The 237095-nt window shown below is 47.4% G+C and overlaps 1 protein-coding gene and 1 non-coding gene across 2 annotated transcripts; one reads left to right on the forward strand and one right to left on the reverse strand.

Moving 5' to 3' along the window:
- Positions 1-38502: 38502 nt before the first annotated feature.
- LOC134932498 (U6 spliceosomal RNA) lies at positions 38503-38609 on the reverse strand. Its single transcript, XR_010179372.1, has one exon. It is a non-coding gene; the product is annotated as a U6 spliceosomal RNA (small nuclear RNA).
- A 267-nt stretch (positions 38610-38876) lies between these two features.
- Positions 38877-199029, forward strand: TMEM259 (transmembrane protein 259). The gene is made up of 12 exons (XM_063914368.1): positions 38877-39065; positions 39373-39581; positions 61899-62168; positions 77804-77915; positions 141373-141483; positions 159875-159997; positions 160084-160184; positions 165514-165571; positions 165719-165802; positions 165890-166022; positions 167097-167196; positions 195275-199029. The coding sequence occupies exons 2-12, from the start codon at positions 39384-39386 to the stop codon at positions 195884-195886; spliced, it is 1902 nt and encodes a 633-aa protein (XP_063770438.1). The 5' UTR covers positions 38877-39065; positions 39373-39383; the 3' UTR covers positions 195887-199029.
- The last annotated feature ends 38066 nt before the right edge of the window (positions 199030-237095 follow it).

Raw genomic sequence — 237095 nt, forward strand, 5'->3', positions numbered from 1 at the left:
ATGAAAGGCAAGCCAGGGGTGACCCAGAACTACGGGGACAGCCGGACAATGGGTAAGGTAAAATTCGATTTTCTCTGAATGTAGTGCCCCCACTGTCAGTTTTACTGGAGGTGTGCGGTGAGTGATTACCCCGTTAGAAAGCGGACCACCTTCCAAGCCGTGCATGGTGATACGTTTATCCATAGGTATCTGTGGAACGCCCAAAGCCTGAGCCCAACCAAGATCCATGAAATTTCCCGCAGCTCCACTGTCGACGAAGGCCGACACCAACGAACTGAGGCTACCAAAGGAAATTTTTACAGGAACTAATAAGGAATCATTAGAGGAGATTAACTGCAGACCCAAGTAAACCCCCTCACTATTCACTTGGTCAGAGCGTTTCCCTGCTTATTCGGGCAATTACGTGCGATATGTCCCTTGCCACCACAATACAAGCAAAGACCAGAATTTAGCCTTCTGGTTCTTTCCTCTGGGGACAGCCGGGAGAGACACATTTGCATGGGTTCCTCAACGTCCTCAGGGAAAGTATACACACATGGACTAGGCCTGAAACTAGCTCCTCTTTCAGCCCTCCGCTCCCGGAGAAGACGATCAATTTTAATAGCAAGCTCCATGAGTTTGTCTAGAGTCTCTGGAGCGGGGTACTGAAGGAGACTGTCTTTAATAACTTCAGACAAACCGAGGCGAAACTGACTGCGCAGGGCCGGGTCATTCCAGCCACAGTCGTTCGACCAACAGCGAAACTCGGTACAATACGCCTCTGCTGGATTTTTCCCTTGCTTAAGTGCACGCAGGTGGCTCTCAGCCGACGCTTCTCTATCAGGGTCATCATACAGAAGGCCTAAGGAATTAAAAAAGGCATCTACAGATAGCAAGGCAACATCATCGGCTTTTAGCCCAAAAGCCCAGGTTTGTGGATCGCCTTGTAGTAATGACATCACAATCCCGACCCGTTGAGACTCAGTACCAGAGGATCGGGGCCTTAAATGAAAATAAAGCTTCCAAGCTTCCTTGAAATTAAAAAAATCCTTTCGGTTACCCGAAAAACGGTCAGGTAGATGCATCTTTGGTTCTGGAATCATACTCGGGGAGGCTCGCAAAAGATCTTCCTGCGATCTCACCCGAAGAGTAAGATCCTGAACCATCTGAGTTAGTTCCTGAATCTGGTTGGCCAAAAGCTGGCTGGGATTCGGTCCTAATACTGCCGGATTCATGAGGCCGAATTTCAAAGCCCACCAAATACAAATTACTTTTTTTTTGTGTGTGTGTGTTTTTAGGCCCGTGATAATGTTACGTTCCTGATGCTCAGAACTAGAAAGATGTTGCGAAGTGAGTCCAGAGCACCAGGACGTGACGCTGAAATAGGGAGAGAACGGGAATAGCCCCTAGCACCCTACCTCCGTTGTTTTACCCGTGTGGTCAGTTCACGCCTGAGTGACTATGGTTTCTTGGGCCCACGGCAGCCGCGTTTGAGGGCGGATTAGGTCTGCCCAACTCCGATGCCCCCAGGTCTTAGAGTGAGACAAAGCGTGAACCGAGACAGGATAATAATTAGAGATGAGCGCCTGAAATTTTTCGGGTTTTGTGTTTTGGTTTTGGGTTCGGTTCCGCGGCCGTGTTTTGGGTTCGAACGCGTTTTTTTTGTCGGATTCGGGTGTGTTTTGGATTCGGGTGTTTTTTTCAAAAAACACTAAAAAACAGCTTAAATCATAGAATTTGGGGGTCATTTTGATCCCAAAGTATTATTAACCTCAAAAACCATAATTTACACTCATTTTCAGTCTATTCTGAATACCTCACACCTCACAATATTATTTTTAGTCCTAAAATTTGCACCGAGGTCGCTGTGTGAGTAAGATAAGCGACCCTAGTGGCCGACACAAACACCGGGCCCATCTAGGAGTGGCACTGCAGTGTCACGCAGGATGTCCCTTCCAAAAAACCCTCCCCAAACAGCACATGACGCAAAGAAAAAAAGAGGCGCAATGAGGTAGCTGTGTGAGTAAGATTAGCGACCCTAGTGGCCGACACAAACACCGGGCCCATCTAGGAGTGGCACTGCAGTGTCACGCAGGATGTCCCTTCCAAAAAACCCTCCCCAAACAGCACATGACGCAAAGAAAAAAAGAGGCGCAATGAGGTAGCTGTGTGAGTAAGATTAGCGACCCTAGTGGCCGACACAAACACCGGGCCCATCTAGGAGTGGCACTGCAGTGTCACGCAGGATGGCCCTTCCAAAAAACCCTCCCCAAACAGCACATGACGCAAAGAAAAAAAGAGGCGCAATGAGGTAGCTGTGTGAGTAAGATTAGCGACCCTAGTGGCCGACACAAACACCGGGCCCATCTAGGAGTGGCACTGCAGTGTCACGCAGGATGTCCCTTCCAAAAAACCCTCCCCAAACAGCACATGACGCAAAGAAAAAAAGAGGCGCAATGAGGTAGCTGTGTGAGTAAGATTAGCGACCCTAGTGGCCGACACAAACACCGGGCCCATCTAGGAGTGGCACTGCAGTGTCACGCAGGATGTCCCTTCCAAAAAACCCTCCCCAAACAGCACATGACGCAAAGAAAAAAAGAGGCGCAATGAGGTAGCTGACTGTGTGAGTAAGATTAGCGACCCTAGTGGCCGACACAAACACCGGGCCCATCTAGGAGTGGCACTGCAGTGTCACGCAGGATGTCCCTTCCAAAAAACCCTCCCCAATCAGCACATGATGCAAAGAAAAAGAAAAGAAAAAAGAGGTGCAAGATGGAATTGTCCTTGGGCCCTCCCACCCACCCTTATGTTGTATAAACAAAACAGGACATGCACACTTTAACCAACCCATCATTTCAGTGACAGGGTCTGCCACACGACTGTGACTGATATGACGGGTTGGTTTGGACCCCCCCCAAAAAAGAAGCAATTAATCTCTCCTTGCACAAACTGGCTCTACAGAGGCAAGATGTCCACCTCATCTTCACCCTCCGATATATCACCGTGTACATCCCCCTCCTCACAGATTATCAATTCGTCCCCACTGGAATCCACCATCTCAGCTCCCTGTGTACTTTGTGGAGGCAATTGCTGCTGGTCAATGTCTCCGCGGAGGAATTGATTATAATTCATTTTAATGAACATCATCTTCTCCACATTTTCTGGATGTAACCTCGTACGCCGATTGCTGACAAGGTGAGCGGCGGCACTAAACACTCTTTCGGAGTACACACTTGTGGGAGGGCAACTTAGGTAGAATAAAGCCAGTTTGTGCAAGGGCCTCCAAATTGCCTCTTTTTCCTGCCAGTATAAGTACGGACTGTGTGACGTGCCTACTTGGATGCGGTCACTCATATAATCCTCCACCATTCTATCAATGTTGAGAGAATCATATGCAGTGACAGTAGACGACATGTCCGTAATCGTTGTCAGGTCCTTCAGTCCGGACCAGATGTCAGCATCAGCAGTCGCTCCAGACTGCCCTGCATCACCGCCAGCGGGTGGGCTCGGAATTCTGAGCCTTTTCCTCGCACCCCCAGTTGCGGGAGAATGTGAAGGAGGAGATGTTGACAGGTCGCGTTCCGCTTGACTTGACAATTTTGTCACCAGCAGGTCTTTCAACCCCAGCAGACCTGTGTCTGCCGGAAAGAGAGATCCAAGGTAGGCTTTAAATCTAGGATCGAGCACGGTGGCCAAAATGTAGTGCTCTGATTTCAACAGATTGACCACCCGTGAATCCTTGTTAAGCGAATTAAGGGCTGCATCCACAAGTCCCACATGCCTAGCGGAATCGCTCCCTTTTAGCTCCTTCTTCAATGCCTCCAGCTTCTTCTGCAAAAGCCTGATGAGGGGAATGACCTGACTCAGGCTGGCAGTGTCTGAACTGACTTCACGTGTGGCAAGTTCAAAGGGCATCAGAACCTTGCACAACGTTGAAATCATTCTCCACTGCACTTGAGACAGGTGCATTCCACCTCCTATATCGTGCTCAATTGTATAGGCTTGAATGGCCTTTTGCTGCTCCTCCAACCTCTGAAGCATATAGAGGGTTGAATTCCACCTCGTTACCACTTCTTGCTTCAGATGATGGCAGGGCAGGTTCAGTAGTTTTTGGTGGTGCTCCAGTCTTCTGTACGTGGTGCCTGTACGCCGAAAGTGTCCCGCAATTTTTCTGGCCACCGACAGCATCTCTTGCACGCCCCTGTCGTTTTTTAAAAAATTCTGCACCACCAAATTCAAGGTATGTGCAAAACATGGGACGTGCTGGAATTTGCCCATATTTAATGCACACACAATATTGCTGGCGTTGTCCGATGCCACAAATCCACAGGAGAGTCCAATTGGGGTAAGCCATTCCGCGATGATCTTCCTCAGTTGCCGTAAGAGGTTTTCAGCTGTGTGCGTATTCTGGAAAGCGGTGATACAAAGCGTAGCCTGCCTAGGAAAGAGTTGGCGTTTGCGAGATGCTGCTACTGGTGCCGCCACTGCTGTTCTTGCGGCGGGAGTCCATACATCTACCCAGTGGGCTGTCACAGTCATATAGTCCTGACCCTGCCCTGCTCCACTTGTCCACATGTCCGTGGTTAAGTGGACATTGGGTACAACTGCATTTTTTAGGACACTGGTGAGTCTTTTTCTGACGTCCGTGTACATTCTCGGTATCGCCTGCCTAGAGAAATGGAACCTAGATGGTATTTGGTAACGGGGGCACACTGCCTCAATAAATTGTCTAGTTCCCTGTGAACTAACGGCGGATACCGGACGCACGTCTAACACCAACATAGTTGTCAAGGCCTCAGTTATCCGCTTTGCAGTAGGATGACTGCTGTGATATTTCCTCTTCCTCGCAAAGGACTGTTGAACAGTCAATTGCTTACTGGAAGTAGTACAAGTGGGCTTACGACTTCCCCTCTGGGATGACCATCGACTCCCAGCGGCAACAACAGCAGCGCCAGCAGCAGTAGGCGTTACACGCAAGGATGCATCGGAGGAATCCCAGGCAGGAGAGGACTCGTCAGAATTGCCAGTGACATGGCCTGCAGGACTATTGGCATTCCTGGGGAAGGAGGAAATTGACACTGAGGGAGTTGGTGGGGTGGTTTGCGTGAGCTTGGTTACAAGAGGAAGGGATTTACTGGTCAGTGGACTGCTTCCGCTGTCACCCAAAGTTTTTGAACTTGTCACTGACTTATTATGAATGCGCTGCAGGTGACGTATAAGGGAGGATGTTCCGAGGTGGTTAACGTCCTTACCCCTACTTATTACAGCTTGACAAAGGGAACACACGGCTTGACACCTGTTGTCCGCATTTCTGGTGAAATACCTCCACACCGAAGAGCTGATTTTTTTGGTATTTTCACCTGGCATGTCAACGGCCATATTCCTCCCACGGACAACAGGTGTCTCCCCGGGTGCCTGACTTAAACAAACCACCTCACCATCAGAATCCTCCTGGTCAATTTCCTCCCCAGCGCCAGCAACACCCATATCCTCCTCATCCTGGTGTACTTCAACACTGACATCTTCAATCTGACTATCAGGAACTGGACTGCGGGTGCTCCTTCCAGCACTTGCAGGGGGCGTGCAAATGGTGGAAGGCGCATGCTCTTCACGTCCAGTGTTGGGAAGGTCAGGCATCGCAACCGACACAATTGGACTCTCCTTGTGGATTTGGGATTTCGAAGAATGCACAGTTCTTTGCTGTGCTGCTTTTGCCAGCTTGAGTCTTTTCATTTTTCTAGCGAGAGGCTGAGTGCTTCCATCCTCATGTGAAGCTGAACCACTAGCCATGAACATAGGCCAGGGCCTCAGCCGTTCCTTGCCACTCCGTGTGGTAAATGGCATATTGGCAAGTTTACGCTTCTCCTCCGACAATTTTATTTTAGGTTTTGGAGTCCTTTTTTTTCTGATATTTGGTGTTTTGGATTTGACATGCTCTGTACTATGACATTGGGCATCGGCCTTGGCAGACGACGTTGCTGGCATTTCATCGTCTCGGCCATGACTAGTGGCAGCAGCTTCAGCACGAGGTGGAAGTGGATCTTGATCTTTCCCTAATTTTGGAACCTCAACATTTTTGTTCTCCATATTTTAATAGGCACAACTAAAAGGCACCTCAGGTAAACAATGGAGATGGATGGATTGGATACTAGTATACAATTATGGACGGGCTGCCGAGTGCCGACACAGAGGTAGCCACAGCCGTGAACTACCGCACTGTACTGTGTCTGCTGCTAATATATAGACTGGTTGATAAAGAGATAGTATACTCGTAACTAGTATGTATGTATAAAGAAAGAAAAAAAAAACACGGTTAGGTGGTATATACAATTATGGACGGGCTGCCGAGTGCCGACACAGAGGTAGCCACAGCCGTGAACTACCGCACTGTACTGTGTCTGCTGCTAATATAGACTGGTTGATAAAGAGATAGTATACTCGTAACTAGTATGTATGTATAAAGAAAGAAAAAAAAACCACGGTTAGGTGGTATATACAATTATGGACGGGCTGCCGAGTGCCGACACAGAGGTAGCCACAGCCGTGAACTACCGCACTGTACTGTGTCTGCTGCTAATATATAGACTGGTTGATAAAGAGATAGTATACTCGTAACTAGTATGTATGTATAAAGAAAGAAAAAAAAACCACGGTTAGGTGGTATATACAATTATGGACGGGCTGCCGAGTGCCGACACAGAGGTAGCCACAGCCGTGAACTACCGCACTGTACTGTGTCTGCTGCTAATATATAGACTGGTTGATAAAGAGATAGTATACTCGTAACTAGTATGTATGTATAAAGAAAGAAAAAAAAACCACGGTTAGGTGGTATATACAATTATGGACGGGCTGCCGAGTGCCGACACAGAGGTAGCCACAGCCGTGAACTACCGCACTGTACTGTGTCTGCTGCTAATATAGACTGGTTGATAAAGAGATAGTATACTCGTAACTAGTATGTATGTATAAAGAAAGAAAAAAAAACCACGGTTAGGTGGTATATACAATTATGGACGGGCTGCCGAGTGCCGACACAGAGGTAGCCACAGCCGTGAACTACCGCACTGTACTGTGTCTGCTACTAATATATAGACTGGTTGATAAAGAGATAGTATACTCGTAACTAGTATGTATGTATAAAGAAAGAAAAAAAAACCACGGTTAGGTGGTATATACAATTATGGACGGGCTGCCGAGTGCCGACACAGAGGTAGCCACAGCCGTGAACTACCGCACTGTACTGTGTCTGCTGCTAATATAGACTGGTTGATAAAGAGATAGTATACTCGTAACTAGTATGTATGTATAAAGAAAGAAAAAAAAAACACGGTTAGGTGGTATATACAATTATGGACGGGCTGCCGAGTGCCGACACAGAGGTAGCCACAGCCGTGAACTACCGCACTTTACTGTGTCTGCTGCTAATATATAGACTGGTTGATAAAGAGATAGTATACTCGTAACTAGTATGTATGTATAAAGAAAGAAAAAAAAACCACGGTTAGGTGGTATATACAATTATGGACGGGCTGCCGAGTGCCGACACAGAGGTAGCCACAGCCGTGAACTACCGCACTGTACTGTGTCTGCTGCTAATATAGACTGGTTGATAAAGAGATAGTATACTCGTAACTAGTATGTATGTATAAAGAAAGAAAAAAAACCACGGTTAGGTGGTATATACAATTATGGACGGGCTGCCGAGTGCCGACACAGAGGTAGCCACAGCCGTGAACTACCGCACTGTACTGTGTCTGCTGCTAATATAGACTGGTTGATAAAGAGATAGTATACTCGTAACTAGTATGACTATAAAGAAAGAAAAAAAAACCACGGTTAGGTGGTATATACAATTATGGACGGGCTGCCGAGTGCCGACACAGAGGTAGCCACAGCCGTGAACTACCGCACTGTACTGTGTCTGCTGCTAATATAGACTGGTTGATAAAGAGATAGTATACTACTAATATTATATATACTGGTGGTCAGGTCACTGGTCACTAGTCACACTGGCAGTGGCACTCCTGCAGCAAAAGTGTGCACTGTTTAATTTTAATATAATATTATGTACTCCTGGCTCCTGCTATAACCTATAACTGGCACTGCAGTAGTGCTCCCCAGTCTCCCCCACAATTATAAGCTGTGTGAGCTGAGCAGTCAGACAGATATATAATATATATAGATGATGCAGCACACTGGCCTGAGCCTGAGCAGTGCACACAGATATGGTATGTGACTGACTGAGTCACTGTGTGTATCGCTTTTTTCAGGCAGAGAACGGATATATTAAATAAACTGCACTGTGTGTCTGGTGGTCACTCACTATATAATATATTATGTACTCCTGGCTCCTGCTATAACCTATAACTGGCACTGCAGTAGTGCTCCCCAGTCTCCCCCACAATTATAAGCTGTGTGAGCTGAGCAGTCAGACAGATATATATAATATTATATATAGATAATAGATGATGCAGCACACTGGCCTGAGCCTGAGCAGTGCACACAGATATGGTATGTGACTGAGTCACTGTGTGCTGTGTATCGCTTTTTTCAGGCAGAGAACGGATTATAAAGTAAACTGCACTGTCCTCACTAGTAAACTCTCTCCACTCAGTCTCTACACTTCTACAGTAACAGTACTCCTCCTAGTCAGCTCCAGTAAATCTCTCTCAGTCTCTTATAATCTAAATGGAGAGGACGCCAGCCACGTCCTCTCCCTATCAATCTCAATGCACGTGTGAAAATGGCGGCGACGCGCGGCTCCTTATATAGAATCCGAGTCTCGCGATAGAATCCGAGCCTCGCGAGAATCCGACAGCGTCATGATGACGTTCGGGCGCGCTCGGGTTAACCGAGCAAGGCGGGAAGATCCGAGTCGCTCGGACCCGTGAAAAAAAACATGAAGTTCTGGTGGGTTCGGATTCAGAGAAACCGAACCCGCTCATCTCTAATAATAATAAGATTTTACTCACCGGTAAATCTATTTCTCGTAGTCCGTAGTGGATGCTGGGGACTCCGTAAGGACCATGGGGATTAGCGGCTCCGCAGGAGACTGGGCACAACTAAAGAAAGCTTTAGGACTACCTGGTGTGCACTGGCTCCTCCCACTAAGACCCTCCTCCAGACCTCAGTTAGGATACTGTGCCCGGAAGAGCTGACACAATAAGGAAGGATTTTGAATCCCGGGTAAGACTCATACCAGCCACACCAATCACACCGTATAACTCGTGATACTATACCCAGTTAACAGTATGATAACAACTGAGCCTCTCAACAGATGGCTCAACAATAACCCTTTAGTTAGGCAATAACTATATACAAGTATTGCAGACAATCCGCACTTGGGATGGGCGCCCAGCATCCACTACGGACTACGAGAAATAGATTTACCGGTGAGTAAAATCTTATTTTCTCTAACGTCCTAAGTGGATGCTGGGGACTCCGTAAGGACCATGGGGATTATACCAAAGCTCCCAAACCGGCGGGAGAGTGCGGGTGACTCTGCAGCACCGAATGAGCAAACTCTAGGTCCTCCTCAGACAGGGTATCAAACTTGTAGACTCTTGCAAGAGTGTTTTAACCCGACCAAGTAACAGCTCGGCAAATTTGTAAAGCCGAGACCCCTCGGGCAGCCGCCCAAGAAGAGCCCACTTTCCTCGAGGAATGGGCTTTCACAGATTTAGGGTGCGGCAGTCCAGCCGCAGCATGTGCAAGTTGAATCGTGCTACAGATCCAGCGAGCAATAGTCTGCTTAGAACAGGAGCACCCAGCTTGTTGGGTGCATACAGGATAAATAGCGAGTCAGTTTTCCTGACTCCAGCCGTCCTGGAAACATATACTTTTCAGGGCCCTGACTACGTCCAGAAACTTGGAATCCTCCAAGTCCCAAGTAGCCGCAGGCACCACAATAGGTTGATTCACATGAAAAACTGCTACCACCTTAGGAAGGAATTGGGAACGAGTCCTCAATTCCGCCTTATCCATATAAAATACAGATAAGAGCTTTTGACAAAGCCGCCAATTCTGATACACGCCTGGCCGACGCCAAGGCCCACAGCATGACCACTTTCCACGTGAGGTATTTTAGCTCCATGGATTTAAGTGGCTCAACTCAATGCGACTTCAGGAAATCCAACACTACGTTGAGATCCCACGGTGCCACTGGAGGCACAAACGGGGGCTGACTATGCAGCACTCCCTTAACAAAAGTCTGAACTTCAGGCAGTGAAGCCAGTTCTATTTTGGAAGAAAATCGATAGAGCCGAAATCTGGACCTTAATGGAACCCAATTTTAGGCCCATAGTCACCTCTGACTTGTAGGAAGTGCAGAAAGCGACCTAGCTGAAATTCCTCCTTTGGGGCCTTACTGGCCTCACAGCACGCAACATATTTCCGCCATATGCGGTGATAATGGTTTGCGTTCACTTCTTTCCTAGCTTTAAATAGCGTAGGGATAACTTCCTCCGGAATGCCCTTTTCCTTCAGGATCTGGCGTTCAACCGCCATGCCGTCAAACGCAGCCGCGGTACGTCTTGGATCAGACAGGCCCCCTGCTGCAGCAGGTCCTGTCTGAGCGGTAGAGGCCATGGGTCCTCTGAGATCATTTTTTGGAGTTCTGGGTACCAAGCTCTTCTTGGCCACCCGGAACAATGAGTATAGTTCTTACTCCTCTCCTTCTTATTATTCTCATTACCCTGGGTATGAGAGGCAGAGAAGGGAACACATACACCAACTGGTACACCCACGGTGTTACCAGAGCGTCCACAGCTATCGCCTGAGGGTCCCTTGACCTGGCGCAATATCTTTGTAGCTTTTTGTTGAGGTGGGACGCCATCCTGTCCACCTGTGGCCTTTCCCCACAGTGTACAATCATTTGGAAGACTTCTGGATGAAGTCCCCACTCTCTCGGGTGGAGGTCGTGTCTGCTGAGAAAGTCTGCTTCTCAGTTGTCCACTCCGGGAATGAACACTGCTGACAGTGCTAACACATGATTTTCCGCCCATCGGAGAATCCTTGTGGCTTCTGCCATCGCCATCCTGCTTCTTGTGCCGCCCTGTCGGTTTACATGAGCGACCGCCGTGATGTTGTCTGACTGGGTCAGCACCGGCCGGTGTTGAAGCAGGGGTCTAGCCTGACTTAGGGCATTGTAAATGGCCCATAGTTCCAGAACATTTATGTGTAGGGAAGTCTCCTGACTTTTCCATAGGCCTTGGAAGTTTCTTCCCTGTGTGACTGCCCCCCAGCCTTGAAGGCTGGCATCCGTGGTCACCGGGACCCTGTCCTGTATGCCGAATCTGCGGCCCCCTAGAAGATGAGCACTCTGCAGTCACCACCACAGTGACACCCTGGCCCTTGGAGACAGGGTTATCCGCCGATGCATCTGAGGATGCGACCCGGACCACTTGGCCAACAGATCCCACTGGTAGATCCTTGCATGGGACTTGGCGAATGGAAATTCTTCGTAAGAAGCTACCATCTTTCCCAAGGCTCGCGTGCATAGATGCACCGATACCTGTATTTGTATTAGGAGGTCTCTGTCTAGAGACGCCAACTCCTTGGACTTCTCCTCTGGGAGAAACCCTTTTTATCATGTTCTGTGTCCAGAACCATACCCAGGAACAGTAGACGCGTCGTAGGAACCAGCTGCGACTTTGGAATATTCAGAATCCAGCCGTGCTGTTGTAGCACTTCCCGAGATAGTGCTACTCCGACGAACAACTGCTCCCTGGACCTCGCCTTTATAAGGAGATCGTCCAAGTATGGGATAAGTACTTCGGCCATTACCTTGGTAAATACCCTCGGTGCCGGGGACAGACCAACGGCAACGTCTGGAATTGGTAATGACAATCTTGTACCACAATATTGAGGTACACCTGGTGACGAGGGTAAATAGCGACATGCAGGTAAGTATCCTTGATGTCCAGTGATACCCTGAAATTTTCCGGGCTTGCAATAATCGCCCTGAGCGATTCCATTTTGAACTTGAACCTTCGTATATAAGTGTTCAAGGATTTCAATTTTAGAATGGGTCTCACCGAACCGTCTGGTTTCGGTACCACAACATTTTGGAATAGTAACCCCGGCCTTGTTGAAGGAGGGGTACCTTGATTTCACCTGCTGGAAGTACAGCTTGTGAATTGCCGCCAGTACTACCTTTCTCCGAGGGCAGCAGGCAAGGCTGATGTGAGGCAACGGCGAGGGGGAGTCATCTCGAACTCAAGCCTGTATCCCTGTGATACTACTTGCAGAACCTAGGGATCCACCTGTGGGCAAGCCCACTGATCCCTGCAGTTTCCGAGATGCGCCACCACCGCACCTGTCTCCACCTGTGGAGCCCCAGCGTCATGAGGTGGACTCAGAGGAAGCGAGGGAAGATATTTGATCCTGGAACTGGCTGACTGGTGCAGCTTTTTCCTTCTTCCCTTGTCTCTGTGCAGAAAGGAAGCGCCTTTGACCCGCTTGCTTTTCTGAAGCCGAAAGGACTGTACCTGAAAATACGGTGCTTTCTTTAGGCTTTTGTGAGGAAACCTGAGGTAAAAAATTTTCTTCCCAGCTGTTGCTGTGGATACGAGGTCCCAGAGACCATCCCCAAACAATTCCTCACCCTTATAAGGCAGAATCTCCATGTGCCTTTTAAATGCAGCATCACCTGTCCACTGCCGGGTTTCTACTACCCTCCTGGCAGAATGGACATTGCATTAATTCTGGATGCCAGCCGGCAAATATCCCTCTGTGCATCCTTTATATATAAGACAACGTCTTCAATATGCTCAATGTTAGCAAAATATTATCCCTGTCTTAGCGTATTAATATTATCTGACAGGGTGTCAGACCACGCTGCAGCAGCACTATTTATGCTGAGGCAATTGCAGGTTTCAGTATGTAACCTGAGTGTGTAAATACAGACTTCAGGATCGCCTCCTGCTTTTTATCAGCAGGTTCCTTCAAGGTGGCCGTATCCTAAGACGGCAGTGCCACCTTTTGACAAACGTGTGAGCGCCTTATCCACCCTAAGGGATATCTCCCAACGTGACCTATCCTCTGGCGGGAAAGGGTACGCCATCAGTAACTTTTTAGAAATTACCAGTTTCTTCATCGGGGGAAACCACGCTTCTTTACACACTTCATTCATTCATCTGATGGGGGAACAAAACACTGGCTGCTTTTTCTCCCCAAAAATAAAACCCCTTTTATGTGGTACTTGGGTTCATGTCAGAAAATGCGTAACACATTTTTCATTGCCGAGATCATGTAACGGATGTTCCTAGTGGATTGTGTATATGTCTCAACCTCGTCGACACTGGAGTCAGACTCCGTGTCGACATCTGTGTCTGCCATCTGAGGTAACGGGCGTTGTTTGAGCCCCTGATGGCCTTTGAGACGCCTGGGCAGGCGCGGGCTGAGAAGCCGGCTGTCCCACAGCTGTTACGTCATCCAGCCTTTTATGTAAGGAGTTGAGACTGTCGGTTAATACTTTCCACCTATCCATCCACTCTGGTGTCGGCCCCACAGGGGGCGACATCCCATTTATCGGCCTCTGCTCCGCCTCCACGTAACCTTCCTTATCCAACATGTCGACACAGCCGTACCGACACACCGCACACACACAGGGAATGCTCTGACTGAGGACAGGACCCCACAAAGTCCTTTGGGGAGACCGAGCGAGAGTATGCCAGCACACACCAGAGCGCTATATAATGCAGGGATTAACACTATAACTGAGTGATTTTTCCCCAAATAGCTGCTTGTATACATATATTGTGCCTAAATTTAGTGCCCCCCCTCTCTTTTTAACCCTTTGAGCCTGAAAACTACAGGGGAGAGCCTGGGGAGCTGTCTTCCAGCTGCACTGTGAAGAGAAAATGGCGCCAGTGTGCTGAGGGAGAAGCCCGGCCCCCTTTTCGGCGGACTTTCTCCCGCTTTTTCTGTAATACTGGCAGGGGTAATTTTACATCTATATAGCCTCTAGGACTATATATGATGTATATTTGCCAGCCAAGGTGTTATTTTTTGCCCTCAGGGCGCCCCCCCCCCCAGCGCCCTGCACCCATCAGTGACCGAAGTGTGAGGTGTACATGAGGAGCAATGGCGCACAGCTGCAGTGCTGTGCGCTACCTTGGTGAAGACCGAAGTCTTCTGCCGCCGATTTTTCGGACCTCTTCGTGCTTCTGGCTCTGTAAGGGGGACGGCGGCGCGGCTCCGGGAACGAACACCAAGGTCGGGTCCTGCGGTCGATCCCTCTGGAGCTAATGGTGTCCAGTAGCCTAAGAAGCCCAAACTACCACCTGTTAGGTAGGTTCGCTTCTTCTCCCCTTAGTCCCTCGCTGCAGTGACTCTGTTGCCAGCAGATCTCACTGAAAATAAAAAACCTAAATATACTTTTCTAGGTGCTCAGGAGAGCCCCTAGTGTGCATCCAGCTCAGCCGGGCACAAGAATCTAACTGAGGTCTGGAGGAGGGTCTTAGTGGGAGGAGCCAGTGCACACCAGGTAGTCCTAAAGCTTTCTTTAGTTGTGCCCAGTCTCCTGCGGAGCCGCTAATCCCCATGGTCCTTACGGAGTCCCCAGCATCCACTTAGGACATTAGAGAAAACAAGGGGACCTCTAACTAAAGCAAACAGAAGCTAGGGGCTACTAACTACCCTAAAACTAAATATATGTGCGGCACGCCGCCAAAGGAAAAGAACAACAAAAGATATCACTGTCCACTCCCCCACACGGCACCGCCGAGTTCCGGGGAGGACAGTGAAAAGTGGAAACCTCCGCAAAAACCACCAATTCAAAAAGTACCAAAAAGACTAAGCGGCCTAGGCCGCAACACGCGACAGAAGCCGCTACTCACGAAACCGGGAGAGAACCCCAACAAACGAGAACCCCCAGATGACTGCAACAGGTTCACTTGAACAGGAAGGATTCCCAGGACCGGCTTCAGAACTCCAGGACTCTGGAGCACAGGGAGCAGGATCGACCAGATACAGCTTGTCACGATCCGGGTATCTGGACGCCATTTCTTACCCATCAGATGCCTCCTAAGGCTGGCTCAGCGCTCCAGGACCGGATTCCATCTGTTATCCTGATGTGTACATTCCTGTATCCTCTCCTGTCACTCTGGGACGCTGTCACAGTAAACGCCATATTACACCTGGCATGGCGTCTCCCGCGGCCTCCGCCGCCGTCCCTGAACTTCTGCATGCAGAGTATCTGAGTGGCGATTACGTCAGCCGCGGCCTCCGCTGTGTCCGCGTGGTTGGATGTGCATCTGTCAGCCTGGCGCCTCCTGTCTCCGGTGGCCGGCGCCGCCATTACTGTTTTCATTACCACATGGATTACAAACCAAACTTCCCTCCAAGTGTCTGCATGGGCGCAGCCATCTTGGATTCTGTCAGCTGATCATTTCCACCAATCTGTTCTCAGTATTGATAATCTGCATAATTGCCTAGCCAATCCCTTCCTTGCTGCAGGTATAAATACACTGTGCCTGAGCAAGGAAGGCGTCAGTGCTTTGGTTGTCAAACCTAGTTCCTGTTTGTCTCTCTCCTGTGATTGTCTTCCAGGTTCCAGCTCCTGTCTCAAGACTTCCACCATAGAGACCCGCACCAGCATTCCACCTGCGGTGTAGCCTGACTCTCCAATCCATTGTGGATTCATCTGTTTCCAGCTACAACATTACCTGCTTCCAGCTCAGCTTCCAGCAGAGTACAGCTTCCCTTAAAGGGCCGGTGTCCTTTCTACACTTTACCACTCTCCACCGGTATTATTATTTCTCCGCTCTCAAGTTCTACATTTCAGTTCATATTTCATCGCTCCCAAGTTCATTTATTATTTAACTGGTTCCAGCCAGTATCCACTCCGTGCTAACAACAGTCTGGTTCCAGCCAGTATCCACAGCAGCTGTTTTATCTTCAGCAACCCAGCTTTTCCTGGAACACCAGCTGGCACAATCCTGGGTTATCTCCATTGCTACAGTCAGGCCTGGTAAGGACTTTCCATCTAGAAGATCATAAGAACTATCTCACACTACCAGTGCTCTGTGGCTCCTGCCATCCTGTAGTACCCAGGAACTGTATTTATTCTTTGCTGACTTTTACGTTTTCTTTTACTGCTGCTGTGTTGCGGAGTTGTCATAATAAACATCATTGACTTTTATCCAAGTTGTCGTGGTCACGCCTTCGGGCAGTTATTATTCATGTTACTTACATGTCCAGGGGTCTGATACAACCTCCCAGGTTCCGGTACATCTCAGCCCCTACAACTGAGGCTGCCTCCCGTCAGCTCAGGCCCTCAGTTGTGACAGTAAGCACTGACCTAATGAATCCAGCCGGAGACCAGGATCAAGCGGCCAGGCCGATGCAAGAACTGGCAGCCCGACTAGAACATCAGGAGGCTGCACAGGGCCACATCATCCGCTGTCTCCAGGATCTCTCTACTCGGCTGGATGGGATTCAGACAACTCTCCGTGGATCAGGCGCGTCTGGTGCGTCAACCACAGTGACTCCAGCTATAACCCCACCCACCTTACCCACTTCTGCTCCACGTCTTCATCTTCCAACGCCAGCAAAATTTGACGGATCTCCAAGATTCTGCAGGGGATTTCTCAACCAGTGTGAGATTCAGTTTGAGCTACAACCTGGCAATTTTCCCAGTGACCGTACAAAAATTGCCTACATTATTTCTCTTCTCAGTGGCTCAGCCCTTGATTGGGCATCACCGTTATGGGAGAGGTCCGACACCCTGCTATCTTCCTACACTGCCTTCGTGTCAACATTCAGGCGCATCTTCGACGAGCCAGGCCGGGTAACCTCAGCTTCATCCGAGATTCTCCGTTTACGCCAGGGGTCACGTACTGTAGGACAATATCTGATACAGTTCCAGATCCTGGCATCCGAACTGGCATGGAACGACAAGGCCCTGTATGCTGCATTCTGGCATGGCTTATCTGAGCGTATTAAAGATGAGTTAGCTACCAGAGACTTACCTTCTAAGTTAGATGAGCTAATCTCACTCTGCACGAAAGTTGATTTACGTTTCAGAGAGAGAGCAACTGAGCGTGGAAGATCATCTGCTCCAAAATCTTCTGCTCCTCCTCCTCGTCAACTGTCACCATCTAAAGATGAGCCCATGCAACTTGGCCGTTCCCGTTTAACTCCTGCTGAGCGCCGAAGACGTCTCTCCGAGTTTCTCTGTCTCTATTGTGCAGCTCCGTCTCACACCATTAATGCCTGTCCCAAACGTCCGGGAAACTCCAAATCCTAGCTCGCCAAGGAGAGGGCCGGCTAGGAGTAATGATCTCCTCTCCATCTCCTCAAGATTGTAATCTCCCAGTCTCGCTTCAAGTTGCTCAACGTTATCGGAACGTCATTGCCCTCCTTGATTCCGGAGCGGCTGGGAACTTTATTACCGAAGCCTATGTTAAACGGTGGTCCCTACCCACCGAGCGACTTCCTTCGTCCATTTCTTTAACTGCCGTGGATGGCAGCAAAATTTTTGATGCAGTTATTTCTTTAAGGACTCTACCAGTTCGTCTGAGAGTGGGAGTTCTTCATTCCGAACTTATTTCTTTTTTAGTGATTCCAAGAGCCACACATCCTGTGGTCCTGGGCCTTCCATGGCTCCGTCTTCACAATCCTACAATTGATTGGACGACTACGCAAATCCTGGCATGGGGTTCCTCCTGTGCTGAGACATGTTTGTTTAAAGTATTGCCTGTCTGTTCTTCCTCCCCCAGGTCGTCTGATGTTCCACCTCCTCCATATCAAGATTTCACGGATGTGTTCAGTAAAGCTTCTGCTGATATCCTTCCTCCTCATAGAGAATGGGACTGTCCGATTGATCTCGTTCCAGGGAAGGTTCCACCTCGAGGCCGAACTTATCCGTTGTCTCTGCCTGAGACTCATTCTATGGAGGAATATATTAAAGAGAACCTAGCAAAGGGGTTCATTCGACCTTCTTCTTCTCCAGCCGGCGCAGGCTTCTTTTTTGTAAAAAAGAAAGATGGTGGTCTGCGGCCGTGCATCGACTACAGAGGTTTGAACGACATTACCATCAAGAACCGTTATCCTTTACCCCTGATTACTGAGCTCTTTGACAGAGTTAGCGGAGCTACCATCTTTACAAAGCTGGACTTGCGAGGTGCATACAATCTCATCCGGATCCGTGAGGGTGACGAGTGGAAGACCGCCTTTAACACCCGTGACGGACATTATGAGTACCTCGTCATGCCCTTCGGATTGAGCAATGCTCCAGCTGTCTTCCAGCATTTTGTCAATGAGATCTTCAGAGACATTCTATACCGTCATGTCGTGGTCTATCTAGACGATATCCTCATTTTTGCCAACGATTTAGAGGAACATCATTTTTGGGTTAAAGAGGTTCTGTCCCGTCTCCGTGTCAATCATCTCTATTGCAAATTAGAAAAATGCATCTTTGAAGTCAAGTCCATTCCGTTTCTAGGGTACATTGTGTCCGGTTCCGGACTAGAGATGGATCCTGAGAAACTACAAGCAATCCAAAATTGGCCGGTACCCTTAACCCTCAAAGGGGTCCAGAGGTTCTTAGGGTTCGCCAACTATTACCGAAAGTTTATACGAGACTTTTCCACCATTGTGGCGCCTATTACTGCTTTCACTAAGAAGGGTGCTAACCCGTCCAAGTGGTCTGAAGAAGCCATGCAAGCATTTCATCTTTTAAAACAAAGGTTCATCTCTGCGCCTGTTCTGAAACAGCCTGACATCGACTCTCCTTTCATCTTAGAGGTGGATGCCTCCTCCGTTGGAGTAGGAGCGGTGTTATCTCAGAGGGCTAAAGATGGCCATTTACACCCTTGCAGTTTCTTCTCCCGGAAGTTCTCCCCAGCTGAGCGCAACTATGCCATTGGCGACCAGGAGTTGCTAGCCATCAAGCTCGCTCTAGAAGAGTGGAGGTATCTGTTGGAGGGAGCTTCTCATTCAATCACCATACTTACAGACCACAAGAACCTTTTATACCTGAAGGGCGCACAATGTCTCAACCCTCGTCAGGCCAGATGGGCACTTTTCTTTTCCAGGTTCGACTTTAAACTCCAGTTCTGTCCGGGCTCTCAGAATCGCAAGGCCGATGCCCTTTCCCGCTCATGGGAGCAAGAAAATGAGTCAGAGTCTTCAGACAAGCATCCTATTATAAATCCGTTGGCATTCTCCACGGTAGGGATGGACTCTACGCCCCCATCAGGGAAAAGTTTTGTGAAGCCGATGCTAAGGAAGAAGCTCATGCATTGGGCCCATGCTTCCCGTTTTGCCGGACATACAGGTATCCAAAAAACCCTGGAGTTTATCTCTAGGTCCTATTGGTGGCCAACTCTGAAAAAGGACGTCTTGGAGTTTATTGCATCTTGCCCAAAGTGTGCCCAACATAAAGTATCCGCCAGTCGCCTGCGGGGCAACTGGTTCCACTATCCGTTCCCCGTCGACCATGGACTCACTTGTCGATGGATTTCATTACAGACTTACCCATGTGCAACAAGTTCAATACCATCTGGGTGGTAGTTGACCGGTTCACCAAGATGGCACACTTCATTCCTCTCACCGGTCTTCCGTCAGCTTCCAAGTTGGCTCAAGTATTCATACAAGAGATCTTCCGACGCCACGGTCTTCCTGAAGAAATTATCTCAGATCGAGGAGTTCAATTCACAGCCAAATTCTGGCGAAGTTTATGTCAAGTCCTCCAAGTCAAGCTAAAGTTTTCCACGGCTTACCATCCTCAGACCAATGGTCAAACCGAGAGGGTGAATCAGGACTTGGAGGCCTTCCTCCGCATCTATGTGTCCTCCTCTCAAGATGACTGGGTTCAATTACTTCCCTGGGCCGAGTTCTGTCATAACAACCAGTATCATTCTTCATCTGCTTCAACACCATTCTTCACTAACTTTGGATTCCACCCTAAAGTCCCTGAGTTCCAACCGCTTCCAGCAACTTCTGTTCCCGCAGTGGATATCACCTTGCATCAGTTTGCCAATATCTGGAAGAGCGTACGATCAGCTCTGCTCAAGGCATCGTTCAGGTACAAGAAGTTTGCGGATAAGAAGCGTTGAGCAGTTCCTGCTCTCAAGGTGGGTGATCGGGTATGGTTATCCACGAAGAATTTGAGGTTAAGAGTTCCCAGTATGAAGTTTGCACCTCGCTATATCGGTCCTTTCAAGATTGAACAAGTCATCAATCCTGTTGCTTACAGACTCCAGTTGCCTCCCTTCTTAAAAATACCCAGGACATTCCATGTTTCCCTGTTGAAACCGCTGATCTTGAATCGGTTTCATTCCTCACTTCCTCCAACTCCGAAAGTCCAAACTCAACGAGGCGTTGAGTATGAAGTGGCCAAGATCCTGGACTCACGTCACCGTTACGGTCAACTACAATATCTTATTGACTGGAAAGGTTATGGTCCTGAGGAACGTTCATGGACCAATGCTTCTGATGTCCATGCTCCTGCCTTGGTCCGGAGATTCCATTCCAAGTTTCCTCAAAAGCCAAAGAAGTGTCCTGGGGCCACTCCTAAAGGGGGGGGTGCTGTCACGATCCGGGTATCTGGACGCCATTTCTTACCCATCAGATGCCTCCTAAGGCTGGCTCAGCGCTCCAGGACCGGATTCCATCTGTTATCCTGATGTGTACATTCCTGTATCCTCTCCTGTCACTCTGGGACGCTGTCACAGTAAACGCCATATTACACCTGGCATGGCATCTCCTGCGGCCTCCGCCGCCGTCCCTGAACTTCTGCATGCAGAGTATCTGAGTGGCGATTACGTCAGCCGCAGCCTCCGCTGTGTCCGCGTGGTTGGATGTGCATCTGTCAGCCTGGCGCCTCCTGTCTCCGGTGGCCGGCGCCGCCATTACTGTTTTCATTACCACATGGATTACAAACCAAACTTCCCTCCAAGTGTCTGCATGGGCGCAGCCATCTTGGATTCTGTCAGCTGATCATTTCCACCAATCTGTTCTCAGTATTGATAATCTGCATAATTGCCTAGCCAATCCCTTCCTTGCTGCAGGTATAAATACACTGTGCCTGAGCAAGGAAGGCGTCAGTGCTTTGGTTGTCAAACCTAGTTCCGGTTTGTCTCTCTCCTGTGATTGTCTTCCAGGTTCCAGCTCCTGTCTCAAGACTTCCACCATAGAGACCCGCACCAGCATTCCACCTGCGGTGTAGCCTGACTCTCCAATCCATTGTGGATTCATCTGTTTCCAGCTACAACATTACCTGCTTCCAGCTCAGCTTCCAGCAGAGTACAGCTTCCCTTAAAGGGCCGGTGTCCTTTCTACACTTTACCACTCTCCACCGGTATTATTATTTCTCCGCTCTCAAGTTCTACATTTCAGTTCATATTTCATCGCTCCCAAGTTCATTTATTATTTAACTGGTTCCAGCCAGTATCCACTCCGTGCTAACAACAGTCTGGTTCCAGCCAGTATCCACAGCAGCTGTTTTATCTTCAGCAACCCAGCTTTTCCAGGAACACCAGCTGGCACAATCCTGGGTTATCTCCATTGCTACAGTCGGGCCTGGTAAGGACTTTCCATCTAGAAGATAATAAGAACTATCTCACACTACCAGTGCCCTGTGGCTCCTGCCATCCTGTAGTACCCAGGAACTGTATTTATTCTTTGCTGACTTTTACGTTTTCTTTTACTGCTGCTGTGTTGCGGAGTTGTCATAATAAACATCATTGACTTTTATCCAAGTTGTCGTGGTCACGCCTTCGGGCAGTTATTATTCATGTTACTTACATGTCCAGGGGTCTGATACAACCTCCCAGGTTCCGGTACATCTCAGCCCCTACAACTGAGGCTGCCTCCCGTCAGCTCAGGCCCTCAGTTGTGACACAGCTGACCAGGAACAGACGTTACAAGGCAGGAACAGCATACAGGAAGCTATCATCGGCGTCTGTGCCAGGTAGTGAGGGAGAATATAACAGGGAGCCCTCCAATAGCTGCAGCGAAGCTTAATTAGTAATGTCGTGCAGCTGCCCTGCACGACCAGAGCTAACAGGTGTATTGATTGATAGGAAGCAACAGGGAACGCGGTTCGTCTGTGGCGTCCCCGTTGCTAAGGGTCCGGCGGCTACGTGCGCACGGTGTCCCAGTGTTGCCAGGGACCCGGCGGCTCAGCGCGCACGGCGTCCTGGCGTTGCTAGGTGCCAGGCGGGCAGGAAGGGAGGTGCGGCGGCCGTGAGTGTCGCTCGGAAGCAGACCGAGCGGCGCCGCGGACCGCGGCACCTAACAGACACACCTCATCTTACACAATAAATCTCTCCCAAGTAGATTAGTCAGAGCCGATGCAGCTAGCAAAAAGGAATGCTTGGTCTGCAAAGGCCCTATCGTAATCTCCGCTGGTCTACTTAAAGGGTAGTGTTGCACTATTCCTGTTACCCCCATTGCTGAAATTGTTTTACCCGTGGTTTTCATACCTACCGTTGAATTTAACACTGATCTGGCTCCCCTTGTATCTACAAGGAAAGGTAGTGATCTACCAGCTACATCAATTGTGACCTCAGGTTCACTACCAAGGGTAGCAATCAACGTCACTGGCTGCAGACTACAGGTGTGGCCTAACCCCTATTGTATGTTGTGACCCTCCCGCAGCACTGGCAGCTACAATATGTGAGGGGGGTAGCTGAGAATTTCCAGAGGTCTGCCAGTCCCTCCTAGGTGGGTACCTCCTTGTTTCCCCTGCGTGTGGCTCATAACTCCTCCTATGCGATCCCTGATCCCAATTACGTGTGTTATGCTGTGAGTCATGCTCTGGTCTAGGGGGTCGATATACGTTATGTGTGCCTTTATAATTACAGTTCCGTGCGTAATGTCCTTCCCTCTGGCAGTTATAACATTTTACTACATACGACTTAACATCAGGGGTCTGGAGTTTTGGCTGATGTGGCTTCGTTGTCAGGGCTTTTATACTTACTGTCATTAGCTTATCCCCCTGTGACTCCCTGTGCTTAATGATGTTCCGATCGTGCTCGATAGCGGACTCTCTTAATGCAGCCACCGAAATACCTCTCCAGTTAGGTTGAGTGGTTTGTACCCTTGTTCTCAACGTTTCTTTTAACCCGTCCATTAATACTGACACAGCTACCTCTCTATGATGTACATTTTCTTTAATGTCCTCGACCCCAGTGTATCTAGCCATTTCCTGCAGTGCTCGATGGAAATATTCAGAAGCAGTTTCACCTTTTTGTCTTATGGAAAAGATTTTATTCCATTTGATAACAGTAGGGAAATATACTCCTAATTGTAGATTGATCTGTCGTACATTCTCCTGAGTGTATTCATCAGTGAGAGGTACTTCTACGCCTAATTTACAATCAGCAATGAATTTCACAAGGTCAATATTGGAGGGTAAACATGCCCGTAGCACTGTTCGCCAATCTTTGTTTGTGGGTTCGGTGGCGTTACCTAATTCTCTAATAAACCTCTGACATGCAGCTAGATCCTTTCTGGGATCGGGAAATTCAGACATAATTGTCCTCAATTCTGTCCGGGACCAAGGACAATGCATAACAATGTTCCTGATAGGAGTGACTCCCTGTGCGTCAGTCTTCCCATTGGGGACCGCGATCACCCTGACAGGATTTAGTTCAATTACATCATTCTGAGTTGCTTCTACAATGTGAGGTGCTATTGTCTCTGCATAATGTACGGTGCCGTACTTACCTGTGGACATGACCTCACCTGTCCCTCCACTAGGGGCCTTTGCTACTGCTCTTACTGGTTGGGCCGTGCCCACTTGTGTGTCTTGTATGGTGGCTGCTAGAGAGAGTGCCGATATCGTGCTGGGCTCGTTTTCTTGGTCGCAGTCCTGAGGGAAGTTTAAGATGGGATACAACTTGCACGGGTTAGCATTAATACATTTAGCATGTTCACTCTTATCATATATTAGTATGCCATTGTCTGTAGCCACTTTCTCCCCTGTAATATACGGTGGTGGTGGTGGTGCAGTTGCTATCAATTTCCTGCTAGGGTTGGAACCGGCTGCGTGAGCTAGTTCCCTCTGCATATCACCCTCTTGTTGCCATAAATGTAAACAGTTTGCGTGTCTGACCCTTTGTTTTCGGGATTTTAACAGACATATCCTAATCCTTAAATTCTGCAACACCTCTGGACTAAAACTGCCTACCTTAGGGAATGGTTCCCTATCTTCCGCAGTCATACGTTCCCATTCATTGCATAAAACCTCTGCGTGTGATCCATATTTCTCACACATTATGTACCTCGCCGACCCCTTGGGCCGCGGAATATCAACCTGAACCCTGGTTGATCGTCCCTTACTTGAGCAACTGGCCCCCATATTTTGCAGGTATTGCCTTCTCAGCTAATTCCTACAAAAAAACAAAATACTCAATATATGGCAACGGTGAAAGTTCAACGAGTGCTCTCACCCACTCACGCCCACGTTGGCCAATACACCTAAACACTGTCGTCAGTGCCGGTACGTACCCAACCTAGGGCCCCTGTGTAACCTCTATTTACTGGACGTATATGGGAGTGACTTACCCTTCCCAGTAAATATTGGTCGTTGGAGATTTCCTGAGTGACCAGTGAAAACTCCCTTAAAATAAAAAAAAATGTTACACAAATCACGTTTGCGTATGCTACACCTGGCGCTTATGATACTGCGATTTTACGCAAAGCTCGTAAAAGGGTATCACGTTGAGCTAAGTATTGCACCCACGGACGCGCGGTCCAATCGCACAGCGTATAGGTAACTGTTACTTATCCGCCGTACGACCAATGGAATCGATTGTTTAAGCTGCGAAACTTCAGGCGAAGCGTATCTAAACAGGCCTATATGGGTTCTCCGCCAACCACCTGGGCTGCGATCTCTAAACAAAAACCTCGCTGACCTTTGGTCTGCGGTACTCTAAACCTTCGCTGACCTTTGGTCTGCGATATCTACTACTTTGCTCCTTTGTACTTTAATCAATGTTAACGTGAGCAAGCCAGTCTCACGCCACCAAGTGTCCACTCACCTGGTGTGGTCTCCTACGGGATCCCGAATTCCCTGGGTCCACAAAACCTTTATTGTTTGCACACTCACGCTCGTTCACTCATATACACTTTGGTTTTTCTGTACAGAAAATTAACTTTCATTCAGATAAAACAGCCTTAGTGCCAGAGGTAATACAGTAAAAAAGGTTTTTTTAAACTAAATATTGGAAACTGATCAATTTGTGCTATTATCGCGTGGCTACCGTCTCGCGCCTAAACTAAAACAATGCTATTGTGTGATTTGTACTTAGCGGTCGTACCTTTACGCACGTTGCGTAAACACGCCACGTGTGTATGCCTTTATGTTGCGTACGCAGTCCCGTACTTTGTCCGAGACACGTGTACAAAGGCCGTACTTCCGCAGTACTACAAATCCCACACTTCTATAAATGTAAGCGATATTTAACTATAATCGCTCACTTAACACAACACACAGTTTCTTCTGTATAAACCTTTACAACTAGGCCAAACTGCGTATGCGTCTTACACTTACTTCCTTAAATATTAACTATATTTCAACTAAATAGCAACAAATTTCTCAGTACAGGCAAAAATGAATATAATAATCGCTACTTATGGCAATAATGCGAGCAGATATGCAAAGTACAAAATACAGGTGTATGCGTGTGTTGTGTGCGCATTTGGCCCCAAACAGAAATTTACAGATTTTAAAAATAGCTTTTGCGTTCTTACCTTACGGATACCTCCAGCATCCCTACAAACCATGCAGGGCAGACGCTTATCTAATCAGCACTAGTGTATCCACCAACCAGGAGAAGGTTTATGTGGGATACCTTTCCGCCCTTTGCTGATAGATAAAGTCTGCGTAAAACTGCTAGGCTGCGGGTTTGAGGAAAAACCGGACGATGCCCACAATTGATAATGTCGATATTATCTTAAACCATAAAGCTATACCTCTAGATACACTTTTACCGTGGAGACGCTATGGCCGCTAGACTGAATACATGCGCTACGCACTTTGTATGCTATTTGCGTACAGAGTCCCGTACGTGGTACGTACTTGGCGTACACACGCCGCGCTGAGTATACAAAGTACGCACAGCGCGCGCACACACAATTGATAACCTTTAAACCTTATTAGTAATGTAATACAATATTATTCTTACACTCTAAACCATGTGCCGCAAAGCACTGTAATGATGTTATACTTTAAACCTTAAGTAGCGCTGGCGGTATAAAGTACCCGCAGTGCGTACACTTTATCAATACTTATAAACCTTATACTGTTAAAATATGCTTTAAACCCTTGCAGGAAAGTGAGGACACAACACCGATTTGTAGTTGGAACCACAGGGTCCTAAGGCCACAGTGGATTATTTCAAAAGGTAAAACAGTACAAATTATACACTACAGGCTAACAAGATAAATCTAAAACAGAATAATGGCTACAGAAAATGTACATAAGTGAGAAGATTCGCAAGCGCAAGCTGGACCAGTCCTCCGCTTATCAGGTAGAAAGCGTTCAGAGTCTTCTGACCGGCCAGGCAACAACGGGCTTTTTATACACAATTTACATACACAATACAATGGTCATTGTAATCTCATTGTCCATTGGACACAGAGATGTATCTTTACATTACAGGAGAGGTCATAGGCTGATTTGAAAAGGTGGGCGATGTCTTTCTCAACTGCTCTTGTGGGTGGTATCCTCTGGATTCCCGCCGCATACATAATATACAGTAAATACAGTTCATATCCATATCCTACTTCTGAACAATACTATACGCTGGAACATGCAATCTTTCTCTAACCAATACCGGAATGTTACCCTTAAAATACCCTACAGCTGGATACTAGACATCACCTTCCAACCTTTATCTGACCCTTCCTATCATGCAAAGGCGAATCCCTTAGTCCTGGAACTGTTTGAACTGTTGATACTCGCTGAAGTGGTGCAAGGGAGCTATATCTAAAATGTACACTATTTGGGTTAAATATGTAATGTTCAAATAACCCTCTATGCGCTCACAAACTCCGCCGTAAATACCCATATCACGCGCATGATCGCAGGAGCGATCCTACGCAAATTGCGGATATGTGCACGCACGGCGGACTAAGTGCACGCGCAGCGGGCATGTGCATGGGGTTAGTACATGGTATATGCATTACAATATTTTTCGACTTTGACAGGTACGTGTGTGTCGGCATGTCTGAAACGGAAGGCTCTTCTAGGGAAGAGGTGGAGCAAATGAGTGTGGTGTCTCCGTCGGCAACGCCGACACCTGATTGGTTGGATATGTGGAATGTTTTAAATGCAAATGTGAATTTATTACATAAAAGGTTGGACAAAGCGGAGTCCAGGGAAAATGCAGGGAGTCCATCCTTGCCTTATACTATGTCACAAGGCCCTTCTGGGTCTCAGAAGTGCCCACTATCCCAAGTAGCAGACACTGATACCGACACGGATTCGGACTCCAGTGTCGACTACGATGTTGCAAGGTTGCAGCCAAAGTTGGCAAAAAGTATTCATTATATGATTATTGCAATAAAAGATGTGTTGCATATCACGGATGACCCCTCTGTACCTGACACGAGGGTCCACATGTTTAAAGAAAAGAAACCTGAGGTTATTTTCCCCCCTTCCCATGAGTTAAATGAGTTGTTTGAAAGGGCTTGGGAAACTCCAGACAAGAAACTGCAGATTCCCAAAAGGGTTCTTATGGCGTATCCTTTCCCGGCTAAGGACAGGATACGGTGGGAATCCTCCCCCAGGGTGGACAAAGCGTTAACGCGCTTATCCAAAAAGGGGCGCTGCCGTCGCAAGATACCGCAGCCCTCAAGGATCCTGCTGATCGCAGGCAGGAGACTACCTTGAAGTCAATTTATACACATACTGGTACCTTGATCAGACCGGCGATAGCGTTGGCTTGGGTTTGTAGCGCTGTAGCAGCGTGGACAGATACCTTGTCTGCTGACATTGATACCCTGGATAAGGATACCATTTTACTGACCTTGGGTCATATAAAGGATGCTGTCCTATATATGAGAGATGCTCAGAGAGACGTTGGCCTACTGGGTTCCAGAGCCAACGCCATGGCGATTTCTGCTAGGCGAGCACTGTGGACCCGCCAATGAACGGGTGATGCCAACTCAAAGAGGCATGTGGAGGTTTTGCCTTACAAGGGTGAGGACTTATTTGGGGAAGGTCTCACGGACCTGGTTTCCACAGCTACTGCAGGTAAATCCGCTTTTTTGCCTTATGTATCCTCACAGCCAAAGAAAACACCACATTATCAGTTGCAGTCCTTTCGGTCGCATAAATCCAAAAGAGTACGTGGATCTTCCTTTTTCGCCAGAGGTAAGGGCAGAGGGAAAAGCTGCCAGCTACAGCTAGTTCCCAGGAGCAGAAGTCCTCCCCTGCTTCTACTAAATACACCGCATGACGCTGGGGCTCCACTGAGGGAGTCCGCGCCGGTGGGGGCACGTCTTCAACTTTTCAGCCACGTCTGGGTTCAATCACAGGTGGATCCCTGGGCAATAGAAATTGTTTCCCAGGGTTACAAGCTGGAATTCGAAGATGTACCTCCTCGCTGGTTTTTCAAAACGGCCCTACCAGCTTCTTCCCCAGAGAGGGAGGTAGTTTTAAGTGCAATTCAAAAACTGTGTCTTCAACAAGTGGTGGTCAAAGTTCCCCTGCTTCAACAGGGGACGGGGTACTACTCAACCCTGTTTGTGGTCCCGAAACCGGACGGTTCGGTCAGACCCATTCTGAATTTAAAATCCTTAAACCTATACTTGAACAGGGTCAAATTCAAGATGGAATTGCTCAGAGCGGTCATCGCCAGCCTGGAAGGGGGGGATTATATGGTGTCTCTGGACATAAAGGATGCATACCTTCATATCCCCATATATCCTCCTCATCAGGCGTTCCTGAGATTTGCTATACAGGATTGTCATTACAATTTCAGACGTTGCCGTTTGGGCTTTCCACGGCCCTGAGGGTTTTCACCAAGGTAATGGCGGAAATTATGGTACTCCTGCGCAGACAAGGAGTCACAATTATCCCGTACTTGGACGATCTTCTGATAAAAGCGAGATCAAAGGAACAGTTGCAGAAAAGCGTGTCGCTCTCCCTGAGAGTGCTGCAGCAACATGGCTGGATCCTAAATCTACCAAAGTCACAGTTGGTTCCAACAACTCGGCTGTCTTTCTTAGGCATGATTCTGGACACAGAACAAAAGAGGGTTTTTCTCCCAATGGAAAAAGCCCAGGAACTCCAGAACATGGTTAGAGACCTGTTAAAACCAAAAAGAGTGTCAGTTCATCAATGCACTTGAGTACTAGGGAAAATGTGGCGGCCTACGAGGCCATCCCCTTCGGCAGGTTTCATGCGAGGACTTTTCAGTGGGACCTTCTGGACAAGTGGTCCGGGTCCCACCTTCAAATACATCAGAAAATAACCCTGTCCCCCAGGACCAGGGTGTCTCTCCTGTGGTGGCTGCAGAGTGCTCACCTTCTAGAGGGTCGCAGGTTCGGCATTCAGGACTGGGTTCTGGTGACCACGGACGCGAGCCTCCGAGGATGGGGAGCAGTCACACAAGGCAGGAATTTTCAGGGACTGTGGTCAAGCCAGGAGGCTTGTCTACACATCAACATACTGGAATTAAGGGCCATATACAACGGCCTTCGAAAAGCGGAGAATCTTCTTCGCAACCTACCGGTTCTGATTCAATCAGACAACGTCACAGCCGTGGCTCATGTAAACCGCCAAGGCGGGACAAGGAGCAGAGTGGCAATGGCGGAAGCCACCAGGATTCTGCGCTGGGCAGAAAATCACGTAAGCGCTCTGTCAGCGGTATTCATTCCGGGAGTGGACAACTGGGAAGCAGACTTCCTCAGCAGACACGATCTCCATCCAGGAGAGTGGGGTCTTCATCAAGAAGTTTTTGCAGAAATAACAAGTCTTTGGGAACATCCTCAAATAGACATGATGGCGTCACGCCTCAACAAGAAGCTTCCGAGGTATTGTGCCAGGTCAAGGGACCCTCAGGCAGTAGCAGTGGACGCCCTGGTGACACCGTGGGTGTTTCAGTCGATCTATGTGTTTCCTCCTCTTCCTCTCATCTCAAAAATATTGAGAATCATAAGACGAAAAAGGAGTACAGACAATTCTCATTGTTCCAGATTGGCCTCGAAGGGCCTGGTATCCGGATCTGCAGGAAATGCTCACAGAAGATCCGTGGCCTCTTCCTCTCAGAGAGGACCTGTTGCAACAGGGGCCCTGCGTGTTCCAAGACTTACCGCAGCTGCGTTTGACGGCATGGCGGTTGAACGCCAGATCCTAGCTGGGAAGGGCATTCCGGACGAGGTCATCCCTACTCTGATAAAGGCTAGGAAGGAGGTGACAGCGAAACATTATCACCGTATCTGGAGGAAGTATGTGTCTTGGTGTGAAACCAAGAATGCTCCTCCGGAAGATTTCCATCTGGGCCGTTTTCTCCACTTCCTACAGACTGGAGTTAATATGGGCCTAAAATTAGGCTCCATTAAGGTTCAGATTTCGGCCCTATCCATTTTCTTTCAGAAGGAATTGGCTTCTCTACCAGAAGTCCAGACTTTTGTGAAGGGAGTGCTGTATATCCAGCCTCCTTTTGTGCCTCCAGTGGCACCATGGGACCTTAATGTGGTGTTACAATTCCTTAAGTCTCCCTGGTTTGAGCCTCTTCAGTCCGTGGAATTAAAGTATTTCACCTGGAAGGTGGTCATGTTGTTGGCCTTGACATCGGCAAGGTGAGTGTCTGAGTTGGCGGCTTTGTCTCACAAAAGCCCCTATCTGATTTTCCATGTGGATAGAGCTGAGTTGCGGACTCGTCCTCCATTTTTGCCTAAGGTGGTTTCCTCTTTTCATATGAACCAACCTATTGTGGTGCCTGTGGCTGCGCGGGACTTGGAGGATTCCGAGTCCCTTGATGTGGTCAGGGCATTGAAAATTTATGTAGCCAGAACGGCTCGGGTTAGGAAAACAAAGGCACTGTTTGTCCTGTATGCAGCCAACAAGGTTGGCGCTCCTGCTTCTAAGCAGACTATTGCTCGCTGGATCTGTAACACGATTCAGCAGGCTCATTCTACGGCTGGATTGCCGTTACCAAATTCGATAAAGGCCCATTCCACTAGGAAAGTGGGCTCTTCTTGGGCGGCTGCCCGAGGCGTCTCGGCATTGCAGCTTTGCCGAGCGGCGACTTGGTCGGGGTCAAACACTTTTGCTAAATTCTACAAGTTTGATACCTTGGCTGAGGAGGACCTCATGTTTGCTCAATTGGTGCTGCAGAGTCATCCGCACTCTCCCGCCCGGTCTGGAGCTTTGGTATAATCCCCATGGTCCTTACGGAGTCCCCAGCATCCTCTAGGATGTAAGAGAAAATAAGATTTTAAAACTACCGGTAAATCTTTTTCTCCTAGTCCGTAGAGGATGCTGGGCGCCCGTCCCAGTGCGGATAACTTTCTGCAAGACTTGTATATAGTTATTGCTTGCATAAGGGTTATGTTACAGTTTTGATCGGTCTTTGACTGATGCTGTTTGTTTCATACTGTTGACTGGTTCGTATATTCCAGGTTATACGGTGTGGATGGTGTGGGCTGGTATGAATCTTGCCCTTGGATTTACAAAATCCTTTCCTCGTACTGTCCGTCTCCTCTGGGCACAGTTTCTCTAACTGAGGTCTGGAGGAGGGGCATAGAGGGAGGAGCCAGTGCACACCCATTCTAAAGTTCTTTATAGTGCCCATGTCTCCTGCGGAGCTCGTCTATACCCCATGGTCCTTACGGAGTGCCCAGCATCCTCTACGGACTAGGAGAAAAAGATTTACCGGTAGGTTTAAAATCTTATTATTTCCATAATATTTTATTAGAAAACATCTAGTAAAATAAGTGGTGAAATGGAACATAAAAAATCATATAAGATGACACCCCTCCCTGCCTCAGTCACCCACTATCTCCCTGTCACCTCTGCCTCAGTCACCAACTGTCTCACTGTAATCCCTGCCTCAATTACCCACTATCTCAATGTCACCCTGCCTCAGTCACCGACTATCTCCCTGTTACCCCTGCCTCAGTCACCAACTTTCTCCCTGTAACCCTTGCCTCAATCACCCACTATCTCAATGTTACCCTGCCTCAGTCACCCACTATCTCCCTGTCACCCCTGCCTCAGTTACCCATTATCCCCTTGTCACCCCTGCCTCAGTCAGTGTCTTCCTGTCACCCCTGCCTCAGTCACCACTCTCTACCTTTCACCCCTGCCTAAGTCATAAAATGGGGCAAATTCAATTGTTTGAAAAGTCGGTTGGGTGACTGTTTTTTCCTGTGTATTTGATAGGAAAAAACAGACACCCATCTGACTTTTCAAACAATTGAATATTCCCCATTAATTCCCTGTCACCTCTGCCTCAGTCACCCACTATCTCCCAGTCACCCACTCTCTACCTTTCACCCCTGCCTAAGTCACACACTATCTCCCTGTCATCTCTGCCTCAGTCACCCACTATCTCCCAGGCATCCCTGCCTCAGTCACCCACTCTCTACCTATTACCCCTGCCTTGATTACCAACTTTATCCTGTCACCACTGCCTCAGTCACCCACTATCTCCCTGTCACCTCTGCCTCAGTCACCGACTATCTCCCAGTCACCCCTGCCTCAGTCACCCACTCTCTACCTTTCACCCCAGCCTCAGTCACACACTATCTCCCTGTCACCTCTGCCTCAGTCACTCAGTATCTCCCAGTCACACCTGCCTCAGTCACCCACTCTCTACCTATCACCCCTGCCTTTATTACCCACTTTATCCTGTCACCCCAGCCTCAGTCACCCACTATCTCCCTGTCACCTCTGCCTCAGTCACCCACTATCTCCCTGTCATCTCTGCCTCAGTCACCCACTCTCTACCTGTTACCCCTGCCTCAGTCACTCACTATCTCCCTGTCACCCCTGCCTCAGTCACCCACTATATCCCTGTCACCTCTGCCTCAGTCACCCACTATCTCCATGTCATCCCTGCCTCAGTCACTCACTATCTCCCTGTCACCACTGCCTCGGTCACCAACTATCTCCCTGTCACCCCTGCCTCAGTCACCAACTATCTCCCTGTCACCCCTGCCTCAGTCACCCACTATCTCCCTGTCACCCCTGCCTCAGTCACCCACTATCTCCCTGTCATCCCTGCCTCAGTCACTCACTATCTCCCTGTCACCCCTGCCTCAGTCACCAACTATCTCCCTGTCATCCCTGCCTCAGTCACTCACTATCTCCCTGTCACCCCTGCCTCAGTCACCCACTATCTCCATGTCATCCCTGCCTCAGTCACTCACTATCTCCCTGTCACCACTGCCTCGGTCACCAACTATCTCCCTGTCACCCCTGCCTCAGTCACCAACTATCTCCCTGTCACCCCTGCCTCAGTCATTCACTATCTCCCTGTCACCCCTGCCTCAGTCACCCACTATCTCCCTGTCATCCCTGCCTCAGTCACTCACTATCTCCCTGTCACCCCTGCCTCAGTCACCAACTATCTCCCTGTCATCCCTGCCTCAGTCACTCACTATCTCCCTGTCACCCCTGCCTCAGTCACCCACTATCTCCCTGTCACCCCTGCCTCAGTCACCCACTATCTCCCTGTCATCCCTGCCTCAGTCACTCACTATCTCCCTTTCACCCCTGCCTCAGTCACCAACTATCTCCCTGTCACCCCTGCCTCAGTCACCCACTATCTCCCTGTCACCCCTGCCTCAGTCACCCACTATCTCCCTGTCATCCCTGCCTCAGTCACTCACTATATCCTTGTCACCCCTGCCTCAGTCACCAACTATCTCCCTGTCATCCCTGCCTCAGTCACTCACTATCTCCCTGTCACCCCTGCCTCAGTCACCAACTATCTCCCTGTCATCCCTGCCTCAGTCACTCACTATTTCCCTGTCACCCCTGCCTCAGTCACCAACTATCTCCCTGTCACCCCTGCCTCAGTCACCCACTATCTCCCTGTCATCCCTGCCTCAGTCACTCACTATCTCCCTGTCACCCCTGCCTCAGTCACCAACTATCTCCCTGTCACCCCTGCCTCAGTCACCCACTATCTCCCTGTCACCCCTGCCTCAGTCACCCACTATCTCCCTGTCATCCCTGCCTCAGTCACTCACTATCTCCCTGTCACCCCTGCCTCAGTCACCAACTATCTCCCTGTCATCCCTGCCTCAGTCACTCACTATCTCCCTGTCACCCTGCCTCAGTCACCAACTATCTCCCTGTCACCCCTGCCTCAGTCACCCACTATCTCCCTGTCACCCCTGCCTCAGTCACCCACTATCGCCCTGTCATCCCTGCCTCAGTCACTCACTATCTCCCTGTCACCCCTGCCTCAGTCACCCACTATCTCCATGTCATCCCTGCCTCAGTCACTCACTATCTCCCTGTCACCACTGCCTCGGTCACCAACTATCTCCCTGTCACCCCTGCCTCAGTCACCAACTATCTCCCTGTCACCCCTGCCTCAGTCATTCACTATCTCCCTGTCACCCCTGCCTCAGTCACCCACTATCTCCCTGTCACCTCTGCCTCAGTCACTCAGTATCTCCCAGTCACACCTGCCTCAGTCACCCACTCTCTACCTATCACCCCTGCCTTTATTACCCACTTTATCCTGTCACCCCAGCCTCAGTCACCCACTATCTCCCTGTCACCTCTGCCTCAGTCACCCACTATCTCCCTGTCATCTCTGCCTCAGTCACCCACTCTCTACCTGTTACCCCTGCCTCAGTCACTCACTATCTCCCTGTCACCCCTGCCTCAGTCACCCACTATATCCCTGTCACCTCTGCCTCAGTCACCCACTATCTCCATGTCATCCCTGCCTCAGTCACTCACTATCTCCCTGTCACCACTGCCTCGGTCACCAACTATCTCCCTGTCACCCCTGCCTCAGTCACCAACTATCTCCCTGTCACCCCTGCCTCAGTCACCCACTATCTCCCTGTCACCCCTGCCTCAGTCACCCACTATCTCCCTGTCATCCCTGCCTCAGTCACTCACTATCTCCCTGTCACCCCTGCCTCAGTCACCAACTATCTCCCTGTCATCCCTGCCTCAGTCACTCACTATCTCCCTGTCACCCCTGCCTCAGTCACCCACTATCTCCATGTCATCCCTGCCTCAGTCACTCACTATCTCCCTGTCACCACTGCCTCGGTCACCAACTATCTCCCTGTCACCCCTGCCTCAGTCACCAACTATCTCCCTGTCACCCCTGCCTCAGTCATTCACTATCTCCCTGTCACCCCTGCCTCAGTCACCCACTATCTCCCTGTCATCCCTGCCTCAGTCACTCACTATCTCCCTGTCACCCCTGCCTCAGTCACCAACTATCTCCCTGTCATCCCTGCCTCAGTCACTCACTATCTCCCTGTCACCCCTGCCTCAGTCACCCACTATCTCCCTGTCACCCCTGCCTCAGTCACCCACTATCTCCCTGTCATCCCTGCCTCAGTCACTCACTATCTCCCTTTCACCCCTGCCTCAGTCACCAACTATCTCCCTGTCACCCCTGCCTCAGTCACCCACTATCTCCCTGTCACCCCTGCCTCAGTCACCCACTATCTCCCTGTCATCCCTGCCTCAGTCACTCACTATATCCTTGTCACCCCTGCCTCAGTCACCAACTATCTCCCTGTCATCCCTGCCTCAGTCACTCACTATCTCCCTGTCACCCCTGCCTCAGTCACCAACTATCTCCCTGTCATCCCTGCCTCAGTCACTCACTATTTCCCTGTCACCCCTGCCTCAGTCACCAACTATCTCCCTGTCACCCCTGCCTCAGTCACCCACTATCTCCCTGTCTTCCCTGCCTCAGTCACTCACTATCTCCCTGTCACCCCTGCCTCAGTCACCAACTATCTCCCTGTCACCCCTGCCTCAGTCACCCACTATCTCCCTGTCACCCCTGCCTCAGTCACCCACTATCTCCCTGTCATCCCTGCCTCAGTCACTCACTATCTCCCTGTCACCCCTGCCTCAGTCACCAACTATCTCCCTGTCATCCCTGCCTCAGTCACTCACTATCTCCCTGTCACCCTGCCTCAGTCACCAACTATCTCCCTGTCACCCCTGCCTCAGTCACCCACTATCTCCCTGTCACCCCTGCCTCAGTCACCCACTATCGCCCTGTCATCCCTGCCTCAGTCACTCACTATCTCCCTGTCTCCCCTGCTTCAGTCACCAACTATCTCCCTCTCACCCCTGCCTCAGTCACCCACTATCTCCCTGTCACCCCTGCCTCAGTCACCCACTATCTCCCTGTCATCACACTCTGGTATATACATTCTTTACCCCTCCTGGCTAGCTCTCTCTGGCTCCGGGAAGGCTCTTCACGGCAGCTGCTCAGTCCTCTGACTCTCCCTCCTTCTTCTTCCAGTATGTAGTGTGGGCCATCAGCAGGAACTGGCTAACAGATGCAGCAGCGCGGTGCTGGGTTGAAGGCTATTTGCTGCCAGGGACTGCATCCAGGATTCTTTCATTGAGGGCTCGCGGTGCAACGGCAGGCAGTGTGTAGTGAGTCAGGCTGACTCATTATACCGCTTCCGGCTACGGGCCCCTTCATAGCGCAGGTGCTTAAGTGCAATGCACCGCTTGCACCGGCACTAGTTCCGCCGCTGATTATTAGGTTACATATTTTTTTATTGTTAGTTACATAAAGTTATGATGAGAATTATCTCCATAAACACTTATCTATACTGATTATTTCATATTCAAGTGTGGTTGCATTTGTTTTGTTGCTCGTCGTGGCCACTTTTACTATAATTTTGCATTGCAATTTTAGCTACTTTTCATTGGATTGTAAGAATGGCAATGGTATCGGAACTCACACCCCTATCTCGTCCAAGAATTGTGGATGTTTGTGCGCAGCCCTATGTGCAACACCCGCCTTATGGCGAGTTTACTCGCATCTGTGAATAAATTGTGGCTAATTCAAGTCCAGTGTCTGAGTTGACTGTGTTCCTGCTGGTGTCTTTCTGGAGAAGATCCCTGGGTCTGGTGATCAGCAAAGTGCATCTGTACTCTGCCTTCTGGATGCAGAAAGGCTGTAGAGGATATAGGGGCTAATTCAGTAAGGATAGCAAATTATGCTAATCAGCAGAATTTGCTATCCTTTGGATCGCATGCTGGGGGCCGTCCATCGCTGGGCAATGCCACTCAGCATGCTGACCGGCGCCTCCCCCCCTTGATGAAGCAGAAATTGCGATCGCCTCGCAATTTCTGCTTAAACTTAAAAATTATTGATGCCTCCTGCCGCTGCAGCTTAGCTGCGGCCGCAAGAGACCCGGCGCCATCTTACCCATCGCGGCGGCTGTGTGTGATCACGTCCCCGTTCCCACCGCACCGCCCCCATTCGGCTGCCTGTGCCCCCGCAACGCTCCGTCTCCTCCCTGGAAATGGAGCGTTGCCCACCCCCCCGCCAGCCCCCCCGCCATGCGACCGCCTTTGCCTGATTGACAGGCAGAGGCGAACGCATTTTCTGCAGCCGCCCATCCAAATAATTATGCTTAGAAAGTATAGTTAGTGGCCAGGGCCGATTCTTGCCCTTGCGGCGCCCCGGGCAAAAGTTAGGGGCGTGGCTTAACATGGGGGCGTGGTCAGTCACGCCCCCCATTTGTAGCGCCGCTGAAAAAAAAAAGAAAAAAAAAAGTATACTTACTGTACCCAGCTCCTGTTTCCAGGCCCTGCAGACCGGCGCCGCTCTTCTCCTCGGATCTATGGGAGAGACGTCAGTCATGACGTCTCTCCCATAGCACAGCATAAGCGCTAGAGGTCAATTATGACCCCTAGCATCTATGCCACAATGCTGTGCGGTGCGCGATGACGTCATCGCGCACCGTACACCAAAGGTCCTCTCCATGAAGGGAAACTAGACGCTTAGCGTCTGATTCCCTTCAGAGCGGGGGAGGACCAGCGCCACGAAGGGAAACCAGACGCGTAGCGTCTGGTTCCCTTCTCACAGCGGGAGGGGGGGCACAGCGGGGGGACACTGCTGGGGCGCACACTGACAGTGGAGGATCTTGCCATGGTGCGGCGCCCTCCGGATGGCGGCGCCCCGGGCAAAAGTCCTGCTTGCTCGTGGCAAGATCCGCCACTGTTAGTGGCCACAAATATGGTTGATAAACCATGTATGAAAAGAAAGGCTATCAATTTATTAAACAATAATAAACTAATTAAACTCAGGTTAAAAAAAACACATGGCTTCCTCTACAGCTAAATGTTGAAGGATTTCTTCAATAAATTGATTTTTGCATCCAACAGAGTACAGCCTGATATACACCAATTCCCTACAATATGGATGGATAAAGAAACTTTATACTGGCAATATAAAAATATCCAGTTTGTTAATAAAACTGTGACTTTCAAGGTTATTTGTGGCTCAGTCACAAGACTGGTGGTGTTGCTGGTGTATACCCGCACCATCTGTATATAGTGGAAACGCTGCTGCTGTTTCCCTTTAATGCAGGCAAAATATGGAACGCTTCACGAATTTGCGTGTCATCCTTGCGCAGGGGCCATGCTAATCTTCTCTGTATCGTTCCAATTTTAGTATATGTGCTGCCGAAGCGAGCACAAAAAACCATGCTCCTACAATGGTATATACAATCTCAATATTCATACTATTTACTATTATAGCGAATTTTTATTTCCTACTCTCATTTTCAGGAATATACTATTAATCGTCTTGTCACTATTTGCTTTAACCATTATTTACGTTTTATTGCTATTTTGTGTCGCTAAACGATTATAGCTACGAGCGCGTCTTGCAGTGCATTTTGGGAACAGCAGCATGCAAAATTCAGTCCGTAGCCCCGCCCTGCTTCCCATACTGCCCCGCACGCTCACTTTCACGGTCACCGCAATGGCTGAGGCCGCAGGAAGCGGAAGAGAGACCGGAAGTAGCCTCTGAGGGGAAAATAACCCTAACAACAACTGTGCTACCCCGTAGGCTCCAAGGGGTCCCCTCCCCACAGACATAGGGGCAGCGCCGGGGACCCCCGCGAACAAGGTGGCCGCACGGCTGTAGCAGGTACTTATACAACTGCCATAATAAACGGTGCTGCCCTCAGGAGTGTCATCAGCAGGAGCAGCACCGAGACTGTGCCCGGGCACAGTACATCACGCCTGCTGCTGGGTTATATACGCTGTGTGCCAGGGCCATGACTGCTGCTCCCTGCAGGGAGACATGTTTGTACAATATAAATGTGAAACATGGGGGCTACCTACATCTGAGAGGAAAGGATCCAGCTGCCAGCACCTGTGATGTTGATAGGTTAGGAATAAACACTGGTAATATAATTTTTTTTACATTTTCTTTTATTGTTCATATCCTAAAGGGGCCATCAAGATGTCCGAGAACCAGGGGAACATCCCCCTCAATAACACCAATGGAAACCGGGTGCGGACTCCAAACTTGAACCAAAACCCACTGATTAATGTGAGGGATCGCCTGTTTCATGCCCTTTTCTTTAAGATGGCGGTCACCTATGCGCGGCTCTTCCCACCGTCTTTCCGTAGAATTTTTGAATTCTTTGTCCTACTTAAGGTAATTTTTATTCATACCAGTAACTTTGGGTTATCACTGTTTTTATGTACACAGCTGTCGGTGAGATTTTTGGTAACGTTTCCTATTAATGTAGTGTTATGCCAGAAACGGCAAACGCCTTGTATATACTTTGTTTTCTTGAAAGACATAGTTACTGCTTATTTTTCACCATTATTGAGGGGGGGGTGAATTACCACTATATTAATGTAAACTAGATAACTTTTCATCACTGAGGTTTTTTTTTTTTATTGTTTTTTTTTAAATTACTCATACCCCTTTCACATCGCACAAATAACCCGGTATCGACACGGCATATTGCCGTGTCGACACGGGTCAGTGTGCGATGTGAAAGCACTTTCGGCGAATTAGCGGGTCGCCTGACCCGGTAATTCATCCCGGTATAAAAGAAGGATTATACCCGGGTTGAATACCGGGTCAGGTGCAGTGTGAATGGGAGCCGCGTAGATGCGACACGGTTCCCATTCACAGCATAGGGAGAGGCTGCGCAGGAGATGAGCTCATTTCCCAGCGCCGCCTCCAACCCCGCCCCTGCTGCTGCTGCGCCCCCCGCTGCTATGGCAACCGACCCGGTATATTGCCGGGTTGGAAAGCCAGCAGAGGAGAGCAAATGCCGGATCCCACCCGGTAAGGACACGTTTCTTTTACTGGGTGGGATTCGGCATTTGCGATCTGAATGCGGTATTAGTCACTTTGTTATCTATTAAATCTGACTGGATTTTTTGCCATTCATTTTGCATCTGGTGTGGAGTTGTGAATCCTGAAAATCTGAGATACCAGCAGACTGGTTCCCAAACACGGTCGTCAAGGCACCCTAATGGTTCTAGTTTTAAGGATATCCATGGCTGAGCACAGTTGGTTAAATCAAATTGATTGAGGTACTAATTATGTCAACTGTACTTAAGCTTGGTTATCCTTAAAACCTGAACCGTTAGGGTGCCTTGTAACCCTCTGGATACTAAAGGGTAGACAGTACTACATACCCTATTTTTAAACATAATAAAAGGTGCTACCATGCTGAGTCTTCTAGTACCATACACTGTCATTCCCTTCATTGGTTACCGGTATGCTACTGTATTCAATATAAAATACTGATACTTGCCTACAAGGCTATTACCCAACTGCACCAACATACATCTCTTCACTAATCTCAAAATATCTCCCTACCTGACCTCTCCGCTCTGCACTAGATCATGCGTCTCTCATCCACACGCTTTACATGCTCCCACTCCAAATTACAGGGCTTTATCCAGGTTGCACCTACTCTGTGGAATGCCCTTCCACGCACAATAAGACTCACCTCTAGTCTCCAAACGTTCCCTGAAAACTCATCTCTTCAGACAAGCTTATCAAATTCCAGTCCCACCCATATAACCTTCAATGTATCCTTATCTAATTACATCCCCTCTGTACAGCCCACGCACAACCTCCCATTTTTTATCTTTCTTTACTTTTACACCCTCGTGACCCTTTGCCAACATTGATGGGTGACCACATCGTACAGCCCATTAAGAACCTTTGAAATCTTGTGGACTGTTATGCAATAAGTAGCACTTATCCTTGTGTGTCAATGGCGGGTGTAGTATGGTTTGCCGGTGGTCGGGGTCCCACCGGTGCCGGGATCCCGACCGCCGGCATACCGACATCTGGGTGAGCACGCCACACTTTCTATTCTCCCTCCAGGGGGGTCGTGGACCCCCAAGAGGGAGAAAAGATGTTGGTGTGCCGGCGGTCGGGATTCCGGGGCTGGTATGGTGGTCGCCGGGAGCCCGTCCGCCGGCAACCTGAAGACCACCCATCAATGCCTTCTTACCTATTGTAATCTTGTGAGCAGGGCCTTCCTACCTCTGTATGTTTTTAACCAGTTTTGTCCTATTACTGTTATTCCAATTGTAAAGTGCAATGGAATATGTTGCGCTATATAAGAAACTGTTAATAAATGATGCAATAGAACGAAAAATTCTGATGAACAATCTAAGCACTAAGAATACTGAGGGGTAAATTTTACTAGAGATTCTAAAAATGTAAGTGATGTTGCCCATAACAACCAATCAGATTCTGTCTATTTTTTTTTTAGGATGCAATAGAGAAATGACAGACAGCATCTTATTGGGTGATATGGGCCATCGCCATATTTCATTTTTAGAAGCTTTAGTAAATTTACCTCTTACATTCAAAATACTTTTGATAAACTCTGACAAATAACATGGAATATAAGTAGTTGTTAGCACAAATTTGGCCAAATATGTGGGCCCATCCACCAACGTCCAGGTGACTTCATTAGATGGGTCCCCAACATCTCTAATAGTAACACATTATAGAAATCTATCCAGGTCTTTTAAATAGAACCCATTCTAATATGTAGTCAGCAATGTTGGAACATCTACTAATGAAAATACCTGAAGGGTGTGTGTGGGGGTCGGGGAGGGGGGGGGGGGTTTCTTGGACTGGACTGAACAAACTTTTTTTAAACATAAAAAGATACTAGTAATGTAATATGCCACTCCATTACCATTACCTATACAGTGTGGTCATTAGAGCTGACGTCAGCGATGTAACCCACACTAACCTATTTGTCCACATTTGTAATTAAATATCGTGCAGTGTGGGAAGTAACAGGTGTCACTGCTGTTACCCATATCAGCTACCTGTGTGCACTAGTGCACATTAACCATTGGGTATTGCTCATAGCAACTGATTTTAGTTATTTTTCTTGTGCAGTTTATAAAAAGATTGCAAACTTGTGAGAAGTTGTTACTGACAATACCACTCTTTTCTCTAACGTCCTAGTGGATGCTGGGGACTCCGAAAGGACCATGGGGAATAGCGGCTCCGCAGGAGACTGGGCACAAAAGTAAAAAGCTTTAGGACTACCTGGTGTGCACTGGCTCCTCCCCCTATGACCCTCCTCCAAGCCTCAGTTAGATTTTTGTGCCCGAACGAGACGGGTGCAGGCTAAGGGGCTCTCCTGAGCTGCTTAGTGTAAAAGTTTAAAGTAGGTTTTTTATTTTCAGTGAGACCTGCTGGCAACAGGCTCACTGCACAGAGGGATTAAGGGGAGAAAAAGCGAACTCACCTGCGTGCAGAGTGGATTGGGCTTCTTAGGCTACTGGACATTAGCTCCAGAGGGACGATCACAGGCCCAGCCATGGATGGGTCCCAGAGCCGCGCCACCGGCCCCCTTACAGAGCCAGAAGATTGAAGAGGTCCGGAAAATCGGCGGCAGAAGACGTCCTGTCTTCAATAAGGTAGCGCACAGCACCGCAGCTGTGCGCCATTGCTCTCAGCACACTTCACACTCCGGTCACTGAGGGTGCAGGGCGCTGGGGGGGGCGCCCTGAGACGCAATAAAACACCTTTTCTCTATCGTCCTAGTGGATGCTGGGGTTCCTGAAAGGACCATGGGGAATAGCGGCTCCGCAGGAGACAGGGCACAAAAGTAAAGCTTTCCGATCAGGTGGTGTGCACTGGCTCCTCCCCCTATGACCCTCCTCCAAGCCAGTTAGATTTTTGTGCCCGGCCGAGAAGGGTGCAATCTAGGTGGCTCTCCTAAAGAGCTGCTTAGAAAAGTTTAGCTTAGGTTTTTTATTTTACAGTGAGTCCTGCTGGCAACAGGATCACTGCAACGAGGGACTTAGGGGAGAAGAAGTGAACTCACCTGCGTGCAGGATGGATTGGCTTCTTGGCTACTGGACATCAGCTCCAGAGGGACGATCACAGGTACAGCCTGGATGGTCACCGGAGCCTTGCCGCCGGCCACCTTGCAGATGCTGAAGTAAGAAGAGGTCCAGAATCGGCGGCAGAAGACTCCTCAGTCTTCTAAAGGTAGCGCACAGCACTGCAGCTGTGCGCCATTTTCCTCTCAGCACACTTCACACGGCAGTCACTGAGGGTGCAGGGCGCTGGGAGGGGGGCGCCCTGGGAGGCAAATGAATACCTATTTTGGCTAAAAATACCTCACATATAGCCTCCGGAGGCTATATGGAGATATTTAACCCCTGCCAGAATCCGTTAAGAGCGGGAGACGAGGCCGCCGAAAAAGGGGCGGGGCCTATCTCCTCAGCACACAGCGCCATTTTCCCTCACAGAAAGGCTGGAGGGAAGGCTCCCAGGCTCTCCCCTGCACTGCACTACAGAAACAGGGTTAAAACAGAGAGGGGGGGCACTAATTTGGCGTTAGAAATATATAAAAAAGATGCTATAAGGGAAAACACTTATATAAGGTTGTCCCTATATAATTATAGCGTTTTTGGTGTGTGCTGGTAAACTCTCCCTCTGTCTCTCCAAAGGGCTAGTGGGTCCTGTCCTCTATCAGAGCATTCCCTGTGTGTGTGCTGTGTGTCGGTACGTGTGTGTCGACATGTATGAGGACGATGTTGGTGAGGAGGCGGAGCAATTGCCTGTAATGGTGATGTCACTCTCTAGGGAGTCGACACCGGAATGGATGGCTTATTTAGGGAATTACGTGATAATGTCAACACGCTGCAAGGTCGGTTGACGACATGAGACGGCCGACAAACAATTAGTACCGGTCCAGACGTCTCAAAAACACCGTCAGGGGTTTTAAAACGCCCGTTTACTTTAGTCGGTCGATACAGACACAGACAGGGACACTGAATCCAGTGTCGACGGTGAATAAACAAACGTATTCCTTATTAGGGCCACACGTTAAAGGCAATGAAGGAGGTGTTACATATTTCTGATACTACAAGTACCACAAAAGAGGGTATTATGTGGGATGTGAAAAAACTACCGTAGTTTTTCCTGAATCAGATAAATTAAATGAAGTGTGTGATGATGCGTGGGTTCCCCCCGATAGAAAATTATGGGCGGTATACCCTTTCCCGCCAGAAGTTAGGGCGCGTTGGGAAACACCCCTTAGGGTGGATAAGGCGCTCACACGCTTATCAAAACAAGTGGCGGTACCGTCTATAGATAGGGCCGTCCTCAAGGACCAGCTGACAGGAGGCTGGAAAATATCATAAAAAGTATATACACACATACTGGTGTTATACTGCGACCAGCGATCGCCTCAGCCTGGATGTGCAGAGCTGGGGTGGCTTGGTCGGATTCCCTGACTAAAAATATTGATACCCTTGACAGGGACAGTATTTTATTGACTATAGAGCATTTAAAGGATGCATTTCTATATATGCGAGATGCACAGAGGGATATTTGCACTCTGGCATCAAGAGTAAATGCGATGTCCATATCTGCCAGAAGATGTTATGGACACGACAGTGGTCAGGTGATGCAGATTCCAAACGGCACAAAGGTGTATTGCCGTATAAAGGAAGAGGAGTTATTTGGGGTCGGTCCATCGGACCTGGTGGCCACGGCAACTGCTGGAAAATCCGCCGTTTTTACCCTAAGTCACATCTCTGCAGAAAAAGACACCGTCTTTTCAGGCTCAGTCCTTTCGTCCCTATAAGATCATATCTGCCCAGGGATAGAGGAAAGGGAAGAAGACTGCAGCAGGCAGCCCATTCCCAGGAACAGAAGCGTTCCACCGCTTCTGACAAGTTCTCAGCACGGCGCTGAGACCGTACAGGACCCCTAGATCCTACAAGTAGTATCCCAGGGGTACAGATTGGAATGTCGAGACGTTTCCCCTTCGCAGGCTCCTGAAGTCTGTTTTACCAAGGTCTCCCTCCGACAAGGAGGCAGTATGGGAAAAAATTCACAAGCTGTATTCCCAGCAGGTGATAATTAAATTACCCCTCCTACTACAAGAAAAGGGGTATTATTCCACACTATATTGTGGTACTGAAGCCAGAAGGCTAGGTGAGACTTATTCTAAAAATTTTTTTGAACACTTACAAAGGTTCAAATCAAGATGGAGTCACTCAGAGCAGTGATAACGAACCAGGAAGAAGGGGACTATATAGTGTCCCGGGACATCAGGGATGCTTACCTCTATGTCCCAAATTTGCCCTTCTCACTAAGGGTACCTCAGGTTCGTGGTGCAGAACTGTCACTATCAGTTTCAGACGCTGCCGTTTGGATTGTCCACGGCACCCCGGGTCTTTACCAAGGTAATGGCCGAAATGATGATTCTTCTTCGAAGAAAAGGCGTCTTAATTATCCCTTACTTGGACGATCTCCTGATAAGGGCATAGTCCAGGGAACAGTTGGAGGTCGGAGTAGCACTATCTCGGATACTGCTACAACAGCACGGGTGGATTCTAAATATTCCAAAATCGCAGCTGATCCCGACGACACGTCTGCTGTGCCTAGGGATGATTCTGGACACAGTCCAGAAAAAGGTGTTTCTCCCGGAAGAGAAAGCCAGGGAGTTATCCGAGCTAGTCAGGAACCTCCTAAAAACAGTGCATCATTGCACAAGGGTCCTGGTAAAAATGGTGGCTTCCTACGAAGCAATTCCATTCGGCAGATTTCACGCAAGAACTTTTCAGTGGGATCTGCTGGACAAATGGTCCGGATCGCATCTTCAGATGCATCAGCGGATAACCCTATATCCAAGGACAAGGGTGTCTCTCCTGTGGTGGTTATAGAGTGCTCATCTTCTAGAGGGCCGCAGATTCGGCATTCAGGATTGGATGCTGGTGACCACGGAGCCCAGCCCGAGAGGCTGGGGAGCAGTCACACAAGGAAAAAATTTCCAGGGAGTGTGATCAAGTCTGGAGACTTTTCTCCACATAAATATACTGGAGCTAAGGGTAAATTTATAATGCTCTAAGCTTAGCAAGACCTCTGCTTCAAGGTCAGCCGGTATTGATCCAGTGGGAAAAACATCACGGCAGTCGCCCACGTAAACAGACAGGGCGACACAAGAAGCAGGAGGGCAATGGCAAAAACTGCAAGGACTTTTCGCTGGGCGGAAAATCATGTGATAGCACTGTCAGCAGTGTTTCATCCCGGGAATGGAAACTGGGAAGCAGACTTCCTCAGCAGGCACGACCTCCACCCGGGAGAGTGGAAACTTCATCGGGAAGTTTTTTCCACATGACTGTAAACCATTGGGAAATACCAAAGGTGGACATGATGGCGTCCCGTCTGAACAAAAAACGGGACAGGTATTGCGCCAGGTCAAGAGACCCTCAGGCAATAGCTGTGGACGTTCTGGTAACACCGTGGGTGTACCAGTCGGTGTATGTGTTCCCTCCTCTGCTTCTCATACCTAAGGTGCTGAGAATTATAAGACGTAGAGGAGTAAGAACTATACTCATGGCTCCGGATTGGCCAAGAAGGACTTGGTACCCGGAACTTCAAGAGATGCTTACAGAGGTCTTATGGCCTCTGCCGCTAAGAAGGGACTTGCTTCAGCAAGTACCATGTCTGTTCCAAGACTTACCGCAGCTGCGTTTGTCGGCATGGCGGTGGAAAGCCGGATCCTAAGGGAAAAAGGCATTCCGGAAGAGGTCATTCCTACCCTGGTCAAAGCCAGAAAGGAGGTGACCGCACAACATTATCACCACATGTGGCGAAAATATGTTGCGTGGTGTGAGGCCAGGAAGGCCCCACAAAGAAATTTCAACTCGGTCGTTTCCTGCATTTCCTGCAAACAGGAGTGTCTATGGGCCTCAAATTGGGGTCCATTAAGGTTCAAATTTCGGCCCTGTCGATTTTCTTCCAGAAAGAATTGGCTTCAGTTCCTGAAGTCCAGAAGTTTGTCAAGGGAGTATTGCATATACAACCCCCTTTTGTGCCTCCAGTGGCACTGTGGGATCTCAACGTAGTTCTGGGATTCCTCAAATCACATTGGTTTAAAACCAGTCAAATCTGTGGATTTGAAGCATCTCACATGAAAAGTGACCATGCTCTTGGCCCTGGCCTGGACCAGGCGAGTGTCAAATTGGTGTTTTTTTCTCAAAAAAGCCCATATCTGTTTGTCCATTCGGACAGGGCAGAGCTGCGGACTCGTCCCCAGTTCTCTCCCTAAGGTGGTGTCAGTGTTTCACCTGAACCAGCTTATTGTGGTGCCTTGCACCTACTAGGGACTTGGAGGACTCCAAGTTGCTAGATGTTGTCAGGGCCCTGAAAATATGTTCCAGGACGGCTGGAGTCAGGAAAACTGACTTGCTGTTATCCTGTATGCACCCAACAAACTGGGTGCTCTTGCTTCTAAGCAGACTATTGCTAGTTGGATGTGTAATACAATTCAGCTTGCACATTCTGTGGCAGGCCTGCCACAGCCAAAATATGTAAATGCCCATTCCACAAGGAAGGTGGGCTCATCTTGGGCGGCTGCCCGAGGGGTCTCGGCTTTACAACCTTGCCGAGCAGCTACTTGGTCAGGGGCAAACACGTTTGCTAAATTCTAAAAATTTGATACCCTGGCTGAGGAGGACCTGGAGTTCTCTCATTCGGTGCTGCAGAGTCATCCGCACTCTCCCGCCCGTTTGGGAGCTTTGGTATAATCCCCATGGTCCTTTCAGGAACCCCAGCATCCACTAGGACGATAGAGAAAATAAGAATTTACTTACCGATAATTCTATTTCTCGGAGTCCGTAGTGGATGCTGGGCGCCCATCCCAAGTGCGGATTATCTGCAATACTTGTACAAGTTACAAAAATCGGGTTATTATTGTTGTGAGCCATCTTTTCAGAGGCTCCGCTGTTATCATACTGTTAACTGGTTTTAGATCACAAGTTGTACGGTGTGATTGGTGTGGCTGGTATGAGTCTTACCCGGGATTCAAAATTCCTCCCTTATTGTGTACGCTCGTCCGGGCACAGTACCTAACTGGCTTGGAGGAGGGTCATAGGGGGAGGAGCCAGTGCACACCACCTGATCGGAAAGCTTTACTTTTGTGCCCTGTCTCCTGCGGAGCCGCTATTCCCCATGGTCCTTTCAGGAACCCCAGCATCCACTACGGACTCCGAGAAATAGAATTATCGGTAAGTAAATTCTTATTTTTTTGGCAAAAAATACATCACATATAGCTCCTGGGCTATATGGATGCATTTAACCCCTGCCAATTTTTCCATAAAAAAGCGGGAGAAAGGCTCCGCCCCCTTCTCGGCGGCCTATTTCCTCAGCACACTGGCGCCATTTTTTCATCACAGCTCCGTTGGAGGAAGGCTCCCTGACTCTCCCCTGCAGTCCTGCACTACAGAAACAGGGTAAAACAAGAGAGGGGGGGCACTAAATTGGCATATAAATATATACAGCAGCTATATTAGGGAAAAACACTTATATAAGGTTATCCCTGTATATATATAGCGCTCTGGTGTGTGCTGGCAAACTCTCCCTCTGTCTCCCCAAAGGGCTAGTGGGGTCCTGTCCTCTATCAGAGCATTCCCTGTGTGTGTGCTGTGTGTCGGTACGCTGTGTCGACATGTATGAGGAGGAAAATGGTGTGGAGGCGGAGCAATTGCCTGTGTTAGTGATGTCACCCCCTAGGGAGTCGACACCTGACTGGATGGTCTTATGGAAAGAATTACGTGATAGTGTCGGCACTTTACAAAAGACTGTTGACGACATGAGACAGCCGGCAAATCAGTTAATAGCTGTACAGGCGTCTCAAACACCGTCAGGGGCTATAAAACGCCCGTTACCTCAGGTCGATACAGACACTGACACGGACACTGACTCCAGTGTCGACGGTGAGGAAACAAACGTATTTTCCAGTAGGGCCACACGTTACATGATCACGGCAATGAAGGAGGTTTTGAATATTTCTGATACTACAAGTACCACAAAAAAGGGTATTATGTGGGGTGTGAAAAAACTACCCGTAGTTTTTCCTGAATCAGATGAATTAAATGAGGTGTGTGATGAAGCGTGGGTTTCCCCCGATAAAAAACTGCTAATTTCTAAAAAATTATTGGCATTATACCCTTTCCCGCCAGAGGTTAGGGCGCGTTGGGAAACACCCCCTAGAGTGGATAAGGTGCTCACACGCTTATCAAAACAAGTGGCGTTACCGTCTCCTGATACGGCCGCCCTCAAGGAACCAGCTGATAGGAAGCTGGAAAATATTCTAAAAAGTATATACACACATACTGGTATTATACTGCGACCAGCAATCGCCTCAGCCTGGATGTGCAGTGCTGGGGTGGCTTGGTCGGATTCCCTGACTGAAAATATTGATACCCTGGACAGGGACAATATATTATTGACTATAGAGCATTTAAAGGATGCATTTCTATATATGCGTGATGCACAGAGGGATATTTGCACTCTGGCATCAAGAGTAAGTGCGATGTCCATTTCTGCCAGAAGAGGGTTATGGACGCGACAGTGGTCAGGTGATGCGGATTCCAAACGGCATATGGAAGTATTGCCGTATAAAGGGGAGGAGTTATTTGGGGTCGGTCTATCGGACCTGGTGGCCACGGCAACGGCTGGGAAATCCACCTTTTTACCCCAAGTCACCTCACAGCAGAAAAAGATACCGTCTTTTCAGGCTCAGTCCTTTCGTCCCCATAAGGGCAAGCGGGCAAAAGGCCACTCATATCTGCCCCGGGGCAGAGGAAGGGGAAAAAGACTGCAGCAGACAGCCTCTTCCCAGGAACAGAAGCCCTCCCCCGCTTCTGCCAAGTCCTCAGCATGACGCTGGGGCCTTACAAGCGGACTCGGGCACGGTGGGGGCCCGTCTCAAGAATTTCAGCGCGCAGTGGGCTCACTCGCAAGTGGACCCCTGGATCCTGCAGGTAGTATCTCAGGGGTACAAATTGGAATTCGAGACGTCTCCCCCTCGCCGGTTCCTGAAGTCTGCTTTACCAACGTCTCCCCCCGACAGGGAGGCGGTATTGGAAGCCATTCACAAGCTGTATTCCCAGCAAGTGATAATCAAGGTACCCCTCCTACAACAGGGAAAGGGGTATTATTCCACGCTGTTTGTGGTACCGAAGCCGGACGGCTCGGTGAGACCCATTTTAAATCTGAAATCCTTGAACACTTACATAAAAAGGTTCAAGTTCAAGATGGAGTCACTCAGAGCAGTGATAGCGAACCTGTAAGAAGGGGACTATATGGTGTCTCTGGACATCAAGGATGCTTACCTCCATGTCCCAATTTGCCCTTCTCACCAAGGGTACCTCAGGTTTGTGGTACAGAACTGTCACTATCAGTTTCAGACGCTGCCGTTTGGATTGTCCACGGCACCCCGGGTCTTTACCAAGGTAATGGCCGAAATGATGATTCTTCTTCGAAGAAAAGGCGTCTTAATTATCCCTTACTTGGACGATCTCCTGATAAGGGCAAGGTCCAGGGAACAGTTAGAGGTCGGAGTAGCACTATCTCAAGTAGTACTACGACAGCACGGATGGATTCTAAATATTCCAAAATCGCAGCTGATTCCGACGACACGTCTGCTGTTCCTAGGAATGATTCTGGACACAGTACAGAAAAAGGTGTTTCTCCCGGAAGAGAAAGCCAGGGAGTTATCCGACCTAGTCAGGAACCTCCTAAGACCAGGCCAAGTGTCAGTACATCAATGCACAAGGGTCCTGGGAAAGATGGTGGCTTCTTACGAAGCGATTCCATTCGGCAGATTCCACGCAAGAACTTTTCAGTGGGATCTGCTGGACAAATGGTCCTGATCGCATCTTCAAATGCATCAGCGGATAACCCTGTCTCCAAGGACAAGGGTGTCTCTCCTGTGGTGGTTACAGAGTGCTCATCTCCTAGAGGGCCGCAGATTCGGCATTCAGGATTGGGTCCTGGTGACCACGGATGCCAGCCTGAGAGGCTGGGGAGCAGTCACACAGGGAAGAAATTTCCAGGGCTTGTGGTCAAGCATGGAAACGTCACTTCACATAAATATCCTGGAAGTAAGGGCCATTTACAATGCCCTAAGTCAGGCAAGACCTCTGCTTCAGGGTCAGCCGGTATTGATCCAGTCGGACAACATCACGGCAGTCGCCCACGTAAACAGACAGGGCGGCACAAGAAGCAGGAGGGCAATGACGGAAGTGGCAAGGATTCTTCGCTGGGCGGAAAATCATGTGATAGCACTGTCAGCAGTGTTCATTCCGGGAGTGGACAACTGGGAAGCAGACTTCCTCAGCAGACACGATCTTCACCCGGGGGAGTGGGGACTTCACCCAGAAGTCTTCCACATGATTGTGAACCGTTGGGAAAAACCAAAGGTGGACATGATGGCGTCCCGCCTCAACAAAAAACTGGACAGATATTGCGCCAGGTCAAGGGACCCTCAGGCAATAGCTGTGGACGCTCTGGTAACACCGTGGGTGTACCAGTCAGTGTATGTGTTCCCTCCTCTTCCTCTCATACCAAAAGTACTGAGAATCATAAGAAGGAGAGGAGTAAGGACTATACTCGTGGCTCCGGATTGGCCAAGAAGGACTTGGTACCCGGAAATTCAAGAGATGCTCACGGAAGACCCGTGGCCTCTACCTCTAAGAAAGGACCTGCTCCAGCAGGGACCATGTCTGTTCCAAGACTTACCGTGGCTGCGTTTGACGGCATGGCGGTTGAACGCCGGATCCTGAAGGAAAAAGGCATTCCGGAGGAAGTCATCCCTACCCTGATCAAAGCCAGGAAGGATGTGACCGTACAACATTATCACCGTATTTGGCGTAAATATGTTGCGTGGTGCGAGGCCAGGAAGGCCCCTACAGAGGAATTTCAACTGGGTCGATTCCTGCATTTCCTGCAAACAGGACTGTCTATGGGCCTCAAATTAGGGTCCATTAAGGTTCAAATTTCGGCCTTGTCAATATTCTTCCAAAAAGAACTAGCTTCTGTTCCTGAAGTTCAGACGTTTGTCAAGGGAGTACTGCATATACAGCCTCCTTTTGTGCCTCCAGTGGCACCTTGGGATCTCAATGTAGTTTTGGGATTCCTAAAATCACATTGGTTTGAACCACTCACCACTGTGGACTTAAAATATCTCACATGGAAAGTGGTAATGCTGTTAGCCCTGGCTTCAGCCAGGCGTGTTTCAGAATTGGCGGCTTTATCCTATAAAAGCCCTTACCTAATTTTTCATACGGACAGGGCAGAATTGAGGACTCGTCCTCAATTTCTCCCTAAGGTGGTTTCAGCATTTCACTTAAACCAGCCTATTGTGGTGCCTGCGGCTACTAGGGACTTGGAGGATTCCAAGTTGCTGGACGTAGTCAGGGCCCTGAAAATATATGTTTCCAGGACGGCTGGAGTCAGAAAATCTGACTCGCTGTTTATCCTGTATGCACCCAACAAGCTGGGTGCTCCTGCTTCTAAGCAGACGATTGCTCGTTGGATTTGTAGTACAATTCAGCTTGCACATTCTGTGGCAGGCCTGCCACAGCCAAAATCTGTAAAAGCCCATTCCACACGGAAAGTGGGCTCATCTTGGGCGGCTGCCCGAGGGGTCTTGGCTTTACAACTTTGCCGAGCAGCTACTTGGTCAGGGGCAAACACGTTTGCTAAATTCTACAAATTTGATACCCTGGCTGAGGAGGACCTGGAGTTCTCTCATTCGGTGCTGCAGAGTCATCCGCACTCCCGCCCATTTGGGAGCTTTGGTATAATCCCCATGGTCCTTTCGGAGTCCCCAGCATCCACTAGGACGTTAGAGAAAATAAGAATTTACTTACCGATAATTCTATTTCTCATAGTCCGTAGTGGATGCTGGGCGCCCATCCCAAGTGCGGATTGTCTGCATTACTTGTACATAGTTATTGTTACAAAAATCGGGTTATTGTTGTTGTGAGCCATCTTTTCAGAGGCTCCTTCTGTTATCATGCTGTTAACTGGGTTCAGATCACAAGTTGTACGGTGTGATTGGTGTGGCTGGTATGAGTCTTACCCGGGATTCAAAATCCTTCCTTATTGTGTACGCTCGTCCGGGCACAGTATCCTAACTGAGGCTTGGAGGAGGGTCATAGGGGGAGGAGCCAGTGCACACCAGGTAGTCCTAAAGCTTTTTACTTTTGTTCCCAGTCTCCTGCGGAGCCGCTATTCCCCATGGTCCTTTCGGAGTCCCCAGCATCCACTACGGACTATGAGAAATAGAATTATCGGTAAGTAAATTCTTATTTTATTGCACTAGTATTCAGAAGTGCCATTGCCTTTTCATAGTCTGCGGTGCTTATCAGTAGCTGCCTTAATCACCAGGTTATATTTCATTTTTAGGTAATGTCCATTTCCCCACGTATAACTTTATTTCTGGTCATTCATTTTACTGGCATACATTTGCTTATGTTTTATGGGCATTATGTAGGTAAAATTGTGGAAATTGTTGTTTTTCACACATTTCAGTCCCAGAAAATGAACCCAAAGTGTAGTTGGCCTCTTTGAAGGAGTATCAGGATGTCAAGTTTGTGTACTTCGAGACACAGTTGGGAACAAATATGTATATCATGTAATTTTCACATTACGTACATGGCAACTGAATTAGATGACTGCAAGCGTGCTATTGAAATCAAAGGGCAATATTCCGTTGTTTTCTGCCCACAATCTAAAGTGTCTAAAGTGATGGGAGATCACTGGGCACAATTTAATTGTTGTCTTTTTCCCGCGCTGATTGTGCCTATAAAGGTCTGGTTTATGTAATGTAAAGCAGCTAATCCCGACCAAAGTGCAGAGCTCGATCACGAAAAGTGCCATTTGGGCGCCCAAATGGGTCACTTTTTGGGCATTTCAGCTCGCCACCCCTGGGTGTGCGAGCTGAAATGCAGATGCCAGCAACCATCATGCCTGAATGGAGCTACAATTGAATAGCTCCGTTTGGGCGCCATCTAGTGACTGCCCGCAAGGAAACATTTGACTCTCGCCCAAAGTCTGTTGGTAACAGACTAATGGACGACTTTGATTGTTTTAAAACGGCAACAGAAATAGATGATAAACAAGCCTGATTTAGCATTGATCATTGATTCCTGCTGCTGTTTTAAAACTATCTGTCGAATCGGCCGATGATCAGTGTCTGATATACTGCCCACTAGTAAATATAACCCCACATGTATGCTTCTTGCAGGCATTTTCATATTTCTCTGACGTCCTAGTGGATGCTGGGAACTCCGTAAGGACCATGGGGAATAGCGGCTCCGCAGGAGACTGGGCACAAAAAGAAAGCTTTAGGACTACCTGGTGTGCACTGGCTCCTCCCCCTATGACCCTCCTCCAAGCCTCAGTTAGATTTTTGTGCCCGACCGAGCAGGGTGCAATCTAGGGGGCTCTCCTGAGCTTCTTAGATAAAAGTTAGTTTTAGGTTTTTTATTTTCAGTGAGACCTGCTGGCAACAGGCTCACTGCATCGAGGGACTAAGGGGAGAAGAAGCGAACCTGCCTGCTTGCAGCCAGCTTGGGCTTCTTAGGCTACTGGACACCATTAGCTCCAGAGGGATCGAACACAGGCCCAGCCTCGGAGTCCGGTCCCAGAGCCGCGCTGCCGGCCCCCTTACAGAGCCAGAAGCAAGGAGAGGTCTGGAAAATCGGCGGCAGAAGACATCAGTCTTCATCAAGGTAGCGCACAGCACTGCAGCTGTGCGCCATTGCTCCTCCTGCACACCTCACACTGCGGTCACTGATGGGTGCAGGGCGCTGGGGGGGGGTGCCCTGAGCAGCAATATTAACACCTTGGCTGGCAAAAATACATCACATATAACCCCCAGGGCTATATGGATGTACATTAACCCCTGCCAGAATCCATAAAAATGCGGGAGAAAAGTCCGCGAAAAAGGGGCGGAGCTATCTACTCGGCACACTGGCGCCATTTTTCCCTCACAGCTCCGTTGGAGGGAAGCTCCCTTGCTCTCCCCTGCAGTTCATACACTACAGAAAGGGTTAAAAAGAGAGGGGGGGCACAATTTAGGCGCAGTATACATATATATATGCAGCTATAAGGGAAAACACTTTTTATAGGTGCTATCCCTGTGATATATAGCGCCCAGGTGTGTGCTGGCATACTCTCCCTCTGTCTCCCCAAAGGGCTTTGTGGGGTCCTGTCCTCTATCAGAGCATTCCCTGTGTGTGTGCTGTGTGTCGGTACGGCTGTGTCGACAGGTATGTGGAGGATAATGAGGTGGAGGCGGAGCGAATGCCTGTAAATATGTTGTCACCCCCTGCGGGGTCGACACCGGTGTGGTTGAACTTATGGAAAGATTACGTGAAAGTGTCAACTCCTTACATAAAAGGTCGACGACACAGAACAGCCGGCTACTCAGCTTGTGCCTGTTCCAGCGTCTCAAATGTCATGGGGGGCTCTAAAATCGCCCGCTACCTCAGATAACAGACACAGATGTCGACACGGATACTGACTCCAGTGTCGACGTCGATGAGACTGGTGTACCCTCCAAATAGGTCCACCCGTTACAGAATTGAGGCAATGAAAAATGTATTACACATTTATGATTATACCCCAGGTACCACATAAAAGGGTATTGTGTTTGGTGAGAGAAAACTATTAGTAGTTTTTCCTGCATCTGAGAAATTAAATGAGGTGTGTGAGGAAGAGTGGTCTTCCCCCAGTAAGAAATTGATAATTTCTAAAACCGTTATTGGCAGCGTACCCTTTCCCGCCAGAGGATAGGTCACGCGGGGAAACACCCCATAGGGTAGATACAGCGCTTACACGCTTATCAGAAAAGGTGGCACTACCGTCTCCGGATACGGCCGCCCTGAAGGGACCTGCTGATAGAAAGCAGGAGGTTACCCTATAAGATATAGTCACACACTAGGGCATTATATTGCGACCAGCCGTTGCTTCGGCATGGATGTGCAGTGCTCCCGCTGTGTGGTCAGATTCCCTGTCGGAAAATAACTATGGATAGGGACAATATTTTGCTGAAAATAGAGCATATAAAAGACGTGGTCTTATACATACGTGATGCACAGAGGGATATTTGCCGGCTGGCATCAAAAATAAGCGCTAAGTCCATTGCCGCCAGACGGGGGTTATGGACTTGGCAATGGTCAGGCGATGCCGACTCGAATCTGCACATGGAAGTTGCCCTATAAGGGGGTAAAACTGTTTGGGGATGGTTTTTCAGACCTCGTTTCCACAGCTACTGTTGGGAAATCGATTTTTTTGCCACAGGCTACCCCACAACAAAAGAAAGCACCGTATCATCAAGTACAGTCCTTTCGGCCCCAGAAAAGCAAGAGGGCTAGAGGCTCATCCTTTCTGCCGAGAGGCAAAGGTAGAGGAAAAAGCTGCAACACACAGCTAGTTCCCAAGAGCAGAAATCCTCCCTGCGTCCGGTAGGTCCACAGCATGGTGCGGGGGCTGCTCAGGCGGACCCGGGTACGGTGGGGGCCTGTCTCAGAAATTTCAGCGGACAGTGGGCTCTCTCACATGGATCCCTGGGTCCTTCAAGTAGTATCTCAGGGGTACAGGCTGGAGTTCGAGACGTTCTTCCCCCCGCCGTTTCCTAAAATCTGCCTTACCGGCACCTCCCTCTGCCAGGGAGACGGTGTTGGTGGATATTCAACACTATAATCACAACAAGTGATTGTCAAGGTGCCCCTCCTTCAGCAAGGAAGGGGTTACTATTCCACAGTGGTTGTGGTACCGAAACGTTTCGGTGAGACCCATCTTGAAATTAAAATACTTGAACTTTTATATCAGAAGTTTCAAGTTCAAGATGGAATCGCTCAGGGCGGATATTACGAGCCTGGACGAGGGGGATTACAGGGTCTCCCTGGACATCAAGGATGCATACCTGCATGTCCCCATTTACCCTCCTCACCAGGAGTACCTCAGATATGTGGTACAGGACTGTCACTATCAGTTCCAGACGTGGCCGGTGGAGTTGTCCACGGCACCGAAGGTCTTTACCTAGGTAATGGCAGAAGTGATGATACTCCTTCGCAAGAAGGAAGTTTTTATTATCCCGTACTTGGACGATCTCCTGATAAAGGCGAGGTCCAAAGAACAGTTGGTAGTGGGGGTAGCACTCTCTCAGGAAGTGCTACAACAGCACGACTGGATTCTCAATATTCCAAAGTCACAGCTGGTCCCGACGACACGTCTTCTGTTCCTGGAAATGTTTCTGAACGCAGACCAGAAAAGAGTGTTTCTTCCAGTGGAAAAAGCCGAGGAGTTGTCATCTCTAGTCAGAGACATCCTATAACCAGGACAGGTGTCGGTACATCAATGCACACGAGTCCTGGGAAAAATGGTAGCTTCGTACGAAGCATAATTCCATTCGGAAGACTCCACGCAAGGACGTTCCAGTGGGACCTGTGGGACTAATGGTCCGGGTCCCATCTACAGATACAACAGCGGATAACCCTGTCAGCAAGAAACAGGGTGTCGCTGCTGTGGTGGCTGCAGAGGGCTTATCTACTAGAGGGCCGCAGATTCGGAATACAGGACTGGGTCCTGGTGACCACGGATGCCAGCCTTCGGGGCTGGGGTGCAGTCACACAGGGAAGAAATTTCCAAGGAGATTTCGCTTCACATAAATATTCTGCAGCGAAGGGCCATTTACAATGCCCTAAGCCAAGCAAGGCCCCTGCTTCAGAACCAGCCGGTACTGATCCAATCAGACGACATCACGGCGGTCGCCCATGTAAACAGGGCGGCACAAGAAGCAGGATGGCGATGGCAGAAGCCACAAGGATTCTCCGATGGGCGACCTACACCCAGGAGAATGGGGACTTCATTCAGAAGTTTTCCAAATGCGGGTAAACCGTTGGGAATGACCACGGGTGGACATGATGGCGTCCCGCCTCAACAAGAAGTTGAAAAGATATTGCGCCAGGTCAAGGGACCCTCAGGCGATCGCTGGGGACGCTCTAGTGACACCGTGGGTGTACCAGTCGGTTTATGTGTCTCCTCCTCTACCTCTCATACCCAAGGTACTGAGAATAATAAGAAGGCGAGGAGTGAAAACCATACTCGGGGTTCCGGATTGGCCATGAAGAGCTTGGTACCCGAAGAGATGCTGGCAGAGGACCCTTGGCCTCTGCCGCTTAGACAAGACCTGCTGCAGCAGGGACCCTGTCTGTTCCAAGACTTACCGCGGCTGCGTTTGACGGCATGGCGGTAGAACACCGGATCCTAAAGGAAAAGGGTATTCCGAAGGAAGTCATCCCTACCCTGATCATAGCCAGGAAGGATGTCACCGCAAGACATTATCGCCGCGTTTGGCGAAAATTTATTGCTTGGTGGGAGGCCATGAAGGCCCTGACGGAGGAATTTCAACTATGTCGATTCCTGCACTTCCTGCAAGCAAGGGTGACGTTTGGGCCTCAAATTGGGGTCCATCAAGGTCCAGATTTCGGCTCTGTCGATTTTCTTCCAGAAAGAACTGGCTTCACTGCCTGAAGTTCAGACTTTGGTTAAAGGAGTACTACATATTCAGCCTCCTTTTGTGCCTCCTGTGGCACTTTTTGGATCTCAACGTGGTGTTGGATTTCCTAAAGTCGCATTGGTTGAGACACTTAAAACCATGGAGCTAAAGTATCTCGCGTGGAAAGTGGTCATGCTGTTGGCCTTGGCCTTGGCCAGGCGTGTGTCAGAATTGGCGGCTTTGTCATGTAAAAGCCTTATCTGGTTTTCTATATGGATAGGGCAGAGTTGAGGACTCGTCCTCAGTTTCTCCCAAAGGTGGTCTCAGGTTTTCACTTGAACCAACCTATTGTGGTGCCTGCGGCTACTAGGGACTTGGAGGATTCCAAGTTGCTGGACGTAGTCAGGGCCCTGAAAATTTTATTTTTCCAGGACGGCTGGAGTCAGGAAAACTGACTCGCTGTTTATCCTGATGGCACCCAACAAGCTGGGTGCTCCTGCTTCTAAGCAGTCGATTGCGCGCTGGATTTGTAGCACTATTCAGCTGGCGCATTCTGCGGTAGGATGACCGCAGCCTAAATCAATAAAAGCCCATTCCACAAGGAAGGTGGGCTCATCTTGGGCGGCTGCCCGAGGGGTCTCGGCTTTACAACTTTGCCGAGCAGCTACTTGGTCAGGGGCAAACACGTTTGCAAAATTCTATGAATTTGATACCCTGGCTGAGGAGGACCTGGAGTTCTCTCATTCGGTGCTGCAGAGTCATCCGCACTCTCCCGCCCGTTTGGGAGCTTTGGTATAATCCCCATGGTCCTTACGGAGTTCCCAGCATCCACTAGGACGTCAGAGAAAATAAGAATTTACTTACCGATAATTCTATTTCTCGTAGTCCGTAGTGGATGCTGGGCGCCCATCCCAAGTGCGGATTGTCTGCAATACTTGTACATAGTTATTGTTAACTAATCGGGTTCTTGTTGTGAGCCATCTATTCAGAGGCTCCTCTGTTATCATGCTGTTAACTGGGTTTCATATCACAAGTTGTACGGTGTGATTGGTGTGGCTGGTATGAGTCTTACCCGGGATTCAAAATCCTTCCTTATTGTGTACGCTCGTCCGGGCACAGTATCCTAACTGAGGCTTGGAGGAGGGTCATAGGGGGAGGAGCCAGTGCACACCAGGTAGTCCTAAAGCTTTCTTTTTGTTCCCAGTCTCCTGCGGAGCCGCTATTCCCCATGGTCCTTACGGAGTTCCCAGCATCCACTACGGACTACGAGAAATAGAATTATCGGTAATTAAATTCTTATTTTTTATGTCCAGAAGAGTACCCATTAAAGAACAAGCTAACTGTAATGTTTTAGTCAGACAACAAAATAATTAATGCTGCATATCCGCTTTTGTTTAAGCATTCTACATACAGCATTAAAAAATAAAACAAAAACCAACCTCTCCATATCCCACTAAATTTGATTCTGTAACTTTCAATAGTCATAGGCCAAATATACATGCTTTTACAGGTGTAGTCTAACGTGAGCCATAATAAAATATACATGTATAATGTATGTACATTTTTGTTTGTGGATGGTTGTGTTTTTTTTTCTCTCCTTTCTAACTACTCTATCTACTAATGCTAAATGGGAAAGTGTGGTTGTACTTATTTTCAGTGACTGAGTAACATGTTAGAGATTCTCTTAGAAAGTGTTTTTGAGTTGGTGTGCAGAAACTGTCATGGCTGTTTATGCTGCACATTGCATAATATACCCAGTGTAGTTTTAACAACGTCAAGTATCAGGTTTAAGTAATCTGTGCAATATTTCTGTGATTATGATGTAAGAAAGTGGTCCCTATTAAGCCCCATACACACTAGTCGAGAAAGTAAAGAATATTGTTCAGAAGGGCCAGTCTGGGCGAGATCTTCTACTATCTTGTCTAGTGTGTACACTCAACATCGTTAACGACCCCCTTCTTAGTCTGAACAGTCCAGGCGATGGAGGACCTCGTCAACGCTGGCATTGCCAAGTGTGTATGCACTTGCCCCCCGCCGCAGCTAACATCGCTGGGTACACACGTCTGCTAATGTGTACCGGGTTTACACAAAAAAAACCTAAATCTAAATATCTATAATTTTTAATGCTGGCATGTTGTCTATTGGAATACTAATTGACCGGTGAAAAAGCAGCAGGCACAAAGTTGATTGCAAGTCAGAATGTGCGGCATATCTTCCTTGTTTTCCTTATACACCTGCACAAAGCAGGTGCTCTATGGTGAGTTGGAGTGGTGTGAAAACAGAATGCATCTCCACTTGCAACTGATGGGTTGTTACAGGGCATTCTGATGTTCACAGAATTGCAGGCTATAAAGAGTTGTGCATCTGCATAATTGCACCTGTTTCGACAATCTTTTGTAAGTGTTTACTGATAGTGATGGCTATGAAACTTTGTGTGGAATAAAAGATTGACAGTATATATTAAGTAGGTCCACGGTGAAAAGGTCAACAATTAAACTGTCAATATAGACTAAAGTTGGGTACACACTGGTTGCTATATTGGTCATTCAATCGAATGGCCAGTATATTGTGAGCCTGATGGCTCGGGGTCTGACATCACAACTGGATGGGCAAATTCAAATGCCCGCTCAGCTGGGTGTTCTGACTGACATGTTGAGCAGCTGATCAGTAAGTGTGTATACTTACCTAGATCGGCTACTCAGTCGATGCGACGGGTTTACCAACGTGTCGGTCATGTGTGTACCCAGCCTTAGGTTAAGAATCAAAAAGCCGACATGCAAATGGTTGACGCTTTTTTTTCTATTTTAGCCCTACTCCTAACCGTCCATTTCCACAGCCTAACCTTAACTCTCTGCCAAGTGAAAAGCATGTGTTGACCTTTTGACCATCTGGTGTCCATCTATTGACTGTCTACTTTCTATCTTCCATCCGAACACCTACAGTATGAAACCAATGGAGATAAGTGTGTTAGTCATAGAGATGTGTATATACATACAGATGACTATTTGCATTTAGTTTGGTGCATGCAGTTTTTGCTGACTTGCAGTCAACTTTTTTTTTTTTTTTTCCCATCAGCCCCAAAATGTTTTCCTTTTATATTTTTACATTCTGTTCAGTAATAGCGGCCTTGTTTTTCACCCTCTTTATAGGCCCTTTTGGTGCTCTTCATCCTTGCTTACATCCACATTGCATTTTCCCGGTCTCCCATCAACTGTCTGGAGCATGTGCGTGATAAGTGGCCTAGAGATGGGATCTTGCGAGTGGAAATCCAATTGAATTCGAGCCGTGCACCTTTTTTTCTACAATTCTATGACAGCGATACTTTCCCTGGTCTGGTGAAAGAGCCGTTAGGCGAGGAAGATGGAGAAGAGGATGAGGAGGAAATGAGTGTGGATATGTACCAGAATAGCTCTATCAAGGTATGGGATCGCTGATTGTTAGTAGATAGAATGTGAGTTTTTTTGGTTAATTGAATGAGCAGAAGGGCCAGGCTAAATCTGGGAGAATACAATACGTCTAAGAAAGAATAACTCCAACAGAAACTAAAAAATTAGTTCTAGGTGCAAAGAATGAAAATAGACTGATCACTTTTTTTTGCTTCACGATAGGTCCAATGTTTTGAGTATGCCCTTTTACTTTCCTTAAACCTAACATTCTGTCTATTTTGCTAAGCTGCTAATAGCATTTACAGCAAATATGCATTACAGTGGTTTTGGAAACTTGTCATAACTGAGGATATGAGTATAGGCTGCTGACAAGTATGTCATCCACATATTGAATGGCACTGGAGTGTGAGAATTTCACAGCATGCAATGGCATGTTACAGTTTTTACATTACAAGGACATATCACTGTAAAATATCTTTTAGATGTAACTTCCTCTTGATTCATATCGTGCTACTGATAAGGTGATTTTCAAATATTTTATTCACTATTTGCTTCACTCATGGCTGGAAATCAATCTTAAACTTCTCAGTTTTCTATGGGCCATGTTCATACATGTGCATTGGAACATGAGTTAAAACACATTAAAAGTATCACCTTTTACACTTTATAAGTATTTTTAACACCTTTTCCATGTACTTTTCAAATATTATACTTTACCAATACGATACATGCTGTTGGTAGTGCACAGTAATAAATGGGAAATTGGTTGTGCAGGTTTCTAAAATGGTTATCACTACATAAAAATTGTAGAATGCATTTGGGATATCACCATTGGCTTTTGTTCTTAATGTACTCTTATACATATTTGTTGTGTGAAAAAGTAAAAATCATAGTTCATACTGCCGAAGGAAAATAGGGTAAGTGAGTACGGTCCTGTGGTCAGGGCTGGTGGCTGACAGTGAGACAATGCTGGATCAGGACTGGATGCAGGTAGACAATGAGAGAAATCTTGGTCAGGGCTGATGACACAGGCAGAGACTGAGAGAAAGTTGGGTCAGGGCTGGTGACAGGCAGGCAGGCAGAAATTAAACAAACTGGGTTAGGGCTAAAACACACTACCCGGCTTTTGCCGGCCGGGAAAAAGCCGGACGGCTTTTTCCCGTGCCGGCATTGTAGTTAACAGTGTGAGGGGTAAGGTCCCTTCACACTGCCCGACCCGGCTGCCGAGTTGCAGCCGGGTCTCACCACTGGAAGGTCCGGCGGCCGCCGGGCCGTCTTTGCAGCCAGTAAACCGTGTGTGTGAAGGGGAGCTTTCACACACAACGTTTCTCTGACGTCCTAGTGGATGCTGGGAACTCCGTAAGGACCATGAGGAATAGACGGGCTCCGCAGGAGACTGGGCACTCTTAAAAGAAAGATTAGGTACTATATCTGGTGTGCACTGGCTCCTCCCTCAATGCCCCTCCTCCAGACCTCAGTTAGAATCTGTGCCCGGCCAGAGCTGGATGCACCTAGTGGGCTCTCCTGAGCTCACTAGAAAAGAAAGTATTTGTTAGGTTTTTTATTTTCAGTGAGATCTGCTGGCAACAGACTCACTGCTACGAGGGACTGAGGGGAGAGAAGCAAACCTACCTGCTTGCAGCTAGCTTGTGCTTCTAAGGCTACTGGACACCATTAGCTCCAGAGGAATCGAACACAGGGCCCGACCTCGATCGTCCGTTCCCGGAGCCGCGCCGCCTTCCCCCTTGCAGAGCCAGAAGCTGGAAGGTAAAGATGAAAAACGGCGGCTGAAGACTCCTGTCTTCATTCAGGTAGCGCACAGCACTGCAGCTGTGCGCCATTGCTCCCATAGCACACCACACACTCCGGTCACTGTTGGGTGCAGGGCGCTGGGGGGGGGGGGGCGCCCTGGGCAGCAATTAGTTTACCTTTTTGGCATAAATAGCACATAATACAGTGTATAACACTGTATATGTGCAAAAACCCCCGCCGTTAACATTATAAAAAGCGGGAGAAGCCCGCCGCTGATGGGGCGGGGCTATGTTCCTCAGCACAGCCAGCGCCATTTTCTCTTCACAGCTCCGCTGAAAGGACGCTCCCCCAGTCTCTCTCCCCTGCAGTATTCAGTACAACAAGGGTAAAAAAGAGAGGGGGGGCACATAAATGTAGGCGCAATTTGTGTTAATAAGCAGCTATTTGGAAAAATCACTCAGTATAGTGAAAATCTCTGTGTTATATAGCGCTGTGGTGTGTGCTGGCATACTCTCTCTCTCTGTCTCCCCAAAGGACTTTGTGGGGTCCTGTCCTCAGTCAGAGCATTCCCTGTGTGTGTGCGGTGTGTCGGCACGGCTGTGTCGACATGTTTGATGAGGAGGGCTACGTGGAGGCGGAGCAGGAGCCGATAAGTGTGATGTTGCCCCCTACGGGGCCGACACCGGAGTGGATGGATATGTGGAAGGTATTAACCGACAGTGTCAACTCTTTACATAAAAGGTTCGATGACGTAACAGCCTTGGGACAGCCGGCATCTCGGCCCGCGCCTGCCCAGGCGTCTCAGAGGCCATCAGGGGCTCAAAAACGCCCGCTATCTCAGATGGAAGACACAGATGTCGACACGGAGTCTGACTCCAGTGTAGATGAGGATGAGACAAATGTACAGTCCACAAGGGCCATCCGATGCATGATTACGGCAATGAAAAATGTGTTGCACATTTCTGACATTAACCCGGTTACCACTAAAAAGGGTATTATGTTTGGGGAGAAAAAGCAGCCAGTGACTTTCCCCCATCTGATGAATTAAATGAATTGTGTGAAGAAGCGTGGTGATGGCGTACCCTTTCCCGCCAACGGATAGGTTACGCTGGGAGACATCCCCTAGGGTGGACAAGGCGCTCACACGATTATCTAAAAGGGTGGCACTGCCGTCTCATGATACGGCCGCCCTAAAGGAGCCTGCAGATAGAAAGCAGGAGGCTATCCTGAAGTCTGTATATACACACTCGGGTACTATACTGAGACCTGCTATTGCTTCAACATGGATGTGTAGTGCTGCAGCAGCATGGTCTGATACCCTGTCAGACAACATTGATACCCTCGACAGGGATGCTCTTTTGCTAACCATAGAGCATATAAAGGACGTCGTCTTGTATAAGAGGGATGCACAGAGGGACATTTGCCGGCTGGCATCTAGAATTAATGCAATGTCCATTTCTGCCAGGAGAGTATTATGGACTCGGCAGTGGACAGGCGATGCTGATTCTAAAAGGCACATGGAGGTTTTGCCTTATAAGGGTGAGGAATTGTTTGGGGATGGTCTCTCGGACCTCGTATCCACAGCAACAGCTGGGAAGTCGACTTTTTTACCTCAGGTTCCCTCACTGCCTAAGAAAGCACCGTATTATCAAGTACAGTCCTTTCGGCCTCAGAAAGGCAAGCGGGTCAGAGGCGCATCCTTTCTGCCCAGAGGCAGGGGTAGAGGAAAAAAAGCTGCACCAGACAGCCAGTTCCCAGGAACAAAAATCCTCCCCTGCTTCCACTAAGTCCACCGCATGACGCTGGGGCTCCACAGGTGGAGCCAGGTGCGGTGGGGGCGCGTCTCCGGAACTTCAGCGACCAGTGGGTTCGCTCACAGGTGGATCTCTGGGTTCTACAAGTGGTATCTCAGGGATACATGCTGGAGTTCGAGGCGACTCTCCCTCGCCGTTACCTCAAATCAGCCTTGCCAGCGGCTCCCAGGGAAAGGGAGGTAGTGCTGGCGGCTATTCACAAGCTGTACATTCAGCAGGTGATAATCAAGGTTCCCCTCCTTCAACAGGGTCGGGGTTACTATTCCACAATGTTTGTGGTACGGAAACCAGACGGTTCGGTGAGACCCATTCTAAATTTAAAATCCTTGAACACTTATGTAAGGAAGTTCAAGTTCAAAATGGAATCGCTCAGGGCGGTTATTGCAAGCCTGGAAGAGGGGGATTTTATGGTGTCGCTGGACATCAAGGACGCTTATCTGCATGTCCCCATTTACCCACCTCACCAGGAGTACCTCAGGTTTGTGGTACAGGACTGTCATTACCAATTCCAGACGTTGCCGTTTGGTCTGTCCACGGCACCGAGGGTATTTACCAAGGTAATGGCCGAAATGATGATACTCCTTCGGAAGATGGGAGTTATAATTATCCCGTATTTGGACGATCTCCTTATAAAGGCGAGGTCCAAGGAGCAGTTGTTAGTCAACGTAGCACTATCTCGGGAAGTGCTGCAACAGCACGGCTGGATTCTGAATATCCCAAAGTCGCAGCTGATTCCTGCGACGCGTCTGCTGTTCTTGGGCATGATTCTGGACACAGAACAGAAGAAGGTGTTTCTCCCGGTGGAGAAGGCCCAGGAATTGTCATCTCTGGTCAGGGACCTCCTGAAACCAAAACAGGTGTCTGTGCATCACTGCACGCAAGTCCTGGGAAAGATGGTAGCTTCTTACGAAGCAATTCCCTTCGGCAGGTTCCATGCAAGGATCTTTCAGTGGGATCTGTTAGACAAGTGGTCTGGATCGCATCTTCAGATGCATCGGCTGATCACCCTGTCCCCGAGGGCCAGGGTGTCTCTGCTGGTGGCTGCAGAGTGCTCATCTTCTCGAGGGCCGCAGATTCGGCATACAGGACTGGGTCCTGGTGACCACGGATGCTAGCCTCCGAGGTTGGGGGGCAGTCACTCAGGGAAGGAACTTCCAAGGACTTTGGTCAAGTCAGGAGACTTCCCTTCACATAAATATTCTGGAACTAAGGGCCATTTACAACTCCCTGAGTCAAGCAGAACCCCTGCTTCAAAACCAACCGGTGCTGATTCAGTCAGACAACATCACGACGGTCGCCCATGTAAACCGACAGGGCGGCACAAGAAGCAGGATGGCGATGGCAGAAGCCACAAGGATTCTTCGATGGGCGGAGAATCACGTGCTAGCACTGTCAGCAGTGTTCATTCCGGGAGTGGACAACTGGGAAGCAGACTTCCTCAGCAGGCACGACCTCCACCCGGGAGAGTGGGGACTTCATCCAGAAGTCTTCACGCTGATTGTAAATCGTTGGGAACGGCCACAGGTAGACATGATGGCGTCCCGCCTCAACAAAAAGCTAAAAACATATTGCGCCAGGTCAAGAGACCCTCGGGCGATAGCTGTGGACGCACTAGTGACACCGTGGGTGTACCAGTCGGTTTATGTGTTCCCTCCTCTTCCTCTCATACCCAAGGTACTGAGGATTGTAAGAAAGAGAGGAGTAAGAACTATACTCATCGTTCCGGATTGGCCAAGAAGAACTTGGTACCCAGATCTACAAGAAATGATTTCAGAAGACCCATGGCCTCTGCCTCTCAGACAGGACCTGTTACAGCAGGGGCCCTGTCTGTTCCAAGACTTACCGCGGCTGCGTTTGACGGCATGGCGGTTGAACGCCGGATCCTAACGGAAAAGGGCATTCCAGATGAAGTGATTCCTACGCTGATAAAGGCTAGGAAAGACGTGACAGCACAACATTATCACCGTATATGGCGAAAATATGTTGCTTGGTGTGAGGCCAGGAAGGCCCCTACAGAGGAATTCCAGCTGGGTCGATTCCTGCACTTCCTACAGTCAGGAGTGACTATGGGCCTAAAATTAGGATCCATAAAGGTCCAGATTTCGGCCCTATCTATTTTCTTTCAAAAAGAACTGGCTTCACTGCCTGAAGTTCAGACGTTTGTTAAGGGAGTGCTGCATATTCAGCCCCCTTTTGTGCCTCCAGTGGCACCTTAGGGATCTTAACGTTGTGTTGGATTTCCTGAAATCCCACTGGTTTGAGCCACTTAAGACCGTGGAGCTAAAATATCTCACGTGGAAAGTGGTCATGCTATTGGCCTTAGCTTCGGCTAGGCGTGTGTCAGAATTGGCGGCTTTGTCGTGTAAAAGCCCTTATCTGATCTTCCATATGGACAGGGCAGAATTGAGGACTCGTCCCCAATTTCTCCCTAAGGTGGTATCAGCGTTTCATTTGAACCAACCTATTGTGGTGCCTGCGGCTACTAGGGACTTGGAGGACTCCAAGTTACTAGATGTAGTCAGGGCTTTGAAAATCTATGTAGCCAGGACGGCTGGAGTCAGGAAAACTGACTCGCTGTTTATCCTGCATGCGCCCAACAAGCTGGGTGCTCCTGCTTCAAAGCAAACTATTGCGCGCTGGATCTGTAACACGACTCAGCAAGCTCATTCTGCGGCAGGATTGCCGCATCCTAAATCAGTAAAAGCCCATTCCACAAGGAAGGTGGGCTCTTCTTGGGCGGCTGCCCGAGGGGTCTCGGCTTTACAGCTTTGCCGAGCTGCTACTTGGTCGGGTTCAAACACATTTGCTAAGTTCTACAAGTTTGATACCCTGGCTGAGGAGGACCTTGCCTTTGCTCATTCGGTGCTGCAGAGTCATCCGCACTCTCCCGCCCGTTTGGGAGCTTTGGTATAATCCCCATGGTCCTTACGGAGTTCCCAGCATCCACTGGGACGTCAGAGAAAATAAGAATTTACTCACCGGTAATTCTATTTCTCGTAGTCCGTAGTGGATGCTGGGCGCCCGTCCCAAGTGCGGACTCTCTGCAATACATGTATATAGTTATTGCTTAACTAAAGGGTTATTGTTATGAGCCATCTGTTACTGAGGCTCAGTTGTTGTTCATACTGTTAACTGGGTATGGTTATCACGAGTTGTACAGTGTGATTGGTGTGGCTGGTATGAGTCTTACCCTGGATTCCAAATCCTTTCCTAGTAATGTCAGCTCTTCCGGGCACAGTTTCCCTAACTGAGGTCTGGAGGAGGGGCATAGAGGGAGGAGCCAGTGCACACCAGATATAGTACCTCATCTTTCTTTTAAGAGTGCCCAGTTTCCTGCGGAGCCCGTCTATTCCCCATGGTCCTTACGGAGTTCCCAGCATCCACTACGGACTACGAGAAATAGAATTACCGGTGAGTAAATTCTTATTTTTTTTCTGAAGCCGTGTCTGATGCTGCGTATGCGCACAGCATCACACACGGCTCAAAGCCGTCCTGTGTGACAGACTCTGCCGGTTTCTCCCGGATGGCAAAAAGCCGGACAAAGTTTGTCCGGCTTTTTGCCATCCGGGAAAAACCGGAGTGTTTGTTACAGCCCTTAGGATTGTTGGCAGTAAAACTTGTATTCCAGAAATAGGACAAGATCAACATGAGAGCAAAGAAATTCAATACACCAGATGTTCTCAAACTGTCCTCAGGACCCAAAAACGGTTCACCTTCAGGTCACCTAGAATACACAGGGTTAGTCCCTACTGGTTGACACATTTTAAAAGATCCACAGACCGAGGTAATTATTTCATATGTGATTCTGTGTGGTGACCTGGAAAAGATGAACTGTTAGAGGTCCTGATGATCAAATTTGAGAACCTATGCTATAATCAATTCTGGAATGCAGGTTCTATCAACATGAAAACAGGAACTATAACCATTACAGATGATTAGCAAGGCAGTTATTCAGCTTTCAGGGACCAACTGGACGCAGTCTGATAAGATGGCCTAATTTGATATCAATCCATGGCACCTGGGTAGAGAGCAGGCGGTCCAGACAAGGATGCTGTTGGCTATCTCTTTGGCAACTTGACTGACAGCGGAAGAGCCATGATGTAATCTGGCATGTATCTGGTGGCCTTTGCTAAACATTGGCTACATAGGGGGTAATTCCAAGTTGATCGCAGCAGGAAATTTTTTAGCAGTTGGGCAAAACCATGTGCTCTGCAGGAGGGGGGGGCAGATATAACATTTGCAGAGAGAGTTAGATTTGGGTGGGTTATTTTGTTTCTGTGCAGGGTAAATATTGGCTGCTTTATTTTACACTGCAATTTAGATTGCAGATTGAACACACCACACCCAAATCTAACTCTCTCTGCACATGTTATATCTGTCCCCCCTGCAGTGCACATGGTTTTGCCCAACTGCTAATAAATTTCCTGCTGCGATCAACTTGGAATTACCCCCATAGTACGGTGACAGCTGCAGAATCTTACAGGAGATATGGGATCTCTGATTAATGTTTTAAAACCAAGTTGTACATGTTAGCTGATATCTTCAGTTCATGAGTACATTACAAATTCTACATTTCTCTTGCTAGAAAGAGCATCTTTCACTTAAATAAATAACTGCATCCAATACAAAAAATAATGCTATGGTTGTAGTTATCAGACAAAACAAGTAAACCTGATTTACCTGTGCATTCATGGACGAAATTCTGATCTCCGTCCGAAATCCCCACTCGGGTGGTGGTCCACGCCACCACCCGAGGGGGAATATGGTCGCCGTCGGTCCCAAAGCATGGTGAGCCAGAGAGGAGACACGGTGCGCTCGCCACCGGTATTCCTGCGGTCGCCCTTCCTCACCGCCGCCATCTCAGCAGCCAGGATATCCTACTGATCCTGGTTAAAATACTCATCAGGATTTGTCGGGATTCTGAATGTCAGGATCCCGACCTCCAGGATTCCGATACATCCCATTTTTCCCACAATGCCTGTAAAGACCTGTATAGTAGAGCTATAGTTTACAGCAGCTGCATCTAAACCTTACCCTGTGATCCTCTGTAATTCCTGCTTAGACAACTTCTACCAGTGAAACGTAATCACGACTTGACAAGGGATAAAAATACTCATTTTAGTAATATACTGTAGTCATTAACAACCATTACAAAATCAATAAATGTTTTTAAAGCGGTGCAGTTTAATTATAATATCTATACTCAAATAGAAGATTTCTCTAACGTCCTAAGTGGATGCTGGGACTCCGTAAGGACCATGGGGAATAGCGGCTCCGCAGGAGACTGGGCACAACTAAGAAAGCTTTAGGACTAACTGGTGTGCACTGGCTCCTCCCACTATGACCCTCCTCCAGACCTCAGTTAGAATCTTGTGCCCGGCTGAGCTGGATGCACACTAGGGGCTCTCCTATTTTAGTTTTTTTAGGTATTTTAGGTTTTTTATTTTACAGTGAGATCTGCTGGCAACAGACTGCAGCGAGGGACTAAGGGGAGAAGAAGCGAACCTACCTAACTGGTGGTAGCTTGGGCTTCTTAGGCTACTGGACACCATTAGCTCCAGAGGGATCGACCGCATGGAACCGGCCATTGATGTTCGGTACCGGAGCCGCGCCGCCGGCCCCCTTACAGAGCCAGAAGCAAGAACTGATCTGGAAAATCGGCGGCAGAAGACTCCAGTCTTCAACAAGGTAGCGCACAGCACTGCAGCTGTGCGCCATTGCTCCTCTTGCACACCTCACACTGCGGTCACTGATGGGTGCAGGGCGCTGGGGGGGGGCGCCCTGAGCAGCAATATAAACACCTTGCCTGGCAAAATCATCACAATATATAGCCCCAGAGGCTATATATGTGATAAATACCCCTGCCAGAATCCATAAAAAAGCGGGAGAAAAGTCAGCCGAAAAAGGGGCGGAGCTATCTCCCTCAGCACACTGGCGCCATTTCTCCCTCACAGCTCCGCTGGAAGGAAGCTCCCTGGCTCTCCCCTGCAGTCTACACTACAGAAGGGTAAAAAAGAGAGGGGGGGCACTAAATTTAGGCGCAATATACATATATAGCAGCTATAAGGGGATATAATTTAGTAATCCCTGTATTATATAGCGCTCTGGTGTGTGCTGGCATACTCTCTCTCTGTCTCCTCAAAGGGCTTTGTGGGGTCCTGTCTCCTGTCAGAGCATTCCCTGTGTGTGTGCGGTGTGTCGGTACGACTGTGTCGACATGTTTGATGAGGAGGCTTATGTGGAGGCGGAGCAGATGCCTGTAAATGTGTTGTCACCCCCTGCGGGGCAGACACCAGAGTGGATGGACTTGTGGAAGGAATTACGTGAAAGTGTCGACTCCTTACATAAAAAATTTGATGACATGCCAAATGCGGGACAGCCGGCTTCTCAGCTCGTGCCTGCCCAGACGTCTCAAAGGCCATCAGGGGCTCTAAAGCGCCCGCTACCTCAGATGGCAGACACAAATGTCGACACGGATACTGATACCAGTGTCGACGACGAAGAGACTAATGTAATGTCCAATTGGGCCACTCGTTACATGATTGAGGCAATGAAAAATGTTTTACACATTTCTGATGTGACCCCAGGTACCACAAAAAAGGCTATTATGTTTGGAGAGAAAAAACTCCCAGTAGTTTTTCCCCCTTCTGAAGAATTAAATGAAGTGTGTGAAGTAGCGTGGGCTTGCCCAGATAAAAAATTGGTAATTTCTAAAAAGTTACTAATGGCGTACCCTTTCCCGCCAGAGGATAGGTCACGTTGGGAAACACCCCCTAAGGTGGATAAAGCGCTTACACGCTTATCAAAAAAGGTGGCACTACCGTCTCCGGATACGGCCGCCCTAAAGGAACCTGCTGATAGAAAGCAGGAGGCTCTCCTGAAGGCTATATATACACACACTGGTATTATACTGAGACCAGCTATTGCTTCAGCATGGATGTGTAGTGCTGCAGCTGCGTGGTCAGATTCCCTGTCAGAAAACATTGACACCCTAGACAGGGACACTATATTGCTAAACATAGAGCATATTAAAGACGCTGTCTTATACATGAGAGATGCACAGAGGGATATTTGCCGGCTGGCATCTGAAATAAGTGCACTGTCCATTTCTGCCAGGAGAGGGTTATGGACTCGGCAGTGGACAGGTGATGCAGATTCTAAAAGGCATATGGAAGTTTTGCCTTATAAGGGTGAGGAGTTGTTCGGGGATGGTCTTTCAGACCTAGTGTCCACAGCAACGGCTGGGAAGTCAGCATTTTTACCACATGTCCCCTCACAACCAAAGAAAGCACCGTATTATCAGGTACAGTCCTGTCGTCCCCAAAAGAGCAGGCGGGGTAGAGGCGCGTCCTTTCTGCCCAGAGGCAGAGGTAGGGGAAAAAAGCTGCAGCATACAGCCAGTTCCCAGGAACAAAAGTCCTCCCCCGCTTCTTCTTCTAAGTCCGCCGCATGACGCTGGGGCTCAACAGGCGGAGCCAGGTACGGTGGGGGCCCGTCTCAAAAACTTCAGCAATCAGTGGGCTCGCTCACAAGTAGATCCCTGGATCCTTCAAGTGGTATCTCAGGGGTACAGGCTGGAATTCGAGACATTTCCCCCCCGCCGTTTCCTCAAATCTGCCTTGCCAACAACTCCCTCAGGCAGGGAGGCTGTGATAGAGGCAATTCACAAGCTGTATTCCCAGCAGGTGATAGTCAAGGTGCCCCTACTTCAACAAGGACGGGGTTACTATTCCACAATGTTTGTGGTACCGAAACCGGACGGTTCGGTGAGACCCATTTTAAATTTGAAATCCTTGAACACACATATAAAAAAATTCAAGTTCAAGATGGAATCGCTCAGGGCGGTTATTGCAAGCCTGGAAGAGGGGGATTACATGGTATCACTGGAAATCAAGGATGCTTACCTGCATGTCCCCATTTACCATCCTCACCAGGAGTACCTCAGATTTGTGGTACAGGATTGTCATTACCAATTCCAGACGTTGCCGTTCGGCCTGTCCACGGCACCGAGGGTATTTACCAAGGTAATGGCCGAAATGATGATACTCCTTCGAAAAAAGGGAGTTTTAATTATCCCATACTTGGACGATCTCCTGATAAAGGCGAGGTCCAGGGAGCAGTTGTTGGTCGGCGTAGCACTATCTCAGGAGGTGCTACACCAGCACGGTTGGATTCTAAATATTCCAAAGTCACAGCTGGTTCCTGCGACACGTCTACTGTTCCTGGGGATGATTCTGGACACAGTCCAGAAAAAAGTGTTTCTCCCAGAGGAAAAAGCCAAGGAGCTGTCATCTCTAGTCAGAGGCCTCCTGAAACCAAAACAGGTGTCGGTGCATCACTGCACGCGAGTCCTGGGAAAGATGGTAGCTTCCTACGAAGCAATTCCATTCGGCAGGTTCCATGCCAGAACCTTTCAGTGGGACCTGTTGGACCAATGGTCCGGATCGCATCTTCAAATGCATCGGTTGATAACCTTGTCTCCAAGGACCAGGGTGTCTCTGCTGTGGTGGCTGCAGAGTGCTCATCTCAAAGAGGGCCGCAGATTCGGCATACAGGACTGGGTCCTGGTGACCACGGATGCCAGCCTTCGAGGCTGGGGGGCAGTCACACAGGGAAGAAACTTCCAAGGACTTTGGTCAAGTCAGGAGACTTCCCTACACATAAATGTTCTGGAACTAAGGGCCATTTACAATGCCCTAAGTCAGGCAAAACCCATGCTTCAAAACCAGCCGGTTCTGATCCAGTCAGACAACATCACGGCAGTCGCCCATGTTAACCGACAGGGTGGCACAAGAAGCAGGACGGCGATGGCAGAAGCCACAAGGATTCTCCGATGGGCGGAAAGTCACGTGTTAGCACTGTCAGCAGTGTTCATTCCGGGAGTGGAGAACTGGGAAGCAGACTTCCTCAGCAGGCACGACCTCCACCCGGGAGAGTGGGGACTTCATCCAGAAGTCTTCCAACTGATTGTAAACCGTTGGGAAAGGCCACAGGTGGACATGATGGCGTCCCGCCTAAACAAAAAGCTAGAAAAATATTGCGCCAGGTCAAGGGACCCTCAGGCGATAGCTGTGGACGCTCTAGTGACACCGTGGGTGTACCGGTCGGTTTATGTGTTCCCCCCTCTTCCTCTCATACCCAAGGTACTGAGGATAATAAGGAAAAGAGGAGTAAGAACTATACTCATTGTTCCGGATTGGCCAAGAAGAGCTTGGTACCCGGAACTTCAAGAATTGATCTCAGAGGACCCATGGCCTCTGCCGCTCAGACAGGACCTGCTGCTGCAGGGGCCCTGTCTGTTCCAAGACTTACCGCGGCTGCGTTTGACGGCATGGCGGTTGAACACCGGATCCTAAAAGAAAAGGGTATTCCGGAGGAAGTCATTCTTACGCTCATTAAAGCTAGAAAAGATGTAACCGTACAACATTATCATCGCATATGGCGAAAATATGTTGCGTGGTGTGAGGCCAGGAAGGCCCTAACGGAGGAATTTCAGCTGGGTCGATTTCTGCACTTTCTACAGTCAGGGGTGACTATGGGCCTAAAACTGGGTTCCATTAAGGTCCAGATTTCGGCTCTGTCGATTTTCTTCCAAAAAGAACTGGCTTCACTGCCTGAAGTTCAGACATTTGTTAAGGGAGTGCTGCATATTCAGCCTCCTTTTGTGCCTCCAGTGGCACCGTGGGACCTCAACGTGGTGTTGGGTTTCCTGAAGTCACATTGGTTTGAGCCACTTAAAACCGTGGAGTTAAAATATCTCACGTGGAAAGTGGTCATGCTTTTGGCCTTGGCTTCGGCTTGGCGAGTGTCAGAATTGGCGGCTTTGTCATGTAAAAGCCCCTATTTGATTTTCCATATGGATAGGGCAGAATTGAGGACTCGTCCCCAGTTTCTCCCTAAGGTGGTATCAGCTTTTCACTTGAACCAACCTATTGTTGTGCCTGCGGCTACTAGGGACTTGGAGGACTCCAAGTTACTGGACGTAGTCAGGGCCTTGAAAATTTATGTTTCCAGGACGGCGGGAGTCAGGAAGACTGACTCGCTATTTATCCTGTATGCACCCAACAAACTGGGTGCTCCTGCTTCGAAGCAGACTATTGCTCGCTGGATTTGTAGCACAATTCAGCTTGCGCATTCTGCGGCTGGCCTGCCGCAGCCTAAATCTGTAAAAGCCCATTCCACGAGGAAGGTGGGCTCTTCTTGGGCGGCTGCCCGAGGGGTCTCGGCTTTACAACTTTGCCGAGCTGCTACTTGGTCAGGGGCAAACACGTTTGCAAAATTCTACAAATTTGATACCCTGGCTGAGGAGGACCTTGAGTTCTCTCATTCGGTGCTGCAGAGTCATCCGCACTCTCCCGCCCGTTTGGGAGCTTTGGTATAATCCCCATGGTCCTTACGGAGTCCCAGCATCCACTTAGGACGTTAGAGAAAATAAGATTTTACTCACCGGTAAATCTATTTCTCGTAGTCCGTAGTGGATGCTGGGCGCCCGTCCCAAGTGCGGACTGTCTGCAATGCTTGTATATAGTTATTGTTAACTAAAGGGTTATTGTTGAGCCATCTGTTGAGAGGCTCTGTTATGTTCATACTGTTAACTGGGTATAATATCATGAGTTATACGGTGTGATTGGTGTGGCTGGTATGAGTCTTACCCTGGATTCAAAATCCTTCCTTATTGTGTCAGCTCTTCCGGGCACAGTATCCTAACTGAGGTCTGGAGGAGGGTCATAGTGGGAGGAGCCAGTGCACACCAGTTAGTCCTAAAGCTTTCTTAGTTGTGCCCAGTCTCCTGCGGAGCCGCTATTCCCCATGGTCCTTACGGAGTCCCAGCATCCACTACGGACTACGAGAAATAGATTTACCGGTGAGTAAAATCTTATTTTTCTAATATTATGCCTCAAAGTTTAATAAACAAGATTGTAGTTGGTACTCCTGATTTTAGAGGTTTTATTTTACCAGAAAGAATCCTGTTACTTTGAAAAATATTAATGTCGTGTGATAGTTCTTGCTCTTTCAGCCTACTTTCTGATTATCTTCAGAAGCAAATATAAAGAGAGTAACCTGATCAGCATACATATGGAAAGAAAGCATTTCTGACATTGGGGCCATTTATAACTTGTAACGATTTGATCCGTTTCAGTGCCGTGATTATATTATGATACATTACAGGTTGAGTCTCCCTTATCCAAAATGCTTGGGACCAGAGGTATTTTGGATATGGGATTTTTCCGTATTTTGGAATAATTGCATACCATAATGAGATATCATGGCGATGGGACCTAAATCTAAGCACAGAATGCATTTATGTTACCTATACACCATATACACACAGCCTGAAGGTAATTTTAGCCAATATTTTTTATAACTTTGTGCATTAAACAAAGTGTGTCTACATTCACACAATTCATTTATGTTTCATATACACCTTATACACACAGCCTGAAGGTCATTTAATACAATATTTTTAATAACTTTGTGTATTAAACAAAGTTTGTGTACATTGAGCCATCAAAAAACAAAGGTTTCACTATCTCACTCTCACTCAAAAAAGTCCGTATTTCGGAATATTCCGTATTTCGGAATATTTGGATATGGGATACTCAACCTGTATTATCTTGATAGTTTTTGGGTCACATCTCCTACGATATAGTGGCAGTTGTCAGATATTTAGCTGTAGGATATTTAACCAGAATCTGTTAAGAAGACGGTTCCCCTGTGTTTGTTCAGGTTTAGCTGGTATATATTTGTGTAACTTGATTGTTCAACTTAATTTTAAAACTGTTGGTGTTTCCATTATTACTACAGTACCACTATTACAAAAGGAATTTACAATGTTCTTAAAATCACTGTGCAGAAAACAATATTATAGAGAGTAGAAAAATCAGATCAAAGCATTAAACTAAAATGATCACTTTTATGCTATTAATTCAGTGACGTTTTACAGTGCAACTGACAACTATATGTTGTGTCCTTTGTAATTTTGAGATAATTCAAGCTGGCATGTGTGGGCTATTTCCAACAGTTGTAGATTAGGAGATCACATTGCTAAAATGTAATTCCAATCTTTACAACAAGGATTACATTTTTCACTTTTACTTGCAGTTTGAACTTGACATTGAACCCAAGGTATTTTTAAAGCCGTCGCTTGATAGTATGACACGAGCCTCCGACAATCAGAGCCAGGGGCTATCTTTCAGTGATGCTGCCAGTAAAGGTGAGTGGTTTTTTTCCGTGTGTAAAAGCAAATGTAGACTTTGTATAGTGTTTTGTAGCAGTTATTGGGAAAACATGTACATTTTATTTCTCTTACGTTCTAGAGGATGCTGGGGACTCCGTAAGGACCATGGGGTATAGACGGGCTCCGCAGGAGACATGGGCACTTTAAGACTTTAAATGGGCGTGAACTGGCTCCTCCCTCTATGCCCCTCCTCCAGACTCCAGTTAGATCCTGTGCCCAGAGAAGACTGGTCACACACTAGGGGAGCTCTACTGAGTTTCTCTGGAAAATAGACTGTTAGGTTTTTTGTTTTCAGGGAGCACTGCTGGCAACAGGCTCCCTGCTTCGTGAGACTGAGGGGAGAGAAGCAGACCCACTTTCCTAGACTGATGGGCTCTGCTTCTTAGGCTACTGGACACCATTAGCTCCAGAGGGTCTGAACACTGGTGTCGTCTAGCTGTTCGTTCCCGGAGCCGCGCCGCCGTCCTCCTCACAGAGCCGGAAGATAGAAGCCGGGTGAGTATAGGAAGCAAGAAGACTTCAGAGGCGGCAGAAGACGTCAGATCTTCGTGAGGTACCGCTCTGCGCGCCATTGCTCCCACACACACACAAGGCACTACAAGGGCGCAGGGGGGGCGCCCTGGGCAGCAAAATTTACCTCCGATACTAAACTGGCATAGTATATACACTGCATAGACAGGGTATACAAACCCCCGCCAGTATAAATAATAGCGGGACCAAAGCCCGCCATCAGGGGGGTGGGGCTTCTTCTCTCAGCTCTAACCAGCGCCATTTTCTCCACAGCTTGCTGCAGAGACGCTGCTCCCGGACCCTGCCCTGCTATACAGAAGTAACAGGGTGCAAAACGAGAGGGGGCACAATAATTTGGTGCTGATTTGATATATATTTATATATAAAAGCGCTTACAGGTCTGAGGTATTGTTAATATTTCAGACTGTGGCGGCGCTGGGTGTGAGCTGGCAAACTCCCTCTCTGTCTCTCCAAAAGACCTCATTGTGGATCTGTCCCCTATAATCCAGTGTGTTTGGGGGTGTCAGTACGTGTGTGTCGACATGTCTGAGGCGGAAGGCTCTTCGAGGGAGGAAGCGGAGCAGAATGTGGTAATGACTCCGTCGGCACCGCCGACTGCTGATTGGGTAGACATGTGGAATGTTTTGAATGCAAGTGTGGCTTTATTACATAAGAGGTTGGAGTCTCAGAACCAAGCATGGAGACAATCCATGGATATTACTGTGTCACAGAACCCATCAGGGTCCCAGAAACTGATACCGACACGGATTCCGACTCCAGTGTCAACTATGATGATGCGAGGTTACACCCAAGGGTGGCCAAGAGTATTCAGTACATGATTATAGCAATAAAAGATGTATTACATATCACAAGGGTCTGTATGTTTAAGGAGAAGAAACATGAGGTAACGTTTCCCCCATCTCATGAACTGAACGCTCTATTTGAAAAGGCTTGGGAAACTCCAGAAAAGAGGCTGCAGATTCCCAAGAGAATTATTATGACGTATCCTTTCCCCTCCCAGGACAGGTTACGGTGGGAATCATCACCCACGGTGGATAAAGCCTTGACGCGGTTATCCAAAAAAGTGGCCCTACCGTCCCCGGACACGGCGACCCTAAAGAATCCTGCGGACCGCAAGCAGGAAACCACTTTAAAATCAATTTATGCGACTACGGGAGCCTGCTCAGACCGCCGGTTGCGTCGGCATGGGTGAGTAGCGCAATTGCAGGTTGGGCAGATAACTTGTCATCTGTTAACTTTGGGTCACATCAAGGACGCAGCGTTATACTTAAGGGAGGCTGCGAGAGATATTGGCCTCTTGGGATCAAGGGCCAATGCCATGGCAATTTCAGCTAGGAGGTCGCTGTGGACCCGTCAATGGACTGGTGATGCTGACTCCAAAAGACTTATGGAGGCTTTGCCTTACAAAGGTGAAGTTTTGTTTGGGGATTGCCTCGCGGACCTGGTTTCCACAGCTACCGCGGGTAAGTCTTCTTTTTTGCCTTTTGTTCCCCCACAGCAAAAGAAAACGCCTCCGTACCAGATGCAGTCCTTTCGGTCTCATAAATTCAGAAATGGGCGTGGATCATCTTTCCTCGCCAGAGGTAGAGGAAGAGGGAAAAGAACACCAGCTACGGCTAGTTCCCAGGAGCAGAAGTCCTCTCCGGCTTCTGCCAAATCCACCGCATGACGCTGGGGCTCCCCTGCGGGAGTCCGCAGGGGCACGTCTTCGGCTCTTCAGCCAGGTCTGGGTTCAGTCGGACCTGGATCCTTGGGTGCTAGCAATTGTGACCCAAGGGTACAAACTGGAGTTCGAAGACGTGCCTCCACACCGATTTTTCAAATCGGCCTTACCAGCTTCTCTCCCAGAGAGAACAATAGTTTCAGCGGCTATACAAAAGCTGTGTCAACAGCAAGTGATTATCATGGTTCCGCGGTTACAACAGGGAAAGGGTTTTCATTCAACTCTATTCGTGGTCCCGAAGCCAGACGGCTCGGTCAGACAGATTCTGAACCTAAAATCCCTAAATCCTGTATTTGAAGAGATTCAAATTCAAGATGGAATCTCTCCGAGCAGTGATCTCCAGTCTGGAAGGGGGGGATTTTATGGTGTCACTAGACATAAAGGATGCATACCTTCATGTCCCCATATACCCTCCTCATCAGGCGTTCCTGAGATTCTCTGTGCAGGATTGTCATTGCCAATTTCAGACGTTGCCGTTTTGGCTTTCCACGGCCCTGAGGATTTTCACCAAGGTAATGGCAGAAATGATGGTGCTCCTGCGCAAGCAGGGTGTCACAATTATCCCGTACTTGGACGATCTCCTGTTAAAAGCGAGATCAAGAGAACAATTACTGGAAAGCGTGGATCTCTCTCTGAGGGTGCTACAACAACACGCTGGCTTCTAAATTTGCCAAAGTCGCAGTTGGTTCCGACAACTCGGCTGTCGTTTTTGGGCATGATTCTAGATACGGAAAGACAGAGGGTTTTTCTTCCAGTGGAAAAAGTTCAGGAAATCCAGAACATGGGTGGTCATTCCTAGTTGTTCGCTCGCAAGCTGCTTTTAGCAGCTTTGCACACGCTAAGCCGCCGCCTACTGGGAGTGAATCTTAGCTTATCAAATTTGCGAACGAAAGATTCACAATATTGCGAAAAGACTTCTCTGTGCAGTTTCTGAGTAGCTCGAGACTTACTCTTCCAGTGCGATCAGTTCAGTGCTTGTCGTTCCTGGTTTGACGTCACAAACACACCCAGCGTTCGCCCAGACACTCCTCCGTTTCTCCAGCCACTCCCGCGTTTTTGCCAGAAACGGTAGCGTTTTTTCAAACACTCCCATAAAACGGCCAGTTTCCGCCCAGAAACACCCACTTCCTGTCAATCACACTCCGATCTCCAAAACGAAGAAAAAACCTCGTAATGCCGTGAGTAAAATACCAATCTCCATAGCAAATTTACTTGTCGCAGTGCGAACATTGCGCATGCGCAATTAGGGGAAAATCGCTGCGATGCGAAGAAAATTACAGAGCGAACAACTCGGAATGAGGGCCATGGTCAAGGATCTGCTGAAACCAAAACGAGTGTCGATTCATCAATGCACTCGAGTGTTGGGAAAGATGGTGATGGCCTACGAGGCCATTCCGTTTGGCAGGTTCCATGCAAGAACTTTTCAGTAGGACCTATTGAACAAGTGGTCAGGGTCCCATCTCCAAATGCATCGGATGATAAGCCTGTCCCCCAGGGCCAGGATCTTTCTCCTATGGTGGCTCCAGAGTGCTCACCTTCTAGATGGTCGCAGGTTTGGAATTCAGGATTGGGTTCTCGTGACCACGGACGCGAGCCTCCGAGGATGGGGAGCGGTCACACAGGGAAAAAACTTTCAGGGAATATGGTCAAGCCAGGAGGCTTGTCTGCACACAAATGTGCTGGAATTAAGGGCCATATACAACGGCCTCAGACAGGCGGAGCATCTTCTTCGCAACCTACCCGTTCTGATCCAGTCAGACAACATCACAGCCGTGGCGCATGTAAACCGACAGGGCGGAACAAGGAGCAGAGCAGCAATGGCGGAAGTCACCTGGATTCTTCGCTGGGTGGAAAATCATGTGAGCGCTCTGTCAGCAGTATTAATTCCAGGAGTAGACAACTGTGAAGCAGGCTTCCTCAGCAGGCACGATCTCCATCCAGGAGAGTGGGGACTTCATCAAGAGGTCTTTGCAGAAGTGACAAGTTGCTGGGGACTCCCTCAAATAGACATGATGGCATCACGCCTCAACAAGATGCTTCGGACATATTGTTCCAGGTCGAGGGACCCTCAAGCGATAGCAGTGGACGCGCTAGTAACACCATGGGTGTATCAGGCGGTCTATGTGTTCCCTCCGCTTCCACTCATCTCAAAAATATTAAGAATCATAAGAAGAACAAAGGTTCAGACGATACTCATTGTTCCAGATTGGCCTCGAAGGGCCTGAAGTATCCAGATCTTCAGGAAATGCTCACGGAAGATCCTTGGCCTCTTCCTCTCAGAGAGGACCTGTTACAACAGGGGCCGTGTGTGTTCCAGGACTTACCGCGATTACGTTTGACGGCATGGCGGTTGAACACCAGATCCTAGCTAGGAAAGGTATTCCAGTGGAAGTCATCCCTACTCTACTTAAAGCTAGGAAGGAGGTAACGGCGAAGCACTATCACCGTATCTGGAGGAAGTATGTGTCTTGGTGTGAATCCAAGAATGCTCCTACGGAGGCAGCTGGGTCGTTTTCTCCATTTTCTACAGACAGGAGTGGATATGGGCCTAAAGTTAGGCTCCATTAAGGTGCAGATTTCGGCCTTATCAATATTCTTTCAGAAGGAATTGGCCTCTCTTCCAGAAGTGCAGACTTTTCTGAAGGGTGTACTGCACATCCAACCTCCTTTTGTGGCACCGTGGGACCTTAACGTGGTGTTACAGTTCCTTAAATCACATTGGTTTGAACCTCTTCAAACTGTTGACTTGAAATTTCGCACTTGGAAAGTGGTCATGTTATTGGCCTTGGCATCTGCAAGGCGGGGGTCCGAATTGGCGGCCTTGTCTCACAAGAGCCCCTATATGATTTTCCATGTAGATAGAGCGGAATTGAGAACTCGTCCTCAATTTCTACCCAAGGTGGTTTTGTCGTTTCACATGAACCAACCTATTGTGGTGCCTGTGGCTACGGATGTCTTGGTGGATTCCAAGTCCCTTGATGTGGTCAGGGCTTTAAAAAATCTATGTAGCCAGAACGGCTCGTATTAGGAAAACAGAGGCACTGTTTGTCCTATATGCGGCCAACAAGATTGGCGCGCCTGCTTCCAAGCAGACTATTGCACGCTGGATCTGTAACACGATTCAGCAGGCTCATTCTACGGCTGGATTGCCGTTACCAAAATCGGTAAAGGCCCATTTCACTAGGAAGGTGGGTTCTTCTTGGGAGGCTGCCCGAGGTGTCTTGGCGTTACAGCTTTGCCGAGCAGCTACTTGGTCGGGTTCAAACACTTTTGCAAAATTCTATAAGTTTGATACCCTGGCTGATGAGGACCTCCATGTTTGCTCAATCGGTGCTGCAGAGTCATCCACACTCTCCCGCCCGGTCTGGAGCATTGGTATAAACCCCATGGTCCTTACGGAGTCCCCAGCATCCTCTAGGACGTAAGAGAAAATAAGATTTTAAACCTACCGGTAAATCTTTTTCTCCTTATAGCAATTAAGAATGTGTTGCACATCAGAGGAAACCCCAGTCCCTGACAGGAGGGTACATATGTATGGGGAAAAGAAGCCACAGGTAACCTTTCCCCCTTCACACGAGCTAAATGAGTTATGTGAAAGGCTTGGGAATCTCCAGATAAAAAACTGCAGATTTCCAAAAGGATTCTTATCCCGCCAACGGACAGGTTACGCTGGGAATCCTCCCCTAGGGTGGACAAAGCTTTAACACGCTTATCCAAGAAGGTAGCCCTGCCGTCACAGGATACGGCTACCCTCAAAGATGCTGCGGATAGAAAACATGAGGGTACCCTGAAGTCCATTTATACACATTCAGGTACCTTACTGAGGCCGGCGATCGCTTCGACCTGGGTGTGTAGTGCTGTAGCAGTGTGGACGGACACCCTGTCTGAGGAACTTGATACCTTAGACAAGGATACTATATTATTGACCCTGGGGCATATTAAAGACGCTGTCCTATATATGACAGATGCTCAAAGAGACTTATTAGTCTACTGGGTTCTAGAATAAATGCTATGTCGATCTCTGCCAGAAGGGTCCTGTGGACTCTGCAATGGACAGGTGATGCCGACTCAAAAAGGCATATGGAGGTTTTACCTTACAAGGGTGAGGAATTGTTTGGGGAGGGTCTGTCGGACCTGGTCTCCACAGCTACTGCTGGAAAGTAAATGTTTTTGCCATATGTTTCCTCACAGCCTAAGAGAGCACCGTATTATCAAATGCAGTCCTTTCGATCACAGAAAAACAAGAAAGTCCGAGGTGCGTCCTTTCTTGCCAGAGGCAGGGGCAGAGGAAAGAAGCTGCACAACACAGCTAGTTCCCAGGAACAGAAGTCCTCCCCGGCCTCTACAAAATCCACCGCATGACGCTGGGGCTCCACAAGCGGAGCTAGGCCCGGTGGGGGCACGTCTTCGAAATTTCAGCCACAAGTGGGTTCACTCCCAGTTGGATCCCTGGGCAATAGATATTGTGTCTCAGGGATACAAGCTGGAATTCGAGGAGATGCCCCCGCACCGATACCTCAAATCGGCCCTGCCAGCTTCCCCCCACGAGAGGAAAATAGTGTTAACTGCAATTCACAAATTGTATCTTCAACAAGTGGTGGTCAAGGTTCCCCTCCTTCAACAAGGAAGGGGTTATTATTCGACCATGTTTGTAGTCCCGAAACCGGACGGTTCGGTCAGACCCATATTGAATTTAAAATCCCTGAACATATACCTGAAAAGATTCAAGTTCAAGATGGAATCGCTGAGAGCGGTCATCGCAAGCCTGGAAGGGGGGGATTTTATGGTGTCTCTGGACATAAAGGATGCATACCTTCATGTCCCCATTTATCCACCTCATCAGGCGTACCTCAGATTTGTGGTACAGGATTGTCATTACCAATTTCAGACGTTGCCGTTTGGTCTCTCCACGGCACCGAGAATATTTACCAAGGTAATGGCGGAGATGATGGTACTCCTGCGGTAGCAAGGAGTCACAATTATCCCATACTTGGACGATCTCCTCATAAAAGCGAGATCAAGAGAGCAGTTGCTGATCAGCTTAGCACTTTCTCTGGAAGTGTTATGGCAACACGGCTGGATTCTAAATATTCCAAAGTCGCAGTTGGTTCCTACGACTCGTCTGCCTTTCTTGGGCATGATTCTAGACACAGACCAGAAAAGGGTTTATCTCCCGATGGAGAAAGCTCAGGAACTCATGACACTGGTCAGGATCCTATTAAAACCAAAACAGGTGTCAGTGCATCTCTGCACTCGTGTCCTGGGAAAGATGGTGGCATCATACGAGGCCATTCCCTTCGGCAGGTTCCATGCGAGGATTTTTCAATGGGACTTACTGGACAAGTGGTCCGGATCACATCTTCAGATGCATCGGTTAATCACCCTATCCCCCAGGGCCAGGGTATCACTCCTGCGGTGGCTGCAGAGCGCTTACCTTCTCGAGGGCCGCAGATTCGGCATTCATGACTGGGTCCTGGTGACCACGGACGCAAGCCTCCGAGGTTGGGGTGCAGTCACACAGGGAAGAAATTTCCAAGGTCTGTGGTCAAGTCAAGAGACTTGCCTTCACATCAACATCCTGGAACTAAGGGCCATATACAACGCCCTACGTCAAGCGGAGACCCTGCTTCGCGACTAACCGGTTCTGATTCAGTCAGACAACATCACCGCAGTGGCTCATGTAAACCGCCAAGGCGGCACAAGGAGCAGAGTGGCGATGGCGGAAGCCACCAGAATTCTTCGCTGGGCGGAGAATCACGTAAGCGCAGTGTTCATCCCGGGAGTGGACAACTGGGAAGCAGACTTCCTCAACAGACACGACCTCCACCCGGGAGAGTGTGGACTTTATCAGGAAGTCTTCTCACAGATTACAAGTCGGTGAGAACTGCCACAGGTGGACATGATGGCATCCAGCCTCAACAAAAAGCTACAGAGGTATTGCGCCAGGTCAAGAGACCCTCAGGCGATAGCTGTAGACGCCCTGGTGACACCGTGGGTGTTCCAGTCGGTCTATGTATTTCCTCCTCTTCCTCTCATACCCAAGGTGCTGAGGATAATAAGAAAAAGAGGAGTGAGAACAATACTCATTGTTCCAGATTGGCCAAGAAGGACTTGGTATCCAGATCTGCAAGAAATGCTCACAGAGGAACCGTGGCCTCTTCCTCTAAGACAGGACTTGTTGCAACAGGGGCCCTGTCTGTTCCAAGACTTACCGCTGCTGCGTTTGACGGCATGGCGGTTGAACGCCGGATCCTAGCAGAGAAAGGCATTCCGGATGAGGTCATTCCTACGCTGATAAAGGCTAGGAAGGACGTGACAGCTCAACATTATCACCGTATATGGCGAAAATATGTTGCTTGGTGTGAGGCCAGGAATGCTCCTACGGAGGAATTCCAGCTGGGCCGTTTCCTTCACTTGCTACAGTCCGGAGTGAATTTGGGCCTAAAATTGGGTTCCATTAAGGTCCAGATTTCGGCCCTATCCATTTTCTTTCAAAAAGAGTTGGCTTCTCTACCTGAAGTTCAGACGTTTGTACAGGGAGTGCTGCATATTCAGCCCCCTTTTCTGCCTCCAGTGGCACCTTGGGATCTTAACGTGGTGTTTAGTTTCCTGAAATCCCACTGGTTTGAACCACTCAAAACGGTGGAGTTGAAATATCTCGCGTGGAAGGTGGTTATGCTATTAGCCTTGGCTTCGGCTAGGCGTGTGTCAGAGTTGGCGGCTTTGTCACATAAAAGCCCCTATCTGGTTTTCCATGCGGATAGAGCAGAATTGCGGACCCGTCCACAATTTCTGCCGAAAGTGGTTTAATCTTTTCATATAAACCAACCTATTGTGGTGCCTGTGGCTACTACTGACTTGGAAGATTCCGAGTTACTTGATGTGGTCAGGGCTTTGAAGGTTTATGTAGCCAGAACGGCTAGAGTCAGGAAAACAGAGTCTTTGTTTATCCTGTATGCTTCCAACAAGCTTGGTGCTCCTGCTTCAAAGCAAACTATTGCTCGCTGGATCTGTAACACGATTCAGCAGGCTCATTCTGCGGCTGGATTGCCGCTACCAAAATCAGTTAAGGCCCATTCCACTAGGAAGGTGGGCTCTTCTTGGGCGGCTGCCCGAGGGGTCTCGGCATTACAGCTTTGCCGAGCGGCTACTTGGTCAGGTTCAAACACTTTTGCAAAGTTCTACAAGTTTGATACCCTGGCTGAGGAGGACCTTAGGTTTGCTCAATCGGTGCTGCAGAGTCATCCGCACTCTCCCGCCCGTTTGGGAGCTTTGGTACAATCCCCATGGTCCTTACGGAGTCCCCAGCATCCACTAGGACGTTAGAGAAAAATAAGATTTTACTTACCGATAAATCTATTTCTCTATCGTCCTAGTGGATGCTGGGGTTCCTGAAAGGACCATGGGGAATAGCAGCTCCGCAGGAGACGGGGCACAAAAAGTAAAGCTTTAGGATCAGGTGGTGTGCACTGGCTCCTCCCCCTATGACCCTCCTCCAAGCCTCAGTTAGATTTTTGTGCCCGGCCGAGAAGGGTGCAATCTAGGTGGCTCTCCTAAAGAGCTGCTTAGAAAAGTTTAGCTTAGGTTTTTTATTTTACAGTGAGTCCTGCTGGCAACAGGATCACTGCAACGAGGGACTTAGGGGAGAAGAAGTGAACTCACCTGCGTGCAGGATGGATTGGCTTCTTGGCTACTGGACATTAGCTCCAGAGGGACGATCACAGGTACAGCCTGGATGGTCACCGGAGCCTCGCCGCCGGCCCCCTTGCAGATGCTGAAACGAGAAGAGGTCCAGAATCGGCGGCAGAAGACTCCTCAGTCTTCTTAAGGTAGCGCACAGCACTGCAGCTGTGCGCCATTTTCCTCTCAGCACACTTCACACGGCAGTCACTGAGGGTGCAGGGCGCTGGGAGGGGGGCGCCCTGGGAGGCAAATGAAAACCTTTTTTGGCTAAAAATACCTCACATATAGCCTCCGGGGGCTATATGGAGATATTTAACCCCTGCCAGAATCCGTTAAGAGCGGGAGACGAGGCCGCCGAAAAAGGGGCGGGGCCTATCTCCTCAGCACACAGCGCCATTTTCCCTCACAGAAAGGCTGGAGGGAAGGCTCCCAGGCTCTCCCCTGCACTGCACTACAGAAACAGGGTTAAAACAGAGAGGGGGGGCACTAATTTGGCGTTAGAAATATATAAAAAAGATGCTATAAGGGAAAACACTTATATAAGGTTGTCCCTATATAATTATAGCGTTTTTGGTGTGTGCTGGCAAACTCTCCCTCTGTCTCTCCAAAGGGCTAGTAGGTCCTGTCCTCTATCAGAGCATTCCCTGTGTGTGTGCTGTGTGTCGGTACGTGTGTGTCGACATGTATGAGGACGATGTTGGTGAGGAGGCGGAGCAATTGCCTGTAATGGTGATGTCACTCTCTAGGGAGTCGACACCGGAATGGATGGCTTATTTAGGGAATTACGTGATAATGTCAACACGCGCCAAGGTCGGTTGACGACATGAGACGGCCGACAAACAATTAGTACCGGTCCAGACGTCTCAAAAACACCGTCAGGGGTTTTAAAACGCCCGTTTACTTTAGTCGGTCGACACAGACACAGACACAGACAGGGACACTGAATCCAGTGTCGACGGTGAATAAACAAACGTATTCCTTATTAGGGCCACACGTTAAGGGCAATGAAGGAGGTGTTACATATTTCTGATACTACAAGTACCACAAAAGAGGGTATTATGTGGGATGTGAAAAAACTACCGTAGTTTTTCCTGAATCAGATAAATTAAATGAAGTGTGTGATGATGCGTGGGTTCCCCCCGATAGAAAATATGGGCGGTATACCCTTTCCCGCCAGAAGTTAGGGCGCGTTGGGAAACACCCCTTAGGGTGGATAAGGCGCTCACACGCTTATCAGAACAAGTGGCGGTACCGTCTATAGATAGGGCCGTCCTCAAGGAGCCAGCTGACAGGAGGCTGGAAAAATATCATAAAAAGTATATACACACATACTGGTGTTATACTGCGACCAGCGATCGCCTCAGCCTGGATGTGCAGAGCTGGGGTGGCTTGGTCGGATTCCCTGACTAAAAATATTGATACCCTTGACAGGGACAGTATTTTATTGACTATAGAGCATTTAAAGGATGTATTTCTATATATGCGAGATGCACAGAGGGATATTTGCACTCTGGCATCAAGAGTAAGTGCGATGTCCATATCTGCCAGAAGATGTTTATGGACACGACAGTGGTCAGGTGATGCATATTCCAAACGGCACAAAGGTGTATTGCCGTATAAAGGAAGAGGAGTTATTTGGGGTCGGTCCATCGGACCTGGTGGCCACGGCAACTGCTGGAAAATCCACCGTTTTTACCCTAAGTCACATCTCTGCAGAAAAAGACACCGTCTTTTCAGCTTCAGTCCTTTCGTCCCTATAAGAGTCATATCTGCCCAGGGATAGAGGAAAGGGAAGAAGACTGCAGCAGGCAGCCCATTCCCAGGAACAGAAGCGTTCCACCGCTTCTGACAAGCTCTCAGCATGACGCTGAGACCGTACAGGACCCCTGGATCCTACAAGTAGTATCCCAGGGGTACAGTTTGGAATGTCGAGACGTTTCCCCTGCGCAGGCTCCTGAAGTCTGCTTTACCAAGGTCTCCCTCCGACAAGGAGGCAGTATGGGAAAAAATTCACGAGCTGTATTCCCAGCAGGTGATAATTAAATTACCCCTCCTACAACAAGAAAAGGGGGTATTATTCCACACTATATTGTGGTACTGAAGCCAGAAGCCTAGGTGAGACCTATTCTAAATCTAAAAAAATTTGAACACTTACAAAGGTTCAAATCAAGATGGAGTCACTCAGAGCAGTGATAACGAACCGGGAAGAAGGGGACTATCTGGTGTCCCGAGACATCAGGGATGCTTACCTCCATGTCCCAAATTTGCCCTGATCACTAAGGGTACCTCAGGTTCGTGGTACAGAACTGTCACTATCAGTTTCAGACGCTGCCGTTTGGATTGTCTACGGCACCCCGGGTCTTTACCAAGGTAATGGCCGAAATGATGGTTCTTCTTCGAAGAAAAGGCGTCTTAATTATCCCTTACTTGGACGATCTCCTGATAAGGGCAAAGTCCAGGGAACAGTTGGAGGTCGGAGTAGCACTATCTCGGATACTGTTACAACAGCAGGGGTGGATTCTAAATATTCCAAAATCGCAGCTGATCCCGACAACAAGTCTCCTGTGCTTAGGGATGATTCTGGACACAGTCCAGAAAAAGGTGTTTCTCCCGGAAGAGAAAGCCAGGGAGTTATCCGAGCTAGTCAGGAACCTCCTAAAATCAGTGCATCATTGCACAAGGGCCATGGTAAAAAAATGGTGACTTCCTTCGAAGCAATTCCAGTCGGCAGATTTCATGCAAGAACTTTTCAGTGGGATCTGCTGGACAAATGGTCCGGATCGCATCTTCAGATGCATCAGCGGATAACCCTATATCCAAGGACAAGGGTGTCTCTCCTGTGGTGGTTACAGAGTGCTCATCTTCTAGAGGGCCGCAGATTCGGCATTCAGTTTTGGATGTTGGTGACCACGGAGGCCAGCCCGAGAGGCTGGGGAGCAGTCACACAAGGAAAAAATTTCCAGGGAGTGTGATCAAGTCTGGAGATTTTTCTCCACATAAATATAGCTAAGGGTAAATTTATAATGCTCTAAGCTTAGCAAGACCTCTGCTTCAAGGTCAGCCGGTATTGATCCAGTGGGATAAAACATCACGGCAGTCGCCCACGTAAATAGACAGGGCGGCACAAGAAGCAGGAGGGCAGTGGCAAAAACTGCAAGGACTTTTCGCTGGGCGGAAAATCATGTGATAGCACTGTCAGCAGTGTTTCATTCCGGGAATGGAAACTGGGAAGCAGACTTCCTCAGTAGGCACGACCTCCACCCGGCAGAGTGGGAACTTCATGGGGAAGTTTTCCACATAATTGTAAACCGTTGGGAATTACCAAAGGTGGACATGATGGCGTCCCGTCTGAACAAAAAACGGGACAGGTATTGCGCCAGGTTAAGAGACCCTCAGGCAATAGCTGTGGACGTTCTGGTAACACCGTGGGTGTACCAGTCGGTGTATGTGTTCCATCCTCTGCTTTTCATACCTAAGGTACTGAGAATTATAAGACGTAGAGGAGTAAGAACTATACTCATGGCTCCGGATTGGCCAAGAAGGACTTGGTACCCGGAACTTCAAGAGATGCTCACAGAGGACTTATGGCCTCTGCCGCTAAGAAGGGACTTGTTTCAGCAAGTACCATGTCTGTTCCAAGACTTACCGCAGCTGCGTTTGACGGCATGGCGGTGGAACGCCGGATCCTAAGGGAAAAGGCATTCAGGAAGAGGTCATTCCTACCCTGGTCAAAGCCAGAAAGGAGGTGACCGCACAACATTATCACCACATGTGGCGAAAATATGTTGCGTGGTGTGAGGCCAGGAAGGCCCCACGAAGAAATTTCAACTCGGTCGATTCCTGCATTTCTTGCAAACAGGAGTGTCTATGGGCCTCAAATTGGGGTCCATTAAGGTTCAAATTTCGGCCCTGTCGATTTTTCTTCCAGAAAGAACTGGCTTCAGTTCCTGAAGTCCAGAAGTTTGTCAAGGGAGTATTGCATATACAACCCCCTTTTGTGCCTCCAGTGGCACTGTGGGATCTCAACGTAGTTCTGGGATTCCTCAAAACACATTGGTTTAAAACCAGTCAAATCTGTGGATTTGAAGCATCTCACATGAAAAGTGAACATGCTCTTGGACCTGGCCTGGACCAGGCGAGTGTCAAATTGGTGGTTTTTTTCTCAAAAAAGCCCATATCTGTTTGTCCATTCGGACAGGGCAGAGCTGCGGACTCGTCCCCAGTTCTCTCCCTAAGGTGGTGTCAGTGTTTCACCTGAACCAGCTTATTGTGGTGTCTTGCGCCTACTAGGGACTTGGAGGACTCCAAGTTGCTAGATGTGGTCAGGGCCCTGAAAATATAGGTTCCAGGACGGCTGGAGTCAGGAAAACTGACTTGCTGTTATCCTGTATGCACCCAACAAACTGGGTGCTCTTGCTTTTAAGCAGACTTTTGCTAGTTGGATGTGTAATACAATTCAGCTTGCACATTCTGTGGCAGGCCTGCCACAGCCAAAATATGTAAATGCCCATTCCACAAGGAAGGTGGGCTCATCTTGGGCGGCTGCCCGAGGGGTCTCGGCTTTACAACTTTGCCGAGCGGCTATTTAGTCAGGGGCAAACACGTTTGTAAAATCCTACAAATTTGATACCCTGGCTAAGGAGGACCTGGAGTTCTCTCATTCGGTGCTGCAGAGTCATCCGCACTCTCCCGCCCGTTTGGGAGCTTTGGTATAATCCCCATGGTCCTTTCAGGAACCCCAGCATCCACTAGGACGATAGAGAAAATAAGAATTTACTTACCGATAATTCTATTTCTCGGAGTCCGTAGTGGATGCTGGGCGCCCATCCCAAGTGCGGATTATCTGCATTACTTGTACATAGTTACAAAAATCGGGTTATTATTGTTGTGAGCCATCTTTTCAGAGGCTCCGCTGTTATCATACTGTTAACTGGGTTCAGATCACAGGTTGTACAGTGTGATTGGTGTGGCTGGTATGAGTCTTACCCGGGATTCATAAATCCTTCCTTATTGTGTACGCTCGTCCGGGCACAGTACCTAACTGAGGCTTGGAGGAGGGTCATAGGGGGAGGAGCCAGTGCACACCACCTGATCCTAAAGCTTTACTTTTTGTGCCCTGTCTCCTGCGGAGCCGCTATTCCCCATGGTCCTTTCAGGAACCCCAGCATCCACTACGGACTCCGAGAAATAGAATTATCGGTAAGTAAATTCTTATTTTCTCGTAGTCCGTAGTGGATGCTGGGACTCCGTCAGGACCATGCTGGGACTCCGTCAGGACCATGGGGAATAGCGGCTCCGCAGGAGACAGGGCACAAAATTTAAAAGTTTGACCACTAGGTGGTGTGTACTGGCTCCTCCCCCTATGACCCTCCTCCAAGCCTCAGTTAGGATACTGTGCCCGGACGAGCGTACACAATAAGGAAGGATTTTGAATCCCGGGTAAGACTCAAACCAGCCACACCAATCACACCGTACAACTTGTGATCTGAACCCAGTTAACAGTATGATAACGTAGGAGCCTCTGAAAAGATGGCTCAACAATAAACAACCCGATTTTTTTGTAAAAATAACTATGTACAAGTATTGCAGACAATCCGCACTTGGGATGGGCGCCCAGCATCCACTACGGACTACGAGAAATAGATTTATCGGTAAGTAAAATCTTATTTTCTCTGACGTCCTAGTGGATGCTGGGACTCCGTCAGGACCATGGGGATTAGCGGCTCCGCAGGAGACAGGGCACAAAAATAAAAGCTTTAGGACTAGGTGGTGTGCACTGGCTCCTCCCCCTATGACCCTCCTCCAAGCCTCAGTTAGGTTTTTGTGCCCGTCCGAGCAGGGTGCAATCTAGGTGGCTCTCCTAAAGAGCTGCTTAGAAAAAGTTATTAGTTTTTTTATTTTCAGTGAGTCCTGCTGGCAACAGGCTCACTGCAACGAGGGAATTAGGGGAGAAGAAGTGAACTCACCTGCGTGCAGGATGGATTTGCTTCTTAGGCTACTGGACACCATTAGCTCCAGAGGGATCGAACACAGGCCCAGCCATGGAGTCCGGTCCCGGAGCCGCGCCGCCGACCCTCTTGCAGATGCCGAAAAGTGAAGAGGTCCAGAAACCGGCGGCAGAAGACTTTTCAGTCTTCATGAGGTAGCGCACAGCACTGCAGCTGTGCGCCATTGTTGTCAGCACACTTCACACCAGCGGTCACTGAGGGTGCAGGGCGCTGGGGGGGGGCGCCCTGGGCAGCAATGATAATACCTTGTTCTGGCTAAAAATACATCACATATAGCCCCTGGGGCTATATGGATGTATTTAACCCCTGCCAGGTCTCACAAACACCGGGAGAAGAGCCCGCCGAAATAGGGGGCGGGGCCTATCTCCTCAGCACACAGCGCCATTTTCCTGCACAGCTCCGCTGCGAGGAAGGCTCCCAGGACTCTCCCCTGCACTGCACTACAGAAACAGGGTAAAAAAACAGAGAGGGGGGGCACTTTTTTGGCGATATTGATATATTAAGCTGCTATAAAGGAAACAACACTTCTGTGGGGTTGTTCCTATATATTTATAGCGCTTGGGTGTGTGCTGGCAAACTCTCCCTCTGTCTCCCCAAAGGGCTAGTGGGGTCCTGTCTTCGATAAGAGCATTCCCTGTGTGTCTGCTGTGTGTCGGTACGTGTGTGTCGACATGTATGAGGACGATGTTGGTGTGGAGGCGGAGCAATTGCCGGTAATGGTGATGTCACCCCCTAGGGAGTCGACACCGGAATGGATGGCTTTGTTTATGGAATTACGTGATAATGTCAGCACGTTACAGAAATCAGTTGACGACATGAGACGGCCGGCAAACCAGTTAGTACCTGTCAAGGCGTCTCAGACACCGTCAGGGGCTGTAAAACGCCCTTTACCTCAGTCGGTCGACACAGACCCAGACACGGACACCGAATCTAGTGTCGACGGTGAAGAAACAAACGTATTTTCCAGTAGGGCCACACGTTATATGATCACGGCAATGAAGGAGGCTTTGCATATCTCTGATACTGCAAGTACCACAAAAAGGGGTATTATGTGGGGTCTGAAAAAACTACCTGTAGTTTTTCCTGAATCAGAGGAATTGAATGAAGTGTGTGATGAAACGTGGGTTAACCCCGATAGAAAACTGCTAATTTCAAAGAAGTTATTGGCATTATATCCTTTCCCGCCAGAGGTTAGGGCGCGCTGGGAAACACCCCCTAGGGTGGATAAGGCACTCACACGCTTATCAAAACAAGTGGCGTTACCGTCTCCTGAAACGGCCGCCGTCAAGGATCCAGCTGATAGGAGGCTGGAAACTACCCTGAAAAGTATATACACTCATACTGGTGTTATACTGCGACCAGCCATCGCCTCTGCATGGATGTGCAGTGCTGGGGTGGTTTGGTCGGATTCCCTGACTGAAAATATTGATACCCTGGATAGGGACAGTATTTTATTGACTATAGAGCAATTAAAGGATGCTTTTCTTTATATGCGAGATGCTCAGAGGGATATTTGCACTCTGGCATCGAGAGTAAGTGCGATGTCCATATCTGCCAGAAGAAGTTTATGGACGCGACAGTGGTCAGGTGATGCGGATTCCAAACGGCATATGGAAGTATTGCCGTATAAAGGGGAGGAATTATTTGGGGTCGGTCTATCGGATTTGGTGGCCACGGCAACAGCCGGGAAATCCACCTTTTTACCTCCGGTCCCCTCCCAACAGAAAAAGACACCGTCTTTTCAGCCGCAGTCCTTTCGTTCCTATAAGAACAAGCGGGCAAAAGGACAGTCATATCTGCCCCGAGGCAAAGGAAAGGGTAAGAGAGTGCACCAAGCAGCTCCCTCCCAGGAGCAGAAGCCCTCCCCGGCTTCTGCAAAGCCCTCAGCATGACGTTGGGGCTTTACAAGCGGACTCAGGGGCGGTGGGGGGTCGACTCAAGAATTTCAGCGCACAGTGGGCTCACTCACAGGTGGACCCCTGGATCCTGCAGGTAGTATCTCAGGGTTACAGGTTGGAATTCGAGAAGTCTCCCCCTCGCCGGTTCCTAAAGTCTGCTCTGCCAACGTCTCCCTCAGACAGGGCGACGGTATTGGAAGCCATTCACAAGCTGTATTCTCAGCAGGTGATAGTCAAGGTACCCCTCCTACAACAGGGAAAGGGGTATTATTCCACACTATTTGTGGTACCGAAGCCGGACGGCTCGGTAAGACCTATTCTAAATCTGAAATCTTTGAACCTGTACATACAAAAATTCAAGTTCAAGATGGAGTCACTCAGAGCAGTGATAGCGAATCTGGAAGAAGGGGACTTTATGGTGTCCCTGGACATCAAGGATGCTTACCTGCATGTCCCAATTTGCCCTTCACATCAAGGGTACCTCAGGTTCGTGGTGCAAAACTGTCATTATCAGTTTCAGACGCTGCCGTTTGGATTGTCCACGGCACCTCGGGTCTTTACCAAGGTAATGGCCGAAATGATGTTTCTTCTGCGAAGAAAAGGCGTATTAATTATCCCTTACTTGGACGATCTCCTGATAAGGGCAAGGTCCAGAGAACAGCTGGGGGACGTAGTAGCACTAACCCAAGTAGTGCTGCAACAGCACGGGTGGATTCTGAATTTTCCAAAATCTCAATTGACCCCGACGACACGTCTGCTGTTCCTGGGAATGTCTGTGCATCAATGCACAAGAGTCCTGGGAAAAATGGTGGCTTCTTACGAAGCGATTCCATTCGGCAGATTCCACGCACGAACTTTTCAGTGGGATCTGCTGGACAAATGGTCCGGATCGCATCTGCAGATGCATCAGCGGATAACTTTGTCTCCACGGACAAGGGTGTCTCTTCTGTGGTGGTTGCAGAGTGCTCATCTGTTAGAGGGCCGCAGATTAGGCATACAGGACTGGGTCCTGGTGACCACGGATGCCAGTCTGAGAGGCTGGGGAGCGGTCACACAGGGAAGAAACTTCCAGGGAGTGTGGTCAAGCCTGGAGATGTCTCTTCACATAAATATACTGGAGCTAAGAGCGATTTACAATGCTCTAAGCCTGGCAAAACCCCTGCTTCAGGGTCAGCCGGTGTTGATCCAGTCGGACAACATCACGGCAGTCGCCCACGTAAACAGACAGGGCGGCACAAGAAGCAGGAGGGCAATGGCAGAAGCTGCAAGGATTCTTCGCTGGGCGGAAGATCATGTGATAGCACTGTCAGCAGTGTTCATTCCGGGAGTGGACAACTGGGAAGCGGACTTCCTCAGCAGACACGATCTACACCCGGGAGAGTGGGGACTTCATCCAGAAGTCTTCCACATGAAAAACCAAAGGTGGATATGATGGCGTCCCGCCTCAACAAAAAACTGGACAGGTATTGCGCCAGGTCAAGAGACCCTCAGGCAATAGCTGTGGACGCTCTGGTAACACCGTGGGTGTTCCAGTCAGTGTATGTGTTTCCTCCTCTGCCTCTCATACCAAAAGTACTGAGAATTATACGGCAAAGGGGAGTAAGAACGATACTCGTGGCTCCGGATTGGCCAAGAAGAACTTGGTACCCGGAACTTCAGGTGATGCTCACGGAAGATCCGTGGCCTCTACCTCTAAGACGGGACCTGCTTCAGCAGGGACCGTGTCTATTCCAAGACTTACCGCGGCTGCGTTTGACGGCATGGCGGTTGAACGCCGAATTCTAAGGGAAAAAGGCATTCCGGAAGAGGTCATCCCTACCCTGGTAAAAGCCAGGAAGGAGGTGACTGCACAACATTATCACCGCATTTGGAGAAAATATGTTGCGTGGTGTAAGGCCAGGAAGGCCCCGACGGAGGAATTTCAACTGGGTCGATTCCTACATTTCCTGCAAACAGGATTGTCTATGGGCCTCAAATTAGGGTCCATTAAGGTTCAAATTTCGGCCCTGTCGATTTTCTTCCAGAAAGAATTGGCTTCAGTTCCTGAAGTCCAGACTTTTGTAAAAGGAGTACTACATATACAGCCCCCGGTTGTGCCCCCAGTGGCTCCGTGGGATCTTAATGTAGTTTTGGATTTTCTCAAATCCCATTGGTTTGAGCCACTCAAATCGGTGGATTTGAAATATCTTACATGGAAAGTAACCATGCTACTGGCCCTGGCTTCAGCCAGGAGAGTGTCAGAATTGGCGGCTTTATCGTATAGGGGGAGGAGCCAGTGCACACCACCTAGTCCTAAAGCTTTTATTTTTGTGCCCTGTCTCCTGCGGAGCCGCTAATCCCCATGGTCCTGACGGAGTCCCAGCATCCACTACGGACTACGAGAAATAGATTTATCGGTAAGTAAAATCTTATTTTCTCTGACGTCCTAGTGGATGCTGGGACTCCGTCAGGACCATGGGGATTATACCAAAGCTCCCAAACGGGCGGGAGAGTGCGGATGACTCTGCAGCACCGAATGAGAGAACTCCAGGTCCTCCTTAGCCAGGGTATCAAATTTGTAGAATTTTACAAACGTGTTCTCCCCTGACCAAGTAGCTGCTCGGCAGAGTTGTAATGCCGAGACCCCTCGGGCAGCCGCCCAAGATGAGCCCACCTTCCTTGTGGAGTGGGCCTTGACAGATTTAGGCTGTGGCAAGCCTGCCACAGAATGTGCCAGTTGAATTGTGCTACAAATCCAACGAGCAATCGTCTGCTTAGAAGCAGGAGCACCCAGCTTGTTGGGTGCATATAGTATAAACAGCGAGTCAGATTTTCTGACTCCAGCCGTCCTTGAAATATATATTTTCAACGCTCTGACAACGTCCAGCAACTTGGAATCCTCCAAATCGCTAGTAGCCGCAGGCACCACAATAGGCTGGTTCAGGTGAAACGCTGATACCACCTTAGGCAGAAAATGAGGACGCGTCCTCAATTCTGCCCTGTCCGAATGGAAAATCAGATATGGGCTTTTATATGATAAAGCTGCCAATTCTGACACTCTCCTGGCTGAAGCCAGAGCCAGTAGCATGGTTACTTTCCATGTAAGATATTTCAAATCTACCGATTTGAGTGGCTCAAACCAATGGGATTTGAGAAAATCCAAAACTACATTGAGATCCCACGGTGCCACTGGGGGCACAACCGGGGGCTGTATATGTAGTACTCCTTTTACAAAAGTCTGAACTTCAGGAACTGAAGCCAATTCTTTCTGGAAGAATATCGACAGGGCCGAAATTTGAACCTTAATGGACCCTAATTTGAGGCCCATAGATAATCCTGTTTGCAGGAAATGTAGGAATCGACCCAGTTGAAATTCCTCTGTCGGGGCCTTCCTGGCCTCACACCATGCAACATATTTTCTCCAAATGCGGTGATAATGTTGTGCAGTCACCTCCTTCCTGGCTTTGACCAGGGTAGGGATGACCTCTTCCGGAATGCCTTTTTCCCTTAGGATCCGGCGTTCAACCGCCATGCCGTCAAACGCAGCCGCGGTAAGTCCTGGAATAGACACGGTCCCTGCTGAAGCAGGTCCCTTCTTAGAGGTAGAGGCCACGGATCTTCCGTGAGCATCTCCTGAAGTTCCGGGTACCAAGTCCTTCTTGGCCAGTCCGGAGCCACGAGTATCGTTCTTACTCCCCTTTGCCGTATAATTCTCAGTACCTTGGGTATGAGAGGCAGAGGAGGGAACACATACACTGACTGGTACACCCATGGTGTTACCAGAGCGTCCACAGCTATTGCCTGAGGGTCTCTTGACCTGGCGCAATACCTGTCCAGTTTTTTGTTGAGGCGGGACGCCATCATGTCCACCATTGGTCTTTCCCAATGGACCACAATCATGTGGAAGACTTCTGGATGAAGTCCCCACTCTCCCGGGTGAAGATCGTGTCTGCTGAGGAAGTCTGCTTCCCAGTTGTCCACTCCCGGAATGAACACTGCTGACAGTGCTATCACATGATTTTCCGCCCAGCGAAGAATCCTTGCAGCTTCTGCCATTGCCCTCCTGCTTCTTGTGCCGCCCTGTCTGTTTACGTGGGCGACTGCCGTGATGTTGTCCGACTGGATCAACACCGGCTGACCCTGAAGCAGAGGTTTTGCCAGGCTTAGAGCATTGTAGATTGCTCTTAGCTCCAGTATATTTATGTGAAGAGACGTTTCCAGGCTTGACCACACGCCCTGGAAGTTTCTTCCTCGTGTGACCGCTCCCCAGCCTCTCAGGCTGGCATCCGTTGTCACTAGGACCCAGTTCTGTATGCCGAATCTGCGGCCCTCTAACAGATGAGTACTCTGCAACCACCATAGCAGAGAGACCCTTGTCCTTGTCGACAATTTTATCCGCTGATGCATCTGCAGATGCGATCCGGACCATTTGTCTAGCAGATTCCACTGAAAAATTCGTGCATGGAATCTGCCGAATGGAATCGCTTCGTAAGAAGCCACCATTTTTCCCAGGACTCTTGTGCATTGATGCACAGACACTGTCCCTGGTTTTAGGAGGTTCCTGACTAGTTCGGATAACTCCCTGGCTTTCTCCTCCGGAAGAAATACCTTTTTCTGAACAGTGTCCAGAATCATCCCTAGGAACAGCAGACGTGTCGTCGGGATCAGTTGGGATTTTGGAAAATTCAGAATCCACCCGTGCTGTTGGAGCACTACTTGAGTTAGTGCTACTCCGACCTCCAGCTGTTCTCTGGATCTTGCCCTTATCAGGAGATCGTCCAAGTAAGGGATAATTAATACGCCTTCTCTTCGAAGAAGAATCATCATTTCGGCCATTACCTTGGTAAAGACCCTGGGTGCCGTGGACAATCCAAACGGCAGCGTCTGAAACTGATAATGACAGTTTTGTACCACGAACCTGAGGTACCCTTGGTGTGAAGGGCAAATTGGGACATGAAGGTAAGCATCCTTGATGTCCAAGGACACCATAAAATCCCCCTCTTCCAGATTCGCTATCACTGCTCTGAGTGACTCCATCTTGAACTTGAATTTTTGTATGTACAGGTTCAGAGATTTCAGATTTAGAATAGGTCTTACCGAGCCGTCCGGCTTCGGTACCACAAATAGCGTGGAGTAATACCCCTTTCCCTGTTGTAGAAAGGGGTACCTTGACTATCACCTGCTGAGAATACAGCTTGTGAATGGCTTCCAATACCGTCGCCCTGTCGGAGGGAGACGTTGGCAAAGCAGACTTTTGGAACCGGCGAGGGGGAAACTTCTCGAATTCCAACCTGTAACCCTGAGATACTACCTGCAGGATCCAGGGGTCCACCTGTGAGTGAGCCCACTGTGCGCTGAAATTCTTGAGGCGACCCCCCACCGCCCCTGAGTCCGCTTGTAAGGTCCCAGCGTCATGCTGAGGCCTTTGCAGAAGCCGGGGAGGACTTCTGCTCCTGGGAAGGGGCTGCTTGGTGCAGTCTCTTACCCTTTCCTTTGCCTCGGGGCAAATATGAATGTCCTTTTGCTCGCTTGTTCTTATAGGAACGAAAGGACTGCGGCTGAAAAGACTGCGGCTTTTTCTGTTGGGAGGGGACTTGAGGTAAAAAGGTGGACTTCCCGGCTGTTGCCGTGGCTACCAAATCCGATAGACCGACCCCAAATAATTCCTCTCCTTTATACGGCAATACTTCCATATGCCGTTTGGAATCCGCATCGCCTGACCACTGTCGTGTCCATAGACTTCTTCTGGCAGATATGGACATCGCACTTACTCTTGATGCCAGAGTGCAGATATCTCTCTGTGCATCTCGCATATAAAGGAACGCATCCTTTAATTGCTCTATAGTCAATAAAATACTGTCCCTATCCAGGGTATCAATATTTTCAGTCAGGGAATCCGACCAAGCCACCCCAGCACTGCACATCCAGGCTGAGGCGATTGCTGGTCGCAGTATAACACCAGTATGTGTGTATATACTTTTTAGAGTATTTTCCAGCCTCCTATCAGCTGGATCCTTGATGGCGGCCGTATCAGGAGACGGTAACGCCACTTGTTTGGATAAACGTGTGAGCGCCTTGTCCACCCTAGGGGGTGTTTCCCAGCGCGCCCTATCCTCTGGCGAGAAAGGGTATAATGCCAATAACTTCTTTGAAATTAGCAGTTTTTTATCAGGGGTAACCCACGCTTCATCACACACGTCATTCAATTCCTCTGATTCATGAAAAACTACAGGTAGTTTTTTCAGACCCCACATAATACCCCTTTTTGTGGTACTTGCAGTCTCAGAGATATGCAAAGCCTCCTTCATTGCCGTGATCATATAACGTGTGGCCCTACTGGAAAATACGTTTGTTTCTTCACCGTCGACACTGGATTCAGTGTCAGTGTCTGGGTCTGTGTCGACCGACTGAGGTAAAGGGCGTTTTACAGCCCCTGATGGTGTCTGAGACGCCTGGACAGGTACTAACTGGTTTGCCGGCTGTCTCATGTCGTCAACCGACTTTTGTAGCGTGCTGACAGTATCCCGTAATTCCATAAACAAAGCCATCCATTCTGGTGTCGACTCCCTAGGGGGTGACATCACCATTACAGGCAATTGCTCCGCCTCCACGCCAACATCGTCCTCATACATGTCGACACACACGTACCGACACACAGCAGACACACAGGGAATGCTCTGATAGAAGACAGGACCCCACTAGCCCTTTGGGGAGACAGAGGGAGAGTTTGCCAGCACACACCCAAGCGCTATAAATATATATAGGGACAACCTTAATAAGTGTGTACCCTTTATATCAGCTCAAATATTATAATATATCGCCAATACGTGCCCCCCCTCTCTGTTTTTACCCTGTTTCTGTAGTGCAGTGCAGGGGAGAGTCCTGGGAGCCTTCCTCGCAGCGGAGCTGGGCAGGAAAATGGCGCTGTGTGCTGAGGAGAATAGGCCCCGCCCCCTTTTCGGCGGGCTTCTTCTCCCGTTTTTTTTGGAACCTGGCAGGGGTTAAATACATCCATATAGCCCCAGGGGCTATATGTGATATATTTTAGCCAGAATAGGTATATTACATTGCTGCCCAGGGCGCCCCCCCCAGCGCCCTGCACCCTCAGTGACCGCTGGTGTGAAGTGTGCGGAGAGCAATGGCGCACAGCTTCAGTGCTGTGCGCTACCTCATGAAGACTGAGACGTCTTCTGCCGCCGGTTTCTGGACCTCTTCTCTATTCGGCATCTGCAAGGGGGTCGGCGGCGCGGCTCCGGTGACCCATCCAGGCTGTACCTGTGATCGTCCCTCTGGAGCTAGTGTCCAGTAGCCTAAGAAGCAAATCCATCCTGCACGCAGGTGAGTTCACTTCTTCTCCCCTAAGTCCCTCGTTGCAGTGAGCCTGTTGCCAGCAGGACTCACTGAAAATAAAAAACCTAACAAACTTTTTCTAAGCAGCTCTTTAGGAGAGCCACCTAGATTGCACCCTGCTCGGACGGGCACAAAAACCTAACTGAGGCTTGGAGGAGGGTCATAGGGGGAGGAGCCAGTACCCACCACCTAGTGGTCAAACTTTTAAATTTTGTGCCCTGTCTCCTGCGGAGCCGCTATTCCCCATGGTCCTGACGGAGTCCCAGCATGGTCCTGACGGAGTCCCAGCATCCACTAGGACGTCAGAGAAATAAGATTTTACTTACCGGTAAATCTATTTCTCGTAGTCCGTAGTGGATGCTGGGCGCCCGTCCTAAGTGCGGAATTTCTTCTGCAATACTTGTATATAGTTATTGCTTCAATAAGGGTTATGTAATGGTTGCATCAGGGTTGACCTGATGCTCTGTTGTTTATCACACTGTTAACTGGTTGTTTTCACTTGTTATACGGTGTGATTGGTGTGGCTGGTATGAATCTTGCCCTGGATTACCAAAATCCTTTCCTTGTACTGTCAGCTCTTCTGGGCACAGTTTCTCTAACTGAGGTCTGGAGGAGGGGCATAGACGGAGGAGCCAGTGCACACCAGAAGCTAAATTCTTTCTTAAAGTGCCCATGTCTCCTGCAGAGCCTGTCTATCCCCATGGTCCTTACGGAGTCCCCAGCATCCACTACGGACTACGAGAAATAGATTTACCGGTAAGTAAAATCTTATTTTTTTTGTGTTGAGAATTCTGAAGTACCTTTGTAACACAGACTCTTAAGGGAGGAATTCAGTTGATATCACCGCCCGATCTTCCGTCTAAAGTGACGGGAGATCGCAATTGAGGCCTGTTATCGCACCGATCACACCCTTTAGTGTCTGGTTTAGCTGCGTAAAGCACATTTTAGCTCGCTTATGGGGGCGGTTGGGTTGTGAACTGAAATGTGTCTCCCCGCAGCACAGTAGTAACAATTGAATTGCTCCGTTGCGCGCAATCTTAGTGGCAGCAGCGAGGAGAAACAATTGAAACCCCCCCCCCCTCTAAAATGATAACAGTGTAGCTCTGCATAGGGTAAGAGACCATCTTGTGTGTATATGTATGTATGTATGTATGTATGTATATGTATATATAATATATATCTATATATATATCGTCAAAATGTATAAGTGTGCGCTCATGTGGATCAAATATAATCTGTAGTAAAATATTTTCTTATAGTTTAAAATATTTTCACATGCATTCCTCACAAACGTGGGTGGCAGCTGATAACAAACTATGGCGATTAGAATGTGTAAAAAATAGAAGTAATCAGCGCCTAATAATGCCCAGAAAATGACGGTTTCACTAAATTTCATTCTATGTACCCACCGTCATTTTCTGGGCATTATTAGGCGCTGATTACTTCTATTTTTTACACACATATATATATATATATATATATATATATATATATATATATATATATATATATATATATATATATATATATATATATATATATATATATATATATATATTTTTTTTTTTTGAAGTCAACATACAGTATATGTATACTGTATATTTCTTTATTTATTTATTTATTTTCTTTTTTCATTTGCTGCACCAGTTATGAATTAACTGCTGCCACGGTCATTTGGGGCAGATGGCCTTGCAAAGCTGGTTCCGAATAGAGCCAGCAAAATAGGTACAGGCACAATCTCTCACTGCATTGGCACCTTTTTACTGCTAACACTGCTCATGGGCCCTGCGCTGCCACTGCACTGCCCGTCACATGCAGAAGTGCCCGATTGCATCCAGTATTAGCAGCAGTGCAAAGGTGCATACACATGGTGAGATCCTTGCTATGCGATTTCCCTTGAACTTTCCCAGAGGCACCGATTTTGATTAAGTGTCACTTTTGACTATATTTTGTACTAGATAGTCAAGATTGACTCGCCTGCACAGTCTATCTAGCCTTGCCATACCAACCCCGCGGGACCGCACATCAAGATCGAATCGGTATCGCAAGCTGCCTAACACCTTGCGATTTCCTCTAACTTTCCTTGTGATTTTGACTATATAGTCAAAATCGAAAGGATATATCTCACAGTGTGTACACACCAATAGTGACTTATCCCTTACCTGGATGATCTATTAACCTCACTGATTTTGAAGACTACAAGTACAAATCTGTTCTGAGTTGGGCTTTATGGGCTTGCTATTGGGCCCCCAACATCAAAGGGTGCTTTCTTCCAGGAGTCCAGGTATATTCTTTACAAAACTTAGTAAAGGTGTCTACTGGCTTGCAGATTGAATCAGGCTGCTTCTGCCTGAAGGTCTTTGGGGAAGATGATCTTGACATTCGAAGTTGTTCAGTTTCCATTAAAAGATGTTCTAGATTGATCTCTTAGGAGCTGATTCAATTGTGGTGGGTACCACCTGCTGGCTGTCTAAAGGAATGGGCGTCTATTGGAGCTATTCCATTGTTTCTCTGATAGGCACCCATTAGCCATGGCAGGTTTTTTTTTTTCGCATGCTCAGGAGGTACGTGAAAAAATGTGTTTTAAAGTCCGTCATTTGGGCTCCCAATGCACCCAAACCTGGTCTTTGAATGCCCTTTCAAGCTCTTTAGAAGGATTTAGCTGCTTTGCGCGGCTAAAGCCAGAGGCTTCTTAACTGGTTATGGGCGTCTGATCGGGCCAACAATTGAATAGCTCCTATAGACGCCCATTGCTATAGATGACCAGCAGAGGGTGCAGGAAACAATTGATTAAATTGGCCCCTTTTGAGGTTGACAAGTCTCCCTTTTATCTGTTAAGACAACAGAGCTCTTTGTCAGAAAATGCTGCTGCTCCTCAACAGGAGGGATTCCCCTTTGCCATATGTATAAGAACAGCTGGTACTGACGTTGTTTTTCAGGGATGTGGCACTATTTCATGGTCTCAAGCAGAAGGAAACCTTTAAATAAGACTAGTAGGTGATGTAGAAAATCTGCGCTTTTCCGTAAATGTGTGTTAGCTGCAGTTAGGGATGATTTTTTTTTTTTTTTTTAATGTTTTTTTTTTTTTTTTTTATTGAAGCAAATGCATTTAGACAGTTTACATAGTCAAAGTGTAAGTCTTAAATCATGACAATGTAACATTTAGTTCAGGTAAGATAGTTTTTAACACATCATATAAGACAGTGACAGGTTATTATGAAGAATTAGCAAAAGGTATATGTTAATCACAAGCTAAATAAATAATGCATTGCTCCAAATTCCGTCTTTTCCGCAAAGTTTTCCCAACCAAAATCGGGAGAGCATGAGCTACGGCCGTAGCCCATGGTCATAAGGTAAAATGCAAACTACCTATGCAGTGGAAACTGTATTGCAGCATAGGTTAAAAGGAAGTAGGACTGAAGGTGCTATCAAACACAAAATACCTGTATATCCCATCCACAAAATAACAGTATTAAGGAAAGACCTAGTTCCAATATGTCTATACAATGAGATATAGTGGTATATGCAATTGCGGTCGAATTCCCGAAATTGTCGAATTTCGGGAATTTTTCGCCAAAAAAAAAAAATCAACAATGCAATTCAGTACTTTCCGACAAAAAAACGGACTTTCAAAATTCGACTTTTTGAAATTCGACTTTTGACAAATTCGACTTTTTTGCAATGATACACATGCTGCAATTCGACCAAAGTCTATTCAATTCAAGTTTGGAAATTCGACAACAGTGCTTTTAGACAGTAAATTCGTCATTTTCAATCCGCCACACTTTGGAGGGTGAAACCAATAAAAAAAATTTAAAACATGTTTTTTTTTTGGTGGTTTTTTTTTTGGTAATAGCATATCTATTTATATTAGAAGGGATTAGGTACTTGGTTTGTCTTTTTTGGAGGCACAAGTATTATTTATATATTTTTTAATTTTTTTTTTTTTTTATAGCTGGAACGGTAAAATCAAGGAAAAAAATGGCGTGGGGTCCCCCCTCCAAAGCATAACCAGCCTCGGGCTCTTCGAGCTGGTCCTGGTTCTAAAAATGCGGGGGGAAATTTGACAGGGGATCACCCGTATTTTTAAAACCAGCACCGGGCTCTGCGCCTGATGCTGGTGCAAAAAATACGGGGGAAAAAAGAGTAGGAGTCCCCCGTATTTTATACACCAGCATCGGGCTCCACTAGCTGGACAGATAATGCCACAGCCGGGGGTCACTTTTATACAGCGCCCTGCGGCCGTGGCATTAAATATCCAACTAGTCACCCCTGGCCGGGGTACCCTGGGGGAGTGGGGACCCCTTCAATCAAGGGGGTCCCCCCCCCCCAGCCACCCAAGGGCCAGGGATGAAGCCCGAGGCTGTCTCCCCCCCCATCCAAGGGCTGCGGGTGGGAGGCTGATAGCCTTGAGAAAAATGTCAGAATATTGTTTTTTCCAGTAGTACTACAAGTGCCAGCAAGCCTCCCCCGCAAGCTGGTACTTGGAGAACCACAAGTACCAGCATGCGGGAGAAAAACGGGCCCGCTGGTACCTGTAGTACTACTGGAAAAAAAATACCCAAATAAAAACAGGACACACACACCGTGACAAGTACAACTTTATTACATACTGCCGACACACACATACTTACCTATGTTGACACGCCGACTGCCACAGTCTCCGACGATCCGAGGGTACCTGTTAAAAAATTATACTCACCTTCCAGCGTCCAGAGATAAATCCACGTCCAGAGTATAATCCAGGTACTTGGCAAAATAACAAAACGCAAAAACCCGTGCCAGCGGACTGAAAGGGGTCCCATGTTGACACATGAGACCCCTTTCCCCCGAATGCTGAGACCTCTACGTGACAGCTGTCACTTGAAGGTCTCTTCAGCCAATCAGCGAGTGCAACGTCCTTGCACTCTGCTGATTGGCTCTGCGCGTCTGAGCTCAGACAGCGCATCGCAAAGCCTCTCCATTATATTCAATGGTGGGAACCTTGCGGTTAGCGGTGGGGTCACCCGCCGGTCAGCGGCTGACCGCGGGTAACCCCCCCGCTGACGGCAAAGTTCCCACCATTGAATATAATGGAGAGGCTTTGCGATGCGCTGTCACAGCACAGACAGCGCACAGCCAATCAGGTGAGCGCCACGTAGTAGCGCTTCCTGATTGGCTGAAGGGACCTCAGTGACAGGAGTCACGTGGGGTCCCGGCACATTCGGGGAAAGGGGTCTCATGTGTCAATATGGGACCCCTTTCAGTCCGCAGGATCGGGTCATCGCGTTTTTTTTTTTTTGCCAAGTACCTGGATTATTTTCTGGACGTGGATGTATCTCTGGACGCTGGAAGGTGAGTATAATTATCTTTTCTCTAACGTCCTAAGTGGATGCTGGGGACTCTGTAAGGAACATGGGAAATAGCGGCTCCGCAGGAGACTGGGCACATCTAAAGAAAGCTTTAGGACTAACTGGTGTGCACTGGCTCCTCCCCCTATGACCCTCCTCCAAGCCTCAGTTAGATTTCTGTGCCCGACGAGAAGGGTGCACACTAGGGGCTCTCCTGAGCTTCTTAGTGAAAGTTTTAGTTTAGGTTTGTTATTTTCAGTGAGACCTGCTGGCAACAGGCTCACTGCATCGAGGGACTAAGGGGAGAAGAAGCGAACTCACCTGCGTGCAGAGTGGATTGGGCTTCTTGGCTACTGGACATTAGCTCCAGAGGGACGATCACAGGCCCAGCCTGGATGGGTCCCGGAGCCGCGCCGCCGGCCCCCTTACAGAGCCAGAAGAGCGAAGAGGTCCGGAAAAATCGGCGGCAGAAGACGTTCCTGTCTTCAATAAGGTAGCGCACAGCACTGCAGCTGTGCGCCATTGCTCTCAGCACACTTCATACTCCGGTCACTGAGGGTGCAGGGCGCTGGGGGGGGCGCCCTGAGACGCAATAAAACATGATAAAAATACCTTACATGGCAAAAAATACATCACATATAGCTCCTGGGCTATATGGATGCATTTAACCCCTGCCAGAATATACAGAAAAACGGGAGATAAGGCCGCCGAAAAGGGGGCGGAGCCTATCTCCTCAGCACACTGGCGCCATTTTCCCTCACAGCTCAGTTGGAGGGAAGCTCCCTGGCTCTTCCCTGCAGTCACTACACTACAGAAAGGGTTAAAAAAAAGAGAGGGGGGCACTAATTAGGCGCAGTATTAAAACATACAGCAGCTATAAGGGGAAAAACACTTATATAAGGTTATCCCTGTATATATATATAGCGCTCTGGTGTGTGCTGGCATACTCTCCCTCTGTCTCCCCAAAGGGCTAGTGGGGTCCTGTCCTCTATCAGAGCATTCCCTGTGTGTGTGCTGTGTGTCGGTACGTTTGTGTCGACATGTATGAGGAGAAAAATGATGTGGAGACGGAGCAGAGTGTCTGTAACAGTGATGTCACCACCTAGGGGGTCGACACCTGAGTGGATGTACTGTTGAAAATTACGTGACAGTGTCAGCTCTGTATAAAAAAAACAGTGGTTGACATGAGACAGCCGGCTACTCAGCTTGTGCCTGTCCAGACGTCTCATAGGCCGTCAGGGGCTCTAAAGCGCCCGTTACCTCAGATGGCAGAATCAGACGCCGACACGGATACTGACTCCTGTGTCGACGGTGAAGAGACAACCGTGATTTCCAGTAGGGCCACACGTTACATGATTGAGACAATGGAAAATGTTTTATACATTTCTGATAATACGAGTACCACCAAAAAGGGGTATTATGTTCGGTGAGGGAAAAACTACCTGTAGTTTTCCTGAATCTGAGAAATAAAATGAGGTGTGTGATGATGCGTGGGTTTCCCCCCGATAACAATTGATAATTTCTTAAAAAGTATTGGCTGTATACCCTTTCCCGCCAGAGGTTAGGGTGCGTTGGGAAACACCCCCTAGGGGGGATAAGGCGCTCACACGCTTGTAAGAGCAAGGGCTCTACCCTCTCATGAGATGGCCGCCCTTAAGGATCCTGCTGATAGAAAGCAGGAGGGTATCCAAAAATGTATTCACACACATACTGGTGTTATACTGCGACCAGCAATCGCCTCAGCCTGGAGGTGCAGTGCTGGGTTGGCATGGTCGGATTCCCTGACTGGAAATATTGATATCCTAGATAAGGATAGTATATTATTGCCTATAGAGCATTTAAAAGATGCATTTCTATATATGCATGATGCACAGCGGAATATTTGCCGACTGGCATCAAGTATAAGTGCGTTGTCCAATTCTACCAGTAAAATGGTCAGGTGATGCGGATTCCAAACGGCATTTGGAAGTATTGCCTTTGAAAGGGGACATTTGGGGTCGGTCTTTTAGACCTGGTGGCCACGGCAACAACTGGGAAATCCACGTTTGTACCCCAGGTCGCCTCTCAAGATAAGACGCCGTATTATCAGGCGCAGTCCTTTGTTGGCAAGCGGACAAAAGGTTCCTCTTTTCTGCTCGTGACAGAGGGAGAGGAAAAAGATTAGCCAGTTCCCAGGAACAGAAATCCTTTCCCGCCTCTGCCAAGCCCTCAGTATGACGCTAGGGCCTTACAAGCTCAGGCACGGTGGGGGCCCGTTCTCAATTAATTTCAGTGCGCAGTGGGCTCACTCGCAAGTAGACCCCTGGATCCTTCAGGTAATATCTCAAGGGTACATATTGGAATTCGAGACGTCTCCCCCTAGCCGTTTCCAAAAGTCGGCTTTACCGACGTCTCCCTCTGACAGGGAGGCAGTTTTGGAAGCCATTCACAAGCTGTATTCCCAGGAGGTGATAATCAAGGTACCCCTCCTGCAACAGGGAACGGGGTATTATTCCACACTATTGTGGTACCGAAGCCAGACGGCTCGGTGAGACCGATTCTAAATCTAAAATCTTTGAACACTTACGTACAGAGGTTCAAATTCAAGATTGAGTCACTCAGAGCAGTGATTGCGAACCTGGAAGAAGGGGACTACATGATGTCTCGGGACATCAAGGATGCTTACCTTCATGTCAAAATTTACCCTTCTCACCAAGGGTACCTCAGGTTATGGTACAGAACTGTCACTATCAGTTCAGACGCTGCCGTAGGGATGGTCCACGGCACCCCGGGTCTTTACCAAGGTAATGGCCGAAATGATATCCCTTCGAAGGAAGGAAATTTTAGTTATCCCTTACTTGGACGATTCCCTGATAAGGGTAAGATCCAGGGAACAGTTGGAAGTCGGTGTAGCACTATCTCAGGTAGTGTTGCGGCAGCACGATTGGATTCTCAATATTCCAAAATCGCAGCTGGTTCCGACGACTTGTCTTCTGTTTCCTAGGGATGTTCCTGGACACAGTCCAGAAAAAAGGTGTTTCTCCCGGAAGAGAAAGCCAGGGAGTTATCCGAGCTAGTCAGGAACCTCCTAAAACCGAACCAAGTCTCAGTGCATCAATGCACAAGGGTTCTGGGTAAAAATGGTGGCTTCCTACGAAGCAATCCCATTCGTTAGATTCCACGCAAGAACTTTCCAGTGGAACCTACTGGACAAATGGTCCGGGTCGCATTTTCAGATGCATCAGCGGATAACCCTGTCACCAAGGACAAGGGTATCCATCCTGTGGTGGTTGCAGAGTGCTCATCTTCTAGAGGGCCGCAGATTCGGCATTCAGGACTGGGTCCTGGTGACCACGGATGCCAGCCTGCGAGGCTGGAGAGCAGTCACACAGGGAAGGAATATCCAGGGCTTAGGGTCAAGCCTGGATACATCACTTCACATAAATATCCTAAGCTAAGGGCCATTTACAATGCTCTAAGCTTAGCAAGACCTCTGCTTCAAGGTCAGCCGGTGTTGATCCAGTCGGACAACATCATGGCAGTCACCCACGTAAACAGACAGGGTGGCACAAGAAGCAGGAGGGCAATGGCAGAAGCTGCAGGGATTCTTCGCTGGGCGGAAAATCATGTGATAGCACTGTCAACAGTATTCATTCCGGGATTGGACAACTGGGAAGCAGACTTCCTCAGCACGACCTCCACCCGGGAGAGTGGGGACTTCACCCAGAAGTCGTCCACATGATTAAAAAACTCGACAGGTATTGCGCCAGGTCAAGAGACCCTCAGGCAGTAGTTGTAGACGCTCTGGTAACACCGTGGGTGTACCAGTCAGTGTATGTGTTCCCTCCTCTGCCTCTCATACCCAAGGTACTGAGATTGATAAGATGGAGAGGAGAAAGCACTATATTCGTGGCTCCGGATTGGCCAAGAAGGACTTGGTAACCGGAACTTCAAGAGATGCTCACGGAGGATCCGTGGCCTCTACCTCTAAGAAGGGACCTGCTCCAGCAAGGACCCTGTCTGTTCCAAGACTTACCGCGGCTGCGTTTGACGGCATGCCGGTTGAACACCGGATCCTGAAGGAAAAAAGGCATTCCGGATGAAGTCATCCATATCCTGATCTAAAGCCAAGAAGGATGTAACCGCAAAAACATTATCACCGCAATTGGCGAAAATATGTTGCGTAGTGCGAGGCCAGTAAGGCCCGACGGAGGAAATTCAACTGGGTCGATTCCTACATTTCCTGCAAACAGGAGTGTCTATGGGCCTGAAATTGGGGTCCATTAAGGTTCAGATTTCGGCCCTGTCAATTTTCTTCCAAAAAAGAACTAGCTTCAGTCCCTGAGGTTTAGACGTTTGTAAAAGGGGTACTGCATATACAGCCTCCTTTTGTGCCTCCAGTGGCAATTTGGGATCTCAATGTAGTTTGGGTTCCAAAAGTCACATTGGTTTGAACCACTTAAATCTGTGGAGTTAAAATATCTCACATGGAAAGTGGTCATGCTGTTGGCCCTGGCCTGGGCCAGGCGCGTGTCAGAATTGGCGGCTTTATCCTGTAAAAGCCCTTATCTGATTTTCCATTCGGACAGGGCGGAATTGAGGACTCGTCCTCCGTTTCTCCCTAAGGTGGTTCCAGCGTTTTCACCTGAACCAACCTATTGTGGTGCCTGCGGCTACTAGGGACTTGGAAGAATCCAAGTTGCTGGATGTTGTCAGGGCCCTGAAAATATGTTTCCAGGACGGCTGGAGTCAGGAAATCTGACTTGCTGTTTATCCTGTATGCACCCAACAAGCTGGGTGCTCCTGCTTCTAAGCAGACTATTGCTCGTTGGATTTGTAGTACAATTCAGCTTGCACATTCTGTGGCAGGCCTGCCACAGCTAAAATCTGTAAAAGCCCGTTCCACAAGGAAAGTGGGCTCATCTTGGGCGGCTGCCCGAGGGGTCTCGGCTTTACAACTTTGCCGAGCAGCTACTTGGTCAGGGGCAAACACGTTTGCTAAATTCTACAAATTTGATACCCTGGCTGAGGAGGACCTGGAGTTCTCTCATTCGGTGCTGCAGAGTCATCCGCACTCTCCCGCCCGTTTGGGAGCTTTGGTATAATCCCCATGGTCCTTACGGAGTCCCCAGCATCCACTTAGGACGTTAGAGAAAATAAGAATTTACTTACCGATAATTCTATTTCTCATAGTCCGTAGTGGATGCTGGGCGCCCATCCCAAGTGCGGATTGTCTGCAATACTTGTACATAGTTATTGTTACAAAAATCGGGTTATTATTGTTGGGAGCCATCTTTTCAGAGGCTCCTCTGTTATCATACTGTTAACTGGGTTCAGATCACAAGTTATACGGTGTGATTGGTGTGGCTGGTATGAGTCTTACCCGGGATTCAAAATCCTTCCTTATTGTGTACGCTCGTCCGGGCACAGTATCCTAACTGAGGCTTGGAGGAGGGTCATAGGGGGAGGAGCCAGTGCACACCAGTTAGTCCTAAAGCTTTCTTTAGATGTGCCCAGTCTCCTGCGGAGCCGCTATTCCCCATGGTCCTTACGGAGTCCCCAGCATCCACTACGGACTATGAGAAATAGAATTATCGGTAAGTAAATTCTTATTTTATTTTCAGGTATCCGTGGATTCTACTTGGAGAAGAGGACCGACTGCTTCGTGTCAACATAGGTAAGTATGTGTGTGTCGGCAGTATGTAATAAAGTTGTACTTGTCACGGTGTGTGTGTCCTGTTTTTATTTGGGTATTTTTTTTCCAGTAGTACTACAGGTACCCGCGGGCCCGCTTTTCTCCCGCATGCTGGTACTTGTGGTTCTCCAAGTACCAGCTTGCGGGGGAGGCTTGCTGGGACTTGTAGTACTACTGGAAAAAACAATATTCAGACATTTTTCTCAAGGCTATCAGCCTCCCATCCGCAGCCCTTGGATGGGGGGGACAGCCTCGGGCTTCACCCCTGGCCCTTGGGTGGCTGGGGGGGGGACCCCTTGATTGAAGGGGTCCCCACTCCCCCAGGGTACCCCGGCCAGGGGTGACTAGTTTTATATTTAATGCCACGGCCGCAGGGCACTGTATAAAAGTGACCCCCGGCTGTGGCATTATCTGTCCAGCTAGTGGAGCCCCGATGCTGGTGTAAAAAATACGGGGGACCCCTACTCGTTTTGTCCCCCGTATTTTTTGCACCAGCATCAGGCGCAGAGCCCGGTGCTGGTTTTAAAAATACGGGGGATCCGCTGTCAATTTTGACCCCGGATTTTTAAAACCAGGACCAGCTCGAAGAGCCCGAGGCTGGTTATGCTTTGGAGGGGGGACTCCACGCCATTTTTTCCGGGTTTTTCCCCGTTTTTTTCTCTGACGTCCTAGTGGATGCTGGGAACTCCGTAAGGACCATGGGGATTAGCGGCTCCGCAGGAGACTGGGCACAAAAGTAAAAGCTTTAGGACTACCTGGTGTACACTGGCTCCTCCCCCTATGACCCTCCTCCAAGCCTCAGTTAGATTTTTGTGCCCGGCCGAGAAGGGTGCACACTAGGGGCTCTCCTGAGCTTCTTAGTGAAAGTTTAGTTTTAGGTTTTTTATTTTCAGTGAGACCTGCTGGCAACAGGCTCACTGCATCGAGGGACTAAGGGGAGAAGAAGCGAACTCACCTGCGTGCAGAGTGGATTGGGCTTCTTAGGCTACTGGACACCATTAGCTCCAGAGGGACCGAACACAGGCCCAGCCTCGGAGCTCGGTCCCAGAGCTGCGCCGCCGGCCCCCTTACAGAGCCAGATGCAAGAAGAGGTCCGGAAAAATCGGCGGCAGAAGACATCCTGTCTTCACCAAGGTAGCGCACAGCACTGCAGCTGTGTGCCATTGCTCCTCAGCACACTTCACACTTCGGTCACTGAGGATGCAGGGCGCTAGGGGGGGGCGCCCTGAGCAGCAATAAAAACACCTTGGCTGGCGAAAATACATCACATATAGCCCCCAGGGCTATATGGATGAATTTTAACCCCTGCCAGATTCCACAGAAAAACGGGAGAAAAGGCCGCCGAGAAGGGGGCGGAGCCTATCTCCTCAGCACACTGGCGCCATTTTCTCTCACAGCTCCGTTGGAGGGGGGCACTAATTAGGCGCAGTATAACAATACAGCAGCTATAAGGGGAAAAACACTTATAAAGGTTATCCCTGTATGTATATATATATATATATATATATATATATATATAGCGCTCTGGTGTGTGCTGGCATACTCTCCCTCTGTCTCCCCAAAGGCCTAGTGGGGTCCTGTCCTCTATCAGAGCATTCCCTGTGTGTGTGCTGTGTGTCGGTACGTTGTGTCGACATGTATGAGGAGGAAAATGAGGTGGAGGCGGAGCAATTGCCTGTAACAGAGATGTCACCCCCTAGGGAGTCGACACCTGAGTGGATGAGCTTATGGAAGGAATTATGTGACAGTGTCAGCTCTTTACAAAAGATTGTTGACATGAGACAGCCGGCGACTCAGCCTGTGCCTGTCCAGGTGTCTCAAAAGCCATCTGGGGCCCTAAAACGCCCGTTACCGCAGATGGCAGATACAGACGCCGACACGGATACTGACTCCAGTGTCGACGATTAAGAGACGAATGTGACTTCCAGTAGGGCCACACGTTACATGATTGAGGCTATGAAAAATGTTTTTACACATTTCTGATAATACCAGTACCACTAAAAAGGGTATTATGTTGGGTGAGAAAAAACTGCATGTAGTTTTTCCTGCATCTGAGGAATTAAATGAAGTGTGTGATGATGCGTGGGTTTCCCCCGATAAAAACTGTTAATTCCTAAAAAGTTATTAGCATCATACCCCTTCCCGCCAGAGGATAGGGCACGTTGGGAAACACCCCTTAGGGTGAATAAAGCGCTCACACGCTTGTCTAAACAGGTGGCACTACCGTCCCTGGATACGGCTGCCCTTAAGGAACCTGCTGACAGAAAGCAGTAAAATATCCTAAAATGTATATACACTCACACGGGTGTGATACTGCGACCAGCAATCGCCTCAGCCTGGATGTGCAGTGCTGGGGTGGCTTGGTCGGATTCCCTGACTGACAATATTGATACCCTAGATAGGGACAGTATATTACTAACTATAGAGCATTTAAAAGATGCATTTCTATATATGCGTGATGCACAGAGGGATATTTGCCGACTGGCATCAAGAGTAAGTGCGCTGTCCATTTCTGCCAGAAGAGGGTTATGGACAGGACAGTGGTCAGGTAATGCTGATTCCAAAAGGCATATGGAAGTATCGCCTTATAAAAGGGAGGAGTTATTTGGGGTAGGTCTAACAGACCTGGTGGCTACGGCAACGGCTGGAAAATCCACATTTTTACCCCAGGTAGCTTCTCAACCGAAGGAGAAGCCCTCTCCCGCCTCCGCAAAGTCCTCAGCATGACGCTGGGCTTTACAAGCGGTCTCAGGCACGGTGGGGGCCCGTCTCAAGAAATTCGAGACGTCTTCCCCTCGCCGTTTCATAAAGTCTGCTTTACCGACGTCTCCCTCAGACAGGGAGACAGTATTGCAAGCCATTCACAGGCTGTATTCCCAGCAGGTGATAATCAAGGTACCCCTCCTGCAACAGGGAAAGGGGTACTATTCCACACTATTTGTGGTACCGAAGCCGGACGGCTCGGTGAGACCAATTTTAAATCTAAAATCCTTGAACACTTACATACAAAGGTTCAAATTCAAGATGGAGTCACTCAGAGCAGTGATTGCAAACCTGGAAGAAGGGGACTATATGGTCTCTCTGGACATCAAAGATGCTTACCTACATGTCCCAATTTACCTTCTCCAAGGGTACCTCAGGTTTGTGGTACAGAACTGTCACTATCAGTTTCAGACGCTGCCGTTTGGATTGTCCACGGCACCCCGGGTCTTTACCAAGGTAATGGCCGAAATGATGATACTCCTTCGAAAGAAGGGAGTTTTAGTTATCCCTTACTTGGACGATCTCCTGATAAGGGCAAGATCCAGGGAACAGTTGGAAGTCGGGGTAGCACTATCTCAGATAGTGCTGCGGCAGCACGGTTGGATTCTCAATATTCCAAAATCGCAGCTGATCCCGTCGACACGCCTTCTATTCCTAGGGATGATACTGGACACAGTCCAGAAAAAGGTGTTTTCTCCCGGAGGAGAAAGCCAGGGAGTTACCCGAACTAGTCAGAAACCTCCTAAAACCAGGCCAAGTGTCAGTGCATCAGTGCACAAGGGTCCTGGGAAAAATGGTGGCTTCCTACGAAGCAATTCCATTCGGCAGATTCCACACAAGAACTTTCCAGTGGGACCTGCTGGACAAATGGTCCGGATCGCATCTTCAGATGCATCAGCGGATAACCCTGTCACCAAAGACAAGGGTGTCTCTCCTGTGGTGGTTGCAGAGTGCTCATCTTCTAGAGGGCCGCAGATTCGGCATTCAGGACTGGGTCCTGGTGACCACGGATGCCAGCCTGCGAGGCTGGGGAGCAGTCACACAGGGAAGAAATTTCCAGGACTTGTCGTCAAGCCTGGAGACATCACTTCACATAAATATTTGGAGATAAGGGCCATTTACAATGCCCTAAGCCAAGCAAGACCTCTGCTTCAAGGTCAGCCGGTGCTGATCCAGTCGGACAACATCACGGCAGTCGCCCACGTAAACACAGGGCGGCACAAGAAGCAGGAGGGCAATGGCAGAAGCTGCAAGGATTTTTCGCTGGGCGGAAAATCATGTGATAGCAGTGTTCATTCCGGGAGTGGACAACTGGGAAGCAGACTTCCTCAGCAGGCACGACCTCCACCCGGAAGAGTGGGGACTTCACCCAGAAGTCTTCCACATGATTGTAAACCATTGGGAAAAACCAAAGGTGGACATGATGGCGTCCCGCCTAAACAAAAAATTGGACAGGTATTGCGCCAGGTCAAGGGACCCTCAGGCAATAGCTGTGGACGCTCTGGTAACACCGTGGGTGTACCAGTCAGTGTATGTTTTCCCTCCTCTTCCTCTCATACCAAAAGTACTGAGAATTATAAGACGGAGGGGAGTAAGAATTATACACGTGGCTCCGGATTGACCAAGAAGGACTTGGTACCCGGAATTTCAAGAGATGCTCACGGAGGACCCGTGGCCTCTACCTCTAAGAAGGGACCTGCTCCAGCAAGGACCCTGTCTATTCCAAGACTTACCGCGGCTGCGTTTGACGGCAGGGCGGTTGAACGCCGGATCCTGAAGGAAAAAGGCATTCCGGATGAAGTCATCCCTACCCTGGTCAAGCCAGGAAGGATGTAACCGCAAAGCATTATCACCGCATTTGGCGAAAATATGTTGCGTGGTGCGAGGCCAGTAACGCCCCGATGGAGGAATTTCAACTAGGTCGATTCCTGCATTTCCTGTAAACAGGAGTGTCTATGGGCCTAAAATTGGGGTCCATTAAGGTTCAAATTTCGGCCCTGTCAATTTTCTTCCAGAAAGAACTAGCTTCACTACCTGAAGTTCAGACGTCTGTAAAAGGGGTACTGCATATACAGCCTCCTTTTGTGCCTCCAGTGGCACCTTGGGATCTCAATGTAGTTTTGGGGTTCCTAAAGTCACATTGGTTTGAACCACTTGAATCTGTGGAGTTAAAATATCTCACATGGAAAGTGGTCATGTTGTTGACCCTGGCCTCGGCCAGGCACGTGTCAGAATTGGCAGGCTTTATCCTGTAAAAGCCCTTATCTGATCTTCCATTCAGACAGGGCGGGATTGAGGACTCGTCCTCAATTCCTCCCTAAGGTGGTTTCAGCGTTTCACTTGAACCAGCCTATTGTGGTACCTGCGGCTACTAGGGACTTGGAGGACTCCAAGTTGCTGGACGTAGTCAGGGCCCTGAAAATATGTTTCCAGGACGGCTGGAGTCAGAAAATCTGACTCGCTGTTTATTCTGTATGCACCAAACAAGCTGGGTGCTCCTGCTTTTAGGCAGACTATTGCTCGTTGGATTTGTAGTACAATTCAGCTTGCACATTCTGTGGCAGGCCTGCCACAACCAAAATCTGTAAAAGCCCATTCCACAAGGAAGGTGGGCTCATCTTGGGCGGCTGCCCGAGGGGTCTCGGCTTTACAACTTTGCCGAGCAGCTGCTTGGTCAGGGGCAAACACGTTTGCTAATTTCTACAAATTTAATACCCTGGCTGAGGAGGACCTGGAGTTCTCTCATTCGGTGCTGCAGAGTCATCCGCACTCTCCCGCCCGTTTGGGAGCTTTGGTATAATCCCCATGGTCCTTACGGAGTTCCCAGCATCCACTAGGACGTCAGAGAAAATAAGAATTTACTTACCGATAATTCTATTTCTCGTAGTCCGTAGTGGATGCTGGGCGCCCATCCCAAGTGCGGATTGTCTGCAATACTTGTACATAGTTATTGTTAACTAAATCGGGTTATTGTTGTAGTGAGCCATCTTTTCTAGAGGCTCATCTGTTATCATACTGTTAACTGGGTTCAGATCACAAGTTATACGGTGTGATTGGTGTGGCTGGTATGAGTCTTACCCGGGATTCAAAATCCTTCCTTATTGTGTACGCTCGTCCGGGCACAGTATCCTAACTGAGGCTTGGAGGAGGGTCATAGGGGGAGGAGCCAGTGCACACCAGATAGTCCTAAAGCTTTCTTTAGATGTGCCCAGTCTCCTGCGGAGCCGCTATTCCCCATGGTCCTTACGGAGTTCCCAGCATCCACTACGGACTACGAGAAATAGAATTATCGGTAAGTAAATTCTTATTTTAATTCGCGGCAAAATCCGGCAAATCGGACGTTTTTCGCCCGCGGGACTGTCGAATCTGTTTTTCATTGAATATGGTGAATTCCGGCAGCCACCTGCCGGAATTCACCTGTCGAATTGTGTCGAATTAAAAAACGGCGATAATTTGCCGCGATTCGCCGTGAATTGCATATACCCCATAAAGAGAAAAAAATAATAATTCTGTGTAGATATCCAGACACACATAATAGGCCTCAGAAAATCTAAAATTAAACAAAAGCATCTGTGTGTTCGCTAGCAGTAAATATTATGCTAGCCGATAGGGCATAGACCGCTACAGGGTATAAACCTTTTCAAAGAAAATTATTTACCAAAGGTGCAATAAAAGAACAGACATCCCATCTGCAGAATGACTATATTTAGAGATGTCTTAAAACACGAACAAGAGTATTTAAATCAAATCATACATACATACATACATACATACATACATACATACATACATACATACTTATTGTTGGTGGATAATTACCTGACTCGGCCTAATGGGCCAGAGCGTAAGGGTGTGACAGATACTGTATGTATGTATGTATGTGTATATATATATATATATATATGTATATATATATATATCAACCAAATACTCTCCTTCTGCGCTGTTCTGAGACAAATTAAATACAATAAAGTACGATCTTCCTTGGGGGGGCTGCCTATATCACTAAGTCCCTTGTTAGGAGGGACTAAACAGAATGTATGAAAAGAAGAAAGGGAAATTGGCGCCCAGAGGTGATTACAACCTATAAATACAGGGAACCAAGTGGGTTTCACAATTATCATTCATTTTAAAACATAAGCATGAACTGTTCTTTCATAAAAAAAATGTTTTTATTAAAATGTACAGAAATAAAGAAGCATGTCCATCATATTACATAGACAGAATGATGTAATTTCTCTTCGAATACTCCACCATTGGAGTTGGTAGAGGAATATCGGCAACTTAGTGCAGTATCTTTATTCTTCCTCATATGATATTCAGAGATAACATCAAGTATAACAACCCAACGCGTTTCGTCTAGTAACTAGACTTCATCAGGGGTATGTCTAAAAATTACAGAACAATTAGTCAATATTTATACAATGTTACATACAGTAAAAATTGTACAAAGAACAGTCCATGGAAAATAGGATGTGCGAGACATGGTAAAACAAAGCGACAGACAATAATTGGGCTGATGGCAAATTCTGAAAACTGGATTAGATGGTTACAGTAAGAATCCATATATATTATCATCATTGGGTATTTTACATACCTTTTGGTATTAGCGCCTACTGTATCAGAATGTAATCAAACAAGGTGGACAATCAGGATTTTTCAAAGATTAATCTCAAAGCATCACAAACAAGGCTGCCGAGGCTTCCAGCCGATCTAGTTAAAAAATAATTAATAATTGACTCTTACTATTATCAAAGAATGGATTACCGACCATTGTATAAGTCATATGATTAAAACCTCACGTACCTCATGCGTCCAACTGATAAAAATTCATCTACTTCCTACGTTTCTAATTTTCAGAAGGAAGGTGGAGACGGCAAGATCCTGCCAGAAGTGGACCTAATGAGTCAATTAATTTTAATGAATATATGTCTGGGACAATTATGACCAAGGAACAAGGGAGGAGGGGAAGTGGAGGCTTAATTATCATCACCTTCATTATTGTTTTCAATAGGGGGAACACATATGTGTCTAATACATGGATCAAACTAAAACTAACTGATCAGTATAAACTGATATAATGTTCACATAGTCCCCTGACAAAAAATATAGTATAAACAACCCTAATGGTAGCGAAAAAGGAAACGCATTAATCGAGATCAACAATTATATTGGTATTAATATAAATGTTTTTATGGATATTACAGATAGAATTCTAGAGAATCACAACATACCCCATGGGTCAAATACGAGCGTTAAAAATAGATACGGATAGGATGTCCATACAGAGTCACACAGGAAACAACCTAAGGGTCAATTAGATAATAACCAATGATTTTAGATATGGTGGCCATACTCAACTACTAGCTTGATCACCTGACCTCTGTATGAGTGTTAAAAACTGAGACATTGTGCATTGCTCACATGCTAGCAGATTTATAATAAATCCAATTCACATTAATTAGACTACATAAGTGAGACATGATGCATGTTCAAATAGTCAATCTTAAATATCACTCCTTTTGTACGTAATACTTGGCACTATGTAAGTCTAAATTAAAGACTAAGAATTTTAAACATCAGAAAATTAAGTGCCAATCAGTCTAACCCAGAATAATATACATATCATAAATTAAATAGAGCCTCCTTCCAAAGAGTATGAAAAACCCTTACTTTCCAAGAAGACAGACAGTAGTACTCCAGTATCCTTGCAATGGAACATGGGAGCTCAATTCAAACTTTTATAGGGGAAGTCTTATGACATAATTTCCCTGATTAGACTAATGGACATTAGACCTATGTCAATCTCATCTGGAAGCCAGTTATATACTCATTTAATTGATTAATTAAGTCAATTTCACTAAAGTGTGGTATATAAACCATGTTTATTCTGTGCACCCCTAGTGCTATAGTGTACAACTATATTGTTCAAAGTGACATAGTACTTAACGAATAAAGGTAATGAAGAGCGGGCCCAGAACCCTGCAATATTAACTACATATACTCGTGTGCTAATTACCAAAATTATCTAGTCAATCCGAGTCGTGAACGAGCGCTTCACTGCTCGTCACTCGTGCCGCAATCCCGGGGTTTCCAGGGGAACCTTCCCCGTCCGTCCGCGTGACGTGAACCAGTCACGTGGTGCGGAAAAGGTACGGCTTGCTTTCCAGCGCCATAGCAACAGGGGCTGCGCTTAGCCGCTTATGTTTATCCTTAATAGATGCAATCACCTGTTGTTACTGAACCAATGGGGACACGGAAGGCTTAGTGCCGTGAAGAAACAAAACTTAATGTGTTTACAGTATACAGAAACCAGTTAACTAAAGGGGCCTTAAGTGTGACTAAATTACTATTAATAATGTGTGATGCTGGTTCAAACCGATAATTATGAAGAGTGGCCTGACTGGCAATATTAGTGACTGGTTCACGTGACGCGGACGGTTCCCCTGGTAACCCCGGGATTGCGGCACGAGTGACGAGCAGTGAAGCGCTCGTTCAAGACTCGGATTGACTAGATAATTTTGGTAATTAGCACACGAGTATATGTAGTTAATATTGCAGGGTTCTGGGCCCGCTCTTCATTACCTTTATTCGTTAAGTACTATGTCACTTTGAACAATGTAGTTGTACACTATAGCACTAGGGGTGCACAGAATAAACATGGTTTATATACCACACTTTAGTGAAATTGACTTAATTAAATAATCAAATATATGAGTATATAACTGGCTTCCAGATGAGATTGACATAGGTCTAATGTCCATTAGTCTAATCAGGGAAATGATGTCATAAGACTTCCCCTATAAAAGTTTGAATTGAGCTCCCATGTTCCATTGCAAGGATACTGGAGTACTACTGTCTGTCTTCTTGGAAAGTAAGGGTTTTTCATACTCTTTGGAAGAAGGCTCTATTTAATTTATGATATGTATATTATTCTGGGTTAGACTGATTGGCACTTAATTTTCTGATGTTTAAAATTCTTAGTCTTTAATTTAGACTTACATAGTGCCAAGTATTATGTACAAAAGGAGTGGATATTTAAGATTGACTATTTGAACATGCATCATGTCTCACTTTTGTAGTCTAATTAATGTGAATTGGATTTATTATAAATCTGCTAGCATGTGAGCAATGCACAATGTCTCAGTTTTTAACACTCATACAGAGGTCAGGTGATCAAGCTAGTAGTTGAGTATGGCCACCATATCTAAAATCATTGGTTATTATCTAATTGACCCTTAGGTTGTTTCCTGTGTGACTCTGTATGGACATCCTATCCGTATCTATTTTTAATGCTCGTATTTGACCCATGAGGTATGTTGTGATTCTCTAGAATTCTATCTGTAATATCCATAAAAACATTTATATTAATACCAATATAATTGTTGTTCTCGATTAATGCGTTTCCTTTTTTGCTACCATTAGGGTTGTTTATACTATATTTTTTGTCAGGGGACTATGTGTACATTATATCAGTTTATACTGATCAGTTAGTTTTAGTTTGATCCATGTATTAGACACATATGTGTTCCCCCTATTGAAAACAATAATGAGGGTGATGATAATTAAGCCTCCACTCCCCCTCCTCCCTTCCTCTCTTGTTTCTTGGTCATAATTGTCCCAGACATATATTCATTAAAATTAATTGACTCATTAGGTCCACTTCTGGCAGGATCTTGCTGTCTCCACCTTCCTTTTGAAAATTAGAAACGTAGGAAGTAGATGAATTTTTATCAGTTAGACGCATGAGGTACGTGATGTTTTAATCATATGACTTATACAATGGTTGGTAATCCATTCTTTGATAATAGTAAGAGTCAATTATTAATTATTTTTTAACTGGAACGACTGGAAGCCTCGGCAGCCTTGTTTGTGATGCTTTGAGATTAATCTTTGAAAAATCCTGATTGTCCACCTTGTTTGATTACATTCTGATACAGTAGGCGCTAATACCAAAAGGTATGTAAAATACCCAATGATGATAATATATATGGATTCTTACTGTAACCATCTAATCCAGTTTTCAGAATTTGCCATCAGCCCAATTATTGTCTGTCGCTTTGTTTTACCATGTCTCGCACATCCTATTTTCCATGGACTGTTCTTTGTACAATTTTTACTGTATGTATCATTGTATAAATATTGACTAATTGTTCTGTAATTTTTAGACATACCCCTGATGAAGTCTAGTTACTAGACGAAACGCGTTGGGTTGTTATACTTGATGTTATCTCTGAATATCATATGAGGAAGAATAAAGATACTGCACTAAGTTGCCGATATTCCTCTACCAACTCCAATGGTGGAGTATTCGAAGAGAAATTACATCATTCTGTCTATGTTGACAATGTTAAATTCCTTTGTCGTATAAACAACCCTTATGAAGCTAAGAACACTGTACGCTGTTTACTTAAGAAGTACCGTAATGGTACGCTATCTGCGTAGCGATCGCTCAGCCGTAGGCGAGACGCTCAAGCGTCACGTTCGCTCACGGCCCAGTGATCACAGGACACGTTATTGGTTATGTCTAGGGGAATGATTCGCTGTAGCGTAGCGTACGCTCGAGACCACGAGGAGGTCACCAGCGGTGCAGGCGCTCACAGCACAATACCTTTATATTTAAACCTTTTAACAATGTAATGCGCTTTATATCTTAATGTGAATACAGGGTGTAAGTGCAACCTTGTGTAACCTGACTAACTACAAAGCTGATTGAACGTCACCGACGCTCAAGTGAACACTTAACACTATAGAAAATACACAGATACTTGTTTAGGGTTCCAAAGCCTATTATCTGTATTATATCTAGAATACTTGTAAAAGGGGATAACAGTACATATGATACACTACAATATAACAGAGACTTCCTAACCACAGAACTAAACAATAAATACAAAAAGACAATACTACACTGACCTAAATGCAATACGATACAATACTATAATACTATAAGGTATTTAAGAGAAAAAGAGGAGAGAGAGAGATAGAGAGAGAGAGAGAGAGATTGGCTCGCAGAAAGACAATGATTATGGAGAGAACTTACGCACAAAGGGTATGATCGCCAGCGCCTCGATATCCAGCTCCCGATTATCAGCAGATAACCGTTGATGAGAGAGTGAGAGCTGGATGTGGTCGACCTGCCTATTTATGCTCCACACACAATGCAATCTCCTGGTCCTACAATCCCATTGTCCATTGGCCGAAGGAATTCGGCCCCGCATCATAACAAAAGGTCATAGGGTGATTCATACAGGTGGGCTGTGACGATTTCCAACAGCTCAGGTGGGTGGGAAACTGGGTTTCCCGCCGCATACCTGAGTATGTGCAAATCATAGAAATGGACATAAACTTCTTATGTCCATAACTATTCGCACGAGCGATTAATACGCTCCAAACCAACACCGGAATATTGCTAATTAAATACTCTTCCGATGGGTACCAAACACTGCAGTATGATTCCTGTTAAACCCTTCGTACGATGCAAAGAGGGACTCCTCAGCTCTGGGACATTATACTTTAACCAAACTTACAGAAACTATCAAAGGGATCATGATCTATAAACTACATTAATTGTGAACATTTGTAACTAATGAGTCGCACGCTACGATCACATAAACTCTACCGTAAATGCGCATACTGCGCGTGCGAGTGCACGCTATTGCGGGTATGCGCTTCCACGGGAGAGCGTACGCATGCGCAGCACGGACCAGTGTGCGGTGCAAATATGGCAACGTGCATTGAGACATTTTTTTCTGACTTTGACAGTCCACCCTTTGGCAGTCAATAATAACTGCCACAAAACATTTAAGGAGAAAAATGTAAGTCAGGGGTTAATTGATTTCCATGGTTGGGTAGGGGAGGAGAGAGGAGAAGGTGTGAAGAGGGTATGACCTAGTGAGAAAGTAGAAGCATGTGTGTATGAGTCCATGTTTGGAGGGTCATGTATCATCGTGCCGTACGTGTGGTAAATCAAGCTTCGAGGTATTGCGAAGTATACATTTGAATTCCTTCTTATCCTGTGGTACAGGTCTGTGGATGGGCTGTCAAACTTTACCGAGCTCATTTCGGCTGTAGTTGTAACAAAATGGGGATGCACATTTTAGTTGATGATACATGAATTGGGGGAGGTATGTGGTTGCTGATATCTGTGCCTGAATTCCCTATCGTCTATGTGTGTCATTACCTGAGGGTTGTAGAGATGAAGATAGAGAACACTTATGAAAAATGCAATGGTATTCTATGTCAGGGAAATGTACATTCGTTGATTGAGGTCTTGATTGGTGTCGGTTGATTGGAGTCTTCTTCTTTGTGCTTTTGCTCATAAATCGTGAGTAAAGCAAACAACGTCCATGGATTTACAAAAAACGTTGGGCTATCGTGATTTTAAAGTTCCTAGGGAAACTGGGGTACCCATGGCATTGTCCATCAAAATCTTGTATATCAGGTCGACTGCTCTTCTTCTTTCCATCTTTCCGTTGTCGGCCCCTTGGCTCATCAAATCCTTCGTCTACGTGGGTCTTTGTACCTCGGAGGAAAACATAGAAATGGGTGAAAGACGGACCGTATACTCATTACATCATTACGTCATGGTTTCTAGCATTGGGTCATAAATCAAATCCAGGTTAATTACAGTTTCCTCACTCCTTAAGCTCATCACTTTCGTACTTTGCTTGCACCTCATCAAAGCCTGCCCGCATCTAAATATCAATCCAATAGATATAACGACACCCAAAATACATAGGAGAAACTTTCCAACATCCATTATGACTCCTTGAGCCCAGTCTCCTAAACCGGAGAACCAATTTCGCGGGTTCAACCATGACACCCAACCAGTCAGCTCATTACCTACAGCAGCAAGGGTGAGATTGTGTTTTCGACGAAATTCCCACTTTAATTGCAGAATATCGTCCATCTTTTGGTCTATGACCTCTACCGGATCCTCGGTGCTATTTGTGATATACGTGCAACACTTTATGCCGTACTGTGTTGCCAATGTAACACAATATCCGCCTGTTACTGCTGTAAGATAATTAAGAATCATCCTATGCTGAACTAGTTCTGTTTTATAAGCTTGAAGTTCTCTTCCAGTGTATCTAAACGTGTCATCATACATTTCAGTGATATTATCTAACAAATTGGCGAGTGCGGAAATGTATCTATAATTCATCACACCTCGAGCGGTGCGAGTGAAATCTAACGCTACCAGAACCTGAATCCCGGTGGATTCATGGATAAGATCAGAGGCCGGATGCTCTAACCTTTCTGACAGTTGTCTTTTAACAAGGTGCTCGTAGTGAGTGTGAGTATAAGGAGTTTGGGCACCACGGTGTATGTCCTTCATTTTGTCATGTGTAACAGTCATCACTTCAGGCAATACTTTTCCAATATAACACAATCCTTCAGAGTTTGGGGCAAGCCACTTGTACGCCTTTCTCCCGCATATGAAATATGCATCATCGGGGAGAACATATGGGACGGAGAAGGACATGACCATGTTACAAACCTTCCAGGTGAAATCTCCTGACCCTAATTCTTCCATCTGCCTAATGCACGTATCGGTTTGTACGATATGTGCACAGTATCCTGATGATACCTCTCCAACTTTAGTAATCCTATTTCCTAAGGTATATCGATACCGGAAAGATTTTCCTCTACTGGCTATGTGGCGTACGAGCTCTGTATCTGTAGGCATTCTATCTGCTCTGTGTGAAAAGGTCATGGTAAGGTTGCTCCATGACACTTCCCAATTTCCCGGTTTTCTGGGATTGGAGATGTTAAAACATATGAGGGACCTATCCACATGGTATTGGTGGAGCTTCAAACTAGGAGGGCTGGAGATGTTAAACCTCCGGTCCACCGGTCTCCCACCACTTAGCTCAAGTACCTCCCCTAACGTTAAAGGAAATGGTACTAGCCCTGATTTACTGTGACCCTGAGGTACTTGAGAGCATACCCAACAATCTGTTTGGTTTAACACGCTACCCACTAGAGAGTGATAGTCACTCAATGGATGCCGGTCCATATGGATATTAAAACTAGATTGGCATTTCTTTATGCATCCATCTTCAACCAGATTATCACATAGCCTACAGATACAATTTTCCTCAGCTAACAATCCATCACAATTTCTTCTATCGGATCGTTTTCTGATACTCGCCTTTGCTTGTTGGTTTGGTTGATCTTGGAAAACTACGCCTCCATCATCATAATCGGAACCCATTCCAGAACCTCTCTCGACCTCTATGGTACTCTCGCCGGAACAGACTGCTCTGGTCAACATCATGGTTAACATCAAAATCCGGATTACAGTCTCTTGGGGCAAGTCCATCTTTGAGGAGGAAATAGAGAAGAATGAGAAGGGGGAAAAAGAAATTTTAAGGGAGAGGGGATGGGAAGTGGAGAAAACAATAAAAGGGAGAGGGGAGTCGACAGCTGCTTTCGGTCTTCAAGGCTCAGGTGCCGCCTCAGTCCTCCTGGAACAGACACTCTAGTGATACAACCTCTACCGTCTGTTCCTTATCACGGGACTTCTCTGGATCAGCAACCTTCTTGCAGTGGGATGAATGGACCCAAGTCTCTCTCTCAGCAACCTTCAATGCTGTGGTGCTAGTCAATAAGACCTGGTATGGTCCTTCCCATCTATCAATAAGACAACCTGAGCGTAGAAAATTTCGTATCATTACATAATCCCCAGGTTCAATGTCATGACAATTACTATCTGGTAAATCAGGAATCACCAACTTCAGATTATCATTTTGATTCTTCAACTGCTTACTCATGTTAATCAAGTACTTTACAGTTACTTCATTGTTACATTTCAAATCATCCTGAGGGTTAATCATGACATGCGGTTGTCGACCAAACAAGATTTCAAAAGGGGACAGATTAAGAGGGGACCTGGGAGTGGTTCTGATGCTATACAAAACAATGGGTAAAGCTTCTGGCCACGTCAAACCTGTCTCTGCCATTACTTTACTCAATTTATTTTTAATGGTGCTGTTCACTCTTTCGACCTTCGCACTCGCCTGTGGACGGTACGGAGTGTGCAGCTTGCTATCAATACCCATCAACTTACACATTCCTTGAAAGACATCACCTGTAAAATGGGTACCCCTATCACTTTCAATGATTCTAGGGATACCATATCTACATACAAATTCCTGCACAATTTTCTTAGCTGTAAACATAGCGGTATTTGTAGCTGTTGGAAAAGCTTCGACCCAATTCGAGAAAACATCTATACAAACAAGTACATACTTTAAATTTCTACATGGGGGCAATTGAATGAAGTCAATTTGTATTACTTGGAAAGGGCCGCCGGCAGGTGGGATATGGGATGGTTCTGTAGGTATTGCCTTTCCAATATTCTTTCTCAGACAGGTAAGGCATGACATTGCTCTTTTACTAGCATGAGAGGAGAATCCTGGGGCGCACCAGTATGCTCTTACCAATTTGCACATCCCCTCCTTGCCTAGATGAGTCAGCCCGTGAGCTGCTTCAGCCAGACACGGAAGGTATGCCCTGGGGGCCACTGGTTTACCATGTCCATCCGTCCAGAGCCCTGAGGACTCCTGGCCATATCCCTTTGCCTTCCAGACTGCTCTCTCCTGAGTGGAACACAAATTCTGCATTTCACACAACTTTCGTGTGTTGATGGTATTAAATACCATCAGTTGTGTGGTGTCTGTCCGTATGGGGGTAGCAGCTGCAAGCTTTGCAGCTTCGTCTGCTCGGCTGTTACCAAGGGATACTGGGTCTTGACTATATGTATGTGCTTTACATTTGATAACAGCCACTCTGTCGGGTTCTTGTATCGCTGTTAGAAGCCTTTTTATGTGAGCTGCATGCGCTATCGGTGTACCAGCTGCCGTCATGAAATTTCTGAGACGCCATAGCGCTCCGAAATCATGGACTACCCCGAACGCGTATCTAGAATCGGTGTAGATATTGGCAGACTTACCCTTAGCCAATTCACATGCTCTGGTTAGGGCGACCAGTTCAGCAACCTGGGCTGAGTGAGGTGGGCCTAGCGGTTCCGCTTCTATGGTGTCTTGGTCATCTACGACTGCGTATCCAGTACACAAGTCTCCCGAGTCTGACTGTCTGTGACAACTACCGTCCGTGTAGAACGTGAGTTCTGCATCTTCTAGTGGATTGTCACTGATGTCAGGCCTTGCGGTAAAATTTTGGGTCAAATATTCCATACAATCATGTGTATCTTCCTTTGCATTAAATCCTCCTTCCCCATCACTCTCACCTCCCACCCTTTGTGCCTGTCCAGGCACACCTGGGAGAAATGTTGCAGGGTTTAATGCGCTGCATCTCCTTATGGTGATGTTTACTGGGGCCATTAGTGCCAATTCCCATCTCGTAAACCTTGCTGATGAGACATGTCTGGTTTGGGCAGAATTCAATAAGGCCGATACCGCATGTGGTGTATGGATTGTGAGGTTGTGGCCTAGCACGACATCTTCGCTTTTCGTCACTAGCAATGCTATCGCCGCAACGCTACGCAAGCATGTGGGGAGGGATCGCGCTACCGTGTCTAGCTGAGCGCTGTAGTATGCAATTGGCCTGCTGGCATCACCGTGTTTTTGTGTTAGTACACCTGCTGCGCACCCAGCACTTTCTGTTCCGTATAGTTCAAAGGGTTTCCCATAGTCTGGCATACCTAGTGCTGGTGCCTGCGTTAGGCACTGTTTGAGTCTCTCAAATGCTGTTTCAGATTCGTCTGTATGCGAAATCCGATCAGGTTTGTTTGAAGAGACCATTTCCTGCAAAGGTAGCGCCAATATGGAAAACCCTGGGATCCAATTACGGCAATACCCACACATTCCTAAAAACGTTCTGATCTGTTGCTGGGTTTGTGGCAGTGTCATGTCTCTAATGGCTTGGATTCTATCAGCGGTCAGGTGTCTCAGTCCTTGTGTTAGACAGTGTCCCAAGTATTTTACCTTAGCTTGGCATAATTGCAACTTGTCTTTGGAGACCTTGTGACCTGTGTCTGAAAGATGAAACAGGAGCTGTTTCGTATCCTTCAGGGATGCCTCCAATGAATCAGAACACAGTAGTAGATCATCCACGTACTGTATCAACACTGATCCACTTTCCGGTTGGAAAGACTGTAAACAATCATGCAAAGCCTGAGAAAATATACTTGGACTATCTATGAAACCTTGGGGTAACCGAGTCCACGTGTATTGGACTCCTCTGTATGTGAATGCAAACAAATATTGGCTGTCAGGGTGCAGAGGTACCGAAAAGAAAGCGGAGCAGAGGTCAATAACAGTGAAAAATTTGGCAGTGGGAGGAATTTGCATTAGGATGACAGCTGGATTAGGCACTACGGGGAACTGACTCTCAACTATTTTGTTAATCCCCCTTAGATCCTGCACTAGCCTGTAACCCCTCCCCCCACTCTTTTTAACAGGGAAGATGGGACTATTTGCTGTGCTGGACGTTCTTACTAGAATGCCCTGTTGTAGCAAGCGCTCTATTACCGGGAAAACTCCTAACTCCACCTCTGGCTTCAGAGGATACTGTGGGATTTTTGGAGCTATCCTACCATCTTTTACTTGTACTACTACTGGAGCTACGTTTGCCATTAATCCAGTGTCCTGTCCATCTTTTGTCCAAAGTGACTCTGGTATCTGAGATGTCATCTCTTCTATTTGGGATGGATTCCTATTTGTCATAATGGAATGTGACATTAATTTTGATGGGGAGTCTAACATGTCTCGTACTTCCTGAGCGTGATTCTCAGGGATGTCCAAGAATACACCTTCAGGAGTACAATAAATGACGCAACCCATTTTACATAGTAAGTCTCTTCCCAGGAGATTAGTTGGTGCAGATGCAGCCAGCAAAAAGGAATGCTTGGTATGCAAAGGCCCTATTGTAATCTCGGCTGGTTTGCTAACAGGGTAGTGCTGGACTACTCCTGTTACTCCCATGGCTGGAATTGTCCTACCAGTGGTTCTCATGCCCACTGTCGAATTTATCACTGACTTGGCCGCCCCTGTGTCTACAAGAAAGTTTAAAGTTTTACCAGCTACATTGATTGCAATCTCTGGTTCGCTTCCAAGACTGGCAATCAATTTAACTGGTTGCAGATTACAGGTATGGCCACACCCCTATTGGGTATGCTGACCCCCCTGAATCCCATTGGCAGCAACTATTTGTGAGGGAGTTAGCTGGGAACTACCAGAGGCATGCCAATCTCTGTTTGGGGGATATCTTTTTGTTTCCCCTGTATGTGGCTCAAAGCTCCGCCTCTGTGGACCCTGCTCCCAATGTCGTGTGTTGTGTTGTTGTCTAGGGGGTTGAAAAGATCTTTGTACATTTCTTACTCTACAGTCTCGTGCAAAATGTCCTGGTTTGTTACAAGAAAAACATGTTATTACACTTGCCTTACCCACAGGATTCGGTGGTACATACGCAGGCTGCCTTGTGGTCAGCGCCTGTATACTTACGGACATCAACTTATCACTTTGCGACTCCCTGTGCCTAGTGATATTTCTGTCGTGATCAATAGCAGCCTCTCTCAAGGTGGACACTGACAGACCTCGCCAACATGGCTGCGTGGTCTGTACCCTAGCTTTTAATGTTTCTTTCAAACCATCCATCAGTACAGATACTGCTACTTCTCGATGGTTTGGGTTGGTCTTAATGTCCTCTATACCAGTGTACTTTGCCATTTCTAATAGTGCCCGGTGAAAATATTCTGTTGCCGTTTCGGACTCCTTTTGCTTAATGGAAAATATTTTATTCCATTTAACAACGGCAGGGAAATACTCCTTTAGCTGTAAATTTATCCTTTTTACATTATCCTTGTTGTACACGTCAGTAAGCGGTACATCTTTATCCAATGCACAATCAGCTAAAAACTGAGTTGCATCAACATTGGAAGGTAAACAAGCTCTTAGCAGTATCTGCCAATCCTTGTTGTTGGGTTCTACCGTGTTACCTAAATCCCTGATGTATTTTTGGCTAGCAACTAAATCCTTCCTGGGGTCAGGAAATTCGGACACTATTGTTCTTAATTCCATTCTGGAAAATGGAGTGTACATGGCAATGTTCCTTATGGGAGTGGCGCCAGACACATCTGTTTTTCCATTGGGAACTGCTATTACCCTTACAGGAGCAATTCTAACAGCCTCTTCCTGTGTAGATTCTACAGCTTGTTGTGGTACAATTGTTTCAGTGTAGTGCATGGTGCCGTACTTACCCGTTGACACGACCTCACCTATCCCTCCGCTAGGGGCTTTCACTAATCTCGTGGGTGTCGCTGTGCCTACTGTGGTCTCTGCTACGGTGGCTGCAAGAGAGAGAGCTGAAATTGTTGCTGAATCGTCTTCTTGATCACACTCCTGAGGAAGGTTCAAAACAGGGTACATCTTGCACGGGTTAATACTTGCATGAGTTATTTGGTTAACATCATTAACATTTACAGTGTTACTAAGAGTTTGTGTTTTACAACCCTGTGCGTTTCTCTCCGCAATCAACTTCTCTCCTGCAATGTATGGTGGAGGAGGAGCTGTGGCAATCAACTTCCTGACTGCCCCAGATCCTGCTGCCAGAGCCAAACCTCTCTGTATCTCACCTTCCTGGTGCCATAACTGTAAGTAATCATGATGCTGAATTCGTCTCTTTGATGATTTTACGAGACATATCCTCCTCCTTAAATTTTGTAACACCTCTGGACTGAAGCTACCTATTCTTGGGAACTTGTCCCTGTCTTGTACAGTCATTCTTTGCCATTCATCACATAAAACCTCTGTGTGACTACCGTATTTTTCACACATAATGTATCTTGCCGACCCAATTGGTCGGTCCTCCGAATCAACCTGAACCTGGGTTGATCGCCCCCTACCGGAACAAATGGCCCCCATAATCTGTAGGCGTTGCTTATTCCTCCTTGGATCTTTTATCTCAAGGCTTTCAGCGCACCCTTACAAACAAACCAAGATGTCCTTGGGCAGGCCGGCGGTGGTGGTTTATCAAGTACCCCACTTACTTCTCGCCCACGTTGGCCTATGCCGCAATCACTGTAAACCAGAGCTGTGGTACCCAACCCAGGGCCCCTGTGAACCTTTAGTTTACTGGAACATATGAGGGTTACCCGCAGGACACTTACTCTTTCCAGTAAAGTTGGGGTTGTTAGATAGTTCCTGAGTGACCAGCGAACTTCCCTTCCAAAAAAAAAAAAAATTACACAAATCACGTCAGAATGTACAGATAGCGTTTGTGACCACTTTACTCTAATGGTATTAGGTCAGATTACTAACTACTGCACACAATAACGTGCGGTCCAATCGTTCAGTATACGAGCACTACTTGTCATGTACTGAAAGATCAATGGAATCGATGTTTCCGGCTGCGATTCCTTCAACCAGAGCTTGTATGGCCTATATGGGTTCTGCACCAACACCCCAGGCGTTGTGCCACTGGACTTTTATAGCGGACCTTTTTACCTTATGACCTCCTGGTCTGTTCCTTATGACCTCCTGGTCTGTTACCCTTACCTTATGGTCCGCTATACTCTAATGCTCAAATATTATTTAACCAGAGATGCCTCCCTGGCCACCGTATATGTCACTTACACGTATGTTCCTTAACGAGTACTCGACTTTCCTTTTGGTTCCACCTTAAAGTTATATAAACTTTTGTATACAAACACACTCACTCAACACATGTACACTTTGTTTCTATATCTATTTCTGCGCAGAAATTGTCTTCAGGCCAAAAGTGTTACCAATTAGGAGCAGGATCTGTTAAACTAAATTTCAGATTTTCCAAAAAATAGATTTGCGTTATTTACCGCTGTGCGTTACTTATCGCTTTTGCGCTAATTATCGCTTTGCGCTAATTATCGCTTTGCGCTAATTCAACTTTTCGTGACTTGGGCTACGTGGGCGTAACCAGACGCTACGTTGCGTAATGAACGCTGCGTGCGTCTGCCTTTTGGATTGCGTACGCTAGTCTTTGTTAGCGACACGTGTACGCAATGCAAAGGATCCACCGTAACACAATATATTTATTTATCAATGTAGATGATCCCTGATCATCTACCGCAATCCACACTGACTGCCTTGTATCTCAGACAAACCGTGTGTTTGTTCTATACTTTAACTATTACCTTTACTATGAAATAACAGCAAATCTCTTCTTAGCACTTTCTATCAACTATAAAATTTTGGCAAACAGGAATAGTGATATACGAAAAAAATGAAATACACAAGTGAAAAGAAATGCAGGTATGTATGCGTACGCAAGACAAAAGAAAAATAAACAGTTTTAAAAAAAGACACAAGCGTTTTGTTCTTACTTCCGGTTACCGGGTTCCTTCAGCACTCTTTGTCTAAGCGAAGCAGACGCTTATCCCGTCAGCAACTGCGAGATAACCTCCCACCCTTTTGCTGGGGGATAATGTCTGCTGATCTACCTAGTGCAGATGTGAAAAGGACCGGACGAGCCCGCAATTGACAATGTTAAATTCCTTTGTCGTATAAACAACCCTTATGAAGCTAAGAACACTGTACGCTGTTTACTTAAGAAGTACCGTAATGGTACGCTATCTGCGTAGCGATCGCTCAGCCGTAGGCGAGACGCTCAAGCGTCACGTTCGCTCACGGCCCAGTGATCACAGGACACGTTATTGGTTATGTCTAGGGGAATGATTCGCTGTAGCGTAGCGTACGCTCGAGACCACGAGGAGGTCACCAGCGGTGCAGGCGCTCACAGCACAATACCTTTATATTTAAACCTTTTAACAATGTAATGCGCTATATATCTTAATGTGAATACAGGGTGTAAGTGCAACCTTGTGTAACCTGACTAACTACAAAGCTGATTGAACGTCACCGACGCTCAAGTGAACACTTAACACTATAGAAAATACACAGATACTTGTTTAGGGTTCCAAAGCCTATTATCTGTATTATATCTAGAATACTTGTAAAAGGGGATAACAGTACATATGATACACTACAATATAACAGAGACTTCCTAACCACAGAACTAAACAATAAATACAAAAAGACAATACTACACTGACCTAAATGCAATACGATACAATACTATAATACTATAAGGTATTTAAGAGAAAAAGAGGAGAGAGAGAGAGAGAGAGAGATTGGCTCGCAGAAAGACAATGATTATGGAGAGAACTTACGCACAAAGGGTATGATCGCCAGCGCCTCGATATCCAGCTCCCGATTATCAGCAGATAACCGTTGATGAGAGAGTGAGAGCTGGATGTGGTCGACCTGCCTATTTATGCTCCACACACAATGCAATCTCCTGGTCCTACAATCCCATTGTCCATTGGCCGAAGGAATTCGGCCCCGCATCATAACAAAAGGTCATAGGGTGATTCATACAGGTGGGCTGTGACGATTTCCAACAGCTCAGGTGGGTGGGAAACTGAGTTTCCCGCCGCATACCTGAGTATGTGCAAATCATAGAAATGGACATAAACTTCTTATGTCCATAACTATTCGCACGAGCGATTAATACGCTCCAAACCAACACCGGAATATTGCTAATTAAATACTCTTCCGATGGGTACCAAACACTGCAGTATGATTCCTGTTAAACCCTTCGTACGATGCAAAGAGGGACTCCTCAGCTCTGGGACATTATACTTTAACCAAACTTACAGAAACTATCAAAGGGATCATGATCTATAAACTACATTAATTGTGAACATTTGTAACTAATGAGTCGCACGCTACGATCACATAAACTCTACCGTAAATGCGCATACTGCGCGTGCGAGTGCACGCTATTGCGGGTATGCGCTTCCACGGGAGAGCGTACGCATGCGCAGCACGGACCAGTGTGCGGTGCAAATATGGCAACGTGCATTGAGACATTTTTTTCTGACTTTGACAATGTAATATGATGGACATGCTTCTTTACTTCTGTACATTTTAATACAATTTTTTTGTAATGAAAGAACAGTTCATGCTTATGTTTTAAAATTAATGATAATTGTGAAAACCACTGGGTCCCCTGTATTTATAGGTTGTAATCACCTCTGGGCGACAATTTCCCTTTCTTATATATATAGATATAGATATAGAGATATAGAGATATATATATAGATATATATAGATATATATATAATTTAACCATAAGCCACACAATGTACTGTAGGAATCCGCTTTAAAAATCTGGTAGGCCATATAAAACAGATGTGGTAGATACAATACTAAATCCACTATTCCCTACACTACAAAGAAAAAATTCTAAAAGAAATGTAAGACATGAGGCCAGTAGAACCCCCAGCCACACATAAACTGATCAGTGTCATAAAATAAGGTTAGTAGGAAAAAAAAGCAGGAGAGCATAAGTTATTGAAAGCCTCTTCATGTTATTGCCCCTAGAAGGCCTGGAGACAGGGGTAAAATATACTTGTTGGGAGGCAAGACAAATCCCCTTGCGGGCAGCAACCATACGTCGGATACTGGGAAAGCCAGCCAGTAACTGTGAGCAGGTACAAGTAGATATGTGCCGACCAGCAATTTCCATGGGTAACAGTGCAGGATTTCTGATAACTACTCCAAAATGTAACAGTCATGCCACATAAGGTAGGGGGTGGAAATCAGAATGCCCAAGTGTCCGGCAGATAGTCCCACAGTCCATCTTAACATTAGAACACAAATCGCCCAGAGAGGGGAAGAGGTTGGATGTAGTGGGGTTAACCCCTTCTGAGTACTGAGAACTTGAAGTAGGAGGACCGGACATCACAGCAGTTGAAGAGGCAGCATCTGTAATGGTGTCTGCAGTCCTGGAGGGGGGATCAGTAGATATCATCAGTGTCCAGGCGAGACAGCAGGCGGGCTACACAATCCTCTAGAAATGGTATCAGTAAGTCACTAAGTTCTTGTGCCAAGCGAGTGACAAAAGTGTAATGCATATCCAATAAGGCAGGGGTTGCCATTAGTGACTGTATGTAGGAAAGGTGTGTGGCTTTACAGTCCTGACTAGTAGCGGTTGGACACAGCGTTCCAGCGGGAAAGTTCAGTGCGACGGGTGTAGCGTGTGGCATTTCACAGTGGGCAGCTGAGTTTCAGATAGTGGGACAAGCCCTGACTGCATATTATCGCTAAAGACGAGAGCAGCACAATAGGGGAAGCTAGCAAGTACTCCCCCATGATAGCGCTGCGGGCGGTCATACACGCCTGAAACCTTGCAGGCTGGACTCTGGCGTGAAGAAAACGGCTCCGGACCCGGGACCTGAACACAAAGCTGCAGCAGGATATAAAGGTGTCTGCAGACAGCCATTGGTGCAGAGTCCTGGATTAACTTTACACTTTAAAGAGAATTCTGGAGATCAGGGTCCGGTGCCCATGTAAAAAGAGGCCACGCTTTGTGCCCCGCACACTGGAAGTCCCTGATTTCTCTTGTTTGGTAATGCAGCTGCATATTCTCAAAATAGGTCAAACGAAAGTGATCCAGGAGAGTGCCGCGATGTGGCGCTCCCTGATTGGCTGAAGGGACTCTGTGACAGGAGTCACGGGGGGTCCCGGCAGTCGGGGAAAGTGGTCCCATGTGTAAACATGGGGCCCCTTACAGTGCGTGGTTCGGGTTTTTCGGTTTGTTTTTTTGCCAAGTACGTGGATTACAAGCTCAGAAGAGGACAGTTCTACATTGGATTTTTGTGAGAATAATTTTATTTTCAGGTAACCCATGGATTCTACTTGGAGAAGTGGACCGACCCTCGTGTGAACATAGGTAAGTATGTGTGAATGTAGGTGTGCATGTATGTAATAAAGTTGTACTTTCAAGGTGTGTGTTCTGTTTTTATTTGGGTATTTTTTTTGTAGTAGTACTACAGGTACCAGCGGGCCCGTTTTTCCACCGCATGCTGGTACTTGTGGTTCTCCAAGTACCAGCTTGCGGAGTAGGCTTACTGGGACTTGTAGTACTGCTACAAAAAACAATATTCTATTTTTTTCACAAGGCTATCAGCCCCCCATCCGCAGCCCTTGGATGGGGGGGGACAGCCTCGGGCTCCACCCCTGGCCCTTGGGTGGCTGGAGGGGGGGCAACCCCTAGATTTAAGGGGTTCCCACTCCTCCAGGGTACCCCCGGCCAGGGGTGACTAATTAGTGATTTAATGCCAGGGCCGCAGGGACCTATATAAAAGTGTCCCCCGGCTGTGGCATTATCTCTCTGACTAGTGGAGCCCGGTGCTGGTTCCAAAAATACAGGGTCCACTACGCTTTTTGTCCCCCGTATTTTTGGCACCAGGATCAGGCGCAGAGCCCGGTGCTGGTTGTTAAAATATGGGGGAACCCCTGTCAATTTTCCCCCCATATTTTTGCAACCAGGACCGGCTCAAAGAGCCTGAGGCTGGTTATGCTTAGGAGGGGGGACCCCACGCAAATTTTTTCCCCAGTTTTTACATTAAACAGACCCTTTCCCATAGATAACCATGCACAGATCTCACTGATCCGTGCATGGGCCCTCATTCCGAGTTGGTCGCTCGCAAGCGGATTTTAGCAGATTTGCTCATGCTAAGCCGCCGCCTACTGGGAGTGAATCTTAGCATCTTAAAAATGCGAACGGTGTATTCGCAATATTGCGATTACACACCTCGTAGCAGTTTCTGAGTAGCTCCAGACTTACTCGGCATCTGCGATCATTTCACTGCTTGTCGTTCCTGGTTTGACGTCACAAACACACCCAGCGTTCGCCCAGACACTCCTCCGTTTCTCCGGCCACTCCTGCGTTTTTTCCGGAAACGGTAGCGTTTTTTCCCACACGCCCATAAAACGGCCTGTTTCCGCCCAGTAACACCCATTTCCTGTCAATCACATTACGATAGCCAGAACGATGAAAAAGCCGTGAGTAAAATTACTAAGTGCATAGCAAATTTACTTGGCGCAGTCGCAGTGCGAACATTGCGCATGCGCATTAAGCGGAAAATCGCTGCGATGCAAAGATTTTTACCGAGCGAACAACTCGGAATGAGGGCCATGGTTATCCAAACTCGACTGGAAAAAGCAGGTCTATTTTTTTGCTGCTTTTTTTAACGATTCGCAAAAAAATACACCCGCACTCATAGACTAACACCCAAATACGAATGAATAGTGAATACCCGTGTTGTAGGAAATAACAGCCGCGTTTGACCGATGGTCTATTCATTCGTATTTCTGAACTTTGTCAATCAAACCATTATGAATAGTCCAAACACTGCCGAGATTTGTGCTTAGTGAATTCCCGTGTTGGGACTTAGAAAAAAAAACACAAATCGGACAAACTCGATTTTTTTGTAAATTTTGGCCATGGAGTGTCCACAACAAATACAAAAGACAGGAACGAACATTTATTTTAATGGCACTAATCCTACCTATTCAAGAAAGGCAATGATTACCAGGTCAATAGGGAACACGTAATGTTAATGTATTGCTCTGTTCCTATTTTATATTGTCAAATGGAGTTTCAGTGCACGGTTTTAATGTAACTGTTTTTGTTGCCATCAGTGTGGCCACAGGAGGAGTACATAGTGGAGTATTCACTTGAATATGGATTTCTCCGGCTGTCCCAAAGCACGCGGCAGAGACTCAACATTCCTGTTATGGTGGTGACACTTGGTGAGTAATCCGTGTGTGATGGCTTGAGGCAGTGTTTTTGTAGAATAATATTTTTTTAATAGTTGCTAGGGGGATACCCTACTTTCAAGTGTTGCTGCCCACATGGTTGCAGGTGTAACATGGGCATTATAAGGCATGTAGTGCATGAATACATAAAGGATAACACGTGTCCTTTCCTGATCCATTACTGCAGTTGCCAACAGTCACCACCAGACTGGTGGGAAAGATATAAAATATTTCTACTGCGGGGTACACTGGGCTCCACAAGGATTGGACAATGGGTTGTAGAGTAGGATCTTGATCCGAGGCACCAACAGGCTCAAAGCTTTGGAAACAACAAACACAATATTCCTGGCGCTGCAATTGTAGGTTTTGATAGCAGCTCTCTCAGGGGTAATAGGTCATTTACCCCAATATAGACCAAAAGAAATGCAATATGAGAGTGCGCTTTTCAAATCCCATGTAGATTTTATTAATTTTTAAAAAAATATATTATTTGTATACACACAATTATATATAATTTGCCGGCTGGCTACATAAAAAACTTTGTTCAATTTGATAAAAAAGATAAATAATCCTAAATGCTTATATTTTCATTGTGCTGAATTTTTATCCCAATACTCCAAACACCTAAGTCACTCTGCCCAAGTCCAGATATATATAAGAACGTTAAGCAGCTTATTGCACCAGTTGTATTTGTTAGCAATTAAAGCCAAGCAGGTGGTTAATAATAATCTGAACCACAGCCTTCCTCACAGTTAAACAGTTCCATTTAGGCAGTTCATGAATTGATTTTGTTACAACTGTAACTGATTAAAAGTACTATGTAACAATATGAAACTTGTATACCATACGGAATATCTCTGTTGTCCACCTTAAGAGCATGCATACGGCGTCCCTCCTGGTTAGTGTTTCTCGTCACTGTCCGTTTTCTCTGGAGGGGAATCACTTTATGTGTCACTCGCCGTTCTTGCCCTCCCGGCGCCTGGCCGTACGGCTGGTATTTTTCCTCGTCAGCCTTCGTGGAGGTTTGCGGACTAATGTCGGGCAGTGAAGGCACGACTTCCCCTCACCTTCGGGGTGTTTGTAATCGCCGGCCAGCTGATGTGCAGAGTGCTGCGGTCTCCGTGTAAGTGTACACTTACACGGAGACCGCAGCACTCTGCACATCAGCTGGCCGGCGATTACAAACACCCCGAAGGTGAGGGGAAGTCGTGCCTTCACTGCCCGACATTAGTCCGCAAACCTCCACGAAGGCTGACGAGGAAAAATACCAGCCGTACGGCCAGGCGCCGGGAGGGCAAGAACGGCGAGTGACACATAAAGTGATTCCCCTCCAGAGAAAACGGACAGTGACGAGAAACACTAACCAGGAGGGACGCCGTATGCATGCTCTTAAGGTGGACAACAGAGATATTCCGTATGGTATACAAGTTTCATATTGTTACATAGTACTTTTAATCAGTTACAGTTGTAACAAAATCAATTCATGAACTGCCTAAATGGAACTGTTTAACTGTGAGGAAGGCTGTGGTTCAGATTATTATTAACCACCTGCTTGGCTTTAATTGCTAACAAATACAACTGGTGCAATAAGCTGCTAAACGTTCTTATATATATCTGGACTTGGGCAGAGTGACTTAGGTGTTTGGAGTATTGGGATAAAAATTCAGCACAATGAAAATATAAGCATTTAGGATTATTTATCTTTTTTATCAAATTGAACAAAGTTTTTTATGTAGCCGGCCGGCAAATTATATATAATTGTGTGTATACAAATAATAATTTTTTAAAAAAATTAATAAAATCTACATGGGATTTGAAAAGCGCACTCTCATATTGCATTTCTTTTAGGCTCAAAGCTTTGACTGTTCCCAGAATGCACAGTGCCGCCTCCTATATCACCCCGCCTCCCAGCACAGGAGCTCAGTTTTGTAAGTTGGTGCTGCAGTAAGCAGGCACTTAACAGAGGGGCTGCTCCAGGCAGCCCTAAGAAAAGCTTTTTATGAGGTAAAAAGTGAAGACTTCAAGGGCAGCAGCGGTGGTAAATGTCTTGTGACATTCACTGCTGCAGCTCCAGCTCTCCCCAGCGGCGATGTACACTCCCGAGCCCTGGTTGCCGGGTACCTACAGCGGAGGCTCCGGTTTTCTTCACGTTAGATACACATGGCTGGGGCTCTCCAGGATCGCGTGGCCGCGCTTTGGGAGGTGGTAAGTGGGTCCCGCTTGCGGGACCCGGTCTTTATCGCGATCCGGCGCGGTCAGTGGGAGGTGGGCCGTGCGCGCTGGCGGTGTACACTGTGGCAGTACAGGTGATCCCACTGGATCACCAGGGCATGGGCGCAGGTCAGGTTTTCTCTCTAAACTGGTTTTTATATCGCCCACAGTACCCGGTGGTTTTGCCAGCAGAGGGGATAAGGCTTAGACCTGAAGCCTCTCCCCCAGCCTCAGGGCGCCATTTCCAGCAAGTGTTCCTGCCCTGGAGCTGCATTTCTGTCTTTTTCTCACTCCCTGTCAGTGTCTGCGGCGCCATTATTCCTCAGCTCACAGTTCCTGGGACTGCTTGGGCAAATCCTCCTATGTAAAGCCGCCTGGTTGTCAGCGCTGTGCCTTTACATGACACTTAAGTATTCTACCTGCCTTTTTAGACAGTGATAGTTAAGAAAGAGTGCATTTAGTCAGGGTTTTATACTACAATTACCCTGTGATATACATCCAGTTCTTACTGTGTACTGTTATATCTATTGACTATTTAGCAATATAAGCTAGTCCAGTGCAGTATTATTGTCAGTAATAACCTCTGCATTGTACAAACTGTGACTTTCTGTGTGTGCATTTGATAGCTGAGTGGTGTCCATTTCGTGTCTTTCACTCAACCTGCTATCCCTATATTCCATAACCTGAGGGGGCTTGGTGCGTCAGGTGTTATCTAATATAGGATTTTCACAAAGATGTACTGTATTATGCATTTTTCCTCTGTGATTTAGTCACCATATCTCTCCTTTATCTCTGCTAGTGCTGACTACACTGCGCAGGGGTTTGGGTTTAGATGTATAGTGCTGCTGATAATTGTACTGTGTTACCTCATACTGCAAGTTATATCATGTCTGCTTCTAAAGGTAACAGTTCTGGGGCGGAACACACTGCTGGTGTTGCTAAAGCCACAGACAAATATGAGGAGAATATAGCAGCTGTGGGCTCTGGTTCTGGGGGCTGCTTGCCCCCCCCAGTGGGACTGTGGCAGCGGAGGTACATACTGACCCACCGTGGGCCGCTTTTTCCACACTTCTGCATACGCTAGTTCATAAACTAACACCCCCTATGGGCCCCCCAATGCCTGTACAACCGTATGTGGTCCCTGCAGCTAACCCGCCGTGGTCGGACGATTTATCTGTTCAATTAAAGAAGTTGAACCAGTCCTTGACTACTAAAATGTCTGACCAACGCTCGCCTAAGTCCAAGAGGTCCTCTAAGCGAGCGCTTGGCTCCTCACAATCCACTGCCGTCGCTGACACCTCGTCTGATGAAGACGGCACATATACTGACCCCACAGGTTCTGACTCGGATACGGCTGATGGGGAGGGTAGTTAACATGTGGATGTTCCTGATTTGGAGGCTACTAAGTTAATGCTGCATATTACGGATGATACCGAGCCATCCGTCCCTCCTAAGAAACCAGATAGGTTCAAGCGTCAGAAGGTGGTTAAACAAGTTTTACCTCACTCTGATCACCTAGTGGATATACGTCAAGAACCCTGGGAAAACCCGGGTACGAAGTTTTGTGCCTCAAAAGAGGATGCTGGCTCGCTATCCCCTCGCGCCAGAGCTTTCTAAGAATTGGGAAACGCCTCCTCCAGTGGACTCGCATGTGGCTAGGATGGTGGTTTCCTCAGCTCTACCTGTCACGTCTCTAAAAGAGCCTACGGATAAACGTGTGAAGGGTTGTCTGAAAGTGATTTACACCCTCACGGGTGCTGCACAGAGGCCCACTATTGCAGCTACATGGGCTGCAGAGGCTATTGAAGCATGGGCCTTCGAGTTAGAAGCTGAAATCTCCTCTGACCATGCTAGACAATGCTTGTCATATATTGTCACAGCTTCTCGATATATTAAAGAGGCGGCTTCTGATGCCGGTATCCTAGCAGCCAAGGCCTCTACTACGTCAGTCCCGGCTCGCCGGATATTGTAGCTGAGATCCTGGTCTGTGGATCTGGACTCTAGAAAAACCCTGGAGGTACTACCTTTCAAGGGAGATATTCTGTTTGGGGAGGACTTAAATAAGATAGTGGCTGACTTGGCTACTGCCAAAACTGCCTGTCTGCCTAATACCGCTCCTTCTGTGTCGAAGGCTAAAGGTATGTCCTTTCGCCCCTTTTGTCCTTAATGTAAAGCAAAAAGTTAGGCGTACCATAAGCAGGCCCGCACTTCCAAACCTGGTAAGCCAAAGTCCAAAAGAGCCTGGGCTACCCGTCAGCCAGCTGCCAAGACTGAGAAGCCTGCCGCATGACGGGGCGGGCCTCCCCCTGGGGGATCCCAGGGTGGGGGGCCGGCTTCTAGGGTATACCCAGGAATGGTTGAAGACCACTTCAGATGCCTGGGTACGGGAAGTCGTCACTCGAGGTTACGTCATAGCCTTCAAAAACCGACCCACTCATCGATTTTGCCAGACAGACGTCTCTTTGGACCAGACAAAGGCAAAAACTCTACATTCTGTGGTACAGACCCTCCTGGATACAGGAGTCGTAGTACAGGTGCCTCTTGCTCAGAGGGGCCGGGGTACTATTCTCCGCTGTTTCTAGTCCCGAAACCGAATGGGTCCTCCCGGCCCATTCTCAACCTCAAGGCATTGAACAGGTTTGTGAAGATTTCCAAGTTCCGTATGGAAACTCTTCGCTCTATAGTTCTGGCCTTTGAACCTGGGGACTACATGGTCTCCCTGGACATACAGGATGCTTACCTGCATATTCCTATAGCAGTGTCACATCCGCAATACCTGAGGTTTGCTATTGGCAACATCCATTACCAGTTTCGGGCATTACCTTTATGTTTAACCGGCTCTGCGAGTCTTCACCAAGGTTATGGCAGTGATGACGGTGGCACTCCGCCGTCAAGGGGTCAGGATACTGCCGTATCTGGACGACTTGTTAATCCTGGTAAATTCCCCAGAACTTCTCCTGCGTCATCTGGATATGACGGTCCGGTTTCTACAAGCCCACGGGTGGCTCATCAACTGGAAGAAATCCTCCCTGGTCCCTGCTCAGAGCATGGTGCACCTGGGAGCGCTGTTGGACACTCACAACCAGAGGTTGTTCTTGTTTCAGGAGAAAGTCCTGAAGCTTCAGGACAGGATTCGTTGCTTCCTTTATCGTGCGCAAGTGTCGATACATTCGGCAATGCAGGTGCTGGGCCTCATGGTATCAGCATTCGACATGGTGGAGTATTCTCAATTCCATTCTCGCCCCCTCCAGAGGCTGATTCTAGCCAAGTGGGACGGCCTGCCTCACCGGATCAGATCTCAAATGATCTCCTTGACTCCGGAGGTCCGTCTGTAACTGCTTTGGTGGCTCCGGGACCAACAATTGTGCAGGGGTCGTCCCTTCTGGATATCCAACTGGATCCTATTGACGACAGATGCCAGTCTAAGAGGTTGGGGCGCTGTGCTGGAGCAGCACTCCCTTCAGGGTCGGTGGACCAAGGAGGAATCTCTCCTCTCGATCAACATTCTGGAATTGCGGGCGGTCTTCAATGCGTTGAACCTGGCCCAGCATTTAATTCAGAACCGTCCTGTTCAAGTACAGTCGGACAACGCCACCACAGTGGCTTACATAAATCATCAAGGCGGCACTCGAAGCCGTTTGGCAATGAAGGAAGCCTCACGGATTCTACGTTGGGCGGAACGCCATCTACCGGCCATATCGGCAATATTCATTCCGGTAGTCCTGAATTGGGAAGCGGACTTTCTCAGTCGTCAGGACGTACATGCCGGCGAGTGGGGCCTCCATCCAGAAGTGTTTCAACTCCTAGTGGAAAAGTGGGGTCTTCCAGATGTAAATCTAATGGCGTCTCGACACAATCACAAGGTTCCGGTCTTCGGAACAAGGACAAGGGATCCTCAAGCAGCATTCGTGGATGCGCTGGCGGTTCCGTGGAGGTTTCGGCTGCCGTTCGTGTTCCCTCCGGTGTCACTCCTGCCCAGGGTAATTCGGAAGTTCAAGCAAGTAAAAGGAAATCTGCTTCTCATAGCTCCGGTGTGGCCCAGACGGCACTGGTTCTCAGACCTGCAAGGCCTATCGTTGGACCGTCCACTTCTACTTCCACAACGCCCAGACCTCCTCGTTCAGGGCCCCTGTGTCTACTAGGACCTAGCCCGGCTGTCTTTGACGGCGAGGCTCTTGAAGCTTCCGTCTTGAGGGCTAAGGGTTTTTCTGAAGAGGTCATTAAAACTATGTTGCGAGCCCGGAAACCGGCTTCTGCTCGGATTTATCATAGGATCTGGCATTCCTACTTTGTTTGGTGCGCATCTAACAATTATGACGCTTCCAAGTTTAGTACAGCCAAACTTTTGGCTTTTCTGCAGCAAGGCCTAGATTTAGGCCTGCGTCTGGCCTTCCTCAAGGTTCATATTTTTGCCTTATCTGTGTGGTTTCAGAGAAAAATTGCGACTTTACCTGATGTTCATACTTTCACTCAGGGTGTGTTGCGTATCCTATGTCCCACCTGTGGCTCCTTGGGACTTATCGTGGTTTTCGAGGCGTTGCAGGAGCTTCCATTTGAACCCGTTGGTTCAGCTGACCTTAAGTGGCTTTCCCTTAAGGTGGTGGTCTTGCTGGCTATTGCCTCTGCTAGAAGAGTGTCGGATTTGGGTGCCTTGTCTTGTAGTTCCCCCATATCTGATTTTTCACCGTGACCTGGCGGTTCTTAGGACTCGTCCCGGATATTTACCTAAGGTGGTTTCTTCGTTCCACCTTAATCAGGAGATTGTGGTTCCGGCCTTTGTCTCTCCTGATTTGTCTCCCAAAGAGCGGTCCTTGGATGTGGTACGGGCTCTCCGTATCTATGTGAAGAGAACTACTTCTATTCGAAAATCTGATTCTCTCTTTGTTTTGTTTGGATTTCACAAACCTGGCTGGCTTGCTCACAAGCAGACCTTGGCCAGATGGATTAGAATGGTGATTCCACATGCTTATGTGAGGGCTGGTCTGTCAGCTCCTGCTCACATTACGGCCCATTCTACTCGGTCTGTTGGACCTTCTTGGGCGGCCCAATGTGGTGCGACCCTTGATCAGTTGTGCAAGGCGGGAACACGTTCATAAGGTTCTATGCCTTCGATACTGCCGCTTCCGAGGGATGCTTCCTTTGGACGCTGGGTTCTTGTGCCCGCTACAGTGCGTCCCCTCCCATAAGGAACTGCTTTAGGACATCCCCATTGTCCAATCCTTGTGGAGCCCAATGTACCCCGCAGCAGAAAACGAGTTTTATGATAAGAACTTACCTTTGTTAAAACTCTTTCTGCAAGGTACACTGGGCTCCACAAGGCGCCCACCCTGACGCACTTAGCTTCTTTGGGTTGGTATGGCATTAGCCGCTAACACTTCTCCTGTCGTGAGAGTGTGGTGTATGTGGCTACTAACCGTTGTCGTCTCTCTTCCTGCTACTGCATTGGGCTGGTTAACTAAAAACTGAGCTGCTGTGCTGGGAGGCGGGGTGATATAGGAGGCAGCGCTGTGCATTCTGGGAACAGTCAAAGCTTTGAGCCTGTTGGTGCCTCGGATCAAGATCCTACTCTACACCCCATTGTCCAATCCTTGTGGAGCCCAGTGTACCTCGCAGAAAGAGTTTTAACAAAGGTAAGTTCTTACAATAATACTCGTTTTTTATAGTTTTTTCTTACCAAGTACATCCGTCACTCTGTAGAATGAAGATAAATGAATAGGATGAGCCACACTTCTCTAGAGTTCAGAGGTTTAAGTGTTCAATTCAAGGTTGATTACAAAACAACATTTTCCTGATTTTCCAGATATAACATGTGCAGAGAGAGTTAGATTTGGGTGGGGTATTTTGTTTCTGTGCAAGGTAAATACTGGCTGCTTTATATTTACACTACAATTTAGATTTCAGTTTGAACACACCCACCCAAATCTAACTCTCTCTGCACATGTTATATCTGCGCCGCGCCCCCCCCCCCCTGCAGTGCAACATGGTTTTGCCCATTAGAGGAAAATGTTGTTTTGCAATCAACCTTGAGTTAGGCCCTAAATACATAATTTTGCTACAACAGTATATACTGACTTAATATGTTAAAGAATGCTAACTAAGCAGCATCAATAAATGTGATGAAACCATTGTCCCTCTACACCAGGCATTCCCAACCTCGGTCCCCAAGGCACACTCTAAGTGCAGGTTTTAGTGATATCCAGCCTTCAGTGCAGATTTTTTTTTACTTGAAGCCCGAGGTGCGGTGCTCCATCACCCAGTGTCTGTGCCAAACGTGCTGGGGGCATAGGTACTTGGACCCTCTCCCAAAGGAGAAGGGCCCCGTTACTCCCCTACCCCTCAGAGCCAAAAGGCCTACTGAGGGGAAAAAGGGACTGTGGGTCCCCCCTTGCCGAAGCGCAGAGGGACCCTCGTGTGTGCCCAGGGTTGGCCGAAGCTTCCCCCTGGGAACCGGAAAATGCGTCTGGTCCTCCCCCCGTGGAGAGGACCTCGGCAACGTAGGAGAGTGGGTGGCCCATAAGGGTCTCACCTAAACCCCAAAACGAAAAACGTGTACGTGACAAACGAAACAAAAATAAGTGCTGTGCTTTTCCAATCAAAAAAATAAATAATAAATAAGCCCCAGCCAAAAGGCCGGGGGGGGGGGGGGGGGGATAAAAAATTGTCCTTGCCCTAGCCAAAAGGCCAGGGCAAAGGATAAAGTGCAACAGAAGTTGGGAGTGTGACAGTGCTAGTGCCATTAAAGTGCAAGGCACCTGCACCAGTGCAAGTTAAGGCACCCCTAGGTCGCCCCAGGGGCACATGTCACCTCGAGCTTCGAAGCCGCTCCCAACCTCTTAGCCAGACCAAGTTTCATACCCACTCAGCTAGGGTCAACCCCCAGTACGAGAGTGGATACTAGACCAGGCTGTTCCTAAGCAACGTAAGGGTCCCATGATCCCATACGAGGTAGGAATACTCAGGCCAGTTTTTCTCCACTCTCAACCAGGGGCCTTGCCACACCCCAGCCTGGTACTCCACAAGGTGTTTCTCCATTCCACATCTAGGAACCTCTCATGCTCCTAGTATAAGAACAGATACTCCACCCTGTGTTTCCCTCGAGCAGGTACTACACTTGATCTTAGCCAAAAGGCCGAGAAGCCTTCAGTGCAGATGGTTTACTCAAAATAAGAGGTACTAATTAAGTCACCTGTGCTCAAGCATGGATATCACTAAAACCTGGACTGTTAGTATACCTTTTAGTACCGAGGTTGGGAATACCTGAACTACATGTTTCATTGTATTTCAGACCTTACATAGTTATTACACTTTACCATAATCTAATTACACTACACAGTTTAAGCTGTGAAATATACAGTATGGGGGCATTTTAGCCTAGATAGTGCTGGAAGGAAAAATGAGGAATGCTTCTGTGTAATAAACATTTTCATTTGGATATTATAAGTGGGAACTACTGCATGCATTACGTGTCTATCCACATATAACGATAGCAACCACCAACCATTACTCGGTAGGCTATTAAACACATTTAAAATTATAAATAAAATATGAATTGAACTATTTCATAGACAGGATTTTTTTATATTGTTTTTAAATCCACATGCTAATTTTCAAGCACACTTATAGCTTTATCAAAGATGACCTGAATACATTTATCATCTATTGCGCTCTATATACTCCGTTTTAATAAATCAAATGTTTTATGTGATAATATCACTACTGTATCTTACATGGTTTATATGCGAGTATATAAAAGCACACGGCTGTGCCTTCATACAGATTAGATTTACTGTAAGGAGTGCATTAGTCCTTAAAATATTCAAGGTTATATTTCTACCGTGATAAGAGAATTTAGAGATCCAGACTGGGATAATCCTTTAGACAAACTAATACGATGTGGTCCTTCTGACAAAATATCTGTCTTTATCATTATGATTCTTAGGAAATCCCTGTGACCATACTGCTTCACAGTCAGGGATGGGGACAGCTATTAATTAAATGTCCTGCTTTCACAACTCACGTCTGAGTCCATTTTGTTTAAGTTTGGGATCGTTATATTGCAACATTATCTTTTCCAGTTCCCAGGGGGATTCATAACAGCTTGCATCTGACTTCTTGGTATGGGTTGAGAATATTGGATGGTGACTTCCCATTACTTTATAAAGTAATTTTTTTGTGCAAACTATATTCTGGCATGGGTAGCAAGTGTCCCATATTCTACCTTACTCAAACTGTGGTTTTATATCTTGTACTTTAGTACTATCTTACAATTTTTCATTTCTTTTTATTGTCACTGACTAGAATCTGACGAGATGTGTAAATTGTATTTTGTGAATACTCAGCAATTTATTGTATTTTTGTCACAATGTTATTCTCATACATGGCATATACTTTCATGCTTCAATTAAAATATATCCAAGTTTATAAAGCTATTTACATGGTACTTGCATTAACATCACATACAGTGCACCTGGAAAGTATTCACAGCGCTTCACTTTTTCCACATTTTGTTATGTTACAGCCTTATTCCAAACTGGAATAAGTTAATTTTTCCCTCAGAATTCTAGACACAATACACCATAATGTCAAAGTGAAAAGTTTTTTTTTTTTTAGAGATGTTTGCAAATTTATTAAAATTAAAAACTAAGAAATCACATGTACATAAGTATTCTCAGCCTTTGCTCAATACTTTGTTGATTCACCTTTGACAGCAATTACAGCCTCAAGTCTTTTTGAATATGATGCCACAAGCTTGGCACACCTATCTTTGAGCAGTATCTCCCATTCCTCTGTGCAGCACCTCTCAAGCTCCATCAGGTTGGATGGGAAGCATCGGTGCAGAGCCATATTCATTTCTCTCCAGAGATGTTCAATCGGATTCAAGTCTGGGCTCTGGCTGGGCCACTCAAGGACATTCACAGAGTTGTCCTGAATCCACTCCTTTGATATCTTGGCTGTGTGCTTAGGGTTGTTGTCCTGCTGAAAGATGATCCATCATCCTAATCTGAGGTCAAGAGCGCTCTGGAGCAGGTTTTCATCCAGGATGCCTCTGTACATTGCTGCATTCATCTTTCCCTCTATCCTGACTAGTGTCCCAGTTCCTGCCACTGAAAAACATCCCCACAGCATGATGCTGCTCACCACCATGCTTCACTGTAGGGATCTTATTGGCCTGGTGATGAGCGGTGCCTGGTTTCCTCCAAATTTGACACCTGGCATTCACGCCAATGAGTTCAATCTTTGTCTCAACAGACCAGAGAATTTTGTTTCTCATGGTCTGAGAGTCCTTCAGGTGCATTTTGGCAAACTCCAGACGGGCTGCCATGTGCTTTTTACTAAGGAGTGGCTTCTGTCTGGCCACTCCACCATACAGGCCTGATTGGTGGATTGCTGCACAGATGGTTGTCCTTCTGGAAGGTTCTCCTCTATCCACAGAGGAATGCTGTAGCTCTGACAGAGTCACCGGGTTCTTGGTCACCTCCCTGACTAGGGCCCTTCTCCCCCGATCGTTCAGTTTAGATGGCCGGCCAGCTTAAGGAAGAGTCCTGGTGGTTCTGAATTTCTTCCATTTACTGATGATGGAGGCCACTGTGCTCATTGGGACCTTCAAAACAGCAGATATTTTTCTGTACCCTTCCCCAAATTTGCCTCAAGACAATCCTGTCTGGGAGGTCTACAGACAATAACTTTGACGTCATGCTTGGTTTGTGCTCAGACATGCACTGTCAAGTGTGGGACCTTTTATATAGACCAGTGTGTGCCTTTCCAAGTCATGTCAGGGCAGTACGGATGGTGTAATGGTTAGCATTACTGCCTCACAGCACTGAGGTCATGGGTTCGATTCCCACCATGGCCCTAACTGTGTGGAGTTTGTATATTCTCCCCGTACTTGCGTGGGTTTCCTCCGGGTACTCCTGTTTCCTCCCACAATCCAAAAATATACTGGTAGGTTAATTGACTCCCAACAAAATTAACACTAGCATGAATGTGTCTGTGTGTACATGTGGTAGGGAATATAGATTGTAAGCTCCATTGGGGCAGGGACTGATGTGAATGGGCAAAATATTCTCTGTAAAGCGCTGCGGAATATGTGTGCGCTATATAAATAACTGGTAATAATAATAATAATGTCCCATCGACTACATTTACCACAGGTGGACTCCAATTAAGCTGTAGGAACATCTCAAGGATGATCAGTGGAAACAGGATGCACTTGACCTCAATTTTGAGCTTCATGGCAAAGGCTGTGAATACTTATGTACATGTGATTTCTTAGTTTTCTCTAGCGTCCTAGGGGATACTGGGATGGTCTTAGTACCATGGGGTATAGATGGGGTCCATTAGAGCCATGGCACTTTAAAAATTCTTCAGTGTGCTGGCTCTTCCCCTCTATGCCCCTCCTGCAGACTCAGATTAAAAAAATGTGCCCAAAGAGCCAGGTACATTCTGTGGAGCTCCAGAGTTTTCTTCAAATTTTATTTTAGCTTATTATTTTAAGTCAGCACTGGTTGGCACCAGTCTGCCTGCGTCGTGGGACTTGGGGGGGACTGGTACCAACCTTTGAAGCGTTAATGGACCGGATCGCCGCTGACAGGACAAAAGCTCCTGAGGTGGTGTTTTGCTTGCCCCCAAGATGTGCACGCACTCGGACAGCAAGCCACGACCCCTAACAGAGCTGGTGGTATTAGGGCACGGTGAGTATGCATACACCCACACTGGAGTTTGCGTTGAAAAGGGGTTTTAACCCTCTATCATTTGGAGATGCTTGCCAGTATAAAAATCTTAGGGAACACCGCGCACCAATAAGTGGGTGCGGCTTCCCGGAGAGCGGGACCAGCAGCTTTGGGCACCATTTCCTGCTGCATCAAGCTACTGGCTGCATGTGGAAAGCGCTGCTCCTCCAAGGACCCTCCACTGCACCTGCAATTGGAACCAAGGAGGTTTGTAGAAGTGTGTGTGGGGTGGGGGGGGGGGCATTATACATGTAATACAGCTATTTACCTTATCTAAGGTTATAGAGCACTGCTTTAGCTTAGAGGCAAGGTCTGCTGGCTTCTACCTCTCTGTCTCCATCCTTGCAGGGCTGTCTGGGTTTCTGTGTTATTCAACCTGTTCCTATGTGATTGTTCTGCTGTACAGTATGTCTGGCAAAAAGGTTATATGCCAGTCCTGTAACACAAAGTTTTCCCCTACTCCGGGGGGGGGGGGGGGGTCTCTTTTGTGTACTCAGTGCAGCCTCCCTTCTCAGGGTAACGGCTCTCAGGAGCCAGCATAGCTGAACTCCAATAAGGGGATGATTACTGATATATCTACTGAACTAGCTACTGCCAAGCAAGAAAGGCAGGTGTTTAAAAAAATCTATGGATGATTTTCTAGTTCACACTGCTGACCTCAAACCTGCTTCCCAAACCCCTCTGCTGGTTTCACAGAGACGCACTCTGCCCCATGTGCTCCAGTCTTATTCCGATACTGACATGCCAGATTTGGAAGAGGGGGAGGTTGAGGGGGATAAAGGAGACTGTGCTCTGTCTCCAGGAGTGGAAGCTCTTATCTATTCTGTTAGAGAGGTCCTGAATATCCCTGATAAGGAGACTGAAACTGATGAGGAATTGTTTTTTAGTGTAAAACCTAGGTCTCATGCTACCTTTCCTGTCTCCAAAGTATTAAACACTTTTTTTTTTAAGAATCGTGGGTTAATCCTGACAAAAAGTTTCAAACCCCAAAAAGGTTGTTGCCTTCCTTCCCATTTCCCCCCTGAGGACAGGAAGGTGTGGGAGACTCCTCCTGCGGTGGATACTACAGTGTCCAGGCTGTCATGTAAGATTGTACTGCCTGTACCTGGAGCTATCTCCTTAAAAGACCCTGCAGATCGTAAGATCGAAACTTTGCTAAAATTCATTTACACTGCAGTGGGCGTCGCTTAGCGACCCACAATTGCTTGTGGTTAGATCACAAGGGCCATTGTTAAATATTGTAATAGAGGGTTTCGATACCATGCCACAGGATGAGCTTCTAACACTCCTGCACATATTCAGGAATCGGTTACCTTCATGAGTGAGGCAATTAAGGAGATTGGCATAATCAGCTCACGCTGTACGGCTATGGCTGTGCCGGCGCGCAGGGCTCTGTGGCTGCGACAGCGGACGCCGATTCCAAAAAGGGCATTGAGAACCTTCCTTTTTCGGGGGAGGCTTTGTTTGGTAAGGAAGTAAGCAACTGGATTTCACAAGCTACTGCCGGTAAGTCCACCTATCCTCCGTCTCCGGCTCCTCCGGCTAGACGTGCTTATCACGGCCCCTCTCTCCAGTCCTTTAGTGTGGCCAGATTTAGGGGCAGTGCCAGAGGTGCTTCTAATGCAGTTCGGTGAAATTGAGGTAAACCACGCAGACCAGTGGCCGCTGGTTCCCTGAAACATAGCTCAGCCTCTGTCAAGTCCTCCGCGTGACTGTTGTCTCCGGCTTCAAGGGGAACTTAAGGTGGGTGCTCGCCTCAAGTATTTCAGCCATATTTGGGCAGAATCCTACCGGGATTTTGGGTGAGAGACCTAATCTCCCAAGAATACAGATTGGAGTTTCGACAGCTGCCTCCTCACAGATTCTATAAGTCAGGTTTACCAGCTTCACCGGTGTCAAGAGTTACCTTGCTGGAGGCCATCCAGCGACTGCATCAAACGCGGGTTATTGTTCCAGTCTCCCCCCCTCTACACAGAAACAAAGGTTTTTATTCCAGCTTGTTTGTGTTACCGAAACCTGACGGTTCGGTACGGCCTATCTTGAACCTCAAATCTCTGAACCCATACCTGTGGGAGTTCAAATTCAAAATGGAATCCCTGAGAGCTGTGATTTCAGGCCTGGAGGAGGGGGAATTACTGGATATCAAGGATGCGTACCTTCACATCCCGATATGGCCACTTCATCAGGCTTACCTCATGTTTGCACTGCAGGATACTCACTTCCAGTTTCGAGCCTTGCCCTTTGGCCTCTCCACGGAACCACAAGTGTTTTCGAAGGTGATGGCGGAGATGATGCTACAACTTTGCGTAATGGGTTTGAATATTGTTCCATATTTGGACGATCTCATAAAGGCGGTATCCGAGGCTCGGTTGTTGGAAAGCATCTCCCTGACTACACGGCTTCTAACGGAGCACGGGTGGATTCTCAGTCTGCAGAAATCACATCTGGAACCATCGCAGAGATTGCAGTTCTTGGGAATTATCCTGGACACGGTGTCTCAGGGGGTGTTCCTTCCTGTGGACAAAGCCTTGACAGTTCAATCGATGGTGCGCTCCCGTTCTGAAACCTCAGAAAATCTCTGTGCATCTCTGCATCCACCTGTTGGGCAAGATGGTAGCCTCATACGAGGCAGTTCAGTACGGCAGATTCCATGCCCGTCCGTTCCAGCTGGATCTGCTGAACAAATGGTCAGGGTCACACCTGCACATGCACCAGAGGATATTCCTCTCACCAAGAGAAAGGATTTCCCTGTTATGGTGATTACAGATCTCCCACCTGGTATAGGGTTGACGCTTCGGAATTCAGGCTTGGATTCTATTGACAATGGATGTGAGCACCCGGGGGGTGCTGTAACCCTGGGGGCTCGGTTTCAAGGAAGGTGGTCGCCTCAAGAGGCCTCTCTTCCAATAAACATTCTGGAACTCAGGGCGATTTACAATGCCCTTCTACAAGCCTCTTCTCTTCTCCATCATCAGGCCATACAGGTCCAGTCGGACAACGCTTCGGCATTGGTGTACATAAACAAACAAGGAGAAACAAAAAAAGCAGGGCCGCAATGCGAGAGGTGTCCAGGATACTCCTCTGGGCGGAACGGAACGCCAGGGCCTTGTTGGCCATCTTCATTCCAGGAGTAGACAACTGGGAAGCAGACTTCCTGAGCAGACATGATCTGCACCCAGAGGAGGGGGGCCTTCACCCACAGGTATTTCAACTGTTGGTTTAACGATGGGGCTGCCCTTCTGATCGACATGATGGCTTCTCAACAAGAAGAGGCATCGCTACTGCTCCAGGACAAGGGATCCACAGGCTGCAGAGGTGGACACTTTGATAGTGCCGTGGGTTTACCAGTTTGTCTATCTGTTCCTCTGATTCCTCTCATTCTCAGGGTCCTAAAAAGACTGAAAAGGGAAAGCGTCCAGGCAATTCTCATTGCTCCGGATTGGCCTCGCCTGGCCTGGTATGCGGATCTCCTGGCCATGTCCCTCGAAGAGCCCTGGCCTCTGCCGCTTCAAAAGGATCTTCTTATGCAAGGGCAGTTCGTCCATCCAGACTTATCGCGGCTATGTTTGGCGGTTGAAAGGGCGATATTAACCTTAGCGGGAAGCCCTTTCTGGGTTATCTCCACTATGGTCCAGGCTCGGAAGGTGGTTACTTCCAAGCATTACCACCGCATCTGGAAGAAGTATATCTCCTGGTGTGATGGTCGACAGTACTCCACTGTAGATTTTCATCAGGGTAGGTTATTGCTCTTCCTGCAAGCTGGTGTGGATATGGCCTTTGTTTAGGCTCCATTTAAGGTTCAGATCTCAGCCCTGTCTATTTTCTTCCAGAGACAGTTGGCTTTTGTCCTGGAAGTCCAGACGTTCTTCAAAGGTGTCCTTCATATTCAGCCACCTTTTGTACTTCCCACGGCAACGTGGGATCTCAATTTGGTTCTGACTTTTCTCCAGTCTGAATGGTTTGAACCAATACACCGGGTGGACATGAAATACTTGACTTGGAAGGCTGTCATGTTGTTGGCCTTGGCCTCAGCGAGGCATGTCTGGGTATTGGGGTCCTTATCCTGTAAGAGCCCTTATCTGGTATTTCACGAGAATAGAGCGGAGCTCAGGACTCGCCGGCAGTTTCTGCATAAGGTGGTGTCGGCAGTTCACATCAACCAGCTGATCGTGGTTCCTGTGTTGTCTGACACGTCAGTTTCTTCAAAATCCATGGACGTTGTTCGAGCTTTGAAGATTTATGTCAAGAGAACAGCTCGTCACCGGAAATCTGATTCCCTTTTTGTTCTCTGACGCTACAATGATTAGATGTCCTGCTTCAAATCAGTCAATTGCTCGTTGGATTCGGATGGCAATCCAACAGGCTTACTATTTGGCAGCCTTGCTGCTGCCGGGTTCTATTCAGGCCCACTGGATGGTGGGTTCTTCCTGGGCATCTGCTCGTTGTGTCTCGGCTTTGCAGTTATGCCGAGCAGCTACTTGGTCTGGTTCGAACACATTTGTTCAGTTTTACAAGTTCGATACTTTAGCTTCAGAGGACCTTCAATTTAGTAGCTCGGTTTTGCAGGGGTCTCCGCACTCTCCCACCCTGTCTGGGAGCTATGGGACATCCCCATGTTACTAAGACCATCCCAGTATCCCCTAGGACGTTAGAGAAAATAGGAATTTCCTAGAAGAATCCTTTTCTCCTAGTCCGTAGGGATACTGGGAGCTCGCCTCCATGCTTCGTTGTTCCTTCAAGCATTATTCATTTTGTGTTGGTTAGGTCTGCTGCTGTTGTCCTTATTTTCCAGTTATGGTTAGCGTTGCTATCTTCTTCTTATGTTGTGTTAACTCACCACTTTTTCTTATCTATTTTCCTCCTCTTAAAGTATGTCCGTCTCCTCGGGCACAGTTTTCCTAGACTGAGTCTGCAGGAGGGGCATAGAGGGGAGGAGCCAGCACACTAAAGAATTTTTAAAGTGCCACGGCTCCAATGGATCCTATCTATACCGCATGGTACTAAGACCATCCCAGTATCCCCTACGGACTAGGAGAAAAGGATTTACCGGTATGTAGGTATTAAATTCCTATTTTTTATTTTTAATAAATGCAAAAATCACAAAGAACTTTTTTCACGTTGTCATTATGGGGTATTGTGTGTAGAATTTTGAGGAAGAAATTAAATTTATTCCATTTTAGAATAAGGCTGTAACATAACAAAATGTGGAAAAAGTGAAGTGCTTTGAATACTTTCCGGGTGCATTGTACCATAATACCGAATAATAATAGACATAACTATTGCTTTACTCTCCTGAATATCTAATAAACAAATGCACCAAATTAAACTGCTTAGTTTTCCGATATATTTGGACAAATATGTAATGTAAGTTTACAGGAGTATGTGTAACTAGCAAGTGTATAAAACTGTAAAGCTCATAACTGGTTTCATCTCATTGATTTCAGACCCAACCCGGGACTTGTGCTTCGGAGACAGGTTTAGTCGTTTTCTACTGGACGAGTTTCTAGGATACGATGATATTCTGATGTCAAGTGTGAAGGCCTTGGCTGAAAATGAGGAGAACAAGGGTTTGTAGTCCTAAGGTGTGAACAACTTCTGTTCTCACATTTTGTCTACTGCGCTGTGTAAATGTGTATCTGTATCTTGTTTTCAGGGTTCCTGAGGAACGTGGTTTCAGGGGAACATTACAGATTTGTCAGTATGTGGATGGCGCGCACCTCATACCTTGCAGCATTTGTTATCATGGTTATATTTGTAAGTTATTTTACTAAAACAATTGTTCAACTTCTCCAAAATCCTGTGTATTAGATCATATCCATGTAGTCCTTTTTTAGCATAATATGTAATATTGTGTAAGTATGAGACTGTTATACTTCACTTCATGGTTTTAGGTATTTCTCTGACGTCCTAGTGGATGCTGGGTACTCCGTAAGGACCATGGGGAATAGACTGGCTCCGCAGGAGACTGGGCACTTCTTTAAAGAAAAGATTAGGTACTACATCTGGTGTGCACTGGCTCCTCCCTCTATGCCCCTCCTCCAGACCTCAGTTAGAATCTGTGCCCGGCCTGAGCTGGATGCACTTAGTGGGCTCTCCTGAGTTCACTATAAAGAAAAGTATTTGTTAGGTCTTTTATTTTCAGTGAGATCTGCTGGCAACAGACTCACTGCTACGTGTGACTTAGGGGAGAGAAGCAAACCTACCTGCTTGCAACTAGCTTGTGCTTCTAGGCTACTGGACACCATTAGCTCCAGAGGGATCGAACACAGGGCCCGACCTCGATCATCCGTTCCCAGAGCCGCGCCGCCGTCCCCCTTGCAGAGCCAGAAGACGGAAGAAACCGGAGAAAATCGGCTTCTGAAGACTCCGGTCTTCAATAAGGTAGCGCACAGCACTGCAGCTGTGCGCCATTGCTCCCACAGCACACCACACGCTCCGGTCACTGGTGGGTGCGGGGCGCTGGGGGGGGGGGCGCCCCGGGCTGCAATTAGTATACCTTTTGGCACAAAAAAGCACATAATACAGTGTATAACACTGTATATGTGCAGAAACCCCCGCCATTAACGTTATAAAAAACGGGAGAAGCCCGCCGCTGAAGGGGCGGGGCTATCTTCCTCCGCACAGCCAGCGCCATTTTCTCTTCACAGCTCCGCTGGAAGGACGCTCCCCAGGCTCTCCCCTGCAGTATACACTACAGAAAGGGTAAAAAAGAGAGGGGGAGCACATAAATTTAGGCGCAAATTGTGATATAAGCAGCTATAGGGGGAAAATTCACTTTGTGTATAGTGTATATCCGTCTGTTATATAGCGCTCTGGTGTGTGCTGGCATACTCTCTCTCTGTCTCCCCAAAGGACTTTGTGGGGTCCTGTCCTCAGTCAGAGCATTCCCTGTGTGTGTGCGGTGTGTCGGTACGGCTGTGTCGACATGTTTGAGGACGCTTACGTGGAGGCGGAGCAGGTGCCGATAAGTGTGATGTCGCCCCCTGCGGGGCCGACACCTGAGTGGATGGATATGTGGAAGGTATTAACCGACAGTGTCAACTCCTTGCATAAAAGGTTTGATGACGCGGCTTTGGGACAGCCGGCATCTCAGCCCGCGCCTGCCCAGGCATCTCAGAGGCCGTCAGGGGCTCAAAAACGCCCGCTACCTCAGATGGCAGACACAGATGTCGACACGGAGTCTGACTCCAGTGTCGACGAGGATGAGACAAATGTACAATCCACTAGGGCCATCCGATGCATGATTACGGCAATGAAAAATGTGTTGCACATTTCTGACATTAACCCGGTTACCACAAAAAAGGGTATTATGTTTGGGGAGAAAAAGCAGCCAGTGACTTTTCCCCCATCTGATGAGTTAAATGAATTGTGTGAAGAAGCGTGGGGTTCCCCAGATAAGAAACTAGTAATTTCTAAGCGGTTACTAATGGCGTACCCTTTCCCGCCAACGGATAGGTTACGCTGGGAGACATTCCCTAAGGTGGACAAGGCGCTCACACGCTTAACAAAAAAGGTGGCACTGCCTTCTCATGATACGGCCGTCTTAAAGGAGCCTGCAGATACAAAGCAGGAGGCTATCCTGAAGTCTGTGTATACACACTCAGGTACTATACTGAGACCCGCTATTGCTTCAGCATGGATGTGTAGTGCTGCAGCAGCGTGGTCTGATTCCCTGTCTGATAACATTGATTCCCTTGACAGGGACACTATATTGCTAACCATAGAGCATATTAAAGACGTAGTCTTTTATATATGAGAGATGCACAGAGGGACATTTGCCGGCTGGCATCTAGAATTAATGCAATGTCCATTTCTGCCCGGAGAGTATTATGGACTCGGCAGTGGACAGGTGATGCTGATTCTAAAAGGCACATGGAAATTTTGCCTTATAAGGGTGAGGAATTGTTTGGGGACGGTCTTTCGGACCTCGTATCCACAGCAACAGCTGGGAAGTCGACTGTTTTACCTCAGGTTCCCTCACAGCCTAAGAAAGCACCGTATTATCAAGTACAGTCCTTTCGGCCTCAGAAAGGCAAGCGGGTTAGAGTCCTTTCTGCCCAGAGGCAGGGGTAGAGGGAAAAAGCTGCACCATACAGCCAGTTCCCAAGAACAAATATCCTCCCCTGCTTCCACTAAGTCCACCGCATGACGCTGGGGCTCCATATGTGGAGCCAGGTGCGGTGGGGGCCCGTCTCCGGAACTTCAGCGACCAGTGGGTTCGCTCACAGGTGGATCTCTGGGTTCTACAAGTGGTATCTCAGGGATACAAGCTGGAGTTCGAGACGTCTCCTCCTCGCCGTTACCTCAAATCAGCCTTGCCAGCTACTCCCCAGGACAGGGAGGTAGTACTGGCGGCAATTCACAAGCTGTACCTCCAGCAGGTGATAATCAAAGTTCCCCTCCTTCAACAGGGATGGGGTTACTATTCCACAATGTTTGTGGTACCGAAACCAGACGGTTCAGTGAGACCCATTCTAAATTTGAAATCCTTGAACACTTATATAAGGAAGTTCAGGTTCAAAATGGAATCGCTCAGGGCGGTTATTGAAAGACTGGAAGAGGGGGATTACATGGTATCACTGGACATCAAGGATGCTTACCTACATGTCCCCATTTACCCACCTCACCAGGTGTACCTCCGTTTTGTGGTACAGGACTGCCATTACCAATTCCAGACGTTGCCGTTTGGTCTGTCCACGGCACCGAGGGTATTTACCAAAGTAATGGCCGAAATTATGATACTCCTTCGAAAGAAGGGAGTTATAATTATCCCGTACTTGGACGATCTCCTTATAAAGGCGAGGTCCATGGAGCAGTTGTTGGTCGGAGTAGCTCTATTTCAGGAAGTGCTACAACAGCACGGCTGGATTCTGAATATCCCAAAGTCGCAGCTGGTTCCTACGACGCGTCTGCTGTTCCTGGGTATGATTCTGGACACAGAACAGAAGAAGGTGTTTCTCCCGGAGGAGAAGGCCAAGGAGTTGTCATCTCTGGTCAGAGACCTCCTGAAACCAAAACAGGTGTCGGTGCATCACTGCACGCGAGTCCTGGGAAAGATGGTAGCTTCTTACGAGGCAATTCCATTCGGCAGGTTCCATGCAAGGATCTTTCAGTGGGATCTGTTAGACAAGTGGTCCGGATCGCATCTTCAGATGCATCGGCTGATCACCCTGTCCCCGAGGGCCAGGGTGTCTCTGCTGTGGTGGCTGCAGAGTGCTCATCTTCTCGAAGGCCGCAGATTCGGCATACAGGACTGGGTCCTGGTGACCACGGATGCAAGCCTCCGAGGTTGGGGGGCAGTCACTCAGGGAAGAAACTTCCAAGGACAATGGTCGAGTCAGAAGGCTTCCCTACACATAAATATTCTGGAACTAAGGGCCATTTACAATGCCCTAAGTCAGGCAAAACCCCTGCTTCAAAACCAGCCGGTGCTGATTCAGTCAGACAACATCACGGCGGTCGCCCATGTAAACCGACAGGGCGGCGCAAGAAGCAGGATGGCGATGGCAGAAGCCACAAGGATTCTCCGATGGGCGGAAAATCACGTGATAGCACTGTCAGCAGTGTTCATTCCGGGAGTGGACAACTGGGAAGCAGACTTCCTCAGCAGGCACAACCTCCACCCGGGAGAGTGGGGACTTCATCCAGAAGTCTTCCAGCTGATTGTAAATCGTTGGGAAAGGCCACAGGTGGACATGATGGGGTCCCGCCTCAACAAAAAGCTAAAAAGATATTGCGCCAGGTCAAGGGTCCCTCAGGCGATAGCTGTGGACGCTCTAGTGACACCGTGGGTGTACCAGTCGGTTTATGTGTTCCCTCCTCTTCCTCTCATACCAAAGGTACTGAGGATAATAAGAAAGAGAGGAGTAAGAACTATACTCATCGTTCCGGATTGGCCAAGAAGAACTTGGTACCCGGAACTACAAGAAATGATCTCAGAGGACCCTTGGCCTCTGCCGCTCCGACAGGACCTGCTACAGCAGGGGCCCTGTCTGTTCCAAGACTTACCGCGGCTGCGTTTGACGGCATGGCGGTTGAACGCCGGATCCTGATGGAAAAGGGCATTCCGGTTGAAGTCATTCCTACGCTGATAAAAGCTAGGAAGGATGTGACAGCAAAACATTATCACCACATATGGCGAAAATATGTTGCTTGGTGTGAGGCTATGAAGGCCCCAACAGAAGAATTTCAGCTGGGTCGATTTCTGCACTTCCTACAGTCAGGAGTGACTATGGGCCTAAAATTGGGATCCATTAAAGTCCAGATTTCGGCCCTGTCGATTTTCTTTCAAAAAGAACTGGCTTCACTGCCTGAAGTTCAGACGTTTGTTAAGGGAGTGCTGCATATTCAGCCCCCTTTTGTGCCTCCAGTGGCACCTTGGGATCTCAACGTTGTGTTGGATTTCCTAAAATCACATTGGTGTGAGCCACTTCAGACCGTGGAGTTGAAATATCTCACGTGGAAAGTGGTCATGCTTTTGGCCTTGGCTTCGGCTAGGCGTGTGTCAGAATTGGCGGCTTTGTCATGTAAAAGCCCCTATCTGATCTTCCATATGGACAGGGCAGAATTGAGGACTCGTCCCCATTTTCTCCCTAAGGTGGTATCAGCGTTTCATTTGAACCAACCTATTAGTTATCACGAGTTGTACGGTGTGATTGGTGTGGCTGGTATGAGTCTTACCCTGGATTCCAAATCCTTTCCTTGTAATGTCAGCTCTTCAGGGCACAGTTTCCCTAACTGAGGTCTGGAGGAGGGGCATAGAGGGAGGAACCAGAGCACACCAGATGTAGTACCTAATCTTTTCTTTAAAGAAGTGCCCAGTCTCCTGCGGAGCCCGTCTATTCCCCATGGTCCTTACGGAGTACCCAGCATCCACTACGGACTACGAAAAATAGATTTACCGGTGAGTAAAATCTTATTTTTTTCCCTGTGCTCAGCACACCCTTCGAAGGGTGCTGGCATTTAGATTATGATTGCCCCCCATTCTTCCCAATGTCTAGTCTGAAATGTTGTTTTCTTTTGTGTCTGCTCATTTTATTTTTCCATTGTGTGATTTATGTTGTCCTTGTTCTACTTTCTGTAGACTCTATCAGTCTCTATGCTCCTGCGGTATTCTCACCATCAAATATTTGTCTTTATTGGTAAGTGACCTACCTGAAAAGGCATCATGATTTTCTTTTGTCTTCCAGAACATCCCCTTCTGCTATGTTGTGCTTTTTATCCCCCTTAACATTTATTAACAGCCTGTCTTCCCATTTATCCCACCCTTCCCCTCTGTCCCTACACAGTGGACTTGCTGCAGATGTTGGAGATGAATATGAGTATTGCATTCCCTGCTGCCCCTCTGCTCACTGTGATACTGGCACTTGTAGGTAAGAACGCTGCAACACTACAGATGTATATCCTGCATTGACCTGCGAGCCTGTAGTCATTCACTCTCTCTCTCTCTCCCTGGGTAGGAATGGAAGCCATCATGTCTGAATTCTTCAATGACACTACCACTGCCTTCTACATTATCCTCATAGTGTGGCTTGCCGATCAGTATGATGCCATTTGCTGTCACACGAACACCAGCAAGAGACACTGGCTCAGGTCTGCTAATTACCCCTTTCATGGGGTGCTTCATGTTCATTCTGTCTAAACACACATAGGGGTAGACTTTTATTATTTCTCAGTATGGGGGAGAGGCGGTATCTGCACACATTATGTGCACTGATACCACTTCTCCCCCATGTATAACTGGCGGTGTGAGCTCACTGACAGGGGCACTATGCTCCCATGTCTTAATCTGCGCTGCTGTCTACAAGATAGCGAGCCGATATGCTGAGCAATGTATGAACGGTCAGTTGCACTGACTATTCGGACACCTGCAGTTATGGATTTTGACAGCTGCAGGTGTCGTTGCCCATTCACCACAGCAGGGACTGCACTGTCCCTGGTTGCAGCTGCTGCTGGCTCCAGGCTGCATTGGAGATCTTGCGATAGTAACAAGATCTTGCGCGTGCCCAGTGGAGCTAGCTGCGCGGTGAGACACCAAGCATCAGCCCTAGGCTGATGAGCTGTGGGGGTCTGACAGGGATCGCTGGAGGGGGAATTTTTCACTCCCCTACTCCGGCAAACAAGATGGTAATACATCTTGGCGCAGCTGCTTCCTGCTTCGCCTTGGTATATAGAGGTGATGTAGGAATAGAAATACCAGCACAATCAGTGCCTGGATAATTATCTACCCCACAGTGTACATCCACTCCCATTCTTTATGTTCTTAGTGGTGAACATTATTAAAACCTGTGCAAGGCAATAATGGAACAAAAAAGCTGCAAGGGTCACAGAGGAATAAAAATGTGTATATTGAATTACAAATGTTTTGAACTTTTGACGTTTTTTGCATTGGTTTACTGACAATGCAACTTTAATACATATCTCTTGTTGCTGCTTCAATTCAACATTTTATTTTTGCTTGGTTGCCTACTTTTAGCACTAAACCCTGGATTACCCCTATTACATTCTTGTTTACTGTAGCAGAATATTAATAACATCCAATACTGTAAACAAATCCAAAGAAAAGGCAAAACCAGGTCCATAATATGGTTGTGGATGAATATTTGTTTTAATTAAACATCCATAATGTGTTTTTATATTTTAATGTCTTCTGATTTCTCTCTCCAGGTTCTTCTACTTGTATCATTTTGCTTTTTATGCCTACCACTATCGCTTCAATGGACAATACAGCAGTCTGGCCCTGGTCACATCCTGGCTTTTTATTCAGGTAACACAGAAAGGGTCCATTCTTCCCACAACAGCCCCTGGCCTTAACATAAAGAAGGTTATGCCGAGACTGCATGTTACATGAGATATCACAGAAGTAAAATTGTTGTATTGGTTAATGGCAGATTATTATAAAAAATAGTTGCTAGAGCCATAAAATATAAGCAAATACTCTAGGTGACACTTTAATACTGTATCTATCTAAGGGCAAACTAGATGAGCCAACTGGTTCTTATCTGCCATCAGTTTCTTTGTATGTACTAACTTTATTTTAAACCACTTAATATACATTCCTGCATACTTTTCTTACATAATTTTAATTTATGTACATGGGCTGATACAATATAGATATAGATATATGTGTGTGTGTGTGTGTGTGTGTGTGTGTGTATGTCTATGTGTGTGTGTGTGTGTGTGTGTATATATATATATATAATGCGTGTGTGTATATATATATATATATATATATATATATATATATATATATATATATATATATATAAATTATATGTGTGTGTGTGTGTGTGTATATATATATATATATATATATATATATATATATATAATTTCTCTAACGTCCTAGTGGATGCTGGGGACTCCGTAAGGACCAGACCATGGGGAATAGACGGGCTCCGCAGGAGACTGGGCACTCTCAGAAAGATTTAGTACTACTGGTGTGCACTGGCTCCTCCCTCTATGCCCCTCCTCCAGACCTCAGTTAGAATCTGTGCCCGGAAGGAGCTGGGTGCATTTTAGTGAGCTCTCCTGAGCTTGCTAATAAGAAAGTATTTTAGTTAGGTTTTTTATTTTCAGAGAGCTTCTGCTGGCAACAGACTCTCTGCTACGTGGGACTGAGGGGAGAGAAGCAAACCTACTAACTGCGGCTAGGTTGCGCTTCTTAGGCTACTGGACACCATTAGCTCCAGAGGGATCGAACACAGGAACTTAACCTTGGTCGTCCGTTCCCGGAGCCGCGCCGCCGTCCCCCTCGCAGAGCCAGGAGACAGAAGCCGGCGGGTTGAAGCAAGAAGACGTCAAAATCGGCGGCAGAAGACTCCTGTCTTAATATGAGGTAGCGCACAGCACTGCAGCTGTGCGCCATTGCTCCCACACTAACCCACACACTCCGGTCACTGTAGGGTGCAGGGGGGGGGGGGGGGGGGGGCGGCGCGCGGCGCCCTGGGCAGCAATTGAGTACCTCCTGGCAAAAAAGCAGCATATATACAGCTGGGCACTGTAATATGCATGAGCCCCCACCATTATTTTTACACAAAATCGCGGGACAGAAGCCCGCCGCTGAGGGGGCGGGCCTTCTTCCTCAGCACTCACCAGCGCCATTTTCTCTTCTCTCCACAGCTCAGAGAGAGGAAGCTCCCCAGGCTTTCCCCTGCAGAAGCACGATAGAGAGGGCGAAAAAGAGAGGGGGGGCACATAAATTTGGCGTAGAAACAATATATACAGCAGCTACTGGGTTAACACTAAGTTACTGTGTGATTCCTGGGTCATATAGCGCTGGGGTGTGTGCTGGCATACTCTCTCTCTGTCTCTCCAAAGGGCCTTGTGGGGGAACTGTCTTCAAATAGAGCATCCCCTGTGTGTGTGGTGTGTCGGTACGTGTGTGTCGACATGTCTGAGGTAAAAGGCTCCCCTAAGGAGGCGATAGAGCAAATATGTGTGTGAGAGGGTGTCTCCGTCGACAACGCCGACACCTGTTTGGATATGTGTAAGAGCTAAGGTGAATTTATTGCACAAAAGATTGGAGAACAGACAGGAAATCTACCCATGTCTGTCCCTATGGCGCAGAGACCTTCAGAGTCTCACAATGTTCACTATCCAAAATAATAAACACTGATATCGACACGGAGTTTGACTCCAGTGTCGACTACGATAATACAAAGTATTCAATATATGATTATTGTAATAAAAGATGATTTGCATATCACTGATGACTCATCTGTCCCTGACACAAGGGTACACATGTTTAAGGGGAAGAAAGCTGAGGTAAATTTCCCTCCTCTCGTGAGGAAAAAGAGCGGGAATCTCCAGACAAGAGACTGCAGCTTCCCACAAAGAATTCTCAGGCAGTATCCTTTCCCCACTAGGGCCAGGATGTGATGGGAATCTTCCCCTAGGGTGTCACGTTTGCCCAGAAGGTAGCCCTAGCTATTCTCAGGGATCCTGCAGATAGCGTGCACATTCTGGTACACTACTCAGACCGGCGATTGAGTCGGCATGGGTTTATAGCGCTGGGGCGGCGTGGACAGGTACCTTATCAGCAGAAATTGAGACCCTAGTATGTGTATATATATATATATATATATATATATATATATATATATATATGTATATAGAGAGATATGTATATATATTAAAGATGCTGTCTTAAGAGATATATATAATCAAACATGCCCAAAGAGACATGAGTATACTGGGTCCTAGAGTCAAAGCTATGTCGATTTCTGCTTGACGTGTCATGTATGATATGCAATGGACTGATGATGACAACTTAAGTGGCATATGGAAGGCTGAGGATTGTGTGGAGAAGGGTTCTCGGACCTGGTCTCCACGGCTATAGCTGGTAATTCGGATATTTTGCCTTATATTCCTGCACAGCCTAGGAAAGCACGTCATTATCAAATGTAGCTTTTCGAACAAAGAAACATGAAAGGCCGAGATGCGTCCTTTCTTGCCAGAGGAAAGAAGCTGCACAACACAGCTAGTTCCCAGGAACAGAAGTCCTCCCCGGCCTCTATGAAAATCCACAGCATGTCGCTGGGGCTCCACAGACGGAGCTAGGCCCGGTGGGGGCACGCTTTCGTAAGTTCTGCAACAAGTGGGTTCACTCCCTGTTAGATCCCTGGGCAATAGATATTGTGTCTCAGGGATACAAGCTGGACTTTAAGAAGATGCCTCCTCACTGACGGCCCTGCCGGCTTCCCCCCACGAGAGGGAAACAGGGTTAACTGCAATTCACAAATTGTATCTTCAACAGGTGGTGGTCAAGGTTACCCTCCTTCGACAAGGAGGGGGTTATTATTCGACCATGTGGTAGTCCCGAAACCAGACGGTTCTGTCAGACCCATATTGAATTTAAAATCCCTGAACATATACCTGAAAAGGATCAAGTTCAAGATGGAATCGCTAAGAGTGGTCATTACAAGCCTGAAAGGAGGAGATTTTATCGTGACTCGGGACATAAAGGAGGCATACCTTCATGTCCCCATTTATCCACCTCATCAGGCGTACCTCAGAATTGCAGTACGGGATTGTCATTACCAATTTCAGACGTTGCCATTTGGTCTCTCCACGGCCCCGAGAATATTCACCAAGGTAATGGCGGAAATGATGGTGCTCCTGCGGAAGCAAGGTGTCACTATTATCACGTAATTGGACGATCTCCTCATAAAAGCGAGATCAAGAGAGCAGTGGCTGAACAGCGTATCACTTTCTCTGGAAGTGTAACGGCAACACGGCTGGATTCTATATATTCCTAAGTCGCAGTTGGTTCCTACAGCTCATCTGCCTCTCCTAGGCATGATCCTTGACACAGACCAGAAAAGGGTTTATCTCCCGATAGAGAGAGCTCAGGAGCTCGTGACACTGGTCAGGAATCTATTAAAACCAAAACAGGTGTCAGTGCATCACTGCACTCGAGTCCTGGGAAGGATGGTGGCATCATACGAGGCCATTCCTTTCGGCAGGTTCCATGAGAGGACCTTCTAATGGGACTTACTGGACAAAGTGGTCCAGATCACATCTTTAGATGCATCGGTTAATCACCCTATCCCCCGGGGCCAGGGTGTCTCTCCGGTGGTGGCTGCAGAGTACTCACCTTCTCGAGGGCCGCAGGTTCGGCATTCAGGACTGGGTCCTGGTGACCACGGATGCAAGCCTCCGAGGGTGGGGGGCAGTCACTCAGGGAAGAAGTTTCCAAGGGCTGTGGTCAAGTCAGGAGACTTGCCTTCACATCAATATCCTGGAACTAAGGGCCATATACAACGCCCTAAGTCAAGCGAAGACCCTGCTTCGCAACCAATCGGGGCTGATCCAATCAGACAACATCACCGCAGTGGCTCATGTAAACCGCCAAGGCGGCACAAGGAGCAGGGTGGCGATGGCGGAAGCCACCAAAATTCTTCGATGGGCGGAGAATCACGTACGAGCACTGTCAGCAGTGTTCATTCCGGGAGTGGACAACTGGGAAGCCGACTTCCTCAGCAGGCACGACCTCCACCCGGGAGAGGGGGGACTTCATCAAGAAGTCTTCGCGCAGATTGTAGGTCGGTGGGAACTGCCACAGGTGGACATGATGGCATCCCGCATCAACAAAAAGCTACAGAGGTATTGCGCCAGGTCAAGAGACTCTCAGGCGATAGCTGTAGACGCACTGGTGACACCGTGGATGTTCCAGTCGGTTTATGTGTTTCCTCCTCTTCCTCTCTTACCCAAGGTGCTGAGAATCATACAGAAAAGAGGAGTGAGAACAATACTCATTGTTCCGGATTGGCCAAGAAGGAATTGGTATCCAGAGCTGCAAGAAATGCTCACAGAGGACCCATGGCCTCTGCCTCTGGGGCAGGATCTGTTGCAGCAGGGACCTTGTATGTTCCAAGACTTACCGTAGCTGCGTTTGACGGCATGGCGGTTGAACGCCGGATCCTAGTAAAAGAAAAAGGGATTCCGGATGAGGTTATTCCTACGCTGATATAGGCTAGGAAGGACGTGACGGCTAAACATTATCACCGTATACGGCAAAAATATGTTGCTGGGTGTGAGGCCAGGAATGCCTCTACAGAGGAATTCCAGCTGGGCCGTTTCCTTTACTTCCTACAGTCGGGAGTGACTTTGGGCCTAGAATTGGGGTCCATTAAGGTCCAGATTTCGTCCCTATCCATTTTCTTTCATAAAAAAATAGCTTCTCTACCTGAAGTTCAGACGTTTGTAAAGGGAGTGCTGCATATTTAGCCCCCTTTTGTGCCACCAGTGGCACCTTGGGATCTTAACGTGGTGTTGAGTTTCCTGAAATCTCACTGGTTTAAGCCGCTTAAGACCGTGGAGTTAAAATATCTCACGTGGAAAGTGGTCATGCTATTGGCCTTAGCTTCGGCTAGGCGTGTGTCAGAATTGGCGGCTTTGTCATGTAAAAGCCCCTATCTGGTTTTCCATATGGACAGGGCAGAATTACGGACTCGTCCCCAATTTCTGCCAAAGGTGGTGTCATCTTTTCATTTGAACCAACCTATTGTGGTGCCTGCGGCTACTCGTGACTTGGAGGATTCCAAGTTACTAGATGTAGTCAGGGCTTTGAAGATTTATGTAGCCAGAATGGCTGGAGTCAGGAAAACTGACTCGCTGTTTATCCTGTATGCATCCAACAAGCTGGGTGCTCCTGCTTCAATGCAAACTATTGCTCGCTGGATCTGTAACACGATTCAGCAGGCTCATTCTGCGGCTGGCTTGCCGCCTCCAAAATCAGTAAAAGCCCATTCCACAAGGAAGGTGGGCTCTTCTTGGGCGGCTGCCCGAGGGGTCTCGGCATTACAGCTTTGCCGAGCAGCTACTTGGTCGGGTTCAAACACTTTTGCAAAGTTCTACAAGTTTGATACCCTGGCTGAGGAGGACCTTGTGTTTGCTCATTCGGTGCTGCAGAGTCATCCGCACTCTCCCGCCCATTTGGGAGCTTTGGTATAATCCCCATGGTCCTTACGGAGTCCCCAGCATCCACTAGGACGTTAGAGAAAATAAGATTTTACTCACCGGTAAATCTATTTCTCGTAGTCCGTAGTGGATGCTGGGGGCCCGTTCCAAGTGTGGACTTCTTCTGCAATACTTGTATATAGTTATTGCTTAGATAAGGGTTATGTTATGGTTGCATCAGGTTTGTCTGATGCTCTGTTGTTGTTCATACTGTTGACTGGGTAAGTTTATCACAAGTTATACGGTGTGATTGGTGTGGCTGGTATGAGTCTTACCCTGGATTCCAAAATCCTTTCCTTGTAATGTTAGCTCTTCCGGGCACAGTTTCCTTAACTGAGGTCTGGAGGAGGGGCATAGAGGGAGGAGCCAGTGCACACCAGTAGTACTAAATCTTTCTTAGAGTGCCCAGTCTCCTGCGGAGCCCGTCTATTCCCCATGGTCCTTACGGAGTCCCCAGCATCCACTACGGACTACGAGAAATAGGTTTACCGGTGAGTAAAATCTTATATATATATATATATATATATATATATATATATATATATAATCGTGGAAAAGATAGGCGGCACTCCAGGGTTTAGTCAAACAAAATTGTGTATTGGCATCACAAAATACAAAGTAACCGACGTTTCGGGGTCCGTGGCCCCTTCTTCAAGGTGTATGTGACAGAAGTGAATAAGCTTACCTTATAAGCTGGTGAATACCCCGCCAACCATGCGTGAAGACGGACGCCTCCGGCCACTCTGTCCCCGCTGCGTTCCCTGGACTTCCGGGGTCGGCTGCGGATGACGTCACGCGTCTGTGCGTCGGGTTGCTATGGTAGCAGCCGGCGCATAGGATCGCGCTGGCCGGGGCTGTCAGGATACAAGTGAATAGATAGAAACTAAAACTGTGAAACACCCAAAGTTATTGTGTCTGTAAAAAATACTGAAGCATTAAAAACTAAAGCATTGACTGCAAGATGGTCATAAGTAAATGGGGAAAGTTATAGGTTAATAGTAAATACTGGGAAAATCCCTAGTAACAGGAGGCAAGGTACATTAACTAAGGGAGGTGCGGATAGCCACGATCCCAGTTAGTGATCCCCCACCATAGGTCTCACCCAGTTAGAGTCAGGTAATAATTATATCATATACCAAGGTGCCTATAGATCTAATTGGTGGTTCCCATAAATGTGAAATTAGGACAATAAATCAACCGTGCTAATGGTGGTATTAATACTGGTAATGGTAATATTAGTTTTCTCTGGGTTCCCACATCAATGGTGTCCGTGGAGGATCTTGTAAAGTCCATCTTCTGGTTATCTTCATATATTCAGACCCTTTTCAGTGTAAGGAATTCCATGAAATGTTCTCATTTAAGCCCGACGGGCTAATGGTATTGAGTTTGAAGATCCATCTAGCTTCTAGCATGAGGAGTTTGCCCCCTCTATCTCCTCCTCGGATGGAGTCTGGAACTTGATCGATGAGAATGTGTTTCAGTGAGTTCAACGGGTGTCTCTTCTCTGCAAAGTGCCTGGCTATGGGTTGATCAATTTTCTTCCCCAATAGTGCTTGGCTAATGGCAGATCTATGTAGGGCCATACGCTCTCTTGCCGTCCTAATGGTTTTTCCTACATAGCCTTTGCCGCATGGGCATGTTATGAGGTAGACAATGTATCTGGACGTACATGTTAAAACATGTCTAATTTGTCCCACCTTGTCAGACTGGGGGAATTTGAAAGATGACCCTGTCAACATGTGTGTGCACGTCGTGCACCCTAGGCACTTATAGCATCCTGGTTGTTTTGTTAGGAAATTCGAGGGTGGAGTGTCTTTGAACCCTGTTATATCTGAATGGACTATACTGTCCTTGATGTTCTTTCCCCTCAGGAAGCAGGCCATTGGTCTCTTGGATCTGAAACATCTGAGGTTCTCATCTGTTCGCACTATGGGCCAGAGAGCTCTCACTGCTCTCTGGATTACTGGGCTGGTAGTAGTATAGGTGGTCTTCCATGGGATTACCTGTTGAGGTGATTCTGCCGACTCGGCTGGTAATATATTTTGGACGTTGTTTGATAGAATCTCCTCCTTTTGTTGTCTTAGTTGGGACCTATCATACCCTCTCTGAACAAATCTGTGGATTAAACAGTCGAGCTGGTTTACCAGTGTCGTACTGTCACTGTTAATCCTGGCTAATCTCAACATTTGAGATTTAGGTAGGCCTTTAATTAGGGGTCTTGGATGATGACTGTTAGCCCTCAATAGGTTGTTCTTATCGGTGGGTTTTGTGTATACAGATGTAGATATCCCTTGGTTGGAGCACATCACATGAACGTCCAGGTAATCAGCCTCGGTGGTACTGAATTTGAAAGTAAACTTGATGGGTGAATTGGTGGAGTTGATCTGCCTCATCAGTTGTGTAAATCTCTCTTCACCACCTGTCCATAACATAAAGATGTCATCTATGAACCTGGTGTATAGTAGAATATGTTTCGAAATGTTATCATCTAGGAAGAAAAACTTTCTCTCCTCTTGGAACATAAAGATGTTGGCGTATGACGGGGCTACTGAACTGCCCATAGCGCAGCCAGATCGTTGTTCATAGAATTTTCCATTGAATAGGAAATAGTTTCTCTGCAGCGTCAATTCCAGTAGTTGAAGAAACAACCCATGTCCAACGCATTGGACATCTTCTTGTATCAAGAACCGTTTCATTGCCTCTAGTCCCTCAGCATGAGGGATACTTGTATACAAATTGCACACATCCATTACACATAATAGGGTGTCTAAAGGGATGTGTCGGAGGCTTTTTAATGCATTCAGGAAATCGGTGGTATCTTTAATAAAGGTGGGTTGCTTTTTAACCAAGGGTTGTAAGATGAAGTCCAAAAACTGGGATATTGGCTGATATAACGACTTCCTTGCAGAGATGATGGGACGCCCGGGGGGTTCTGTCAGGTTTTTATGAATCTTTGGTGTGGTGAAAAGGATTGGTACAACCGGATGTTCCTGTGTGAGCACCTTGTGCAGTTTGTTGGTGATTCTTTGGTCCTCTTTGGCTTTATCCAAGATGTCATCCAGTTCCCGTTTATATTGGGCAGTGGGATCCATTGTTAATATGGAATAGGTGTTGGGGTCTGACAGTTGTCTGTCTATTTCTCTGATATAGTCAGATAGGTTCTGGATTACGATTCCCCCTCCTTTGTCCGCTGGTCTGAATACCACGTCAGTATAGTTACTGAGGTCTTTGAGGGCTGCTTTCTCTGCCCGTGTCATATTATAGTGGGTTGTTTTAGATGCTTTAGAATATTTATCGACTGAGGTATCCAGAAGTCGTGAGAAGGTCTTAATGGAGGCGTTTGTTGAGGGGGGGTCGAAGGCAGAACGAGTTCTTTTATTAAGGAACTCAGAGAATATGTTGGGTGTAGGGTCTACAGGTTGGTCTTGATAGAATTCTTGCAGTCGTAGTTTCCTTGAGAATCGGTGGGATTCCAAGTTCCATCTAAAATTATCATGTTGGTTCGTAGGTACAAAAGAAAGTCCTTTATTCAGGACCGCCATCTCGGTGTCATTAAAGGTCCTGGTAGATAAGTTGAAAACTAGGGTTTCTTCTTTGCAGCCAGATTTCTGGTTCCTTTGGTTCTGGCCACCCCTGCGGGTGGGAGATCTTTTGGGAGGCTTGGTTTGGTTGCCCCTTGCGATTTCTCTAAAGGGGTGTCGGTAGTCTGAGTGGGGTCTTCGGAGTCCCCCGCCGCGAATTCACTATCGCTAGTGGTGGAGGTTTTCCTCATTGACTGGCCTTCTCTCCTCCTCCTCCAGCCAGGATTGAATCTAGGTTGTCTCTGGCTGGATGCCGACCTATCGCTTCCCATAATCCATTTGTAAACCCTGTTTTCTTCATAGTCAGTTTTGACTATATCCAGTTTGTTGTGTTTGAAGCGGATTAATTCTCGTTTGTAGTTATCACACTGATTTTGCAGTTTGGGGATCCAGTCCTGGGACTGATCCTGTTGGAGAATGGGTAAATGTACCCGTTCAAACTCAGCAATCTTGCTTTTGGTATTCTTAAGTTCCCGACCTACCTCTTCTATGACCAAGAGTATGAGGTCCATACTGCACTTATTGAGAATGCCGATCCAACGTGCACAGAAATCGGGGTTGTATCGGCCCAACGTGGGGGTGTTCTTCACTCTGAAGCCCCTTGGAATCATATGGTCTCTGTGGTAGTCTGATAATGATATGCCGTGCAGTAGGAAATCGGTTTCTTTCTTTTTCAATTTCAGAAGTTGTTGGTAAATGTCCTTGGAATCCAATATGGATTCTGTGGGAGGTAGACACTCCTTAAATCGTAGCCGATTGGCATCCTCCTCCGAGAAGCTATACGTGTCTCCCTTGTTAGTAATCACTCCCTTGTGACCACTCTGGTCCGTGCTTTTTTGTAAGGTGCTGGGTGCTTCCATATTGGTAAAGTGCACTGTGCTCAATCAAGTGCTGTGTAAATAAGTGTCCCGTGCTGGAAGTGAGGATCCACCTGGAGAAGTACTAAAATGATGAAAGCGGTGCCTTGGCTCAAGAGAAGCTATGTAGCCTCAGGTATACTGCGTTTGTGGGGTAGCCCGGCACTCGTTAGATGCAGCATACAAAGAACCTGGGTGCCCTCCGTGGTATAGGTAATCGTGGAAAAGATAGGCGGCACTCCAGGGTTTAGTCAAACAAAATTGTGTATTGGCATCACAAAATACAAAGTAACCGACGTTTCGGGGTCCGTGGCCCCTTCTTCAAGGTGTATGTGACAGAAGTGAATAAGCTTACCTTATAAGCTGGTGAATACCCCGCCAACCATGCGTGAAGACGGACGCCTCCGGCCACTCTGTCCCCGCTGCGTTCCCTGGACTTCCGGGGTCGGCTGCGGATGACGTCACGCGTCTGTGCGTCGGGTTGCTATGGTAGCAGCCGGCGCATAGGATCGCGCTGGCCGGGGCTGTCAGGATACAAGTGAATAGATAGAAACTAAAACTGTGAAACACCCAAAGTTATTGTGTCTGTAAAAAATACTGAAGCATTAAAAACTAAAGCATTGACTGCAAGATGGTCATAAGTAAATGGGGAAAGTTATAGGTTAATAGTAAATACTGGGAAAATCCCTAGTAACAGGAGGCAAGGTACATTAACTAAGGGAGGTGCGGATAGCCACGATCCCAGTTAGTGATCCCCCACCATAGGTCTCACCCAGTTAGAGTCAGGTAATAATTAACTCATAACATGCCCATGCGGCAAAGGCTATGTAGGAAAAACCATTAGGACGGCAAGAGAGCGTATGGCCCTACATAGATCTGCCATTAGCCAAGCACTATTGGGGAAGAAAATTGATCAACCCATAGCCAGGCACTTTGCAGAGAAGAGACACCCGTTGAACTCACTGAAACACATTCTCATCGATCAAGTTCCAGACTCCATCCGAGGAGGAGATAGAGGGGGCAAACTCCTCATGCTAGAAGCTAGATGGATCTTCAAACTCAATACCATTAGCCCGTCGGGCTTAAATGAGAACATTTCATGGAATTCCTTACACTGAAAAGGGTCTGAATATATGAAGATAACCAGAAGATGGACTTTACAAGATCCTCCACGGACACCATTGATGTGGGAACCCAGAGAAAACTAATATTACCATTACCAGTATTAATACCACCATTAGCACGGTTGATTTATTGTCCTAATTTCACATTTATGGGAACCACCAATTAGATCTATAGGCACCTTGGTATATGATATAATTATTACCTGACTCTAACTGGGTGAGACCTATGGTGGGGGATCACTAACTGGGATCGTGGCTATCCGCACCTCCCTTAGTTAATGTACCTTGCCTCCTGTTACTAGGGATTTTCCCAGTATTTACTATTAACCTATAACTTTCCCCATTTACTTATGACCATCTTGCAGTCAATGCTTTAGTTTTTAATGCTTCAGTATTTTTTACAGACACAATAACTTTGGGTGTTTCACAGTTTTAGTTTCTATCTATTCACTTGTATCCTGACAGCCCCGGCCAGCGCGATCCTATGCGCCGGCTGCTACCATAGCAACCCGACGCACAGACGCGTGACGTCATCCGCAGCCGACCCCGGAAGTCCAGGGAACGCAGCGGGGACAGAGTGGCCGGAGGCGTCCGTCTTCACGCATGGTTGGCGGGGTATTCACCAGCTTATAAGGTAAGCTTATTCACTTCTGTCACATACACCTTGAAGAAGGGGCCACGGACCCCGAAACGTCGGTTACTTTGTATTTTGTGATGCCAATACACAATTTTGTTTGACTAAACCCTGGAGTGCCGCCTATCTTTTCCACGATTACCTATACCACGGAGGGCACCCAGGTTCTTTGTATGCTGCATCTAACGAGTGCCGGGCTACCCCACAAACGATATATATATATATATATATATATATATATATATATATATATATATATATATATATATATATATATATATATATATTGTCTATAGGTTGCCCAGAGTCCACTCGGGTCCTTATTATAGCTTCCAAAGCAAGTTCTTTGACCTAAATATAGATGTTTATTGCTGCCTACTCAGGTTCATTGGACACATGTAAAAGACAGAAAATGAGGGGCGCACCAGGTGAGTATAAAAGTATCAATGATTTAATGACAAAGTAAAAGGTTCACATACATCTAAGAAAGATATCATCAGGCTCACGCTCCTCCTGCGATACCTCCGGATGGCTCACAGTGTAAACGCTGTACGCCTGGTAGTAACGGCGGCTCTGGCTCCAGGTCTCTCGCTAGCAGCACGCTTGTCTGCAGTGTATTAAAGCATTTCCCGGCTTTCGTCGAAGTCTAATGGCGAAACCGGTTGGACTAAAGCTGACAGACGTCATAGTCTGTGTCTGTGGAGAGTGGAGGAAATGCTTTAATACACTGCAGACAAGCGTGCTGCTAGCGAGAGACCTGGAGCCAGAGCCGCCGTTACTACCAGCCGTACAGTGTTTACACTGTGAGCCATCCGGAGGTATCGCAGGAGGAGTGTGAGCCTGATGATATCTTTCTTAGATGTATGTGAACCTTTTACTTTGTCATTAAGTCATTGATACTATTATACTCACCTGGTGCGCCCCTCATTTTCTGTCTTTTACACACACACACACACACACACACACACACACACACACACACACACACACACACACACACACACACACACGTGTCAGTCATAAGTGTGTAATCCAACCTGTGAAGATTCTCCCTTTTGAGCTCACACCTTACTAAGGTGAGGGGGGATCTAATATACCACCATCCCATTTTAGATAATTCTTACATATTTATATATGTTGATAAATTGGTTTTCTCTATCGTCCTAGTGGATGCTGGGGTTCCTGAAAGGACCATGGGGAATAGCGGCTCCGCAGGAGACAGGGCACAAAAAGTAAAGCTTTAGGATCAGGTGGTGTGCACTGGCTCCTCCCCCTATGACCCTCCTCCAAGCCTCAGTTAGATTTTTGTGCCCGGCCGAGAAGGGTGCAATCTAGGTGGCTCTCCTAAAGAGCTGCTTAGAAAAGTTTAGCTTAGGTTTTTTATTTTACAGTGAGTCCTGCTGGCAACAGGATTACTGCAACGAGGGACTTAGGGGAGAAGAAGTGAACTCACCTGCGTGCAGGATGGATTGGCTTCTTGGCTACTGGACATTAGCTCCAGAGGGACGATCACAGGTACAGCCTGGATGGTCACCGGAGCCTCGCCGCCGGCCCCCTTGCAGATGCTGAAACGAGAAGAGGTCCAGAATCGGCGGCAGAAGACTCCTCAGTCTTCTTAAGGTAGCGCACAGCACTGCAGCTGTGCGCCATTTTCCTCTCAGCACACTTCACACGGCAGTCACTGAGGGTGCAGGGCGCTGGGAGGGGGGCGCCCTGGGAGGCAAATGAAAACCTTTTTTGGCTAAAAATACCTCACATATAGCCTCCGGGGGCTATATGGAGATATTTAACCCCTGCCAGAATCCGTTAAGAGCGGGAGACGAGGCCGCCGAAAAAGGGGCGGGGCCTATCTCCTCAGCACACAGCGCCATTTTCCCTCACAGAAAGGCTGGAGGGAAGGCTCCCAGGCTCTCCCCTGCACTGCACTACAGAAACAGGGTTAAAACAGAGAGGGGGGGCACTAATTTGGCGTTAGAAATATATAAAAAAGATGCTATAAGGGAAAACACTTATATAAGGTTGTCCCTATATAATTATAGCGTTTTTGGTGTGTGCTGGCAAACTCTCCCTCTGTCTCTCCAAAGGGCTAGTGGGTCCTGTCCTCTATCAGAGCATTCCCTGTGTGTGTGCTGTGTGTCGGTACGTGTGTGTCGACATGTATGAGGACGATGTTGGTGAGGAGGCGGAGCAATTGCCTGTAATGGTGATGTCACTCTCTAGGGAGTCGACACCGGAATGGATGGCTTATTTAGGGAATTACGTGATAATGTCAACACGCGCCAAGGTCGGTTGACGACATGAGACGGCCGACAAACAATTAGTACCGGTCCAGACGTCTCAAAAACACCGTCAGGGGTTTTAAAACGCCCGTTTACTTTAGTCGGTCGACACAGACACAGACAGGGACACTGAATCCAGTGTCGACGGTGAATAAACAAACGTATTCCTTATTAGGGCCACACGTTAAGGGCAATGAAGGAGGTGTTACATATTTCTGATACTACAAGTACCACAAAAGAGGGTATTATGTGGGATGTGAAAAAACTACCGTAGTTTTTCCTGAATCAGATAAATTAAATGAAGTGTGTGATGATGCGTGGGTTCCCCCCGATAGAAAATATGGGCGGTATACCCTTTCCCGCCAGAAGTTAGGGCGCGTTGGGAAACACCCCTTAGGGTGGATAAGGCGCTCACACGCTTATCAGAACAAGTGGCGGTACCGTCTATAGATAGGGCCGTCCTCAAGGAGCCAGCTGACAGGAGGCTGGAAAAATATCATAAAAAGTATATACACACATACTGGTGTTATACTGCGACCAGCGATCGCCTCAGCCTGGATGTGCAGAGCTGGGGTGGCTTGGTCGGATTCCCTGACTAAAAATATTGATACCCTTGACAGGGACAGTATTTTATTGACTATAGAGCATTTAAAGGATGTATTTCTATATATGCGAGATGCACAGAGGGATATTTGCACTCTGGCATCAAGAGTAAGTGCGATGTCCATATCTGCCAGAAGATGTTTATGGACACGACAGTGGTCAGGTGATGCAGATTCCAAACGGCACAAAGGTGTATTGCCGTATAAAGGAAGAGGAGTTATTTGGGGTCGGTCCATCGGACCTGGTGGCCACGGCAACTGCTGGAAAATCCACCGTTTTTACCCTAAGTCACATCTCTGCAGAAAAAGACACCGTCTTTTCAGCTTCAGTCCTTTCGTCCCTATAAGAGTCATATCTGCCCAGGGATAGAGGAAAGGGAAGAAGACTGCAGCAGGCAGCCCATTCCCAGGAACAGAAGCGTTCCACCGCTTCTGACAAGCTCTCAGCATGACGCTGAGACCGTACAGGACCCCTGGATCCTACAAGTAGTATCCCAGGGGTACAGTTTGGAATGTCGAGACGTTTCCCCTGCGCAGGCTCCTGAAGTCTGCTTTACCAAGGTCTCCCTCCGACAAGGAGGCAGTATGGGAAAAAATTCACGAGCTGTATTCCCAGCAGGTGATAATTAAATTACCCCTCCTACAACAAGAAAAGGGGGTATTATTCCACACTATATTGTGGTACTGAAGCCAGAAGGCTAGGTGAGACCTATTCTAAATCTAAAAAATTTTTGAACACTTACAAAGGTTCAAATCAAGATGGAGTCACTCAGAGCAGTGATAACGAACCGGGAAGAAGGGGACTATCTGGTGTCCCGAGACATCAGGGATGCTTACCTCCATGTCCCAAATTTGCCCTTATCACTAAGGGTACCTCAGGTTCGTGGTACAGAACTGTCACTATCAGTTTCAGACGCTGCCGTTTGGATTGTCTACGGCACCCCGGGTCTTTACCAAGGTAATGGCCGAAATGATGGTTCTTCTTCGAAGAAAAGGCGTCTTAATTATCCCTTACTTGGACGATCTCCTGATAAGGGCAAAGTCCAGGGAACAGTTGGAGGTCGGAGTAGCACTATCTCGGATACTGTTACAACAGCAGGGGTGGATTCTAAATATTCCAAAATCGCAGCTGATCCCGACAACAAGTCTCCTGTGCTTAGGGATGATTCTGGACACAGTCCAGAAAAAGGTGTTTCTCCCGGAAGAGAAAGCCAGGGAGTTATCCGAGCTAGTCAGGAACCTCCTAAAATCAGTGCATCATTGCACAAGGGCCATGGTAAAAAAATGGTGACTTCCTTCGAAGCAATTCCAGTCGGCAGATTTCATGCAAGAACTTTTCAGTGGGATCTGCTGGACAAATGGTCCGGATCGCATCTTCAGATGCATCAGCGGATAACCCTATATCCAAGGACAAGGGTGTCTCTCCTGTGGTGGTTACAGAGTGCTCATCTTCTAGAGGGCCGCAGATTCGGCATTCAGTTTTGGATGTTGGTGACCACGGAGGCCAGCCCGAGAGGCTGGGGAGCAGTCACACAAGGAAAAAATTTCCAGGGAGTGTGATCAAGTCTGGAGATTTTTCTCCACATAAATATAGCTAAGGGTAAATTTATAATGCTCTAAGCTTAGCAAGACTTCTGCTTCAAGGTCAGCCGGTATTGATCCAGTGGGATAAAACATCACGGCAGTCGCCCACGTAAATAGACAGGGCGGCACAAGAAGCAGGAGGGCAGTGGCAAAAACTGCAAGGACTTTTCGCTGGGCGGAAAATCATGTGATAGCACTGTCAGCAGTGTTTCATTCCGGGAATGGAAACTGGGAAGCAGACTTCCTCAGTAGGCACGACCTCCACCCGGCAGAGTGGGAACTTCATGGGGAAGTTATCCACATAATTGTAAACCGTTGGGAATTACCAAAGGTGGACATGATGGCGTCCCGTCTGAACAAAAAACGGGACAGGTATTGCGCCAGGTTAAGAGACCCTCAGGCAATAGCTGTGGACGTTCTGGTAACACCGTGGGTGTACCAGTCGGTGTATGTGTTCCATCCTCTGCTTTTCATACCTAAGGTACTGAGAATTATAAGACGTAGAGGAGTAAGAACTATACTCATGGCTCCGGATTGGCCAAGAAGGACTTGGTACCCGGAACTTCAAGAGATGCTCACAGAGGACTTATGGCCTCTGCCGCTAAGAAGGGACTTGTTTCAGCAAGTACCATGTCTGTTCCAAGACTTACCGCAGCTGCGTTTGACGGCATGGCGGTGGAACGCCGGATCCTAAGGGAAAAGGCATTCAGGAAGAGGTCATTCCTACCCTGGTCAAAGCCAGAAAGGAGGTGACCGCACAACATTATCACCACATGTGGCGAAAATATGTTGCGTGGTGTGAGGCCAGGAAGGCCCCACGAAGAAATTTCAACTCGGTCGATTCCTGCATTTCTTGCAAACAGGAGTGTCTATGGGCCTCAAATTGGGGTCCATTAAGGTTCAAATTTCGGCCCTGTCGATTTTTCTTCCAGAAAGAATTGGCTTCAGTTCCTGAAGTCCAGAAGTTTGTCAAGGGAGTATTGCATATACAACCCCCTTTTGTGCCTCCAGTGGCACTGTGGGATCTCAACGTAGTTCTGGGATTCCTCAAAACACATTGGTTTAAAACCAGTCAAATCTGTGGATTTGAAGCATCTCACATGAAAAGTGAACATGCTCTTGGACCTGGCCTGGACCAGGCGAGTGTCAAATTGGTGGTTTTTTTTCTCAAAAAAGCCCATATCTGTTTGTCCATTCGGACAGGGCAGAGCTGCGGACTCGTCCCCAGTTCTCTCCCTAAGGTGGTGTCAGTGTTTCACCTGAACCAGCTTATTGTGGTGTCTTGCGCCTACTAGGGACTTGGAGGACTCCAAGTTGCTAGATGTGGTCAGGGCCCTGAAAATATAGGTTCCAGGACGGCTGGAGTCAGGAAAACTGACTTGCTGTTATCCTGTATGCACCCAACAAACTGGGTGCTCTTGCTTTTAAGCAGACTTTTGCTAGTTGGATGTGTAATACAATTCAGCTTGCACATTCTGTGGCAGGCCTGCCACAGCCAAAATATGTAAATGCCCATTCCACAAGGAAGGTGGGCTCATCTTGGGCGGCTGCCCGAGGGGTCTCGGCTTTACAACTTTGCCGAGCGGCTATTTAGTCAGGGGCAAACACGTTTGTAAAATCCTACAAATTTGATACCCTGGCTAAGGAGGACCTGGAGTTCTCTCATTCGGTGCTGCAGAGTCATCCGCACTCTCCCGCCCGTTTGGGAGCTTTGGTATAATCCCCATGGTCCTTTCAGGAACCCCAGCATCCACTAGGACGATAGAGAAAATAAGAATTTACTTACCGATAATTCTATTTCTCGGAGTCCGTAGTGGATGCTGGGCGCCCATCCCAAGTGCGGATTATCTGCATTACTTGTACATAGTTACAAAAATCGGGTTGTTATTGTTGTGAGCCATCTTTTCAGAGGCTCCGCTGTTATCATACTGTTAACTGGGTTCAGATCACAGGTTGTACAGTGTGATTGGTGTGGCTGGTATGAGTCTTACCCGGGATTCATAAATCCTTCCTTATTGTGTACGCTCGTCCGGGCACAGTACCTAACTGAGGCTTGGAGGAGGGTCATAGGGGGAGGAGCCAGTGCACACCACCTGATCCTAAAGCTTTACTTTTTGTGCCCTGTCTCCTGCGGAGCCGCTATTCCCCATGGTCCTTTCAGGAACCCCAGCATCCACTTCGGACTCCGAGAAATAGAATTATCGGTAAGTAAATTCTTATTTTCTCTGACGTCCTAGTGGATGCTGGGAACTCCGTAAGGACCATGGGGAATAGCGGCTCCGCAGGAGACTGGGCACAAATAGAAAGCTTTAGTACTACCTGGTGTGCGCTGGCTCCTCCCCCTATGACCCTCCTCCAAGCCCCAGTTAGATTTTTGTGCCCGAACGAGAAGGGTGCACACTAGGGGCTCTCCTGAGCTTCTTAGTGAAAGTTTTAGTTTAGGTTTTTTCTTTTCAGTGAGACCTGCTGGCAACAGGCTCACTGCATCGAGGGACTAAGGGGAGAAGAAGCGAACTCACCTGCGTGCAGAGTGGATTGGGCTTCTTGGCTACTGGACACCATTAGCTCCAGAGGGACCGCTCACAGGCCCAGCCTTGGAGCTCGGTCCCAGAGCCGCGCCGCCGGCCCCCTTACAGAGCCAGAAGCAAGAAGAGTCCGGCAAATCGGCGGCAGAAGACATCCTGTCTTCCACAAGGTAGCGCACAGCACTGCAGCTGTGCGCCATTGCTTCTCAGCACACTTCACACTCCGGTCACTGAGGGTGCAGGGCGCTAGGGGGGGGGCGCCCTGAGCAGCAATAGAAACACCTTGGCTGGCTAAAAATACATCACATATAGCTCCTGGGCTATATGGATGAATTTTAACCCCTGCCAGATTTTCACAAAAAGCGGGAGAAAGGCCGCTGAGAAGGGGGCGGAGCCTATCTCCTCAGCACACAGGCGCCATTTTCCCTCACAGCTCCGCTGGAAGGACGTCTCCCTGACTCTCCCCTGCAGTCCTGCACTACAGAAACAGGGTAAAAAAGAGAGGGGGGCACTAATTGGCGGGTTATTAACAATACAGCAGCTATAAGGGAGAAACACTTATATAAGGTTGTCCCTATATCTATATATATAGCGCTCTGGTGTGTGTGCTGGCATACTCTCCCTCTGTCTCCCCAAAGGGCTAGTGGGGTCCTGTCCTCTATCAGAGCATTCCCTGTGCGTGTGCTGTGTGTCGGTACGTTTGTGTCGACATGTATGAGGAGGAAAATGATGTGGAAGCGGGGCAATTGCCTATAATAGAGATGTCACCCCCTAAGGAGTCGACACCTGAGTGGATGGCTTTATGGAAGGATTTACGTGACAGTGTCAGCTCCTTACAAAAGACGGTTGATGACATGAGACAGCCGACTAATCAGCTAGTCCCTGTCCAGGCGTCTCAAAAATCATCAGGGTCTCTAAAAAGGCCGTTACCTCAGGTGGTGGATACTGACGTCGACACGGATACTGACTCCAGTGTCGACGGTGAGGAGACAAACGTGACTTCCAGTAGGGCCACACGTTACATGATCACGGCAATGAGAGAGGTGTTAAACATTTCTGATGGACGAATTAAATGAGGTGTGTGATGAAGCGTGGGTTTCCCCCGATAAAAAACTGATAATTTCTAAAAAGTTATTGGCATTATACCCTTTCCCGCCAGAGGTTAGGGCGCGTTGGGAAACACCCCCTAGAGTGGATAAAGCGCTCACACGCTTATCAAAACAAGTGGCGTTACCGTCTCCTGATACGGCCGCCCTCAAGGAACCAGGTGACAGAAAACTGGAGAATATCCTTAAAAGTATATACACACATACTGGTGTTATACTGCGACCAGCAATCGCCTCAGCCTGGATGTGCAGCGCTGGGGTGGCTTGGTCGGATTCCCTGACTGAAAATATTGATACCCTGGATAGGGACAGTATATTGTTGACTATAGAGCATTTAAAAGATGCATTTCTATATATGCGAGATGCACAGAGGGATATTTCCACTCTGGCTTCAAGAGTGAGTGCGCTGTCCATTTCTGCCAGAAGAGGATTATGGACGCGACAGTGGTCAGGTGATGCGGACTCTAAACGGCATATGGAAATATTGCCTTATAAAGGGGAGGAGTTATTTGGGGTCGGTCTATCGGACCTGGTGGCCACGGCAACTGCTGGGAAATCCACATTTTTACCCCAGGTAGCCTCTCAACATAAAAAGACGCCGTCTTATCCGGCTCAGTCCTTTCGTCCCCATAAGGGCAAGCGGGCAAAAGGTTCCTCTTTTCTGCCCCGGGGCAGAGGAAGGGGAAAAAGACTGCAACAGACAGCCACTTCCCAGGAACAAAAGCCCTCCCCCGCTTCTGCCAAGTCCTCCGCATGACACTGGGGCCTTACAAGCGGACTCAGGCACGGTGGGGGCCCGTCTCAAGAATTTCAGCGCGCAGTGGGCTCACTCGCAAGTGGACCCCTGGATCCTGCAAGTAGTATCTCAGGGGTACAAATTGGAGTTCGAGACGTCTCCCCCTCGCCGGTTCCTGAAGTCTGCTTTACCAACGGCTCCCTCCGACAGGGAGGCAGTATTGGAGGCAGTTCACAAGCTGTATTCCCAGCAGGTGATAATCAAGGTACCCCTCCTGCAACAAGGGAAGGGGTATTATTCCACGCTGTTTGTGGTACCGAAGCCGGACGGCTCGGTGAGACCAATTTTAAATCTGAAGTCTTTGAACACTTACATACAGAGGTTCAAATTCAAGATGGAGTCACTCAGGGCAGTGATCGCGAACCTGGAAGAGGGGGACTATATGGTGTCTCTGGACATCAAAGATGCCTACCTCCATGTCCCCATTTACCCTTCTCATCAAGGGTACCTCAGGTTTGTGGTACAAAACTGTCACTATCAGTTTCAGACGCTGCCGTTTGGATTATCCACGGCACCTCGGGTCTTTACCAAGGTAATGGCCGAAATGATGATTCTTCTTCGAAGAAAAGGCGTTTTAATTATCCCTTACTTGGACGATCTCCTGATAAGAGCAAGATCCAGAGAACAGTTAGTAGTCGGAGTAGCCCTATCTCAAGTAGTGCTACGGCAGCACGGCTGGATTCTAAATATCCCAAAATCGCAGCTGATTCCGACAACACGTCTTCTGTTCCTAGGGATGATTCTGGACACAGTCCAGAAAAAGGTGTTCCTTCCGGAGGAGAAAGCCAGGGAGTTATCTGAACTGGTCAGAAACCTCCTGAAACCAGGGCAAGTCTCAGTGCATCAATGCACAAGAGTCTTGGGAAAGATGGTAGCTTCCTACGAAGCGATTCCATTCGGCAGATTCCACGCAAGAACGTTCCAGTGGGATCTGCTGGACAAATGGTCCGGATCGCATCTTCAGATGCATCAACGGATAACCCTGTCCCCAAGGACAAGGGTGTCTCTTCTGTGGTGGTTGCAGAGTGCTCATCTTCTAGAGGGCCGCAGATTCGGCATTCAGGACTGGGTCCTGGTGACCACGGATGCCAGCCTGAGAGGCTGGGGAGCAGTCACACAAGGAAGAAATTTCCAGGGCTTGTGGTCAAGCCTGGAGACATCACTTCACATAAATATCCTGGAGCTAAGGGCCATCTACAATGCTCTAAGCCTAGCACGACCTCTGCTTCAAGGTCAGCCGGTGCTGATTCAGTCAGACAACATCACGGCAGTCGCCCACGTAAACAGACAGGGCGGCACAAGAAGCAGGAGGGCAATTGCAGAAGTTGCAAGGATTCTTCGCTGGGCGGAAAATCATGTGATAGCACTGTCAGCAGTGTTCATTCCGGGAGTGGACAACTGGGAAGCAGACTTCCTCAGCAGGCACGACCTCCACCCGGGAGAGTGGGGACTTCACCCAGAACAATCAATCAAGGAATAAATGATATTGGATGTGTACACAACCGCCCACACACTAACCTTGTGTGGACAGGTGTATACACTCTCTGGCGCCAGTACCCGCTGGATCAAGGAGATTTTAGACAATGGCGATGACTGCTGCTCCTGATATAGGGATAATTGCAATCCCTATATTAACCAAAAAAACACAAACTACCCACACAGGTGTGACCCTCTGTGGAAAATCAGAAGCGCTGTCCTCACCATTTATCGGAGACAATCAAAAATAACTAAAATTGCAAATTGCTATTAAGATTAAAATACATAAATCATACTTTATTAACATGTATTGCTGCAGCAAAATTGACATACATAAAAATGCATATTGTGTATAGTGGATGCTTTTAATGTAAATGCTCCACATACACAAATGTATATACTTAAATACGTTAATTATCTGAGGCTTGGAATTTAATAAACAGTTTTCACACTGTCCACTTGATTGAATAATAGACCAATGAGTTCGGCATTTACGGACACTGCTTGCATAAATGTGTCTTCAATTAATTAATGTCCCGAAAAAATGTGTGCACACATATATTGCTTTTGAATGGATAATTACCATAAGCGATAGGCTTTTGATACACCTCTTTGGATCAATCTGTTAGGACCATCCCAATTGGAAAGACTCCCTCTGCTGGTGCTTGTCCATTAACTGCAGAATATCTAGAGACAATATCCACGGGAATCCGTCCACAGTGCTCCGGCTCCCTCTGCTGGTGGCTAACCGCAATTGCAGGTAGACTGGCTGTTTTATCGTAGCCAGAAGCCGGTGATCGTATAAACAAACAGGAGGTGATTGTCACTGCCAGTAGGTCCCTTCGAAAACGCGTTTCTCCGCCTTCCCAACACACTCAGCGGCTTCCTCAGTTCGAATGACCATCATCCAGATGAGCACTTTATATAGCCCCACTCATTTGAAATTCCCGCGGCCATTCGCGCATGCGCACTCAAACGTGCGTTCCAAGCCTCAGTCTCATTTTAAACTTTAAATAGACTCCGGTGGCCATTTTGTCTAGTTAAACCACGGGATCCAAGCCTCATTTTCACTCCCGGAAGTCACGTCCATCATTCTTATTCATATAGTTAATGATACCAAAATCAAGCCTCGTTTTAAAACCATAATTATCTACATCTGTCCTAACTAATTATACTGGACTCTAGTGCAGATTACTACATAGGATTATATTATTTAGCTTAAACACAATTCCGAATAATCCATATTTCATTTAGATATTATACAGAGTTCTACGTCCCAACATCAGTGCAGATGTAGCCATACTTAAAAATAATATTAATAATAATCAATATGTTTTATTTTATTAACACAAATAATAAATATATTGCTCAACAATAATATTGCTCAACATTAAAATAGAAGGGAACTAATTTGGATTACAATTTAGATCTCAACACACCATCTTGTGGTTTAAATTCATAATTACACTCCCTTTATATCATCATAAGTATTCCTATCGTCTCCATCTCCATAATCCAGCATCCTAAGGAACCATACCCTAACCCACCCCCATTGTTGTATATATCAGAGATAACTTTTATATAAATTAAATATTTATATTTTAATATTAAATATTAGATCTTAAATTTTATTTAGCTCAACCGTATCATTCAGACCCTGCGGAATCAAGGTTTTAAGGCTAAAAATCCAGAAAGCCTCTTTCTTACACAACCTTTTAAACCTATCGCCTCCTCTGCTGGTTACCGCCACCTGTTCGATAGCCATAATTTGTAAATTGTCACTTTTCCCTTCGTCACATTCTAAAATATGGCGATATAGGTAGGTATTTCCTACTTTCTTATGTATCTGTCTTTTATGCTCCATAAATCTAACATGGAGTGCCCGAGTGGTGCGCCCCACGTACTGTGCTCCACATCCACACTGTAAGACATAGATAACATACATGGATCTACAGTTCAAAAAACTTTTTATATTGATACGGTTGAGCTAAATAAAATTTAAGATCTAATATTTAATATTAAAATATAAATATTTAATTTATATAAAAGTTATCTCTGATATATACAACAATGGGGGTGGGTTAGGGTATGGTTCCTTAGGATGCTGGATTATGGAGATGGAGACGATAGGAATACTTATGATGATATGAAGGGAGTGTAATTATGAATTTAAACCACAAGATGGTGTGTTGAGATCTAAATTGTAATCCAAATTAGTTCCCTTCTATTTTAATGTTGAGCAATATTATTGTTGAGCAATATATTTATTATTTGTGTTAATAAAATAAAACATATTGATTATTATTAATATTATTTTTAAGTATGGCTACATCTGCACTGATGTTGGGACGTAGAACTCTGTATAATATCTAAATGAAATATGGATTATTCGGAATTGTGTTTAAGCTAAATAATATAATCCTATGTAGTAATCTGCACTAGAGTCCAGTATAATTAGTTAGGACAGATGTAGATAATTATGGTTTTAAAACGAGGCTTGATTTTGGTATCATTAACTATATGAATAAGAATGATGGACGTGACTTCCGGGAGTGAAAATGAGGCTTGGATCCCGTGGTTTAACTAGACAAAATGGCCACCGGAGTCTATTTAAAGTTTAAAATGAGACTGAGGCTTGGAACGCACGTTTGAGTGCGCATGCGCGAATGGCCGCGGGAATTTCAAATGAGTGGGGCTATATAAAGTGCTCATCTGGATGATGGTCATTCGAACTGAGGAAGCCGCTGAGTGTGTTGGGAAGGCGGAGAAACGCGTTTTCGAAGGGACCTACTGGCAGTGACAATCACCTCCTGTTTGTTTATACGATCACCGGCTTCTGGCTACGATAAAACAGCCAGTCTACCTGCAATTGCGGTTAGCCACCAGCAGAGGGAGCCGGAGCACTGTGGACGGATTCCCGTGGATATTGTCTCTAGATATTCTGCAGTTAATGGACAAGCACCAGCAGAGGGAGTCTTTCCAATTGGGATGGTCCTAACAGATTGATCCAAAGAGGTGTATCAAAAGCCTATCGCTTATGGTAATTATCCATTCAAAAGCAATATATGTGTGCACACATTTTTTCGGGACATTAATTAATTGAAGACACATTTATGCAAGCAGTGTCCGTAAATGCCGAACTCATTGGTCTATTATTCAATCAAGTGGACAGTGTGAAAACTGTTTATTAAAATCCAAGCCTCAGATAATTAACGTATTTAAGTATATACATTTGTGTATGTGGAGCATTTACATTAAAAGCATCCACTATACACAATATGCATTTTTATGTATGTCAATTTTGCTGCAGCAATACATGTTAATAAAGTATGATTTATGTATTTTAATCTTAATAGCAATTTGCAATTTTAGTTATTTTTGATTGTCTCCGATAAATGGTGAGGACAGCGCTTCTGATTTTCCACAGAGGGTCACACCTGTGTGGGTAGTTTGTGTACTTCACCCAGAAGTCTTCCACATGATTGTGAACCGTTGGGAAAAACCAAAGGTGGACATGATGGCGTCACGCCTCAACAAAAAACTAGACAGGTATTGCGCCAGGTCACGGGACCCTCAGGCAATAGCTGTGGACGCGCTGGTAACACCGTGGGTGTACCAGTCAGTGTATGTGTTCCCTCCTCTGCCTCTCATACCCAAGGTACTGAGAATCATAAGAAGGAGAGGAGTAAGGACTATACTCGTGGCTCCGGATTAGCCAAGAAGGACTTGGTACCCGGAACTTCAAGAGATGCTCACGGAGGACCTGTGGCCTCTACCTCTACGAAGGGACCTGCTCCAGCAGGGACCCTGTCTGTTCCAAGACTTACCGCGGCTGCGTTTGACGGCATGGCGGTTGAACGCTGGATCCTGAAGGAAAAAGGCATTCCGGATGAAGTCATCCCTACCCTGATCAAAGCCAGGAAGGATGTAACCGTGCAGCATTATCACCGTATTTGGCGTAAATATGTTGCGTGGTGCGAGGCCAGGAATTTCAACTGGGTCGTTTCCTGCATTTCCTGCAAACAGGACTGTCTATGGGCCTAAAATTAGGGTCCATTAAGGTTCAAATTTCGGCCCTGTCGATCTTCTTCCAAAAAGAACTGGCTTCAGTTCCTGAAGTTCAGACGTTTGTCAAAGGGGTGCTGCATATACAGCCTCCTTTTGTGCCTCCAGTGGCACCTTGGGATCTCAATGTGGTTTTGGGGTTCCTAAAATCACATTGGTTTGAACCACTCACCACTGTGGACTTAAAATATCTCACATGGAAAGTGGTAATGCTATTGGCCCTGGCTTCAGCCAGGCGCGTGTCAGAATTGGCGGCTTTATCCTATAAAAGCCCTTACCTAATTTTTCATACGGATAGGGCAGAATTGAGGACTCGTCCTCAGTTTCTCCCTAAGGTGGTTTCAGCGTTTCACCTGAATCAGCCTATTGTGGTACCTGCGGCTACTAGGGACTTGGAGGACTCCAAGTTGCTGGACGTAGTCAGGGCCCTGAAAATATACGTTTCCAGGACGGCTGGAGTCAGAAAATCTGACTCGCTGTTTATCCTGTATGCACCCAACAAGCTGGGTGCTCCTGCTTCTAAGCAGACTATTGCTCGTTGGATTTGTAGTACAATTCAGCTTGCACATTCTGTGGCAGGCTTGCCACAGCCAAAATCTGTAAAAGCCCATTCCACACGGAAAGTGGGCTCATCTTGGGCGGCCGCCCGAGGGGTCTCGGCTTTACAACTTTGCCGAGCAGCTACTTGGTCAGGGGCAAACACGTTTGCTAAATTCTACAAATTTGATACCCTGGCTGAGGAGGACCTGGAGTTCTCTCATTCGGTGCTGCAGAGCCATCCGCACTCTCCCGCCCGTTTGGGAGATTTGGTATAATCCCCATGGTCCTTACGGAGTTCCCAGCATCCACTAGGACGTCAGAGAAAATAAGAATTTACTTACCGATAATTCTATTTCTCATAGTCCGTAGTGGATGCTGGGCGCCCATCCCAAGTGCGGATTGTCTGCAATACTTGTACATAGTTATTGTTAACTAAATCGGGTTATTGTTGTAGTGAGCCATCTTTTCTAGAGGCTCCTCTGTTTATCATACTGTAAACTGGGTTCAGATCACAAGTTATACGGTGTGATTGGTGTGGCTGGTATGAGTCTTACCCGGGATTCAAAATCCTTCCTTATTGTGTACGCTCGTCCGGGCACAGTATCCTAACTGAGGCTTGGAGGAGGGTCATAGGGGGAGGAGCCAGTGCACACCAGGTAGTACTAAAGCTTTCTATTTGTGCCCAGTCTCCTGCGGAGCCGCTATTCCCCATGGTCCTTACGGAGTTCCCAGCATCCACTACGGACTATGAGAAATATAATTATCGGTAAGTAAATTCTTATTTTATTCTGGGGGCACCTCTAAGAGATACAACACAGTACTCAGAAGAACGCTTTACTACTGGGAATATAGTTTTGGATTAATTCCTTCAGTATGCCATACACACTCTTGTCTCTTCTATCTTTCTATGTTTAATCCATGAGTTTGGCTGCACCCTTAAAATATTGGTGAAATAATAGGATAGCCCGATAATACCACTGGGCTAAATATAGTGATATTTTTTGCCGTGTGGTAAATTTCCGCCACAATTAGATACTGCCCATATTTTTACCAGAATTAGTTAACTTTGTAAAATGTAAATCATCTTTTTCTTCTAAGGATCAGTGATTTTCCTTGAATAGAAACTGTGTGAGTGTTTTGAAGGAGAACGTGAACTTTGGCCACAAGTGCACCCATACATGTCTGGCTTACTTTGTGCTTTATCTCCCTTTAGCACTCAATGATCTATTTCTTCCATCACTATGAACTTCCTGCCATCCTCCAGCAGATCCGAATCCAGGAAATGCTTCTACAGAACCAGCAGGCTGGTCAGAATCAGACTAGTCTTCAGGACAATTTGAACAACAACACAGCAACTGAGCCATCCATTGTATCCCCACCTCCTGCTACTGGACTTGCTCTCCAGCCAACAACAGCCAGCTTGGGAGCTGCAGGTGTGTTTTTAACAGACGACAACTCTGGTATGGGCAGAGCTGCAACACAGCCTGTAGAAAATGGTGTGCCTGATGTGTTTCCTCCACCTGAAGAACCAGCTCAAGAAGCTGCTGGAAGCCAGTCTCCAGGACCTGGTACAGCAGCAGTGACGCAAACTGGAGATCCTCCTCTCATTCTGCCTGCTGCTACACCTGATAATAGCCCCAAAAAACTGACTGAGGGTCAAGTGGAAGATATGTCGCTCTCCACAGACTGTATCCCCCTAAGATTTCTGGTTACCAGCCATGACATAGAGCAAAGCAATCTCTCAAGATCAGTCTCGACAGAGCTGCTGGCAGAAGCTAATGCTCCTCAGCCAAGTGCATTTACAGAGCAGCTGGCTGGGGACTAGCAAGTCTCCATTCCAAATATTCTGCTTGTTGCCCTTCACGTTTGGAAGAAGTGCACTTGTCCTAACCAGGAGTTGTACAGACATTTTTTATCCTTCCACTGTTGGTGCAAGAGGCCTGCAGCGCATTCAAACTAGTGCACGCGTGTGTACACGCACACAGACTAATTTGCTTAAGTTTTTTTTTTTTTTCCCACTCATGTAAATGAAATGCCACAAAACAAACCAGAATCTAAATTAAAATGAATAACAGGACATATAATCTTTTCTAATTTTTTTTTCTAGAATGATGAGTTTTGTGGGAGTGTATGTTAAGTACATGTATTTTATATACATATGTGCAGATATGCGCTCTCTTGTCTCTACCACTTAATGCTAAATCATGTTATGATAGACCTGACAAGACTATTCCTATGTGTCTCAGCCATTGGCACTCCTGTCTACAGAGTTTCAGATGAAAGAGGACCTTTGGCTAATCTCGGCTTTTGCTGATTCTACACTGCATCCACTGGATCAGGGAAGGATAATCTTAACAGTTTTGTATTAAAAATAATCTGACCAGCGAAAAGTTAAATATTTGAAAACAGAGGCCAATATTTTTGCAAGAAAGTGCATAAACTGGAACAGATGTCAGGTTGCAACTGGAGGTCCTATACATTCTGCTTGAATATTGATTGTGCAGAGGATATGCATAACACATGTATGTATACGTACATTTCTGTGACTGCAGAAAGAGACTGCACAGAGTGTTTAAAAACTGTTTTGCTCTTATATTGCACTGTTCCTTGAATGTGTGGGAGTTGAGTATGCAGATACATTTATATTTGTGTATGTTTACATGTACACACAGCTATAGAACCTAGAAAAATTAGCTCTATGCTACAAGACATGGGCCTACTTCATGTTCTAATAATATCTATCCTTGCATTAATACACAATCAGAAGCTGTTTGGGTGAATTCTGCATACAAAGTTGTAGAATCCTATCAGGTGGTTACATTTTATTTACTTTCTACATCGTTAATACAAAAAAATTGGTTGAGTGGCGAATAGTAACATTACACTACAGACTATTTCTTTTACCTTGCTTGCCCCCTGCCATCCTAACCACCATAGGCGCATTGTGCACAAGAAGTAAGAGAATACCAGCCACGTTTTCTGAGCTTCTGAGACAATTGATTTCTTTCAAGCCGGTACCATTGCTGATAGTTAATCTTTAGAATTTGGAATTGGTTCTATTCTTTAATCCTCACCTACTTAAGTGGTTGATTAGTCCAACCCGAGGCATCTATTCCCAGAAGGAATATAGCAACACCATTTCTGCATACAATAGTAGGCTGACGTTTCTCATTTGCACTTTTCAGTCTTATCGCCTGCATGCTGCTGTGATTTCTTGGAGTGGTGCAATATGGTTTTTAAGCCAAAAAAACATGTCCTGCAGAAATGCCTAGCTTTACATTCTGTCGGTCCATGGTCTACTACAGGAAATAGCGGTGATTGCTCTATTCCTTCTCATTAGCCAGTCCTTTAACAAAAGCTATAGGAGCAGAAGTACATTGTGGCCAGGGATGTATAAATATTATGTGTTCTTTTTTTTTTTTTGTTAGTGTAACTTGTAAAAGGAAAATGAAATTGGAATAGAAGTTCTTGGCCCAACATTACAAAATCTATGTAAACAACTGACTGCTTTTTGTAGACTTATGTAAATAGAAGTCTGTCTCTTGCAGTCAGTGGAGGCATATATTTTCTGGACTGAACCAATATTTACTGGAATGGGAAACTAGTGCCAGAACCATTGACCCATTATATTGGTCATTGGGCACCTCAATGATATCATTAGATCCTTGTGAATGTATAAGATGTATTCCCTTAAATATTGTTACAGCACAACACAAAATATATACCTTCGCCTAGTGTGAGTGACGACTGCTCTTTAATCAGAGTGTACCGGGAACACTTGTAGATCATACTACATCTGTGCTGCTTACATCTTCCAAAATAATTATTTTAATTGGAGACTGAATTTAGAAAAAAAAAAAAAAGTGCACTGGTGTATTAATTTGTAACCATTCTGTATGCATATACTATTTGAAAACATAACTTTTGTCAATATATGGGCCGATTCTTTGAGATGATTTTGTATTCTAACTGTTCTTTTTCTTTAACTTGTGTGTCTGCGGGTATAGGCAAAGTATGGTTCTTCATCTGTTAATTATATCTCCCATTTAGTTTGCTATGTTGTGTTGATTAACAACAAGAGACTGGATATTGCCTACCACCAGGGGTGCTCACCATGTGGCCCTCCGGCTGTTGTGGAACTGCACATCCCAGCATGCTCTGTCACAGTTCTGCTGTTGGGACATGCGAAAGCTGTGGCAGGACATCCTGGGATGTGTAGTTCCACAACAGTTGGCGAGTGGCAGTTGAGCAACCATGGCCTACACTATTTCTGGTACACAGCTTCAATGTTTGTAGAGAAGTTGCTGGGAAAGACTTGCCTTGGGAATGAGCAAGTTAATTAAACCCTCACTTGTAGATAAGCTATACGGATGCTACAACTCACCTATGCACAGCCTGATATGGGCTTATTATTTTAGTTAGAATAAATGAAGTAAATATTGGGGTGAGACTAAGATGTGCCCAACACCCCATGTTCTATTTAATTGTACCTACATGAAATTGATGAATTGTGTTTGTATATACAATAATAAATATTCTATCTAAAGCACATAGTGTGCAGAAGTGTCAGGAAAATCATGTTCAATGCACAATACCTATATCTGGAGGTACTAGGGTCTGTTAGATTGCACATTGGGCCATATGGTGATCTTGGCAAACCTTATGTTGGGAAGTACTTATTGTACTGGGCCTTCTTAGCCAAGCCAAGATGTTCAAAATTGCAAAAGCAAAGTAGAGCCGGGCAATGGCAGAAAGCTGGAGAAAATGATGATGTTGATAGTAAACATTGCATCAAGTGATTAGTGTGGCAGGAACGTGCCCCATTGGAAAAATGTGCTTAGCTGTACGGTTTTTGCAGAGTTCATTTCAAATGTAACTTGTGGAGGGTTGTTCTGTGCTATATAGCAGATTGTCTAAGCCAATATTTTTAATAAATGCCTCTGAGCAAACTGAAGAATTAAAACTAAACATTTCTATTGTGTTCATTAGAAGGACAACACAAGAAACATTTATTTATTTTTTAAGAAAAATTACTAGTAAAAAATTCTGTTTGACATTTGCTAGCTTGCAGTTGAGTGGTCATGAGCTGTAGAACTGCACTTCCCACCAAGGGCCTTGATGCAGTTCTCCAAAGCTTAGCTGTAGGGACTCTAATAAAGTCCTGGGAGCTGCCAAAACATTTCCTTCTTTCCTGACCTCTGATTCCGATGGACAAGCAAAGATGAGAAGTTACAGGAGATGACCAACAGTAATAGTTTAAATATTCCATGAGGCTTACACCTGCATCACAACGGTGGCACACAACTTATAAACATGTTATACAGGCAATGTGTGACATAAACTTATAGTGGCATATTTATTTATAGTGCTGAGCGTCCAGAGATATGTGCTGAGCAATCTGTGCTAGATTGCTCGGCACACATCTCTGGGAGAAATGTGTACCCCCTTTTAGCATTAGTGTTTCTCTTTTATCCACTAGGGGACACTGGAACAGCTTAGACAGTTGAGGTGTGAAGTTAGCAACCGGAGGTGTGGCACAATCTAAAATAAAAAATGTTATGCACAGCTAGCTCCTCCCCCTTCACGCCCCCCATCCCCCAGTTTGAAAATTGTGCCTAGGAGGATGTACAGGACTTGAAGAGGAGCTCCTGCTCCATTACATTAGAAACTGAGGCTGAGTCAACCTATGTAAAAGGGAGACGAAAGCTTTAAGATTAGAGAGACAAAGATCCCATCTGAAGGGATCTGCATCTCTACTGAAAATCCGGAGCACAGAGACAGTGAGTACTGGTAGAAAAAGGGCCCTAGTTTAATCCATACTTATATTATTAGAATAGGGTTGCTTTGGGCGTGGCCTGGCAGGGAAGTCGTGCTTGAGGAGAGCTCCTGCATAGTACACCTCAATATAACTTTTCTGGCCCTGTTCCACCCTATATTTACCCCCCCTGCTCTCTGCATCACGCCCTTACCTCCCCTGTTCCCGGTGTGCGGAGTCCCGGAGCCGGAGGGGGCTTCCTGTCTCCTTGCGGGTTGGGGCCTGCACACCCTCCTGGAGCCGGGGGCTCAATTCCCACTACGCTCCGTGCCTGGCGACCCCTGACGTGGAAACCGCAACTACACCTGATTTACCCGGCCTCCTGTCGTACACGGCTCCCTCCACCCCTGGGCTGACCTGTCTCTCCCTCCTGCTTGTGCTTGGTGGAGCGGGCGAGCGGAATCCGTGCCTGGCGTCCGCCTCGAGGCCTACCTCTGCCCGCTGGACCGGGTGCTGGGGTGGCGGCGGAGGCGGCGGCCGCCGTGCGCGCTCCCTCCACCCCTGGGCTGACCTGTCTCTCCCTCCTGCTTGTGCTTGGTGGAGCGGGCGAGCGGAATCCGTGCCTGGCGTCCGCCTCGAGGCCTACCTCTGCCCGCTGGACCGGGTGCTGGGGTGGCGGCGGAGGCGGCGGCGGCCGCCGCGCGCGCTCCCGGCGGCCTGGGTCCGGACCGGAGGTCTCCGCGGCCGAGAGGGGTGAGCTCCCTCCTACAGCAAGAGATCTATCCATAGGCACCGTGAGCCCGGTTAGAGGTACCTGCAGGGTGCTGGGCTCCGGATACCTCACCTCCCCCTGACGCCGGCGGCCATCTTGGTTGTGGGAAAGCCGGAGATCCTGCTTTCCCAGGCTGTTGGGGGTAATTGAGGGGTGCCCTGGCTACTGGCTGGTCCGTGGCTGGTGCCCTCTATTTGCTAGGCACTGCCCTTTGTTACCTGGGATATATTGCAAAGTGACGTGGGGACGGAAAAGAGATCTCCACCCCTCATAGCATTCATACCTGTCCCCATCCTGGCTGGTTCCCCCTATATGTTCCCCACAGTTGGGGTCGTGTACATTCTGCACCACAGTGTGGGGTTTCAGGGGAGGCTCTTCCTTTTTTCCTTTTTTTTTTATTATTACTTTTCTTTTTCAAGTGTGCCCCACATTCTGGGAGTATTTCTATTACTATTATACACCTTCAGAGCTCAGGATGTGTCACACCACCTATGATCACTTACACTGGAGCTCCACCTGCTGGTGGCTTTTCTAGTTGGGTTTGGTTTGCCTGAGTGAAGCTTGCTTCTCTTAACGTGATCCTATGGAACATGCCCTGAGTCCTGGGACTTCCTCTTACCGATATCTATGTCTAAATAACTACAGGACTGTCTCCCTACTACCGAGATTTACCTAGCTACATATTGCAGTGACTCTTCTCAGGTGTTCTGTCTCTGGGTTCCACCATGCCTAGAAATAATAAAAAACAACGTGGAGCTGACCTGACCCAAAGCATAAAAAAATGTGCCTACTCCCATGCTACCTCTCCAGGTCCAGAAACCCCCTCGCATCCTGATGTCTCCGACTCGGAGGACTCGGACCACTCCCCGTTGACCCGGAAATATTTATAACTGCTCTTCCGTGAGATAAGGGAGACGAGGAAATCCATCCAAGCGGTACAGGCAGAGGTGCACACGGCAATAGCCTCTCTCAAAACAGATGTTGCCGAACTTGGGGACAGAACGGATCACCTGGAGACTAGAGTAGATGAAGTGGTCACTACCCAACAGGGCATGAGCGATGATATTCACGGTCTAAAGAAGGAGATCCAGCATATCTTGGAGCATCAAGAAGACCAAGATAACAGAGCGCGAAGTAATAATCTGCGCAATAGAGACGTCCCTGAGGACGTTGACATGGTGTCCCTGCAAGATTACCTCAAAAAACTGTTTGTGCATTTATCACCATCGACTCCAGAGGACCAGCTCTTGTTAGATAGGGCCCATAGGACTCTACGCCCTCGATCACAAGACTCTGCTCTACCTAGGGATGTCATCCTGAGATGCCACTACTATACTACTAAGGAGGCCATCCTTAGGGAAACTAGGAAAAGATCTCCAACTTACTATTCCTGGGCCACTCACTCCAAATTCTCCAAGACTCTATTCCTGGGCCACTCACTCCAAATTCTCCAAGACATTGCTCCTGCTACTCTGATCAGGAGAAAAGATTTCAGGCCTATAACCTCGGTTCTCCGGGACAATGGCATTCGCTACAGATGGGGTTTCCCTTTCCGCATTTTGGTGTGGCATCACAACCACCTTCATTCGGCTAGAGACCTGCCCGAAGCGCACGGACTTTTGCGCACCTTGGGCCTCCACCGGCCTCATCTGATTCCCTGCAGCGGGCACATGTGGCCTCGCCTATGGGTTCGGCAACCACCCCTCGACGATCCTTGAACCAGGACTGGACGAAAGTACCCTCTGCACGGAAGTCTGCTTCCGCTGGCCCTGCCACCTGATGTCGTACATGTCTTAATGACGTTTCATTCTGTGGTATCCTATTTCTGTTTATGCATATGTTGTGAGGGGCTTCTTTAATTTAACTTAATTTATTTCTTTATTTTTCAGCCTTAGCCTTTAGACCCGCCCTGCTCAGCGCCTTCTATGTGCGTTTGAGAGCAAACGGCCTTTTCTTTTGTGATTGGCTCACTTTAGGTATTTATCGTGTATCGCCCCCCCCCCCCCTTACAGGGGTTGTACCCCCCCCCTGCGTGGGAACTGACGCCCCTCGCTTAGTTGTAGATTAGCACTGTTATCTACCCCAGACTTAACCTGTTTTAGCCCTGGATAGTTTTGTTTTTGTTACTAGTCGCCTTAAACGGTAGTAGATTTTGGGACGCTAAGTCCCGTATTTTCCCCTTTTACCACTGGTCCCTGGACTCAGGACACATGTTGTTGTTGTTGTGTGTCTGTTGTGCTTGATGCGCCTGGCCTGGCTGGGCCGCGTCCCCCCTCCTGGGTCTTATACCCGAGTCCGGTTGTTGTCACTTAGTGACTTTTCTGTCATTTTCTGACCGGCATGTTAGACTAGATGTCGTTTCTTCTGGTCCCAAACATTACCCTCTTCCCTACTCTCCCCGAGCTCTATCTGTCTTGTTCTCTTTTCTTTTTTCTTTTACTCAGCCGCTCATTGATGTCTGCCGATTGCCATGCCTGTTTCAAATATTTGTAACGTTCTCTGTCTGGTCTATTGCAGTGAAGCGATGTCCGGAGGGAGGTGAAGTGGTGTTCCAGAGAGCTGACTGTCATGGCCCTTAGGATATTTTCCCACAACGTCAAAGGTTTGAACAGCCCCTCCAAACGTACCAACTCTTTCTTTCCCTTAAACAGGCCAGAGGTGATTTGGTCTTCTTGCAGGAAACCCACTTTAAAAAGTCCCTCCACCCTGAATTAAAGTCTAAATCGTTTCCATATACATTCCATGCCTGTGATGCGACTCTCAAAAAAAGGGGGGTCTCCATCTTGCTCGCTGCTCACCTCATGTTTGAATTGTTGGACAGTCATGCAGATAAATCTGGTAGATGGCTAATCCTTGTTGGGAAACTTAACAACACTCTGTGTACTCTTGTTAATGTCTATGCTCCGTACCAAAATCAGGCTGCCTTTTTTAGGGGTTTGAATTCACGCATAACTAGGCTCCGCCAAGGGGAGTTTATAGTGGCCGGTGATTTTAATGAGGTTCTGGATGCTTCGCTAGATAGATCCTCCCCTCTCTCCTCTCTCTTCTACCCCCAAACGTCCATCTCCGGGATCTATTGCCCTGTTAGATCGTTTGAAGCTCCAATTGTTATACGATTCCTTTAGACTCACTGACCCACTTACTAGGGACTACACTTTCTATTCCCCTGTACATAAATCCTACTCTATGATCGATATGATCCTACTCAGCCGGGACCTTTCCTCTAAACTAAAGTCTACACGTATACTTCCTATGGTATGGTCTGACCATTGTCCGATCACTGCTGAGCTCCATTCTATTGCTCCCCGCCCCCCTTCTGCCTCTTGGCGATTAAATGATTCCCTATTACATAATCCGGAAATTACTAATTTGATTAAAAGTCATATTACTGATTATTTCTTACTTAATGACCTCCCAGAGACTTCACCTATTATACTATGGGAAGCTCATAAAGCTGTTCTCTGCGGCCATTTGATAAGTCAGTCTGCTAGGTACAAAAAGTCACAGGAATTGAATCTCCTCTCCCTCTCCCTCTCCACTAGACTACAGGTGCTTGAAAGACAACATAAGCTTTCCCCTACCACTGCTAATTTAGAGATTTTGCTGAGGGCGCGGTCTGAGTTGTCGCTTTTCCTGTCAGAGCGCACGGCTAAGACCCTCCAGAGGCTTAACCAGTCCTTCTATGAGAAAGGTGATAAAGCGGATAGGATGCTGGCATCCCGTCTACGGGCACAACGCTCCCGGAATAATATCTTGGCGGTGCATACTACGTCAGGCGAGATCGCGTATGCCCCGGACGCCATAAACAAGGCATTTCAGGAATTCTATGCTCGGCTCTATAATTTAAATCCTGTCAATCCAGGTTCTGGCCCCCCAGATGTCTTGATCTCGGTATTCTTGCGTAAGGCTAAACTATCGAAACTGTCTGTGCTTCTTTGGAACTGAATAAAGATATAACAGATGAGGAAATTGCTGCCGTCCTGAAGTCCTTTAAATCTTCTAAGGCTCCAGGGCCCGATGGCTTCTCGGCATCATATTATAAGAAATTTGCCCCCATTTTGATCCCACATCTTAGAGTATTGTTTAATGCTGTACTGCATGGCACCCCATTTCCGAGCACCATGCTGGAGGCCAGAATAATAGTTATCCACAAAGAGGGCAGAGATCCTTGAGACTGCGCTAGCTATCGGCCGATATCCCTATTGAATCTGGACATTAAGCTCTATGCCAAAATTTTAGCTACTCGTCTCAATGGTGTGCTCCCTGTGGCCTGATCCATTATAATCAGGTCGGTTTTATCCCTGGCTGTCAGGCAAGGGATAACACTAGAAGAGCGATAGACCTAATACAACAACTGAACTGCAGACACACCCCGTCTATTGTCCTTTCGCTTGACGCTGAAAAGGCGTTCGACCACATATCGTGGCCCTTCATGTTTCAGACCCTGCAGGCGTTTGGGATATCAGCTGAATTTTTGACGGGGGTCTCTGCTCTCTACTCCTCCCCTATAGTTAAGGTTCTTACTAACGGAGTGCTGTCTGCTCCCTTCCCATTATCCAATGGTACGAGGCAGGGTTGCCCTCTCTCCCTCCTGGTATTTGCCATGGTCATAGAACCCCTGGCTGCTGTGATAAGGAACTCTGGTGGAATTCGGGGAGTGAAGATGGGCTCGCATGAGTTTAAGATCTCACTTTTTGCAGACGATGTACTGTTGTCTCTCACTCAGCCACGGTCTTCGCTCCCCGCCTTGTATCAGATTATAGAGGATTATGGTTCCCTATCGGGATATAAAATCAATTTTGTCAAATCTGAAGCTGTTATTACACATCAGGGGATCTTAAACGAGCTCTACAGTCCTATGACCTTCGCTGGCAAACAAATAAGATTAAGTACTTAGGAGTCTATATTACGTCTCGCTATAGCTCCCTATATTCTGAAAACTTCCCACGTATGGTCACTAAGATTAAATCTGATCTGGCGAGTCCCATATCATATCCTGACTGGTTAGGATAGTTGCCCTAAAAATGACAGTCATACCGCAACTTCTCTACCTCTTTCAAACTTTACCTGTCAAGGTCCCGGAGAGGGTTCTTAGGGATGCCCAGGCCTCATTTGTGAAGTTCGTATGGAACGATAAACCTCCAAGAATAGCTTTTTCAGTTCTTCGACTCCCTCGTTCTGCAGGTGGCCGGGGATTCCCGGATGTCCAGTTTTATTACCTGGCTAGCCACCTGAGCCAAATAGTGACCTCCTTTATACTTCGTGGCTCTATTGCCTGGGTGGACATGGCGGCTCTATCCTTGGGGATCCGTTCTTTGGCTTCGCTATGGGGTCTGGGCAAACTGTACCAGCTCACTCTGACGGACTCTTCTCTCAAATTCTACCTCTGGCATAACTCCCTCATGAAATATAAATTGTCCTCCCCCTGCTCCCCTCTCACCTCCCTCTGGGATAACCCTGCTTTTCCCGCTGGGGTTTCAACACTTCGTTTCACCCCTTGGTCTAGTTTAGGAGTTCATGTGGTGCATGATCTCTGCCTTCAAGACCGTTGGATGACGATAACCGATATCAACTGTAAGTTTTCCACTCTCTCCCCTCCCTTTTTTGAATATTTCCAGATCCGACACTTCCTATTCTCCTTACCTCAACCCGATGTTCAGTGGGATCTTACTCCCTTTGAATCTCTATGTACCAAAAAACCTATATGTAGAGGGCTAATTTCGCTAATATATTCAATGTTAGTTGGGGCTTCCTCGGGCCTGCAGACTCGCCATGATCGGGAGTGGGAGAGGGACTTGCCCCCCCCCCCCCCCCCCCCCCCCGCCGGACGATGCCTGTTGGGAGGAAGTATGAGAGTGCATAGATAAAAGCTCTATCTCTACTAGACTCAAGGAAACATCCTATAAACTGTATTACCGGTGGTATTACACCCCGGATAAATTGTCTAGGATGTTCCCTTCTGCCAACGCGGTTTGCTGGCGAGGATGTGGACATCGGGGAACCCTCCTCCATATTTGGTGGACCTGCCCCCGTATTGCTCACTTTTGGAATAAGGTGCTTGATTTATTGAAGTCCCTCTCTGGCCTTCCCCTTGCGTTGGACCCTTGGGTATTTTTGTTGGCGCGGCCGTATCCAGATCTTGACCCGCTTCTGAATAAATTATTTTTCCATATAGTGGTGGCAGCTAAATCCTTGATAGAATAGGGTTGCTTTATAGGGTTACAGGCATAGCGCTTCCATCGCCAGCAAGGGGTCCCGTCAGTACAGAGAGCGGGACCAGCGCCACGGCTGCCTCCCGGCTACCAGTTCCTTCACAGCCGCATCCCCAGCACGCCGCCTCTCTCCGCCGGCACTCGCGGACAGTGTCTAGCAGTAGAGCGGGACCAGCGCCACTACTGCCTCCCAGCTAACAGTTCCCTCTCAGTCGTAGCATCCCCCGCACGCTCCCCTCCCTCCGCCGGTACATAGTACACATTACATGGGAGGCCGGGGAGACGGCGGGGGGGTGAGACAGGCGGCAGCAGTGAATCTCTTAGACCACGCTGCATGGACTGGCAAAATAGAGTAGGACTAGGGATGGACAGGGGCTCCAGCATTGGGATCACAATAAGGCTGGGAATAAGGGAGAGCTCTGGCAACCACAATGCCAGGACATTTAGTGATGATGTGAAAATTTTCCGATGGCGGACATCTTTAAAACAGTAAGAGGCGCCAAAACTTAACAGGGAAAGGTATACGCCCACATTAGTGGGGACATGATACCTGGCCAGTCAGAACAGAGGGAGGGGATTTATAATAGATTAATTACTCCCTTTGCTGGTAACTTGTATTTTAGGTCTCTGCTGCAAAGGATTTTCTGTGTGTTTTAATCAAGCATTCTTATGCTTTATATTTTCAAGGGACTTTTCATACAAAGATCCTGTGAAAATAAAGGGAGGCGACTGGACCTCAACCCTGACCTCATAGCTGAATTACAGTTGGGTGTGCGAGGGTTTCAATGAGGCTGGTGATAATTTTTTATTTTTTTTACAGTATATATAGAAAATCCAGCCAGGGGACTCCAGTGTACCTTTGCTCCCATCATCTGTTACGGTCTTTCTTTTCCTATTATAAAGGGTGAAAGCACTGTGGAGTGCTCTGTGGGGGTGCGGTTTTCAACAAGTCAAAAGCACCAACCAAGAACACTAAAACTTATTATGTTTGCACGAAATGTGATAAGAAGAGCACAAGTGTTGGCAGTTCCGGGGTGTGTGCGATTCATGCTTAGGAAAGGACGCGCAACACGGGAGCAGTGATCCACATGGGTCATGGGAGCAAGCCCTGGCAGATATTTCCAAGGAAATGGCGGAATCTCGCAAGCAGCATTCAGAATGGGCTGCGGGATTTTCAAAGACCATGGAGGAATTTCTGATTAGTTTAACCCCCACCTGCGCAAACAGTAAGCAATGTACGCAAGTCTGAGGAGGAGGGTCTTGTCATAGATGAAGAGGAAGGCGAGTTAATTGAGACTGCCTTGGATGTCGGTACTCAGGAGGAGGACACAAGAGGTTAGGGGTTTAGATTCCCTTATAGAAGTGGTTAAGGAGATTCTAAATTTTGAAGAGGAAGAAGTTAAGGAACCAGAGAGTTTAGATTTATTCGAATCCCAAAAGCCGCTGTCAGCAGTGTTTCCAATTCCTCAAACTCTCCAGACACAGAAGGGGGAAGCGTGGAAACAGCCTGATAAACGCTTTTAAGTCCCAAAGAGGTTTGAAACAAATTATCCATTACCAAAGAGTGTCATGGCAAAATGGGAGGTTCCACCGGTTGTGGACGCCTCTTTAGGTAGGTTGTCAAAAAAGACAATTTTACCAGTACCTAATGTGACGACTTTAAAGGATGCGTCAGATCGCAAGGTAGGCACAGCATTAAAATCAATGTAGCAGCAGGTGCATCGCACAGGCCTACAATTGTCAGTGCTTGGGTGAACAAGGCCATAGTAGCATGGGCTAGGCGCATTGTACAGGCTATTGAAGAAGAGAATAGCCTGGAGGAAATTACTCAACTAGCAGAGCATATCCGAGAGTCGGCTACATATGTGTCAGGCCTCAAAAGATGCTAGCAAGATAGCGTATCGCATCTTGGCATCGGCCATATCAGCTAAAAGGATCTTATGGCTCTGAGAATGGCAGGTAGACTGACTCCAAGAAGGCTGTAGAAGCCATCCCCTTTGTGGATGAGATGTTATTTGGTCCTGAGTTAGACAAATGAATTTCACAGGCAACGGCAGGGAAATCTACCTTTTTACCTTCCCCTTATGCGAGAACCACTCCACAGGTTAAGAGAGGTTATTCGGGCCCAGTGTTTAATTCATTTAGATCACAGTCCTTTCGGAGGAAAGAGGTTTTGGTGCACAAACTCGTGGAGGCAAAGGTAGAGGTCATTCCCAGACAACAGCCAGAAAGCCGGACAAGCCTGCTGACAAGACCGTGGCATGACGGTCTCCCAGCTCACCTGGGGTTCCCCTTGGTGGGTGCACGGCTGGCAGGTTTTCGGGACACCTGGGCCAAAACCTCACCTGAAATTTGAATCAACAAAATTCTCTCAGGGTTACCAGATAGATTTTCAACAGCGCCCTCATAGTCCGTTTTTTACAACAGGGTTGCTTCGGTGTCCTCAAGCGATTGCATTACAGAGGGCAATTCAGAACCTGCTACGCACGAAGGTAATTCTACAAGTCCCGGATTCTCAAAGAGGAGCGGGATTTTATTCAAATCTTTTTGTAGTGCCAAAACCAGACGGGACGGTCAGACCTATACTCAATTTAAAAGTTTTAAACCAGTTTCTAATGGTTTACAGATTCAAGATGGAGTCAATCCAGTCGGTTATTGCAGGTTTGGCGCAAGAACAGTTCATGGTGTCCATGGACCTAAAGGATGCATACCTTCATATACCAAGCCTACTTACGATTCGCACTGGAGAAAGATCACTACCAGTTCAGAGTCTTGCCATTCGGCCTATCATCAGCCCCAAGAGTTTTTACAAAGATCATGGCGATAATGGTAGCAAGATTGAGAGCGTTAGGTGTCACGATTATACCTTACCTAGTCGATCTGCTGTTATTTGGTGCTATCAAAACAGCGCAGTGATCATATATTTTTTTTTGGTAGTATATGGGCGCTGGGGTGTGAGCTGGTATACTCCCTCTGTGTTCTCTCTAACAGGCTTCTCTGTGGGTCTGTCCCCTTTTGCCAGTGTGAGTGTGTGGATGTCTGTACGGTGTGTCGACATGTCTGAGGCTGAGTGCTCCTCTCCGGAGGAGGTTACTGGGGGCGCAGAGAAAGAGTTGGGAGTGTCTCTATCGGCACTGCCGACTGCTGATTGGGTGGCCATGTTAAGTACATTAAATGCAAATGTGGCATTATTGTCTAAGAGGCTGGATAAATCTGATTCTCAGACTCAAACCTGGAGAAAATCTATGGAGGAACCCTTATCCCAGGTACAGGCACCCTCGGGGTCACAAAAGCGTTCATTTACACAGATGGCGGATTCTGATACCGACATGGACTCTGATTCCAGTGTCGACTGTAGTGAGGCCAGTTTACATCCAAGAGTGGTGAAGAGTATTCAGTACATGATTGTGGCAATTAAAGATATTTTACATATTTCTGAGGTGCCTGCTGTTCCAGATACAAGGGTTTGTTTATATAAAGGGAAAAAGCCTGAGGTGATGTCCCTCCCCCCCCCCTCCCTCATGAACTGAATGCTCTTTGTGAAAAAGCTTGGGAATCGCCTGACAAAAGGTGGCAGGTTCCCAAGAGAATTTTTATGGCATATCCTTTCCCCTCTGTCGACAGGGAAAAGTGGGAGTTATCTCCCAATGTGGACAAGGCCCTCTCCCGGCTGTCCAAGAAGGTGGCACTTCCGTTTCCCGACACTGATGCCCTCAAGGATCCTGCGGATCGTAAGCAGGAAACGACATTAAAAGCTATTTATGTCACTACGGGTGCACTCCTCAGACCTGCCGTGGCGTTGGCTTGGATAAGTAGTGCTATTGCTAAGTGGGCTGATAATTTGGCATCTGATATGGATACCCTGGATAGGGATAACATTCTTTTGACTCTCGGTTATATCAGGGACGCTGCAGCTTACCTAAAGGATGAAGCGAGGGATATTGGCCTCTTGGGATCAAGGGCCAATGCCATGGCTGTCTCGGCCCAGATAGCTCTGTGGATACATCAATGGAATGCTGATGCCGACTCCAAGAAAGCTATGGAGGCTCTCCCTTATAAAGGTAGTGTCTTGTTTGGGGACGGCCTCGCTGACCTGGTGTCTGCCGCTACAGCGGGTAAGTAATCTTTTCTTCCTTATGTTCCAGCACAACAGAAAAAGGCACTCCATTATCAGATGCAGTCCTTTCGGCCTAATAGATACAAAAAAGGAAGAGGCTCGTTCTTCCTTGCTTCAAAAGATAGAGGAAGGGGAAAAAGGGCGCCTGCTGCGTCAGGCTCCTAGGACCAAAAGTCCTCCCCGGCCTCTGCCAAGTCCACCGCATGACACTGGGGCTCCCTTACGGGAGTCCGTGCCGGTGGGGGCGCGTCTCAGACTCTTCAGTCAGGTCTGGGTTCACTCGGGCCTAGATCCTTGGGTGTTAGACATAGTGTCCCAAGGATACAAACTGGAGTTTCAGGAGCTGCCCCCCCCCCCCCCACCGATTTTTCAAATCAGCCATGCCAGTTTCTATCCGAGAAAGGGAAGTAGTGAGTGCGGCAATACAAAAGCTGTGTCAACAGTGTATCATTGTCCTGTTACCCCCGTCCCAACGGGGAGAAGGGTTTTATTCGAGCCTCTTTGTCGTACCAGAGCCGGATGGCTCGGTCAGACCGATCCTGAACCTAAAATCCCTCAATCTGTATTTGAAAACTTTCAAGTTCAAAATGGAATCTCTTCTGGCAGTGATCTCCAGTCTAGAAGGGGGGGATTTTATGGCGTCAGTCGACATAAAAGATGCCTACTTACACGTCCCGATATATCCTCCATATCAGGCGTTCCTGAGATTTGCGGTGCAGGATTGTCATTACCAATTTCAGACGTTGCCGTTTGGGCTTTCCACGGCCCCGAGGGTCTTCACCAAAGTGATGGCGGAAATGATGGTGCTCCTACGCAAGCAAGGTGTCACAATTATCCCGTACTTGGACGATTTCCTGATAAAGGCGAGATCAAAGGAGCAGTTGCTAAGAAATGTGGAACTCTCCCTGACGGTTCTGCAACATCATGGTTGGATTCTAAATTTGCCAAAATCTCAGTTGATTCCGACGACTCGGCTGCCTTTCTTGGGCATGATCCTGGACACGGAACTGCAAAGAGTGTTTCTTCGAGCGGAAAAGGCTCTGGAAATCCAATGCATGGTCAAGGAGATTCTGAAACCGGCAAGAGTGTCGATTCATCAATGCACTCGAGTGCTAGGGAAGATGGTTGTGGCTTACGAAGCCATTCCGTTTGGGAGGTTTCATGCTAGGGTGTTTCAGTGGGACCTGCTGGACAATTGGTCTGAGTCTCACCTGCACTTGCACCGGAAAATAAGTATCTTCCAGGACCAGAATTTCTCTCCTGTGGTGGCTGCAAAGTTCTCACCTTCTAGAGGGACGCAGGTTCGGAATCCAGGATTGACTCCTGCTGACCACGGATGCAAGTCTCCGAGGCTGGGAAGCAGTTATGCTAGGAAGAAGTTTCCAGGGAAAATGGTCAAGCCAGGAAACTTGTCTCCACATAAACGTTCTAGAGTTAAGAACCATTTACAACGGCCTTCTGCAAGCGGAACACTTTCTTCGAGGTCTACCTGTCCTGATTCAGTCGGACAACGTAACAGCGGTAGCGTACGTAAACTGTCAGGGCGGAACAAGGAGCAGAGCGGCGATGGCGGAGGCCACAAGAGTTCTCTGCTGGGCAGAAAAGCACGTGAGTGCTCTGTCGGCAGTCTTCCTTCCGGGCATGGACAACTGGGAAGCAGACTTCCTCAGCAGACACGATCTCCATCCGGGAGAGTGGGCTCTTCATCAAGAGGTATTTGCAGAAGTGACAAGGCGTTGGGGAATTCCTCAAATAGACATGATGGTGTCTCGCCTCAACAAGAAGCTTCCGAGGTACTGTTCCAGGTCAAGGGACCCCCAAGCCAGTGCTGTGGACGCCCTGGTAACTCCGTGGGTGTTTCAGTCAGTATATGTGTTCCCTCCACTTCCTCTCATTCCGAAAGTGTTGAGGATCATAAGACGAACAAGAGTTCCGGCAGTACTCGTCGTTCCATATTGGCAACGGAGGGCCTAGTGTCCGAATCTTCAGGAATTGCTCATAGACGATCCTTGGCCTCTTCCTCTCAGAAAGGACCTGTTACTGCAAGGGCCATGCGTATTTCAGGACTTACCGCAGCTGCGTTTGACGGCGTGGAGGTTGAACGCCAAATCCTAGCTCGAAAGGGTATTCCCGGGGAAGTCATCCCCACTCTCCTTAAGACTAGAAAGGAGGTCACGGCGAAGCATTATCACCGTATTTGGAGAAAATGTGTCGTGGTGTGAAGCCAGGAAAGCTCCTGCGGAGGAGTTTTAGCTGGGTCGTTTCCTCCATTTTTTGCAGGCAGGTGTGGATGCAGGCCTAAAATTAGGTTCCATCAAAGTGCATATTTCAGCTTTATCTATTTTCTTTCAAAAAGAATTGGCCGCCCTTCCTGAAGTTCAGACTTTCGTGAAGGGAGTGCTGCATATCCATCCTCCGTTTGTGCCACCCGTGGCACCGTGGGATCTTGACGTGGTGTTACAATTTCTTATGTCTCAGTGGTTTGAACCTTTGCGAAAGGTTGAGTTGAAATTTCTCACTTGGAAAGTGGTCATGCTTTTGGCCTTGGCGTCCGCCAGACGGGTGTCGGAATTGGCGGCTTTGTCTCACAAGAGCCCATATTTGATTTTCCATGTGGATAGAGCGGAATTGAGGACTCGTCAACAATTTCTGCTGAAGGTGGTTTCTTCGTTTCACATAAATCAACCTATTGTGGTGCCGGTGGCTACGGATGCCGTGGTGGTGCCAAAATCTCTCGATGTGGTAAGAGCGTTGAAGATTTATGTCGCTCTTGTGAGGAAAACAGAGGCTCTGTTTGTCCTCCATGCTTCCAACAAGATTGGAAATCCCGCTTCCAAGCAGACTATTGCGCGCTGGATTTGTAATACGATTCAGCACGCTCATTCTACGGCTGGATTGCCGTTGCCGAAGTCGGTGAAGGCCCATTCTGGGCACAGTTCCTATAACTGAGGTCTGGAGGAGGGGCATAGAGGGAGGAGCCAGTTCACACCCAGTCAAAGTCTTTTAGTGTGCCCATGTCTCCTGCGGATCCCGTCTCTACCCCATGGTCCTTTTGGAGTCCCAAGCATCCTCTACGGACTAGGAGAAAAGGATTTACCGGTAGGTATTAAAATCCTATTTTTTCCTTTATGATGGCCCGAAGGATTGCCAGATGTATTCGGCTTACCATTAGACAAGCTTATATATCCTGTGGTAAACTGGTTCCGTTTCAGGTACGTGCTCATACTACCAGATCAGGGGTGCCTCATGGGCAGCAGCCAGAGGTGCCTCTGCTACTCAGCTTTGCAAAGCGGCAACGTGGTCATCAGCACACACCTTCACGAGATTCTACAAGTTTGATACGTTTGCGGCTAGAGATTCAAGGTTTGGACGATTAGTTTTGCAGGCCACGGACAGCACTCCCGCCCATGGGAGTAACTTTGGGATGTCCGCAACTATCTAAGCTGTTCCAGTGTCCCCTAGTGGATGAAAGAGAAAAGAGGATTTTGGTACTTACCGATAAATCCATTTCTCTGAATCCACTCGGGGACACTGGACGCCCACCTTGGTGCTATCAGCCTGCAGTGATCTTGTTAATACAACAGTTCATGCAAACAGTGTTAGATTCTTTTACGAAAGTTCTTAGTTGCTGTTTGATTTGTTGTTAAGGTGGGTTCCTTGTCATAGTTTTGTACTTTCATGTCCTCTTCTCTCTGTCAAATTTTCCAAACTGAGGAATGGGGGCGTGAAGGGGGAGGAGCGTGCGTAAATTTTTAAATTTTAGATTGTGCCACACCTCCAGTAGCTAACTTCACACCCTAACTGTCTAAGCTGTTCCAGTGTCCCCGAGTGGATTCAGCGAAATGGATTTATCGGTAAGTGCCCAAATCCTCTTTTTGATGTGCTCTAAAGGGCACTATTTGAGTGATATGAGGATAGTTGTATGTGGACAGATCTGTCGCTGGTACTGTCTAGCTTTGTTGGACATACAGGGGGTGGGTTTGGTATAGAAGAGCTACAGTAATTAAGTTGGGAGGCGGATGATAGCTAAAAGATAGACAGTCATTAGGTCGATACCATATGGTTGACAGTCAAAAGTCCAACACGTTTTTTTTAAGGGATTTTTCATGCTTGTACAACGTTTTTTTTATTTATTTTTTGTTTACTATCCACGTCCCAAACTATTACCTTTAGTAACATTGTGGCGAGCACGAAGTGTTCGCGCAAGGGAACAAACTTCAACACATTTCAGAAAACATTTTTTTTAAAACACAAAATAACATCATTTTTTTATTTGTGTAGACATTTTGACCCTGTTGACCTTTTGATCCTGTCAGACTTTTGACTGTTGACCATGTGGTGTTCACCACACACAATTAGGTTGACATGCATTAGGCCGACAGGCTGAGCAGGTAGACAGTAGAAAAAGTCGACAGGGCCAAAAGGTCGATGTGGAAATGGCTGACACAAAAAAGATTGACAAGTGTTTTAGGTGTGATTTTCTATGTTTTATCATGTGTGACACCAATGATTGCAAACGTATACCCTTGCAGGCATGCTTTACTTGCCACTCTTCGGGCATGTTGTTATTCCTAATCGTAGTCCATGTGGTTGGTAAATCAAGAAAAAGTTAAAAAATGTCAAAAACACTTGTAGACCATTGTCATGTTGGCCTTTTGACCATATAGCCGTATTGACGGCCTATATATTGGAAGCCACAGGGGGTACATCCCGGAGACCTATGGAGTAAATTGTCTCTATATGCAGAAAATGTTGTATAGACTCTTCAACAGCCTAGAATATCTCTCCCTTCCATTTTCAAAATCTTAAGGGTCGTAAACACTTGGTGACATTGATGATAGATATGAATAATATCATTAAAAATGATCGTTCAGTGTGTATGCATCAACAATGAACGATGAGCATTCCCGCAGTCATTTATCATTGGTCGATCATCGTTTATATATGCAAGCCAATTTGGAAGATATAGATGTAATGTACTGTCATAATGTCCAAATCGTCCATCGATATCGTCCAGTGTGTATGCAAAAATTGTTGAAAAATCGGGCAACGATAATATCGTTGGTCGTCAAAATAACTGAAATGGCCCAGTGTGTAGGACCCTGTAGATCAACATGGTAATCTGTCATCATAAGCATTCCTTATTAATTCCCCCCCCCCCCCCCCTCCACCCACCTGCCAGTGAGGCTCAAAACATTGCCTCCAATTACATTTTAAATGCCAACAAACAAAACAAATGTATTTAGTGATTAACAGCACCAGATCCTATGACTGCCTTTACCAGGAGGAGGCAGAAGGACTATCCTTTCTTTCAGTGACGTGTGCTAATACCCAAAATTAATCCCACATATTTTTAATATTTCAATGTGTCTTTGGGTCTTTCCTGTTTGGCAGGTCTTCTCATGCAACCTCAATTAATAGGTTCTGGAAACTGGCAAGGGCAGGTATAGGAACGAGACCTGGGAATCCCCGAAGGAGGACTGCCATGAAATTATCATGTTTAGCATTGCCTCTAGTTCTTTCTCCACTATGATTATGGATAATGAATACGAAGTTTATTAATTGATAAACAAAATATCCCCAAGGAATTAATGGAGCAATTGCTGGCAGTGAATATTTGCAGCCCGGCATGCCATGCAGCAAGCCGTATTACAGCATGCTGCATCTGTATGGATGTATATAAAGTACATGCAGTACAATCCATCAGAGAGTTTGCAGCAGCTCAGACCAGACTGTAAACTGTATGCCTGCTCTAACGGTCACCATTTCTGTACACCTGGAAGTAGGCGCATTCCCGGGACCCCAAACTTGTGAGGCACAGACCTACTGACCTGTTCCCAATTACAGCACCGAGAGGTTAAATACCAGCAGAGGGCAGAACCAGTCCCAGCATTGCACTATTCTGAAGAGGAAAGTATTAGAAACTGAGGAGAATCCAACTAGTAAAAAAAAAAAGTTGCTTAATCTGCCCTGTGGCCCTGAGATAGATCATAATTACTGAGGTCCGGTATCAAGCAGCTCAGTATACGAAGTGCAGGCTGACCGCAATGCAGAGTGTGTATCTTGTCAAAGAAACACTGATGGGCCAGATGTGGAAACTGTACTGCATCAGTTTCCTTGCCTCTTTTTGAAAGGGGACTTGTCATTCATGATGATGTGGTGAAAGCGTAATAGCAACTTGAATATGAAAATATTGAATTGTATTTCTCCCTCATGATGGGAGTACCTTTTAAAGTCTCAGGGATAAATCTAGTTAAGATGACAAGTTCAATGACTAATTGCTCTTACATCACCCCCCCCCCCCCAACCCCCCCCCCCCCCTCCCACCCCAGTAGTCATGAGCAAAGTGATTCACTGAGTTGAGATACATGACTCTGTTCAGTGGAGTGTCTCGAGTCATAATAAAAGCCTATATGGGCGAGGTGTGGCTGGCTCCTTGTACTCTGTGACTCTCTGAAGGTATTCTGGGGGGGAAATTGTACTGATATTTTCCTGTGTATGAGTAACCCACTGTACCATATTTGAGGGACTTTGTCCTGTACTGCAGAATGTATATCTTCTCCTGGGGAGTCTATACCATGCTCAAAACTGTACAAATTCTCAGGCTTCGGTGGCAGATCACCCTAGGGGGGCCTCCATAAGGTGTACTTTAACATACTGTATATTTCATCAAATATGTCCCATACTGGGAAGAAGCCACAGTTTTGAGAAGTCTGGGGAATCAAATCCCACAGCTGTGCCTTTCGCCTCAACTACGTACCCTAAAAAGCATACACTTGCAATATAATGCAACTGACATATGAGGGGTGCAACATATAGTTTGAGGCTATGAGGAATACATATATATATATATATATATATATATAAATAATGAATGCCTTCCCACTATTTAGGGCGTTAAACTCCTTATTTGGGAACACCTGAGTACACCCATACACCCAGAGATATAATTCACATCCCTAGAGAGTGTCTAAATTGTCAAATATGGTTGTGTTACCTGTCCCTGGTACAACCTCCATAAAGGATTCGGCTGATCGCAGATTGAGACTACTCTCTAATACTGTGCACTGCTACAGGGGTGGCTCAGAGACCCTCGCTTGCGTTGATCTCTGGGGCTATAGTTACGTGGTCAGGCTCCTTGATGATTTAGAGTCTATGTATAGGAGAGACATTTGCTTGTTTCTATGTCACTTACAGGATTCTACAGGCTTCACGGCTGGTGGCCATGAAGGAGATTGGCCTGCGTAAAGCAGGGGCCACTGCTCTGACAGTTTCGACAAGCAGGGGACAGTGGCTACACCAATGGACTGTAGATGCAGAATCCAAGAAAGGTATGGCGGGTCCGCCCTTCGCAGGTGAGGCCCTGTTGGAACGCACTGGATACGTGAATGTCCATGCCAACTGCGGGTAAGTCAACATATCTTCCTTCTGCAGCTGCACAGACCAGGAAATTATATCCTACACCTACACTGCAATCCCTTTGAACCGCAAGGTTTAAACAGGAGTCCTAGGGTTCCTCCACTTCCTTTAGAGGACGTTGGGGAAAATCCAGTAGACCTACACCGCCAGGTTCCCAGGGACGGATTTCGGATTCTGCCTTCTCAAACCTTTAGGTTTGTCGGTGGACCTCACTGCCTGGGGATCAGGCAGGTGGGAGCGAGACTAAGGAGATTTCAGTTAAACATCTGGGCGTTATCATGCCCAGACCCCTGGAAACTGTTAGGTTTCCCAGGGGTTCAGACTGGAGTTTCTAGTACTCCCGCATCACAAATTATTACTAGCTTCTTGGACATAAAGTACACTACTGCTGGAAGCTATTCAAACATTTGCCAAACAAATGTCATTGTTCAAGTTCCACCTCACCTACAACACAAGTGTTATTACTCAAACCTGTTGTGGTACCGAAACCGGAAGGTTCGGTAAGGCCAATATTAAACCTAAAATCATTGAACCCCTACTTGAGGGAATTCAAATTCAAGATGGAGTCTCTGAGAGTGGTGATCTCAGGTCTGGTGGAGGGGGAATTCCTAGTATCCCTGGATATTAAGGATGCGTACCTTCACATTCCGATCTGGCTGCCTCACCAGGCTTATCTAAGGTTTGCACTACAGGACTGTCACTATCAGTTCCAGACATTGCCATTTGGCCTCTCCACAGCACCGATGGTGTTCATGGCAGAGATGATGCTCCTCCTCCGCAAGTAGGGAGTGAACATAATTCCATATCTGGACTATCTACTGATAAAGGCATCTTCCAGGGAGAGGCTGTTGCAGAGTATTGCTCTCTCAACTCTAATACTCCGGGATCATTGGTGGATCCTGAACCTTCCAAAGTCGCATTTGGAGCCGACAAGGAGACTTCCTGCGGATGATACTCGACATGGAAGTGCCGAGGGTGTTTCTACCAGTGGAGAAAGCATTAGTGATCCAATCAATGGTCCGGGATGTCTTGAAGCCAGCCCGGGTATCGGTACATCAGTGCATTCGCCTTCTGGGAAAAATGGTAGCCTCCTACGAGGCTCTGCATTACAGAAGATTCCATCCAAGGTTCTTCCAGCTGGATCTCCTGGACACGTGATAAGGATCACATCTTCACATGCACCGGCAGATACGCCTGTCGCCGAAAGCCAGATTCTCCCTTCTCTGGTGGCTGCAAATTTCTCACCTACTGGAGGGCCGCAGGTTCGGGATTCACAATTGGATCCTTCTATTCTCAGATGCAAGTCTCAGAGGTTGGGGAGCAGTCACCCAAGGGGAAGACTTCCAAGGGAAGTGGTCAAGTCAGGAAGCTCTCCTTCCGGAAATCATTCTGGAACTAAGGGCCATATCCAACGGCCTTCTACAAGCGGCACATCTTCTGAAAGATCACGCCATTCAAGATCAGCCGGAATGAAGAGCAGAGCTGCAATGTCAGAGGTAACCAGTATCCTCCTCTGGGCAGAAAGACACGCGCTGGCGCTGTCACAATCTTCATTCCGGGAGTGGACAACTGGGAAGACTTCCTCAGCAGACGCAATCTCCATCCAGGAGAATGGGGCCTCTATCCGGAGGTATTCGCAGAGGTAACAAGCCGATGGGGTGTACCTCTGATGGACCGGATGGCCTCTCGCCTCAACAAGAAGCTTCGGAGGTACTGTTCCAGGTCGAGAGACCCACAAGCAGTGACGGTGGATGCCCTGGTAACTCCGTGGGTGTCCCAGTCAGTGTATGTGTTCCCTCCACTTCCTCTCATCCTAAGGATTCTCAAACTCTTAAAAGGAACAAGAGTTCACGCGCTCCTCTTTGCTCCGGACTGGCCAAGAAGGGCTTAGTACGCGGATCTTCTGGGTTTACTCTTGGAGGTTTCCGAGGCCTCTTCCTCTTTGTGAGGACCTTCTTCAACAGGGGCCGTTCACTTATCAAGACTTACCGCAGCTATGTTTGACAGCATGGAGGTTGAACGCCAGATCTTAGCTCGGAAAGGCATTCCGAAAAAGGTCATTCCTACAGTCTAGGAAGGGAGTAACGTCAAAACATTACCATCGGATTTGGTAAAAAGTATGTGTCTTGGTATGAATCCAAGAAATTTCCTATGGTGGAGTTTCATCTAGAACGTTTTCTCCTCTCTTTGCAAGCAGGTGTGGATGTAGGCCTTCGCTTGGGCTCCATAAAAGTCCAGATTTCAGGCCTTGTCCTTTTTCTTTCAGAAACAATTGGCTGCCCTCCCTGAGGTTCAGACATTCTTGAAAGGAGTTCTGCACATCTAACCACCCTTTGTGTCTCTTACGGCACCTTGGGATCTTAATGTGGTGCTGCAGTTCCTGCAATCGTATTGGTTTGAACCTTTGCAGGAGGTGGACGTTAAGTTTCTTACTTGGAAGGCTGTCACACTGTTGGCATTGGCGTCTGCGAGACGTGGGTCAGGTTTGGGGGCATTGTCGCACAAGAGCCCCTATTTGATTTTCCAAGAGGATAGTGCTGAGCTCAGAACGCGTCAGCAATTTCTTCCAAAGGTTGTGTCAGTTTTTCATATCAACCAAACTATTGTGGTGCCAGTGGCTACTGACACCTCGATTACCTCAAAGTCCTTGGATGTCGTGAGAGCTTTGAAAAAATGTGAAGAGAACTTCTCATCACGGAAAGTCAGATGCTCTGTTTGTCCTTTATGATCCCAACAAAGTTGGGTACCCTTCTTCTAAGCAGACAATTTCTCGCTGGATCAGGTTTACTATCCAGCATGCTTATTCTATGGCAGGCTTGCCGTGTCCAAAATCTGTTAAGGCCCACTCTACTCGTAAAGTGGGTTCTTCCTGGGCGGCTGCTCGGGGTGTCTCGGCTTTACTGCTTTGCTGAGCAGCTACTTGGTCAGGGTCGGAAATGTTTGCTAAGTTCTACAAGTTCGATACTTTGGCCTCTGATGACCTAAAGTTTGGTCAATCTGTTCTGCAGGAGCCTCAGCACTCTCCCTCCCGTACTGGGAGTTTTGGTACATCCCCATGGTACTAAACGGAACCCCAGCATCCTCTAGGACGTAAGAAAAAATAGGATTTTAATTACCTATTGGTAAATCCTTTTCTCGTAGTCCATAGAGGATGCTGGGCGCCGGCCCAGTGCTTTGTTTTCCTGCATTGTTGCTTGGTTACGTATTGGTTCAGTTGTTGCTGATCCTATTTCATGCTGGTTAGCAGGGTTTCTTCTAGTTCCCGCTGGTTAGTTGCATGCTGGTTAACATGGTTTCTTCATGTTTCATGCTGGTTAGCATGGTTTCTTCATGTTGCATGCTGGTTGGAATGGTTTCTCCTTGTTACATGCTGGGCAGCATGGTTTTTCAATTCGGTGTGAGCTGGTGTGATTCTCACCACTATCTGTGTATTTCCGTCTCTCGAAGTATGTCCGTCTCCTCGGGCACAGTTTCTAAACTGAGTCTGGTAGGAGGGGCATAGAGGGAGGAGCCAGCCCACACAATTAAACTCTTAAAGTGCCCATGGCTCCCAAGGGACCCGTCTATACCCCATGGTACTAAATGGAACCCCAGCATCCTCTACGGACTACGAGAAAAGGATTTACTGGTAGGTAATTAAAATCCTATTTTTACAGATTGTACTTAGAAATAGTGAAATATCCAAATTGTGCACCAACAACACTGACATCGGTAAACAGGAGTCTACACATAGAACAATCACTGTGTACTTTCTTATGGAACCAGTATATGAGAATCCTCCCTTGTGCCTTCTCAACACCATCTCACCAGCTTTGTTTTATGCCACTCATGACTGAGTCCGGGGGTCCCTGAACAACCCACTCAGCACACATTGCAATGTTTCATCTGGCAACCACATGTACTGTGAATTCCTATGGAAATATGTTGTTGACTTCATATTTCTGAAGGAAAAGACTTAAATATGGCACATGCGTAGCAGATAGCAAAGACTCTGACACTGTGCCAGAGTCTATGTTTACATGCACCATATCTTCTGCTGCATTTGCAAGATTTTCTTGGGGACTACATGTAGGTACAAAAGAGAAATAAAAGCTGGAACGAAAACCAATTTTATATATATACCTCCCAACATTTTGGTATCCAGAAGAGGGACTCCCGCATGTCCATGAAAAGGGGCATGGCCTTGTGGCATTGCCGTGATCTCGAGTCACACCCCCGTTTACCATCACTAAAGGGGGCATGACTAGCGCTCTGTGAGCTGCTGGCATGCCCCCAGTCTCTTTCTTCACTGAATAGACGCTGTGCGCATGCGCACATAGGGGGTAATTCCAAGTTGATCGCAGCAGGAATTTTGTTAGCAGTTGGGCAAAACCATGTGCACTGCAGGGGAGGCAGATATAACATGTGCAGAAAGAGTTAGATTTGGGTGGGTTATTTTGTTTCTGTGCAGGGTAAATACTGGCTGCTTTATTTTTACAATGCAAATTAGATTGCAGATTGAACACACCATACCCAAATCTAACTCTCTCTGCACATGTTAAATCTGCCTCCCCTGCAGTGCACATGGTTTTGCCCAACTGCTAACAAAATTCCTGCTGCGATCAACTTGGAATTACCCTCATAGTCTATTCACTGCTGTTCTGCAGAGAAGTGACTGACAGAAGCCTCCCAACTGCCCTCCCCCCACCGCAGGACACACTGCGGCCCGCGGGTGGGACAGCCCCAAGAAAACGAGACAGTCCCACGAAAATTGGGACATTTGGGAGGTGTGTGTGTGTGTGTGTGTGTGTATATATATATATATATATATATATATATATATATATATACATATATACATACATACACACATACACTGCTCAAAAAAATAAAGGGAACACTAAAATAACACATCCTAGATCTGAATGAATTAAATATTCTTATTAAGTACTTACATAGTTGAATGTGCTGACAACAAAATCACACAAAAATTATCAATGGAAATCACATTTATTAACCCATGGAGGTCTGGATTTGGAGTCACACTCAAAATTAAAGTGGAAAAACACACTACAGGTTGATCCAACTTTGATGTAATGTCCTTAAAACAAGTCAAAATGAGGCTCAGTAGTGTGTGTGGCCTCCACGTGCCTGTATGACCTCCCTACAATGCCTGGGCATGCTCCTGATGAGGTGGCGGATGGTCTCCTGAGCGATCTCCTCCCAGACCTGGACTAAAGCATCCGCCAACTCCTGGACAGTCTGTGGTGCAACGTGGCGTTGGTGGATGGAGCGAGACATTATGTCCCAGATGTGCTCAATTGGATTCAGGTCTGGGGAACGGGCGGGCCAGTCCATAGCATCAGTGCCTTCGTCTTGCAGGAACCCAGGGCCAACCGCACCAGCATATGGTCTCACAAGGAGTCTGAGGATCTCATCTCGGTACCTAATGGCAGTCAGGCTACCTCTGGCGAGCACATGGAGGGCTGTGCGGCCCCCCAAAGAAATGCCACCCCACACCATTACTGACCCACTGCCAAACCGGTCATGCTGGAGGATGTTGCAGGCAGCAGAATGTTCTCCTTGGCGTCTCCAGACTCTGTCACGTCTGTCACATGTGCTCAGTGAGAAACTGCTTTCATCTGTGAAGAGCACAGGGCGCCACTGGCGAATTTGCCAATCTTGGTGTTCTCTGGCACATGCCAAACGTCCTGCATGGTGTTGGGCTGTAAGCACAACCCCCACCTGTGGGCGTCGGGCCCTCATACCGCCCTCATGGAGTCTGTTTCTGATCGTTTGAGTAGACACATGCACATTTGTGGCTTGCTGGAGATCATTTTGCAGGGCTCTGGCAGTGCTCCTCCTGTTCCACCTTGCACAAAGGCGGAGGTAGCGGTCCTGCTGCTGGGTTGTTGCCCTCCTACGGCCTCCTCCACGTCTCCTGATTTACTGGCCTGTCTCCTGGTAGCGCCTCCATTCTCTGGACACTACGCTGACAGACACAGCAAACCTTCTTGTCACAGCTCACATTGATGTGCCATCCTGGATGAGCTGCACTACCTCAGCCACTTGTGTGGGTTGTAGACTCCGTCTCATGCTACCACTAGAGTGAAAGCACCGCCAGCTTTCAAAAGTGACCAAAACATCAGCCAGAAAGCATAGGAGCTGAGCAGTGGTCTGTGGTCACCACCTGCAGAACAACTTCTTTATTGGGGGTGTCTTGCTAATTGCCTATAATTTCCACCTGTTGTCTATTCCATTTGCACAACAGCATGTGAAATTGATTGTCAATCAGTGTTGCTTCCTAAGTGGACAGTTTGATTTCACAGAAGTGGGATTGACTTGTAGTTACACTGTGTTGTTTAAGTGTTCCCTTTATTTTTTTGAGCAGTGTGTATATATATATATATATATATATATATATATGTATATACAGTGTATATATATATATATATATATAGACACCCACACACATACATGGTGGAGTCACATTATTAGGACCACCAGCTAATAGCTAGAGTAACTGCCATGTGCAGCATGGACAGCAGCTAGATGGGCTGGGAGTGACTCAATAAGGTGCTGGTAGGTTGGCACGAGTGCAGTTTAACGGTGAGCTGCTCCACTGTAGTGTGTCAGTGAGCCCTCACACACCTTCATAGCTGACGTACAACTCTCACATCAATGGCATGTGGCGCTCTGCAATTTCCACATCGGTTACTCGCAATGGTGCCATTTGTTCAGTCATGATACACCCCCACCACAGCAGCACCATTTTGCAACTTGGATAAATCACCACTTTCTCCGGCAGGGTCCACAGGTTATCCACAGGATAACAATGGGATATGATGGAGCGACAGCGGATTAGCACCAAACGATCACAAGCTTTCAGTCCTCCCAGGATGCAGCGGGCCCGTCCATATATCCCCGCCCACTGGCTCAGGCAAATCAGTTTGTTTGGTGCGGCAGGAGCCGGACCATGGTCACAGGGCTGCTGTGTTTGGCAGCCCTAAGCTTTCTTATTTTATTTTTATAGTCTTACTATTTTTTCTGAGTGATCTTTCCTAACAGCGTCTTATACGCTTATTGGAAAGAGTTGCTCCAACAACTCTCCGCCGGGTCACAACAACGCTTACCCACGGTACAAGTGCTGTCTTAACGGGCGCCTGTGTCGGATACACTAGCAGGTCCAGCAGAAGTTACCAGGCTGTGGCCGGAGCACAGGGAGAAGGTAAGGCATCGGTTCCACTTAGAAGGGGAATAACGGACACAGCCGTACTGTATTGGGAGGAGACTACCAAACAGTAGCTGGTGCGCCGCCACCACAGGTGCTCCAGCGCTAGGACTTAGGGATCATAAGGCACCAGGAATTAGTATGAGGCTGCGATCCCTAGGGTTGATGTCAGCGGCGGTTACTCAGACGCTCTCCTGGTCGCCCCTCCCTCCCAGTTCATGACCAGTTTCCGTCGGTCTCCCACCATGAACTGATTGCCTCACTTCCGTCTCAGACGCTACCACGAGGGGTCTCGGTCGCAGCATAGGCCGCTGCGTCTGTGTACACAAGCGCTACCGCGAGGAGACTGGGTCGCAGTACAGGCGTCTGTATGACCGGTGCGTCTGCATGCACAGTGCGTCTAAAAGTTCCCGGACTGGCAGTGTACACTAGTAGCGTCTGGATCCACTCAGCGTTAGCTAACGTATTGATCGATCTTGGAAGTGGGGTGAGTCTCCCTGTATCCCACTCTACTGAGTACGGGTTATACAGCACTAAAATTCTATCTATCTTTGTCAGTATGAATAGTTAACTTTATACGTTAAGATCTGTATAGAACAGAATTCAGTAATATGTACTCCTACATACTTTGAAATGTGTTTGTAGTTGATAATATGCTCATATGACTAATATATAACATGTGACTGACTGCTAGTGTGATTGCTGACTTTATACATGTTTGTCAGTGGTTTCTTCTAAACCTCAATGCTGGTGCATGGGATGGGGTCAGATTGATATCACTTAAAATATAGTAAAGTGATTACAGTCACAAATTGTGTAGTACACTGTGAAAAGTTGATTATTTATCATGTCTGAGAGTGGCAAAGGTGACGAGGTTACATTAACAGTAACACCAACACTCATAACATGTTTGTCCTGCAAAGTGGGATTATCCTCTCAGGATCTGGCACATAATGGGTTATGTACAAATTATTTTGTGTTTCAGCAGATGGCAAGGCAGATCCCTGTTCAACGGCAGGTAGCTCCACCTTGGGCTATGTTTGCACAGACCTTGTCCAGTATAGCTGAAAGGGTAGTCCCTACACCCTCAATCTCAGGAGTAGGGTACACTATTAACCCATACATGCAGCTCCCTTCTTACGGTATAGCCCCAACAGCTTCTCCAAGTAAACAATCTGATAAACCGAGGGTAAATATATAATCAAATTCGCAGGCTACACAGGATGATACATCAGATGATGATAGCTCTATATACTCTGCTTCAGCATATGAAGAACAGGTAGAAGGTATCAGCTTAGAGGATATAGCTGAATTAATTGGAGCGATGAAGGCTATTCTATCCCTAGAGGATTCAGCAGAGCCGGTGTTAAAAACTAAGGCACCTGTGTTTAAACTAGTGATGAGCGGGTTCGGTTCGTCGGAATCCAAACCCCCCCGAACTTCACCCATTTTACACGGTTCCGAGGCAGATTCGAATCTTCCCGCCTTGCTCGGATAACCCGAGCGCGCCTGAACGTTATCATCCCGCTGTCGGATTCTCGCGAGATTCGGATTCTATATAAGGAGCCGCGCGTCACCGCCATTTTTCACTTGTGCATTGGAAATGATAGTGAGAGGACGTGGCTGGCGTCCTCTCAGTTTTATTCAGGTGGCTGCAAATATCTGTGCTCACTGCTTTATTGTGGGGACTGGGGACCAGCAGTATTATATAGGAGGAGTACAGTGCAGAGTTTTGCTGACCAGTGACCACCAGCATTATACGTTCTCTGCCTGAAAAATGCTCCATATCTGTGCTCAGTGTGCTGCATATATCTGTGCTCACACTGCTTTATTGTGGGGACTGGGGACCAGCAGTATTATATAGGAGGAGTACAGTGCAGAGTTTTGCTGACCAGTGACCACCAGTATTACACGTTCTCTGCCTGAAAAACGCTCCATAGCTGTGCTCAGTGTGCTGCATATATCTGTGCTCACACTGCTTTATTGTGGGGACTGGGGACCACCAGTATTATATAGGAGGAGTACAGTGCAGAGTTTTGCTGACCAGTGACCACCAGTATTATACGTTCTCTGCCTGAAAAACGCTCCATATCTGTGCTGCATTGTAGTATATAGTAGGAGTACAGTGCATAATTTTGCTGACCACCAGTATATAATATATAGCAGTACGGTACAGTAGGCTACTGCTCTACCTACCTCTGTGTTGTCAAGTATACTATCCATCCATACCTGTGGTGCATTTCAGTTTTGCACAGTTTGCTGACCACCAGTATATAATATATAGCAGTACGGTACAGTAGTCCACTGCTCTACCTACCTCTGTGTCGTCAAGTATACTATCCATCCATACCTGTGGTGCATTTCAGTTGTGCGCAGTATATATAGTAGTAGGCCATTGCTATTGATACTGGCATATAATTCCACACATTAAAAAATGGAGAACAAAAATGTGGAGGGTAAAATAGGGAAAGATCAAGATCCACTTCCACCTCGTGCTGAAGCTGCTGTCACTAGTCATGGCCGAGATGATGAAATGCCATCAACGTCGTCTGCCAAGGCCGATGCCCAATGTCATAGTAGAGAGCATGTAATATCCAAAAAATAAAAGTTCAGTAAAATGACCCAAAAATCAAAATTAAAAGCGTCTGAGGAGAAGCGTAAACTTGCCAATATGCCATTTACGACACAGAGTAGCAAGGAACGGCTGAGGCCCTGGCCTATGTTCATGGCTAGTGGTTCAGCTTCACATGAGGATGGAAGCACTCATCCTCTCGCTAGAAAACTGCAGTGCCACTCCTAGATGGGCCAGGTGTTTGTGTCGGCCACTTGGGTCGCTTAGCTTAGTCACACAGCTACCTCATTGCGCCTCTTTTTTTCTTTGCTTCATGTGCTGTTTGGGGACTATTTTTTTGAAGTGCCATCCTGTCTGACCACTGCAGTGCCACTCCTAGATGGGCCAGGTGTTTGTGTCGGCCACTTGGGTCGCTTAGCTTAGTCACACAGCTACCTCATTGCGCCTCTTTTTTTCTTTGCATCATGTGCTGTTTGGGGACTATTTTTTTGAAGTGCCATCCTGTCTGACACTGCATTGCCACTCCTAGATGGGCCAGGTGTTTGTGTCGGCCACTTGGGTCGCTTAGCTTAGTCACACAGCTACCTCATTGTGCCTCTTTTTTTCTTTGCATCATGTGCTGTTTGGGGACTATTTTTTTTAAGTGCCATCCTGTCTGACACTGCAGTGCCACTCCTAGATGGGCCAGGTGTTTGTGTCGGCCACTTGGGTCGCTTAGCTTAGTCATCCAGCGACCTTGGTGCAAATTTTAGGACTAAAAATAATATTGTGAGGTGTGAGGTGTTCAGAATAGACTGGAAATGAGTGGAAATTATGGTTATTGAGGTTAATAATACTATGGGATCAAAATGACCCCCAAATTCTATGATTTAAGCTGTTTTTGAGGGTTTTTTGTAAAAAAACACCTGAATCCAAAACACACCCGAATCCGGCAAAAAAATTTCAGGGAGGTTTTGCCAAAACGCGTCCGAATCCAAAACACGGCCGCGGAACCGAATCCAAAACCAAAACACAAAACCCGAAAAATGTCCGGTGCACATCACTAGTTTAAACGTCCCAAAACAGTTAGGGTCGAGTTTCCAGGGTCAGATCAGCTGACAGAAATCATGGAGGAATAAAAAATATAGAATTCCAAAAAAAATGGGATTCCTATTACCCTTTTCCAACTGGGGACTGTTTAAATAGAGAAGTGCCTCCTAAGGTAGATACGCACGTCATTCGATGAGCGCGAAAATCTATATTGCCTATACCGTCAACATTATTAAATGATGTCACAGACAGAAGAGAGGATGGGTTTTTGAAAACCATATTTTCTCTGTCAGGGGCAGTCATAAGGCCACTATGGCTTCAGCTTGGATGGCAAAGGTGGTAGCTGAATGGGCTGATGTACTGGAAGACGGGCTGTCGGCACCTACTAGGGAGCAGGAATCCCATATAGCTCACATGAAGCAGGCTGCGGTATTCTTAAAAGAAGCGGCAATAGATATGGGTACTATTGCTTCCAAAGATCCTTAAAGGTAGCTGCTCGCAGAGCAATTTGGCTACATACATGGAAAGCTGATTCAGAATCTAAGAAGGTTCTGGAATCTTTGCCTTTTGTTGGGAATATTCTGTTTGGTAAGGAATTGACAGATATTCTGTAGTCAGAAGCAGAATCCAAGAAGGTCAGGTTTCCTGCCAATTATAACCCCAGGCCTAGAGGTTCGGTTTTTCGGCCATTTCGGTCGCAAGGAAAAACAAAAGGAAAAATTGATTCTAAGCAGCCCCAATACAATAAGTTTGGTAAGGCAAAGAAGCAATGGGCCACCAGAGGGTCAGCTTCCAAACCAGAACATAAGCCATCAGCCTGATGGTGCGGGCCTCCGCCTGGGGTACCTTCAGTTTGCACACATATGGCAGCAATCGACAACAGATGCTTGGGTGCAAGAAGCGGTATCTCTGGGTTATGTTTTCCCTTTCAAGAAGAAGCATCCTCGAAGGTTCTTCTGCACCAGTCCATCTCGTATAGAGGCGAAGGCCAGAGCCCTGCAAGAAGCAGTCCAGAAATTGCTTCAGTCAGGAGTAATTATTCCAGTACCCCCTACACAACGGCGACAGGGTTTTTACTCCAACCTCTTTTTGGTTCAGAAGCCAAATGGGTCATTCCGCCCAATTCTCAATCTCAAAATGTTAAACAAATGCATTTGGGTACCATGGTTCCACATGGACACGTTACGCTCCATAGTTTTGGCCATGGAACCAGGGGATTACATGGTATCTCTGGATGTACAGGATGCTTACCTGCATGTTCCTATAGCATTGTCTCATCAGTGTTACCTCAGGTTCGCCATCCTCCAGCAACATTTTCAATTCCAGGCCTTACCCTTTGGGTTAGCCACAGCCCCCAGAGTATTTACCAAGATTATGGTGGTTATGGCAGCTTATCTCCGCCAGCAGGGGATAAGATTTTTTCCATACCTTGACGATCTTTTAATCCTGGCACAATCTCAGGAATTGCTCTTGAGCCATCTCCAACAGACAATAACTTGTCTACAGAGGCACGGATGGCTCATAAATTGGGCAAAGTCATCTCTGATTCCGTCACAACGGATGATTCACTTGGGGGCTGTATTGGATTCAAGTCTGCAGAAAATATTTTTACCTCGGGACAAGATATCCAAGGTGCAGTTAATGACTCAGGAGTTGTTACACAGTCAAACAATATCAATTCACGCAGCAATGCGAGTGATGGGTTTGATGGTGTCAACATTTGACATGGTGGAGTATGCGCAATTCCACTCAAGACCTCTGCAGCGTCTGATTCTGGCCAGATGGAATGAAGTACATCAGACAATAAAGAAGCAGACGATGGTACTTCCAGTAAAAGTAAAAAGGTCATTAGCCTGGTGGCTGCAGACATCCCATCTAGACAAGGGGAGACCCTTTTGGATATCAGATTGGGAGATCCTGACAACGGATGCCAGTCTTTAGGGCTGGGCAGCAGTGTCCGGAAAATTATGGTTCCAAGGACAGTGGATCACAGAAGAAAGTTGCCTGCCAATAAACCTGTTGGAACTTCGGGCCATATATATGGCACTGATTCAGGCAAAGGACACTCTGCAAGGAAAATCAGTCCAGATCCGCTCAGACAATGCAACGGCAGTAGCGTACCTCAACCATCAGGGAGAAACTTGCAGCCAAAAAGCAATGAAGGAGGTAAGTCACATACTAAAGTGGGCAGAACTCCATCTTCCAGCATTGTCCGCAGTGTTCATTCCAGGAGTCCTAAACTGGGAAGTGGATTTTCTCGGTCGACACACCATTCAAGCAAGCGAATGGGCTCTACACCCGGTAGTATTTCAGACTCTAGTAGACAAGTGGGGGTTGCCAGAGGTAGATCTCATGGCGTCCCATCAGAACAACAAAGTACCAGCATACGGGTCAAGAACAAAGGATCCCGGAGCGATCCTTGTGGACGCACTGCCAGTGAAATGGGACTTTCATCTGGCATATCTGTTTCCTCCGATCACCCTGTTACCCAGGGTGGTGAGGAAAATAAAGCAAGCAAAGGGTACCGTGATTCTAATAGCTCCGGCTTGGCCCAGAAGGCACTGGTACATAGATCTGCAGAGGATGTCGATGGATGCTCCAATTCTGCTCCCTCAATGTCCAGATCTACTGATGCAGGGTCCTTGTTATCACAGGCAACTGGATCGACTGTCTTTGACGGCGTGGCTGTTGAAACCTCTATCCTGAAGTCAAGAGGTTTCTCACAACAGGTAATTCAAACTATGCTCAGAGCAAGGAAAGCTCGTATTTATCACCGAATATGGCAAACCTATATTCATTGGTGCAGTAAAAGAAGTATGGACCCAAAATCTTTCAGAGTATCCAGAGTCTTAGATTTCCTTCAGGCAGGAATGGATAAGGGTTTGAAGGTGGCCTCCTTGAGAGTACAAGTATCAGCATTGACTGTATGGTTCCAAAAGAAATTGCCAATTTACAGGATGTGCATACTTTTTTCCAGGGAATGCTGCGCATTCAACCGCCTTTTGTTCCTCCTGCAGTGCCTTGGGATTTAAGTCTGGTTCTCAAAGCTCTTCAAGTTGCTCCATTTGAACCACTTAAGAAAGTGGATCTTAAATGGTTGACAGCTAAAGTTCTCTTTCTACTGACTATGGCATCAGCTAGAAGAGTGTCAGATTTAGGAGCGCTGTCATGTAAATCTCCTTTTCTGATTTTTTTATCCAGATAAAGCAGTTCTCAGAACTAGGTCTGGTTATCTTCCTAAGGGGGTATCTAAGTTTCACCTTAACGAAGAGATTGTAGTCCCGGTTTTTCAGGTATCGGGACTTTCTGCGGGAGAAGCGTCGCTAGACGTAGTCCGTGCATTAAGAATCTACGTGGATCGTACCAGTGCCATCAGAAAGACAGATTCTCTCTTCATTCTCTACGGATTTCACAAGAGAGGATGGCCTGCTACTAAACAGACGCTAGCTAGATGGCTTCGAATAACGATTTCAGTAGCATATTCTCAAGCTGATCTCCCTGTTCCGGCTAATGTCTCTGCTCACTCTACACGTAAGGTAGGTCCTTCATGGGCAGCACAACATGGTGCTTCAGCAGAACAGATATGTAAGGCAGCCACATGGTCTCCCATTAACACATTCATTAGACATTATGCCTTGGATACTTTTGCCTCTCATAACACTGAATTTGGGCATAAGGTTCTCCTGTCCAATCAGGAGCGTTGGGAAATCCCATTGTTATCCTGTGGATAACCTGTGGACCCTGCCGTAGAAATATACGTTGTGGTAAGAACTTACCGGTGATAACGATATTTCTCCTATGTCCACAGGTTTCCACAGGGATCCCACCCTGACGCACCTGATTTGGGGATCTTTATACTCACTAAACTCTTCCCTTTTGCATGGAAGGGTGTGCATGTGTGTTCTTCTCGCCTAAATAGGGTTCTACATAATGCTCCTGCCTAAATGCTTTGGAATACAACTGATTTGCCTGAGCCAGTGGGCAGGGATATATGGACGAGCCCGTTGCATCCTGGGAGGACTGAAAGCTTGTGATCGTTTGGTGCCAATCCGCTGTCGCTCCATCATATCCCAATGTTATCCTGTGGAAACCTGTGGACACAGGAGAAATAACGTTATCAACGGTAAGTTCTTACCATAACGTATATTTTACCCATGACAGCAAATATGTACAGACGGCCTATTGCACACCTTATATACCCAGTGGTGCAAGTGGGTGGGTACGGCATACCCGTAAGAATTTAGCCGTGGGTACGCCGTACCCACACCGACGGGCCGCCGCTCCTCTTCCTTCCCTCCCTCCCCCACGCCGCACCGCCGCACACGCCGCACCGCCGCTGATGTGAGGGCAGGAGAGGCAGGAGAGTGCAGCCTGCGCCTCTCGTTCCCCTCAGTCTCCGGTGGGTGTTTCAGTTTACTTCAGCGCCGATCCGTGAGCCAATCAGAGCTCGCACCCGCGAGCTCGGATTGGCTCACGGATCGGCGCTGAATTAAACTGAGACACCCGCCGGAGACTGAGGGGAACGAGAGGCGCAGGCTGCACTCTCCTTCCCTCACATGACAGACAGGAGGACAGCGACGGCAGCGGCAGCGGTGAGTAGGGGAGGGGGGCATGTTATACCTGGCACTGGGGGGGCATGTATACCTGGCACTGGGGGCATATCTGGCACAGGGGGGCATATATACCTGGCACTGGGGGATATCTGGCACTGGGGGGGCATGTTATACCTGGCACTGGGGGATATCTGGCACTGGGGGCATATCTGGCACAGGGGGGGTATATATACCTGGCACTGGGGGATATCTGGCACAGGGGGGCATGTATACCTAGCACTGGGGGCATATCTGGCACAGGGGGGCATATATACCTGGCACTGGGGGCATATCTGGCACAGGGGGGCATATATACCTGGCACTGGGGGATATCTGGCACTGGGGGCATATCTGGCACAGGGGGGCATATATACCTGGCACTGGGGGATATCTGGCACAGGGGGGCATGTATACCTGGCACTGGGGGATATCTGGCACTGGGGGGGGGCATGTTATACCTGGCAATGGGGGATATCTGGCACTGGGGGGGCATGTTATACCTGGCACTGGGGGATATCTGGCACTGGGGGGGCATGTATACCTGGCACTGGGGGCATATCTAGCACAGGGGGGCATATATACCTGGCACTGGGGGATATCTGGCACTGGGGGGGGCATGTTATACCTGGCACTGGGGGATATCTGGCACTGGGGGGGGGCATGTATACCTGGCACTGGGGGATATCTGGCACTGGGGGCATATCTGGCACAGGGGGGCATATATACCTGGCACTGGGGGATATCTGGCACAGGGGGGCATGTATACCTGGCACTGGAGGATATCTGGCACTGGGGGCATATCTGGCACGGGGGGCAATGTATATCTGACACAGTGGGGGCATTTGTGTATCTAGCACTGTGGGGCAATGTGTATCTGACACTGTGAGGCAATGTATGGCACTCTGGGGGCATTTCTGTATCTGGCACTGTGGGGCAATGTGTATCTGGCACTGTGGGGCAATGTGTATCTGGCACTCTGGGGACATTTGTGTATCTGGCACTGTGGGGCAATGTGCATCTGGCACTGTGGGGCAATGTGTATCTGGCACTCTGGGGACATTTGTGTATCTGGCACTGTGGGGCAATGTGCATCTGGCACTGTGGGGCAATGTGTATCTGGCACTGTGAGGCAATGTGTATCTGACACTCTGGGGACATTTGTGTATCTGGCACTCTGGGGACATTTGTGTATCTGGCACTGTGGGGCAATGTGTATCTGGCACTGTGGGGTTATATGTATCTGGCACTGTGGGGCAATGTATATCTAGCACTGTGGGGCAACGTGTATCTGACACTATTGGGGTCATACGTGTATCTGCCCCTCCCCCATATGTGTATCACGCCCCAATTTTCATTGGCCACGCCCCATGTGGCATTTGGCCACACCCATTTTTTTGCGCGCGCGCCTTCGGCGCACGCACACAGTACCCGTAAGACATTTTTTCTACTTGCACCACTGTATATACCCAAGCTAGAGCATGACACATGACTTACTTCATGGGCTAAAGCTAAACGCTGCCAACGTCAATTGTAGGAAGTGGTCATAATAATGTGATACCTTAATCATAAATCTTAACCTCATCTTAAGATCACTACAGAAAAATTACAAAAGTGATCTTAAAACTGTCAATGACTAAAAGTAACATATTTTCCTACAATGTTTTGCATATATGTAACATGCTAAAAGGCTTGGCCCACACCCATATATAAAAATCTGATTATTACATTTTGCTGTCCGAGATAAAATCTTACTGGGAGCTGGGTGTTCTGCTACTAACTCCAGTCATAAGTCATCCTTATTGGGGGTAATTCTGAGTTGATCGCAGCAGCAAGTTTGTTAGCAATTGGGCAAAACCATGTGCACTGCAGGTGTGGCAGATATAACATTTGCAGAGAGTTAGATTTAGGTGGGTTATTTTGTTTCTGTGCAGGGTAAATACTGGCTGCTTTAATTTTTCACTGCAATTTAGATTGCAGATTGAACACACCACACCCAACTCTATCTCTCTCTGCACATGTTATATCTGCCCCTCCTACAGTGCACATGGTTTTGCCCAACTGCTAACAGAATTCCTGCTGTGATCAACTTGGAATTACCCCCATAGGGGGTAATTCCAAGTTGATCGCAGCAGGATTTTTTTTAGCAATTGGGCAAAACCATGTGCACTGCAGGGGAGGCAGATATAACATGTGCAGAAAGAGTTAGATTTGGGTGGGTTATTTTGTTTCTGTGAAGGGTAAATACTGGCTGCTTTATTTTTACACTGCAAATTAGATTACAGATTGAACACACCCCACCCAAATCTAACTCTCTCTGCACATGTTATATCTGCCTCCCCGGCAGTGCACATGGGCCCTCATTCCGAGTCGTTCGCTCAGTATTTTTCATCGCATCGCAGTGAAATTCCGCTTAGTGCGCATGCGCAATATTCACACTGCGACTGCGCCAAGTATCTTTGCTATGAAGATAGTATTTTTACTCACGGCTTTTTCATCGCTCCGGCGATCGTAATGTGATTGACAGGAAATGGGTGTTACTGGGCGGAAACAGGCCGTTTTATGGGAGTGTGGCTGAAAACGCTACCGTTTCCGGAAAAAACGCAGGAGTGGCCGGAGAAACGGGGGAGTGGTTGGGCGAACGCTGGGTGTGTTTGTGACGTCAAACCAGGAACGACAAGCACTGAACTGATCGCACAGGCAGAGTAAGTCTGGAGCTACTCTAAAACTGCTAAGTAGTTTGTGAGCGCAATATTGCGAATACATCGGTCGCAATTTTAAGATGCTAAGATACACTCCCAGTAGGCGGCGGCTTAGCGTGTGTAACTCTGCTAAATTCGCCTTGCGACCGATCAACTCGGAATGAGGGCCATGGTTTTGACCAATTGCTAACAAAAATCCTGCTGCGATCAACTTGGAATTAGGCCCATTGAACCCAGAATCTTGTGTGTTTTTTCAAGCTTTTTCCAAGATGATTGCAGATAAATATATAATAGAGCACAGGTAAAAATTGAAGGAGGGTGGGGTGGAGGCTGGAGTAGCCAGCCCATGGAAGGCATGTGCTTAGTGCTTTGGAAGTATTGGTCTGCCCTAAAATCTGCTCTCAACACCAAATTCCACAGCAATGTTGCACAAATCATTGCTGTTTGGTTGCAACACTCAATTTGTAGATGAAGCCCCTCTATGCAGCTTATTCCCAATTGCTACTTGTTATGGAAGACAATATTAAAGGAGTAGTAGTGCACTGCTATGAGTGCCCAGTGATACATTGGGTGGGTTTAGTACCAGCAGACAGTCAAACAGTGTTTAGAATGTTATTGTGAGATAGTAGACATTAAAAAAAAAATGTAAAGTTTCTG

Source organism: Pseudophryne corroboree, chromosome 1 (assembly GCF_028390025.1).
Source record: "Pseudophryne corroboree isolate aPseCor3 chromosome 1, aPseCor3.hap2, whole genome shotgun sequence".
NCBI classification, from domain to species: Eukaryota; Metazoa; Chordata; class Amphibia; order Anura; family Myobatrachidae; genus Pseudophryne; species Pseudophryne corroboree.

Bases quoted from the DNA above. Each gene is read 5' to 3' on its own strand.
- TMEM259 (XM_063914368.1), top strand. From the start codon at position 39,384: ATGTCCGAGAACCAGGGGAACATCCCCCTCAATAACACCAATGGAAAC. The intron at 165,803-165,889 runs GTAAGAACGCTG...CTCCCTGGGTAG, and splicing joins TGTGATACTGGCACTTGTAG to GAATGGAAGCCATCATGTCT. The intron at 167,197-195,274 runs GTAACACAGAAA...ATCTCCCTTTAG, and splicing joins CATCCTGGCTTTTTATTCAG to CACTCAATGATCTATTTCTT.